The following is a 288,358-nucleotide window of genomic DNA, read 5'->3' as shown; positions in this document are numbered from 1 at the left end:
GTGAAATTTCTTGTCTGGATGTCATTACTGAACATCATCTTTGCTCACACACTGACACCGAAAATGAAGTATTCCTCAGGACAACACCTCTCCCCCTCCAAACAGAAGGACAACCCCTCTGCCCCTCCAACAGAAACACCGCTCCTCCTCTGGTCTCCAAGCAGAGCTAAGGGCTCCACCACACACCGGAGTATTTTACACGATCTTGCACACCAACAAACACACTGCCGTTGTCCCTGCACTGGCACTGTTATCAGCCTTCATTTCCACCCTAATCCAGACACACAGACTCCCGCCCGATGTACAAGGTGCAGAGTTCACAGCAGGATTCACTGTTGGTGTTGTCAATTCTATGGGTTTTGAAAAATGTATAACGATATGTGTCTCCTGGTATGGTACACAGTAGTTTTGCTGCCCTAGAACCCTTGGCAACCACTGACCTTTTTTTTATCTTATTCATAGTTTTGACTTTTCCAGAATATCATATAGTTGGAATCACACAGTGAGCGGCCATTTCAGACTGGCTCTTTTACTTAATAACATGCATTTAAAGTTCCTTCGTGTACCTTCGTGGCTTGATGACTTATTTCCTCTTACTGCTGACTAATCTTCTGTTGTGTGGATGTCTCTTTACTGGCTGAAGGACATCATGGTTGCTTCCAAATGTTGGCAATCTCGAATAAAGCTGCTATTCAACATTCATGTGCAGGTTTCCATGCGGACATATGATTTCCAACTCACTTGAATAAACGCCAAGAAGCATGTTGCTGGACCATACCGTAAGAGTGTGTTTAATCTTGTGAATACCTCTAAACTCCCTCCAGAGTGGCCGCGCCAGCCCGCCATCCTGCCAGCCGTGAAAGAGCGCAGCTGCTGCTCTTCACCGGTGTCTGGGGTCTCAGACTCTAAATGTTCTACCAGGTGAGGAGGTGCATCTCATTTTTGTTTTAATTTGCATTTCCCCGATGACACACGATGTTGAGCATCTTTCCATGTGCTTACTTCCCAAGTGTGTATCTTCATTGGTGAGGTGTCTGTTCAGATTGTCCATTTTTATGGGGTTGTTCATTAACATATTGTTGACTTCTAAGAGCATTTTATATATTATGAGTAACAGTCCTTTATCAAAAATGTTCTGCCAATATTTTCTTCCAGCTTATGGCTCGTCTTCTCACTTTTTGACAGTGTTTTTCACAGAGTAGAAGTTTTTAGTTTTATTCAAGTTCAGCTTATCAATTCTTTCTTTCCTGGCTCACACCTTTGGTATTGATCTAATCTAAAAGGCCATGTCAAACCAAAGTCACCTAGATTTCCCCCCTGTGTTCCCTTATAGTTTTATACTTTTGTGGTTTATATTTAGGCCTATAATGAATATTCAGTTAATTTTTGAAAAGAATATAAGATCTGGGTCGAGTCTCTTTTTTCGGTATGTGGATTTTCAATTGCTATCCTTCCCTTATTGAATAGTTTCTTTTCTTCATTGTATTGTTTTTGTTCCTGCGTGAGACATAAAATATACCCACAGAAAGAACATATTTGTGTGGGTGTATTTCTGGGCTCCCTGTTGTGTTTCAGTGAGCTATTTGCCTATTGTTTCACCAACAGATTATGCCTTTAATTATCCATCCTTCTAAAAGTCTCAGAAATAACCTTCACCTCTTCCCAGAAGACCCACCCAGTACTTTCTGCACTTTGGTTCATGGGCAGGACTGCGGAGAAGCCAGAGCAAATGACCTCTCCTGTTCTTCAGCTTTCAGAGGGCCTGTAATCTACTGTCATCCCTCAGACTGTGAGTATCAGGGTGACTCCATATAAGCAGAAACGCTTGTGTTGAAAATATATATTCAAGGTACGTATTTTGGGGGTATCTAGAGTGTGCATATTTTACCACCAAGAAATAGAAAAACAATTTACTGTAGGTCTCTTCTGGTCAGATTTAGCTAACGATTAAGGACTTGAACACGCTATGAGTTTCAAAATATTAGGCCTTCCTAGACTAAATGACTTAGCCTCACTATTGATTCTCCTATAAACAGCATGCACTTTAACTGTTTTTGAAAATATTAAACACTTGGAAGAGTAAGGACACAATCTTAAGATATATGGGGATACAGAGATATAAAAACAAATTCTTTTTGAAGAAAAATCATGCAATATGCATTTAAGTATAAGCATTTGATTTTTAAAAAATTATCCCCATCATCATTACCATGGAATACTAGTGTCCTAAGGCCAAAAGAATGTTGAGCCAGCTTTTCCTGCACCTGGATGGCTCAGAGGTCAAGGACTCAGGCTATGGACTCAGCCCGCCGGGGCCCCGGCCCGGCTTCCCCATGTACTGGTGATGCACAGTGGAGGGATGGTCCCCACTCCTCCAGAGAATTGCTGAGAGGAGGTGAAAATGGGTTAATAATGAGTGTAAATCACTCAAGCTTGGAACACTATGGGTCCCTGCTGTAATAACCTACCTCGGCTTGTCTACCTCCTCAACGAACGCTGGAGAGACTTCAGAACTGTCTAAGCCTCAGACCTGGCAGCCTCTCCCCTCTATGCCTGGAACCCCACTCCCATGCATCCTGTAGAAGAGACACCTTATAATAGGGGCCTCTCCCCACAACAGCCAAATATTTGGATAAGTAAGGAACTGAAAGGAACTGGTTTCAGTCCGAATCAGGAAGTGGACTGATTGATGTTCAGGGCCTTGGACACTGTCTGACCTCCAGTGAACCATTGTACACACCCTCTGAAAAAGCCTAGGATGGCTTCTGTGTGAGAGCTGCCAGCCTACGTACCCCAGGGAGTCCCGGAAGGCCTCCCCAAGTAACAGTCTACTCATACCCTGTAAGGTGACAGGTACACATCTCCATGGTTAAGAATGTCCAATGAGCATCTTCCAAAGTTTACAAACTCCGTGGAGGAAGAAAATTGATATTCATCTCCAAAACCAAGGGGAGCCCAAGGTTCTACCTCCGACCCCTGCTGTCCATGGCCACAGCCCAGAAAGGGATTCGATGCCCTGCTCCAACTGTGCCCCATGCTCTATGCCAGCATTTTCCCTTTTAGGGTGCTTGACTGGGCCCTGTGCTCCACACCCCTCAAACTCCTGCCTCTGTCCTGAGCTCTGAAGTATCTGTTCCCAGAATAGTGAGGACATCCCTCTCCCCAGATACCGGTCCATACCTGGAAACTGGAGTCTTCCCTGCACTGCCCAGCGGGGAGAGTGCCTTCGGCATCACAGGAGCAGGCAGTGTCGAGGCAGTCACCTGGCTCTGCTCTCTGCCTGCTGCTCGCATGTGCGGTGAGGAGGAATCTAAACCCTTTGCCTTCTCAGGTGCTGGAGAGTGGCTGCAGTGTCTGGGGGTGACAGCTGGACTCTGGACGCTGCTCCCTTTATCTCCCACTGGGGGTCACTTGGCAGAGAGGACAGAGCTTTCAGTCCTGCCTGAAAGAAAAGCCCTGGTGAAGGCCAGGACCCGGTCACTGGGAAAAGGCAGCCAGTCTCCAGGGCAGTCCACGATGCCCAGAGGACAATCCCTAAGTACAGCTGCGGATCTGAGTTGCCCAGAGAATACAAGAGAGTTCAAGGGCAGGGAAGGAGGATTGAGGAAGACTAACAAGGCACTGGCATTCAGATTAGGCTGGGTTTTGATTTCAAGGCAAATTTAGATCGAAATGTCAAATATATATATTTTTTACTTTTAGACTTTTTCTTCTAATGAAATACAGGGATACCCATGGAAGCCCTACGCACATGGAACAGCAGAGCCACGAGCATAGGAAGAACGCACCCAGGCATGACTGTGCTTCATACACGCTTCCCAGTGGTGGGGTGAGATCCCTTGCACAAAGCAGCCCCTCAGGAGCTGGTCTCTCTTAGATTATGGGGAACCCCAGCCTCAGATTCTCCAAATGTCCTGTGTCAAACAGTGATTACATAGAGCCAGGAAGAGTTCCTGCTACGGCACAGCACCAACACAGATCTCTTTCCAAACTATCACCATGGATTCCTGTAATGTAAAGAGAACTTAACTCAATAAAATTTACTTGGGAAAAATGCAGCAACCATTAAAAAGGACAAAGTATAAAAGAAGCAGAGGTAAAAAGTAACTGCATATTAATATCCAAGGAATCCTTTGCCTTGAAGCACTTCATTTAAAAATTATCCAATAGCCCTGACTGGTGTAGCTAAGTGAACTGAGCATGGGCTGTGAACCAAAGGGTCGCCAGTTCAATTCCCTGACTAGGGCACATGCCTAGGTTGCAGGTCAGGTCCCCAATGGGGGCCATGTGAGAGGCAACCACACATTGATGTTTCTCTCCTCTTTCTCCCTCCCTTCCTCTCTAAAAAAATTATCCAATAATTTCAACAATAGATGGCTTACAAATTATTAAAAACCTCAATTAGTAGAACTTCAGAGAAGAGTTACAAAAATGAAAGTCAAAGATTTACAAGAGAAGGAAAAATGATTTGGCAGAGCTTCAAAACTTCCAGAAGTAAAATGCAAACCATTTAAGAAAAGAGATCACATTGGCAAATATAAGAAAGGAAAACAGAGAATGCTTGAAAAACAATCTCTTACTTACGGGGATCACAGGCTTTAAAGTAGCAACAGAGAAAAGGAGTCAGTAAAAACAACTGAAGGGTTATCAAGAAACTGTGAAAGACAAACTTACAATTATAAAATCCACATTACTGGTAAAAACAAATGAAATGATATAACAAAAGTAATTTTATGATTTAATTCAATAAAAAGACCAGATCACAGACAACCACCAGAGACATGAGATGCCAACTGAAAGTCAAGGGGAGAATCTTTCTTTTAACTAAACCTGGACTAATTTTTTTTTAAATGCACACAATGAAAAGTAATATTTGAACATATTATGTAAAAGTTCCAATGGAACAAAGCTAAAATGTTATTCACTTTGTTTTAAGCATTTATGTTATATTTAACATTAAGGATTTATATTATATTGATACTAAGGATTGCAATAAATGATATGGGCACCTGCCTCCCACCAACAGCCCAGACTGAGAAGCAAGAAGCCTGAGTGTGTACCTGAAGGTGGTGGAGGGCAACACGAGGCAGAAAGTGCGGCAAGCCAGTCAGGGCCGTGACAGGCTGTGGCCTTAACCTTCGGAACAGGTGGGTCTGTGGAGGGCTGGTGGGCAGCACATGGTCCTTCGGTCTGGCCACCTTCCTGGAGGCCAGATTCCCTGGAAGACACACGCACAGAAACACCCAAATGAACCAAGCAGGAGCAATAAGTTTTACATCCCATCATTTTTTACTTATTTGTGTTTCAGCATTTTGGAACAATGAACACATCTGAGTAAAAATGTACTGAATATCTTTATAGACAAAAGAAGGTAGTTGCTGTGGCATGAGTGTGGACTACACAGGAAAGTCCAATGATCACTTATTCTAGAACATCCTCTTTGCAATAAGCAATACTTACAGTCAAGAAATGATAAGCCAGTTTGAAAACCAGATAGCACTTAAACAAAATCCAGGCAGGAGGAGATTTTTTACATTAAGTCTGATGCCTCGTATGTCACCCAGCCTTTTGACAGAACATGGGGGAAGCTCACCGAGAGCTTCTGCTGGCCCCATTCACACCTGTTTCCATCATGTGCTGCTGCTAACGGGGCGTCCACATGGTCTGATGGCGCTTCTGTGGCTCACTACATACATGCACATAAACCAGCTCTTTGCCAGGACTCGTGGCTCTTTCACGGTATCTCAGATGAGACATTAAGCATTTCACAGATATCCTCGCTGGAAGAGCAGCTCGACAAAATCACTCTTTTCATTTCGGCCCTGCAAGGACTTCAGGAAGGCCAAGTCTTAACAAACACCTTCTCTCCTGCCCTTGAGCTTCCCCACCTCCCTCCTACCCCCTGGACCTCCATTCTTAGGCTTTCTCCAAGCTCCCTTCACAGAGTCAGTGCCCCCTCACTGGGGGACACTTGGTGACACACGCACCCCTAGCAAGGGGCCTGTGACTGTGGGGCAGGCATGGCTAGTAGGCCAGGCCAGGGAGGGGGGCAGCGCTGTCCTCATCGGAGTGACAGGCCTGGGTGGGAGAGCGACAGGGTCTGCCCTTCTCTCCCCACCTGGAAAAATCTCCGGCCACGTGTCCCACCACTGAGCAGGAGCCACTTCTCTCTCACGGCCTCACCCCACGATCTCAAGTACTGACTCCCCTTTCCCAGAGCATCACAGAAACTGTCAAAATTGTGAGCGTGAGCAGACGTCATCAGTGGCGCTGGCAAACACCGGCGTGGCTCCGAGGCACAGCCCAGTGCATCCTCCATCGTTTTCAGGCACAGGGCAAAGAGCACAGGTGCCTAGTCGGGAACTTTAGCTCACAGTCCAGTGAGTTAAAAGGTCACATAAGAGGAGGAATATGTTGAATGCTGAACTAATTGGTTAAACTCGGTTTTGACTGTTAATATGAAGAATCACCAAATCTCCTTATCGAGAACACACTGGAATAGTGTAAAATTATTTACTAAGCACCCAAGAGTGTCTTCAGTGCACATAATAACGATGGAAAGCCAATGAGACCTCATAATCTGAGCCGGGCACAAAACGGAGAAAAGGGAATATAAATTGGAAATTTAGAACCGAACTCTTCTGAGCACGGGATCTCCCCGTCTTTGGCCGCCAATGCGGCTGTCAGTCCAAACCTCTCCTCCGGGTCTGCCCGCTTCCACCTCCCTGCTGATCTGCTGTCTGTTTCCATTCACCACGCCGCGTTCTGCCCAGGCCACTGTCTTTCGCGATCACTGTGTCCTTCGCCGTCCTCTCCTTCCCCAGGGTCCCTGACTCCCTGTCTCTCCAGGTCTCCCCCATCGCCCCCCTCCCCTCCGCTTTCCCGGGACTGGGGTGAGGACGCCCCCGCCCAGCGACTGGCAGGTGGGACGCGGGGCGTGTGAACTCAGCCCAAGAGCTCGGCCAGTGGGAGGGGCTTGGGGACCCGGGAACGCGGAGAGTCCCGGGACGGCGCCTGGAGCGGCAGGGGACTCAGGGGGCGTGCGCGGCGATCCAGCCCGGCGCGGGATACGGGGGTGGGGGTGGGGGTGGGGGGAGCCAGTGAAAAGCAGCAAACAGGTCGGGGCGGGGTCCGGCCGCAGGGCGATTTTACCCGAAACTGACGCGGACCTGGACCGGCCGCGCGGAGCCCGCTGACCAGGCGGGGCTCCCCCCGCTTTGGGGCTGGCGGACGCGGGCTCCGCAAGGTCCGCGGGACCCTGGCCCGCGGTGTGGTCGCGGGCCGAGGCATCGACACGCGAGTTTGAGCCAGAAATACTAAAACTCACTGCAGGCAACGGGACCCACGGTCTAAGAAATCTGCTTCCGGGTCCGCAGGAAACTGGGGGCCCGAGGGGAGGGGCCTGCCCGGCCGGGAGGCACCGACGGCGCCTGGAGGTGGGGTTCGTGGTGGGCGGGGCCTCCGCCCTCCGCCCCGCCCCCGCGCGGTTCCGGGCTTGCACTTCCGGCCGCAGAACCCGAGCCTCCGGGTTTCCTTCCGGAGTGTGGTAGGTCCCGGTTGGTTGCGTTGCTGCCACGCTGCTTCAGGTGCAGTGATTCGCTTGTTTTAAAGTAAAAACTTTGGGTGGTGGAGCCAGATGTGCCGAATGCGGAGGTGTTTCCTTGCCAACGACCGGAAAACGCTTTGAGTCGAAACCCTTTCTGTGAGCGTGCCCTGCTGGAGTGGGTGGCTGCGATTGGAGGCGCACCATCTGCCGAGACACCCGTTCACACCTTTTCTCTTTTTCCTTTTTCGTTGGGAACTAGCGTACGAACACCAAACTCACCTGTGTGAGATGTGGAATTTCACAGGGGCAACCACTGGAGTTGGTTTCCGTTTTATTCTCCCAGTTGCAGGGACCGAAGGGCCCAGGTGGGCCACGGATGTGGCGGGCTAATTGTACTTCTCGTGTGCACGACTGTGCACGTGCACGTGTGTATGTGTGTGTCCCTTTCTCCTTGTTTACATTTAATTAGTTATATTTCACATTTCTGGGGGTTTATAAATTCAAATACCCCTTTAAGGCAAATGTAGATGACATCCTACAACTTGCACAAGTCGTTATTTTCTACATATATTGTAATTTCACACTTTTCCTTATCTTCACTCCCACTTGTCTGAAAGAGTATTTTTAATTTGAACTATGAGATATATTAATCTATGTTTTGTTTTTCTGAATGTTTCATGTCCCAAATGGAAAATGAAGCTTGTAAGAAGTGTGCTCCTTTGGAGATAGGTAGATTTTTTTACTTTGAAACTTGACTTTTATTACAAGTCAATTTTTTTATATCTAGATGCATGTAAGTGGAATATCTACTTTCTCGTGAATACATAAAAGAAATGTAAAACTGGATTTTCAAATTTCAGTTGCCTCGTTTATACCCTTAATAAATTTTAATGTGAAATACGTACATGAAAATTTTTTTTTGTAAATTCTGAAGTTCAAGTTAGAGGAAATTCAGCAAGACCAAATCTCAGCGATTCATGCAGAAATTTCTTAATGATTACTAAAGAAGGATCCTGGTTTTCTCGTGTCTAATATGAATACAAGTTTCTCCAGGTTTTAAGTTAGTTTTTAAAAATATTTGGACTGAAATGGATGTAAATTCTGGAAGACGACATTCTCTTAAGCAGGGTAACCATAAAAAACAATGTGAATAATCCAGTTTGTGAGCATGCCCACCTACTTCATTCGTCATAGTGCACCTATACTTCTTACTGTAAACATTTTCCCTCCCTTCTCTCTGTACAGTTTGGAGCCTCACTGAGCCTCTGTCACTGCAATAAACTTCTTGCAAATAGGTCGCTCTGTCAGTTTACCTAGCCACCCAAGCCAATCCCTGAATGTGCCTTATAAAACTAGAATCCAATTTTGCATGGATTAAGGAGTGTGTTCCACCCCTTTGTGCTGTCAACATGCCCATGCACATACACAATGTCATTATCACTCATGAAAGCCAAACATGACATTCATTCTAAGTCAGAGAACTTAGAGTACTCTAATATTAGAGCTAGAAAGGAGCCTAGAGATGATCTAAATTGATATTGTCCAATGAGTATTCCATAATGAAGTTCAGAATAGCCACCTGGGAAATGTGTTAGAAATGCAGATGTCCAGGATCCCCTCCACCTGAGCAAACTAAATTCCCCTCAGTGGGTCTAGGTGTCTGCATTTGAAAGCCACTCTCCCAGTTGGTTTGGTGCACAATATTGATTGAGAGTCTCCTGGCTTGCGTCCAGCTGGTCTACGTGCTACCGATATTAGAGGAAGACGGCTGTCCTGCCTGTGTTCAGAGCTCTAGGTAGCAGCACATCTAGAGATTGAAAGCCTAAATCCAGACCTGCTGCTTCCATGTTCAGTAGCATCTCACTGCCCTGCATTTTTACACCTGATGGGAGGATTTGAGAGGGGATGGCCACATGATTCAATGTTCTCCTCAGTTCTATGGAGCAAAGCATGGTCTCGGCAAGTAAAAAGCTTTCCCATTGGTGAGGGAGGTAAATGTATGTTCAGCAAACCATCACACCAAATGGTAAACATTATACTGTGAGCAAAGCACCCCGGGTGTTCAGACCAGGCGTGGGTGGTGATTAATCATTAATTAGCAGGGCTAGTAAAGCCTGGGAAGTGTTCACTAACAAAATGGGTGGTTACTAACTAGGCTGGCTGGTTTCTCAATATGGTCTGTCTCATTGTAACAATATAGATAGCTCTTTGTTCACAGACTTTAATCTACTGCCAATGTGTTTGTAGCTCATGTTCCCGTTTAACAAAGATTCCTGGTCCAAACTGTGCCCACATTCTCCTAATGAACCGAGTGTCCAACAAAACAAGGATCCCCGTGTCCTTATGCAGTCCATTGTGTATCCATAGAACGCCTCTGTCTGTGAGTGCCCTTAATGAGGACAGAGGGCACTTGCCGCCCAGACAAAGACATTTCGCTGTGTGAGAGAGCCGCAGACGGAAGTCTCCTCTGCCTCCGGGACAGGAAGCCAAGCTTTCTTCTCTCATCAGCCATGAGGATTGCTGTCCACCTCTTTTCCGTTCTCTTCTTCATGAGCCAAGTCCCACCAGGTAACAAGATAAACTTCATGGAAGCCTTGGTAAAAGCAGGGTGCCTGGACCTTCCAGGGATCCTGTGCTCAGAGCTGAGGCCCCATTGCCTGTGTACTGAGGAGGGGTCTCATACCAAATCTGGAGGTCACATTGGCTGAGAGCCTGGCAGCTGTGTCTCATCTGGTCTCCTCCGTAGGCACTCTGAGATGAAATGAAGTCAGGGTTGTTTCAAGTGCCTGAAACCCTATTTGCTCCATCTCTAAAAATAAATTTAATTAGGCAGGTTTATTAGCAGCTTCTAGATCCAGATAACAAAAATAATGGTGCATTGTCCTACTAAATCTTGATCTACAAAACTCCTCTACTTACTTTCAGCAAAAGGTTTGCAGAGGCTAAGTGACCCTAAGATGCTGGCATCATCAGGGCTCCAGCAAAGCTCTAGGGGCCTCGGCAGAAGGCTTTAGTGAGGGGATCTCTTTAAAAGGTTTACTTTGAATCTAAGAAATCTCCAACTGGTTGTCCCTCCTTAATGTTTGTTCCCTGGGCTTCACTCTGCCCCGTGATGCTCCATCTCAGCTGCTGGCCTGTCCTCCTCATTTTCAACACCTAGTCCCCTAAAGTGGAACTTGAACACAGGGGCCACAGATGACCCTGCAGTAGAATGTGCCTGCCTGCATTCAACGTGCACACATGGCCCCCAGGGGTGATGCATCTGGGTGCCTGTCTCCTCCCTTTCACCCAAGGAGGTGACTAGATACCCAAAAGAGATCAGGAAATTTCCTACACCCCCTGGGTGTGTAGATCAAAGGGGAATAAGGAACTTACTGCTCTACATCAAGCAGAATTTTTATCTTTTCCTGAGAATTCAGGGCCTCAAGGGTTGGGAAGGTGTAGCAAAGTAGTCAGAGATTGTGTAGCTGTGGACAACTCTTTTCCATTTTAAGGAGTTGCTGATTGCTATGCTCTCTGTTGTCTGAAAAAGGACACTTCCCAACATTTCCAATAGAAGATATACTGGGGGGCATGCCTATGCTTGGTGAATCCAGACTTTCCAATCTAAATCTGGGTTTTGAAGAGCTACTTACTGTGAACTAGTAGATAGTACTTCAGGTTTGGGGAGGCTTGGGCGGCGCAGCTTGTGGGGCACATTTTAACTGTTTTGGGAGAACTAATCTGGAGGAAGTAGGGGGGAGGTTGAGGTTGGGGGAGACTGGAGGTGGGAGAACAGTTCCGTTTCTCAAACCCACATTAATTAAGCATCACTCCATGCATTACTAGGAAGCCACATACAAAGAAAAACAGGTGTGATGGCCTTGACTTCCAAGTCAAAGGCCAGCCACCTTGGTTGCTATATAGTCTGGGTAACAGTCAATGAACCCCACAACAGAGCACTCACATGGGATGGAGGGGAGATTTTGTAAATGAGAACCGTGAGAAACAAAACACGACCAGCAGAAAGGCAAATGCCAAAAGCACCACACGAGTCGCACCTGGAGAAAAGACCTGTCCTCCATGCTTGAGGCAACAAGCCTTAAAGGACCAGGCTGTGGGGCCAGCATTGCAGGGGGAGCCATTACTGTCAGAGTATGTGGCCCACCTCCAGGACAGTAACAGGTTAGGGCATAAATCAAATTGGAGTCAATGTTTTTAGCAGGTGTATCTGTTCTGCCCTCGAGAAGAACTCCTAAGGCATGCTACAGTTTCTGGCACAGGGTCTCCACCTCAAAGGCCAGAGCCAGGGAGACCAGACGCATGGGCAGCATGTGGGTGGCAGGAAGGCTGACATGGACCCCACCTGCACACTTGGTGTGCAGCCACAGTGTCCCTTCTCCCAGGAGACAGCCTCCTTCCCATCTCTGCAGGTCTACATTTCAGTTCCACATAGGAAAGACATAGGGAGAGGGGAGAGGGAGAGGGACACTGAGATTCCTTTAACAAGGCTCCTTCACTCCAGAGAAATCAGCGGCACAGGACTGACTGCAAGTAAAACAGGATCTGTTCATCAGCATTGGGAGATACTGAGGAGTGGGAAAGGCTGGGACAAGCCAGGGTGTGGATGGCCCTGGGACTTTGAAAGGGGTAGGGTGACCCGGGTCTGGCCTGTTGTTCCTTCGATGCACACAGCATTTCCAGATTTTTGCCCCCAATCCAAATTTTCGTGTGAAAGCAGAAGTTTTAAGTGTTCGCTTAAGGGATCACTGATAACAAAAACAACAATCCACGCAAGGTTGTTTCCGGACACTCTCCTTCTCCGTGTGACTCCGTAGTTCAGGGAGATGAAGAAGCAGTTACAACATCCCTCTTCTCTGTGCAGCTGTGGGCAGTTTCAAGGAGATCTGCGAGCGTCCCAATGGCTCCTGCCAGAACTTCTGCATCGAAACGGAAATCCATGTTGGGCGATGTCTAAATGGCCAGTCATGCTGCTTGCCGATGGGGCACCACCCACACATCGACCTCACAACACCCAGTGAGGAGGACTGAGGCATTTTAGGAGTATTTTGTTTGGATGTCTTTTCTTTTCCTCTCTCGTTCTCAATCTCTCTCTCCTGCTATCTTTTCTTTCATGGTGATCCTGACTGAGTCCTTAATAAATGATAAAGCAAACCCAGCAAAGACAAAGCCTACTTTACAAATCTGTGTGCTGTATTTTCACTCCATTGCTGTTGGGTTGCCATCTGTCTGTCTGGTGTGGATGAGGCCCTGATGGAGCTCCGTGCTGCGTGGGGACACTGCCATCATCCCCATCATCTGTGCCTGGGCCTGGCACGCTCCACCCTCCACTGGGGCGACTGCTGTCCCCCTGCAGAAATGCCCTGCCTTGTTCCACGAAGCCTGTGGGGCTCTGTCCCCAACAGGGCAGCCCATGGGACACATGCACTCAGAGCCCCCTGCACCAATCAGACATGACCAGGAGTCTGTGGCACGGGCAGGGTCACACCTGGAGACAAGACCTGACCTCCCCAGCATTTTCCAAGCAGCGATCTGGGCCTGTCCATGTGCCCCTGGCTGGGACACATGGAATTTCTCTGGTCCCCACTTTTCACTGGGCATGGCCACTCACTTTTCTTCCTTCCCAGGAGACCACAGCATCAGCTTCATAAGCTGCCCTAACCAGTTCCTGGCGACTTAGTGGCTTAAGGCAGAAAGAATGTATTAGCTGCAAGTTTGCCAGGGCCAGAGTCTGACCTGCATCTCAATGAGCCAAGGTCAAGGCTCAGTGGGCAGGGCTGCGTTCCCTTCTGGAGAGTGTCCCCTTCCTCCATGGTCATGACATTAATGAGAGGCCACTGCCATTCATCACCAGCAGCCAGGTCTCATCCCTCTTTACAGCCAGCAATGGGCTTCACTCCTCATCACATCCTAACGCTCATCCCCATCTCCCTCCTCTCTTGTAGAGCCCTGTGAGCACAGTGCGCCTGTCCGGACAAGCCAGGAGAATCTCCCTATTTTAAGGGGCCATGAGTAGCAATGTTAATTCCACCTATGACCTCAAGGGCCCTTTGCCAGAGAATATGGCCTTCTCTGGCAGAGAGGGAGTGACACTATTTTTCCTGTGACAGCCACTGCATGCTTCCCACACATCACCCTTCAGTTCAATGCAGAGATGGTTTTTAGTTGCTTTGTGTAAAGAAACTCATTGTTAGCATTTCCTGGGGCGATGAGAAGTTGTACAGGTCTCCCTTGGTCACTGGAAGAGTATAGAATCAAAGCATTTTTGTTTTGTGTCTAGGAGTTAGTCATCTTCCAGCTGAAGGTCTGTGCCCTTTGGCCAAGAGCTCCCCAGTTCCTACCACCCCCACCCCACCCACCCTGGTAACCATGGCTTTGTTCTCCTCTCTGTTACTATGAGTTCCACTGTTTTAGATTCCATATGTGAGATTCCACAGTGTTTGTTTTTTGGGGGTCTGACTTATGTCACTTTGTATAATGTCCTCCAGGTTTATCCATGTTGTCACAAATGGCAGGATTTCCTTCCTTTTTATGGCTGAGTTTACGCACACACACACACACACACACACACATCACATCACATCACATTTGCTTCATTTTTCCATCATGGGCACACAGGTTGTTTCAATATCTTGACCATTATGAATAATGCTTCAATGAATATGGATGTGCAATTATATTTTGGGGGTGCTGATTTTATTTTCTTTGTATGTACATCTAGAAGTGGAATTGCTGAATCATAGGGTAATTCTTTTTTATATCATTATTTTTTATTTTAATTGTTGTTCAAGTACAGTTTCTGCCTTTTACCCCCATCCCAGCCCACCTCCCCAGCCCAACCCACCTCCCTCCCATTTCCACCCACCCCTAGTTTTTGCCCATGTGTCCTTTATACTTGTTCCTGCAAACCCTCCCCTTTTTCCCCTGAAATTTCCTCCCCCCTCCCCTCTGGTCACTGTCAGCCTGTTCTCAATTTCAGTGTCTTTTGTTATATTTTGCTTGTTTGTTTGTTTTGTTGTTTAGGTTCCTGTTAAAGGTGAGATCATATGGTATTTGTCTTTCACTGCCTGGCTCATTTTGCTTAGCGTGATGCTTTCCAGTTCCATCCATGCTACCGCCAAGGGTGGGAGCTCCTTCTGCTGGAGAGAATTCCATTGTGTAAATGTAGATGTGGGAATTCTATTGTTAACTTTTTGAGGAGCCTCCATACTGTCTTCCACAGTGGCTGTACCGATTTACAGTCCCACCATCGCTGTACAGAGTTCCTTTCCCTTTTCAACCTTTTTTTAAAACTGTTCATTCACTTCCTTTCCCCATCTTTTAAATATTTATGTTTTGTTATTGATGAGTTCCTTACATATCCTGCAGATATTAGACGCTAAGCATTATTAGGCATAACTTTACGTACATAAATTCAACAACTTTTTCCCGGGTTCACCAAAGCCAGCAGCAACCTGAAGATGGTGGAGTCAAACCCAAGCCCTAAGCATTGTCCACATAACTAGAAGAAGAAAAGAAACTTTGCATGAGGCTTAGATGCTGTCAACCAGAGTTTTCAACTGGACATGCTTTTGTCCCCAGCACTTAATTGGCCATGTCTTAGAGACACTTCTGGCTGTGTCCAGAATGGTGGTGGTGGATAGAGGCCAAGGATGGTACTAAACATCCTACAATGTGCAGGCATGACCTTCCTTTAAGACAGAATTACCGGCCAAATGTCGACAGGGTTGAAGCTGGAAAACTCCACTCCAACTTTGGAGCAAAGCTCTACTCCAGGCTTTGACACGTGAGAAGCAGCAGAAGGGGACAAGTGCCTGGTCTCTAGAGCACCCCCCACCGGAAGCCCCTCCCACCTCTGCGTGAGAGGGAGGTGCCCTCACCCCATGTCTGCCCTGCAAATGCTGCGCCTTTAACTCGCCAACAGGCAGCATCTGAGAGTCACTCTTGGACAGCCCAGCATAACTGTTAACATTTTTATCTCACATATTGTTTCTTTCTTGTTTTTGCTTCTCCACCTTTTTCAGGCCCTAACACACTCTGGCCCAATTACCTTCACGTCCAATTGCCCAAAAGCATCCGACTTAATTCTCTCAGTTCCATATGGATTCCTAGAACTGTTTCCCTAGATTACGTCCCATCTGTCAAAGAAATCGCAGATGAGCTTGCCACATACTCACTTAAAACATTTGCATGTCAAAAATAGTTAAGACTGTAATTAAGACTAAGTAAAACCATGGAATTGCCTTTCCCCATGGTCATGGTGTCCCAATTTCCCTCTTCTATTCTCTGCTCCGGGACATGGGGACTGAGACCGTGCAAATTACATTTATTTCCCAGACTCCTTTGCTGCGGGGCTTCAGTTAGGTTATGCCAAATGATAGGTACCAGCAGGGAGCATGGGGCTGGAGGAAAAAGGAAATACCCTCCTTCCTCAGGTTTGGTCCTGTTGCCATTGTCACAGCACCGGCAGCTAGCCCGTGTCCGCCGTCTCATGGCGCTCCACACCGACATCCTCAAGGCTGCCAAAAAACCTCTTCTCAGAGCTGCAGAGACAGCACCCACAGCTGGGAAGGCGGCCTCCTCCGAGAGCCCTCCCACCCCCGGTGGCATGGAGAGCTGGATGCTGCCGCCTGCAGCTCTCTCCAGGTCTCCTGCGCATGACGTCTGAGCCCTCAACGCCTGCGGAACAAATCCCGACCTAAACCCCTTTGTTCTGCTACTCCGACGGCTATGACGTCATCCTACAATCTGTAGGACACGTGGCTGTCGTAGCCTCCCGGGCAAGTGGGCAAGGAGCAATGCGGACTGCATTTCACCACTCACAGCTGACAGACCTGCGGAGGCGCCAGACGTGTCAAGACGGACTCTGGACAATCTAACACGATAATGTGTAAGGCACAGTCCTCAAGACAGGTTCGACTCTAAACGTCAATGAGACCTATAGTTCAATTTCCATTTCTTACAGAACATGAATACACCACGCGTCAGTTCTCCCCAGACCTCGAGAATCCTGAGCGGAAATAGCACAGACAGACAGATTTGATCATAAAACAATGTAAATGAAATTTAATTACCAATGATAATTAAAATAAGCATAAAATAATTCAAAAACATTCTTAATCCCTAGAAAGGCAATGAAAAAGAAAGTATTCCTAATAGTGCATTACTGATCAGATAAGCTAATATTACTCCTGCCTAATGGGTAGGATTATTAGGTAAGAAGATGTAAAATATAAAATGTCATTCCCCTAAATGAATAAGTCTGACAATGACTGTGTTCTACAGTGTATCTGCTTAAACGAAATCTCTGCATTTCCCTCTCCTGGACTAATGACACATCACCGCACCCACTACACACACTCACAAACCCAATATTACTTTAGGGACAAACAGGGGCAGAGCAAGGAACTCATGAAGACTGAACATGAACTTAAAAGAAATGGGAATACAAAAGCAACTGTTGCCCTGGCTGGCGTAGCTCAGTGGATTGAGCGCGGGCTGCGAACCAAAGTGTCGCAGGTTTGATTCCCAGCAAGGGCACGTGCCTGGGTTGCAGGCCATAACTCCCAGCAACCGCACATTGATGTTTCTCTCTCTCTCTCTTTCTCCCTCCCTTCCCTCTCTAAAAATAAAATGAATAAAATCTAAAAAAAAATAAAGATTCTATTTTAAAAAAAGCAACTGTTTTAACAATAAGAGATCGAGATGTAAGATGCATTTTCCTTCTACACATGAATACATTTGCCTTGCTAAAAATACGCCTTAAAACATCTACCAGCATGATGCATAATGAAGAAATAAAAGAAGCTGGTTCTAAAATAAAAATTTCCTATTAGCTTCCATTATTTAAAGTTCTAGGAATTCTTGTCCCCCAAATTAGTCAAAAGGGAGTAAAAATAAATAAATAATAAAGTTAAAACAGGAAGAATTCACCAGTGTTTGATAGTATTATTTTTGACAAGGGGAAAACAGTGCTGAAAACCTTTATGAAGCTGCTGTGGGGTGGCAGCTCCGGACGCCAGTCCCCAGACTCCCACCTCCTGGCCCTCTGGACCTGGCCACCCTCTTACCTGGGGTGTAGGGCTGGCCCAGCGGCTTGCTCCTTATGAACAGGATAGGGCCACGGTGATGAGCTCTCCCTGGCCTGGGGCTGGGTTTCAGGAGACTGAGCTTTCCCTTGTTGGCCTGAAACAGCCAGCTGCCCTGAGGTGCCCTTTGCTCCGTGGTAAGGAGCTGATCATGCCCCACACCTGGGAGGTGACTGAATCCTGCCCAGAACCATGCAAGTGCATTGGGGTGCCTGACCTCCAGGAACTAGGAGTTAATAAAAGTGGTTTTAAGCCAACAAAATGCAACAAAAAAGTTGTTATGTTTGGGGGTAATTCACTGTGCAGCCATTGGTAACAATATACAGATAGAATCAAAGAAGGTAATTAATTTAAACTTAGCATTGAAAATCACACCAGCCAGAACCCGTAACATAAACTAGTTAGAAGATGCAGGAAGAAGGGGGTGATGGTGGAGGGGTTAGTTCTAGCATTCAGCAAAGCAGATTTCATCCATATAGTGCAATTTAAGTTAAGGCAGAGTACAATTAGCTACACTGGGAAAAGTGTTGTAAAATGCATAGCTATAGCCCTGGCTGGCATAGCTCAGTGGATTAAGCGTGGGCTGCAAACCAAAGTGTCTCAGGTTCAATTCCCAGTCAGGGTACATGCCTGGGTTGCAGGCCACGGCCCCCAGCAACTGCACATTGATGTTTCTCTCTCTCTCTCTTTCTCCCTCCCTTCCCTCTCTAAAAATAAATAAATAAAAATCTTTAAAATATATAAAATGCATAGCTATAATTAAATTTCAGCAGTAGAATTCTAAGAATTTAATTTTTCCCTCCTTTTATGTGTTTTCTACATTTTTTGTACTGCCAGGTTTTCATTAAAATGTAAACATTTATAAAAATAATAAAAATCTACTTTGAAAGGCCATGAAGTCTAAAGAGAGGTTTCTACATCGCAGTGGTGCTATAAGGATGAATTAACTACCAACCTTTTTGTGGAGCTCTTCCTGACATCCCCATTGTCCCTTCCCCATGGCTACCCCTTTGGCAGGAAGAACCGGGGTCCCTTTGGGGCTATTGTGTTCTTTACATACAGACATCAGTGCATGCATCCCTTTATCTTTTCATTCCCCGTTATCCCACTTGATGTAGCTGATATGACCTCACTTTACAACCCTGCGTGCCACACAATGAGCTGTAAAGGACGGGCAGTGGTCACACCAGCACACACTGATTGTAGGACACCCTGACTCTCCGGGAACAACACCACTGACTTCGCTTTCTCATCCGCTGAGTTCCCAGCACAGTGTGTACTTTTGTGCCTGGAGGTTTCCTGGGGAAGACTGAGCTATTGTCTCTTTGTCAGGCTCTACTAACCAAGAACAAACCACAGGCCCAGGGGAACGTCATAAAAAGCCAGGGGCCTGCCATGCTCAGAGACTCCAGGCTCTGACCATCTGATGCCTCTCCACTGGCCGGCCAACCATGAGGCACTGTGTACTTCTCTCCACCCTCCTCTTTCTGACTCTCTTACCCCCAGGTAAGGAGGTGGCTGACTGCTGGGGTCTGCGGTTTAGAAGGTTATCCAGCAGGCCTGACAAGCCCCTGGCACTAGTCTATTGGAATCATAAACCTAATATCAAGAGCTTCACCAGGACTCTAACAGGGTAAGATAGTTGTCCATACTTTCTGTCTACAATTCCTCACCTCTCATTTTTTCCTTAAAAACACCCCCATCAGGCATCTTTCTGGTCCTTTCCCCTGCTACTGAGCCTGCTTTGTCAACGTCGTCAAAAATCGCCACATTGCTAGGCCCAAGGGCCATTTCTTAAGGTGGTCTTCTGTGGCCCATCACCAGCATTTGCACGGGAGGTCATTCTTCCTCTTAACGCACTTTCTTCAGTTGGCTTCCAGGGTAGCACGCCCTTGATCTGCCCTGCTGGAGGCGTGTCCTCCATTGTCTTTGCACCTTTTCTCCCATCACTCTTTACATTGGGCAGAGCCAGTCTCCGTTCCAGATCCTCTTCTCTCTCTCCATCCAGTCCGTGGGGCTGGTCCCACCCTTTTAAATTGTCCTCCTGGACATCTCTTTTGAACTCCAGACTTGGAATGAATCTCCAATGGTATAATTGACATCTCTAGTGGGATGTTTAATTTCAAAGTTAATATATCCAAAAATTAACTTCTGAATTTTTTCCCTATGAACCTCCTCTGTGTCGCTTTCTCCCACCACAGGGTACCAAGGCCAGCATTCCGAGAAGCCTCGTTGGCCCTCCTGCACTGTCCACACTCAGTAAACCTCATCTGCACCCTAGAAGGTGTCTCTCAGGGCTCCAGGCCCATGACCAGTGTGACATAGCAGCTGCCCCAAACTCAGTGAAAGGCCAGAGTGTTTACAGAATTTCTGTCTTTTGTAGCTGAATAATATTCCATTGTTGCATACATATACTACTTTTTCTTCATCCATCAACAGATTCAACAACTGTCTTGATGATGGAAAAGTAGGTTGTTTTTATGTCTTCACGATTGCTGCAATGAAAATAAGAATGCAGATATCTGTTGGAGGTAGTGATTTCTTCTCTTGGGTCACAACTTAAAAATTTTTGAGGAATCTCCATATTGTTTTCCATAGTGGCCGTGTCAATTTACCTTTCACCAACAATGCATCAGTACTTGTCAGTTCTTGTATTTTTTATTATGGCCATTCTGACAGGTGCAAGATGATAGCTCATTGTGGATTTGATTTGCAGTCCCATGAATATTAGTGATGCTGAACACCTTGCCATGTACTTGTTGGCTATCTGTATGTCTTCTTTGGAAAAATGTCTATTCAAGTGTTCTGTCCACGTTTTAAACGGATGATTTTTCTGCTATTGACTTACATGGGTTCCTTACATATCTGGATATTAACCCCTTACCAGATACATGGTTTGCACGTATTTTTTTCCATTCTGTAGGTTTCTTCTTTCATTTAATTGATAATTTTATTTTCTGTGAAGAAATTTTTAATTTCATGTAGTCTTGGTTATTTTTTTTATGGCTTGTGCTTTTGGTATCATACCCAAAGATCATTGTCAAGACCAATGTTAAGGAAATTTCTTCCTATGTTTTTTTCCACAATATTTATGGCTTCAGGTCTTACACTGAAACTTTCAATCCACTGCAAGTTGATTTTTGTGAGTGGTGTAAGATAAAGGCCTGGTTCTGTTGTTTTGCAGAGGGATACCCAATTTTCCCAACACACCATTTATTGAAGAGGCTATCCTTTTCTCATTGAGTATTCTTGGCTCTCTTGTCAGATATTAGCTGACCATATGCACATAGGTTTATTTTGGGGCTCTCAATGCAGTTTCATCAATCTGTCTGTTGTTACAGCAATACCCCACTGTTTTGGTTAATATAGCTTTGGAATATAGTTTGACCTCAGGAAATGGGATGCCTTCAACTTTGTTCTACTTTCTCAAGATTTCCTTGGCTATTTTTTTTGGTGGTATCATATGAATTTTAGGACTATTTTCCAATATGCTCCATCTACACAGGTCTTTCTGGTCTTCAAATAAACTAAGTCAGGAAAATGAATGTCTCTTTCATTTTCATCATTCAGACCTCACTTCAAAAGCTACATCCTCCTCAGAAAACCTCTCCTGTCCCTTTTATCAACTCGAACATCCAGACCCTTCCTGGTCCATTATCGTATTACTTTGTTCTAAAAACTTGCCACTTTCTAAAATTATCTTATCCATGTATTTTAACATTGTCATAATCAACTAACAAGCAGAACAGTGACACAGCCACAGACAGAGAGCAGGTTGACAGGTGTTGGGGGGATGCGGGGTGGGAGGAAAAGACTGAGAAAAAAAGGACTCACGGGTGTGGGGATATGGACAACATCGTGCTGATGGCTGGGGAGGGAGAGGTAGGGTGGTAGAGGTAGAAGAGGGCATAGGGGGATGAGTGGGTGATGGAAGGAGACTTGCCTTGGGATGATGTTTACAGTTTAGAGATGATGTATTGGGGAACTGTGCACCTGAAACCAGTATAATTGTGTTCATCAGTGTCACCCCAATAAATTGAATAAAGAGCAAATAAGACAGTGGACATGACAGAGCCCCTAAACAGAGCCTTTGTCCAGCTTGTTTTCTCCACATGGGAATGCTTCGTCCAGAACTCAACCGTTCTCACACTGAGAGTGGACTCACTGGTACACTAATTATCTCCCTGACTCTCTGTGCAGCAAGAGGTGGTTTGGGTGCTTCTGAAACCTTTTGTCTAAACCTGTCGGGCATCTGCAGAAGAGACATCTGCAAAAGAACAGAGGATACAATTGGCGGCTGTCGCAGAAGGTGGAAATGCTGCAGAGCCTGGTGGATACTGATGCCAATCCCCACACCGGTTGCGTACTCAGAATACCAAGAACCTCTTCATCCCAAAGTGAAATGAAATGAGGACATGAAGGCATCCAAAGGAAAATTCTAGACACATTTAGACTATATATCTTGATTTATTCCAGCTTTATTACCAATTCTTATTATTTGTAGACCATTGGTGACCAGTTCTTAGGGGTCAACAAGAATAAATGTTATTTAAAAGTCTACCCAGATGCTACCTCTTTGTGACTCATTTTCAGATCCAAACAATGTGTTTAGAAGTGAGAATGCCCATTTATTTAATGATACATTTTTATTAAAAATTGTCACAAAAAGACCAAAAGGTTAACAAAAAAGTTACAAAGGTGAAACTATAATGATAGAAAACATAATTAATAGACACACGGAGAAAATGCCCAAGCAAAACACAGAGAAAATCCAGGAAATATCAGGAAAGAGAAGAAATGGACATAAAGAAAGGGCAGGAAATTGGAAGAGGGCAAGAGGAATAATTTTAGATAATACACAAAGGTGATGAGTGTGTGGCTGATAACCAGACAGAGACAAAGACCAGAAAGGAGAGAGAAGGAGAGGCTGGAGAAGAGCAGAAATGTATGTAAGTCCTCAGCTAACAGACGGACACTCATGTGACTCCTATGAAGAAACACTGATCACTTAGGCTCCTGATGTTTTACACACTGAGAAACATAACTCCTTCCTAAAACTGGAATGTCTTATGAAGTATTTTTAAAGGATTTTATTAATGTATCTTTAGAGATAGGGGAAGGGAGAGAGAAAGGCAGGGAGAGAAACACTGATATGTGAGAGAAACATCGATCAGTTGCCTCTTACACATGCCCCGACTGGGACAGGCCCTGCACCCCAAGCATGTGCCCTGACTGAGAGTCAAACTGGTAAGCTTTGGCTTTGCAGGACAATTTCCAATCAACTGAGCCATGCTGGCCAGGGCACGATATTTATGAACTCTTTATTTATTTTTTAATTCTCAGTGTGGACATTTTCCACAATAATTTGATGCAGCCTTGACTAGGTTTAGGGAAAAACTGACCTTTAAACAGAGGATTGAGGCCGTAGGTAAGGAACTAAGTGCATACATAGGGAGAGAGTCCTTTTGGCCTCTCCACTCTCTGGGGGCACCAGGAACTGTTCATGTATCAACACCTTCTTGAGTAAGCTTTGGGGTTTGGGTATTTCAAAAATGTTGTCTACTTTAGATAAGGTATATTCATTGCTATGAAATATTTAGGAATGCTACTGTAGTTATGTTTTATAAATTTAAAATAAAAATGCTGTAACCTCAAGGGGAAGATCTGTAATAATTGCACCATAGGACATGAGGTCAATGCATACTAGCTGCTAGAAGACATCAAATTGTGAAAGACAACAGCAATGGAATAAGCAAAGAATAATGGATCTACAGAATCATCAGAGAATTAACAAAATAGCAACAGTTATTTTTTAACACACATGGATTAAATTCTGCAATCAAAACATACAGAATGACTGAATTAATTTAAAAAATAAGACCCAATAATACGATGCTTGCAAAAGATTCACTTCAGATTTAAATCCACACATAGACATTGTAGTCAAGGAACATGAAAAGATACTTCAAGCAAATGGTGACCAAAATAAACAAGGGTAGCTAGCTAGTCCTTCTATCAGACAAAATAGACTTGAAACTAAAAGTGGTAGAAAGAGATAAAGAAATTAATGATGTAGTAATAAAGGGGTCAATCTCTCAAGAAGATATAAAAATTGTAAATATTTAAGTGCCCAACATCAGAGCACATACATACACATATAAAGCAAAACCTAGTAGCGCTAAGGGCAGTAATAAACAGCAATACAGTAGTAGCCTAGCTCTTTAATGCCTCACTCTTAACAATAGATAGATCATCCAAGACAGAACAGCAATGAGGAAACAGCAGATGTGAATAACACTACGACCAAATGAGCCTAACAGACAGATTTAGAACATTCTTTCTGACAACAGCAGGACACTCATTCTTCTCAAGCATGCATGGAACATTTTCCAGTGTAGACCATGTTTTAGGCCACAGAAAAAAAGTATTAGCAATTGTGAGAAAATTGCAATCATATCAAGTGTTTTCCTCAACCATGAGGGTATGAAACTAGAAATCAACAACAGAGGAAAAACTGGAAAACTCCTACATAAATCCAAGGGATCTAGAAGAAATTAGTTAACAAACATCAAAATGATGAAAAGTCATCAAAATAGAAGACATAAAAGTATATAAGTATTTTCTTAAAAAGTCTGATATCACATGAAAGTTTATAAATAAAAAAATGAATTTATATACATGTGTGCCATTAAGCCACTGAAGAGTAGAAAAAATAGCATTAATGACTTGGTTTGAAGTTGATTGATTCTAGGTCAAAGGCATTTCTTTAGCTTTCAATACTCTGTTTTTATATGTTGCAGTATGTTGGGAGGATAGGGAGTCTCTTCAAGTTGTAGACACAGGGTCTTTTAAAAAATTTCTGTTTTTCAATTACAGTGGACTAGCCTTACAGTCTTTGGACAATAGATGGCTGCTGAGAAACACTGTGTGTGCTCTGTATCCCTGATACTCTAACTCTCCTCATCTCACCATCCTTGTCATGTGGGGCGGTTGCTCAAAGGATGGATACAGATAAAACAATGTTAGTTTTCATGTGAACTCAGTGTGTTTACCTTTCAGATGCTATTGAGAACATTGTACATCTGTGACATTAGCCTCTGCTTTAAGGAATAATTTTAAAATAAAACTTCATTTAAAAAAATAAAGTAATTCTTCATTTTTTAAATGAAGAATTTAAAAAATTATTTAAAAATGGCCCTTGGGTCATTCTCTTAACCCTGTTGGGGAAGGGAGTGTGCTGTGCAGGAGTTCCCTTCAAGTCACAGGACTTTTGGTAAGAACTTCACCCTCACAACCCCACTTCCTGACCCCCTTCAAAAAGTGACTGGCCCAAGGCACTGACCTCTGGGGAATTTGAGAGGCCATAGAAAAAGTGAAAGGCTGGCCATCAGGTTTCCTGTAATTAGGTTAATTTGTCACCAACTGTAGAGACTCCATGGTTTGGAGATATTCCAACGGAAGCTGTTTTGTTTTCTTACTTGTTAAGCTTCACCAACCAAAAAGAACCCCAGCTCTCAGGAAATTAATAAAAGGCCCTGAGTTTCACTGTCCCTGGTCGCTTACCTCTCTTCTGGGCAATCAACCATGAGACTGCAGTCCCTGATTCCTGTGTTCCTCTTCTTTGTGGCTATAATGCCAAAAGGTAAGATGGTGAGTAATTCTGGAGCTAGGCTTCTTAGGAGACCTGTGGATATGCTCGATTCCACCATGGTCCTCTGAACTTGGACCCTAATGCACAGCCTCTAGGAATTCAGAATTCTAACATGCTCGTCTCCTTTGGGACTTAGGAGGACAACACGGCAAAGCAGCACAAAGATTTCCATCCACAGAAAATGAGACCCGAGAGCTCCGCGATTAGAAAATGCAGCCCAAGTACAGGGAGAGATAAATAAGCTTTGACACATGACTTAAGAATCAGTATACAAATCAAGGAGCTGTTACCAGGGCCCTCATCTCTCAAAGGGAGAGTGAAAATAGCAGCTAGTGGTTGGCGCTTGGTTAGTGAGTGGCAGACACAGAGTCTATCGATGAAGAATATTTGTGAAGGGTAGAAATTAGGTGCATAAGGCAGAGGTCAACAAAAAGAGGGTTGTGTCACATGCTAAAAACCCAATATGGAGTAGGGGAATTTCAAAAAGCATACACAGAGGGATAAATCTTCTTCCATCACCAAATTTTAAATAAAAGACAAAATATGAAAGAAGCATTTTAAGAATCTGAGTTATATCCTGAGGACCCATGATTCAGAAGTTTGAATATAAACATGTAAAATTGGAACACAAAGGGAATGTGGTCACCTTCAAGCTGGTTCACCCAGATTCTTGTAAGAACTGACAAAGTTTTTTTCTCCCCTGGGATGTTCAGATCCCTGGATATAATGTCTACAGCCACTGCACATAGGTATAGTCTGGATAACTCTCTCTTCCTTGGTTCATCTCTAAGATTCCCTTACCTGCAATCAAAGATGCTCATTTGTTTAATCTTTGCCTAATCCATGGATATCTAGGGATTCACCAGACTTACAATGTTCTCCTCCTGGAGGAGTTGATGTAATTGTCATTTGGTTCTCAATTCTGCCACTTATAGGGACACCAGTGTAAAGTTACATGATGTTAATGTCTTAAAATTAGATAGCACTTTAATGGCTAACACTTTAACTTTATAGACAAGAGAATTCTTGTCCACATACAGAGTATGATTTTGTTTGGGTCACAGAGGTAGCAGCCACAGTGCACCTAGGACTAAGGATCTTCCTCCTGGGCCAGCGTTTTCATTAATCCACAGGTGTGGGTGCACCCATGGAGTGGTGACCCTGACTTCTGTCAGGCCTTCACCTCAGGCTCCTTGTTGGATATTGAGGAACTTAGGGGACTTTCAAGTTTCCTCTTTTGAAAGATACAATATCTTTGGGACATCTCACTTTACTTTCCTCCAAATTTCTCTCCTTTGGGGTTTAAGGTGGGCAAGTTGAATCAGCCTAACATTCTGACATTATTCTTGGACTATTTATGCCATTCCTTAAATTTTCCTGATCTGTGGGCCTTGAAATCAGATAAGTTGAGACCAATTTTCAGATGAAAGCCCTTGCCCCAGGATAGTTAGGTCAGCGTGATGGACGAGCGAATGTTTTTGCTCCTGCTGGCACTCTACCATCTAAGCTAAATTCATCTCAACACCCAAAGTCACAGCCCATGTTATGAGTCTGGTCTTTTTTTAAGGTTAAGGAGGGTTAGATCTCTTGGAAGAAGTCAAGGTCTAGCCACAATCCACCATTATAGCAGGAAAAGGTTACAACACTGGTTCAGTCTTAGGGTGGGAAGAAAACTGAGACAAATAGGTTGTTCTAGAGCAAAGGCCAGAAATAACAAGTGGGGAGATAGGATTCTGTGAAGTGTAGGCCAAAGATTTAAGAAGCTAATATGGTCATGACAAGACTGGATACCCACACGTAGAAGAATCCATTCCAAAGCAGGGACCAGATAGTCAAAATGAAGCTCAAGCCAAGAGGCTTTAGAAGGAATAAGAGAGAAAATGTGTGGGGGGTCAAAGAGTACTTAACTGCATTCACCAGTAACAAATGTTTATTGAACCCCCATTATGTAACAGAGACTGTGCTAGACACTCAGGACACAATGGGAAACAAGAGGAGGGGACTTCCCATGATACAGAAGATAGATGTTAGTCAAAGTGTCACACCGACTAATATATGATTATAGATTTGAATGAGTCCAAGGAGGAGGAACAGAGCATCGCATGTGGCCACCGTCTGTGTGTGAGGCCAGAGTAGACTTCCAGGAGGCATGCCTTCTGAGCAGAAAAGGGAGTGACGGGTGTTCATGAACCCCTTGCAAGGAAGCAGCCAAGCGCTGGTCCTGGTACAGAAGGAGGCAGCATGCATGGCGAATGCAAGAGGCTGTCTGTGTGAGCGCCACTTTACCTAGGGATGTGTGCCAAGGCTTTTAGGAAAGGATGCCCAAGTAAAGGTTCTAGGGCACCAGTGCTAGGTGGGCGGGGGGTGGCATTTTAAGGACAAGGAGGGCCAGGCAATGAGATGTTGCTCTGTGCACGGGTATAGTCTTGACTAGACTAGATCACACTGGGGTCTTGGTTTGCGCACATAAGGAAGGAGGGGTGATGGATTCTAGGCAGCTCCTCAGCCTCACAGGTGTCCTTGGAGGGTCTTTCCCTTTGTTTCACCCCCGTCACTGGTCTCTGCCTACTCTCTTCCTGGCTCCACCATAGAGGGGATCTCAGGGTTACGATAGCCTCCTTCTTTCCAAATCTTGAGATAACCATCTTTTGAGGTCAACATGAGGAATTCAGCCTGAGGAGTCACCAGCAACTGTGGGACAATAGAGAAAGGGTGTAAACTGCAATCGTGAGGAATTGGAAAACCAAAATCCCTGCCTTTCCTATCTGTTCCTTCCTATCTGTTCATTCCCGCGGTCTAAAGGCCAACAAGCCTGCTCCAACTGCACAAGGATTCTCTAAGTCACAGCCATGTCTGGATTCGACAACGTGGACTGTCTGACCCCTGCTCTACTTTGTGCCTCTGCCTTTCACTGGGGGAGACTCCTTCTCTCTTTTCCCAAACGAAGTTCCCTCTCTAGGCACCAAGATCGGACTCCGTGGGAACAGGACCCCCAAGTATAAGACAGAATCCAGAATAAGGCAGTAAGGGGAGTGTGTCACTGGAGGTGCGGAGGGCTCGGAATTCACAGGCAGAAACTGTCCCCATCCATGATGACAGATGTGAGCCTGGGGGGCAGGGTGCACAATGAACCCTATGAATCCGGGTGGGGGCCCAGATGTTCAGTGAACTAGGCCAGTCACAGAAGACAAATACTCAGAATTCCACTTGTATGAGAAATATAAAGTAGTCAGACTCATAGAAACATGGAGTAAGATGGTGGTTGCCAGGGGCGAGGGGTGGAGAAAGGTGGGACTGTAGTTAACTGGGTGGAGAGTTTCATTTACACAAGAGGAATGAGTTCTAGAGACCTGCTAGACCACGCTGTGCCTGGAGTTAACTAGGCTGAATTAAACACTGAAAAATGTATGAGGGCAGGTCTCACGGGTGGTGTCCTTACCTCAATAAAAACAGGGAACAGTGAGCAGAAGGTTGTCTGGAGCCGAGGCGTCCCTGTGATTATGACAAGGACCCTTCCGAGGCATGCTGTGTAAGTCACGCCACCCTCTTAGCCCAGGACAGTCAGGATGAGCCCTGGAAACTAACTTCCACTAATGCACATGAACTTGGGAGGCTGAGGAAGGCCACTGAGATGGAAGGAAGTGGCTGTATTGGAGCACACATGTAGTCATGTGCTTCTGAGCAGCCAAGTGAATCAAGGAGACATACGGGTATATTTAAGAAAAATACTTCTCAGCCCTGAGAGAAATCCTCTCTGCATTTCTACACTTAAGGGGCATTAAACAATGTGGAAAATGTGTAGACCTGAGGGTGGAGAAATTAGGTAGGGTAGAAAGCGAAGGGTTCATAGCCTTTTCTATAAAAGGAGATGAGGAGGACGTTGTATCAGGGCATTTCAACAGGTGGGAAGTTCAGCAACCCTGTGTATTACCCCAGATGCCTCCCTGGTCTTGGGGACAACAACAAACTGACCTGCCCATTTCAAAAGGTGCTTCCAGAAGGGGACCCCTCTCCACAGGCTTCTGGAAGTCAGCCTGCCCTCCCCACACATGTTTGGTCCCAAGGTCTTAGCCCTCTGCCCAAAGGCATGTCTTTTATCTGAGTGTCTGACCATCTCCTGCAGGTACAAGCATCGTCTCTATCACAAGGCTATCTTTCCGTAGGTATGTTGCTTTATGTACATCACCAAAACCTGATGGCGATTTAACGGTGTTGTCAAACCTCTCTCCGTGCAGCAAGGGCTGGCATTATCCCGGGGCTCAAACAGTGTGTCCTTCTGAAAGGGGTGTGCAAGGACGGAGGCTGCACCTCCACGGACAGCACCATCGGGGTGTGCAATGATGAGAAGAAGTGCTGTCGGCGGTGGTGGGTGCTGTGGCCCTACCCAACGCCGGCTCCCAAGTCAAAGTCTCCTTAGAAGGAAGCGGACTGCAGGCCCTTTGAACTCCAGGATGCACGCGTACGTGGTGCCGGTTTCTGGGGGACCCAGGTTGTTTTTCCTCCTTTGACGGGGAGTAACTGTCCTGGTTCCACGTGCACTGACCCCCGGGGCTACCTTCGTGGTGAACACGCACAGCCTCTAAGCGCTACCAGCCTCAGCGACATAATGGAGGGAGCTCACGCCCTGAAGATACTGACACAAAACAAGCTTTCTTGAAAGAGGATAGAAGTACAATTTTTAATATGTGAAATAATAAAGGTGTGAAGTAGCAGTAGGCAATGTTTGGTTATCCAAAGTGGAGTATCAACCTTCTTTCTCACCTGATTCTGAGCATATGCTGTTTCATGACAATCTGGGAGATGTGGGTGGAGGTGGGGTAATCACGTGGTCTAGATGGCAGCAAACCTGAGCAGGAGGCACGGACCCAGCCAGTGCCACCGACATTGACATGCAGCTGGCAGCCCACTCACGTCGCTCTTATCCACGTGGGTGTCCGTGGGCCACCGTTTCCTGAGGACACAAGCCACCTGCGCAATCAGAGTATCTGTCACACTGCTGTTGACGAGCACAGGTTCTTGAGTCGGTCCTATTTCAGTTAAAATGGTCATTCTTCTGCTTACCAGTCACATGACTTTGAATCATTTATTTAACCTCCATCTGCCTGAAAATGCCCCTTCAGGAAATGAGTGCAATAAATGAGCCTTAAGGGTAGGGAGAGTCATTCCAGTTTCCCCGAGCCTTTTCGTGACCCTTCATTGCTAGTCAGCCTTGCCTGAGAAAATACAGGAGGCTCAGTCAAACATCAAGTTCAGACAAACCACGGATACTTTCAGTACAAAAGGGTATACTATTTGACACATTATTCGTTACCTCTGAAATCAAACTTAGGCAAGTGTTGTTTGCTAAAGCCGGCAGCCCTATCTCACATCCAGACGTGGGAAATTCCAGGATCTAATGCTCTGTGCTCAGCAGAAGGCTTCCTGCCAAGCACGCTGAAACCCCTCTTAATCAGCCACTCTCCCTCTGTCTGGGGCCAAACTTATCGTGCCCTGCTAGCCTTTCGCTACGATAAGACTGCCTGGTTCTGGGTGCTAGACATAGGATCACTGTCGGGAATTCCAAGTGCAGGTCAGTGGATTTTTGCAAAATGTGATGGCCCTGTGATCGCCAGGAACCTGCTGTCCATTGTCTGCCTTGGATTTTGCCTATCTTCATTTTCTTCTCCTCTGCCAAAGTGCCATGGCAACTATGCACGCACTACCTAGAGAGCAATATTCAGGCTTAGACCCTGGGTGTCCACGTGCTCCCTCTGCTCGTTTTAAGTGATCTCATTCCACAGCAGCTGTGGCTTCTGCTGTGCTGAGCTGCGGAGTTGATTGTGCAGTCATGCTGTTAAATTTGAACAGATCAGCATGCCTTCCCCCACAGCGGTTCCTCTGGCTGTTAAATCCCATTTGTCAAAATCATGACTTGTGCACACTGTACACTTTATAGCCTAATATTTTCCCCAAGGAATGTGAGTTCCTTTCAGTGGGTTCTTACATCGCACATGAGTGGGTTAAGATACAACATCTGTTTCTATAAGCCAGAAAGTGTACTGTAGTACGTGCCTACTACTTACCAATCGCCAGGCTTCTGTTCCACAGTATAGTAGCTGCTGATTGGAGTAATTTGGTCCTTATCCAGCAGGATATATGAGGAAGGTGGGATATTAACTCTAGACAAGACTCAAAAGCATAATTGTAAGTTGAAATTAAAGTTACATCTTCCATTAATATCATTGGAATCTATTCTAAGAATTGTGCTTTTTTTAATGATACAGGATTCTCCATATAGACTCTTTAGGTAGCCTTGTCATTCGTGATGAAGTTGCTCTTTGAAAATGCATATCCCCAAGCACGAGCGATGTCGATTTCTGATAATTGACTTTTTGAGCCACGCCAGCGCTGTGTGTGTGTGTGTGTGTGTGTGTGTGTGTGTTTAGAGTTTTAGGAGAGATTCCCAACAAAAGTGGACAAAATTTTTTTTACTCAGCACAAGTAAAATTTTTCACTCTGCTGTCTATGTAAGAAGTACCATTGTGCAGTATAATTATAATTCTTATCATCTTTTCCTTTGCAACAATACTAAGGTAAATAAATGGTGGCAGTTCTGAGATTATAATAAATGATGTACTTCTTGAAAAGACAGAGCCTTCTAAATGTCTTTTACAGGTGAGGAAAGCAAGACCCTCAGAAGATAATGGTATTGCCTCAGGATACATGGTGGATGCCCAGGATTTAAGGTGGACAATGAAATGCAGAATAAAATAGGAGCCATGCAGGGTGCACAGCGAGGCAGAATCGTGAAAGATGCAGTGAGGCTGAAAACCGAAGTCACATCACTGTCTTTTCTGATGTGGCTCACAAGTGACCGTATGTTCACCACAAGCCTGATAACTAAGTAAAATGTCTCTCCTTGTGTCCTTTAAACAATCAGTTCACTCAATTGCTCATGAGAAGCATGGATAGTATTGGTCCTAGGAGTGGATGTGAATTCCTGCTTGGGTTCTTCATAAAGAGAACTCCATGTACTGCACAAGCAAGAACCAGGCCAGGAACCCAGATCTACTGATTGCACCAGAGTCCACAGAGATGCTGGTTTCTGACCATTCTCGGCAAGACTGTGGATTCCCTGCTCCATGTTCTGTTTCTTCTGCCCAGCCATCCAGGATGATAGGTGTTTTTTCCTATGAACACCAAGTCCCTCTGATCATAACTCAAGACAGCATTACATCTAAAAAATTTTTAAACATCCATGTAGACGAAAGTTCCAGAAGTATGTAATATCATATAAATAGAGGTCAATCATTTTCGATGAACAAATTGCAGAATGTGGGTTTGGCTTTAGCCTAGCCGGGACAGTCCTTACTGAGATGCCGGTTTCAGTTTTTTCGTACAGATAAATGAGAAAAGCCACCGCAGTTGGGCAAATGTACTCGTTAGGTTTGATAAGCATTATCACTTACAGAGAAAGGTGAGGCTGGGGGGGCAGTGGTGTGAGCCCCCCGGGACCCGGCTTTCTTTGGCTTCCTCGGTGCCGCCTGAACAGGTGTCCTGCTACACGCCACCAACAGTCGGATTAAATGACACCACTGACCCGGGCTTCAGTGACTGTGGTAGGAAGACACTTCATCCACAAATTTAACAATGTGCTTATTTATTTTCATCATAACCAGGTGATTGTAAGTGCAAAAAGTAAGTGTTTAAGAGAAAAGGATAACTTCCAGTGCCTATTTACTAGTTGAAATAAAAAGCCAGTTTTTCACATAACTGAGGGCAGGGGCATCAAACTCAGTTTCACTGGGGGCTACATCAGCCTGGCGGTTGCCTTCCAAGGGCTGAGATAATTTTAGGACTGTAGACATGTAACTGTTAATAATCAACTCCTTAACTGTTAAGGAGTTGAAATTACGTTCAGCCCTTTGAAAGGAACCGTGAGGCTGATGTGGCCCCTGGTGAAAATGAGTCTGATACCCTGACCCTGGGTTTTACTTTGCTGTTTTGTCTAGTTTTTTGGCCCGTTGTGCCCAGTAGAACTCTGTTAACCTGCATTCCCGCACAGAGTCAAAACGAGTAGCGTTCATGATCTCTGAGGCATGATGTTGCCGAGTTGTCAAAGACAGACTAAATTTTACATTCCTAGGAACATCTCTTTCATTCATCATGTCAGAAGGTGGGTGATTTATTGCACCTACAATGAACCCCCGGTGTCTGTCGCTGAGAGACCAACGTTCCACAACTCTCAGCCACTCTCATCTCCGCTATGACCTATTCCCCTGAAGCAAATCTCAGAGGTTACATTATTGTGCTGGGGGGCAGCTCCTCAGGCATGAGCGGAGTCAGAACAGTGGGCCAGGTGCAGAGGGTCACCGGGGCAAACAGTCCCAGGTGCCCAGCAACAGGCAAAATCACAAGCCCTTGCCAACCACTCCCTTAAGCATTCACTGTTAGAAATGACCTCTAGGTCTCAGCTGGGCATCGGCTCCAGGTCCGGAAAAGCAGCTGCACCAGGCAGGGAGATGCCATGGCTGACATCAGGCCCAGCTGCTCTGACCAATGACTCCCTACCCTGGTGCTGACCAATCAGTGCAGACCACGACTCTGAAAGGACACGCCCAGAGAGATGATGGAAATTCCACTGAGATCCCCCCCCCGAGCCCTCCAGAAAAAAGCCCTCGGGATGGAGGACCGGTACCACCCTCCCTATGGAGCACAAACATGCCTTTCCCCACCGCTCCCCCGGGCACGTGTTCCTCGCCTCTCTCTCTTCCTCCGAAGCTCAAGGGCCCTTCTCTTGCCTCTGTCACTCGTTTCTTGAGCTGATGCCACCCAGCTGGCTCACTTCTTCTACAAATTTAAACAACGTGCTTATTTGTTTTCATCATAACCAAGTAACTCTTCCACATCTCGCTTCTTCTACCTCAGTGGCTTTCTAAACAGACTTTCTCTTACGGCTTGTCTTGGCCCCGAGTTCTTTCTTGGCCAGAGCCCAAGCACCAAAGCTGTCAACCCAAGGTCCGGCCTGACTCCATCATGCTAACGCCTGGTGCTGTTTTGCCACCAACAGTTGTGCTGATAAATATTTCAGTAAATATTTGTAACAGGTAAGAACTTCTGTGTCAAATGCTGCCTCCACCCTGCTATCACATCCTGACACATGTAACAGTGACTCCTTCGCACCAGCGAGCACCCTGACAGACCCCACGGTCACACCACCAGGCAATCTCATAAATACTGTTCACGGTGGCTTTGTTCCAGGGCTTTGGCACATGTTCGCTACAAGCGGCTTTGGTCCCGGGGAATGGGCTGCACATTCTGACGTGTTTCGTGAATGCATTCATTGTCATTATTTATCGAGCACCCAATATACGCCAGCAGAGTTGAAGTCCTTGAAATAAGCACACCAGTAAATCAGACCGATGTCATAGCTTCTTGGAGCTCATGCTGTGGGCGGGTGAGATGGAAAATAACTAATAAAAATAATAAAAGCCAATGTGCCCCTTAGGTGCAGGGCGATAAGTGCTTTTGAGAAAAAGGAAGTGTTACCGCTGGCGGGGAGTTCTTTGGGGGTCCAGTCTGGAAAGGTAACGAGGCAGGGGACTGGCGGTAAAGGGGTCCCTGAGCGAAGACTCACGGGAGGAAATAGAATTAACCGCCCACACGGTGGAGGCAATGCGTCTAAGTCAGGAGCCAGTTCAACATCTCCGGGATGAGACAAACCTGGCGTGTTCCACAAACAACGAGGCCAAAAAGCAGGATATTGTTTCCTCAAAATAAGTGAAAACTGGAACAAAAGGAAAGAGCCCCAGGAGACCATAAACAGACTCGTTATGACAAAACCCTCTGCTCCATGTCCACGACAAGCTGTGTTCCGGGAAACAGAATGAGAGGAAAAGCAAAACATCACATTTTATAAAAAGGTAGAACTGGGAACATTTTGAGATGGAGACGCAATGTTCAACCTGTTCATCAAATCTTTCAAAATGTTTGGAGTTATTAAAAAAGAATGGTCTCCGTTACACACACACACACACACACACACACACAATTTATATTGTGGTGTCTACTCACTCCTATGCAGCATTTCCCTGAAAATCTCATTCGCGTAGATGGCATCACCCACGTTTCACATGCAATGATTACACGTCTGTTTGCAGGAGCGCAGCCCTCACTGATAGCTCATGCAGACAACCGTGCATCACGTGCTTCCTCTTGGACATCCCGACACAATTCAAACTTCCTATGCCCCAAAGGAAGCCAAACGCATTCTCCAGAACTGCTTTTCCATCATGTTGTTGACTGAGCAACCCCGTGGTCTCCCCAGACTGCAGGACAGAAGCCGGGCCCCCCTCTGCCGCCCTTCCCCTTCTGCCTCTCCCCAAGCTGGCTGCTCACCCTGCCCTGGTGACTCCCGGTCATACTCTCCCAGGGCACTTTGGTGAGCACTTTTGCTGTCCCTGCCTTATTTTCTCTGTCACTGGGACCCTGCAGACAGCTGGCGGAGCCCTGCCTGCCTACAGATTTGACCAGCACCTCCCTCAGAACGGCCCTGTGCCCCCAGAGACAGACCCCAGAACCAGGGCCTCCACTGGATGGGAAGGGGGGATAGACTCCAAAGTGGTCACAGAGAACCATGGTGACCGCTCCCGGGGCCACTGGTGATTTAGGCACGGAGCTGTCCCGCTGCCAATGACGCCCTCGTGGAAGCCCCCACAGCTCCTAACAGTGGTTTCCTGCCACGAGGAAGGGGCACGTATAATAAGAAACATCCCGATTATGTCACTTCCTATTGAAGTGTTAAAAAGCCGACACCGTCATACACGGGGTAGAGGGAGACATTGCTTCCGTTTTGCCAAAAGGCAAACAAAACCACGAAACGGCTACCACTACTACTAATGCATATCATAAGCCCTGTAACACTTAGAACTCAACCGTCTCTAACCCTGTGTCGGGCACTCTGCGTCGTACTCAACAGTCTTCGTGTCGCTTAGTCCCTAAAACGCCCTGCGCATTAGAGATCATTCTGGGGAGACGCAAGGTTCTCAGGTGCTTTTCTCAACTTCACGTAAGCAGCACGTTAGAAGAGGTTTTGAAACTCACAATAAAGTAATTATTCTAAAACTGATAAAAATGGACAGAAAGGCGTCTGGGCGAAGACACCTACCAATTGTTGTAACGCGGGGTTTCAGGATTAGTAGCATAAACCTGACAGCATGGGCGGGGGGGGGGGGGGGGGGGGGGAAGGGCGGGGGGAGCTGGCCCGGGCTGGCTGGGGACAGAGGGCGGGCTAAAGAGACGGAGTGAAGAGGCCCGAGCGGAGCCGCGTTCAGGGACAGGCCTCTCGGGCCAGGCGGCCGCCCCCGGATGGAGGAACCCAGAGGGCCCGCTATCTGTTGCTGCCCGCACACCGCCCCCCACCACGCTCCGTGCACCCTGACCTGCGTTGCACGCAGCACTGCGCTCTAGGGCCCCCGCCTGTCACGCCTCCCCTGTGGGCCCCTGGGAGGGCACCGCCCTCTCCCCCTGGTGGCTCCGGTCCTGGAAGGCTGGCTGTGAGGAAGGAAGCAGGTGCGCCTGGGCTGGCCTGACTCTGCAAACCCTCCGCAGCAGCGCAGCCCTTGGTGGCCGAGGACCCTGGGCTTTGGCGCCTGAGGCACTGGCAGCTCACCTTGGCTTGACCTTGGGCAGGGCTGGAGCTGACCTTGGCCTGACCTTGCGCGGGCCTGGCGGGGCTGGACCAAACCCTAGGCTGCGGCCCCGCCCACACAGGTGGGAGCCACCGAGACTTCCCCAGGGCTGGTCTCCAGGTCCAGGTGAAATCCTCTGAGACTGGAGAGGGGGCTTCCTGGGCCCCGAGGCCCCATGCGGGCCAGGGCGGGTGCCGCAGACCCAGAGGCACACACAGACCCCCAGCTAACCTCCCAGATCTTGGGACCTTGGCAGGAGCTACCTGTGCAGCAGACGCCCCCGTACGGATGCTCCAGGCGCTGCACCTTCAGCACCTGGCTCTCCCAGGACCCTCTGTCCCTCACCCACTTGCCCTGACACCCGAGTGTGAACTGTAGCAAGGAAAAGGGCATTGCTTGTAAAAAAAAAAGAAAGAAAGAAAGAAAGGAAGAAAAGAAAAAAGAAAAAGAAAGAAAAAACCCCTGCATGTGGTGCAAGCCAGCCTGTAGGTGGCCATCTTTCTGTCATAGGTCTGCACATGGGCGCTGAAGGAGCTCCAGCTCCCACGTCTCTAGCCCCATTCCTGAGGGACCCCTCTCGACCTCGTCATACCCAAAGGCCCCACCTCCACACGCCATGGCTTTAGGGATTAGATTTCAGTCTAAGAACGTAGTGGGAGTGAGGGGTACAAGCATTTAGTGCATAACAGTACCAGAGAAAGAGCCCAGTAAGTCCTTAAAATGCCCACCTGCAGACGTTGTGAGGAGGAGGGAAAACGTCGGGGAGGCTGTAGTGTGGGCGATGGTGGGGTGCATCACAGTGGGTGGGGTTTGGAGTGATGAAGAAGTCGGATAAAATGAGTAAATCTGCCTCGCCCAGGGTACTGGCTTGCAAACCAAGGGGCTAGTGATGGGCTTTGGGAGAGATGAGGTCGTTTAGTCTCTGAGGGCAGGTTCAAGGTCTAATACAAAACTGAGGCTGGCCTTTCAAGACCCGTCATGGCGAGTAAATGCAAGAAAGAAGGTGATGGCGGATTCCTGACACCAGGAGGACCCCCAGATGCACCTCCCAGGCCCTGCTGGGCAGCACAGCCGGGGCTGGGGCTGAGTACATGCTCGACCTCACTCCTTTCTCCCCCCACCCCCAGACCTGCCTGCCCCCTTCCCCACACCAACTGGGCAGTTCTGGGAAGTGTGTCTCCCCTTGTTTCCACGCCTGAGCCCTATCCAATCATTTGAACTACCTTTGCACCCCACATGCAAGTACAAACTCTAGTTACCAAAAATGTAGAGCTCATTAAGAAGCTTTGTTTCTAAATAGAAGTGCCCACAACCTGGCCGACGCCTTCAAAAGAAAGAAGCCTTCATCTGTTGTACACAAGTGAGGTTGCACGTAATCTCCAGCATTTGTTAGGAGATCTGTGATATTTAGATGTGAGGGAGAGTTTTGATAAGGAAATGGTCTGTTTGCCAAGGGACACACCTGCTGGCGTGCTGGGTCCGAGGAGCGACTCTTTAGCACAGAAGCATATATTTTTGTCTTAACACTGAGTAGGACTCGTTGGTCCTGACCGATGACGCTTCTAGACAGGAAACGCCGTCGCTCTCGGGAAGGCCCCGGGAGAACAAATGCGCTCTTCGCTCCCGCTGTGAGACGCCCAAGGACTTAAAAGGGTGAGACAGAGAAGGCTGAATAAAACTCTGGCGTCTCTGGATGAACGTCGTGCAAATTCTCCAAGAAATACTTACTGGTGTCGCATTTAACTGATCCCCATCCGCCACAGAGAGAGTGTCTTGGTTTTGGTGGCAGGCGAAAACTGGAGAAGCTCTGATAATAAAAAAATTAAATTAACTTTGGGAGGATTTCATCTGCATGAATCGTTGGATAAGGTGGTTACTTTCTGTTGTGAAACTGTTTTAAACGAGAAGAGGGGGCAGAAAAATTACACAGGTTTTCGTAATTAATTTCGAAGAAAAAATGTTTATTAATTTCTCTAATTCAACATCTTTTCAGTTTTTGAAGCCAGACGAATCGACGTGTAGGGAAGATGCATTTCATGGTGATCAGCGCACGGTTTTGTGAGTTATTCACCCCGAAGCGGTGACGGGTGTTTGCCATTAGCAGTGTTGCTGACTGTCACGAGGACGCGAGGGTGACTCTGGCTGGGCCATCATTGCAGCGACCACCGGTTCGAAGGACATCACCTCGCGGGTGCGGCAGGCATCCTGACATCCAGTTCCCCCTGAGTAATCCGCCGCGCACCTGTTCCCAGTCACAGCCCATCCTCCCAGCCGAGCGGTCCCGTCCGGTGGACCATAGCCTCATCCATTCAGTAGCTGTATTCCCACGTCCCCCCCCCAGACGGTGGCGTTTTCCTGGGAAGCAGACTCGCTGCGAGCCAGCGCCACTAAGGGCCACCCTTGGACCCTGCTTCCTTCCACCTGAGCCAGTCTCAGCCGCAGCTCTCCCAAACGCCACACGGGGGCGCCCTGTCAGCCGCTGCCTGTCGGGGTGCTCGGCGACGGGCACAGCACCCATCACCCGCAGTACTCACAGCACCGCACCCCATGTTGGGGGAAATCGCACTATCAAATCCCCGTGTTGTTTTCACTCAGTCTCCTGCCCTGCTCTCCTTCCCGCCCAGAGCACCTGCGCTCGTAAAGCACCTTGTTACCTAGGAAACCCCCGCTAGCAATGCATGTGTTTTTCTGGGTTAAGGGTGTCTTCAAAAATAGCATAGGTGGGTCTTGTTATCCTTTCAAAAGATTCAGCCTGAACAATCTCTTGTTTTATTTAGTATGGACTGTGAATGTATTCAATGTAATTACTGTAATGATTGGATTCAGTCCCACCACCTTCCTCCATGTTCCCTCTTGCCTCATCTACTCTCTGTTCTTTCATTCCCTGGCCCTGCCTCCCTCTGCATCAGCAAAGTGCTTTCTCTGTTGCCCCTCCTGCTGCACCTCCCTTAGCTCCTCTAGGGTCACCGTTCTAGGATTATTTTAGTCATGAGGCATCCATGACTTGTTGGGTTTTACCTGAAACCGGAACTTTATAGCTTCCCATAGAACAGAATGCCTTACCACAATTTAACTGTATTCATCCCCCTGCCTTTTACTGTTGTTCTATATTTATTCTACATCTTCTGAAACCGCCAGCACGACTTCCCTTTAAGTGGCAACGGTCTTCTCACCTCTCCCCCCCTCACTGCTCGCTGGTTCTGCCCGCAGCTTGGCCAGCTCTCTGAGGCCGGCCTGCAGCCAGGGACTGGGGAACCCTGCCAACACACGCGTTAAATCTCGTTTTGAAGAATGTCACACCACTGGTCTTGTGCACACCGTTTCTGACCCATCTTCCTCTCTTCTCCCCTCTGCCCCTTCAGCGACACAAAGTCAGGCAGCGTGACTGTGTGAGATGTCTTGAGAGGAGTACGTTGACTCAGAGCTAATGAGCGAGCCCTCTTACGTGGTGTGGTTTGTTACAGCACAGCATTGATCAGAAGACATTTCTGTACAAGAAGAAAGATCATTGAAAGGTGCCATGTATTTTCAAAACTTCAACCCAACACTTACTGAGGCTGTTGGGAAGAATATTGCTACAAAGCAATACGTTTAAAAACACAATCTTGCTGTTTAGGTCCTTCAGAGACACATATAGACATTTTTGTCTCACTCTGGTTTAACAAATGTAATAAATACGCCTTTAAGTGGACCAGCAGCCCGTACATAGTACCGTGCACTGTGTTTGAGTTCACAGCTATGGAAAAGTGAGATTTCTGGGCTCATGGGGAGGATTCAGTCATGCCCCCAAAGCGCTTGGGGCTCACCTGGTGGAACCCCGTGCAAAGTCAGCTGCCAGAGTTACTAGGTAAGACTGCAGAGGAAGAGGGAGGAGGGGGCATAGTCCCTGGAACACCTCGCCTCCCAGATGCCCTCAGGTGGACCTGGGGGCCCACTTCAGGCCCCCAGGGAGCCTGCAAGCCCGCCTCACGGGCACCACAGGTTAAACCCGCAGTTAAACCAGGGTGCACAGCTCAGGGAGCTGGCCCCATCTTTGTACCCTTTTCTTTTTCTTCTCCCCCTCACATCTCTGGGTTTCTGACAGCGTCACTTGACAGGACTCATGAGGAAGAGCCCAAAGCTGATGACTTGGTATTTCCCTGTGACCGAACTATTGCCTGTGTGGGCTCTTGGAAAAGATGAATGTTAGTTCCACGAAGGAGGAAGTCTGTGCTCTTTGCAAACTCATTATAAACGGATGGCTTTTGGAGGGGGGTCAAGGAGAGGAGCATGACTGGAAAAAAATTTAGAAAGCTTTCAGTGTAATTGGCTGGGTTTTCACTGTTTACTGATCAATGAAAAGGATTGCATATGCCTTGGAGAGATGTACTAGCAATAAGCACTATAAAATGTAGAAAAGGGAGAGAGGGAGGAAATTAAAAAAAAGAAGTAGAGAATGAAAAGAAATCAAGTTAAAATGCATTTGACAGGATAGCTACATGCATAGTATATATTCTTAAAAATACAAAGTATAACACAGAAAATGCCAAATACACAGAAATGGGGAATTTAGGCAAGCACTTTAAAAAAGGTCAGAAGAACTTCATTCGCAAGAGGCTTATTTCAGGTTACAAAATGTCTAAAACAGAAAGTAGCAAGACCACTTAGAGATAGTCTCCTAGACGATAAATAATGCAATTAGGAAAAATGGGGGGCTTTCTTCAGCTTTATGCAGAATGTGGAGTAAAACCGGTCACAAAATGTTCGCTTCATTCAGTTTTTTACTCTAAATATCGGCAGGAGTTTAACGTAAAGCACCACCTGTTGCGGTCCCTGCAAGTCCCATAAAGGCCGGAGAAATAAGCCAGAACCGGGTGTGCTCCTGGGCTGGGAGGCCAGCCGCAGGGGAGGGGAGAGGAGGAGGCGCTGGGCGCCCCGGGGCTACGGGTTGTTGGCACCACCAGGTGGCAGCATCTGTCAATCCTCAGGAAAGGGCTCAGGCTGCCTTTTTATTTCCCTGCGACAGACTTTCTGTTCAGCCATTTTCTCCCTCCATAGAAAGAGCGAGTGTGAGATCGCATGCCATTTGAAGTGATCAGATCACGTGTAAGAAGACCAGCGATTCCCCGGACGTAACTACTTTTCCAAGGCCAAGTTTTCTGGCACGTTAAGCAGAGATACCAGTAAAAGTATCAGTGGTACCTGTATGCGTGTACTTGTGTCTGCAACATACAGTGCATGTTGCTGGTGGTCTGAGAAGGGGCTGCTTAAGACATTCTCACCTCCTCAAAGTCTCCAGAGGAACTGCCTTCATCATCGTAAGAGTATTTCTTCTGCTGCTTCATGGGGAAAAACAAAGACATCTGACAGCTTCTGCCCTGGTTTTACTCTGCTGTAAACTTAGCCCTTTCCGCGTTTTGTGTGGGTGTTTTTGGATATCTCCATCTTTGGCGGAACTAGTATTTCGTTGAGGGCTAGAAGATGGGTGCATGATAAAATCAGTGGATCTGTGAGTGAATCCGCGTGTGGACTGATCAGTCATCCTAAGGACATGATTTTAAGAGCAAGTGCTAACTCTGAAGCCGGACCGAGAGTTTTGAAGAAGGCATGCTGGAGAATACGTATCATTAAATTTCCTTAGAGACAGATATTACGAACCTTCAAATAACAACTAAGGATTTTGCCTTTCCCCTTTTCCACTTTCCCCAACACCCAGCTGTAGGAGAGAGGAGGGCGAGAGAGAGCAGGAGTTTCCGCCTCCATCCTGACTGTGAAAGACACATTCACTGAGAGCTGCCACCGCCCTCAGCCTGCGCTGGACAATGCAATATTATACAAAGTCTCCTGACGTGTAGGTGACACTTTGGGGGAAAGAAGGGCACAGAGGGGCCTGGGGAATGCTGATTGTCACCAAAGCCCTGAGGATCAGCGACACAGTGGCTTCCTGTCGTGAACTGGCTGCAGTTCACGGGGATTTACCCTTCAGTTCGTGGAGTGAGATGGTTCTTTCAATCCCAGTCGTAAAAGAAGGTCTCCCCTTCTCTCTGGGAAGCTGTAGCTGCAGACTGAGACTGTAGACCCTATTCACTCAGCAGATACTATTCAGCCCAACTCTCTGGGGCACTGAGCCAGGGTCTTGGGGGGAGGGGTACAAAGATGTGTTCAAAACAATCCCTGTTCCGAGCTGAAAATAAATAATCTAACTCAATTCCATGTTACAGTCTTCATGCTCCTGAATGCATTAGTCCTTGAAACTCACGCATAGCACAGTTCAGCAGAGGACATTAAATCATCTTGCAAAAAATTTTGACGACTCCATTTAACATACAGAGAAGTCAGACCTTACCAGCTGACCTCTGGGGACAAAGTGATTGAAGTTTTTAGAAGAGAGGGCTTGCCCTGAGCTGTACACGGAGCTGAGATTATCTAACCATTTTCACTAGGATGCTGCTGCTGGTCTGTTCTAACTTCTGGAACAGCTCAATCAAAAGTGATTTGTTAAGCAGTCTGGGCCACAGAAAAAGTGAATTCTCCAGTATGTGTACTCTCATATCCCTGTTACTGTCGTGATGCTGGAGGGCAGCTCCTGGCCCCCAGTGTGTCAGAGGGACAGGCAGGATTTACGCCTCCTTTCATTTCAAATCTACGAAATGGAAGCATAGCCCACTGTCAGCTATTTTGTCCCGTCCTCCAGTCCCCGGCTAGGACATCACTGAAGGGAGGTGCGGGAGGGCAGGTGTGGCCACGCCCACCTGGAAGCGGTTCTCCCCTCTCCCCCTTGGCTGGTGCCGCCCCGGGGCAGCGGGAACAGACCCGGGAGGGCTCCGCTCGGGCGGCGGGAGGAGCTGCGCACCGAGCTCACTCAGCAGACGCCTCGCTCCCAATCTGCCTTCACGTTGCACTTGAGATTTAGAGGAAAATGTCTCGTTTCCTTATCTGAATGCTGAATCGCATCACCTCCCACACGTCCATCCTCGTCAAGCAGTAACTCTTTGTGTACCACACACACATGCACACAACTAAAAACCAAAAAAAAAAAAACAAAACCCTCTCAGACTCCCAAGAGCTTGCACGTGAAAGCCTGAGTGAGACTTTTCAGCGTGCATTCTCTGTGCATATTTCCTAACAGGAAAATGAGAAATTGTTGGATAAGGCTCATTTGTGCTCATATTATAAGTGTGTGTACTCATCATATACTAAAATAGAGGTGAAAGGCTGGTAAAAGTAACCAAAGAAAAAAAGATTTGAAAAAATAACCAGCTGGTTACTGAGCAGGGGAAACAGCCACACTGACCAGGGGACTCGTTTGAAGGTGGCAGGGCCTGCGAAGTGCCCTTACCCGGTCCGTGTGCTTCAGCTGCTTCCAGGCAATCGGGAGAACCAGTGTCTGTAGGGAGATCTGGTAACTCGCACTGGTGGGAAAACAGCCTTGAGATGCATAGCTAATATGATTTCTTAGGGTTGGTTATCACTGATGTTTAAGCTATTTTTTAATTTATAAACAAATTATGAAATCATGAGACCACTGAGTACACACGTGTTTGTAATCCAAGATGTGTAAGTTTTCCAGTGCCTTTGTGATGTTTCTGAACGAAACACAAGATACTATTGGTCAAAAACAAAAACAAAGGTATGCTCGTTGGTATAGAAGACATGCAGAAGTAATCACCCACAATTGGTTGTCATCATTTACAAACTCTTCCAGAGAACATCATTTTGAAAGTATTGCATAATGAAGAAATTCTTTCCTTCCAAAACTGATATTCTACTTGGAATGTAAAAAATTGCCATTTTAAATGTGACTCATTTTCAAACACTGATCTTACAAAAACAACCCCAATAGAAGGCTGTTTTGCTTTTTAGCAGAAGATAATCCATTATAAACACATCGATTTCCCTTTTGGTCATGAACAAGATGGGAAAATGGTAAGTTGCTAAAATGATCATTTGGGCAGATGTCTGTGAAAATATTGGGTTAGCCAAAAAGTTGCTTTGTGTTTTTTTCCCATTAGATGGCTCTAGTAGTACTTAGTTGTCTTTAACTTCATTTGAAACGATTTTGTGAGATTGTATTGTGACAGCTGTCATATCAGTGTATATTTTCAAAAAACTTATCAAAATTGGTGAGTTTTTGTGTAGCCATTTTAGTATTGAAGACAGAAGAATAAACATAACATTTTCCGCGTACGTATTGTGCTTTATTATTTCAAGAAAGGTAAATATGCAACTGAAATGCAAAAAAAGATGTGTGCAGTGTGTGGAGAAGGTGCCGTGACTGGTGGAACGTGTCAGGAGTGGTTTGCGAAGTTCTGTGCTGGAGACTCCTCTCTGGACGATGCCCCACAGTCGGGCAGACCAGATGAAATCGACAGCGATCACACTGAGACTTTGAAGGAGAACGGTCAATGTTCTACCATACGGGAGAGAGCGGCCATAGTCCAAATGTCCAAGTCAATAATGTCATTGGTGAAAATGAAAAATGGGTCTTTTATTTTACAGAAAAAAACAAACAGACTTTGGCCAGCCCCACAGTTATGCTATGAAGCAGGTGTGTTCAGTTTAACATATTTGGTGACATTGGGCTTTTCTTTTCCCCGGAAGGCTTCAGGCCCCCTGGGGGACATGCAGCCCCGGGCTCTGCGGAAGTCACAGAAGCAAAGACGAGACTCGGATGTCCCCCACCTCTCCTGCCCCTCCCTCCACTCAACTGAATCCCAGTGACAGATAGGCGGAGACGCAGTACAGGAGAGGGAATAAATTGCTGTAGATTCTTGGGCAACTCACTTAACATCTGAGTCTTTCAAAAATGTATACATGACACATGTGAAAACGATCTCTACAGGGCTTTTCACCGCAGTGACTGCGTGGATGCAACGGCTGTTAGGACGGCACAGCCATCCCCCCACCTGCCAGTGGCCGCGCACGGGCTGTCATTGGCACAGCAGGCCCTGTTTTCCCCCAAGTTCAGTTCTACCCGCGAGGGAACAGACAGAAGGGATCACACCTCCGGGAAGACCACAGCGGCAGAAGCACAGTCTGAAGCAGAGAGACGGTGTCGAAAGCCTGCCTTTTCTTCTTTCAGTATTAAGTTTCTTTAACCTGGTTTTTAATGGAGACATATTCATCATGTGTATGTACATGCAAGGACGTCCATAGCTTTACGTGTAGTTCGTTAGCTTTGGCAAACGCGCGCGTGCAGTTCGGTGACCAGCGTTGGACTCGGAGACCTCGCCCCAGCTCGAGAAGCTCCCTCCGCAGTGGGGGCGGCAGCAGGGCGGGGTGGGGGTGGGAGTCAGCGCTAAGCCCGCCAGGCGACGAGGCCCCAGCAAGGAGGTGTGTGAGCCGGCTGGGGGCAGCGCCTCCGAGCAGCCTCCGCAGTCTCCCAGGAGACTGGAGCCCGACCAACGCTGCGGTCCAGGTGAACCTCGCCTGGCCCCTCCCTGCCCAGGGAAATGCCTCATCGATGCTGTTTCAAGCCACTAGGTTTGGGGTCAACACAGGGACACCGGGCTGCTTGTAGGGTCTGCACCCTCCTAACAGCTTTACACGACGGATATATTCCTCACGTACAAAACGCTCTGAAGTTTAGAGAACTTAAGTAAATGGCTCTAGATTTCTCTTCCCAGTACAGCAGTTGCACATTTTTTTAACAGTGGAAATTTTAACTTAAATAGCTGGCCTCTCACTTTCTGGGTGGCAACCTCGTACACCCACAGAGGCAGACTGGGTGGGTCTCGATAAAATTTGAACAAGTTATTCAGCGCCTAAAACCCAGTATTTACCCATGGTCTTTTGTCACCCCCTCAGAAAGCTGACTGCCATCACGTTCCTTGACATCTGTTGCTGTCCCCACAGACACCCAGAGTGACGTGGAAACTTCTAAGTCCCACTTCCTCAAAGTGCGGGGCTCCTTGTTTCCAGATCAACCCCTCTCCCTTTACCAACAGCATGGGGCGCGCCTAACCTGCCGCATTCCCTGAGTACCTTACGTGATTTATTCTCCCCCCAGCGTTTCTCATCTCAAAAACACCTGATATTGTTTATTGCATTAGTATCGGTCTCCCTGCATTAGGACATAAGGCAGAAAGGGGCAAGGACTGTTCCTGTTGTGTTGACTGCTAGAAAGATACCCGGCTGGAGTGGAGTCTCAATCAATAGTCAATGGAAAATGAGGCCATGGTGGAGAACTGAGCATTGGCTTCAGCGATCTCGGGGACATTTGTTACCCTGACAAGGCTAATTTCCATGGAGTGCTGAGTATGGGGGACCCATTGCCAGGGGTTGAGGACAGCCCGATACGGCGGTGATTGGAGGTGACCGTACGTCTCTCTCGAAGGGATGCATTGTGAAGGAGACAGAGAAGCAAGCTGGGCGTGTAGGGTTGAGGAGTCGAGACCAGGTGTTTGGTTCTTGTGGTTTGCTTGCTTTGGGATGGAAACACATAAACTATCAGAGAGGGAAACTCTGGTGATTCGGGAGGGACAGGAGAGAGGGCACCTTTGCTGGAGGGACACCTGCCCTGGAGTGGGTCAGCAGAGACGGATCTAGAACATACCAAGCATGTTTGCCTGGAAACATCCGTATTACAAAGGGAAACCCAGAGATTGAGAGAGATAGATTAGCAGAAGAGTGATGGCCAATCGCGGAGATCGTTTTGGGGGTTGTTTCTCCTTTCTCCCACAGTTAGGAAGCGGCTTCTAACTCTGAGCGGAGAGAAAGCGCAGGCACTTTGACAAGAGAAAGGCACACGCTGTCGTCACCCTCAGGGCACGTCCTGCGGCAGACGCTCCGGGGCAGGAGTCAGGGAGCTGCGGCCTCGGGCTAAGTGTGGGCTCCCAGGGGCCTCTGCAGCCCCAGCTGGACTGAAACACAGCTACGCCCGTGTGTGTGTGTGTGTGTGTGTGTGCACGCTTCTCTCAGCCGCTGCTTTCGCACCCGTGCAGAGTCAGAAGTTGCCACGGAGACCTGATGGCCCACAAAACTAAAATACTCACTGCGTGGTCTTTTACAGAAAAAGGTGCCGACCCCTCCCTGCTCCTGAAAAATGAAGCAGATTTACTGAGAGCTCTGAGTGCTCACCCACACTGAGGTCGGCTGGTCGGCCCAGGCATGAGCTTTTCTCCAGCCATGTTTAGTTATGAGGGTCCACCACTGGACAGGGAGATGGATTAAGCCAGGGCTGGCATTTTGCCACGAGAGTTTAAGGATGCTAGAGGCTCACAGGTGCTGGGAGTCTGCCAAGGGAGGGAGGGAGGACCAGGTGCACCACGCAGGGTGAGCCGGCTTCCGGGAGGCCCGAGGACACACGGGCATGCAGGGCGGTGGGATCTAGACCAAGGCTAAGCTGCGCGGCCCCGATGGCATGAGTGAGCGGGGAGGTAGCACGTGCAAGTTGGAAATGGAGTGAACACAACTGAGTTTAGTCACGGTGTGCAGTTCCTGGAAAAGGGGAGGGTGAGAGATCAAGTGGCCGAAGTGGAGCAGGAGGCGACACCCCGGGAGGGGAGGGGAGAGGACACATGCTGACTCACTGGCTTGTTCAGGGTGTCATACACGAACCCCTGAGGTCTCCACTCGGCTGAGCACGCACCTCTTTTCACTGGCTACCTGTAAGCCTTAAGTTTACACCCACAGAAGTCAGCAGGTAACCCTAGTCACGGAACTTTGGAAGGTGCCGGTGATTCTTAGATAGGAGGAGATGGAACCTAAGAGATCTTAAAGTTAATTGTGTGGACTTGGGTAAATACCACAACTGTATGTTTAAAACGTGATTTTTAGATCATTAGCGTTAGGTACATTGTTGTGTTGTTTCCAGTCCACTAGGTGTCCTACTCTGGCATGATGGTGCTGTTTGGAAAAGATAATTATTTTAAACCCAGGAGGTGTCATTCAGGAAAACTGTCTCATCTTGTTCAGCTTCACTCAGCAGTGAGAACACTGAGTCCTCACTCAGGAGAGCAGCTGCCCTGCTCTTGAGGACCGGATTCCCATCCTTCGCCGACACAAAGGGCTGCGAGAGACGGTGGACCTGGGGGCCGCCATGAACTCTGTACGTTCACGGGAGGGAAAAGCAAATGTGGTCCATGACCCCCGAGGCTGGGGTCTGCATTCTCCTGGGGTCCTGCAGGGTCGGGGTGCAGCAGTTGCTCAAGTCCCTTCAGCGCACGGCAAGTCGTGCTGAAGGAAGGAGTAGCTGCCCATTGCGTTTTGCTCTGTTTTAGTTTTGTTTTATAGGTTATTTCTTGGTCTGATCCTTGGTGTTTGTATTTTGGATATTCTCTTTAAAATCCCCCCCACAAATATATGTATTTCCCAGTTCCATCACTCTTTACTTTCTTCCTCCTGTACAATAACAGCAGAATAGATGGATCTCTTTCTTCCCTTTCTTACATTTTATTCCCTGTTGTTTGTTGGTTTCATTTTGTTTGGTATGTACATCTGAAGGAGGTTCCACGGGTTAGAAGACGATAGTCAAGGTAAATTTTATTTCATTTTAATAGTATTTCACTTATTAATTTTAAAATGGATTTAATAATTTAACTGATTTCATTTTCTAAGTGCTTTTCAGTTTTTAAGCAAAATGGATTTTAATGAAAAAGAGCAAAAAATGCCAAAAGTGAACCAGCAGGTAAACTTGACTTTCGGGAGGAGAAACTCCATCCCGGGCTTATGTAAGCCAACAGGACGACGGTGACCTTGAGTCCGCAGCATTTCCCACAAACTTGCCCCCAGTGACTCTGAATGACCTGCCTTCTGAAAACCTTGCAGGAAACCGTGACAGTTCAAATCAGATGTCATCGTGTCCAACACGTCCAGCCGGCAGGTTACTACTCATGGGAAATGCACCGCGGTGGGCAACAGGTTTGCAGTTGTATGGGAAACTGAGTCTGTTCTTGTGTCACTTATTAATCATGCTATTACTTATTTGTACTACAACTGTAAACCTTCTGTTGCCCACCCTTGTATTTTAAAATGAAATGTCTCTATTCTGTCTAAAGGACAAAAATAAAACAAAACAGAAAGTCAAGTGTACTTGATGTTTGAGGGAAAAAAATCAGAAGCTGCTCTTTCTAAGTTGTAACATGAAGTAACCTGATTACACCCAAGTCAGGACAGGCCAACACATTTTAGGATCTTAAGTAAGTTCTTAATCTAAGTTGGTGAACTTTCCAAATTGCCACTCATTAGTAACACATAGATCATTGAAGACTAGTACAAATCCTTGGGTCTTATTAAAATCAAGATCCTCATTGAAACTATTTTACTCTTTTTAAACTGACATCATTTCTAGTTTGGCCAGAAGAAATTACACCCAAAACAAACAAAAATGTTTAAAATATATATATATATATATATATATTTTCATATTATGGGTCTCACCTTGATATTTTGAAGTTGAACTGAGAAATCATTTTTTCCTCTGAATTTCAGTAGTCTTTTTGTTTCTGTTAGTTTATGAAGCACTAAAGGAAACACAAAACAACCAAAATTAGGCAAGAAAATGCTGTACCTTGATCATTTGCTAAGTGAAATGACCTCTGAAGTCTTTAATGCCCCGCCCCCTCCCCACCCCCCTCACATCCATCCCTATTCTGTGCGTTCACGAAGAGAATGCTCGCTGAGTTTGGAGCGTTAGGTCAGCTCCACGGAGGTAATAAGCGCGCGAGGGAACCAGGGCCACCTGTCACATTTGAAAAGCACACACACGCCCAGCAAAGAGGAATCAACAAAACGAGAAGAACACGAAACGACACCGCGGAAACTAATCATAAGTACACAAAGTACACAGGTGTGTTTATTACAGTTTGCAAGCACTTGGTTCTACATTTCAAAAACGCCACCATCGAGCTGTTGGCACATTTATGTACAAAACAGATTAATTGTAATGCCTGCTACAAAGCACTCCTTGTGAAAATACAAACTCTAATACCAGGGGGGGAAAAAGGCAAAAGCATCAACATCATTACGTAAGTTTGAAAGACAGTTTTAAAAATCATCACAAACTGTTAAGACACAGAACTGAAACACTATCATATAGAATTTAAAGAAGCCCATTAATACTTTTGCTGAATATCTGTAATACTGCATATATCAGAAAATGTTGAACCAGTAAGGTAATCTAAAAAAAAAAAAAGCAAAACCCCAAATCAATTAAATAATACTACAGATGCATTTTCATGCCACAGAGAACCCTAGTAATATCCCTACGTACTACAAGAACTTGTAAAATTATGGGTGATGTGTGACTAGCCATTGTACAAAGGTTGTTTCACTCCATAAAGTTTATTAGAAATGCACTTACCGAGAAAAGGTTTCACAATGGTCAGATCAGTGCACGGTTCTATCTAGTTCCTATACACTGATCAAAATGTCTTGTCAGGAGACAGCATTTGCAAAGACACTTTACAGCATTCTTGTAGCATTAGAAATAGTCAAGAGTCAAGGTTAAAACAAACACCAAATTTGGTACAGTAATACTGATTGCAGTTATTTTTTTTATTCTTTTGATATAGGTACTTCTTATAAAGGAATAGGAACGAACATTTGGTTAAAATGACTTACTGGAAATAAAAGCACAGACATGCCACCACACTGGGGAAGGTTACACTGTGTAGTGGCCTCTAACCATACTTTAAAAAACACTACAGGTAAACCAACGTAGATCGGGAGGCTGCAAGCAACGCTATTATAGTAATGGAAGCCTTTTCAAATCTATCATACACGTCTGAGGGATAGTTTACAGGGGTGCAATCCCGTGAACCTTTTTAAAGTAGGTAAAACGACTTCGGAGGGGTTAGTGTGCTTATTTTTCATACACCGCCTTCATGAAGGTAATCCACGTTCCACGCTAGCATGTTCAAGTTCCGATCCAGCCACTGCTAAGTCACAGAGAGCCCCTTCTCCTGCTGTCCGCACTAGTTATTTCCATCAAAACCGTCCCTAGACTGCACTTGAAAAGGTCCGCCTGGCGTCACAACCTTAGACCGGCGGCAGGCCATGCATTTAGCATCACGGTTTCTACATGCTCACAACATAAACTTGAGGAACCGGAGGGAAATACCTCTTCAGTACACCAGGAAAAAATACAGTGTTAACAAAGATAAGAAGCACTTTTTTTTTTTGACCTACTCTTACGAATTTAGAAATTGCACCTTGGATGGATGAAGACATCGACCAGGGCCCGGAGTGACGCAGCCCCGGTCTTCAGACAAGATTTCCGTGTCTCAGGAAGAGTCGGCAGAACCTCATCTCTGTCTGTGGTTCATAATGTACAGTGGTCCCTTGGAAGGTTACCTGTAGTTACACTAGTTACCGAAATCAAAACTAAAAAGTATAAAAAGCTATTTTATTCCAAAACATAAGAAAGAATGCAAAAGGTATTCTGTATAACACAAGGGAAGTGGATAAAAATCAACTAGATCTCTGCATTTGACGGAGCCAGGATCATCGCTCTTAAGAACTATGAGATGAGTTTGAGAGGTTTAAAAACAAGAAGGCTGGACAGGAGCTTGTGGAAGAGGTCTGATTACACCAGGCTAACGAATTCGGAAACGAAGTGCTCCCCAGCAAGCGGCGGGCTCGGGTGATTCCTAAGTCACCCTCCGTGTCGCTGATGAGGAGCACTTCCCTTTTAGTTTCAGAGGGTCGGGTGGTGGGGCGGCCCTGGGCTGGACACCAGCGCGCCGGAGCGGGACCGGCCGGGAGGGCTCCGCTTATGTGTAGGCGTTGAGCCGCTCTTTGGAGCGGGTGGAGTGGATGTCGTGCAGCTCTTGCTCCTCCTTGGACTTGATGTCCTCGTACTTCTGCATCCGGCAGGCGTCCTTCACGTAGGCCCAGTTGGCGGACAGGACCATCAGGTAGTGGACCTAACCAGAGACAACAACAGTTTATGTGGGAGGCTGCTGGGTGTCCTCCCTGCGCCCCCCGGCAGGAAAGGAGTGTTCCCACTGCATACATGCTTGCACGAGACACGTTCACTAGTTAAATGCAACCAAATGTCTGCGGTGACAGGAATGATATGAGTACAACCCATTCCTCGCTCGCTCCTCCAACGACAAAACACCATCTTGGCTTTCTTTTTTCACTGTTTCTTATTCTTTTCCATTCTGAAGCTTCCAAAACTGATTTTTTAATCTTTATGTGATGTTTCCTGTCCATGCTGCCCTGACCTGTCCAAACCATAAGACTATACCTTCCACGTCCATGCATCTACGTGTTCTAACCCATAGTCGGAAATAGTCTCACATGCAGCTTGAGTTGAGTCCAATTGAATTAAGGAGAGGATACACTGTCTACTGTGCCATCGAAAGAGGGGTCATAGAACCCCCAAATAAACCTGCGGATTTCATTATCCAGTGCATTTTCCATACAGTGAGTGTTGTAGTCCCCCTTAGATTCGAACCGCACAAGAGCAGGTATCGCGTCCTGTGGATTTTGCACATTTACAGGTATCCACAGCAGCGAGACTAGTGCGGGCTCAGAAAGGACGCTCGGGGTTTGTCCGGGGTAATGAAGTCACTCAAGTGACGAAGACCCGGATGCACTCGGACTGACTCCGCAGTGGGGGTCACTGGCGTGTTTTCTCACTTGCCCTCCCTCTCGGTCCGCAGGAGAGAGTGAGCAGTTTTCTGAGTGAGGAATTTCGGTGGATAAGTAGGGAGGGGAAACCAAGTCGTTAGCTTTTTACTTTCTCTAAGTTTTGATGGGAGGGCAATATTTTTACCTCTAATTTAGTAACATAGAACATTAAAATGTAGATTAGTCAAGAACACACTAAAAGGCAGGAGGTAGGTTTGTTCTAGAAAACAGGTGGACACAGAGAATACAAACTCAATTCTGAATGGTGGCTACTGTGGTGGATTAAGATCATTAACAGACGGCAGGAAAAAAATAAAACAACTTTGACGTAACAGCATGAGACAAGAGGCATACCAGCAAGAATGAGCTATTTTCAGAATGTTCTGTTTCCTCTGAAATTTTGCGTTTTGGTTAACAAAGATTATAAGCTACATGTGAACAGCACCTGTGGGTTATATTCTTGCTCTCCAAGGCCTTTTCTGAGTGAAGCGAAACAAGTGTTGCACCCGTAACCAAGTTCACGTGGTATCGTTTTGGTGCTGTGCAAATGTCAAGTGCAGTAGAGAGTGCTTAGCAACTAGTGGGCACTCAGTGCATTTGCCACGTGAGCAAATGCTGTGTTTTCAGATGTTCAAACATTTTCCTTTTAAAGCCTGGGGAAATGTGGCCCCTGAGTCATTAAATATTGTATGGATGCCTTCAGACTTGAACTTCAGCGACCCTGTAGCTCAGACACTAGTGCTTCCCAGTCGGTCCTCAGACGTCTCATCTGGCCTGAGGGGACACAAGCTGCCGGGCCCCTTACTGTCCCCCAGCAGGTAAACATGACCACGGGCACCGGGTGCAAGGCCAAGGTGATGAATGCTGTCGGCAGATAGAATGCCTAACATCGCTAACACGCAATGCAGCAGAGCCCATGTTAATGTTAGTGCACATTCTAATAACCCTGCTTTGGGGGTGAGGACAGGTGCTGTGTTGCGAGAACAGAATGCATTCGTGTACATGAAGCGTCTGACAGTGCGTTCAATGCTCCAGAGCAACGTTAGCCGGTGGCAGAGTCCTACTGGGAGCAGCATCAGTACCGGGAGCAGCAGCGGTACTTACATTACTCCCGTCTCCTAAGAACCGAACTACTGCCAGAGCTAATAAATTGCAAAAACGGATGCAAATTAGTATTTAGATATTGTACATTTCTGAAGGAATCTATGCTTTGCATATATTTAGATATCCAGAAGTAGGCTTTGTACTTAAAAAAATCTTCTAGCCTCTTGCTGTTGGAAAGAGAATTTGTTTATACCTTAATATCTAAAGCTATGCAAAGTTTAGATTCCTTCAGACATACATAGCATCTAAATTTTTATAATCTTAAGGTCTTTTGGCAATAGACACATTTCAGAGTAGGCATTGTTAAGGGCATTTAAATGCCGTGATAGATTCAGACAGGTGCTGCTCCCTGATGTGTTCCGCCTGAGGGCGGGCACGTTCACACAGAATTTTACATGCACCTCGACGCTGCAAAAGCAGACAAAGCTTTATTATACACCTCTTTGCAAGAAGCACTCTACTGAGCTCTTACACATGGGTGTACAGTGCCTGAGCGGGCACATGCCCACAGGTGACCCACCACCCAGGGATGACCACGATCGAGAAGGTGCTTCCTCTCGCCTCACAGCCAGGTGGGGCGGTGGGCACCGTGCGGGCTGGAAACGTCACTGCCCAGGCCATGTGGGTGCTTCCCCGGGGCACGCTTTAGCTCTGAGTTGTGGTCAAGGTTAGAAGGTGTGGGCTTATTGCTTTTCTGTGATCCCTCCAATCAATCAGCCAACGTGATCTTATGAAGCACCTCATGTTCTGAAATGAAATTCCTACTAGAAGTTTCTACACTAACTCTAAATTAATATAATGCAACATTAAGAACATATCTGAAAACCCACTTAGTAGGTTTTGTTAGGTATTTTAAAAAATCACTTTTAATAAAACAGCATCAGATCTTAATACAAAAGCCAGCATGAAGCCACTAAAAATAGCTGGTCTGAAATGGCTCATTAGCATGTTAGCATTATCCCGTCACTCCTATTTGTAGTCTCTGACAAGAGGTAAAATGCTCTTCTCCTTGCAACGGTGCTCCTTCACCAACACGTTAGACAATGGGCTGGCACCCTGGGAAAGGAATCAGATTAGTCCAACGCAGCTAATCATGTCTGCAGCTTGGACGGGCTGCAACGGTGGCAAGGTTACTAGGAGACATGGAGCTTTCTAAGCTGCTGATACTCTGGGGCACGAAACAAACCCGCAGGCCCTGACTGCAGAAGCGTGTTTGCTCGCTGCTGGTGGTCGGCAGCCCGGAGAGCAGGCTGCAGTCCAGGGAGAGCTGCAGAGGAGGGGAAGCATCTGGCACGTAGTAGGTCCTCCAGACGTGCTCAAAGCCAGACTCTAGGGGTTTGTTAATATTTCTTAAGAAAGTTAGATACAGGAGGCATGACATAAAACTGCTGAGCTTTATTTTAAGGAAATTAATCTTTTTTTTCATAAGTGATTCAGTGGCTTTTTATGGTCTTATTTAAAGAGGAAAAGACGGTAATGTAAGTTAAGGAACCGATGGTGTTACTTAGAAGGTCGTGCTGACGCGTTCCTATGTGCCACAGAGATTGTTTTTCTATCAGCAGTACTCTGATGTCTACACGCTAATGAATGTACTTATTTTTGTCACTGTTACCATGTTACTGAGAGTTGTAACCCTTAAACTGATTACTGAATGTTACCTCTGCTGCACTGATGATATTTCTTTAGGGTAAGCCTTGGCTTTCACTTTTTATTTACCCAGCGTTCCCCACCCACCTTTTTTTGTTTTCCCAGTTGGTAAACTAAACGACTCATCTGGACCTCTGATGTGATGGCCTCTGCAAGCAAACACCTCTGCAGTTCAAATGGAGAACCCAAGCCCAGGGGCTTCGAGGTCTTACCATGGCAATGACCGCTGCCCCCGCTCCAGCCAGCGCCACGATGAACAGGTGGAAGGTCATGTTCAGCTGCAGAGGAAACCACAGAAGGAACACATGTGTCAAGGTTGGAGAGAGCAGAGCGCTCAGGCCTGCGGCTTCTTAGGAACAAGAGCTTGTGCATCTTTAACAGAAGTGAGCCTGCCATAAGCCCCTTACTCCACAAGCATCGCTACAATATCTTTTCTCCTGCAGATCATTTAAATCTTTGCAACAGCTTCCTGTTAACGTGATTTCATTAGAAAGATGAGATCATGGTTAATAATGATGGCTTTCAGTAATAGAACAAATAAGGCTAAGGTATCGCTTTTTAAATAAAACTAACAATGATAGTTTCTAGAAAAAAGTTAAAATATTTATCATAATTTTATTGACATACACAGAGCAGCTCATTCACGTTTATTTCCTAGTCCCCCTGCACAACATCACTGCAAGAAAAATTGTTTTTGAAAGAAAAAGAGGGAAATTGAAATGTAGAATGCTCTATTCTCCAAACAGCAAACCGAAGCTAAAATTCTGACAAAATTCAAGGCTGTGAAAGCGCTCACCTCAGTGGATTCACACATCCTCAGGAAATTCTCAGAGACGGTGCAAATTTTCCTTTCCTCCCCAATGGTCACAATCCCTGTAACGTGTAGAAAAAGCATGTTCTCAGGAGGCCAGTGGGAGGAAATGGAACTCGTGCACATAAAACCCAGGCAAGTTCCGTTGTCTGTTACATCACAATAGAGAGACTCTTCCTCAGCCTCATTGCTAGGTAACAATCCCGCGCAGCCCTGTAAGCGGCAGCGCCGACCTCGCAGGCCCTCGAGCGACGTACGGCATGCTCAGTCTGAGCTCGCTCCGGCGTCCGGCACCAGGACCCGGGCTGCAGCCGGTCCCGGGTTCGGTCCAGTCACGGAAGGACGTAGGCGTGACAGTCGCTTTGGCAGCGAAGTCCCAGACCGCTGTGAAGCCTGGACCTCAGTTGATTCTGCGGGCGCACGGCTGCTGTTAGTCTATAAAAGCAGAGCGCCCGAAGGAGAAGTTTTTCTCTGATCCTATTGAAAGCGGGGCCATTAGTAAGGGGAACTACAGAGCTGTAACTGCACTCAGTGCACCCTCGGTCCCGCTGGTTTATGGGCCAGCCGCATCAGGATCGCTTGGGGCAATCGTCAAACATACGTGTTTCTGGACTCCAGCAGAGAACTGTGAAGTCAGGACCTACGGCTGCTTGCCAGGACCTCTGCCTTTATCACACGCCCTCGGGGGACCCGGTGCCACAGGCCTCATTTTAGAGAGGGGACCAGGTCCATCCTAACGTGGATCCTTTGTTTTATCCCGAAGTGGAGCTCATACACTAGAGCTGCGGCCACAGGCTTCCTCTACAGTTATGTTTCCAGTGTCCTTTCAGCTGGCTAAACAGAAGCGATATATTTCTGGCTTTGCAAGAACTGCATGTGCCTGAAATTTGAGAAAACTTCAGAGAAAATAATGCCAAATGTGTGCAGACAGAGACTATTATTTGTCCATTTTTATGAAGGGAGTTGTAAGCCAGACAAGTTGGTGGTAGACAAAATTAGCAGATATTCTGATACTGGTGTCTCTGGGCCATGCTGGAAGAAGAAGAGCTGGTTTGGGCCATGCATGAAACACACAAGCACTCACGAACACTGATGCGCAAAACAAAACAAAAGAAAGGTTGTAAGTAAATTTACGATCTTGCGTTGCGTTGCACTCATAGCCATCCTGGGCACGTGGCCCACGGGCTGCGGGCCGGACGCCCCGGGCGGGAAGTTACTCGGGGAAACTGCTGCGAGGGGCGGTCCCACCGTCAGGGGTCCACCTACCGAACTGGCGCAGGTCCAGGCAGAGGTTGGCGCCCTCCACGAGCGTGGTGTTGCGGCAGATGGTCCACAGGTTGAAGTACATGTACACGGGCAGGGCGGTGAAGGCCGTCACCCCCAGCCAGGCCAGCATGAACAGGTACGTCAGCATGATGAACTGCGGCCGAGAAAAGGGCGAGAGAGAGCATGTATGGGCTACTGGGAAAGGAGAGCTTTTTGTTTACGGCGCGCGCACGCGGTGGAAGGATTTCCGCGCTGTGGTTTTAACGCCGGTAGGGGCTGCAGCGTGGGAACCAGAGGGCGACGGGCAGGGGTCACGTGAGTACGCCTGCTGGGGACTCAGGTGCCCGCAGAGGTTCAGGTGTGCAAGGACCGTCCCCTCTGCGTCTCAATCCCGTGGCATTCGTGTATTTATCGCAAGATCCTCACCAACCCATTCTTGAAACTTCAGAAAACGTTGTGCAAAAGGAGGCGAGCCCGTGTCAAATTTGCATTACAACATCATGCATGCCATGTTGTATCGTCAGTGTTTAAGCTACTTAATCATGTTTATGTTGCATTATCAATATGGCGAGTCTCATGTCGTCTTCGTAGGTAATGATATTGGTGTGAATGTCTACTCTTTTAATGATTTTTGTAAGCTTAGAAAATCTAAGTCTTTCATGCATGTTAATTTTACTTTTGTTAGAGAAACATAGTAGAATACGGTTTTAAGTTTGAACATAGTTTTTTTTCTTTAGTAAATATAGTAAAAGGCCACTTGTGTATCCTAGATACAATCAAATAGGACGCTTAGCTTCAGGGTAGGTGATGCAGAGTTTCAGCTCCACCATCACTTAGCTGCTCAAAAAGAGACAGACAGATGCATGTACTAGTAGGTGGATGAATAGCTGATAAAAGTATACGTATTAATGTGGTTTCCAATCACTTACTAATTATTTAATCCACTTTACCTGCATACAGAATAGCTTAAGTAATTACACACTCTTCCTGTCTCCACTAACACTTGTACTAGCGGCTGTAATCAGAGTCTACCGACAGGGAACACGTGTAGTCACGTGCTGTGGGCCACACGCAGGCTGGAACCCACACACTGACACAGACGGGTGGCATTGCTTCATGCCAGGTGCATGTCACTGAGCTTGCAGGCACAGGTCCCACGATCAGAGGGGCAATTCGTCGGACAAAGTGCCCCTGTAGGTACACCCGACGTGAGACAGACAGTGGTAGCAGGGAGTCTCATGGGAGCAGCCATGTTCTTCTGTCACGTGGTGTTAATTAATCAGATTCAGATATTAGCGATCAAAGTCTGGATTATCCCTGAAAAGCAGCCGGATAAGAACGTCACTGCCAAACCATTGCTCTGCCTCTATACCTGTGTCTGGTCCCCCCAACCCTGGGTCCCTGGGGTGCGGCTTCCTTTCCATCACACACAGGCCCCCTGATGGCCAGCGAGTCACCCACCAGCTCAGCACAGAGGACATGGACAACAACAGGGCCAGCAGAGAAGTTTTAGAATGACGCTCTTATCCATATTTCGATGGTGGCCCGACATGGTATGAAGGAAGGAGCACACGTGTCGCACACTCGTTGCTCCACACCCCGGGGATCAGAGCCGGGGAAGTCAGCTTCCTGCCTTTGAGCAGCGCCCAGCAGGGCAGACTTCACACTCTCGGGGCAACGGGGCCGCTCTCCAGGTCGCTCACACGGCGGTGTGCTCTCATCACCCACAGTCCTTGTGTGCTATGATTTGCGGTGTGTACATTTTCTCCCACGGGGCTTACAATTTCCCTTCCCTCTCCCGCACAACCCAGCTGCCTTAACTCTATCTTCAGAACGAAGTTGGAAGTCGGACAGTGCTGTGGTCTGGGTGTGTACGCACACCTGTGTGCGCCGGCGAATCTGAATCGGCACCGGGGGTGCACGATATGTGCCCCCTCTGCACACTGGGGTCAGGAGTTCGAGCCCCTGGGAGTAGGGATTGTTTTGAAAGTTGCGTCTTCTGAGACATTTCCTGATGACCGTGCGACAGTTACACGACCAGGTTCAGAACACGGGGTGACCGGTGCGTGTGAATGTGAGTGTAAATATGAAGCTGGATTTTTAATCCTTTAAACATACCGCGTTACCTAATGCAGCAGTAGGAGCACAGGTGATGGTGTCTGAGACATCGCCCCGGCACACCGAAAGCTAACTTTCCACAGACAATGGCTGCTCTCTGAATCTCAGAGGCGCAGTTCTGTGACTTCTGAGGAGAAGCAGCAGAGTACTCCGGCTGTGCTTTGACGCCTCTGGTGGCCGCATTTGCAGAAGCCAGCACAACCTAGAATATGTGCAGCGAATCGAATTCACGCTCACATGCAGCTCCATTAATTCCCCTGGCACGGAGCTATAGCCAGGTTTTGCTCCATGATTACGGTAAAACCTCAAACAAGTGAAACTTATTTAATAACTCAGAATATGTACTAAAAGTAACACTTTCAAGAAACGGTAGATGCGGTGACAGTGCTGTAGCACAGCTGGTGCACCTACACGAAAGTAGTGCTGCGGCTGAAATAGAGACAACTGAGGTTGAACATAGTGGGGAATTTATACAGCGAATAGGAAAAGAGCCGGGATAAAGCTAAGGAGACCCGAGATCAACCTTATCACCTACAAATTGCTAAATGTCACTGGACTTCAGAAATCCAGAACGTAATGAACACTTTCTACTAACATCGTTTCATCTCCTCCCAAAGCTGACTTCCTGCTGGCCCGTCCTGTGGAACGCTGACAAGGTCCCTACACTGTGAGCCGGCAGGTGTACTCACACCTTCTACGTCCCAGCAGAAACAAAGCCTGGCCTAAACATACTAGCCAATAAAACGTTTTGAGTACTAAGCTGTTTAAACCAGGGGAGGGACTGGAGTGAGTATGCTTCCACCGCTCCGCGCTCTTTTTTCCTGACCTCACGCATGGACAGGTGCGTGGTGGGATGTGGGCCACAGAGAACAAGGAGTGCCCCCTCCTATTCTCCTCATCAGAAGAACAAAAATGAGCCACGTAGAAATCCAGACAACATCTGGCCTTGACACACCCTGGGCTGCCTACGGTAAACATTTCCCATTTTGCTCGACTCCACCCGAGACAGAGGAGAATATTTCTCGGGTGCTCCTTATTCTTCCTCCTTCCTGGGGGTGCAGGGAAGCAAGTCCACAGCTGCAGCGGACTGCGCAGGGTGGCCTTGCTCACCCACCCGGCCCAGGTGCCAAGGGTCCACTGAGCTGCAGAGTATCAGTAATCATGCCGCCAGTCTCAGTGCCCACCCACTCCTGATGTCACTCATCGGGATGACGTCATGCAAGTCCATTTCCATTCTCTGCCGCTTGATTCTGATCTGCAGGAGGGCAGAGTCTGATTAACTGACTTATCGCGCATCAAGCGCTGACACACTGCCGCTTACTTACTGCGTGCCTGGCCGAAATGTCACATCTGTTTAGCAAGAAAGGGGCCTGACAGCACACTGACTATCGGCCAGGTTTTGAGCTGGGTTGAGTCTGGGCTGCTCTTTCTGCTTCTGCATGTACCGCTGGGAAAGGGGGACCCCCATAACCCCACCCCCCACCCCGAGACCGAGGTGGCTCTGGGATGAGTTCCTTGCTGAGCAACATTCGGCGCACACCCTGGCACACGGGGTGTGCAGGTCAAACCTCAGCCTGCTCCTCAGGCCGGGATCACTGCCACCACCCCCAAAACAGATGGCATGCCTGAAGGATGGGACGCTACAGGGTGAGGAAATCAGGTTCCATTCCACGTTTGGAGCAAATAAGAAGAAGAAGTCCTTGTGTAGGGAAAAGGCATTCAGAGGGGGCTCCTGCTGGAGCAGAAAGGCACATTTTACAACAATAAAAACGAATTAAAAAAAGAATTAATCTAAGACCTTTAACTTAATGTCCTCCAGATCTGTAACTTCATATTACCGATCCTACGAACTTAGATATCGCAACAAATATTGTCCCCCCATCAGTCTTTCAAGAGATTATCCCAGAGACAACTATAAATATATAAATAAATACCCACAACAGTTTCTTATCACCACTGAGCTGGGCAGCACAACAGACTTTGTTATAAGCTGGTAAAAAAATGTTTGGTGGTTAAAATGTATCTCTTTTTTAACTTTTCTGTAAGGCTGAAATGAATCACATCATTCCTTATTAGAGACATCGTAATCAAGAGGAAATACGTGCTGTGCTTAAATGCATCTCTTACGTAACACTGGAAAAGTAAGAAAACGTGTTAGTCAAGGATGAAAGTGGCAAAGTTGCATTAGAGGAGAACTATTATGCATAAAAATGCAGAAGTATGTTCAACCATGTCACTCTCCACATTGAGACCTGTGTGCTTTTGTAGACAGACACACATTGCCCGCATTGGCTCTGGAGTATGACAAATTGACTTATCATTAACCATCAGGCCAATAAGGACTTAAAACCTAAATTAGTATAATAGTGTCATTCTTATCTTATATGTCACTATTAAACAGATATTAGATGATACAATTCTCCCCAAATTTAAGGTAAAATACAGACATGCCCTAAAGGAGAAGAGACACATGTATTGCCTATAAATTGCAGATGGCTTTTTCTGTTATTGGAATTTCTCAACATTGCATTGCAACCCCAAAGCCCTTTGGGAAAAAAAAATCGTAAACCAGTTGACTGTTTTGTTGCATGTGATTGAGAATTTGAAACTGGACGTTCACATGGAATAATCTTAATTTGGGAAACAACGCTAAGAGTTAGGATTGCGATCACAGGAGGGAATGGTACTGTGTTTAAAAAACACTTCCATTCCTGGCAGGTGAAGACACAACACACCTGTGCGCCCCTGAAACGAACTCACAGGTGACACCGAACACTCCCGACCAACGTACCCAGGCGCTGACGCAGCGGCCGCAGGCGGTGATCTTGAAGTCCCCGTAGAGGTCCCGGATGGCGCCGGTGGTGAAGAAGCCCTCCACCATGAGCAGGATGCCGTAGACGAAGAAGGCCGCTGCCAGGCCGTAGATGACGTACTTGAAGATGTCGATCCTGGGGAGAGAAGGCCACGTTTATTTCTGTCACCACGCTCTGCGGCTGAACCGCAGTGCCGGGTCCTCCGGAGCTCACGGTTCCTTCGGGATGAGGGCTGGGGAGCGTTTATGTTCCTAATGCAGGTTGGGTGTAGGCACGCTTTTGCTCCATAGGCCTGACGTGTGTATGTACATTTGATTCTTCCCCTTACAGTACCTGCCGACAAAGGCTTGTCCTGTCTGTGCATTGCCCTTCCCTTCCCACTGCCCCTCCCCAAGCTGTCTTGGATAAGCCGTGGGTCCCATTGCTAGGGAGCTGGCTTAAATTCATTTGATAACTAGGCTACTCAACACATGATTTCTCTAATTATGACAAAATATCAAGTATAAAGATTTCTGTATATATCACTGAGTTTTAAAAGAGGAAGAAAGCTTTGTGGTTAATGATATGTTCATTTTTGAGGAAATTGCAACCTCAAATTTTTGTTATTATAAAAAGCCAATTGTAATTGTGCTTAATGTCACACTTACCGTAAACCATCACTACCATTTTCTGCTGATGATATCAGTAATAAAAAATTATAGCTTTACAGATAAGTGGTGATTGTGAGAAGTAAGCATTTTAGGGAGAATCACTATGGGAAATGACACAGCATTGGGCATGAGCCACGGTGCAGCATAATTCCAAGGAGGAGGAGCGGGTAGGCATCCTTCCTGGTCTCACAGCTGAGTGCCCCGTATGCGAGAGACCCATGCATTGTCTGCAAATTGCAGATGGATTTTTCTGTTCTTCTAAATGTCGTAGGGGAACCCCAAAGCCCTTTTGAAAACAAAATCATAGAATTTACTACTTGCATGTCTTCTTTGACAAATGTCTACTGAAGTCCTTTGCCCATTTGTAAGTCAGGTCATTTACTGATTTGTTTATTTGCTTTTGCTATTGAGCTACAGGAGCTCCTGATGTGTTTTGGGTGTTAGTCCCTTGTTGGCTACACGGTGTGCGGGTACTTCCTCCTACACTGTAGGCTGCCTCCTCACTCTGCTGTTCTCTCTGCCGCACAGACGCCTCCAGGTTTCACGAGGTCCCACGTGTCTGTTCTTGCCTTTGCTGCCTGCACTTTGGGTGCCGTGTCTCAGAAATCCTCACCAATACCAATATCGTGACGTTTGCCCCTCTGTTTTCTTCTAAGAATTGTACAGTGTCAGGTCTTGCATGTGAATGGTGTAAGATGAGGGTCCAGTTTTACTCATTAGCAAGTGAATGTCCATTTCCCCCCAAATCATTTCTAAAGATACTTTAGATACTGTCCTTTCCCCATGGTATAGTCTTAATATCTTGTGGAACATCATTTCACTGTATTGTACAGGCAAGGGTTCACCTCTGAGCCCTTTTGTCTGTCTGTCTCTAGGTTAGCACTAGAATGCTTTGATTACTGCTGCTTTATAATGTTTCAAAATTAGAGAGTGTAAGGTCTCCAGCAATGTTCCTCTTTCTCAAGATTATTTTGGCTATTTGGGTTCCAGATGAATTTTAGGATTGCTTTTGCCATTTTCATTAAAAAAATCATTGGGCTTTTGATGAGGATTGCATTTGATCTGTATACTGCTCTGGGTAGTATGTGACAATATAATCTCTTCCAACCGCTGCTGCTTTAATTTATTTCAGCCATGTTTAACAGTTTTCAGCATACAAATCTTTCCCCTTCCTGTTTCAGTTTATTCCTCAGTATTTTATTCTTTTTTGATTTTTATTGTAAATGGGATGGCATTTATATAAATTCAGACTTCTTAAATTGGTTAAGGCTTGTGTTGTTACCTACCAAGTTCTCTGTCTTGATGTTCCACGTGCCCTTGAGAAGAATGTGTACTCCGCTGCAGTAGGATGGAATGTTCTAGCATGCTTGTGAGGCTGACTTGTAGAACAGTGTTGTCCAAGTCCTCTGCTTCCTAATTAATCTTCTGTCCGTATCTTCCATCAGAACACCCACCATTTCTACTACAGAAAGTGGCTACTGTTTCTCCCTTCAAGCCCGACAGAGTTTTTCTGCCTGATGTTGAATGCATATATAACTGTCAAATATTCCTAGTGAATTGACCCATTTTTCATGATATAACATTCTTCATTGTCTCTTTTGACAGTTTTGACTTAAAGTGTATTTTGTTTAATACCAGTATGGCCACCCTTGCTCTCCTTTGGTTATCATTTGCATGGAATCTTTTTTCATCCTTTTTCTATGTTTACCTTTAAATCTAAAGAGATTCTCCTATAGACCACAGGGATTGAATCTTGTTTTTATGACCTTTTAGTTACTTTGCATCTTTAGGTTGGGGAGTTTAATCCACTTACCTTTAAAGTTATTACGGATAACACAGGACTTGCTATTGCCACTTAGTCATTTTCTATTTGTCTTGTAGCTTTTTTTTTTGTCTTGCTGTCTTTTGGTGTCTTCCTTTCCATTTCACTGATTTTTTTTAACAGTGACATGCTTTTGCGCCTTTCTCAATTTCTTTTATGTATCTTCTATAGATATTTTCTCTGTGGTTATCATGGGGCATACATAGAACATCTTAGAGTTAATTTTGAGAAGATAACTTCAATCACATACAAACACGCTAAACGTTTACTCATCTCAGCCACACGCTTTATGTTATCGGTGTTACAAATTACATTTTTTATGTTATGTAGCCATTGCCATATTTCTGCAGCTACAGCATTTTTATACTTTTGTCTTTTAACTTCTATGCCAGAATTAAAAGTGATTTATGTGATAGTATGACAGTATTCTGTATTTGTCTATATTTACCTTTACCAGTGAGCTTTATACTTTCATGGGCTTTTGTGTTGCTATTTAAAGTGTTTTTATTCCAACTTGAAGGGTTCCCTTTAAGCATTTTTTTTGTATGGCAAGTCTAATGGTGATAAACTTCCTCAGCTCTTTTTTAAATTCTGAGAAGTTGTTTCTCCTTCGTATGTGAAGGGTATTTTTGGCAGACACAGTGCCTTTGGTTGGCAGTTTCTTTCCCTTAGTGATGTAAACCACCTCCCTCCCCTCTGGCATGCAAGATTTTCCAAAGAAATCAACCGACAGCCTCATCGAGTTTCCCTTCTAGGTAAAGAGTTGCTTGCTCTAGATTCTTTCAGAATTCTGTTTTTCCATGTTTGATAATTTGATTATATGTCTCGATGTGGATTTCTTTACATTTATCCCAATTAGAGTCCACTGAGGTTCTTGAATCTTGATGTCTAAGTCCTTGTGCAGATCTGGGAAGTCTTCTGTCATTGTTTCTGTAAGTAAGCTCTCTGCTCCTTTCTGTCTTCTTCTGGACTCCCACAGGGAACGTTTGGATCTACTGGAAGGTGCCCCGTGAGTCTCTATGGCTTTCTTTACTCTGGTTCACTCCTTCGGTTCCTCCGACTGGATGATTTCAAGTGACACGTCTATGAGTTTGCTGATTCTTCATTCGGCTTCATCACCCTGCCTTTGAACCCCTCTAGCCAATTTTTCAGGTCAGTTATTTAACCCCCAAGTTTCTGTTTGGTTCTTTCTTATGTTTTCTATCTCTTTGTTGATATTCTCATTTTGTTCAAGCATTGTTTCCTTGAGTTCATAAGGCATCTTCATGATGGTTATTTTGAATTCTGTGTCACACGATTCATGTAACTCCATTTCTTTAAGACTGTTTTCTAGAGATTAATTTTGTTCCTTTTTGGGCAGTGTTTTCCTTATTTCTTCAGGGGTCTTGTAATTTAGTTTTGTAGGTCTGTGCATTTGGAAAAACAGCAACCTCTCCCAGTCTTTAAAGAATTAGCTTTGTACGGGAGAAGACCCTCACCAATCAGTCTGGCTAGACATTCTTACGGCCACTGAAAACTTTTTTTTTGGGGGGGTGTAATTTTGAAGGGCCCGTGAGGGTAATTTCTTGAGTCGACAGACTTGCTGGTTTCTTTCTCAGAAACTCATGACCTTGCTCTTCCCGGTGACCATCTGTGGCACAGCCCGTTCTGCTTCTACACCAATGAGCTGCCCCGATCCCTCTTGTTCTGAGCAGCCACTCCACATCCAAAGTTTGCCGGATGCAGGAGAGTCAGGCTCAGGTTCGGAGATCTGAGAATAATCATTGGTGGGCTTGGGAGACTGAGGCCAGGAGCCAGGGGATGCAAACAGGGCTTCTTCCCAGAGCTTCCAGATGGAGCGCGATCCTGCCAGTATCTTGATTTCAGCCCATTTCAATGAGCTCAGTATGACCCGATTCAGACTTGTGAGGTCCAGAACTTTAAAAAAAATAATAAATTTGTGTTTTTTTAACTTACTAAATTTGTTGTAATTTGCTACAGTAGCTACAGAACGCTAATGCATTACTGTTATGAACAGCACGGTACATCTCTGGGAACAGTGTAGGTTGTTTCTTTAAGAAAAGTTCCTAGAAAATGTTGAGGTCTATTTTGCAGAAGTGGTGTTCAGGAAGTTTGTGCCACAATAAAGATGTGTTGATGATGAGTAAGAGGGACTATTCTCTCTTTGTTTTCCAATCCCAGGTATCATCGTTCAATTTTCCTGATAGATTTATAGTCAAAAATGGCATTATTTTAATTAATTTTCTTAGTTTAGTAGTATGGATGAAGATGTATTTACAAGGTATTAGTAATTTTGTATTTTTCATGGGATATGTTTTGTATCTTGCCAATTTTTCTACTGGAATACCTAGAATATATTTTTGTTGTTAATTTTGAATTTATTAGAATTAAGCACACTTGTCATGTAACTGGCAAAGATCTTGCTCAGTTTTTCATACATTTTAATATTTTCACACACTTTCATGAGTAAAATTTAATTTATACTGTGTCAAATCTATAAGTCTTTATTTCTTATATTGCTTAAATAATACTTGCCCCATAATATGTGAAATCTTAATCTATATGTTCTTCTAGCAAGTATGAATTAATTTACTCTTAAATTTTAACTTTCAATCCATCTGAAAGTTTTTTGGTAAAAAGGTGAGTAGGGTCATGATTTTATATGTGCTTATAGGTTCACCTGTACATATGTCTGTGCCGATACCATAGAATATTGATTACTGTAGCTTCTCCATTCCCTGTTTCATTAGCCTGATGGGTCCCACTTGTACTAACCATTATTCTCTAATTTGTATCTGTTTAATCTGCTGTGGATGGCACTTTTGCTAACTTATCTTTCCTATGTCAGCACTTGAAGAGAAGTAATTTGTCTTGTTCCATCTTGTGTCCCTGTACATCAGCACAGTGAGTGGCCCACAGCAGACCTAGTGATTTCTGCTAAGTGAAAGAATTCACTAAAAGAAACACCAGACAAAAATTAGCCTGAAAAGCATGTATGCATATTTGGAAACAAGAACAATATAAAAGTATAATAAATTCAAAGAATTTTAAATATACTTTTACACTGGATATTCACGATAACCAAATCAGCAAAATTAGAATTAAGATAGTTGTTCTTGAATAAAGAAGGCCAAGATTTAGTGAGTGACTTATAGACTGTAAGCATCTCAGAACTGGATCTTCATTACCAGCCACACCTGAACACCTTGACTAAGTCAGCCCACAAACTCTGTAGAAAACTCTGACCTTTAGAAAGTCCTTTGTACTGAGTCTAACAACTATTTCCCTGTAAAGTGGAACTCTTTGGCTCAAATATCTCTGAACCACAAAGAACAAAGTAAGTTTCCTTCTACATGATAACCTTACACACATTATTTGAATAAAATCCTCATATTTTCATTTGTAAATATTTTCTACAGTTGCTGTATTCCTGGGTGTTAGGAAAGAAAACAGGAATTAAAACTTTGATTTCTAACTCAGTCTGAAACCTACCCAGATATGTACCTTGGCTTAAATGTCTGCTCTAGTTAAGTGGCAAATCAGTGGGCGCATTATGTAAGCAGGATGGCTTAATTGTTGCCCAGAGACAAACAGGCGTTTGGAAGCATGACAGTGGCTGTCAACGTTGAGATAGCGCTTTAGGGAAGACATCGCTGTCATGACAACCACTGTCACCACCATTATCATCACATCATGTTCATCAAGAATTAGTGCTTATAAACACGTGAGCCATGTGACAGTTGTTTTAAAATGCCAACTCAGTCGATGCCCATGACAACCTGAGGAAGCAGGTGGCGTCAGTGAGTCCCCTTTCCTGAGGAAGGACTGAAGCAGACAGGTTCAGTAACTTGTCCAAGGGAAGGGAGGTAAGGTAGGAAGGAGAAGAGGCCACCTAAACAAACCCAGGAGTTTGGCCTCACGTACTGTTGTCTCTCTTTCTCAGCTTCTCACACTTAATGTAGTGGTCTGGTGGTGGTGGTGGTTTTCCTTAAACACTCATCTGAGCACTACTAGTCTGGCTGCAATACTGCCTAGGAAGGTACTCACTGTTTATTTTGTCAGGAGTTAGGAATTCAGTACAGTTTTCTAACCGATGTTCTAGCAATAACTGACGTTATTTTTGACTCTCCACAACTAATCAATAATCTCACATCAACATGAATTTGCCTGATCTTCAAACATCTTATAAGGAGAAGATTTCAGCCATCTGGTTTGACTGTCAACCCCCTGGGTCAGAACAGATGGTGTGTGCACACTGCTGTGACTTCCACGAGCCTACGAAACCTGGCTTTATCTTGCCGTGAATTCCTGCTTCCCTTTCCTCCTCACTCCCATCCATTAGGCTGCTGATAACAGTTTCTTATTTCATTAACTTCCAAGGAATAAACAAGAATGACAGGCAGGCTAAGATTTATACACATATTATGTTAGTTGAGAGCACAGCCAATATACCTATTTTATCGAGCTCACTGCCTGCTTTTGCTTTACACATACAGGAACTGATTTTTATGTGTGCATTAAATACCAAAGAATTCATTATCTAGTAAACTCAGTTTTTGATGCATCAACCTCAAGTCACAGTCAAAATTGTGAAAATGAAATATATCCACTCCAGAAATCAATAGTACCAGTTCCTCAATCCTGATTACAATTAGTCAAAACCCTCATACAATCTGTCCGATGTTTTCAAGGGGGGCACTACATTGTCAATAAGGTTGTCCCTTGCTCAGTCTCAGGAGAGTTACTCAAAAGGCCAAGTCACTTGGCCAAGTTAGTGGTTTGAATTGTTTGACATCTAATTTTCTAACCAGTTTCTGTATTTCCTTGTCCTATCTGTGAATCTGCTTTGCAGAGGTAAAATATTTACCTTGCTCCTTGCTCACCCAGTCAAGGGAAACCTATGAAGCACAATGGTGACACCTTGCCAGGGGGCTTGCAGATGAGAGTCCAAATCTCAAATCAGAAAACTGACCTCATCACACAGCCAAATGTGGCATAACAGTGAGCTGTTTCCAGGGCCAAGGGGCCAAACCGGCTCCCGCAGACAATAGGAGCTGTACTTCGAGTGTGGGAATATTCCCCAGTGAGCACAGTGGGTGAAATTACATGCTCATTGTCACCATCATTTGGAGGCAGCAAATGACCATGAACTTGAAAGACTAGACTGACAGATTAAGGGAAGAAAAACTTCTGGGAAACCAAGCAGGTGAGGAGAAACAGAAGGATTCTTAAATATGTATCAGTGGGTCACAAAGTCTTTGAGAGATTCACTTTCCCCACTCTGGGGAGGTCTCCACATGGCAAACAGAATTTGACAAAGTGATTTGATGGGCAACATCAGTACAGGAGCTACATTTCAGATTGCCTTCCATTGGTGAGAGCTAATGGCACACATGTCCAAAATAGAGATTGCACGAGATGGAGGTTATTTGCAAATCTATTTGTGAGAAGTCAGTTTTGGAAACTAGATAGATGACCAGTGAAACAGAAGAGACATATTTCGGTGTGTGAGGCCCACAGGCTGGGAAACACCGCCCATGCTGAGATACGAGAATGTGTTTACAAGGAGGAAGACGGAGAAGAAACAGAGAGCGAGAAGCTGAGGAGGAGGAGTGGCTCCTCTGATCCCAAGAACTGCGGGTTGGGGGGCTGGAGTCTTGGACTGTTGGTTTTATCTTCCAGTTCCCACTCCAGTCAACAGGCTTATTTCCTTTATAAGCCAACCGTGTGGGAGCACTTGGTTTGACTGAATCAAGGATAAGAACTAGGGAGAAAAGGAACGGGCTCTCTATATGTCACTAAGGTTGGCCAACGAGTCTTTTCCCCACAATCATTCTCTTTCACATTCTTTTCCAACCTGCCTTAGTAGATGTCCAAGCAAGGGTTTTGCCTGTACTACAGGTTTCACCTACCTCTGCTTTGCATTCTGTATCTCACTTCCTCTGTTTCCGATCTGTCCCTCTGATAGCCTTGGCAGGCAGCCCCGCGCAGGGTAGTTTCTGCCTGGTCCAAACCTTTATGCAAACTTTGAATGTACTCATTGGCACTAACTGTACCTAGTAGTTTATGGGATATATCTCCCCTCGGTGTTTTCACGGCCTGTTTGTTGACAGAGAATCGTAATTGATTTGATGGCTTCACAGAGCTTTGGTGTAGGAACTTTAGTTATTTGAAATATGAAATGAGGGCTCATGTGAATCCCTGTCATTATTCCTATCAAAATGGGATTCTGCCCATTCCAAACAGGAATGGTGGTGCACTTCGCTCCCAACCTAAGAGAACAGTGCAGTAAAAGTGCGAACTTTGCGTCATTTCTGACTTCTCTCTTGAGCTCCCCCGTGGACCAGCATGTCAGAGCTCTGGCAGAGTGCTGCGACCAGGCACTGTCGGGATGTCACACAGCTTGACCACTGGTTTCTGCTCCATGCGTGTCCCCAGCTCTTGACGCTTATTAGGCTTGTGTTTCTTTAAAATGTCTATTCCAAAATTAAAGTTAGCAATTTGGATGTAGCCTAAATATAGAGAATCTGTAGATTTTAAGGACATCTGTGGTAGCTTAAAATAATGCACAGTGAAAATGTATTTTGTCCAGTGTAGGCTGAAATAAAACTAAAAAGAAAATGTCAGTTTTACCACATTAAAATACACCCATGCAATCATTTTCTTAAGGTTCTCTGAAACTAACTTGCAATTATCCAAATCATTTTCAATAGTTTAATTATATTTCCAATGATAAAGATCATTTATAAACTCTCAAAGATCAACTCATGCTATACAGCCAATATAATAGAAATTGATAAACTATTTACTGTGAACTTACAGAATTCAATTTCATGGGTAATGCTAATTCTGTAGAAAAAATTATTAAAAAAGTTATATCAGTATATTCCTTTCTCTTTTTTAGGTCATGATTTGAAAAATTTGTTATTTCTTCATTTACATTTGTCAGAGACTTGGATGAGCTCTAAACTGATACTTCAGAGTTAGTGAATATGTTTTAAAATAATTCTACTTCTTAACGGAGTAGCTACTCAACTCTCTCCTCCTCTTAATCACTGTGTGTGTGTGTGTGACAGAGGGTGGTGGGGGACTGGCTCTCAGTCTCACCCACTTACTCTGTTACATATCTTTTCTTTAAAAGGTTTTAGTTATTTGCTTTTAGACAGAGGGGAAGGGAAGGAGAAAGAGAGGGAGAGAGACATCACTGTGTGGTTGCCTCTCGCATGCTCCCTACTGGGGATCTTGCCTGCAACCCAGGCATGGGCCCTGACTGGGAATCAAACCAGCGACCCTTTGGTTTGCAGGCCTGCACTTAATTCACTGAGGTACACCAGCCAGGCCTGTTATGACCAATCAATCTCAAATTTTAAGTACAATCATAAATATTTCAACTTTCCTTTCCCTAAAACATTTGCTCTCATTCTGTCCAGGGTCCGTGCCTCCCACCTGCAAGAAGGGAATTCTCACTCTATGGCTTGATAAAATGGTGCATCTCTTTTTCTCTCATCATTTTCATGGTAACCAACAACTTTAACGAATAAGATAACAAATGTAACTTAGGAGCAATACTTTGCTCAAGGTCATCTATCTGCTTGTAGCTGACAGACTATTTAAAAATTAGCAATATGTTGTATTTTCTGAAATTGGGGTTGGAGAAAAGTTATGTTCTTTCTACTTAGAAAGTTGTCCGGGTTGCCCTGGTGTTGTCCTGGACTAGGGCCCGAGACTATAATTACACCAGGTCAGTAGGAACTTCCCTGGCAAATCAGAAACAGGACTAGCTCCTTTTTGATGGAGTTATAAGTCAAAAGCAAGGTCCCCCTCCCAGCTGTATCACCACAAAGAGCTGTAACTCTAAAAGCTTCTTATTCCAGAAAAAGTATGTGCAAATTAAGAAGGTTTGAATTTATTTATAAATAAATAAATTTAAAAAATGACAAAACGAAGCAAGGTGAAGAACATTATAATCACACAGTTTCAAAAAGCATGAAATAAGTGCTGTTACAATAGAGAGTTTCTATCTGCTGGGATTAGAAAATACAGCATGGTAAATAGGGTATTTTCTTTTTGTGGGCAAGAAATCACTGCATAAATGTTTTGAATTGGGAATTTATCGGAAAATAAATTCTTCTGTAAGTCTTTCTTTATGCATTGATTTTAGAGAGAGAGTGGAAGGGGAAAGAAGGAGGGACGGACAGACGGACAGACAGAGAGGTGGACATCAGTGTGTTGTCCCGCCTACTGGTGCACTCATGGGTGGCTGCTTGTGTGCGCCCTGACCAGAGAGCAAACCCACAGCCTCGGTTCATCGGGGCGGTGCTCGAATCAACTGAGCTGCCCAGCCAGGGCCAATCCTCAGCTTTTTCTTCCTATAATAGTAGGCAATAAAGGACTGAAACTGGAACAGCAAACTCTTTTTTACTTCCAGACTATGCTTATGTTATCTTTTTTTAAAAAAATATCAATCTCCTCATAATTTCGTGATCCCAGGAGTTTACCTGTTATGAGTAAAGTGTACATTTTAAGCACAATTGGTGCTTATGAATGAATAGGGGTCCTTGTTTCTTACGACTTTCCCTTTCACAGCCTTTCACAGTGTTTACTTATGTGGCCACATCATTTCTGTGATACAGGAAAAGACAGATGATAGGATACCCCTGGTGCAGCACCAGGGAGTTTGGGTGATTTTTCTAGAAAAAACACCAGAGTCTACATTTCTATTAGGCTCTCTTCTCTGGCTATGCCCTGTTCCACTAGAAAAGTCTTTGCTCAGATTGGAAGAGCAATGGGAAGGCGAGCATTCTACTTAATGGTAACTGAATTTTGGTGAAAACATTGCATTCAAACCCATACACAAACTAAGTCCAGATTATGTTGGCCACTATCTTCTGCTGTGTGTCCTGTACTCATGGCAAAGGTCAGTGTCCTTTTGATTCATAGGCGAAACCTAAGAGAATTTTGTTTCTCCTGTATAACATGGCCTCACTTAACTCTAGACTCAACACCTCAACACCTGTATGTTGAGTGTGTGTGCACTCAGCACACATCAGTGCACCCATACACTCTCAAAACAAAAAGTCAGGCGGGGGTGGCCTACATGGTAAAGACGTCCAGCGTGTCTCCAGCAGTTCTTGCCATCTCAAAGTAGGTCTGCAGAATGTTGACCGTTCCCGAGAGCGCCTCATGGCCGCAGCCGCAGAACAGGGCCACGCCAGCGTACAGCAGGATGGTGGCGATCAGGGAGGCGTAGGGGATGCCTCCCAGGCATTTAATACAGCACTCGAAGCACCCTGCACGGATCAATGGAAAAAAGGTAGAAATTAGTATTTCTCGTTCATCTAATTTTTTTCTCAAACGTCAGCATTACAGGCAAGTATATTTGCATTTGTGGGTGACATCAGGTCATCTCTATACATGAAGGCCGAGGTTGCCCTGCAGGGTGTAAGCGTCAAGTTCCCTGAGTAGAAACCCTTCCTCCAGACAAGGGAATGGTTGCTTGTGCTGATGGCTTTGACTTCTATCCCAACCCAACCCAACAGAAGCCCTCCCTCCCCATCCAGACTTCCGGGAACGAATGATCTTCAGTTCACATCCACGCGTGAGGATCATTCCTTCTTGACTTCACTGCTCTCAAGCTTCATGGGCTGAAGTTTTAATTTCAAGAACATTTACTCGTTTGAACTCCCCGTAGCTGTATCTTTTAAACAGTTCCTCAAAATCTATTCTGCGTGAAACCAATTGAGTGAACTTGAACCAGTAATTTACAATTTAAAGTGAAGGAGAACAGACTAGACAATGTCTGAGTGTGTTGCATATGGAAAGGCAAATTATTTTAGAAGCCTTTCAGTTCAGATTTTATGTGTGTCATTTTGTAGTGACTCATCATGCAAAATCGATTTCTTGCTGTGCTGCATGGTAAAGGAGTGAGGGAGATCTTGGCCCAGTTGGACAGAGAGACCAGGGCAGGTTGGGAACCTGATTCACCACTGTGCGTGGTTTTGACAAGTTATTCTTCTGATTTCATCATTTGTAAAAAGATGACAGTAAGAATTTCCCTCGAGCGATTCCTGTGAAATTAAATGAGTTAATACATAAAATGGCGCATGACAGAGGAACCACTCAATAAATGTCTACCGTTATCAGACACAACTTTAACAGTTTTTAACATTAACTGTTGTTGCCTTGTGATATGGTTTTCAAAATCTCCTTGACCACAGTAATCACTTTTGAAGTTCAGTCACTTTAGCCTTAATTTTCAACAGATGGCTTCAGACATTTATTCTGAGCAATTGGAAAGCCATTGTTGTTAATATTCTAATTAAGCATCAGAATTTTCTAGGTGACTGCTAGCTTTCTTCTTCTAAGAGATTGACTAGAAATGCTTAAACCTGCATGTTTTGCATAGGAAATACTGATGAGATGCTATGTGCAAGCCACAGGTGAGGGGGTGGAGTTTAGGTAAGAGGGCTGATGGCCAGGAGGAGGATGACCTGTTTCGCTTCAATCCACGCCTGTGCCCCACTCCTTCCCAGACTGGCCTCCCACTGTTCTCCTTTTGGAAATCCTTTTTTACAGGGTTTTTTAAAAAATAATTTTATTTTAATTATTGTTCAAATACAATTTTCTATCTTTTACTCCCATCCCAGTCCCCCCATCCCTTCCCACCTCCCTCCCATTTCCACCCACCCCTAGTTTTTGTCCATGTGTCCTTTATATTTGTTTCTGTAAACTCTTCCCCTTTTTACCTGAAATTCCCTCCCCTCTCCCCTCTGGTCACTGTCAACCTGTTTTCTATTTCAGTGTCTTTGGTTATATTTTGCTTGTTTCTTTGTTTTGTTGATTAGGTTCCTGTTGGAAATTCTTGATTGATCTCTTTTCATAAGGCCCCTCCAAAAGTCTCCACATAATTGACCTTTTTCTTTCTTCAGAAACAAATAACCAAGGGCGTTGGGAAATGCATTGTTACTCATTGTGCTTGAGTCCCAGGAAGATCTGGGTGCGCTTTATCTGGAACAAATATGTTTCCAGCAACATACAGCCCATGCAATGATTGCAGAGTTCCTGTGTGAAGCAACTTCATATTCGGGGGGTGGGCGGGCTAGTCTGCTATTTGAATACTGACCACCGAACTGGCCTTCTCAAGAGAATTATGGCTCATCTCATCTGCCCTCGAGGAGGTAAAAGAAGGAAGTCTGAACTCCTCCCTGCTTCCATAGCTCTTGCTTGTACGGGCAAGTCAGGTCCTGAACACTCCTCCCCCGGCACACACACACACACACACACACACACACAGTGGGGAAGTGGAAAAGGTTAGAACAGCTTGACACTTCCTCTGATGGTGCCGGAGATCTCCCCAGCAGATGGAGGAGGCCAGAGTGTGCGCAGCATCTGAATGTCATTGAACACAGTTTTGGGGGAAGATTACCAGGGTGGCAGAAAAATCCTTAGACTATTCCTCATCTCTCCACATTGTGAAGTGTACCTCTCATTTAAAAATAAAGGCAGAAAGAAATAAAATTAGTACCCACCCAAGGCAGAATTATCCCTAATTTTGGCAAGTGCCCCGGACAGACTTATGGTGTCAAGTCCTAGTCCTTTGTGATTTGTCTCTCCTACTGTCCCTGCAGAATTTGACAGAGGTTTGTGGGATTCCTACTGTAGGCACGGAGGTGCCAGAACCAGAATAACACGTTCAGCAAAACCCTTCAGAATACAAGCTCAAAAACAGAGACTCCAAATGTCACATTCATAGATAGGAATCACCTTTGCTGGGCCCCGGACCTGAAGCTCAGAAAAGAGTAGCGATAAAGTCGGAAGGAGAAGGAAGGGCTGGTGAGCACACGAAGGCGGAAACCCACAGCTGACCCCCACAACGGCCCCGGTGGGCACCTGACTCGCCCCATCACTGATTCGGAGTCAGGTCTGCACATCGCATCTTCTCCACGGCAGTGTGGATGGACCGGCACGGCTGGCCTCCACGGGAGCCAGCTAACCCTAGTCACCCAGACTTCATATCCCTGGGCGGCGGGGCTGTTAGTGTCACAGTCATGACTCACAGCTTTAATTGAGTCCCAACTGTTAAATTTAGAACATCAGATAAATTGCAATACCGGGGAAGTCCAAATTGACAACCCTGAGTGAACTGGCATTACCAAATGAGTTTAAGATCTCCAAATTAAATGGAGATACTTGTCTTTTCCTCCCTATTTAAATGCTGCCATTTTAATTCCTCAGAATTATATTACCCCAATTGACAAATGCACATTCCCCGAAACCTCCATTCCCTCCTGGTCAGGCCAGATCCTCTGCCAAGCTCGCACTCAGAGAGAGAGCCCTGAGCATCTCAGCTGGCACACTTGGCCCTGGTGCTGGGCGGGGCCCTAATCGCCCTCCCCGCCCCGCTTCTGCAGGGCTGGAGCGCAGAGTGGCCTACGGAAGACTCTCGGAGCTCCCATCTGGGAAGCAGCGCATGGGCTCAGCATTCTCTGCAGCTGCCAGAATCCCACATCGTCCTCGCTGGCAGGGGAGGGAGCTTCTTCCCACCCACGGTGAGAAACAGCCTTGGCAGAGCAGCAGCGTTGCCACAGCAACCGTGTGCCTGGGCCCAGGATCCACTCCCCACCCTCATCCTTCAAGCCTGCGGATTCTGTGGCTCTCCATCCCCATGATTTTACTGCACCTCAGGCGTGAAACCAGCCTGCTAAATGAGTATTGCCCACAGCGCAGCAAGTGGAGTTCTGGGACTGGAAAAAATACCTTTCCTGAGGAACTGTAAAAACAGTAAAAAGTACTTTGTACCAGAAGCATCCTGGGTACTAGGTATAATGGGAATAGGGTCCATTGATTCTCCAGCAGAGCTGATGGTTCAAATACTGAACACAGAATTTATATGCAAATAGACACGGCCTAAGATACACAAAGAAGCTCTCCTGACATCCAGTTCCCAGCTGCATTTTCTCAGATGAATAAATCCTGGGTCAAAGGGAATTATGAGACTTTCTCGACTCTCTGAAACATTAGCATTTGCTCACTATTTTGTGGGGTTATAGGTTGACTTATCCTAACAGAAAAATTTCAAAGGAAATCAAAATTCTTGAGATAGTCTACTTTTTTTTTAAAAAAGATGAGATATATGGTTAATTCGCTTCCATGTAAACACTGTGAGGTGAACACAAGCCTTGACCTTTGCTCTCTCCACAAAGTGCACCGACACAAATAACGAGTAAAGACTCTAAACCAACGAAAAGAGCGCAGGAGACAGAGGGCTGAGAAGACAGACCGGCACCGTGGTGGATTGTGGGAAGGAGATGGACAAGAGACGGACAGTTTATTCACTGACGGTGTTTTCTAGGACCCTTTCTCAACGAGTCGATTCTTCTCTGCCGGCTACAACATCCCCCTGCTGTGACCAAGCATCCGGGGCGGGGGGCGGTTGGCTGGGCCTGTCTGCGGGCTGTCTGTGCTGCCCCGCCCGGCAGTCTGCGGGTCTCTCCCTGGGCTGCACCGCACTGCCTCGGAGTGCGGCTCGGGTGCTGACCTCCTGTGGGTCCTGCCATTCATGGCCCTTTTATGTCACCGTGTGCGCTCTGGGGACAGTTTGTCTGATTCCACAGTTTAACTCATGGAGATTCTGACTGGTAGTTTTTTTTTAATATTAATTTTGCATCTACACATTTTGCAAAATTCTTTTTTGACCTTCTGATTTATGTTTATTTTGTGAATTACTTTGAGTTAGTTATATGGGTGATCATACCATCTGTAAACATTTTGAGCTTTATCTCTTCTCATTCCTGGTACCGTCTTACCTTTCTATTGACTTTGTAAAATGCAATGCGAAGAGTAGAAGCAGCAATAAAGGCACCATTGCTTGATGCTGATATTAAAAAAAAAAAAAACACTTTTCAGCCCTGGCTGGCGTCACTCAGTGGAGTGAGCGTGGACTGTGAACCAAAGCATCGCAGGTTCGATTCCCAGTCAGGGCACATGCCTGAGTTGCAGGCCATGGCCCCCAGCAACCGCACATTGATGTTTCTCTCTCTCTCTTTCTCCCTCTCTTCCCTCTCTAAAAAATAAATAAATAAAACCTTTAATAAAAACCACTTCCCTTGTTTTACCATTAAGTGTAATGTTTGGCTAAAGAAAGTAAGATCTCTTTAACTTTGAATTCCATAACATGTTCTTTTCCAATCTGTTGAAATAATTTTATGTTTTTGTTTCTTATTTGCCATTTCAATGCATTTTTCTAATTTAAGCTAAACCTCTTGAGAAAAATCCAGCTGAGTCATACCGTATTTTTTAATACATCATGCTAACATTTTGTTCAATACTTTGGCGTTTATCAATCCATTCCACAAATAGTTATTGAGCCCTTACCAGGTGGCAGTCAAAACCACAAAACCTCTGATCTCGTTCCCGGGGTGTGAGGCAGATCATGAACTCGGTGCAGAAGCAATGCATGGGAGACTGTGAAAAGCACAAGGAAGAAAACAGAACAACACAGGGACGAGGGGTAGGGAACTCTGGACCGCCGGCTGCAGTTCCCATCTTTGTCAGGGAAGGAATCACGGAGATGCCGTCTCACGAAGGCATGAAGGAGGTAGAGGAGCCCCCAGGAGGCTGGGATCTGAGAGGCAGGCTGGGAAAAGAGAGTTCAGAGGAGGAGTGAGTGCTACTAACACCCCGGGCAGGCGTGTGCTGGAGAGTTTAGGGAAACCCGGAGGCCCGTGGTGGCAGCAGAGGGGACAGAAGTAACGGAACACAGGGTGAGGTCTCGGACATAATGGGGACAGCCATGTCAATGAATGCGGCTGACGCGTAACTTTTGTTTTCTCGTTTAGGGTCCAGTGTCTACCAGCTTGGTAAAGCACTTCCCCTCCCCCGTGCCCCGGGGCTGTCTGCAGGAGGCTTGGCTGCGCCGGAATGTTTGGTGGCACTCGCCGAACACTCCAGAACTCGCCAGGTACTTCCTGGGAGGAATTTTAACTACGGACCTAATTTGTTAATGGCTATAGAACTAATCAGATTTTCGGTTTCCCCTATGTCTGTTTGTTAAGTTCAATAGTTATGGAAGTTTATGAATTTAAGATTAAAAATTTATGATGAAATTGTAGGTGACTTTATAATATTTTAAACTTATCCACCATCCATACATACTATGTGTCCCTGATGATTTCCATTTGGAGATTTTCTTTGTACCGTCCTGATTTTGCATCTGGGTACCAAAATCACCAGGAATTTTGTCAAAAATAGGGATTCCAGGATGGCCTCCATGGCAAACATCTGCTTTATCGAGAGCCTCGCCGACTCCGCTGTCCAGATGTAGCAGCATATGGGAAGCGTGCCGTCTCACAGGCAGTTATATTAAAGGCCTACATGCTTTAAAACGAATGGATAAGCTAGATAGACATGTAACACAGGGATTAAAAAGGGTTTACTCTAAGAATTTTGAACAAGTTATTGAATGAAGTGTGCGTGTGGCTTATAACTCGGTGGCATCAGTCTGAATTTTCTGAACAATTCCAATGCAGCAGAAATGGGGCCAAGACTTCCAATATATTGACCTGTGCAGTCTTTGCAATTGTATGAGGGAGGCTTAGTTACGTACAGGCCGATTTCTCAGGTGACTATTGAGCATTGATACTGAAAGTCTGTGAATTTTCCAGAAGAATAATGGTATGTTTCTTTTAACAATATTTTTTACTATGAAAATTTTTGTAATAGTAATATTTACAATTCAGATAGTTTTTTTAAAAAAAATTATCACTAATTACAGAATATTCTGTACTGGTCAACAGGACTTGGCAAGAATGTTTTGATTAATTAAACTGATTTCCCTAAGGCTGAAGAGTTAATTGCTTCAGTAGCGGTGAGAACCGTACTCTTCTGACTGCGGCGATAAGTGAGCCCGTGGGGGGAGGGAGCCGGGGGTGGGGTCTGCAGTGTGCACAGAGCCGTCCGGGGAGGGAAGGAAAGTGGAGCACCGGACGTGCTCCGCGTCCAGACGCCTGCGAGGTTTCTGCGGCACACATCTTGCTTGCTCAGATCCTGTCTAGAGATCCAGGTAAAAAAAAAACACTCCTATTCCGCTGTAATAAATGAACCAATTCATAAGATATTGGCATGGCCCGTTTCCTTACAGCTCTCGAACTTGTTCAAAATGTTCTTGGTGCCTTCGTCGGGCTATCCACCGCTGCACAAGAGGCCATCCCCAAGATAAACGGTGTTCGCTTAAAGCAGCAATGTACTGTAGTTCCTCGCATTTTCATGGCTCTCCTGGACTCCAATGGACCATTTTCATCTGGAAGGTGGGCGGGGCGGGAGTCAACGAATGCTGGATGGAGCGGGATGCGCTGCCAGGGAGTCCAACCCGCCGCCCACAGGCTGCAAGCAGCCAAGGATGGCTGTGGATGCGGCCCCACACAAAATCGTAAATTTACTTAACATGTGATGAGATTTTTTTTGTGACTGTGTGTCGCACTGTATTTAATGTGTGGACCAAGACAACTCTTCTTCCAGGGTGGCCCACAGGTGCCCAGAGGGTGGACACCCCTGTCATGTGCACATGCGCTGCCCCAGCTGGCGTGGGTGGGTGAGGGCCGCCCAGGAGTGCCTCACTCTGGGCGGTCCCTCCCAGTGGTGACCGCAGCTGTCTCACTGCAGTGCGTGGCTGTTATCACAGCGGGACTGCGAAGGCAGAGGAAGCAAACGCTGCCAATCTTCTTCCAGGCTGAGCACAGAAGTAAATGGTGGAGCATCGTTTTTGCCACATTCTGCTGTCAAAGTGCTCACAGGTAGCCCAGATTGGGGGGGAGGGGTTGAGAAATTGACTTGACCCCTGGATGCGAGGGATGGTAAAGAGTTTGCAGTCATTTTTAGCTGTCACAAAGTCATCCAGTTTAAACTTGAACTCTCTATCCTAGCATTGCTTTGTTTTTCTCCATGCCACCTATCAGCATCTGACGGAATATTTATCTCACGTGTTGACTTTGTTTATTGACTCTCCCCATCAACATGGAAAGACTCCGAGGTCAGGCTTTTCTGGGTTTGGTTCATTTTTGGATGCCCCGTCCCTAGAAAGATATCTGACACATGATAGATGCTCAGCTCATATTGCTGAATAAATGAATTCATGGGAAAACTTATCCTAACAACCAACTAGAATAGGTCAGGAAGACTTCATTAGCCTCAAGCCTTCCTCCACGTTTACTTCACAGACCAATGTCAGAATCAGGAAAATTCCCTACTTTGGGAGCAAGACAGAGAAACCTGGGAGATGGATATTGGTTACTACACTAGTTTTTCTTTCTTTCTTTTGTCCCATATCTCTCCCCAAAAGTCAGCTTATTTTTCTTTCTGAGTAAGTGAAACAGTGTTTACATAGGTTTGATTCTAAGGAGATGATTCAAAAGCATTCCTGTAATGTCTTAATTCTGTAGAAGAAAAGACTGTGATCAGAATACCCACTATACCATCCCATCCATCGACCTCTTAGACTTGTACTGAATGTATTTGTCTCCAAAATTCTGCTTTGATAATTACACCCTGCTGAGGATTATCAGTATGGCTCCACCAGACGAAATACAGACACACAGCACTCCCACACCGAAAACAACAGGGGAAGGGCCCTGGGCTCTTCGGGTCTGTTAAATTCCAAACAGAAAAAGCAGGCGACACTGACGAAGAAAGTAAAGATCACTGGCCTCTTCAGCAAATTAATTTTTAAAAAGAGGATAATATTATTCTTAAATTTATTTGTCACAGGTTATTTACTGGTGTTCAACACAATTTTTCATGCCTTTGAAAATCATTTACGTATCGCTCCAAAATAATGTGGTGTGAAGGATACTTAAGCTTTGCTGTTTGCTTATGTCATTATGCTGGATACTCTGTGGATTTTCAAAAGTAAAATTAGTGTTTACATCCAATGTTAAGTTTACTGTTATAATTAAATGGATACAGGAGGCTTTCAGGGGGAAGATCTGAATGCCTTATGAGTACCTTACACATAATTTAACTCATTAACAAATATTATCTTGATCTATAATTTACTATATTGTTACTTTAGAGTAATAGAAATACAAATATTTTTAAAACTCATCTTGAAAATAAGTACATTATTAAAATTAAGTTGGTCAAAAAATTTTAAAAAACCTATTGGCCAGTGTTGAAAACTTATAACAATAAAAAATGTATCGATCGCAGTCCTCTGCACAACACCAGTGGCAAAGGGCAGAGACGGCCCCGGCTGCGGTCACTCTCCAAACACACGGCCAAGTGCGGGTCACTCAGACAGAACTGGGTGCATTCAACATGACACTGAGGAATTTGAAGACATTCTTTAAAATAAAAACATTCAAAAAGCTAGTGACTAAAATACCTACACAGTAATTCCTAACTATGAGTTCAGTGAAACAAAAGTTAGAAAATAAAAAGTACAAGTTCTCCGGAAAGGGCATGAATTACTTATAGAAAGCTTCTTTCTTTAATTTAGTTCACGAAATTCGCTATGACACCTGCCGATACAATATCTTTACACATATTGGTAGGTGTCTAATGCAATCTCATGTCCTGAGGTTTATGAATTTATTTTAAATTTAAGAATCTTTTTTAAAGAAGAACAGATATTAAACATTTCTATCGCATAGTTACTACAATAGACAACAGTTCAGTATGAGGCAAAATTTAAAGCCATATTCCGAAACATCAAAATGATAAGACTATTTTAAAGTACATTCCCTATAGCCAGACATTATTTCAAAATACACACGGAATACAGAACAAAGCGTCTCCTGATAATCACCCTCTTCTGTTCTATCACGAGCACCATCGGGACTTTCCAAATGGGTATAAAGCAGGTATTGGTCGCAGTGAGTCACAAATGGCCACCACTTGTTGCTGGCCCCGGGGCCCTGGCAAGTGCGCGTGGCTGGTCGGCGCAGACTGGGGAACAGGCGCATTTCCCACGTCGAAATGGCCCTTCTGCCAGCTCCGCCCCTTCGCCAGCCCAGAGACTTCCTAGAGCCCTCTGCAATTTTAAATCGACAGAACGGTGTTTTTCTTTCCTCCCCTCCCCTCTCCTTCTCCTTCTCTTGTCAGAGGAGCTACCGTCACACACTTTCTTCCCAAGGGCCAGAGACGCATTAGTTCAAAGTCTCTCATCTTTTCAAAGGTCCATTCTGTTTCAGCCACGTGTAAGCCCGTCCTTTTGTGGCTTCTAGTACCATCTGAATGAGCACCTGGACTGCAACATATAGGCTCCCTTTTTTTCATCAGAGATTTCCACTCCTGCCCAATCTGTCCCATACCCCGAGCACTTAATGTCCTTTGCTCCTTTTGATTGTATCCCACGTGACTCCTCGATGGTGGTGACTGAGAGACTGAGGTTTAGAGAGAGGCGAGAAGACGACAGAGCAGCCTGAGGACGCGGGGCCTGACAGAGCACGCCTGTCCGCTGTCTGTGTGCCGTGTGCTACAGGGCGCGTCTCTACATGAGCTCAGCCCACGTGTGACAATCTGTGCTCCACTCAGATCTCCTTATTCCACGTTACTAATCCCGGAACTTTACAAATGCTCACAAAGCTCATTGTCAGCCCCTGCCAGTCACCACCAGTGGCTGTGCGGGAGGAGCATGGATTAGGAGAATCCCTGTGGAAAACCGAGGAGCAGGCGTGTGAGGTGACGCGTTAGGCTTTGTAATCCGCAGGGCAGACCCGACCCTTGGGACGGGGCTCCTGCACTGTGGGGTGCACGTGGTTTGATCAAAAGCATCTGGGATCAAAGACTAGGATTTATGTACCTTCACGCACCCAGCAGTTCGTAGAAAGGTTGGCTCAGGAACACGGCAGGCGAGGGTGCATGCTGAGGGCTCATCTCTGCCTGCTGTTCTCTTTGTGATCTCAGTCACCTGTGTGCCTGGGAAGGGGAGGTCAAGGTCAAGGTCACCGTCACCGTGTCTGCCCTTCAGTTTCAACACGCTGTCAACTCAGTGATACTCCAGAAGAGGATACTAGAGGGGCAGCAACAGAACCCCAAAATGGAGTTACCCTTGGGAAACCTTAGGACTGTATTTCATGATGCAGAGAAAGCCAGTAATTTTTGCCTTTGGCCATGACCGGCCTTTGGTGAGGTACAATGAAAAGACCTCGTGGAAACTAATAACAAAACTGTCATATTTCTGCTGCCTTTCAATAACAGTGGCAGTCACTTAAAGTTTTCTAGTATACGAGTGTTTATATTTTTAAAAAAGCAAAATCTTATTTTACAAAAGTCCATTATGGGGCTGTGTGGGGTATACTTCGCTTTGTTATCCTTAAAGCTGCTGTGTGAACTCATTAGCTTAATGCTTTTCTCAGAGCATGGAGAAGTCCCAGGCGGGCTAATCCTTAGAGACGCAGCTTACTGAACAAATACATTATTTGGAACTAAAATAGGGAAGTGAGTGTTTTGTGTCGGCAGTGGAAACTGTGGACAGTTCACGCAGCCTCAGTGTGCATAGGTATGATCACACTGAGGTGGTGGAGAGGATTGTTTTTCTTTCCCAAACATCTGACAATGTTCCTGTTAAAGCCAAACTTGGAAGAAAGAGAAAATATTGGAGTGAAAGACACTTAAGTGGTTGTAATTAATGGAAGTGAAAAGTGTATTTCAAGGTATAATAATCTTTACGATTTTCTTTTAATCCTCCCATGTAACCCAATTCCATGGAATAATTTATAAAGTTACATTATGCGTAATGTCTAATGTGTGAAATTTTCTCTCCACTGCTACAGTAGGGGTATTTTTAAAAGCTCCTACCACGGCTGGTAGGGACCATCCTGGGAGCAGAGGTTTACAGTAACTGTAGTGATGTGTTCTCTGGGTCAGACACTACATGAGAAGCATCCTGACTGCTGTCTGGCTGTACAAGGATGATGTAGCTATGCTCACTGTCCTTCCGCTTAAGAAATCCCAAGACCTGAGGTGTTTCACAACCAGAACGGAGTGTGGCAAATCCAGGGGGAATACCCTGCCCAAGTGACCTTGACCATCTCATGGCGGAGGGCCTTGGGCCCTACCCATGTTTGAGCATAGACCGATGCTTAATGAAAGGAAACTCGTTGTCTTCTGGGATGGTCTCACTCTTATCTCGGCATGAGCAGGACTTCCACTTTAGCCGTATAGTTGATGTGTGGACTAGGAAGACATAGCTGACGGACCAGGGGTCTATCAGCTTGAAAACGTAACACATACTGAAGTGCCGCAGGCCAAGTCAAAAGGACACTTCTGGAATAGTTTGGCCAGCATGCTGCATTTTTACCTGAGAGTCCCAGGATTTGAACTGGTAGACGTACTGTATTTTAATCATTTATTGCCTCAATTAAGAGAAAATATGGAATGTTCATCCAATAGACCAGTTGCTTTTGCAACAGAAGAGTTGGAGGAAGCCGGCCTTGTCACTTGTAAAGATGTAAGTGACTAAATGTGGAGCCGGTTACCAGAAAGATAATGGATAAACTAACGGAAATCTGCGAGTGCAGATAGTGATGCCAATACATTTGGGACTCCAGTATTGAAAAAACATATTAAAAATATACCATGCATCATGTGTGCCATTTGTTAGTGAATAGTAAACACGTGTGACGATAGACTCAGGTCAGTGTGAGGGCCACAGGAGGACAGAGAGAGAGGCCGTGAGAGCAAATGTTTCCCTTTAAAGCCTGCTGCAGCTCTTCCTTGTCCCCGGAGCAGAGCCCAGACCCTCACGACGGCTCTCCAGGCCTGTCTGAGGGTCCCCGGTCTCCGCCCTGCGAGCTCTGCTCCTCCTCCTTTGCTCCACCCCCGTCACGTCACTCCGCCACGTCTCCTCCTTGCTTCGGAGCCAACGGCCAGCCCCCTGGGACTCCGGGCGTGGGCAGCAGCCACGCCTTCGGCCGCAGGTGCCCGCACTCCGGCGTCTGCTCGCTCACCCCTTCCCGTCCGTCCAGCTTCTGCCCAGGTCTTACCCTGACTGTGCAGTTCACAGACGGTGTGTACCCTGCTTTCCCCGCCTTCGTGGATGGAGACTCCAGAGCCCGTGGCCCTGCTCTGCTTCTTCTTGTTCCCACAGCACGTGGGACCTCATGTGATGCCGAATTGACCCACCTGTGTCATCCACTGCTTCTCGGTCTCCCCCAGGAGAGGGTAAACTCGCGCACAGCTGATGCTCGGTTAACGTTTGTTGCATGAATATTATCTTTTATACACCCAAGGCTATGCTTATATTTGCCAACTAAAAACCTGTAATTCAGCAAGAAAAGTAATGAAAAGAAGTGCTTAAAAGGTGCAGAATTTATATCCAATATTCTACATGCATGGGCATTTGGAATCAATACACAAATGTTTACCAATAAAATCTATGTTCACTAAACATTTCGGGGGGAAATGTAAATTAAAATTCAAAAAAATCAAAATCAAACCCAGAGCCATAGAGAAGTGATAACCTCAAATTAAACACCGCACCATGCGTAACACAACCACAAGGAGGAGAACACACCTCCATCACCAGATTCTGGTCTTCTACTCCATCTCGAGAATTCTCACAAAACTCCCAGAAAGTAACACTGTCGCATTCTTTAGAGACTTTCACAAACTTAGCAGTGGGGTCTGTACATAAAGATTTCATTTCCCAATTACTTCAGCTACCAATCTAATCAATATGGCAGGTATATCAATAAGTAGAAGTGAGTATAAGGTTTAGGCATCACTCAGCCTCACTGTAATGGAACATTTCTCCCAGTAGTTTAAAACACGAAGAAACAAATCAGAATAAAAAGCCTACTTGCACTGTACTCGTAAATTTTTTTCTCCCTTTCCTCCTGATATCTACGGACTCTTGCACGATAAATTAATTCTGTCTTTCGGAGCATCTATCGTCTCCACTGGGTTTCCCATCGGCTTCCCAATATTCTCAAATCCTTTTTATTTTCAAGATAAAATTTTAGGGAGCTCTCCCCTCTTCCCACAGGCCCCGGCAGCTGCAGTTTGGGTGAAGTCCTTGTCTGTCTCTTCCTCTTACAGGCCCAGTGGTTCCCCATTCGCCGCTCCTCGTCATCACCGTCTTGGGCTACAAACCACCCCCGGGGTTTCCCTCTCTGTCACCACACTCACATCATTTCCCATGTGCCCCACGCTCACTAACTTACAGGACTCAACCCCCTACCCCCAAACTGACCACCAGTCACCCCTCCCCCCTTTGATGCCGGTTTTACTGGGCCCCAGGGTCCAGCGGCTCTCTGGCTTCCGGGCTTTCTCCCTGCCCCCCTCGCATCTCCTCTCTGCTCACCCCCTTTTCCTCTACCGAGGCTCGCGCTCTGGCCGCCATCCCGCCAGCCTGTGTGTTAGGCACCGACGGTGCCCTTCATGGACCTTGCTGTACCCTCGTTGGCTCATCTCAGTCAGAATTCTTCGTCTGAATATGTTTGCAGGCCCTTCCTCTGCTTTATAATGCACTGATGACGTCTATCTTAGAAGAGCTTAAAATGGTCTTGATTTTTGAATAAAGACAAACCCTCTCCGCCTAGTTTTCAAAGCTCCTCCTTCTCTGGCCCCTGCTTAACCGGGTCTTTAGCTCTTGCTGCAGCTGACATTGGACTGTGAATGCCCCTCGGACACAGACCCTGTGTGTGCATGGCACTGCCCCCGTGTCAGGAACACACACACACACACACACGTGCATGCGTGCACTGCACCTTCATTTCCACCTACTTGTACACCTCTTGTGATCTCTCCACCCATGGTCTCCACTTTATCAGGCTTCCCCCGACCTTCCTCTCAAGGTCACTGCCCTCTAGAACGTGGTGCCAGGCACGGGTTTGAGTCTCTAATGGCCCTCTGCACAAGGTGACGGGCAGCAGGTTTTTGCTCGGTGTCATCTATTTAGTCCCCAGCGCAAGGCCTGGCACAATCCTGCCGTTAAGTAAGTGTTTGTTGAGTGAGCAGCTGAAGCACTCTGTCGGGAGCCAGTATTAGTTACTATAATGTGTTCCCATTCTCAGGAGTGCAGCCTGAGTCAGTCTGTGAACAAGTCAGACCCCATGACCCCTCCTTTGAAACCCTCCAGCGGGTCTTCAGGAGACCCAGAGCAATAGCCAGCGTCCTAAGGGAGGCCCAAAGCCCTCACACTTCTAACACCCGTTTCCTCCCCGACTGCTTTGGTAATGCTGGCTCAGCGCCAGGCCCACGGGACTTGCTGCTCTTCAACCACGACAGGAATGCTTTGTCCTGAGGCCTTAGCACTGGCTGTTCCTTATGCCTAGAATGTTCTTCCCTCAAGCATCTACATGGCTTGTTCCTTCCCCTCCGCATGTGCTATTTTTCCCGTAGGGCCCATCTTCTCTTCCTGCCTAAAACTCTGGCAGTCCCCACGCCTGTCCTTTTCTATGGCAATCATTGTCTTTGAGTGTGTCTCTAGCACACAATTTAAGTCCCGCATTCGTGTGCTTCTGGAATGTGAAACCCTCGAGGCCTGCTGTGTCCCTGGCTGCAGCTCCAGCACCCGGGACAGTTCCTGACACGCAGGGAAGGGGCGGGCAACAGTAGACTCACGCTTGTGAGCACCCAAAGCAGAGAGTTTATTCTTGGACTGTTATTTATTCTCGTAGTGTATTATATATTTTCCACACAGGCAACTGTAAAACTGCACGTGCCCCCACCTGTAGAGTAACACTAATGCATATTTGTTTGTCTAATAAAAAATCATCACCATCAATCTCTCTTTTCTTAGTGAAGTAAGGCTAGAAGTCTTCATCAATAAATGTCATGTAAATGATATTGTCACTGGGAGCTTGTCATTATACTACAGTTAATAAAATCAAATGCTCATCTGCCCTTCCTAATAATGAGAAGCAGAAAATAAGAACCTTGAGAAAAGGAGCTGTAGTTACCCCCGGCATGGGTCTGCACATGGACAACAGTGTGGTGATGGCTGGGGGCGGGGGTTTAAGTGGGCTAAATGGCAATGGGAAAAAGACAATAAAGATTAAAGTAAAAAAGAAAGAAAGAAATAAAAGAGGGGGGCAGTTTCTTCCATGAGTGTGTGTGTATATGCGTGTATAATATACTTTCCTTCCTTAAGTTTATCTATATAATCTGAAATAGCAAGGGATTTCGAAGGATTTATATTAGCTCCAGGAAATGACACATTTATATTACAGTGATAAGAGATCTCCCAGCCTGTATCTTAAAAGCCTATGCAGATAAAGAGAATCACTTAACCATGACAACATCACCCTTACATAATGAACTCAGACACTCGGTGCCTTGCGGTGGCAGACACTAGGAGAGCTTAGTGTGGTCCCTGTATACTATTCCTCAGATAACGGCAGGTTGTCATGAACTTGTCACTTATCTCAGAGAAGTACTGGGAAGTGCTAGGATTTACATTTATACAGGGATTGGCATCTTGAAGAGATTTCCCATTTCTTAAGCCAATTGTTTGGCGAGAATTTCTGTGTCCTCGTCTGTACTTGACAGCCCGGGGAAGCTCGGCCGTGGAGGAGTGAAGGGAGTTGCCCGAGGCAGGAGGACTGCGGGGCGGTGCTAAGGCAGAGCCGGGGCTATTAGCCGTCACGGCCGTGTCGGGGACAGGCCATGAAATAATGAGTGGGGCTGACATCCAGCGGTGACACGGGTTTTCGCAGTATAACATCCCCTCTCTGTGGGAAAGGCTGAGAAGTCAAGCCGTTTAAACAGGTCAAACTGTTTTTAACAGGAAACTCAGTTATTCTTTGTTGTTGCTGCGTTACTTTGTTGGGGACAAAGAGCCCTTTATGAGAGATCTGAAGAGCCATCAGTGTCCTCCACAAAGGGGACATTTCTCTCCAGTCATCCTGTGCGCTTTCCCTCACTCACCTGATACCCAACTCGTTTGGGTTGGCCTGGAGGGACCAGGAAAACAACAGGATACAAAGGCCCAGAGTGACGGCGAAGCTTGTACCTGCACAGTGTTTAGCCTAATTGCATGTTTAAGAATAGTGGGTATAGAGCATAGGCCCTAACTTGCTTAAAAGGAAACCAACTATGTCTAACACAGCATTTCAATTCCAGTTTGAGAATTTGTTTAATTCAAAAGACGAAAATGCCATTCTTTATAATAGTATTGATGGCATTCCTGTTTAATCCTTCATCCCAAACACTTAAAAATTCCTCTAGAGTATGTCAAGTTTGATGTTTTAGCATACTCAAAATTTTCCAAACTGAACTTTTATCATCTTCCTGAAACTGAGTTCCATTATCCCAAGCTGGGAAAAAATAAAGTGTATTTTGGTTAAATTCCTCTCCATTGTTGCCCATGGCCAATCCAAAGCCAGGTTGTCTTCTTTTCTTTTCTTTTTTTCTTTCTTCTTTCTTTCTTTTTTCTTTCTTTCCTCCCTTCCTTCCTTCCTCCTTTCCATTCCTTCCAATCTATTTTTCTTTAATTCAGCATTTCCTTGCCATTTCCAGTGCTGCTATTTTAACTCATAACCTTTCAGTTCTCATTGGGATTGACACTCAGACTCATATTCTGTTCCCTGTGCGCTCATTCCTAACACACGTCTCAGGAGTCGTCAACAAGCACACTCCCACACCTTCTACGGACTATTCCCCACGCAGAAATGTGCAGCGAGCCCCTGTTTTACCCGTGATTGTCAATCTTCGCTAGTTTTCCAGGTTCCTTAACTTATATTATTTCCAATGCAGTCCTTTCTTTAAAAAATACCCTGTAATATTTACATCAGGTAAACTCTTCCTTATTCTGTTCTTATACGTGGAATCCGAACATCATGGCAGCCAAAAATGCTTCTCTCTGTAGCTGAATTACACCTTGGAGAATGATTTATTTATAAGAACATTCTTACCACATATGCCAATAAACCAATAAGCAATTACTGAAAGTCTCCTTTATCAATGTCATGAAACAATTTTTTATCTTTTTTGAGAATGCTATCCATTATGTTTTTAAAATATGAGTGACTTAGTACCTCTTATAATAAATTGTTTTCAAAGGATGTCCTTCTGGAGTTTTCCTTTACTTCAGCATATTTGTATTTCTAAAATCTAAAATTAATAGCAATGCTGATTTTCCTGGCAAAACTATCTTCCAGGCACTTAAGTATGAAGAGTGAACATGGGGCTCAAAGAGGAGCACCGAAAACATGGAGTGGGGGGGCTAGATTCTCAGAACTTAAACATCTTAGAGGTCATTGCTCTTACCGGTCAAAGAGAAAGTCGACCGTAGTGACACTCAGATTTGGCCCCAGGGTCTGTCTAACTTGGGGAGAGGAAGGAGTTGTCATTCCTAATTACTGTCAGTGAGTGGCCCATCTTCAGTCCCCAAGGACAAACACACTGATCAAGCTGTGGATGCAGCGAAGGCTTGTATGATACCACTGTAAGACCTTTACAAATAAAAAGTATTAGCTAAAAGTAGAGTACAAGCTGGAACCCGTGTTATGAATCATCATTGGAACTGTGCACGAGCCTGAGAACGCACAAGGGCCCGGGAGACAGACAGGGTCCACAGAAAGCCGTTCACGGACAGGTCAGCCTGAAGACACAAAGGCAGCGCTCCTCCTCCCGGACACATTCCCGTGGGCTTCGCCCCGATGGCCTGAGACTAGAATTATGTCTGAGAGGAAGGACTCTGGGAAGAAGGGGCCTACAAATGTGAGTACGTAGACTTAGAGTCTGGGCATTAGAGCCTCTGTCTTCTTACTGTCTCGGACTGACCGTCTCCCCACCAGGGAATTGTCCTCTGGTGCGCCTAGTAGTAACCACCCTACCGAGCTTGATTTTTAATCTTAGGAAATAATTTAAATAATGCCATAAAGAAGATAATTTTTCTATAAAGTTAGTTTTATGTTGCTGAAATAAAATAAATCTTAAAAAGTATCCCCAAACTAAATTTACTCGGCAAAGCAGGGCCCTCAGATGATCTTAACAAGGATGCTTTCTAGCACCCTTGTATAAAGTCACTATTCAAAAGGCAGTTATGAACTAATAGCAATGAGATAAAAAACAAGCATAGACATGCAAATTATGTCTGTGTGATGACAAGATAAATTTGCATGTTGTTTTGGTTAGAAGAGAGTTCTGATACCAGTTTTATAGTAAAAAAATGGTATAGGTAGTACTTTCATAAAATGCTTTTTCCCTAAAATAAATTTATTATCAAGTACCTGGCAAAAAATAGTTGCGAATATTAATTATTAAATAAAATGACATTGTCTAGAAGTGACTTCAGGAAAAGTTTTACTACTATTGATATTTATGTGACAGTATGTTGGTTCTTTTTGCATTGTTGTATGAATATAAAATGAGAGGAAGCACAGTTTTAAGAAGAATATTTTAATACTTGGTCACATATGTGCCTGTTACAAGCTTATTTATTGCAAATGCTATCTTGATTTTAAAATTTTAAGCCTGGAAAAATAAACCATGGGAGCAAAGTTTTGGTAGATATTTAACAGCAGTCTCTGAGTACCTGGCTTCTCTATGTGCTGAGTACTCAGCTTTGTAAAAGGAAGACTTCACCCTGTTTTCAAGGTGTTTATAATTCAGCAAGACAGGATGACACGCCTTAATGACTTCCCCTGCTGGTGCCCTGGCCTGGGTCCCAGGATATCAGGTTACCCCACCAGGGGCCTTTTCACTTGGAGTTCCTCCGCCCAACACAATGCCCCAATTTCTAGCCGGCCCAGTCCCTGACAATCTTCTAGCCCTTGTTCAAAGGTGACCCTCTCAGTGAGAGTGTCTCTATCATCACCTCCCCCCCAATTAAAACCGTAAGCACGATAACCCTGGGAACCCCCTATTCCTCCTTCTGTGCTTAATGTTGTTGTTTTTAACTTTACAGGGACCTTTGTACATTGCCTACTTCTTCTTTACTTGTCTTTCTCCAATCACCAGGATGTCAGCTGAGCAAATGGGGACTTGTGTCTCTCGCTCACTGCTATGTATCCCCTAGTGGCACTTGGTAGACACAAAGGAACAGTCTAGTCCAAGAGACAACAGACAGCCAAGGAGGGTTTTTCCAAGGTGATGTTTTCCCTGAGCCTCTGAGGACTTATCCTGGAAGGAAGCCTGGGGTGATGTTTTCTAGGGAAGAAACTGGGATTGTACCCTCCTCGCCTTCCCCTGAGATACCTAAACCAACTTGGAACACCCTACATGAATGTCTTTAACCACATCAACTTGGTTTTCTCCAGTCAGCACTGATGTTGCTTCCTGAACCGTTTGAATATAGAATTCTGCTGCAAATGCCAAACCTTATTCTAACATTCTCTTACTCGTTGAACACATACGTACTGCGTAGCATTTTCCCAATCAAGTTTATCACATTGGTGAGCAGCACCAAGATCCCCGCCCCTGTGGGCCTTCCGTCCTGGAGTGCGGCAAAGAGACCATAAACACCAAACACCGAGCCAGAAAACGTTCTTTAAAGGACCACTCAGTGGGTTAACACGTGACAAGAGCAATGACACAAGTAAGCAGAACAGGATAAGGGTGGGATCCCCAGAGCCAGGCGGCGACAAAGATGGGTGGGACGTGGCCCTGAATAGGGCGGTCAGGGCAGGGCAGCAGGCTTCATTGCCAAGGTGAGAGTTGAACAGACACCGGATGGCAGTGGGAAAGTGGGCTGCGTATGCGTGTCTGGGGGAAGAAAGGCCAAGGCGGGGGGAACAGCTTCAGCAACACTGTACGCCACCTGTTCAAGGTGCAGGCCACCCGCTGCTGCTGTACCAAGAGCAGAAGGAGAGGAGGTCAGAGGTGTGATGACAGCAGACCGCAAGTGGCCCTGGGTCCGTCATGGGGACACTGGCATGGAATGGGGAGAAGGGAAGTTGTTGAAAGGAAGGTGGCTCGATTGACTGAACTTTTTATAAGGATTGCTCTGGTGGGGCTGTTGAAGTGAAGGTGGATTGCAGTGTCCAGGGTGGCAAGGAGGCCAGGTGAGGGTGCACCTGTGGGGAGATGACAGGCTTTCAGCCTGGGACGGATGGAAGGATGCAGAAAAAAAAGAAGGAAGGGGAGGGTGCCTTGACATTGCCGAGACAGGAAGCCGATGCATGGGCAGGTTTCAGAAAACAGTGGCCGCCACTCGGGACATGTCTGAACTTGTGTTATGTGTAAGCTGCCCGCGTGGAGATGGCACGCGGGCCATCCCGTGAATGTGTCTAGAGGTCTGGAGAGAGAATCCATTTGCAGAGAGGGAACAGGATACACGGTGCTGGAGATACAAAAGTGGCAAATGAAGCATTGATATTTTAAGAGAAACTACAGGCCCGTGACGTTCTGTAATCAAGTGAAAAACAGTAGAAAGTGTGTTTTATTCACCCATGATGCAAAGAAGATATAAACACACAGACAGAATCTATCTCTGGGGGAGTGGGCACTGCCCACACCCACATGCCAGGTGTCCCCCCTGGGCTGCTGGGCACCCATGGTGTCGGGAACCTGCTCTCACAACCCACTTCACCCCTGGCCACGCAGCCTGGAAATGCAGCCGGTCTGGGCACAGCGCTTCCCTGGCAGTCAGTCACCCACAACTCTTCTGAAGGTGCCAATGTGTCTTGTCACCAGCACTACCATCTTGCTTCTGTCGGTGGCACTAACATGAGAAAACCTCCCCGCCTTTTCCCAAAATCATCCCAAACAAAATAAGCGTGGGCACTGAGTGAGCAAGCAAAGGTCTCAGTGCCCCCGCATCCCGCATGGTGTCTATGAGGTGCCCGGCTCGAGGGTTGGGGGGAGAGAGTGAACAGGGCGAGACGGGGCCGAAGGCAACGGGAGAAACAGGGCTCAGGGCTGGGACACTCAGTAATCGGTGAACGTTTAAAGACTTTTTTCTATACTGTACAAATTAACTCAATGCAGAGGTATTTTTAAATGCAGTTCTCCCTTTAAAATTGAGCAATGTGTTCGTATTGTAATTTAATATGTAGAGAATTTGATTAAGTCAAAGAAATTCCATGAATTTCCATTTCAGATGGATTCTACACTCCTACCCTCCTTACACACCATCTGCTATTTGTTTTAGACATAAGAGTTCTAGGTGGACTGGATATGAGACTGAGTTTTAAAACCTTAATTTTAAGAACTGGTGGCTTATTTTTGAAGGCTAGTAGCCTTTGCTTTAATTAGAGAAAGAACATTTAAGCACAAAGCCGCCATAATTTGTGGAGGTGGCCGTGTCTTGTTCTAAGAAGCTGGGGAGCATTTGGTGTGAGCCTGAAGCAGGCTTCACAGCAAACCGCAGCTGCGGCCAGTGAGGTGCCCAGTAGAAGCTCTTCCATTTCATTTTCATTTGACGGCACAATTTCTCAAGATCCCCACTAAGTTCTTCACCTGAATTTAAAAACTAGCACATCTGTTTTTCTATTTACCCCCTTCTCCTCCCCAAATTTCACAGCATGCCATTTACTGAATGCATATTCAATGATCAATAATAATAAATTAGATGCATTTTGTCAAATACTTTTGGGAGGAGGTCTCCTTCAAAGATCTCAGGGAGAGAAATCGGTCACATTCTCCACACACACACACACATGCACACAAATATGTTTATTCCTAGAAACAAATGTTCTCTCTAAGCTTCCGTGCCACTGAGGCCTGCAGTTTAACTCTGGCAATTCCCAGTTTGAGAACGAATGATAATCAAGACTCACGTGTTAGTGGAAGATGCTAACCGCACACACTGGGGGACTTTGTTACATGTGAAGAGCCGAGATTGGTAGACGGCTGAGCGGTGTCAGAAACCTAAGGAAATCTTTTTATTAATTCATGTCATTTATGAGCCACCTTTTTATAAGTAAATAACCCTATAATATTAAACATCTAATTTTTATGGTAGTAAAAAGGACATTTTAGAAATACTCATTAGGTGCTTGAGCCCCTTGGCTTCTCCAACCTGACTTGAGACTAAGCCAACCTGACTTGAGACTTTCCCTTTGACATGTCAGTCCAGCTCTATGCATGAAGGGAACTTTTAGAAACGATCAGATTATTCATATTTTCCTTCCATAAAATGAAGGGGTTTGTTACTGATCATTTTAGCCCTTAAATCTGAGAATAATCTAAAAATCTGCCAGAAGGCAGAAAACATGAAGCAAAACCTTCAAAAACAGCTTAAAAACAGTAAATCATATTTGAGCAATAGCTTGCTAAGATACATATGTAGAAAATATTGTCTCTAAAACCCAGGGTTTTTTTTTTTTCAATTGAAGTAAATTTCTGAAGATTTAGGAGGGACGGGTTAATAATCTCTTACCACATTGTACATGGTCTAAAGCCTTGATCTGATCAAACACTAAAAACTTAGAAAACAGCTACTGAAACCTAATTCTGTTGCATCATATATTCAATTTCATGGAGAAATCCTACTAGAGTCACCAGCTGTGTAATGTACACGGGGAGATGAGTCCCAAAGCACTCTACACATTTTTGGATACATCACATCTATTTAAATTTGTAAAGAATCAGCATGCCATGCAAATTATAAATGGAATTTAAATAGCGTCCCATTTTTAGGTACAGCCACGAGAAGGAATTTCTCTGTGAAACCCAGTGGTGAAGACCAGCAAGGGTCATTGTGAACCTCCTCAGCAGAAAACAGTCTCACATTGTCTATGTTTTCTTGCGATCTTCCCCCACGAATGCTTCTGGGTAAAAAGAACAACTAAACCCATATACGTCATAGTTGTTATTCATATAATTTGAGCTCTGGCTACATTTTGGAGGTAGAGGAGTTTTACTCCAGGTACCTCTCAATGCAGATTAGAAAGATTTCCCTTTGTTTTGTCTTAATTTTACTATAGCTGTTTTTACTGTGCTTGCTATTTGAAGAGTTTGTTTCATGTCCGTGTTTCCTTCGAAAGCTGTCACATATAAACGACTCCTGAAAGGTGCTGACCTGGTACGCTTTCAGGTGCACCGAGGATGTGGTGGGGGCGTTTACTTCGGGGGCAGGACTCAGCACCACCAGCAACCGTGAATGTGAGGAGGGAGGGAAGTGCGAGCAGGCAGAGACGCTGGTTGTGAGTCCATCCTGCTTCTGGTGTTCAGGAGGAGCCTGCTTAATAACTATTCTTGAAGTATCACTCCTTGTTTCCACTACCTTAACTCCCCCAACCTGCACCCTGGACTCTACAGTGGGAGGTCCCCTGATCATCCTGTGGGCGTGGCTCTGAGGAGGCCCCTTTTTGTCACTACGTTGCAGCTCTACATAGAGCGTTCGGTTCTCATATTTGATGTTTTTCCACAGCGTCTCACACGACTGCCTTGGCTTTCCTGAAAACCTCTGCTTGCCTGTCTTCATGAACAGCATGTCTTCCCCAGCCTGTCTCGTTCTCTCAACTTCGAGTCCCCCTCTGAGCCCCTCCCTCGTCCCATTTTATAAATGCTGCTGCTTCTGCCATCTTCCCATGTTGTGTCTTTTTCTCCAGGATGTCATCTAGTCTCACAATTTTGTAAATTATCTGCTCGCACCTCTCAAATTTCTCTCTATGGCGTAAACTGTCTCCTAAGAATCAGAGCAGTCTATTTGCTTCTCTAATCTGTCCACAGGCACCTGAAACCCAACACAATGAAAAATAAATTACTTTTACAAGACCTTGTAGAATCCCATGGGGCTCAAAGCCACCCGGTTCAGAAACACAAAACCACAAGTGTGAAACCTGAGCAGTTCCCCCTCCGTCCTCCTCTGTCTCCTGGCCCTACAGTTGCCGGGCTCTGTCTGTTCTTTATCAATACCCTCTCAGCTCAGACCGTTGAGAATCTTCACCCATTAAAAACCTCCGAGGAAAGTACTACTGTTACCCTGAAACCACTGACACGGAATCTCACGCAGAGAAGTAAAGACACATCCTCAAAGTCAGCAGTAAAGTCGTGCACTGAACTGGAACTAGCCCCAGAGAAGAGCCCCCAATTTCAACCACTGCGCACTGCACACAATAGGGTCGCAATAAACACGTGCTGAGTAAATGAGGTGATTAATGTTACTATAATCGAACATTGCATTTCTGTTGAAATACAATAAGATCTTTCTACCAATATTTCAGGTAATCATCGACCCACAAAAGCTACGTACTTCTTTTCATTGTTTATGTCCATTTGGCTATAATTAAGCAGTAGGTAACATATTTCAAACTTTGGAATAAATATCTTGGGAATTCATAATTTAATCATTGATAACATACTGATAACTTTTTAAAGGAATACAACTCCTCTGAATAATGTGTCCCCCTCCCTGCAGAAAATTAAAGATAAAATTTGTGAAATCTAAAATACTTTAACATCTGTTGTCTACAAACATGATAAATGACATCGACAATTTCTTACCTGTCCAGTAAGAAGCTTTACCTCCCAAGAGAGAGCACAGGTTCCCGAGTGTAAGTGGCTGTCAATGTGCATAGAATCCCTTGGGTACCTGACACTCACCTGCTATCAGGTGAGCATCTTATTAGAGTTGCTGGGTCCTTAACTGAGTGCAGAGATGCCACTGAATGTTATAAACTACAAACGAAATGACCACCTGTTGTTTCTAATACATACTATCAGTCTCCCATAGTTTTATTTACTCCTTCATTCATCTTTCATCCACTCACTCAGAAATGTTTACCACACACCAAGTATTGAAGCCATGGGAGTAAGTTCACTGTGTTTAGTGCCAATCTGCTATTCTTTCATTGATTGTTACTCTACGTGTTATGGAGAATATTTAAACTGTGATTGAAGTCAATATAGGGCCTTAGTCAGACTATGAAGTAACACAGGACTTAAATGTTCAAATCGAAGCATACACTTCTAGGCAGATAAAATCTTATTCATGCATACTATAAAAAGTTACCAGATTTAAAAACAACAACAAAGGGTTGAGGGAAAGCAATTGCATCGGAGAAAACAAAGAGAACATTTCAGCATCCCCTCAACTGGCCAGACATAGACACGACTCCCTTTCGTTTCCTTACAACAGCCAGGGTGCATCCTCACGCAAATGCCAAGAACATCAAGGTCAGAAAACAAAATGGACTGCTCCTTTAGAATCAGGGGGTACCGTTTGAGAGACAGAAAGTGGATGGATTGGTGATGGCTGAACACTGTGCAGTGGGGGGGGGGGGATGGGTGGTGACTTCCCCTCTGGGGTATAGAACAGGCGCTGGACCTGCCGGGCAGCTCAGTTGGTTAGAGCATTGTCCTGATGCACCAAGGTTGTGGGTTCGATCCCCAGTCAGGGCGCATACAAGAAGCTACCAGTGAATGCATCCATCAGTGGAACAGCAAATCAAGGTTTCTCTCTCCCTCTTCCTCTATTACATTTTTTAAAAAGGAAAGATTCTGAAATTAGATTCTGTAGCGATGGTTTCAAATATGATTATCGCTCTGCCTATATAGATAATAAAAATATTGAGTTGTAAACTTTAAATAGTTGAGTGTTATGATATGTGAATTATCTCAATATGTCTGTTCAAAAATAGAGGCTGCCAGAATTTTTTCATTAAAAAAATCCATTGCCTTTTAATACATTTTGCCATATTTTTGAACTTTATTTCAGAGCTGTCTCTACTTCCAAAAGTGCATTTGTTTTGAAGTCGTCTTTCCGTCTGCGCGATCACTGACAGGCTCATACGGAGTCAGTGTCCTTCCTCTGATTGACATCTAGTGTTTTCTAAGATGTGCTATATTTTTAAATAATCAGATCATTTTGACCAACACGGCTAAAATTTTGAGGTTTTAAACAGAGCATAACTTTCTTAATGGCCAATGAAAATTAATTTCACTTTCCATTTAATGATGTGTCAAATGCTTAACATTTGCAATGGGGCCCCATTAAGTGTAGTTTATCTAGGGAATAAAACGCAATGATGTAGAATAACCCAAGCCCGTTCAACTATAAACTCTTTACATAACAGAGGGAAACAGAACATTCCACTGGTCTCAGTGATAAACTTGAACTAATAATGTAGATTTCTTAAGAAAATAGACCTTCTGTTACCAGAAAACAGGAAACATTTTTTGTAAATTCGTCTCTATACCCACAAAGAAAATGGCCTTTGAATTCGTTTTTCTTCTTCAGTAGAAAGGTGTCCGTTTTGCAAAGCCTGAGCTGCTGTTGATTGAATGCAATGTACCCAGTCCCTCCATGAAGCTCTGCAGGCGGAGTCATCGGAGTTCTCCTCCAGCAAGCACGGCTCCTGCGGCATCGTGGCGCGTGACATGGGAAATTCGGTTCCCGCTCATATTGCACTCGATCCCTTTATTGTTGTGGCAAAATACGTAAGCACACAACTCACCATCTCAAATACTTTAACGTACACAATTCTATGTATTTAGTACGTTCACAGTGAAGTGCCACTATCGTCACAGTCTGATTCCAGAAAGTTCTCGCTGCCCCAGAGGAAACGGTGTCCCGGTTAGGTAGTCATCCCTCACTCCCCCCTCCCCCCAGCATCTGGCAATGACTCATCGGCTTTCTGTCTCCACAGACTTGCCCACCCTGGTGTTGCATATAGGTGTCTGTCCTTTCCTCTCTGGCTCCTCTCACTGAGCACGACTTTTTCAGGTTCAGCCCTGGTGTGGCACGGCTGCATAGTGTCCCACTGCACAGTACACCACTCCATTTGTCCATCCACCACTCTTGGGCCACTTGGGTCGTCTCCACCTCTGGGGAATTATTTTAGCAGGCTATTTTGCTTGCTTGCATAGAAAATACAGATGCCACATCATATGTTTCTCAAATACAAATTAAGAAAACAAAAATAAAATATTCGGAAATGTTTGCTTTCTAAATATTTTTCCATTAAAGAGCTCATCCGTCGCATACCACAGATAAAATGCATATTCTCAATGCAGCATGAAACCCCTGGAGTTTCAATGATATGAACTACCAGGATTGATAGTCAAGAACCTACTAGACACAACAAGTAGCACATCGTGTGTACAGCTCAAACTTATTACATCTGAGTTATTTATCTCCTCTCCACACTTAGTTCTTCTGGAGCCACCTCCTTTTCTGGAACGCGCCAGCTCCATTCATCCAGTCCCTCACACCCCATGTGCATGCCGCCCTCACCCCTGTGCATCCCAAGTGCGCACTAGTGGGGACCTTCCTTCTGCTTTCTCCACTCCCACCACTGTCCACGAGACCAACTACCACCTCCCGGCATGCACTGTTCCTTCTTGTCCTGGCCATCTCAAATTTATTCTCCACCAAAATGATGGTGGGGGCTTTCTTAAGAATTTAAACAAATGGCATCACTCCCATGCCTTAAATCCTTCGGAAGCTGTCTGTTACCCCCAAATAAAATCTTGATCCTCAATACAACTGATCAGTCTCTCTTACCTGGATCCTGATCTGCTGCTCAAACTCATTGAATGGCCTCTCTCTGTCCTCACTGTGTCCCCAAAACAATGGACTTTGTCAACATCCTCTCTGCGCTGTACTGCTCTGGAACCTTCCAAAATGCTGTTTTGATTCCTCCACTGTTACCTAATAACTCTTCACCTAAGCAGCTACTTAATCATCTTTCAAACCTCTAGCTGAATATGATGTTCTCTGAACACTCTCCCAACATCCCCAGTCAAAACCAGGGTGTGCAATGCTTTTCCTTTTAAATGAACTTAACTTTGTTCTTAGCACTTAATGTTGCTTGTTATTATAAAATTATTTGACCATTTGTTTAATCTCTCATTCCTACAGTAGACTGTAAGCTCATTGCAATTTTTATAGCAACCAGCAAATATTCCTCTTTTAAGTAAAATGATAATATTTCAGATAAATGCATTAGTCTGTGGTCTCTGAAATGGTTCATTTCATCAAGATGCTTCAAAAACTGTTAGGAACTGGGGAGTGAAGAAAATAGAAAGGTTGCCAAGGTAACAGATTCTGAAGAACAGCAGGGCATATTTCGTTAGAAAAACAGTGCTCAGTAAAATAAGCCTCTATCTGGGGAAGATAAATCCAAAAGAATGTCAATCCAAAATTACAGGAGTGATTTCAAGGAAACCAATTTCAATTTATACTAATCAGTTGAGTTTTAGTCACTAGCTTCATTTTCCATTTTTCCCCAATTCAGTTGTAGTTGATGGTCTTTAACGTATCAGTTTGATAGATTTAAATTCATCTAACTTACCCATGGTTGACTCAGTCATCATCACCTACCTGTGCGTCCTCAAACCCTTTACCTCCGCGGCATCCCCACCTCAAATCATAACCCTTTCCCCCAGTTAATGAACCACACCAGTTGGCTGTCCACCAATGCCCTTCAGGGCACAACAAGAATGTGCTGTAGGAGCTAAGGACGGCTACTCTCTCTTTTCTTTCTTTTTATGATAAATGAGTATAACACAGTTTCTTAAAATAAAACCCATCAGAACTGTTGGAATATGCATCCGGCTCATTCTGGTTCTCTCGAAGACACAGCATTCTCTTAGAGGAAGTCGGAGAATTTATAGGGAAGATCAAGAGCTGCAGATGGAAACAGGTTTTGGAAAGCTAGGACTCAAAATCTGTCCCCTTTCTGGCAGAACGGAGCTACATATGTTGTGGTGAGGTGACGCTCCCGGGGGGGACAGCGAGATGCCTTCTCTGTACATGAAGACCGCTCGCAACCCGGCCAAAGAAAATGTGACCGCGCGGCGCACAGCAAACCTCTGCCAAGCTCCGGAACCTGGCTGGGCTGCTTCGCCGTTCAAACCTCAAGCGAGCTTTTGCACATTCGCTATCTGCAAATCAGAGAACAAGCATATTGTGGAAGATGCATCATCTCAGAAGAAATATCTGCACATTTCACTTTTTCCAGGAGAATTTTCACTAAGTCACCTGTATTTCTATTGTACCCTGTCAAATCAAATGTGTGGCCGTGGTAATGGCATTGAAGGAGTCTTGCCGTTTTCTTTCTGCTTGGCTCATTACATGGACTGGGTAAGCGGTTTGGCTCGGCTGGTGTACCCGCTGCAGAACCAGGCCTGGCACCCATGAGTTCTGACGTGTAATACTGATACTCTAGAACTTTCAAAGCTCTTAAGGTTTCTACCACTGGGAGAAAGCAGGAGATCCAACAGGATATCACATTTTTTCCAGGAGTTTAAAGGTTATAACATTTAGTTAATCAACAGTATTGTTATACTAAATCCTAAAACCAAAGTAAAAATACAACCAAATTATAACTGCCACAAAAAACAACATATTTCTTGTTCACCTGGAAAGTGGGAGGATTTTTATTTTAATTATCATCTGATTTTGAATGATTATTTGATTGCAGCAGGGTGGTGCTCAGGTCAACGAGTATAATTCTAAGAAACACCTTTTATCTGATTAAGCAATGTTATGAAATGATCAAAGGTGGTTTTAAAAAGACTTGTTTTGGACTGCAGGTGCTGTAGAAAACAGCACAAAGCATTCTGGGAAGGAAGTCTCGTCAGTTGCGTGTCACTGACGAACCACTGGGTCTTCCAGGCTTCCTCCTCCGTGGGCGGGACACTGTGGAGGATGCCTTAGGCACCACACGTTGCAAATAAAGGAAAAAGAAGCGGCCTGTTGGGGACATGCAAGAGGCTACTACATCTCTTGAGGGTTTAGGAGTTCTGTGAACAAATAGAAAGGAGAAAAATCTAAAAAGTTTAGTTCTACACAATGACAAAACTCAAAGAAGATGAAGGAGCTATATAGTGAGGGCAAAGCAAAAAAAAATATCTATTGCCGATAAATGTAATTTTTGACCCAATAAAAATAGTTTACACTTTTAAATTTTTTATTGTATAATATACTGTACTTTACATTCATTAGGAAAATTGAGTCTAAATATCTGAGCATAATTTACCATTCCAAAAATAAATATCAGAGGTAGAATAGCATTTATGTGTAATGCAAAAGAAAAAAATAAGGCACAACTTGAGAGCAAGATTTAGAAATGTCCATTATATTCCTAAATAATAGAATGCTAACTGAAAGGTCGCTTACTAATTGGGAGTATGTAGTATCTTATTTTCAAACAATTTTGGGTTTAAATCTTAACTTTCCAATGAAAGTGTTCAAATGAGCAGTGATGTGCATTTGGACAAACTACATGAGCTTTACGAGCCTATTCTAGAAAATGGGGGTAATTGTCCTTATGCTCTAGGGTTCAGTAAGACAATGCCCACAAAGCCCAGCTGGGTCCGCAGTGCGGGGAGAAGGACGAGACAGACCAGTGAGCCGGCTGTATAGAAAGACAAAGATGAGTCCACGGTTACAAGTGAATGGACACGTGTCCCTAGTGCCTCCTGATGGCTCATTCCACAGTCAGTGACCTGAGCGGCACAGTGAGGTCTCTGCCACGTCCAGGGAGCCCAAGGCTGCGTTTGGGTCAAGTGTTAGACCATGAGCTTGTTAGGGAGGCCAGGACATCACTCAACAGTCTGCTACCTAACAAATACATTATACATTCCCGAACCCTATTTTTAAGTTTGTCGTCACACAAAGAAGGCTTGGTCATGGACCACCACACTTACAGTAAATGCTCAACTGCCTGCTAACTGCTTTCATTTTGTTCTATTTCATACCTTTTTCTTCCAGTATAAAATTAACACCCAGAGACTACTAAACGTACATTCTAAGAGTTAAGAAAACTCTTCCATAGTCTCATTAGATTGCAGTCTCCTCACATGGCTGAATTTTATTTCTACAACATTCTGCTGGAATATTTGAGAAGAAGGACCTGACTGGAGTAGCTCAGTGGATTGAGCTCGGGCTGTGAACCAAAGTGTCGCAGGTTCGATTCCCAGTCGGGCCACATGCCTGGGTTGCAGGCCACGGCCCCCAGCAACCGCACATTGATGTCTCTCTCCCTCCCTCTCTCTCTCTCTCTCTCTCTCTCTCTCTCTCTCCCCCCGCCACTTCCCTCTCTAAAAAATAAATTAAATCTTTAAAAAAATAAAAATAAAAATAAAAAAATTTAAAAAAGAAGAAGGAGAGCATGGTGAATGTCACAGTTATTTGAGCACCTTTGCCTCTGACCTTGACTTTCAGGTATTGTGAAAGAGTCATCCAGGCCCTTCCCACACCCCTGTGGCCTCGAGCCTCGCCTGCCATGAGTCTCATGGCTGCGCTTCATCTCATCTCTCTGCAGCCAGAGTGACATCTCCAAAATGTGACCATTAACACATCACTTAGGCGACTTGAAGGTTTGCTCAGAGGTTCCCCATGCCTCCCAGTGACTCTCAGGCCTGTTAAATGGCCTCAGGTCCCTACTGACTGGGCCCTGCTTAGCTGTCCGGCCCCCCCTCTCACCCTTTCTTCTCTGCACTCTGTGCTCGCATCACACTGCATTCCTTTCAGTGCGCTCTCTGAAGGATTTTGCACGTGCTTTGTGGTAGGACAACCTTCCCCTTCCGAAGTCTGCTGGAGCCCTGTCTCGGAAGACTGAGCTCCGACATCCGGGCGGAGACTCAACCCTTTCCACCTCCTCCATGACCCCTCTCCACATTTCTGCCCTGTTGTGTCTTTACTGCCTCTCTCTCTTCCAGTTCCTCAGCCATAGTAGCCATACCCGCTAAGGGGTTATCTATCCAGATGGCCTTTAATCTCTGTACACAGCTTCTCCCAAAGGCATCACACAGAATAACCCGATTTCTCCCAAGTGACGCCACCCATGGCCAGTCCCTTACTCAACAAGACTGAGAGCTGCTTCCTGTGCTCTCCGAAGACTGAGGTGGTTGGCTATGGACATCAACAAATAATGTGAAAATATCTACCGAAAATATCTAGACTTTTATCTAGATATACATCTAGAAGTTAGCTCTCCCGAATATAAAAGGTATGCATGCATGTTTGCTTTGGGTGTGTGGGGTGTTGTCGTAAGACCTGTCTGATCTGTTCTAACCTTTCTCACCTTGACTAGGGCCACAACCTGCCAACTCCTGCTTCTGCTGCTCCTGTTTGTTCCCCACCGAGCAACCAACACCTGCAATCCTTTACCAGTCCACAGACTAAACTGGATTTTCTCCCTTTCAATGCTTCTGGTCTTTCAGTGGCTTACACGTTTTCACTTTCAGTTTCCTGAATTTTCATAAACACCGTAGCTGATGTTTACCAGACAAAACAGAGTGAAACTGTGGAAAACGCAAATAGAAAAACAAACTCAAATAAAAGGAAAATACAATGCCTGTGATTACATTGCAACTGTACAGACAATTTGCTTATTCATTGATTGAAAATGTGGCCGCTGTTACTCCCTGGCGGTGGAGCTAGGAATCATGTGTACAGCAGCAGCCAATGAGATGACAAGGCCCTGCCCTTAGATTTTTGAATAAACGGTTTCACCTTGCCATCTAATCAAGCCCACTGACTCAAAACCTCAGTGCAAACCTTACATTCCTTACTTTAAAATTTTAAGTCGATTTTGTTTGTTATTGTTGACCTGCATTGATTTCTACGGCTGTGAGGAGCCACCAGACTGGTTTCTGACTCTTGCTTCTGCCCTGCGCCCCACCAGGAGCAGCCTCTTCTGTTCTTCTGCTCGGGACACAGCTGTCGACCTTCCCAGGCCAGCCGCAGAGGGAGGGACAGGACAGCGTCCTCCAGGACGTGTCCCACGCACCTTCTCGCGTCTGTAGACACAAACCCCTTCTTGTAGGGTCAGCACACTCACTACCTGTTACTGCGGGTAGGACAGGGCTCCTTACTCATCCTCAGTAAATGCCAGCTTTCAACTGGGAAGAGAAAGATGAATGCCAAGCAAGATCTGTTTTGAAAGAGGCTCTGGTTGGAATAGAAAAGAAACATCAGGAATGGCGAACGGGCTAGGGGCTACAGAGGATCAAGAGCAATGTGAGAAAAGGGTGCATACCAGTTGCTTGCAAGAGTGTGTCACTGGCAAAGCATTCTGTCACAGCCTAGGCCACCAGTGTTTTATCTCGAAATGTCACAGGCATCTTTGCAGAGGAACAAACTTGAGCATGTCCCCATCCAAATCCCCCTGTTTGGACAGGGCAACCTGCTTTCCTCTCATTGTGCTGAGTTTGGGGCCTCAGACACTTGTAAATGGCCTGTGTCCACTTCCTCCGGGGACCGGGGAAACAAGAAAAACAAAAGTAAAGATAAAAGGAAGAGAAATCACACAGAACAGATTCTAGTCTCCCTTGGTACATTCTCTTGGAATCTATCTTCCTTTTCTCTCTTACTGTCATCTGTAGATTTCCATACTTTATCTTTCTACCTACTTGTTACATACTGAGAAAGAAGACAGAGAGACAAAGAGAAAGATATTCATTGTAGGAGAAAACATCGTTATCTAGTGCTCAGAAGGCAAACGGAAGCAGGGGAAGCCCAGCTAATGCAATTATGTCCACAGACTGAAGCATCCTGGATTTCCCCGAACCCTCATGGTCAATAGTTCATTCTCGCCTTGGCCAGAGGGGAGTGAATCAGCATATTAAAACCCCCTTATGGTTATTTAATTAACCAATACTCTTCCATTTGTATATCTCCATTCAGAAAGTCCTCCTTCAGTGGCCTGCTGGTGGAGATTCCACACACCTCTCTGGACATTCTCCATTAGCTCATATAACCAAGATTCCCCCCAGCGGCCTTGCACATGGAAAAACAGCTGATGTGTTTTCAGATCAATTCTCTATGCTCAAGGCTGACTAATCACTCCCATCGTAGGGCCATGCCAAGGAATAAGATCAGCTTATACCTTGTGGGATTCAGTGGAACAAATCTCTACTCTCATACACTCCAAGCCTTACATAGAATGAATGCCTTGCTCTGAAATAGTTACCAGGCTTAATACTGCATCTTTACAGTAAATAAGGAAATGGGAGGGGGGTCTGTTTGGCATAGACTTTGTTGCAAACTGAAAAAGAAATAAAATCTTGCCATTCAAATTTAACAAAATGTCTTTATCTGATATGAAAATATATAACTCTCAAAGTAAATATTGATTTTGTGTTTATCATGTTATCTTTTAACATGACACTAATACTAATTTGATACAAATTGCCATGTGCATACTATGGACTTGTGGGAAAAATTAATGGCATTGTACTTGGATTCCTTACAGAACAATGGAAACCACGATTATATGTTGATGAACTGAATATGGGAGGGAACTGATTGGCTATCACTGTGCATCGTTGGACTAAACCTGTAAATCTCAGAGTCCTGCAGTTTCCATAGAAACGCAGAATAGCTAGAAACACAACAGTCATCTCCAGACAAAGGGCTGCCTGAGCTCCAATTCCATCCACCAAAGTGTGGAGATCAAAGCCTTTCCATTTAAAAACAGAAAGGCAAATTTTCCATATGCAAAATACCAACAGTAAAATGGGAGACCATTTCATAAAAATCTTTAAAAATAAATAAATCCTTCACCATAAATCAAGTGGAACGGGGTACATCAAATTCCCTTAATTAGTTCTTTAATCCACATGTGAAATCAGTGAAATCCAGGTCTAACAAGTTTGTTGTTGCTCAACACAGCCTGAAGTTCAACAGCAACATCGGAAATCCCAGTAGTCTGATGTCCATGAGGGACGCGGTCAGGGTCTCCAGCCCAGACTTCTGTCCACGCCACTGCCGCAGCTGAGACGGCCGCTCGGTGACACCGAATGTGACGCCATCCGTGCTGACGAAGCCCGTGGGGAAGGGTTTGCAATGGAGTTCCGTGTGTTGCTCTTTCCCGCTGTTCCCAAAGCTCCCGAATGGCCAGCAGTCACCCACTGAGCTAATAACACAGTACCTAGCAGAACTCACCTGCCAACTACTTAACCGCATTAGTAAGTTTATTCCTACAAATTCTAGATGTTTCAAATACTATGTCATTGGATAGCCCCCCATCCACTCTACAGTACTAACCCTGAAGTCTTGGAAATATATGTGCACAAAATGGGGACGTTAACACAGGCAGAAAATAAAGCCCTTCTGATTAACTTAAAAAACCACCACCACCCCAACTGATGCTTTGTTTTGCCGTAGAATCTGACAACACAGAAATTCCAAAGAGAAACTGAGAACAACTGGACACTAAAGTTTCAGACAACAGCACCGCCATGGGTGGACACGGCGCACAGGGCCGAGTATCATAAATAATAAGGTGCTCCCTGCAACGCCGGGACAGTCGGACAGGGACGCCATGCCCATATCAACATTGGGTACTTAGACCACCATTGTCAGTAAAAAAACCATGATGTCCAATAAAGGGAGTTTTTTAAGAGGAAACAACTGACAAATCACTAAAAACAAGACATGTAACACAGAGTTATTTTCTATCTCTAAATTTATAAGACTGATATATACAAATACATTCTCAAACACTTAATAATAGGTTAAATTTGGTTTATTTACTCATGGTTTTAGTAAAGAACTCCATAAAATAGTTTTGTTTTTCAGTTTACTGAAAGATCCTCCAATTGTGGCCAAGTCAATATTTCTCATGGATGGAAAAATAAAACCAAGAAGTACAGTGAGCAGATGCATGTGGTACTAATGTTTTTACTTTCCATCTAGTGTGTGGGTGTGTAAAATCCACTGTGGGAGAGGAGGCTCACACCCACATCAGTTTTAGTGTTTGGCCGAAACCTTACAAGTATCTGTGGTCAGTTGGTCTAGAACTCTCGAAAGCCAGGTAAACGTGGTGTCACCAAAGTATCTGCAGCTGTGTTAAACAATATTAACTTCACAAAATTTCAAAAAGTTGAAGCATCTCAACTGATTCAGGAGCGCTCCAGGTATTTTCCAGCCACTGAAGGGCACAGTGGGGAAAAGACAGTGTTTCATGTTTCTAAGATTCCTACTCAGGAATAAGCATGAAACAATGAACACTTCTGTAACGGCATTTCTCCAAAGTTATGCCCAAACAGGCAACTGGGAACTGTTTTGTCCAGCATACAGTTTCAGGATTTTACTAAAATCTTTAGATTTTTCCACTTCCATTGTCTGTTAGTCATTGTTAATTCTCTCCCACCCACTGTCAAATGTTTTGTGTTTCAAAATCAGGTGGAAAAAATTGGACACAGCCGAGGAAAACCAGGACTGTTCCTCCCCAAACGCCTTGCTCACACATTCCTCTAAGGACGAGCATGAGTATGGGCTCTCTGCTGAATTTCCAACCAGTAAAAAAAGAGAAATCAAGAAAATGTCTGATGGTACAAAAAAGGATGCAAAATATTATAAAGCTAGTCATATGTGAACTACATTCCCAAACATAACCCACTATCTTCAGAAAAGCCAATTAAAAGTTTATGCAAACAAAGCAACTTTTTTTAACCACCTTGGATCAGCATGCTGTGAAACCCTGATTATAAATCTGTCAGTCAAGCCCTGGCTGGCGTAGCTCAGTGGATTGAGCTCGGGCTGCGAACCAAAGTGTCATAGGTTCGATTCCCAGTCAGGGCACATGCCTGAGTTGCAGGCTATGGCCCCCAGCAACCGCACACTGATGTTTTTCACTCTCTCTCCCTCTCCCTCTCTCTTTCTCCCTCCCTTTCCTCTCTAAAAAATAAATAAATAAAATCTTTTAAAAAATCTGTCCGTCGGCCCCCGGGATGGAAGCAGAGAGAGTTATATTTTCTTCTGTACAGACTGACAGGGGACTGGGCACCGAAGAGGAGGGCTTGAGGAAAAAGGACAACTGTCAAAGGACACCAGACAGTTGGCACTCCGCTCAAAGAAAGCAGGTTATGAAAAGCCAAGGACACAAAATACCTGATGCCTCTATTAATCTGTGGTGTGATAATTAGTATGAAAATCACAAGAAGTTGAAACGCGTCTTTTTAAACAAAAAAATAAATGAGAGAACAGGGATGATAAAAGGCTTTTTCAAAAAGAGATCTATGGCATGGACCTGAACACCACTTCCTTAGATAAGATTCTCAATTCAACATTATACTAAGCTTTATGCTAAGTGTCTGCCCTGAAAGTGTCCTGTTCTGAACTGACACAGGCCCTGTGTTCAGTCCATTTATATGTAAATTTTATGGAGAATTAGGCTCACGTGCCTTTTTCATGTCACTGGCAGTGAGAGCAAATGTGTCTTGCCTCTTGGCTCCCGAACAAAGGCCCAGCCAACCTCCGTGCGAGGGGGCCGCGAGGAGGGAGCGAGAGAAACTCGGCCTCTGAAAGGGCGAACTGTGCTGATTCGCGATGTCAAAACTTGAGCTGCTGCCCAAAAAGTCAGGTGCGCCAGGGTCTCCGAGCATCGGCGAACTGATTCGGTCCCTAACTAATGTATTCAGCCCTGATCTTGGAGGCACAACAAGGGTTTGCGGCGGCAAGAAGCTGCCCTGGCGAATCAACTGCAGGAAGAGGCGGAGCAAGAGTCCCCACCAAAATAATATTTCGTGTTCTTATGTATTTAATTTCCTAACAAGATTTTCTTTTCCCTGCTGAAGGTTACCATGCAACTTCACATTTACATGTTATGTACCCATCCCCCACCTCGATGTCTTAACCCTCTAATGTATTTTAGCACAAACAAGGGAGTAGGTCTGAGGAGCAAGTGGAGGCCCCAGGAACAAAGGGAAAACACGAACCCACGCACTGAAGTGACGAATCCCATGGTGCCCGAGGTCTGCGGGCCGCACTGGCAAGGCCTAGTCCCCCAGCTCCGGTTCTAGAGGGCAAGCCCTCCAAAGGGGAGGAGATGAAGACCATGTACCTGTTTAATAACAACCTCTATGAGTTCACAATTTAAATTTAGACTCTGCAAACCGCCGCGGAGGCGCGGGTGGGGGAAGGGCAGAGCACGGAGGAGGAGAAGTAAGTGCAAGGAAGAGAGGCGAGCTGTTGTTGTGGAAACAGGGTCCTTAGAGATGGAAAAGACTGCGTTTCAATTCCAGTTTGGGCAATTATTAGCTTAGTTTAGGGGACCAGATTCAATCACTGGCTACCGTACTAGCTGGAGATGACGAAGATCCTGGGTTTCAATTCATTTACTTGTCTTTATGAATAAAAGCACCCAGTCCTTCAGAGTCTTTGCAGATGGGTTCAGTACTGCCTAATACTGAATATATAATCAATATAACTACACATCTTAGTCCGTATCATATAGGCACCCAATAAATTGCATCAAGAATCTATTTTTTATCAATTTACCCTACACATGAAGTTATTTCTCTATGTAAAATGCAATTATGAGAAAGGGAGCATTCTCTTTTTTATTAAATTAATACAAAAATATAATGTACATTTCCTCTATGTGACTCTGTGAGTATGCTATATATGAATGAGTTACAGGGTTAGCTTCACATTTTATAATCAGTAACAAGGGCAATGTCTATTTAGAAAATATCAGAACACTGCAAACCTTACATATAATTAATTTTCTAGTGGCATATAACATTAACATACATGAATATGTTAACTATGGTATAATCTGTTAAAACAAAAGAAAACCAACAGGCTCAAGATGGAGTCACTTGAGCGAAGCCCCACGTCAGCAAACCAGGACTCGCCCCCTGACCCGACCCCGGTTGCAGCCTCTCCCAGGAACCTTATCTGTACCCGGTCGGCCTGGGGTCACCTGGTCAGCACGGTGAGGCCGTCTCCCCGGCAGCCCCCTCCCATCCCCACAGAGAGTGACCTCGCCTGGAACCATGGGATCCCTTCGAGGGACTTCCTTGGCCCGCCCGCTGCTGCCTGGAAAAGCCTGTCATTCTGCAGTTTGTCAGAGCTGCTCCCCACCTGCGGGCCGACACCTTGCCCGGTTCAGGAACCCCTCAGGAAAGGTCTTTACACTCCACTCAGTCGAGTTCTGCTGTTTAACAGATCCTAAGCCTTCTGCTCAATGTTGTTAGAATTCAGTATTATGCCACTATACTATCCATGGATGATGAAGACCCCAGGAGTTACTCCGTTTTCTTAGAGGAGAACAGATCTCATTCTGACGCAGGGGAATGATGAAGAATAACTAATGACACGTTTTAAAGTTCTTCATAGTATCCCACGGCAATTATGTTTGCCTTATGTACTTCACATATCGACTGGGACTGCCTCAGAAGGGACAGTTTGGCACTTTAAAGAATGTCTTTAGGCCCTGGCTGGCGTAGCTCAGTGGATTGAGCGCGGGCTGCGACCCAAAGTGTCGCAGGTTCGATTCCCAGTCAGGGCACATGCCTGGGTTGGGTTGCGGGCCACGGCCCCCAGCAACCGCACATTGATGTTTCTCTCCCTCTTTCTCCCTCCCTTCCCTCTCTAAAAATACATAAATAAAATCTTAAAAAAAAAAGACTCCTGTCTTCACTTCAACCCAGTCAGCCTCCTAATTCTTAATATAATCTATATATCAGTTATATTTTTTAAAATCCATGATTCACAAAATTTCACTCATACCCATACGTTCTTCTTCAATGAATACCAACATTTCAATATTGACGTCAAAAAGGTGTTTTAAATTTCTGATGAAAACAGGGAAATATACGACACGTTCAGATCTGAGGAAAACAATCAGGACTGATCTAGAGAGGCTCGAATCCATCCTTCAAGTGGCCGCATATTTGCATAGCCTCAAAGGAGCCCTCGACATACTGATGTGGGTGGCGGTTTCACTATGACATCACCGCACCCCGGAGGTGGCGCTTAAATGGAGCGTTTCAAGCACAGGATGGAATCAACGACTCACTTCTACCAAAAGCCGGTCTGGAGAGGGAAGAACAGCCACGTCACAGGGAAGGACCCCGGGGACAGCACCTGGACCCACTAACCGAGGTTGGTGTCACCGCTCTGGTGGCCTCCCTCCGAACCCACGACGCAGGCCAGTCCGGAGGGAATTTCAGACACACAGAAAGTGGGGGAAATTCTTCCAAATGTCTCACCAGTACTGGTCAAAAGCGTCAAGGTCAAGTAAAACAAACAAACAAACAAAAGGAGAAACTGTCACTCACTGGAGGAAGCTAAGGAGCTATGCCTGACGGTAACTTGGTTTCCTGGACTGGATTCTGGAGCATTAAACGACCTTTGGAAATAACATTCCACAACCCAACAAAGTCCGCAGTTAATTAGACAGCGTGGTATCAATGTCAGCATCTACGTTTTGGTGAATGTACCTTGGTTAGGTGAGCATGAGCCGGAGGGGAAGCTCAGTGAAGTTACATCAGAACTTCCTGTGCTATCTTTGCAATGCTTTGGTAAATTTAAAGTTACTTGAAAATTAAACCACTGAAGAAAAAATATTAATGCCGTGAGTAAAGAAAGAGATCCATGAGAACTCTAGCCAACTGTGCCAGAACCAAGCATGGTGTGAATACGGCCATTGCTGCTACTGCCTCTGTACACGGCACCACCGGAGGGAGGCGGGCGAGGTCGGGAGGAGGGAGGTAGCTCTGGGAGTCCCGTCCCCGAGGGTGAGACCTGGCCGCTGCATCTATCACGGGTGAAACTGCCAGGATCAAACATCTGCCACCCTCAGGCTGCTCTGTGGGGTATTGATTTCTCACTGTTTGTCAAGAAACAAAGGACTCAGAACCTTTGACCCTCCCTCCTTTCCTGCCCGAGAGACTCAGACTCAGACGGAGAAACCCGCCTCAGGAAGAAGGTCTCAGGATGCTGCCGGAGCCGGTTTGAATAATGCGCAGGCAATGAGTGGGCTCAGGCCGCTGCCTCGCGGCTACACTCCCTCCCCTGCGCCCCATTGTCTCCCAGTCACCTAGCAGGGATTTTCTCCCCACGTGTGTCTGATCTTCCTCAGCTACCTCTGAGTTGCCCACTCTCACTTCTGAAATCTAGGAACACATTACCCTCCCCCCTTCTCCTTTGTCTAAAATGTCTTATATAAGCCCTGGCTGGCGTAGCTCAATGGACTGAGCTCAGGCTTCGAACCAAAGCATCGCAGGTTCGATTCCCAGTCAGGGCACATGACTGGGTTGCAGGCCACGACCCCCAGCAACCGCACATTGATGTTTCTCTCTCTCTTTCTCCCTCCCTTCCCTCTCTGAAAGTAAATAATAAAAATCTAAAAATAATAATAATAAAATAAAATAAAATGTCTTATATACTGAATGGTTCTTCACTGTGTTTGGAATTTTCATGGATTTATCATGTCCAGGTGAGCTCCCCACGTGCATATACTAAATTTTGATTTTCTCCTGTTAACCTGTCTGTGTTCATTTGGTCATTGGCCCAACCAGAGAGATTAGAAGGTGGGAGGAAAACTATTCATAATTTTTATCCCCCTCAAAACTAAGTTGCCAACTTCTCCATGAAGCCATCTCCTCATTTCTAAAATAAGAAAGAAAACAGCAGCTACACGAGCAATCAAAGATGGCTGGTTGAGTCACCCCCTCTTCTTGTGTATGCCGCCTCTCACACGCAGAAGAGGGGCCTCCCCCCTCCCCCTCTGTCTGGGCCGGCTTCGTGACTTGCCTTCACACATACAAGGCGGCAGGAAGTTCTCAGATGTCTGGGGCTCCATCGTGAAGATCCTTGCGACAACCAATCGCCTGGCTCTCTGAGGGCACCTGTTCTCGGAAAGCTCCCTCTCAGAATCCAGCCACCGTACGGAGACGTCCCCAGTCCCACGCAGAGGCCACACTTGACCTGCATTGGCTCCATTTCGGCTAAGCTCAAGACTAACTGCCAGCATGAGCTGAGCCTCCTGGACACCACAGCCCAGTCAAGTCCCCCCCGCCTGACCGCTGGTGTCCCCGAGTCCGGCAGCCAATGCCACATGGAGCGGAAGAATGAACCATAAAACCCACTAACTGTGGGAGACAAAAATCAGTGTCGCTCCAGCCCACTGACTCTGGGGGTGGTTGGTTCTGCTTCACACTTCCTACAGCTGTTTGGGGAATGACATGAGTTACAGGCACCACGTGAATTTGAACTATTGTCATAATTATGATTCTCTCGTCTACCGGAACTCCCTTAAAAGTGTCCCCAAACTGATTGCTCACCTAATGCGCTTTCTCTTATGCAGAACTAAAAAGCATTTTTTAGCATTTGCATCCATTCTACTCATACATTGTCAACAAAATTTACAGAGACCATTAAGATGTCCCCACTCAAAGAACACACCAGAAACTAATTTACAGTGTGAAAGATGCGAGCAGATACGTCAGCATTGCATATAAATTAGCATTGCTTATTAAGACTCCTAGGGTTGACCCACTCATCATCTGGATTAATTCAACAACTGGTTGTTGAACACCTGTCACAAGCCAGTCACTGTGCAGGTGGGGGTGGTCACAGTCATGAACCAGACAGATGTGGCCCTCTCCTCGGGTGCTTGGCAGGCTCAGTCGAGCAAGGACAGAAAACCCCACTAGCAATTGTGCTGGACGGCAGTATGTGCTCTGGTACAGAAGGAATGAGACATGAGGAAGTGCAGCATCAGCCAATGGTTTTCGACCTGCGACCGAGGGGTCTCACGGCGCCCGGCGAGCTCACAGCACACCCCACGTATTCTTAATTTTCGCCAGGAACAGTGACATCTGCCAGCCGTGCTGGACTGCTATTATGAAGAGAACTATTTAACAGAGAAAAGTGCTACGTATTTCTTTTGGCCTAGAGCCAACATGTGCCATCACTTTTTCCTCCCCCTGTTCCCTTGAGTCACTCGCATCCTTCCAAAACATAGCCATTATCTTGGTCCGGCCTGTGTCACCAACCTCTGGCCTCCAATCCTCCGGCGCATCCTGCACGAACCTCCGGAATAGTTCCACCCGACTGTGCTTCCTCCCCCAGGAAATATGAGCCCAAACACAACAAAGGAGACTTACACAAACCTCCTTCTTGAGGTTCAAGAAGCCAGTCACTGTATCACCTAAATGGGGACAGACAAGACCTGTGGCCGTCTCTAAGAGTGTTTGCTGAGCTTTCCTGCCACTCCGTGATCCTCAGCATGTCCCCAAACTGGCATCCACTATCAGTCTCCCACCAGCCTGTAATTTGATGATTTGATGGTTTCTTCATTTTGTTTTCTATTGAAATAGTTCTCCCACTATTCTGAGTCTTTGCCCTTGAAATAAAAGCATATTCTAATCCTTCCCATGTCAAAGACCAACAATATATAAAAAATAACCTCCTTCTCATAGACGTGGCACACCCGGTAGTACAATACCGTGACTCAAAGCTTTAGCAATATCTTGAATGTGGCATGGGCTCCAGAGAAATAGGGCTGAAACATTTGCTCACATCTTTAACCACTCTCCCCAGCATTGGCCTTGACCGTATTATCTTACTGGCCTTCCAGGAGCGTGCAATACCGTTGGGCCACTTCTTCCTCTGTGACCTCTCTTCCTTCAGGGACACAACATGTTCTTTCTGGCAACTTAACCCTATCTTTGCTATTTTCAGCTTCTTTCTACAATGTTTTCTTTAAATCTCTATTTGGGGTCCCTTCTAATTGTGCAAACACCATTAGGTCGATAATCAATATTGTGTTGATCACTGACCAGCACAGAATTCCCATGAAGTTTCCCCCCAGATTCTGAATGTAGGCATGAAATTGCTTACTGGCCATCTCTCTTCCCAGACAAACAAACTTAATCTATGCAGGACATACTTTCCTGTGAAAAGTCTTTTCTTCTCGCCCTCACTTCTGCAAGAAGGCTATTCATACACAATAGAAAGATGTTGTCCACTAGGATGTATGCTCCAGGAAGGCTAGGGCTTTGGGTCTCTGTTTGTGTGTTTTTATTGTTATATCCCAAGCAATTTAATTAGAGCTAACGCAGAGTAGGTGGCCGTTATGTGTTTGTTAAATGTTGACTGAAAGAATGAATCAGTCAATCTAATAGAGAATGGAAAAATATCATACATGTATGTTAGGTCACAAAATAGTCGTGAGGATGTAAAGTAAGGCATTATACAGGAATGTGGTCAAGGATGCTGTGGTAACTGCGTGCTGCCAGGTAGGCACTGGACTTACCGGGGGGAGCACTTTATACATTATACAGGTGTGTGACCTCTGTGCCGCACACCTGAAACTACTACAGAATTATAGGGAGTGTCAACTGTAATGGAAATAAAAGTAGAAATAGAAGGGCATATGCCAGAAAGGTTGTAACAGTGGTTATTTTCACATGATAACTACACAGGAAGTGGCAGTTTTTTTATGCTTTTCTGTTATTTGTCAGATTCCACTGGCTATACCATGGAGTCTGAAAAAACTGAGAGACTAAATAAAATCATCACTAATGATATAAAAATGAATAAATAAACACATGCCATGAAATTTTGACTTGCAAAATAGCATTTCCGGTCCATCGATTCATCCTCCCCTCCAGTTTTGTAGCCCACACCACACTGTCCTGGGGTTTCCTGTGAGCTCCCACTTTCCCAGTTCAGCCCCTCCCCCTCCTCCTCCCCTCCTCCCCTCCTCCCCTCCTCCCACTCTTCTGGCCCCTTTGTGGATATTCATTAACGGGTGTTAATCTAGTCAAAGCAACTTGGCCAGAGGGGGAGGGGAGGTGTGCGAGCAGGGAAGGAAAAATAGAGAGGAGGCTTTAGACAGAAAGGGCGCTGACAGACACAGGGAGGAAACAAAGGAGAATGAAAACAAAGGTTGTCACTGACGTGTCACCAAGGCACAAACAAACAAACAAAGGCAAGGACCTTGCATTCCCAATCCCGCCCTGGAGAAAAACAGGCAGGTTTTTTCTCAAAGAAATATCTCTAAATTGGGAAGGTGTGTTCAGTTCATGTTCATGAACAGAAATAACAGAAATAAAGGATAGAAACATGCAGATCACCTTCTCTTTAAAAATGGAACATGTTTGAGTCCAGTACTCAAAAAGCTTTAATCAAAGCATGGTAAGGAAAATATAAGTCAGTACTGTTGTCTTCAAAACTAGAAAATTCAATTAAAAAGTCAGTTCTAAAACAAACTGAAGGTAGATTATACTATGGTTAATCATTGCATAGAAGAAAAGAAAAATTTTACGGAAGCATGTATCTAAAATGTTACAGGGTACCTTCAGAAATTGATTTTGTTTTTCAGAGTTGAGTTTTAAACATCCACCAATGATGGGTAAATATTTAACCCTGTCCATCCTCCACTTCTTGATGAAAATATCAGACATTTAAATACAATGAAAATATTAATATGGCTATCTCAAAATTAAAAATAAACAAAAAACTAACACACAAAATAATAAATTGGAGCCTGTCACTCCAGGCAAGAAGCTTTGACCAGGGAAGACAATGAGGGACAGCAGGATAAAGCTCATGGTACCAACAGTGCTGGTTGGCTTTGCACTGACACCTCTGGGAAGCAGGAAGTCCTCGAGTCTGGCTGTGTTGTAGGTGGGAGGGGGTGGGGAGGCTCCGTGGAGCTGTGCACAGCCTGCGTTTGAATGAGCCGGCGGCGGGGGTTTTGGGCCCAATTCTACCACTAATTAGCTCCTTAATCCCTTTTGGAGAAGTTAATTCCCTGTTGGAGAATGAAGATGAGCTGAAAGATCACTTCCTCTCAAAAATGTTACAATGGATGATGATTTTTAAAATTTATTTCAACGACAATAGATTTTTTTGAATGACCCTGGCCTATTTAAAAATATTTTTGATAGTGGCTATTCACATTCTGTTCATTCACTAATCCGTGCCCCCATACTTGAAATTTCACACAGGCAGGCTAAAAATTAAAATATGCTGCCTTCCTGTACCTCACCCAGTGACTGCCTGGACCCCACAACTAAATTGCAATGACCATGACTCTGTCATACCCACTTTATCTTGTCTTTAGTCTTTTACTAGCCAAAGAAAAGCAGCTAATTTAAACTACTTGCTAGATATTCTATTTCTTTTCCTCCTACCTCAAGTGTTTGTATTAATCAAAAATAAAAGCAAAACAAAACAAAAACGAGTGGCAACCAATGTGCAGTGTATTGGGAGCACAAAGCGCTGGTTTCCATTTTCTGCCTGAAAGCGTCGTCTCCTGTTGCTAGTTGGGGGCCAGCCGCAGGAACGGGGCTGGAATACAGAAGAGGAGGAGAGCTACCAGGGAGCCGCACCGTCTGCTGCTGGGGCTGTGTCCTTCCGTCATTGTCCTGGCCCCTCCAGTTGGCTGTGGAGACGCCGGCCGGCACAGGCCGTGCCTGGGTGCCAGCACGCCAGCCTAGGCCATCTGCATATGTCATCTGCCAGGCGCTTCACGGACAGCTTTAAAGGGGGAAGAGCTACATGGTGGAAATTACCATTTATAGCCATTATACTTGTTCCAAGGAGTGTTAGCATTTTCTCTAAAAAACAGGACTTAATATTTAAAGCCTATTTCAACCCCCTTTTATGAAAACCCACACAGAATTAAAAAAAACGTATTTGGTAATCATCTAAGTGAATTTTTGTGCATATCGTGTTTATCCTAATAAGACACACATTCATAGGAAACAGCGAATTCAAGGCCACGCTTAGCGATTCCTGTCCGTGGTGCTATTCTCTAGACGGTTGTCCATCCCCCGCCTAGTTAACATCTTCTGGGAAGCAGTTCCTCCATTTCTGAGCATGTTTAATCGACCGCTATGGTTGTCATGCCAACCAACACAGAGAGTTCGGAGCTTACATGGGGCATTTCAATACAGTGACCCAATTACAATCTGTCAACAAATTCAGCAGCAAGATAAAGGGACTAACGCACTAAGAAGACTTATTTCCTGACACCGAGCTAGAGGCATGTTTACAGTAGGACTTTTAGCAACTTTTAAAGTAACCAGAATGCTGCACGTCTCACACGTACGATACAGTTCATACTTCGCCTCGGTGATTGCCTTTATGAGTATTTTTTAATTCAAAAAGGCCTGACGTCGGTACAGGTTGAGCGTCTCTGTTACTGCAAAAGCAAATGCCATCGGACATTTACTTACTCACGGCATAGACAGCCCACGTTCTCCGAGCTGGAAACCGCCGGAAAGCAAAGCTATCTCAATCCTGTGCCATAAAATGATAATTTATGAAGGCGTGGGCTAGTGGTACGATCCTGCTAACTATTGCTCAAGGAGGTCTGCAGTCCAAAGGGAGAACAACAAATGCCAGGGGCTGGAGCATTTGCAACACGATTAAGTCAGCTATTAACTACAAAAAAGACACACGGTTTGTTTTGGTTGGGTGAGAACAGGCAGCAGGGAAGCCAGCACTGGGCTGGAGGAAACATTTGCACGAACCCTTTAGGTGTACAGTGTATAAAGTGTTTTGTCTTCCCTTGACCGTCTCTTTCCTGTATCTATGATAACTTGCTTTAGTTACGTAAGTGTGTGTGTGCGTGCCATGGAGAGAGTGATCACATGAGTAAAATACAAAAGGTCTTAGTTTCTTCTTTGTGTTTTCACTACAGATTCCACGTTAATACCATCGATCTATGTGGTGGCTCTATCTACCAGCTAACAGAACGCTGATGCTCAGAGGAGTTTATTTTATTTTCATTTTATTTGTTTATTCATGTTTAGAGAGAGGGGAAGGGAGGGAGAAAGAGAAGGAGAGAAATATCAATGTGTGGTTGCCTCTTACATGCCCCCCACCCCCACCAGGGTCTTGGCCGGCAACCCCGACATGTGCCCCAACTGGGAATCAAACCAGCGACCCTTTGGTTCGCAGCCCGCGCTCAATCCACTGAGCTATACCAGCCAGGGCTGAAGATACTTTTTGATGGTTATATAATCTCTGATCCTATCAAAGTTTTTATCCATTTATCATAATTAATCTTCATCTTTTAGTCTTTGCTGTTTTTTTGCCTTATTCAATTTAGGTTATTTTGATTTGATTACATCTTTAGAAATCACTTCCTTTCTGGAGTTAGAGAGGCCTTGGGAAAATTATTGGAAATCCCCTGTCTTAGTTTCCTTATCTGCAAAGAGAGAACCATGGAAGTACCTAATAGATAAATCTGTTGTCATGATTGGGTAAATTAATAAATGTAAAGCACTTGAAACAGTACTTAGCATATAGTGTTATCTTGCTGTCAGATTCACATAATTCAAGACCCTGAGAGGAACTAAAATCAAACATTTATCTTGAACGTAGCCATTCCTTGAACTTTTAGTGTTTGAATATCTTCCTTTTTAAAATACTATGCAACTATACACAGGAACTTAAATGAGAGCTCATTTATTCACTCAGTAGTTATTACCAAGTGTTACACCATTGTCCCCAGTACTTTGAATTCAAAATGAATCATCCTTGAATTTTTTTCCTGGAAGGAAAGTCTAGGAAGAAAAAAACGAGTTAAAGGAATGGATAACTCCGTGCACTGGACCCTGAAGTGCGCAGCTGATGGTGACGGTGAGTCTAGGGAAGCTTCCTTGGGGAGTCACCGGCTGGTCTGCGGTCTGAATGGCAAGTGCGATGAGCAGGTAAGAAAGAGGATTGGGAAGGAAGTGGGGACAGGCCAGTGCACATCGGAAGAGGCATGCCATGGGGACAGAGGGAGGACTTCAGTGTTGTGGGATGCCACATTGGAAACCGGGAGGGAGAGTCTGTTCTGTCCACGCGGGAGAGGGTCTGCTGTGCCCAAGTGAGAATGATGGATTTAGCCTTCCGGGGGAGAAAACAATGAAAGCCTTCAGGCGTCAGAATTCATGAATTTATTTAGCTCGAGAAAAATATCTCTAATTAAAGTGAGTAGAGGTTGGACGAAGAGAAACATAGTAAAGACCATTGCCATAGCTTGAGGCAAGAATCGATGCAAAGTCGGATGAAGAGGAGAAGCCAGACCAGGAGGCACTGCTGAGGGGGAAGCATATGGCCACCAATTAGATGCAGATGAAAATGTGGGAGGCATTAGCAATGGCCCCCTTGGCTCCCAGGTTCGGACAAGACATGCACAAACGGTGACAGAGGGGTTGGAAGTCAAGAGCAAGGGCAGATTCCCCAGTCAGGTGGCAGATTCCACTTGGATGCGGCATCAGAGGTGCCCAGGGGTCTCTGTGGGGGCCGGCCTCATGGGTGGTGCTCAGGGACCCCTGCCCACGGCCTTTCCTCCACTTGGGAAAGGGCGGATTCACTGACTTGCCTCTAGCGAGTAGAATGTGGCAGGAGTGATGAAGTGTCGTTTCCAGGGTTGCATTGTAAAAGCACCATCCATGCCTTCCACCTAGGATGCTCTTCCCTAGTCTCTCGTAGGTCCTTCGCTCAGGTGAGCCTGCCACTGGACCACCAGGCAGCCCTGGGGAGAGGCCCGCGTGCTGAGAAACGGAGGCGCACCAACCACTGGGGCTGTGCATGAGTCAGCTCCAGCGCCACGTGGACCCACTCCCGAGGGCTGGCGTTTGGGGAGACTGCGGCCCGGGCCGGCGACCTGGCTGCGGTCCTGTCCCTTTCTGACACATCACTGTGTGTCTCCAATGGGGCGGTCACCGACATTTTTGTGTTCATCTATTTATGTGCAGACGCTATCTTCGTGGTGATCAGTCTCCACTCCCACACCCAAAGCTCCCTAACCCAGTCTGCCGTGTTCAGTGACAGAAGAGCGTCCGGCACACAGTCATTCCAAAACAGTTACCTAAGTACAATCACAAAAACTTCGCATGTTTGAGATGGCTTTAAGCCTGGAGAAGAGGACTATATCATGATCGAAAATGGTAGTATGTTCTAAAGGGCCGGAAAAGATTTCAGTCACCTGAGGTTTACAAGGATGGGCATTAGATTTATAAACGTAATCTTTTTAATAACATATCAGTCCCATTGTGTAGATATTATTTTCCCCCTTTTATGGAGGATAAAATTGTGTCTCCTGACCAGAAGTTGTCTGACCTCTAACATGGCCAGTGCAAGGCAGAGTCCTGACCCAAATCCATGTTGGAATGGTTCTGGCTACTCCCACCCCCTTCCCTGGCAATTTAGGGCTTTTCATTATGAATGGGTAGAAGCTACTCAATGAGCCATTTGTCCCAGAAACAAACCTTGCAGGTGTGCTTCCTCCACGAAGACCACGCGCAGCAGGGACACCTACCTGGGGCAGGGGGTCTGGCAGAGGCAGGGAGGGCTGACCCCGAGGACAGTGCCCACGGGAAGACAGGCCCCACGTGGTCCACGCGAGCTGCTGGCCTGTCTATCTCCGAGCGAATGAACCCTAACAAGTTCCCAGAGGCACTTCCTTCCCCGGAGCACGCTGATCTCACTCGGGAAGTTACTCTGATTCAAAACAAGCACTAAAGATTTCTACAAAGTCCTGAACTGTGTCTTGTGGGCGTTACGCCCCTTTTCATTTTTCGCAGTCAACAATGACCTCGGATTCTTAAGGGTCCCCTTCTCTAGAAAAATTTGCTAATTTGATATCATACTCCATAGCAATGTGTGAAAAAAGGCCAGTCATTTTATTTCTTTTCCATAAGATATGTATGTTTTAACAGGGGAATGCAAAGAAAAAACAAAACTCACAAACAAATCCCAAAACAAATAACTCTATCACACATGGTAATAATTGGGACCTCAAGAGTCACATGTTTTACTTTCATTATATTAGTCTTATTTGTGACTAAAGGATGCCTCTCAGCCTTATTCACAATGTTGATAACCCACTATTTCACTCCGCTTAGAGCTGGTTTTCATTGGATTTGCCATGAGCTCTGACTTACACTTTCTTTACGATGTTTATACAACTAACAATGCTGTTAATGCACGCAATACTTCATGGTCGGCCAGGGGGGCATGCAGCCAGGGTTTGCACCCTCCCCCACACAGCGGGGCTCCTGTGTACACTGAACACATGAAAACTGTTTTGTTACATGCATCCGCATTTTCAGAAACTTTCCAGAAGTTTCCTGTCTCAATGAACTTCCTGGCTTCATCCCATGATTACAAAATCGATCTCCACTGAAAAATCCAGATGAAAGACAGCAGAGTTGGCCCTCTGTATCCGTAGTCCTGCATCTGCATATTCAACCAACAGCCAATCAAATACAGTTGAGAAAAAACTGTTACATTGTTGCTGACACCATGGACTTGGTCCCACCACTGCATTGGTGCTGAACATCTATAGACTTTTATTTCTTGTCATAATTCCCTAAACGATACAGCATAACAACTACTTACTCAGAATGCACATTGTGTTAGGAAGTATAAGTAACCTGGAGATGATGTAACGTGTGCAGGAGGGTGTGCATAGGATACATGCAAATACCGTGCCGCTTCATGTAAGAGACTTGAACATCCACAGATTTGGGGATCCTCAGGGGAGTCCGGGGACCAACCCACCCTGTATGCCGAGGGGCGACGTTGTACATTCACAAAAACGTTTTGAACTCATCAAGAGCTGATGCACATGGCCACAGACTTCAAAACTCCTTTTGATTTTCAAAAGCAAAGTTTCTGAGTCCTTATCCAGAAAGTTCTGTTAAATGGCTGCCTTCTCTGACTATGTTTTCTTCTCAGGCTTTGGGATTTCAAATTCACAATCTTTATTTTGGCATCTAAATGATAAGTCTGAGTTGGGGAAGTCACCACGAGTTTACCCGGTGGCAATACCCAACCAGACCCGCGGTTGTCCTTGCGTGATCCCAGGATTAACAACGATAGCACCTCCTGGGACAGCGCTTGACATGCCGGTCCTGGGCCCCGCTCCTGACTTAGGGAATCAGAAATTCAGGGCGGGGGGAGGCGCGGCAGCAATCCAGGATCTAACACACCCCCAAGTGGGTGACGCTCCAGTAGACAAAAGTTTGAGAACTGCCCTACTTGACTGTGATGCTGCTACACACCTGCAGGATTCGTAAAGAAGCATAAACCCCAAAGGCACACGACCGTACCTCCACTCCAAAGTACAGCTCATAATCAGTCTTCCCTTAGGTGGTATTCATTTCTAGCAGTTCAAGGCAAAATCATCACCTCGCCTCTCATAAAGATTGCTTGCTGTTGTATCCTCTAATAATTGTTAAGGAAGCGCAGTTGTTTAATCTCCACTTGACATGAAGATTACCTGTAAACTCAGTGTCTGAACAGTGCCCAATTCCCCTATTTTAAGGGGAATACAAATCTGTTTATGGCATTTGTGGCCGCCTCTGAAGAGCGAACAGAGGACTTGGGTGTGGGACAGAGAAAATGTGGGGAACACGGCTCGGGTTCGACAAGAAGCCACGCGGCAGGTTTTTGTTGTCCTCCTCGCAAACTCAGGGAGCACCGCCTCACCAAAAATGCACAAACGCCACAGGAGCGAGCTCTCTGCAATTACTTCTGGAAGGGGCAGAGGCGGAGCGTATGAACTCTTTTATTGGCGGCAGCAGCTAAATTTGGTTTCTGCTTCTTCTCAAATGCGTCATTTCGATTCATCCCTTCCCACCCGAGTCAACTCTTTATCAGAGCCAGGGTGGCGCCCAGGGGCAATGGAGGGATTATGTTTTCTTTGTGACCCACATTTTCTCCTGAGCAGTTTCCTCGGGATTTCCTCAGGATACAATTTTACCAAGGGAAATATAAAATGCATTTTCTATACTACTCCAAAAGAGGTATTCAATTTTTTTTTTTGTCTGGCAAATCCCCAGCTGTATTTCACATAAAAGAAACAGAAAGAAATTGGAAATCCTTGCTAGAGGCAAGTTACAAGCACAGAGTTCAAAGATTGCAGTGGCCTGGTGCATAGCAACATCTCCTTTTTTCCTCCTTCTTTTTCATTTTGGAAAATGGGAAGCAACATTATTCTCTCCCACCCGTGCCCCCCCAACAGTTCCACTCGGCGCCTTCCTGTGTCGGGGGCCTGGGCTCAGCCCACGTGGCCCCTGGAGCCTCGGCCAGCTCTTCCTAGGCGCCCACGGGCACCGGCGCGCTTCTCAAACACACACCGTTTCTGTGCTGCCAGAACGTGCATCGGTCGCTTTCCTCTTTCCTTTCGGAGGCTGAACCACCGTCACGTTTGGACAGCAGCGTCGACCCCCCCCCCCAACAACAGACACAGCTGACTGCCCTGACCCCCGCTCCCTCTCTGCTGCCAGAAAGTTCCTCGAATCTGAGAATCCACGGAAAACAGTGTTACAATCTCAAGTTATGGTAGAGCACCAAATATCAGTGCACCAAGGTAAAAGCGTGCAGGGCAGGGAGACGGCAGCAGGGTCCCAAGTGCACAGGCCAGCGCTGTCGTGAGGGAGAGGCCGAGGCACAGCAGACACTCTGAAGACTCTGTTGAGAGTGACCCTAAAAATATGACACAGTGTCACACACAAAGAGCCCCGAGTCAAAAAACTAATTTAAAACCCTATGGAAGGATATGATCCAAATGTATTTTCAGGGTCTTCACATGTTCTAGTCTGTCAAGGGAGAGGGATTTTAGATAATGAACTTTTTTTAAATTAAAAAAAAATTTGGCCCTGGCTGGCATAGCTCTGGATTGAGTGCGGGCTGCGAACCAAAGTGTTGCAGGTTTGATTCCCAGTCAGGCCACATACCTGGGTTGCAGGCCCAACCCCTAGCAACCGCACATTGATGTTTCTCTCTCTCTCTCTCTTTCTCCCTCCCTTCCCTCTCTAAAAATAAATAAATAAAGTCTTTAAAAAAACAGCATTTAAAAAAGTGTCACAGGTTCGATTCCCAGTCAGGGCACATGCCTGGGTTGTAGGCCATAGCCCCCAGCAACCGCACATTGATATTTCTCTCTCTCTCTCTTTCTCCCTCCCTTTCCTCTCTAAAAAAATAAATAAATAAAATCTTTTTAAAAATTATTTCAAATAATAAGAGCTTGAGGGCACATTTTTTTTAACTACATGAATTTCTAAGTGCTCAGGCAGTCATTAAATAATTCCAATAGCTGTGTGACTTGTTGTGGTGGATGACTGAACATTGTCACCGAGATTCAAGAGTAATCTCATTGGGATTTATACAGTGGAAACATAAATAGCTAAAATGTATATACAAAATATACCAGAAATAAAATTATACAGGTACCAAAATCTGGGTTAGAGAAACACATTGTGTGACTGAATCGATGTACACTGACCACGTGGAAGTCCATCTTCCATAATGTGAATGTTGTGTCAGTTGTACCGAACATCAGTCACCTAAATTAGAATGAGATGCTCCACCCTCTGGGCCCAGACTGGTCCGGAACAAGGCAGGGCATCCTACAGCAAGACCAGGTACCCCCCATACTCTCTCATCATCCATTCCCACTTTTTTTCTCACCCACACTTAAAAATTCATAAGTGAACAGTGTGTCTCCATGACATGAAGGGCACACCACTGTCCCCTTGGGCTGTCCTGCGGGAATGTCCGCTCTGAAACCTGGATCACCACTTCATCCTTTTTCCAAAATAAAGACCATAGACCCTTTCGATGAAGGCTGCTGTTTCCGGCACGATAAACTTCAGAATAGCCACAGAGATCATGACAGTTCAAGTTAATGTCTGGTTTCCACGAAACATTGAAATGGAATGGAATTCTTGGTCCCTGCAGAGCCACAAGCAGCCTTGTAAACTTATCTCAGACGATAAAAATACAAACCCACTCATGAAGGAATGGCATTGTGAGCCTGTGGGAGATGAGATTCCATCGGGTCATGCCACATGCCTGGGAAATGATTTTTGGAGTGATAGTTTATCCACAGGAAAACAAACAGATACTCCACTCTCTCGCTGAAAGGGCCTGCTTCTTACTGAGACAGGCAGAGGGAGCCACAGACTCTAACCCAGTGCTGTCTTTAACAGGCCCCCAAGCGCCAAACATGTCCCTCAACAACAAAAAGTAAAATATGTTACCTTTGTGTGTATATACATATATATATATAAAACAACAAAGTCTCCAAACATTTTGCCAAATTTTGTCAAAATGGAAAATAACAACAAATTAATTAGTTCACAAAGATTTTGGAGAAAGAAGGCTTGATAAGCTTACTACACTCCAGGTAAATAAAATATGCAAATCTTAAGATGTCATATCCTCTATTATCTCTCTATTTTCTACACGGGAATAATGCACACATTAGACATTTTCCTAAATGTAGTACACAGGTAGTATAAATATATTAAAGTGCCATTTTTGTAGATGATGGTGCTCTAATACTAGAAATTTGACATGGTTGAACTCAATACATCCCTAATATAGTAAAATAAGTCACAATCGTGTAGTAGACATTTAAAAATTTGATTTTAACACCCAAAGGCTGAAGCAGAATGGACACATGTCAGTGCACGGGGGGAGATACGTCGGGGACCCCATACAGATGGAACGGAGCAGACAGTGGGCCTGACCCTTTGTCACAGCACGTATTAGGTGAAACATGCATTCTGTGTTTTCATGTTTTAAAAGTTACACAGTGCTCAGCAGAACAGAGACGGGGGAATCCGGCTGCCTGAAGGGACCCCAGCACCGCTTGGAAATGACGATGTTGCTTTTGCATTGTTGTGAATTGGAGAGCAAAGTACTACTAGAGTGGCAGTCAGAGAGTCTCATGACAATACAACTGTGAGTGTGATGCAAACTTCCCTCCCAATTTATCAGAATCAAGGGGTATTTTTAATATTCGTGGGGAAACAGCAGCCACACCGGATGCACAGATGTTGTGAACAAACGCTGTTATGGAAGAACCATTCTTGGCATGTCTTAGTAGCTCCGCTCACTCTTGCGTGGCATAGAGACCAATGTCGGTAATGTGTTTGCCCCATCTATGATGGTTACATTTTTACCCGGTGTTGCAATAAATTTCAGAATTAACCAATGACCAGGTTGATAAAACGATGTTTTCTCAAGGCTTAGGTTTTGGCTTGGCCACATCGTTGGCGTATGAAACATGACATCATTTTAGATGTTCAGGAAGAACTCACTCTCGATTTCACCAAATCATGGTATCACATATTGACTCCAAGTATAAACTGATAATTAGTACACAAAAATGAGTACAGCGACCTGCAGGGAGGTGTGCGGTGACCACCTCACACCACTGACCAGGCCGGGCTGCACCCCTGATTTCAGCCCGTGCCCTGCACACAGCACAGGCCGTTGTCAAGGACTGTCTTCTGATGACAGCGTGGACACCGACAGCATGAGAGAGGGCAAAGGGACATGTGTTTCTCACTGACTCGCTGGTCTTTGAATGTGTGACCTTGGAGACTGGCTGACGAGGTATAGCTCCCGACAGGCCTTATCTTACTAAATTATCAATAATTTTAAACTGTTATTTCTCCTGCAGTTGTGTTGTCTTTGAACAGCACTTCCTGATGAACACGGTGAGGCCAGTGTCGCAAACTGAGAATCCACCATTTTTCATCATTTCTTCATCGGGACCTTGTAAATTGTCAAGAGCTGTAATTTTCTAAGCTCCAGGAACCATCCGCTGAACTTGATAGGTTAATATATTTCATTCAATTGCTAGAATTGTCATGTGAAAAGTATGAGGGTACTTTAATAATAAAAACAAAAATCTACTCATTTTCCTGAAGGTTGCTATCAAACTACTGAATGTATTTCAGGTTAAAATAAAAAAAATATTTTAAAGTCAAATCTAATGACGTAGAATGGAGTAATGGCGGCCTTTGTCCAAGCTGGGCTAGCTGCTCTGTAAGACCTGTCTTTATTTGAAAAACAGTTTTCCATCCGTCCTCTAGCCTGTGTGGGGACCTCATCTTTGTCATCTTCCTCTTCCTCCTCTTTTCTTTCCTCTCCCCCAGTCCCATCATCACCATCCTCTGCATCTCCATCATCATCAGCAGCATCATTGCCATCAGACAGAGCTGTATTCAGGGCACTTGGCAGGTTAGGTCCAAGAACAAAAGATAAAATCCTTACCTGTAGGAATTTACACTTTCAAAAGGGACAAGGGGCATAACAAATACATGAACAACTAAACAACAAGAGGTGCTATGTATTAAATGCTAAACAAGCATTTAAAAAAAATAACTGTCACGACAATTCAGAAGAGTGATTAACCTTTCAGCATTCTTTAATTTTCAGTTCTGACTCCACCTCAAGGAAAGCCTCTACCTCTAGTTGCCCACAGATTTGCACTACTAAATAATCACTGACTAAACAGTGTATCCATAAAATTAAATAACTTTTGAAATTTATTAGAAAACTATAATCAATATTGACTAATATTGACCTATTATATGACACCAGATATGCAATATAAAGTGCTTAGGATGGTGCTTGGATTTTTAAATATTAGCTATTATAAAGGGTTTGTCAAAAGCATGTTTCTCTCTCTCTCTCTTTCTCCCTCCCTTCCCTCTCTAAAATAAATAAATGAAACCTTTAAAAAAGTAGGCTTATAATTGTGAGTATAAAAAACTGTTTATTCTTTGTTATTTATTAATTATTGCATTAGTTTCCATACAAACAACTATAAGCCTGCTTTTCCCCCACCCTGTATTAACTTATTTTTCATGAAAAATAATTTATGTTAGTAAAGGCAGTTGGCTATGGTTCAGATGGGCAATCACTAAACTGAAGTGCAATACTGGTATGGTGCAGAATATTAAAAATGAAAATCAATGTCCACTAATGGAAGAAAGGTGATGTGGAGAGGTGTCTCAGAAATTGGAAAAAAAAAAAAGGGCTAAGTCTGGGAAATGGGATTTGATCAAGTACTATTTCTTATTTGAATTATTTATTAGAACTTTTCCTCATCAAATAACAATAAAAACATGCACAACTATAAAGTTTTTCTTCCAGATTTTATTTTATTAAGAAAGAATAGCTAATTCACTCATTCAAAGAACCCTTGTGGTGGAGGAAAGAAATTGCATTAAAATAACAGAGAAATCACTTGCCAAAACATTGAAATTTCTATTGTTAATTAGTGGAAAATAATAATTAGCCCCCAAATTTAATTGCTTCACTGTCACTTGAGAGCAGAGGAAAAGCAAGCACGTTCCGCAGCAGGAGGCACCGGGACAATACCGCCTGCGTTCCTGGCACGATACTCCAGGAAGGGTTACGTCACACCGCTCCCTCGCAGAGGTAGGTGCACTAAAAGATTACTATTTCTCATGTTACAGAAATCTCAGTCCAACACTATTAAGCCACTTACACTATGTGTCAAAATGTCTGTCTTTATTGGGGAATTATTCTGGTCCTACCCAGCAGCGATGTTCCGATGCTGCTGATGTATCTGAATACACCTCACTGATCAGCCACCTTCCCTTCTCCCGGTCTCGGATTTTCTCGGACTGTAGCTTAGCTCCCCAGCGAGCTCGGTAAACAGAGCGCCGTAAGCTACTGGTGTCATTTGCAGTCCAAGTTAAATTTCCCACTCACACTTTAAGAGAGGCAAACCAGCTATCTCCTGTTTTTCTCCCTTTTTATTTTCACAGACAAAGAAGGAAGTTTCTTTCAGATTAAGACTATCCGAGACCGTGGTCACCAGGGGAAGAGAGAACACATGGGAAAACATGGATTATTTTTATAATGTCAGCTAATCCACGGCTGCGCCACCTGCTACCATGGATGCCATCCAAGAGGACTCTGAAAGGTAGCCAGGCAGTCCGCCCTCGGCGTATGAAAAAGCAAACTTTCCAACGTTTTTTTGCATGGGGGCGGGGTGTGAGTGTAGAGGAAGATAGAGGCCAAAGTTGACACACTAGGCATCATTTCCAGCATCTTATGAATCCCATGCGTATCGCTGCCTTTTGGGTTAATTAAAAAATAGTTAATGTCTACGAACCACCTTGCAGTCATCACTCTGAGCACATTCTGCATTAGTATCTCAGTCTAAAGCATCGAACTTCTTTCTCACTTTGTCTCCTTACAGGTTTGCGATAACTTCCAATTCAAGGGGCTCTCATTCTAAAAGGTGTATGGCACTCGTTTTAATGTCAGTGTTTAACAAAGGAAAAGCACATGCACCCTTTATCCTAACAAGATGGTAGAACATGGGTATGAAGCATTTTGGATTTCTGCAATGAATAGCACCAAAGTTATATGAGACATAATTAGCAACAGACCCAATGAAAATATAAGGTGATGACATCCTAAATCATATCTAAACCACAGAGGTCATAATAGCCAGAGCAATGCAAAAGTTCTGGGTATTTCTATTAAATTTTAGGGGAAATACACCTTATTTTCCTCACCGACAGGTGCCTTAGAACTACACTGGATGACAACATGAAGTTAACTTTTTTAGACTTCAGCATTAAATGCTACTGTAAGCACAGCTGTGAAATCATAGGACCAATTTCTCCTAAATGCTTTATAAAATCTGGATCTCTGATTTTCCCAGCTTTGTTATCCAAATGCTGAAATGGCAGCTGATGATATTTACTGGGGTAAAATTTGTCCACTTGGAACTAGACAAACAAGACAAGCTCCCTTTTTCACAGGTCTGCAAGTAGCCAACAGCCGAGAAGCAAAATGAGGCTAATTCTTCCATTTCAGTGGTTGTTCAAAGGTTTTTGATGTTGTTGCTACTTTCTTGGTCTCTGGATTTCCACAGCATACTATTACAGCTTCTAATTCTGTTCATAAAGCAGACACTTTGACTCATGGCAGTTCTTTGATTTCTTTGCAATGCTTCTCAAAATAACATATTTTACTATCCATACTTACCTACTGGTAAGTAGTGGCTTTAGGGTCAACTAATTGTTCACGTTCGGGAATCACAGGATGTGTCAAGGGTAGTGCCCAGCTGAGACCGAAGTGCATGCTAAGTGCACATGGGGTTCAACTGCCACCTCGCACGTTAAACTTGTGGGAGAGTTCTTCACGTGAAGCCTGAAGGAATCTGGACATGAGAGGTCTTTCACTGGAGGCCTGCTGATGGCAATGAGTAAAGATTCATTCCGATTACCTCAGGTTCAGTAACACAGTCACTAAAGACATCATGGAGGGACCAGGAGACTGTCAGGGCCGTGAAGGGCCATCCTTCCCAGTTCTGGGGCAGGAGTCCCATGGACCCAGCTCACTGTTCTGGAGTCAGGATCGACATGTCATCCATACCAGGCACACGGAGGGATTGGCCGCCATTGGTCAAGCCGGGCACATCTGGCCAGAAAGGCAGGGCCGGTGATGGAGGACACAGCCATCAGCTACAGTGTTCAGATGCTCAGTGCAGAGGATGTGTGCGGTGGGGGCAGTGCCCCCAGAAAGAGGGTGGCGGGTGGGCCATGGGTGCTGGCCAGGGAAGCGCAGGTGTGGCGAAAAGTCAGACCCTGTTCTCGGTCTGATTGCAGAGCACCTGGCCTCAACTACTGGTTCCCTTGTAGTGTTGGCCAAGTTAATGCATCTGTTTGATTTTTATCTTCCTTGCTGTCAGTACCACTCACTGCCATTGTGAGGAGTCAGTGAGTGAATTTATGTAAAGCCGTAAGGCCACCGCCTGGTGCTGGAATCACTGGACGGTTTAGGTCGCCCAGTATCACCGGGTGCCAGAGAGCCAGAGCTGCCCCCCTCCCCACCCGGTGTGCTGGGGCCTCTCCTCCAGGGACCGTGTCGGGCGAAGGAAGAGCTGGACGCCAAAGTCCTCTCTTGAGGCAAAAATAACTGGAGTCAAAAATTGTTCAAAGAGACTTTCAGTCAGCCCATAAATATAGGATGTGTCTATAAATGTACAATGTACAATGTAAAATAAATACATAAAGTATGTATATAAAGTATGTAAGTGTGAAATGTGAAGAAGACATTCAAATTGTTCGGTGCTGTCAACTACAAGGTAGACAGGCACCGAGACCGAATGTCCTCCCACCTGCACACCCCTGCAGGCTGTGACCAGTTGAGGGTGGGCTGACCGGACACCCAGCTCGTGGTGCTGGTCTAGGGCTCAGTGGTGACCGGGGCGTGGTGGCCCTGATGAGCGCTGGGAGAAGCGGGGGCCCTGTGCACGCCAACTTTGCCTACCTGCTCCCTCTAGCGACCCGCCCTGGAAGTCACCCAGGGCGGGTGCTCCTGGGGGCCGTGCCGGAGGAGAAGTCAGTGTGAGAAGGTGAAAACAGAAACCCATGTGCTGCTGGCCCATCCCTCTAGCAAAGCCTGGGGAGAAAGACCGTGGCCGTCCCCTTCCGAGCGGAGCAAACATTTCCATTCGCAACAGCGAGTTTTGAGGCTTGTTTCTTGTGACGTTCACATGCGAAAACCAAGCCAATGCGGTTTCTGGCTGGGTGATGAAACAGCCGGGCCTGCTTGTGAGATTCCAACCTGCCAGCACGTCCTGCCCATTGCTATTCTTCTTTTTTATCTCTTTATAAATTTACCTCTGCTCCCAATGATGGACTCATCAGCCTACCTGTGTGCCCTCCCGTAATTCAGGGACACTTTCCTGGAGATTACCTCAACTGTCACCCACCTCCCTGGCCGCCCGAATGTGCCGTCACTCATCCACCCAGGAGCAGACACCCTGGAACTGTGTCCCTCCTCTCTCGTAGGAGTGGCCCAGCGTGGCACACGCAGGTGCATGCCTTGCATGCACACCTTTTAAATCTTGGTAGAAATCTCTCCATGCACTTGGCTCAACCCCTGTATGGTATCTGAAGCCCTTGTTGCCATGATTTGGTGACTGTGTATCTCAGTTTTCGATGACGGTGACGCTAGGTTTATTGTGGCCATACACAAGGGCCAAACTCAGAACAGCTGCGTTTCTTTCTCTTTTTCTCTTGTCCTCCACACCAGGACACTGTTGCTTTGGTTGGGCACAAGACACAGTCATTGGCTTTCACTTAGAGGACATGTTTTGCCAAAAACACATGTGTCTTAAAGCCAGACTCCCTCCACCTCGGGAGGGTGGCAGATGTGACTGGAGAAACAGGCTCATGAGCCCAGGTCCGTGTCACAGGGTCACACCATGGCCTCAGCTCGCTGGGCAGAGTGGCTGCTGACGTCACCACACTTTTAAGTGATCCTCTCCCTCAGCTGGACACCCAGAGTGACATTAGAGGGGGGCGATGTGGCTGCTATCAGTTGCCTTTCACAGGTTCAGTGGGGCAGGGAGATCTCATTATGAAGAAAAATATATTTCTCATGAAAGAGCCCTTAAAGTCCTTCAGCATCAAGTATATCATTTTTAAGTGTGCTTATGAAGCTACCAGCTTCCTCTTCATATTCTAGGTGAATTTCAAAGGTGACATGGGCAAATGCTGACACGAATTTGCATCCTTCTGATGTGCGACAGGGAAGCACAGGTTTCCATTGTGAAAAGGGAGAGGAAACATCTTTTGAACAGAGGAGAGATGCGTGACATCTGGATCATTCTTTAAGAAAATCCCGTGCAGCTTAAGAACAACAGGCGACACGCTCATGCAAGGTGCTGCTTTCCTGCCAGGCAGGTGGGTCTTCAGACCTGTCCACTCAAACTCTTGAGCAACCTCTGATGGTCCCTCCCACTTGTCAAGGGGCTCCTCCAGCTCAGACCCCAACAACTTGCACATCACCCACCCCCCACACGCAGAGAAAGCATTAATATTCAAACACAACTTTCTAACAACAAATTACACAGGAAAGGCGTCACAGGCATAGCTGGAGGAATAGAAAATGGGACGGAAGAGAATGAAGTCATCTTTTTCTCCATTGGTGAAATAAAAGCTCCATCACACGTATTTTAGCTATACATCTTTATATACTTCAGGCCATTACACAACTTCTCTGTCCATTTTTAAAGGACCATTCCCCCCTGCTGTTCCCGGTGTAAGTGTGCACATCTCCGTGGTGCAAGGACCCACTGCGACAGACCCTCCCCGGCTCGCCACTGCCCCCCCCACCCAAGGAGGGGGAAGGGTTTCCATGTTCCCCAAGAAAAACATCGCAACTAATGACATCATTGCTCTTCATTCCTGCGCCCACCAAGGCTCAGTGAGACACGGCCAACCTGTTACCACAATCCATGATTTAGCTCAAGATTCTGCTCAGGGAAGTGCATATCATTTCTCTATTTGAGATTGCCAGTTTATCTTTCCTTAAAGAAGTTCTCCAGCCAAAAAGCGTTCTCATTATGTGCTATCAAAGAATATATTACAATATTTTATCCCTAAAGTAAAACAGTCAGTAGGGATGCCTTTTAGGGATGGAAATTACCCTGAAAATCTGCCACTTCAAATCACTGAAGAACACCGAAGTTATTTGTTCACAGAAAAAGGTAGTTGAATTTTTTTTTAAATTTAACAAGTAGATCATATGAATCTGTAGATTATTTTGTTTCCACTACAGATTACCATTAACAAGTATGCTAATGACTAAAAATGAGACATGGACTTATTCATTACCTTCCTCTACTGCTTATGTAAAACCTTTACATACTTATTGTCACAGGCTCTGATTACATGTGTGTATGCATATGTGTGTGTGCAAGTGTGTGTGTTAAGAGAGACCCAGCAAGCTGGATGGCTCTGAATAATGAACAAAATAACTGTATTATGCTTCCAAGCTACCTATTTCATTGTGTGACGTAGAGCGTCTTCTAAAACAATGCACCCTATACCTTCGAAATCAGATGTGACAGCTGCCTCCTTCCAACACTGCTCTTGAGCATTGCCCTCCTGCAGCGCTGCCCGCGCCGCTGTTGCCTCCTGGGGCCAGGGCGCGTTTTCGGTGACATTACGTAAGCCCGAGAGCAGACGGGGAGAGGAGGCTGCTGACGCCGGCGTGAGGGCGACAGCCCCTCGAAGCCAGCGCCGGCCACACAAAAAATTCCAGGGTGCTCGAATCCCTTGACATGGCCAAATATTTGGCCATTTTTAACCTACAAAATGACGATTTCATGCTAATTTCAATAGACAGATCCACCTACGCAGCTTAGACATGCATCGCAGAATGCCCTCGGCCGTGCCACTCGGAAGCCGGGGACAGTCAGCTCCCGGAGGCGGGGAAAGCCTGACATCAGTGCGCACTGACCCCGGCGAACCTCTGCCTCCTCTGGGTGCAAACTGCATTCGTGCCCAAGAGAAAGGAAAACAAAAAGACTGTTTTCAAAAGGTGCCCCAACCAAAACGTAATAAATAAACTCCTGGTCTTTGTTCTGCGAGATGCCCTCTCCAAGGCATGGGTGCCGGTTACATCATCGCATTTTCAGCTCCGACGGGGCCCCAGATACTGCGCCGCGCTCTCCCACCAGGGATCCCTGGACGCAGCCGACCGGCGTGGACACAATGCAATAAATAAAGCTTAACAAAGACTGGTCTAAGGACTGGTCCGAGACAATACCGCAGCGCTCGTATCATCGTCACCAACGATTTGCAAACTGCCACCACGTTGCTGCCAGACCCCCCTGCAAGGGAAGCACACAGGCGAAGGGGGGGACAGAACATGCCCTCCCAGGGCGCAGGGTTCATCAGCCCCGCTGCCCAGTGCCCAGGGCACACAGGCGGGCTGCACAGTAGTGACTGAGCCACACACAACCCCCCCCTGGTAGCACCGTACCTTTCTGTGTCTGCCCCTCTTCCATGTTCTCCTCCATGGCTACCTTTCTTCGGCAGGCTCCGGTCCCCGGGGTTAATCAAAAGCTCGGGCAGACGCTGGCAAGCCTGGTGAGTTTCGGCCCCCGGAGGCTCCCGCAGCCGTGGTGGCCGGGGCAGGTCCTCGGAGCTGCGCGGAGGCTCCCTCGTGCCTCCCGTTTGCTTGGAGACAGGCTGTCAAGTGCAATTTCATTCAAATTACTCTTCCGTGAAGATTATCAATTTTTCTCCTCAAAGCTGCCCATTGTGTAGCACTGGAAGCAGGTATTCAAGCAAACAGCCTGAGAATTTTGGGGGGAAATCTGGTCTGAATCCCAGGAGCGGCGGCTCTATGATTCATAAGCCTGGCTTTGCATTTCAAGTGAGGAGAAGAAATCGAGGTTTGTATGGAAATCTGGGCTTTGAATTGGAAAGAGGCTGGGCTGCGAGCAGATGGAGGGGTGTCCTCCAACAGGAAGCAGACCACCACCCCAGAACCCCCCCCTCGCCACCGGAGTGGGAAAGCCCAGACGCCTGTCCCTTCCCTGTGCGGCAGGGGTGGCTGCTCACCCAGTCAGATACCTTGAAGAGTGTGTTTTCCTTCCTTCTCCTCAAAGGGTCTGGCTAATTTGATTTAGAAGTGCCAGAAAAAGCATGCACGATACCACCTTGGGGTTTAATCTGGGAAAGGTTATTATTAAGAGCGGGCCTGTAAGTGCACACCTTCCGGATTGAAAAAGATACAGAAGTATATGGTTTTCAAAAGAAGAAGTATAAACCCATAAGCCTGAAAGATATGTTTTAAGTAATTATTTTTTTTTTCTTCAGAAGCCATGAGACGCTTGAAGGGAAGGGGAAAACACCAACATTAAATAAAAGAAGCGATTGATGTCTTTGTAACGTATTGTTCCGATTGCAGACCACCAAGACTGCTGATTTTAAAAGGGAATCTCTTGAAAGGGAATTGTTTCAAGGGTCATTACTGGGGAATGAGAAGGAAGAGACTCTAGATAAGGAACAACAGGCTAAGCAATTTATAACGGGCGTCTGCAGTCTGATTTGGAATGCAGATCCCAGCCCTGCAGTCTGGCGAGAAATTAGCATCTGTACCTCAGCCTCCGAGTGACAGGGCACAACCCCAGAGGCTCAGCGCCACACAAAAGGTGCAGCCAGGAAACAAACAGTGTCCCTTTCCAGGGGGAATAAGCCCTTCCTAGACTCTGCAGGAAGAAGAATCCCGTCTCTGCCTCCATCTCGAAGCAGCGTGTATACTCCCAAACACGCAGCTGCAGCCCTTACCTTCCATCAGCACTGATTCACATCCCAGTGGTCTACAGTACATGCTTCTTGCATTACGGAATGCATTCTGCATACACTTTAGATGGTGGGTCGGTGGCATGTTACACTCTACCCTCTCAGGCATTACAAAAGCAGCTATTTAGAAGAAAGGGAATTCGTGCACAACCTACTACTTTCTCATGATCTCTCATGGAAGAATGTTTAGCCTTCTTAGCTGTATAATCATTTGCATGTATTTTCTCTCGTCAAATGAGCTGAACCCACAGGTAACTTGCATCTGAAACCTATGTCTTCTGCACGTGTTCGAATCCATGTTCCCGGGTCAGGGGGAGGTCTGCTTGCTTAGGGCAGCGGGGGAGAGAAGGAGCCACAGAGAAATCAAACAGCAAACACACAGCCTGCAGCATCCTCGGACCCTGGGCTGGGCGGACCTGGCCTCCCCCCAAACCGCAGGGGCATCCCTCCGCCTGAGTAGGTTCCATTCATTTGACACCACAGAAGCCATCGGTGAAACAAGCCATGAAAGGAAGGATAAATAATGCCACTCTAAATTCTGAGAGCGATTTACCATCCACAAACCATGTCTGCATGCATTAACCCATCTATTAGAAAACACAGAGAAAGTGTTATTTGGCCCCATTTTGTGTTGGAAAACTGAGACATGGAGAAACTCCGAGTGGGGGCTCGTCCTAGGTGAGTCCTAGGGCCACACCTGGGGTGCCCATCTGAAGCTCTGACCGCGGTGGCCACTCCTGCCTGCCGTCCGTCACCAGCGTCTTTACCAGCTTCGGCCACCAGCCTCAGGCCGCGGTGGCCTTCCCCTCACACAGGACGGGGGAGGGGGAACGAAAATGAAAGGGAAAGGGACACTTACTTCTCCTGGGGCAAGATAAATGCAAAAGTAACTGTGACCCCTTTTCTGTCTGGACACTCTGAAGCGGAGCAACAAATTCCACTAGTGATCACCTGTTGGCCTAAAATGGACTTTTCCCCACCAAAAAAAAATTGTTACCAAGAGAAGACAAGAGCAATGCATACTGATTTGTTTCAATAGACAAGAACCGCCGCAGACCCCAGTGTGACGGACTTGCACAGAGCAAGGTGCACGCGCAGCTTCCGATGGCGACCCCCGTCAGAGCGGGCGTTAGTTCCGTGACCGTGGGAAGATGCACGCAACACAGAATGTGCCGTGTTGGCCACGTCCAAGTGCACAGCCCTGTGGCGTGGAGGACGTCCACGCTGCTCTGTGGCCATCCCCTCCCTCCGTCTCCAGAACTTCCCATCCTCCCAAGGCAAACTCTGGCCCCGTGGAGCACGGATACCCATTTCCTCTCCCCATGTGAGGGCAGTTGAGTTGCTGGGGCCGACTGTCGGTTTTAGAATTGTTTTTTTGAAGTCTTGACCTGACTTCAACTAAAAATAGTTTAGATAACCTAATATCTGAAAACTAGTGAGAAAAGAAAAGTGGTTGTCATTACCGTAGACTAACCTTGTGAATTCTAAAATGTACTTTATGAACCTTAAGAAATGACCATGTTTTCTCGTAGCTCTCCTTTAAGACCCAAATTGAGATGACAAGATGCCTCATCTACTATCTTTCCATTGTATTACTTTGTATTTTCCTCCTCTGTGTTTTTAGTCATTTATTTTAAAAAGTATGATGAGTTCAATAGGTAGTTTAAAAATATGTTGATGTGCTCTGGCTGGTGTGGCTCAGTGGACTGAGTGCTGGCCTGGGAACCAAAGGGTCGCCAGTTCAATTCCCAGGCAGGGCACGTGCTAGGTCCCCGGGCAGCAGGGAGGGGTTGGGGGAGGTTGCGAAAGGCAACTACACACTGATGTTTCTCTCCCTCTCTCTCTCCCTCTTTTCCCCTCTCTCTAAAAATAAATAAATAAAATCTTTAAAAGAATAAAAGTATGATAGTAAATGTTCATCTCAATTTCCCTTTGAAACACTGTCTAAGAAACATTTATAGTCTCTCCCTGTTTCCCTGTGTTAGCGAGGAGACACATTAGTCACTACGCCTAAACCCATTGTAAGTCCTTCTCGTTTTTCCTAACTCATCTAAACTTGCGGTTGGCTCTTCCTTTAATGCTTCATCTTATCTTTATAAACATTTTATTATATACATCAAGAAAATATCTACCTATTCCTATGACATATAATTAGTCATCTTAGTGAAACAACGTTTCCAATACGGACAGGAAATCAGAGTGACAGATTACGTAGCCCCTTGATGATCACAAATACAGCATCAAATGGGAGGAAGGGAAGAGGAACGGCTGAGGTCCCTGGGGCAGACCCAGAAAAGGGGACCTGTGGAAACACGATTATATGAACCAGGTATATGGAACACAGGACGGACAGACACGAGCACTGTTCAAAAACTGCTCTTCTTTCCTCAAAGGTGTTGGACTCAGACCCAACACTATCTGAGGAACAAAATGCCTTAGTTGGTTTCTCCCCACATTTCGATAAAGAAAAAAGAACCCTTTTGACTGCTGGTTTAAGCTCTAGGTCAAGGAATTGACTTCCATAAAGTCTTCCCAAAGAAAATTAAAATCACCACACACACTTGTATCGTTTTGATGATAAAAGTAGCACGGCATTCTCTGGAGTTGTGTAATGGTTGCTGCAGCCCATTCTCAGAATGAGCATGGCCTTCCCAAGTCTTGCTGGACCTAAGTACCGCCACCCTTACTTTCTTTCATTTTATTGTACAAATCTTTACTGGGCATTGTTACATGCATAGGCCAGAGGGATGCATACCTGCCATCAGGATGCTTACAGCACAAGTCAGAAATCGCAATTCTGCGGGACATGCAGCAACTAGTAAGGATGCAAGAGCACAGGTGCTACGTGAGTCTGCTCAAGGACAGCCAACCTGCTCTTCAGTTCTGACAGCGGGGGAAGTCGTCTTGCTTTTCTAAAAGGTATAGGTTGATCTGACTTTCAAGGGCTGAGCAACTTTCTCCAGGAGGCATAGCTGGTAAATGAAGGAATTGGGATTTGAATTTTGGTCTATTTCTACACTCCCACTCCCCCTCCACACACACACACACACACACACACACACACACACAAGGATAACTCATTCAGTACTTAGCACAGCCATGAGGTGGTTCATGTTAGCCTGTCTTCATTTCTGAATGAAGTCTTAGAGCTACCTTAAAGATGATGGACACAGCTTCTGCCTTGGTTGAAGGATGATATTTTTCCCTCCACTCATTTGTCCTAAAGTTTAACTATTTAGAAATCTCAGTGAAGCCTAACTTTACATGCCACATTGCATATTAGAAGTGACAAGACTATAAAGATAAATAAATAAGAAGAGAGAGAGGCGGGGGGGATGGGGAGAGAGGAGACACATGCCAGGCAAAGCTGCAGCCGGTCAGAAGTTCTGAGGTTTGAAATGCTGCATTTAAGTCTCGCTTTGAGCGTTCACGCAGGCACAGATGACAGAGACAATCTTCTGAAAGAGCTGATTACACAACACGGCGCAGAGAGACGTGATGAGGAGAAATAAGACCCACGGCTTATTGGGTCTCAGCTTTATGATAAGCACACTGATCTTCTGTGCTTATGCATTCCGTTGCACGTCCATTCATGGGGGAAGCAAAGACACGGAAGTCTACTCTTACAGTCCCAGAGAGCACCTTAGGTGATCTGCAGATTCTTCTCATCTGACCGCAGGCAACTACTCAGGGGTTGACAGCCTCTCTCCCCGATTCACAATGCCCCCCACCAGCACGGTGGCCCATCTGAATTAAGTTGAAAGTAGATTTGATGTATTTCAGTAATAAAGCATAACCATGTCAAGGGGAAGGGGGGGGGTGTCAAGTCGAAAGATCATTTTAGACCAGAAAATATGGTGGCCATTCTGGACCAGAGAACAGGGTGGCCAGTGCAGCTCTGCCACAACACAAAGAGGGCAGAGCTTTCACAAGAGGTGAAACAGCCAAGTCGACTGTATAGGGTGGACACCAAGTGAAAAAGTGTTTTAAATTACTATGTCGTCTGTAGAGTTCCTCGTGGATTGTTTTTAGCAGTTTTCCTTTTTTGCACGTAGAGACTTCAATGACCATATTTCAGAACAATTACAAGGATGTGCCCTTGACGCAGTAAATAAAATCAGTAAATAAAACCAGCCATCTGTCTTGGGGGTTACAGCTCGACTATAAAACTAAAGGCGGAAACCATGAACAAGGTAGATTGAGGTTAGGCTGGATTCGGGTGGCCCCTGTTTTAAGTAAAACGTATTCATTTAAACACTGGAGACTAACTTACTAACTTGTACTTGCCATGACCTGAGCCCTGGAGGTCAGTCCAAGGCCAGGGTTGGGGCATGGCTGCGGTTGGCCCTGCAGGAAGTGGATGCTGTTTTTTGGAGGCAAATCCACAGATCGAACACCATTGGTTTGGGGCAAGAAGAGGGAGGGCAGGAGGGAGGAAAGGTGGCGAGAGACAGAGGAATGAACGAATGAGAAATGAGAATGAGAACGGAGCGGGGGTAGTAGGGGGGTCAGTAATATTCACAGTGAGTTGGTAAGGGTTTAGCTGCCTTTTATTGTTATTGAGCCTCAAAACTTCGATGAGGTTGCGCTAAATAAACACCGCAGTCTGACCTCAGCTGACCTGTAGAGTTAAAGGCAGCCATGCTCACCGCCTCCCATTTGTCACAGACAGACCACACGCACGCACACACGCACACACGTGCACACACACATATAAATACACAGATGCTCTTCATAACTGATTGGCACATAATAGCTATGTAGTACATAGCATATATAATAATAATGGCAATAACAATAAGAATAACAATAATAGCTAATGCTCCTATAAGCCCTATCAACGTTACAGGAACCAACCACTCTAACAACACTGCACGTGTCATCCCATCAGTCTTGACAAGAGCTGCATGAGGTGGGCGCTGTTACTGTCCCCATTTCATGCCTATGGAAACGGAGGCACGAAGGACTTCTGTGATTGCACCCAGGCCACACAGCTCAGGAGTGTGAGAGCTGGGATCTCGAGCAGCCCGCCAGTCTGCAGCCCCCCCCCTTCGCCTGCTCAGAAGAAACCATAGGTAAAGGAGGGGGCGGGGGCTCATATTCTGTCTGTGATTCATGCTTGCCGCGGGCCTGGGCTTGCTCGCTGTCCTCCCCGAATCTGTTTGTCTTCACGTGCCGTCTCTGTTATTTATGATTTATTTCGTCATTTATTTGTTGATGTATATTTCTTGACTTATTTCTGGCTGTAACCCCGTATATATCCTAGGCTAACTAGACTTAAAAAAAAAACTGAGCTGTACACCTTTGTATTTAGGTTGATGGTTTTTCTTCATTCCCTGAATTGACAAAGGAATCCCAATGGCAGAGGCCATTTGGTTCACCCATCTCACTCATTTACGTGTTCTTCAAGACACTTCCACCAGAGTTCCTTTTCATTGGAGCTAGTACAGCATCTCCTTCTGCTTGCCCTTTAATTGTCAGCTGGTAATTAAGGCTAGAGCTTTATCAAAACACACAGAGTGGTTGAGAGAAATGTCCTTTATTTAATTACTGTGACTCCCCATAGAGCTACACGCTGGATAAATTAACTTACTGGATAGAAACAAAACGATATTTGAATCTAATAGATTGCACACTTGGACCTGAAGACACCGGGAAAGAACCAGAGTGAGTAAGTTATTAGTCCAAACCGAAAACACCTCGGAACGGCCACTCTGTTTGTTGTAACGTGACCTCCTTTGGCACATTTTTAACACAGAAGCTCAGAGCGCTCAGCTTACATTCCCAGAGTCTAAATTACCTTACGACCAACGGTAGACAGCAATTTATTTTGAACAGACCAGTGCCCCAGCGAGTCTGCCACAAATGCCTCAGCATGAAATCGCAAATACTCCACGGATGGGCCCTGTGTCGGCAACACGACTTCTCCCTCTCGGTTTGTGAAGCAAGTCTGGGCACTGATCAGATGAATGGCCAGGCCCCTGCCACTCCTCTCCACCCGCGAGAAGACCCCTGGAAACTTGATTCCCATTCACCACATTTTCCTAACATTGCCCTCAAAAGGCATGAACGGAGCTTTTGATTTCTGGGTTGTAGGCCCAGGGCCCCAGCGCCCTTTTGGGTGGCTTCTCAGCCCAGAGCGCCCCTCGCTGATGCCACACGGAGGTTCATCCAGGTCCGTACCCTCTGTCTTCCCTGTCGGCCCATCTCTGCTTTTGTTTGCTTGTTTCTTAAGGTTCTGGCTTTCTAATCTCTTTCTCAAAGAAGTCGGCAACTCGTTTAGTAGCAAGCAAATAAACTAACACAAGACTTTATCCTTTGGCCAGTTGACGCTAGAAATATTCTTAGTCTTGACCTCTCACAGGTATTTGAGATTTAAACCTTAACCTGAAATAAATAAGAAGATAGTGTTTTTCCCACTTTAATAAATTGCCTGACAGTCAAAGGGAAGCTCGATATCATTTTCTCTTTATGAACACAAGGAATACAAGACAAAATGGTGTCGTAAATAATGTGACAAATTTCTAAAAATTATCCTGGCCATCTCAAGGGTTTTGAATCAGGACGACAGATTACTACATTATCATTAACACGATTAATATATTATTTCATTTAAAAATACATTATCAGCATAGTTCTCATCATGTAGCAGAAATAGCCCTAGGTCCTGACACACAGAAACTAATAAAGCGAATCATCTCCTGAGAACTTGGTTCTCTTCTGCTCTGGCAGGAGGAGCCAATGACAGCTGGAACATTAAAAAGGAAATATTCACTTTGGTATCATTTTGTTTCCTTGTAAGGTTTGAACATGTGTGACAGAAACTACATGATTTTATATCTTGATCTCTATTTCCTAATTTCCAAAAACAAATGGGTTTTTGCATGTGTTTATATATGCATATTATATTTGCCTGGTGGGTTATTCAAGGCTCTTCGGGTGCAAGAAATAGAGAGCCAAGTCCAACAGGCTGGAACCGAAGGGGAGTGCTGGGTGCACAGCTGCCGAGGGATGGGCCCTGACAGGAGGCGTCGGGGTCACAGGCATGCCTGCCCGCAGCCACCAAGGCGAGAAGGAGGGTTTCCAGCTCTCCCATTGGGTGCTGCCCACGCGGCACCATTGTCCTGTTCTAGACTCTTCCCCCTGGCGCAGTGTCAGCTGACAAGAGCGCCTCCCCTCTTGCGCACACCTCGGTGCAGCGCCAGGAGGAAGGACTTCTCCAGGCGGTGGGAGAACGGGTGGGGGAACCACTGCCCCCCAACAGGGAAAGGTTCCACTCCCAGAAGACAGGTGGGGGTGGGCAGGCAACGACAAATGTCTTCTCTAAACAGGCTTTCAACCAAAAGGCAGGAATACCCTCAGTGGGAATTTCCGGTTAAAACTACGAGAACGGAAAAAGACCCCGAGGGAGGAAATGGAAGAGAGAAGACGAACTGGGCAAGAATGCGAGCCAGCGAAAGAGGCAGAGAATTGGCAGCAAAAATGACAGAAAGCGAACAAGACGGCGTGTCAAGCAGGCTTTCCGAGCCCTCCGCAGCCCTTGCTCCCAACCGCCCACACAGAACCCCGCGGGAGCAGACGAGCACCACGGGCCACTGGGAACATGCTTTGACGTTGGTAACAAGCTCGATTTTTCAATTAGTGTTGACATACCTAGTGGAGGCGCTCTGCTAGGGACTGCAAAGTGTTTTCACAGATCACCACGAGAGAGAGACTCCAACCTCCAGAACCTACTTCGGGAGGACAGGTAACACACACGCTGCATGACGTCACACTGTCCTTAAGCACCACGAGGAGCGGCGGTCCCGAAAAGAGACTCAGAGACAGAGAGAGCAGAGCAGGCCGGCTCCTCTGGGAGAAGGCCAGGGAAGAGGCAATGTTCGCGGTGGGGCTTCGCGCTGTCTACCGATGCGTGCGGTCACGGTGCGGTCTCAGTGACACACGAACACCAAGTCAACGGTGCGTCCCACACGGCAGCGAAGAAGCCAGGATACGCCCAGACTGAGTGTCATCTCCCAGCAGGGAGGCCAGACACCCGCTGTGAGACACACGCTCCACGGCAGGCCGGGACAGCGTGGCGCTCTTTCTGCGTCCACTCGGAGTCAGGGGTGCCTCTGTGCTCTCCAGGCGTGGGGGCCGCACTTCGCCTTCTGAAGACGAGCAGAGGGAAAGCCACGTGCAGAGACATGACATCATGCCGGTTTGCCGGTTTCGTTTTGTTTTTAAGTGGCTTTGCTACATCCTCAGTCCTGCCCACAAAGCCATCTTCGATCTCTCCTCCTTCTTTCTCCCTAGCCAACAGATACCTCTTTTGGAAAAAGGCAAGGCACGAGATGCAGATAAATATTTCTAGCCGAGTCTAATTCAGCTTCCCATTGTTCCCAGCAGAGAAATGGAGATATGTTATTTTCCCATTTAACAAATCAGGAAATTAGAGGACGGAGAAGTTAAGCAGTGCTCCCTGAGAGCAGAATGAGTCATAGCAGAAACGGTGATTCATTGTGGCCATCTGAACTTTTCTCCCTAACCAACAGCCACTGGTTATTTTTGGTCCTGAGTGGGCACCTCAAGCCGGCAATACCCAACCAGCACGTACAAACAACCAGAAGTTGCCAGGAGAGAACAGGGCGAAAACATCCTTCCAGAGCCCGTCCTGGACCAGGGAGATGTGGGCCACCGTTCCTCGAGTTAGTGAAGAAATGGGGCTAGAAGCCCCCCTCATCCTCCCAGAGAAATGCTGCCGCAGTGCCGAGTGTCCTAGCTGGTGTGCTTGGGAAAGAGCCGGTTCTGCTGGGCGTGCTGGGGCCACGCGGAGAGCCAGGTGAGTGAGGCCTGACGCCCCCAGCAACGGCCAGCGGAAGTGGGCCCTCGGGGCTGCCCAGGTGGGTGTTGACACCCAACCGAGGGACATGTTTTCATTCATCAGGCCTTTGAATCTGAAAATGATGGCCTGGCTGTCACGAGGCAGAGAGAATTGGCTATAGAATGTCCTCACACCTCCCGTCTGGCTTCCAGCCCGGGGGAGGGGAGGGGAGGGGAGGTGCAGACCTCGGCAAAGGACAAAGACGCCACCATCCCTTAGAATGGTTCAGATGCTTTCTTTTAAAGTTTGTTTTATTCTTGGTTTGTTTGTTTGCTTGGGTAGGTACAAAATCCTCAAAAAGTGAGAAATGGTGCCGAATGCTCAGTTCTCAACCCGAGGTATCAGTGGAAACCAAGTGTTAACAGCAAAGATGCGTATGCTAGCATGTATCTTTCTCCCTTCGGGTAATCTATGTTTTCTAACTTTTCTACAAGTATTGCTTTGGTTATAAGAATTTTTAAATCATTAACTTTCCAAAATTGTCTCGTTCCAACGCGCTTTTTAAATGTATTGGCCCCTGGCATGCCATGCCTCCATCACGTGATTGCTCTGTAGGGCAAACTCACGGCTGTAACAAACAGGTCCCCGAATGTGCATGTGCTGAATGACGCAGACGAGACAGAAGTGCGTCCCCTGTGGGTGCTGCAGAGCCAGCTCGGCAGAACCCCCCTCCTGTACATCGTCCCCCAGGACTCAAGTTGACATTAGCTCTGTCACCTTTGACATGTGGCTTCCATGGTCGCTTTGGGAGTTGTCTCCTGCCCAAAGAGAAAAGGCCAAAGCCAGGAAGAGAAAAGAATGTAGAGGTGCAGAACGTGGCAAGCTCATACAGGTCGGGCCTGGAAGGGATGCCCCGAGCCTGCTGGCATTCCATTGGCTAGAACTGAGTCACATGTTCTACCTGCCTAGAAGGGGGACTGGGAGGTGTGGTCCTGCTGGCTAGAGGGACCCCAGCAATAGCTCCATGTTTTAAAGGGGAGCATGAGTCTTTGGCCAGTAAGCAACTGCTTCTGCTGCACCATGCTCCCATCTCAGCAGCTTCATGACACCCCCTGACCTCGGAGCCCTCGCACTTCACCCGCAGTGCTCCCTCAGCCTGGGGCATGCCTCGCTACAGCCAGCGTGCCTGCCCGGTCCTCTCCCTCAGTTCCGGTTCCTCCTGCTCCCCAGGACCCGTTCTTTCAGCTCCTTCTTTCATTCACCGAATGTCTTTTGAAGTGCCCTGCATTGCAGGTTGTCTTAGGTGATGGGGAGAGAGGAGTGAACAGAAAAGACAAAATCTCCACCCTCCTGGTGTAGAAGTCAAGAGACAAACAAGAAAAGATTAGTAATAAACCATGTCGTAGGACACACAGTAGTGAGTTCTAAGGAGATGAGAACAAGACAAGACAAAAATAGAAAAGCAGTATGACATTTCCAAGGGAAAGAGTTGAATTTCCGATAGGCTGGCCAGAGAGGCGGCGGTAAGAACAGGAGTTTAAGTGAAGACTTGGAAGATGGGCAAGAGCTCGCCATGCCAATACCAGGGAGGGTCCCGGGTGGAGAGGAGAGACAGTGCACAGGTCTGAAGGCCAGGACGTGGTGGCATGCACCTCGAGGACAGCGTGGACAACAGCTGGGTGGAGCCCGGAAGATCCCAGGGGGAGCGGGTTCTGGTGTCCGAGAGACAAGCCTCTGCGGGTCGGGGGAGAATCCTGGCTTTTATTAAGAACGAGTTTAAGCCCTGGCTGGCGTAGCTCAGTGGATTGAGGGCGGGCTGGGAACCAAAGTGCCCCAGGTTCGATTCCCAGCCAGGGTACATGCCTGGGTTGCAGGCCATAACTCCCAGCAACCGCACATTGAGGTTTCTCTCTCTCTCTCTCTCTCTCTCTCTCTCTCCCTCCCTCCCTCCGTCCCTTCCCTCTCTAAAAATAAATAAAATCTAAAAAAAAAAAACAAGAACGAGTTTAGAGCTGGTAGAGGACTGTACACTGAGGAGCGATGTGATCTTATTTGCTTCAAACAGGATCGCCGGCTGTGGTAAGAAGAATACATTCCTTCACGTAACAAGAGGGATTTTGCAGATGGAATTAAGTTCGGGATCTGGAGGCAGAGAGATTATCCTGGGATATCCCGGTGGGCCCAGTGCAATCACGAGGGCTTTATAAGAGGCAGGCAGGCAGGGGGTCAGAGGCAGAGAAGATGTAACAACGGAAGCAGAGGGGAGAGAGGAGGGTAGATGTAGACAGACGTAGAGACATAGACATGGGGACATAGACATAAAAACACAGACAGACATAGGGACACAGAGAGAGGCGTGGACGTAGAGAGATGTCACACTGCTGGCCGAGAAGGTGATGACATCTCTGTTCTGTTCCAGAACCTGGAACGGCAGAGGGGCGGGTTCTCTCCCACAGCCCCCAGAAGGAGTCACCCTGCTGGCACCTTGGTTTTACCGCAGCGAGACCCACTCCGGACTTCTGACCACTGTGAGAGAGTAGATCTGTTATCGTCAGCGGCCGGTCCCGTGGTGGTTCGTGACAGCGGCCACGGGAGACGAGCGTACCTGCTGAGAAGGGACCTCAGGGGCCGGAGCAGAAGCAGGTGGCCCTGCGGGAACCACGGAGGGGGCTGAGCGGAAGCGAGAGGGGGCGGCGGATGGAACTAACATTAACTGAGTGCCCAGGGAGTCACTGAGACGTGGTCGAGCTCTGGGGACATTCTGAAGGCGACAGGGATGGAATTCCCCGGGAGCTCGTTGGGAGGTGTGCGAGGAGGAAGAGTTGAGAAGGAACAGGAGTGGGTAGCCTGGACTGGAAGGAAGTTGCCGTGCAGTGAGATGGGGCGGGAGCAGCTGGTCGGGGACGTAAGAATCCAGGGTCCGTCCCTCTTCTCTGCCACAGGCAGGACTCGGCTACTTCCTCTAGCATTTATGACACTGTCATCTTTAGCCACGTCTGTCTCTGTGGTCAGGCAGTAAGCACTGGAGTCTCTACGATGCATTTCCAACTTGCTAGATATAAAATTATGCAAAAGCAAAAGGGTGGCTATTTAATCTGTGAGCAACACATGGGGATGGGGCAGATTTTGGAAATAAAATCTGCTCTTAAATAAAAGATCATTTGTACTTTGAGACCAGAAGCCAGATTCCTGTATTGTTTGATTCCACGAAGCACTTAGAATAGCATCTTGAAAGAAAAAAGCCACTCAATGGGTGATACTTAAACTGTGCACACACACACACTTCCAATAAGGACTTATCATGGCTGCATCATCTTTGGTGCTTGTGTTTTCCAAGATAAGGGGTTGAGAGAAAAAATAAAGCATTTTTAATCTGTTTATGAAAATTTACCATGTAATTTGAAATTATTCCATTTTTCCCCACAGAAACGAGTGTTGTATTATCATCCATGCTTCAGACAGTAAGCGTGTTCAAACTTTAAATCTGCCACGAGACGCAGGTAAACATTGATTTGTAATCTAGCCCAAAGACGGCTGTGATTCGTGAAGCCTGCTTCCCCCAGCATTTGAGGAAAAAAACCACCTGAAGTCAACTCCTGCACCCAGCTGCCTCCAGGGGGACGCACGTGGCATTCCACAGGTGTCTCGGACTCCAGCTTCCCAAAACCGGGCTGTGTCTGCTGACCGTCCTGTGCTGGAACCCCACACCCACGCTCCACCCCCCAAAAATCTGCACTTCTTACAGTGTCCTTATCTCTGGGAGTGAAAACTCATATTTCTAGTGGCTCAGGAAAAGCAAAAATGGAAATACAATCACACTTGTTCACATGAAATGCTACTGCTTCAAATAAGGAAGTTGCAACTTTATCTTCTGTCCCTAGCACTGAGTGCTAGTTCCCTGCAACAGAGTCTGCATCTGCTCTGAGGGAGCAGGACTGACTATAAACAGAAGTAATGGAACTTGGTCACGACATCCCAGTTCACATTTAGTTTGTTGCTCGCTCCTGGCCATTAGATAAACTGTACGTAAGTAAAGGACATGGTGTTTCTAAGAGAGAAGTTGTGAGTCTATACATGATACTAGGTCTGTCTTCAGAAATGAATCAAAATAAGCAGCTATTTGAGGGGCCATTTTCCACTAGTCTTTTATCATAATAGTGCTAGTATATTTTACTTAAGGTTATTCAAGATGAAGTAAAAGTTAATAGTCTGGACTTTTAAATAAATGGTATTGGTACAAAATAGCCATTTTGAGTTCAATCCGTACCTAACATCACACACTAGAATTCACTCCAAATGAATCAGAAGAAAACAACAAAAAAAAATCAAACAAGTGTGAGAAGAAAACATAGATAAACTACTTTGTAGTCTAGATAAGGTAGAGATATTTTAACTAAGACTAATATCTCAGATGCAATAAAATATTCTACAATGTTAAAATAAAAAAGAAAATATGCATGAAAAACAAGCAAAACAAAACAAATGACAAATGAAGAATATCATTTTGACTTCGACAAAAGTAAAGGTGTTTTGTTTTGAAAGACGACACTGTTACGAAAAGTAAAGGCAAGTCACAGGTGGAGAGTGATGCTTGTATTTATTGTCTGACACAAAATTGTGTCCAGAATGCACAGGAAATCTTGCAACTCAGAATTAAAAAAACAAAGATGATGATTAACAAATAAATAATAGGCAAATGATTTGAACAGAAACAGACACTTCACCAAAACGGTAGGTAACTCTGCACACTTTCACCACAGGAGCAGACCAGGCTCGACCACCAGTTTTCTGGAAACACACTTAGCAGTTTGAAGCTATTGACCATTGTGGGTTCCCATTCAGTGGGTTCATTTATTCTAACCCCAAAGAGTGTCTGCATGTCTCCACGCCAACAAAGGATACTCCCTTTTATCTGAATGAGTCAGAGAGGGCCCTGACCAATAATACTCTACCATCCAGTGCACATGGAACACCTTCTGGGATACAGCACATCTTAGGACACAAAACAAGTCTTAACATATTCAAGAAGATTGAAATCATATTAAGCATCTTCTCTGACCACAATGGTATGAAACTAGAAATCAACTACAATTTAAAAAAAACCCCTGCAAAACACAAAGAGACATGGAGGCCAAATAACATGTTACTAAACAACGAATGGGTTAACAATGAGATCAAGAAAGAAATCAAAAGTTCAAGAAACAAATGAAAATGAACACAAAAACCCCAAATCTATGGGACACAGTGAAAGCAGGTCTGAGTAGGATGTTCCCAGCGTTACAGGCTTACCTCAAGAAGCAAGAAAAATCTCAAACAATCTCACCCTAAAGCTTAAAGAACCAGAAAAAGAACAACAAACAAAGCCCAGAGTTAGTAGAAGGAAGGACATAATCAAGATCAGGAAGAAATAAACAACTTAGAGACTGACAAAAACAATACATAAGATCAATGAAACCAAGAGCTGGTTCTTTGAAAAGATAAACAAGATAGATGGACCTTTTACCAGACTCATCAAGAAAAAAAAGAAAGAGGACCCAAATAACCAAAATCAGAAGTAAAAGAGAAGTTAACAATCACAGCAATACAAAGGACTATAAGAAAATGCTATGAACAACCGTACGCCAACAAATCAGACGACCTGGTTGAACGTGGAACAGACTGGCCACTGTCAGAGGGGGTGGGGGAGAGGGGCCTGGGTGAAAGAAAGTGGAAGGATGAGCCCAAACCACATGTTTGTTCATAGTATAGGGACTCAGTCTACAGTGTGATGACGGCCAGAGGGAACGGGGGTGGGGGCAGGTGGAGGGTAGGGGGAAAAGGGGGGAAATAGGGGTGGAAAGAGACTTAGGGCGATGGACGCACGATGGAATGCGCAGATGATGTTTTTATCGAGTTGTACACCTGAAACCTGTATGGTTTTGTGAACCCATGTTACCCCAATAAGTCCAATGTAAAATTTTTTAAATTATAATTCCTGAAGGGAGGAGGCAATGTAAGTCGTGTTTTAATGAGAGCCATGCCAATGAAATTTCTACCCATGGAGAGTAATGGCTTGGTCCAGGCTGGCCCGTCCGGAAGGGACGCACAGTCCTCTCTGCAGGGCGACAGGGACAGTGCCGCTGTGAGGCCTGGTGACACGTCTCAGAGAGTGGCTGCCGCTGCAGCCCAGCACTGGAGCAGCAAAGAGGTTTTCTCACGTGTGACGGTACACCTCACCTGTGACAAAGTCTCCAGAACGTAGGAAAATGCGTCCAGTGGAAATTCAGGAATCATTTCCACCTTGAAAATACATACCGAGTGATTTAGGAACTGAGGAAGTATCTGGCCAGTTTACATGAATTTTCTCCACTATTTGTTATTTCTATAATACGTATTGAATCCTTTCACACGTGGAAGGATGCAGAATGAAGTACCAATATGAAAACATACAATCTCCAAGTTTTCTAAGTGTCGAAGAAGCAGCACATCAGGCTCTGGGGAAAGAGGAAACACCTGTCATTGGCCACGCGGGGGCAGATCCAGAGGACAAGGGGACAGGAGGCTAATCTGCTGCGTGGCAGGAGCGAGCGAGGTGGGGGGAGGGGGGTGAAAGAGGATGGTGGAAGATGACAATGGCCGAAGCACCAGGAGTGGAGCACTTATTTGGCCCAAATTACTCTTCTAAGTACATATATTGAAACATTTAATTGCCATAATAACTGTTATTAAACCCATTTTGCAGATAAACAAGCTGAGAAAGATAGTTCAAATACTTTGCCAAGGTAGTGGCAGCTAGTGAGTGGCAGAGTAAGAGTGATATACATTTTAAAAGCTTGAAATTGGAATTGAATCCTGCTTTTATATTTTATATTATCATCTTTAAAAAAACCCTACTTTTTAGAGCCAGGACCTAATAATAATCTATCTATAATGTGCTCTCCTGGCAAAACTAACCCTTCACCCCTCCTAGGTTTTTAGGAAATCGTATTGATAAGAACATTGAAAAACAGTAGAGATTGGTGTTCTAGTTAAAGAACAAGAATCCTTGTCCAAAACCAACTTAAATTAATAGGGAATCTATAAAAAGCAGAGCAGAGCAGATAAACCTACTTGAAAATCTTATTTCCATGACAACAGAAACAGAGCATTAAAGGGCCAGCGCACCTCGGCAGGGTGCCATTGCCAACCCGTTCGCTCACCTACCATGTTTTCAGGAGGAGGAGTGGTCTTGCACATACATGCTCAGTTATAACTGCATGGGAACATATGAAAACATGCTAAACGTGTTTAAAACATGTTTTTAAAAACAGATAAAAAGCTGATGTTTTTAATAGTCATATACAGATTAGCAGGCTTTCTACTGAAAGGTTCTGGAAAATGCAGAAATAAAATGCGCAATATAAACTCACATTGCATACAAAATACGAGTTGTATACTTTCCACATTTGTCACTCAGTTCATCATTTGATGAAACACCTGTTAGTCTTATTGCTTTAAGATAACATAAAGAGTGCTTGCTTGTGAATACATATGTAGCCAAAAAAATTTCTATTTAAAATTATTATTTTATAATATGAGATATGCATAGTCATTTATACTCAGTTCATCTAGATATTAGAATGTAGTCAATTTTGGCTTTGCATATATAAATTGCTTGAGAAAATTCTAGAAAATAGCTGTTTCTCTAGGGTAATAGCAATATTTTATGCAGAGATCTTTTGGGGAATGATGTTTCTAAAGTTTCCTAAATTTAAAAGATCCTCTGAAGGCACATTTGGCATTAAATTATGTAAGATAATTTAAATTCTAAGGGTACATAAAACTATAGGTACTGCATTATAGATTTTAAAGGCATTATGCGGCTGAGTTTGGTCTTCACAGCAACCCAATGCCAAGTGGGAAGGGCAGGTCCTGTTACCAACCTTGTTCTCACCAGCAAGGTCTTTGCCGCTCACCAGCATTGCACGTTACGTGGTCACAGAAAGAACAAGCGTATCTACAGGAGAAGGTGGGGGCAGCTGAGCCTGCGGTGGTCATGATTTCACAATATACGTAAACCAAACCATCATGCTGTACGCTTTAAAATTCTGCTGTGACGTACGTCAATTATATTGAAATAAAACTGGGGGGGGGGGGATAAACACCATTCTTAACACTTCTGTGCCCAGCTCGTTTCTGCTGTATGATGTTACCTTCCACACTTAGTTTAAAATATTAAGAATTGCCATCATAGTTTAATTTAATTATACTTTAATAATAACATAAAGTATCATTTTATGCAAAAAGAACCTCCTTAATTCTCAATCTTTGCTTACTTAATTATAATAAAATGTTAATTATTGAAAAATGATATACAATTTGTCTCTGATTTGCAATCTATCAAAATTATTAGCTATGTGCCTCTTCTTTACACCGCCTGCAGGTATATGATACATACTGTATATGTCTCTCAAACTTCAAGTAGGAACTTTTTCGATCTCTAACTCTATAGAATGAACAAATCAATCTCTCTATACCCAGGAATATTAGAAAAAAGTCTACATTCCAAAAGTGACATGCAGAATATCCTAGATGAAAACCATGCAACAAAACAGAGACCATAAAAGTGATTTCACCTAAAAGTGGAGAAAGAAAATGTGACTGATGAACGTCCCCCTTCTTTCCTCATCGGTACTTTTTCTGCCACAGGAAGTGCTCTGGGGACACCCACTCGGGGTCTCCCCTGGAGGGGCCCCTCCCAGAGCCCAGGACAGTGGCTGGAAAGCCCACTGGATGGAACATCTCATTTGTGACACAAATTCTGTCACTGGAATGCCAAGTGACAACTTCTCCACCCCTGCTGGTCTGTTTAAATGCACATTGTTCCATTCAGAGATTTGGCAGAGTCATGAGCCACAGAGCCCACGCTCACAAAGCTGGGACCCAGCTCAGCCTCCCTGACGGACCGCCAGTGCGTCCCACGGGACCCAGCACCCAGAAAAGCCCGCCCCTTGGTTTAATGCTCTGCTATAGCTACTGAGAAATCCCCTTTTTTTCTGATTTAAACTTTTTATGTTGAGATGACTGTAGATTCACATATAGTTATAAGAAACAATACAGAAAGTTCTTGTGCATCTTTCAAGCAGTTTCTCTCAGTGGGAACATCTTGTCAAACCCCTATAGTACAACTTCCAGGCTGGCTGAGCAAATTCGGGAGAAAAGGGAATGAGCTAATGTTAATTTTTATTTTTGATGTTTTAACAGTTTATTTCAAAGGCCATCGTAAAAACGAAGTTAAAAACAATATGAGAAAAAATTGTACAGACGGCACTTATTGCATAAGTGTTATGTTTCATCAGAAGACGGAAAAATGCTTTCTGCCACTCCAGGAACAAGCTTTTGTCCTGAAGTTTCTTACAGGTCCGAAAAGGGGGAGAAATCATGTTGATTAAAGCTGTCTCTTACAGTAGTAGGAATGTACAGTAGTAACCCAATATTTCTGTTCTTCCCAAAAAGTTTCAGTCTCGAAACTGTGCCTTTTAAAAATAATCTGATGCTAGAAATTCAAGGGGACTTGGGGATCTTTCCTCAAAAGCACAGCAGTGCTTGTGACGAGGCGGGCGTGACTGCCGACGGGGCAGGTGTGAGCTGCAGAAATGGGAGACCCTCCTTCTGTCTTGGTGGCGTTTCTGCATCCAACTTCTCGGCGTTGTCTGTGAGGCTGTCCCGAGAGGGAGGGCTTTCTGCAATGTGCCCCTGTCCCCCCAGCACTTGCTCAGGCTCCACGGTGGGCCCTGCAAGTCACAGTCCCCGAATACGAGTCCACGCCCAGGCCGTTCCGTTCATTCCTAAGAGCTCTGACCATCCCACAACATGATCATTTCACACAGAGGTCTGTGAATGATGTCGCCAGGGCTTGTTGGGGTGGTTGCGCAGATGTGCCATCTGTAAGGGGTGACCGGGTGTGCTCATGGCTGACAAAGGCTCTCACGGCTTTTTTGAACTTTGCGTGGGTTCCTCGGAGTCCTCTTCCCACCAGGCTCCATCCTTGCACCCTGCACCCGACCTGCTGAGCCCGGGGTTTAGGAAGATTCTGTTAGGCCAGTTTACCATCCCACGCTCACAGCTCTTCTTAAGTAGCTTCCTCTCCACTGGCCCCCACATTCTGCCCTTGGCTGTCGATCCCAGAGGCCTCTGCTGTCTTCAAGATTGAACCCAGTCTTTCTCCTGCATGGCCACAGTCTTGGCCACTGCTGTCACTTAAACAAGTGTCCAACCGGTTTTTCTTCAACATGACAAATATGTAATTGCATGAGCCCAAACCTCTCTTGCCTCCAACACGGAGGTCGGACAGCCCATCTTTTAAATCCCCCCACAAAGCGGAGGCATCTCAAACCCACTTTACCGTTGGTCCACATTGCGTTTATCCAAACGTCAACATTTTCCACCTTCACCGTCTAAAACCCAAAGTGCAAAATGTCTGTCTTATTTTGGCCTTGTCTTGATTTGCTCACTTTAGGTTTCAACATTTTCTACACAGAGTGTGAGTGTGCATTCCTACACATAAACCTATTTCCTGTTTGCTCTCCTGGACATGCTTTAGAACCCGACATCACCGGAATTCAAGAGTTCGGTGGCGATTGCTCACGGCGATCATCCGAGGTCCGTCAGATCACGGAGCGGTGGCTGACCAGCCGTGCACACTGTACAAGAATCACGTTATCCCAAAGTGACCGAGGATTCATTGTAGATGCAGGAAGAGGTCTTCTTAGCTCTTCCTCCTTTCCAGAGACGCTGGCTACAGAAGGGGGGCCTGAGTGTATTCTCCGCAACACTTGTGTCTGTTCTTGCGCTACAGCTTCATCCGGTCCTCTTCTCACCCTGACATCAGCGGGCATCTTTAACAGGGCCGGTGTCTTCAATGATTCTTTACACGCAATAACGTCATAAAAGTAAACAGGCAATTTTTTGGTTATAGAAGTCAATAAGAACTTTTTTAGCTAATTTAAGCAGAAAATATGGTGTATCTTTAAAATGTTCTTTTGTGTGGGTGGGTCTAGGCAAATGAGATATAAGGTCATATATGTATCAAGGGCTTCTCAGCAAAGACCGTGCATTTCCAATAAACACACACATAAGCCCCTGTTGTAGAGGAGCATGGGTTCCACATTATTCATCTCTAAAGTAAACATTTACTCACAGGGTAAGTGATGACCTTCCCAGAGTTGACCCCAGTGTTTGACCAGCAGACATGGACCTCAATCGTGAACCACAGTAAATTCTTGAGTAACGATACACGGGTTAGTAACTTGTCACGCACGCTAAATGCACACTGGATGATGCACAGAAGCATCTGCGTGTGCAGAGCCGCCGTGCTCCGGAAGTCACAGTAACCCCCCCCCCCACCCCCCCGGAGTGTGGTGAACTGCCTTTCAATTCCCTCCGAACAAAAACCTGAATGAAACGTGCAGATTCCAGCTCAGACCACTCTCTCCCTCTTCCTCACGCAGTCTGGAGACAATTCCTTTACCTGAAATTTCTAAAATAACTTGGACCTTTGTACTCCCACAACTTCCCCTTTCAGTAATCTTTATCTGGATCACTGCGGTAACATCCCGATTGATTCCTGTGCTGAAAGCTCCCCTTTCTCGTATTGTCAGGACAGTCCTCACAGCAGAGAGTTCATCACATCCTTCCTGCTGGAAACGCTTTCCGTTTCCCTCCATCATTCACATGACTGAATCCATGCATCCGGCTCCCAGCTACCCATCTGATATATGCTGCACCCTTTCTTGTGGTTAATAGTGGGGGCAAATCAAATCATTTGCTGTCCCCAAATATACCCCAGATGTGCTCCAGCTCTTCTCTTGGCACAGACGGCCCTTCCTTTCACTTTGCTTCTCCAAATGGTCGCCACCCTCCAGTTCCCAGCGCCACTCCTGCGTGAAATGGGTATTAAAGCACAGCAATGCACAGATGGTGTACGCCCCTCAAACCCATATGTTGAAGCCCCACTGTCCACGTGATGGTGGTGGGAGGCGGGGTCTTGGGGAGGTGTTCGTCATGAGGACAGAGCTTCCAGAGCGGGATTAGGGCATTTACAGAGAGACCCCAGAGGGCTAACTCACTCTGAGAAAGCAGCCTCTCAACAGGCACTGCATCTGCTGGAGACTTGACCTTGGGCTTCCAGCCTCCAGAGCCGTGAGGAATCTGTGTGGGTGGTTCAGGCTGCACAGACTGAGGTCACTTGTCCCAGCAGCCTGAAAGAACTGAGGTCCCCTTTCAACTCCTCATATCCCATAACTTTGTGTCTCTACCCTCAGTTTTGCTTTTAAGTCAAGTATTCCAATTTATCTTGTATTTAACAATGAAAGAAACAGTTATTACAATCCTTCCTGAGTTTTTGTGTCTCATGGGCCTTTTTGATAATCTGGCAAAAGCTTCGTACCTCTCGTCTAATCCTCCTGGAAGTGAATGCATGACAACCGTCCCCATATTGTGTCTGTTTTTGTAAAGCCCGTACAGGTCACGACCTGAGAGGCACTCTGGATTACTTAAATGCCAACAAAATTATTTTTTTTATTTCAAAGGAAAAGTATCACATAGCAAATAACTGGTTAGTATATTTACAACTTTAAATGCTCAGAAAATACAATTTTTCTTAGTGATTAAGGAAATGGATGTATAAGACCTCTCGATCCTGTTTGGCTGATTCTGCCATATTGCCCTGCAATTCAAAAGTCCACATAATAGGATATTACACAAAACATTGAGAAATTGAGGGCAGAATATTAAATTCAAGGAATCTCAGACATGTAACAATCATGTTATTGGGCACTTTACTACTAATACACAGGGTGGGGCAAAAGTAAGTTTACAGTTGTTCATATGGAAAGCACAGTAATTAATAAATAATAATCCAAGAACAAACTCTGCAGTTCATGTACTCATAATTGGGAACCTACTTCTGCCCATCCCGCATAAAGCTTCTATGTCCTTGTTCAATCTCATAGCTACCTGGGCCTCAATATGACTTACTGTACATATGAAGGAATGAAGGTGAATTCAGTGCATTTATTTACAGAGCTTGTTTCTGAGCTCAAAACCCAGCAATATTTCTGGAACAGTTTTGTTGCCACTATGACTGTATAAGTAAAGCCAGCAATTAATGAATTTCCCTTTTTGGCTTAAAAGCATACTAGAACATATAGAAAAAGACACAATGCAGATAGTTTCTAAACCAAAACGTAACTCAGTGTAGAAGTGGGAGGCAGTTTGGCCTGCGAGAGGAAATGAAATAGACACTCTGGCTAGTACACATTCTAATAAATAAACCCAGCCACACGTCACTGCCACACGGAGTTCCACCGCAAAGCCGCCCCCTGCATGGCCCTCCCTTCTTTCAATCTACAAACTTGCACATATGCCTGTTGGGCAAACTCCTTTCCTTCAGAAGCTCAGGACTTTCCTGACCAAGAGCAGTATTCTGCAAATGAAATATTGAAACTTGCATTCTCTCTAAAGATCATGTCTTCGTTTCTCTTTTGCCTGCACAAACCCCCTCCCCCAGCTCTTTTTCCACTGTCAGCTGGCAAGCCCCCTCATCTGGAACAGCCCTCCGAACACCAGGGCACCAGGGCTCCGTAACCACAGCAGCCCGGTGCGGAAGCGGTGCTCCCTCGGATGGTGTGCGGTAACGTATAATCTTCTACGACGGCCCGTTTGCACTTGTCTGGCTTCCCCAGTTGCAAAGGTAGCAGCCTCTATGGAAAACCCTTTCTCCACAAGAATACATTTCCATTTTTACCCCCTGAAAGCCAGCGAATTAAAACTATTCGATGCCTTTGGGAATCATCAGATGAATGAGTTCCTAATTGGAAGGACTTAGAGTTTCCTTCTTGTTTTATACTTAAGTTCCAAAACTACCCAACTGTTTCGGTGTCTAACATCGAATGCATTCCACAAAGTTCTGGACGGTAAGAGGCAAACGAGGCGATGACCCGCACCTGCTGCCATCTACCTGAGAACACGGTCACACGGGGTCGGGAGTCAGACACAGCCGGTCACATCCTGGCTTTCCTTTGCGGGGACTGCGCTATTTTCGGAAAGTCATCATCTCTTTTTAGGTCCATCTCCCTCCCACATGAAATGAACACATTAATAATTTACCTACCACGGACACATGTTCTGAGAGGCCCAGCAGATGATGGGTGGATGCCATGTGCGTGCGGCACACATTTCTTGTACACAGCAGTAAACACTGGTATTGATTAACCGATAAACAGAAAACTGTTTAGGGATAGGGCACTAACATCCCTGACATGCAGGCGCTGTCCTTCTCCCCGACACACTTCCAATGGGGTTTCTTCTGGAAGTGACCCCACCCCAGCACACAGCAGGTGGCTATGGCCTGTTTTCTCCCCGGTTCTCTCCGTTCCCCACCTCTTCGGTCCCTGGGGGCTGCGGTCCGAGGGGCAGGCACAGCAGCGCTCTGGAGGAGCCACACAAGGGCATGCAGTTCGGGCCCGCAGGCCCCTCGCCCTCTCTGGTGTAGGGCGGGGCTCACGGACAGACACGGCATCTTTGGGGTCGGAAGGGAGTCACGAGACCGACTTTCTAACGGACAGTTCGCTGCACCAACAGGTGGGAAAAGATGCAAACAGTGATGGGCCCCTCCGGCGCACACGTTTGGGAATGTCATTCACGTCCCAGGTTTTGTGCGGTTTTCAGTGTAACAGTGAATTTAAATCATGCTCTGTTTAGCGGTGAGCAGTAATTTCCTCCGTGGTCCTTTCGAGTTCGGTAACATCCGTGTCATGCAAAACACAGGTGTCGGCAGTGCCCTACCCAACAAGGCGGGACAGTGGCCCTACACGGTGGGCTCTGGGGACAGAGCGGCCTCAGGGAGCACCTGGCTGTCGGAGGAGCAGCTGCAGCAGGACTTTAGAATTAGAAGCGATTACAAGAAAGCCGGCTCCCGGGAGAGGGTGCTGAACCCCCACAGTCCTTGGAATGGAAGCTCTGGTCATCTTGTCAGACGCTAAATAAAAGGAAGAGACCAGAGCTGAAGTCGACAGTCCCAGCACTTGGCGTTGTGCCCGGGACAGAAGACCTCCTCAGTTGGTTTGGAGCGAACGCTTAAGGAACGGAACTGTGTGAGAGCTCAACGGAGGAAATATCAGGAGGAAAGATAATGGGCAGAAGGCAACTTCTGGAAGGCCTGCATTATTCACAGGTGGTAAGGAGAGATGGGCGGGTCCTGGGCAGGGGGACGTGCAGAGGTCAAGGGTGACAGAGCAGATAAGGATGGTTTCTGTCCACAGATGCAATGCTCTCCCAGGACACAGACGCATCTTCCTTATGGTTTTAATGACAATTTGCAGTTATTACAGACAACAGAGAAGTGTGAACGCCCTCAGAGTTCATAGCAATAAGGTGTTTCTACACCCCAATTGGAAAACGCACTTAGATTTGTTTATCTCTTAATTAAGGAACGGAGTGTGGAAAATAATTTCAGAGCACTAATTATACGCCATTGAAGTTTCTCTTCTACGTATTCGATAGTCTGCTGCCTTCAGATATTAAAAAGAGAGTTGTTTGATCTCAGGAAAACACGAGGAAAAACATCATGAAGCTTTCATGAAGACGGGGAAATGCTAATCCAAAAGAACTCTTCGGGTTGGGTTCTCACAGCAAGGCACCCATCAGAAGAGACAGCCTGGTTTACGACAGAGAGGCTCTGAGGTTCTGGGTCCCCACGTGGTAAGCACAGCACCCAGAGAGTCACTGCGGTGTCACACCGGCAGGCAAGCGACGCCCACCTCAGGACACGGGTCCTGCAGCCGTCTAGTGACAGAGAACTATGGACGTAATGGAGGGCTCCTGTTATTTATAATTTAAGGAAAAATATTCAAACCACTCTGGTTCAAAGGGATTAGTGCACTTTAAATCTAAGTTACCCTTTCTCTCTCCATCTTTAATAATGAATGCATATTTACAGTGATTGCTTCAACTCCAACCTCAAGTATTAAGGCAATGAGGCTTTTTTTGGCACAATATCAAAAAAGAGGATTATTTAACAAAAATATCCCGGAGCTGTGTTTCTCAGAAAGTGTTAACAAAAGGAGCTTTTCTCTTTTTTTTTCTACTTTTAAAACCTGATTTTAACTAAAAACTTGAGTTGTAGCTTATCACAATATTAAGGAAGTGTTAAATAAAAGTGCAGCATGAATCAGACAATTGGGAAATCAAACAAGTTCTTCTTGTTTGTTTGTTTTTCTTAGCTTTGCAAAACCACAGAAACAATGAGATGAAAAGGTAAGGAAATCGGGAAATCTTCATTGCTCTTTACAGAGAATTAATAGGATTAGCGGAATTATTCTACATTTTTATGTAATGGGATCTATTCCAAAGAATTTGAAACAAACAGGAGGAAAGGACAATACCCAACAAATCCGTGCAGCAACTTGAGAACTCACATGACTCTGGGATTTTATTTCTCAGCAATGCTTTTGTGTGAAGATACTATGATATCAACATCATCCATTACCAAAAATGCAATCCTGAAGCTTTCTTAGCAAGTGCAGACAATTTTCATTGTCCAAACACTCTGCACTATTGCACTATCAAAGGGTCTTTAGGCGATAGCTTTTATAACCGGTCCACGTGAATTTGGATCCCAGATACCTAACCTTGAAACTGAGGGCAAGCAGCCAGTTGACTTAAATACGCTACTAAGTTAGAAACCAAATGGGCACAGAGAAAGCACCTTTCCTGCTGGGCCAGGTGAGCTGAAACCCTCCTGAACAGAGTTCTGAAGAGGTCATTTTAACTATAAAAAAGCACGTATTTTGGAAATATGTTTGGATCAGCACAAGTTAGCAGAGGGTAAGTATCTCCTGGGTAAAGACATGAAGATAATCAGTTTCTTAGGAAAAAATAAAAGGCAAACCAACAAAGGACACAGAACAGGGAGAGAAAGAAGGATGTGAGGACGGATAGCATGTCCCATCCAGAAATCACAGGAAGCCTCTTGAACTTCGGGGTGAGAGGGCCAGAGCCAAAGTCTCACAAAACCGTCGTTGCCAGAAACCAGGTCAGCTTAGATGGGCTAGAACCCTGGGACTCGAGAGACAGAGGCAGGTGCTAGTGACTGACCAGCAGGCGGACAAGACGGAGGAGCTGGGGTTGGATTCAATCTCACACCCGAAACCGCCAAAGACTGAATCAAAGTCGCATATGAAACAATGGCTCTCGGGACAAAGCACATTGTGCAAGAAAAGACAGAGACCCCTGACCGTGGACTGTGACAAGGGGAGGGCTGTGACTTGCCAGGCATGCACCCTGAGACCCTGTCCAGGCAGCATGCAGCGGGGGGGGGGGGGGGGGGGGGGGGGGGGGGGTGGACCCAGGCAGACCCTGCCGAATGCCCTGGTCGAACAGACTGACATCAGGTACAGTGGCCTGGATGCAGACGGCCGAAGGACCAGGGAGCAGAAAAGGGAGTTGAACAGAGGGGAGTCTGGGGGCGCACCGAGGGCCGGTCTTGGGCATTCAGCGGGGCATGGACCGACAAGCACTCTCGGGGCGCAGGCCTGACTGCTCACAGGGACCCAGCCTCGGCAGTGAAAATAGTTTAGAGAAAGCACCGCTCTGGCCCCACCAGCAAACTCTGAACAGGAGCCCCCAAAGGGCCGACTCTTCCCGAGTGGCCAACTGCATCCCAGAACACAACTCTAGAATGCTAAAAAGATAAAACAAAAATAAGTTTGAGAAACACACACACAAGAGACTTTGGCTTTCAAAGACCAAGGTGCTTGTCGAAGATCAAGCTGGTAGAAACCGGTCTCGTCTTTATAAAAACCCGTGCTTCTGTGCAGAGAACACCCGGCAGGAGAAGGCACACGCACCTACAGAAACACCTTCAATCGCTTACAAACATGTCACGTGCACTCACTTCGACACGAACATGAATGTCGCCCTGAATGAGTGCCGGGCCTTATTCCAAGCATTCCACACATGCTAGTTCAGTGAATCGTCCTGTCTAAATCTATGACAGAGGTGCAATTATCTATCCCCATTTGAGCAGAACTTTAGGAATTTAGGAAATTAGAATTTTAGAAAATTTACAAAGAGACATTGAGAAGTTCGCCTGTGGTCACACAGCTAATAGTCTGAGCACCGGGATTTGAACCCACGCTATCTGGGGCCAGAGTCTGTTCTCGGAAGTGTTGATCTACATGAACAATATGTCACCAATTCTTTTTTTTTACCGACCAATCGATTGACAAACTAAATTACAATGCTAGTAGTACAATCAGCCTGGTTACTGCTATGATACCAAAGAGTACACCTACACCACACTTTCATGTACGTTATCTTTGTCCTTAAACATTTATTCGCATTTCCTTGAACCAGAGTGCACCATCCAGACTTCACCTTACAAATGCAAGACCTAGTTTTTCTTGAAGGGAGTCTTAACATTTTAATTTGTTTTGCAGTGAACGAACCCGTTCCTCCAATATCAAACAGCAGCATGTCATGAAAGAGTTCCTGTGAAGAAGAAAAAAAACGTTGGCCTAATCCTTCGGTTCAGCCTCTCGGGCTTCCGTCTAACAATGACCACTCAGCTCTCGGGTTTCCTTTTGTCTCCTTATTCACTCTGTTGGGGAGATTTTCTCCGGCACCCGCTGTGCTACATACTGAGTACAGAGGGAAAGAAAGTGAAGTATGTAAGGTTTCTAGTTATGCAACCAAAACTTTCTTAAGCTTGTACCTTACATTCTAAACCTCACCATCCTCCCTGTGAATGGTTGTGCCATCATCCCACCTAGAACCTGAAATGCCCTCTTCCCAGTATACAGGACTCCTGTCTTCAATACATGATTTCTCTTCTCCTCTGACTGCCTCCTCCGGGACCTTTTCTTCCCCCGTGAAAACTTCCTCTCTCTCTGCTGTCCTTTGTCCTTTGTCGTGATCCAGCTCAGATGGGAACTGGTGTCTACCAGCTCAGATCCCAGACGAGTACCTGGATTTTCCACCGCCCTCACCTGTACAACGCAGACTAAAAGAATGCTCACTCTAAAGAGTCCTTGGAGAGAGGGAATAAATGCACTCAAGACACAAAACAGTTGTGACAAATAAGAAATGTTTGATACATGTGAGTTATTATTCATCTTGATACGTTCATATCATGTCTTCAGAGCCTACTTAAGACGATTTATCTTCTTCTCCCTAAACTTCCTGCCTTATTTATTTTTTTAGTCTTTTTTTGTGATTTCACTTGAGCACTTTACCTTTGCCTTGAACAAAGTTTTAACCAAAATATTGGACTGTTTGTCTTAGAAGAAGAGCTCAATCTTACTAACAAAAGTCGTTGCCTTTTCCCGCATCTCTGAGTGTGCCTCAAAGCTCCATTCTTACCTTGGCCCTTATTTTTGTCTTTCTTTTCCTCATCACCTCTCTTGGCAAGTAAAAACACCGTTCTCTACACCATCCACAACTTCATTTTTCGCTGGTGTGACCTCTTCCAGCCCAGGGTTCCTGTCCTTACACTTCTCCTGTACAGGATCGCTGCATGTTCAGCGTGCCGGTACAAAATTTATAGCACCGTGTCTCTTTAACCTTGGACCAACAACTCTCTAGTAACCATTTTGTACATGAATATCTGTGATCCGCTCACAATGTTCGCTGCAGAAACAGACGAAAAGTTTTCTTCTTTTGTTTCCCTACAGATAGTCCCAAAGAGTGCACAGATTGTTTCATTACTAAAGCTCAGCGAACATGTTTTTTTGTCACTGACATATGCATTCAAAGCAAATGCCTACTGCGTCCCACTGAGATTTACAATTGTGGTTCATACAGCCTAGTCTTTCCATGCTTTTCTGTGTTTGCCGAATCCCTCACCATAAAACTATCAACGTGAAATCCTTTCATCCTGCCCCCGTCCTCTTGCCCTCGGGGATTTCACATATTCATTCACTTCCCTGCACCGGCTTCTTCTTTTTCTCCCAGAATTGTGTTAATTAGGCAAACAAACATGTTGAGTCCCTGTTTAAAGTAACTTTATCAGAGAGGCCCTCTCCTCTCCGACGGTGGTCCCAGTCTTCAGGTGAGGGACTTGCGGCCGCGGGTTCCGCACACTTGTGCAGCATCTCCATCCCGACTCTGCACTGGGACCCCCCTGTCCACGCTGCTCTCCACGCCCACCCCTGCCTCCTGCAGACCCGCTCCCTGCTCTGCTGCAGGCGCTCCCTGCAGTGGCTTCGGGAGCCCCTGTGATTGCTTTCTCTCTCTCGGAGGCATCAGCCATCTTGGTATTTCCCGGGAAGCATTAAATGACTCCTCAGAATCATGAATTGCTACACAATCGAAGTATATAAAACCGAAGCAAAGAGTGAGACTAAAATATTTCTAAAATTAATGTAATTAAACTCTACCCCCTTGGCTTTCTTTGAGCAATTGAAGAAGCATTATAAATTTCTTCTATCGGTGCATGTAATATTAATGGATATTCTTGTCTTTAAAGTTGCTCTGCTATTTAGAGTACATGGAGTAAAAGTGCTTCGATTCTATTTTAGAAATACAAGGGTTAATAAGTAAACCGTGTCAAAATTTATGTAACAAAAGCCACAAAAAGTTAATGCATTTGAAGCAATAAATTAACATGTAGACAGATGGTATAGCCTTCCCGTGAAAGTAAGATTCTAAAATTTACACTTCTGTGAAACCAAAATGTGATCATCTGAGTTCTCTCTAGCAAGTCTCATTGGGATGGATTAAATTATAGCCGTCTGGGTTTAGAAATGATGCTAATTAATCCTCATAAAGGACTGAAAAGAAAGGACATTGTTTACTGGCCAAATAGATTCCTGCTGATTTTATTTAAGGTATATGGGAGAAGAAGAAGGATAAAAAGTACAATATATATACATGTGATATATATCTTTATATATATATATATATATGATTGATTTTAGAGAGAGAGATTTGTTTTTTTTTCATTTTTTGATGCATTCATTGGTTGCTTCTTGTATGTGCCCTGACTGAGGATCGAACCCTCAACGTTGGTGTATCAGGGCAGTGCTCTAACCTACTGAGCTACCTGGCCAAGGCTTAAGCTATAGTTTTAAGTTTTGTTTTTCTGGGTCTCTGCATGTGTATGTCTGTATTTTAATGATTTTGATTGAATATATGTATGTGTGTGTGTGTGACTTTTCATCTGAGTGACAAAGGGAAAGGTGTACTTCCTCACCTTAACGAGTTAACATCACCAAGTCTTTTCTCAAAAACAGTCATTTACCTTGTAATCATTCTTAAATGTCACATCAAAATATTCCTTTATTAAATTAATTACTTCATCATTTGTCATTTATGTCTACTGAAAATCCATCTACAAGTCTGCAAAGATAATTGCCTAGTGAAGAAAAATAAATGATTAACACAAATATTTTTTGTGAATTATTGTTGAAATTACAATTAAGGACTTAATCACATTTTCTACTGGAACAGGTGGCTGTTTAGACTTTAAAATATATATATAAGCACCACCTTACTTATTTTTCAGTTATGTTATTATAATTTACACAATAATGAGAAAACATAGTCTAATAAAAATATGACTGAAATATGAAGCAATTAATTGCATTAAATCATAGATTTGAATGATCAACCCTGTTTTTTTAGATGACTAGTAACTGTCAATGAACTAATTTAACTTTTCCAAAACAAGGCATACAATTTTTGTTAAAAATTTTATGGTTTCCTATTATTTCCTATGCAGTTCTAAAGTAAATTCTTAATTTTAAAGGAGATAATAAAATGTGATATTATCTTCTAGTTTGATTTCTATGACAGACTCTCAATATAAAACCAGATCCAGCTATTTGTAATTCAAAAAGCTCAGTAAACAATTACATTCATAAAATTCTAGTATGCCCCAGGTTATATGTAATTACCTTGCATTCGTTTCTACTCCGCTCCAGTTTCCTACAGACTTATATTAAGATGTCCATTCGCATCGTATTAACTTATTTCATTAATTTAATAATGAATTACTGAGCACTTGTCATAGAGGGAAAAAGTAATGGAAGAGCCCCATAAACTCCAGAAAGTTAGTCTCTGTGTAGTGCAGTGGAGCAGCACAAAGGAAGCCGGATGCAGCACGAGATAAAGAGGAGCCCCACCCCCTCACGGAAGCGGGGTCCGAGCAGTGCACCTCCTCGCTGCCTGCGTCGTGGAACTGTGTGACCATGAGGCTGTGCCAGCAATCATGAGGCTGTGTGACCATGAGGCTGTGCCAGCAATCATGAGGCTATGCCAGCAATCATGAGACGGTGCCAGCAATCATGAGACGGTGCCATCATGAGACGGTGCAATACAGCCCCAGGAGTGGTGCCCCGTCTCCGGTGCATCCCTGATAACGAACACCCACGCTGAGCTGGTTAGAGAAACAAAACATGCCAGGGGGAACACAGGAAACAAGAGGTCAGAGCCACTTTAAAAACAGAAGGCGAGGCTATGAAGCCCAAGAAAAGGAGATTTTTGAAGAACAGACCAGTGGTCAAGAGTATTCCGAGTGCCTGGGGAGGGTGACGACAGGTAGAGAGACACCTTTGCGTTGGGACAGGTGTCTGGGGACTGAAAACAGCTTCCGAGCTACGGTGGAGGGGGAAAGGCTGGCGCCTGAAGGAGCCAGCTGGAAAGCCCTGACGGTGCTTTAAGGCAGGGTCCCCATCCCCGGGCCAGGGACCAGTGCCAGCCGCCCAGAGGGGCCTGAGCAGCAGGCAAGCGAGCAGGGCTTCCTCAGTGTTTACAGACGCTGCCCATCGCTGGTGTTACTCCCTGAGCTCTGCCTCCTTTCAGCTGAGCGGTGGCCGTAGAATCTCCTAGGATCTAGGACCCACTGTGAGCTGTGCACGCCAGGGATCTGGGCTGCTCGTGCGAGTGTAATGCCTGAATGCCCAAGGAGGAGCTGAGGCGGAGATGCCGGCGCTGGGGAGCGGCTGCAAGTACAGATCATCATTAGCAGAGAGGTGTGGCCGCACAGAAACCACGATAAATCCATCGCTTGCAGGCTCACATCAAAGCCCTATCAATGAGTGGCGAGTGAGGGTTAAGCTGCATCTGGTGGCAGGCTTTCTAGTGGCAAGCGAGTTGATGTGTTTGACTTGTAGAACTGCACTGGGTGGCAGGCTCTAAGTCCGAATCTGACACTTATTTTAGTCGGTGTGTTGTCTATCCATCCATTATTTTAGTTACCACTTCCATCCACACCTCTTTCCTGCCCTGTGCACTTGTCTCAGTCATAGTTTTGGTAAGCCCACATGCTAACCCCAGCATGGGGTGAGCTGCATAATTATTTCATTATATGTTACAATGTAATACTAGTAGAAATAAAGTGCACAATAAAAAATGTAATGTGCTCAAATCATCCCAAAACCATCCCCCCGCCCTGGTCTGGGGAAGAATTATCTTCCATGAAACCAGTCCCTGGTGCCAAAAAAGTTGGGTACCGCTGCTTTAAGGCAAGAGAAATATCAAGGCCAATTTTTTTTCAGTTGGAAATGAGAAAGTGAAAATCTTAAAAAGTCAAGAGAAAACAAAGTGCTAATGAAATTGAATGCAAGAAAGAAACCATACTTGATGACAGAAATTTCCAGAAAAGGTAAATGGAATGAAAAATAAGGAATCCTGTTTTGAATACATGGGAGATGGCAGAAGAGCAACATGCACACGGTTTCCTTCAACTGGTATTCCTCTTTAACCTCCATCCCGGAGAAGGGGGAGAGTGTGCAGGGTTACCCGGCACTCGGCATCCCCTCTCCATGGCCCTCCCTCCTCCTCAGGAGAACTCGGACCTCCTTCCGGGCCTCACCCTTGCCTGGTGTCGGTGGGCAGGCTGCAAGTGTCAGCCTGCCGGTGACTGGTGAGGGCAGTGCGCCCGGAGTCCAGGTGCCTGCCTCCAATGCAGACCCAAAAGGGCCTGGTCTGGCCTGGCACACAGCCGGGTGCAGCTGTGCCCTGAGCCGTGCCCCTGAGCCTCTGTGCGGAGCTAGAGGAAGAGGGAGGGCACACGCTCCCCGGCGGCTGTGCCCCGACAAGGCCCTGCCACATCACCAGGGCCACAGCCCCGACTTCCCATGCCCTGAGCTGCATCTTGTCCGTTTCGAGGCTGTTTCCCCAGCCTTCCAGCCGTTCCGCAGACTTTTCATATCAACACAGGAAACTCCATTTGGCCCGGGCCACCCGTAAGTCCATACGCAGTTTCTTCTCTTGCCGCAACAATTGCCCCTCCCACAACACCGCAAATTTAACTGGCAGGGGAGCTGAAGAACTGAGGGAGAAGAGAAAGCATTTGTCATTGTGATTGTGGGACAATTAACGGTCAACTAGAGGCAAAACAGGGTCACCAGCAGCACCGGAGACCCGAGTGAAATGGAAGGACATAAACTTGCAGGTTTATCATGGCCACGTGTAGTGACCCACACGACGACTGCCTTCCACACCTCACACTTTGTATAACAAGTCGTGTGAGGTGCTCCAAAGTCAGTCGTCACAGGTTACTGGTTACAAGGCAGTGCACATTGCCTCCTCGAAGACACCACTGCATTTGCCAAATAAAAACGTGGCAACGTGCAGACGTCGTGAAAGGCTCTCTAACACAGTGAGCTCTTCCAGGCTCAGAGACCTGTGGGAAGGCACATGACGGCCCAGCATCATCTCAAGGTCTCTTCAAGCCTTTTTGAGAGCGAATGGCTCAGAAGCAGGGCTCACACTTTGGTCGCCGGCTGCACTGCGCAAAGGGCCCCCTCTCAGAGCTCGGCCTCCTCCCCACAGGTGGCCCAGCCGCGGCAGCTCAGAATGAGAGGCCAGCAGAAGGGAATCCGTGAGCAAGTGCGAGGGAAGAAACGCGAGGCCAGCAGCCAGTGCTGGTTTTGTTCACAATCACCTACTGGACTAGAGAAGTGAGATACCTGTTTTGTGCTTTTTTTCCATCTGTACATTGAGATTTTTGCTTCACATTTTCATCCGGCTCAAACCTTCCAGAGTCTGTGCTGTGATTTCTCTGTGTAACTTGATTCCCATATGGTGCACAGATCTAAAAATAGCAGGAATGTGGGAAGACACCCAGGAGGCGGGTGCTGACAGTCCCATGAGCCCCGGGCGAGCAGTTTCATGACACACTCCCCCGAGATGGCCAGAGTGGGGACTTTCTGAGCAGAATGAGCTATAGGAACCGACAACATGACGTGTGCAGTGGCCAAAGTCACACTGAAAACTCAACGGATCAGATTGGAAGGAATAGGGATGTTTTAAAAGCTAACATGACACGTTGCATTTTACTAACATACGGCAGGTCCTCGATTTCTGGAGAGAAAATAAGCCGCCCTGTTTCCTGTTTGTACGTCTGTCTGGGGAGGGGGGTGGGGAAGAGACACGTCCCTCCCTGAAAGCTGTCTTCCGAACACCATGGTAACCACCTCCTTGCGGTAAAGCCTGCCCTGTCGGATGTGCAATTTCAGACCTTTGCAAATGCCACCTGGGATCACACCCAGGAGAATGGAGAGGGGGCGGTCCACCAGGAGAGCGGGACCCTGCTCAGTGTTAGTCTAAATGAGCCGCCAGGAATGCGGGCGAGGAATGGGACTCAGCCAGTGCAACTGTGACATGGCTGGGGACAATCAGCTCTCTGTTTTTTTCTTTTTTTTCTTTCTCTCTATTCTCAGCATTGAGTTGGTCTGGGGTTTTTCCTCAGCCAGTTCCCTGCATGGGGGCTGAAGCCATAGTCACAAAGGCAGGGCCCAGGAATGATCCAGTTCCACTGAGGAGCTAGGAAGGTCACAGCAGCTGGCAGCACTGTCCCCACCAGTTCTGCACAGGCCGAGGGAGCTCAAGGTTGCTCGAGGTCGATTCCAGAGCCCCTAGGTACACTGTTAGACGGGGGACACCGAGGGTCCCCTGCCATCAGGGAAGGAAAGGCAGGGATGTCTTAGGGCAAACCCAGCAGGAAGTGGCATTTGTCCGGAGGTAAGTGCAGCCGGCAGGCCCACTGGTGGGCACCTGTGGGGCCCAGGCCACTGTGCACACCTCCAGGAGGTGCTGCCTCTGCTCCCACTACAGCGACAGAGGGGACAGCCAACCAGAGACACTGAAATGGGGCGATTAAAACAAGTGACTCTGGATGCAGCCGGACAGCCATCTAGCGACCAAGTTCTATCCTCTTCTGACACGAGGGGCATACTCTGGTAACAAGGGTCCGTAAACCGTTGGCCGTTAAGGAATGCGGGGGGGAGGTGCCAACACTCCCGCAGTTGAAAATCAGTGCATAACCTTTCAGTCCCCCAAAACTTAACCACTAGTATCCCCTGCTGACTAGAAGCCTCATCAATGATGTATTCTGTGTGTTATGTGTTATATACTGTAGCATTACAGTAAAGCTAGAGAAGGAAATATGAAGGAAATCACAGGGAAAATGCATTTACAGTCTGTAATGAGAACATCTGCCTGTAGCAGACCTGCTCAGCTCACACCCCTGTCGTTGGAGGTCCACCTTGTCCTCTTGTACGGAGGACACGTCCACACACGGACGCCAAAACAGTGGCCAAACGGCCTTATTTCCCCTGCTTCGTGTTGTGTATCAGAAACGGATGTGAACTTGATAAATATTTTTGCTTAAAAAAGATAGAAAATGGTCAAAATATTAATGACAATGATGATAATCAATAATATTGAAACAGCCTTTTCAAACCACTCACTATATCAAGCAATAATCAACATCTAATTTGTAGCCAAAAGCATTGAAAAAATAGGGGAAAAGTTGACTGAAAAAACTTACTTATATCTATCTTTTTTATAATAGCTGATTACGCACTTATTTATCCATAGTTTATGATTATCATTTTAATCTGTTAAAATTAGAAAACCATGCCTTGTTTTATCCATGTCTGGTTAATCTAAGGTGAGAATACATGTTCCTATTTTGCATGACTTGGTGTGCTTCTTTAATACCTATCATTATTTTTTAGGGACATCATTTGTCTTTAATAGTTTCCATGAGGTCTGCTAGGTACTTATCAAAATATTTCAAGGTAGCTGAAACAGCTAGTAATTTAATCCACGAGTGAGCACTGAAATTATTTTATGCCATTGAATGGTTAAAAAAACTGTCTGCAACAACTAAGATTTCAATAGTAATATCTCAAATTTATATAACGTCTTATTTCATATTAAATACAAAAATGAAATCTCATCTTTTTCCATATGACTTACCCTCAGAGTTTTGACATTTAAAATTATTCTTCAACAAAGCCAAGAAGATTGCTCCAGGCACCCTGCCTACCATTTGTATAATCTTTGAGAGTTTTAATTTTCTTTATTTCATCCTCTCTTTAAAATGAGTCGTTTTCCTTTACTTAGATTTTCCTCCTTCCCACATTTAAATAAGGTTAATGGACACACTGCGTGCCAGGTGCTGTGTCAGACGTTCTGTAGGAAACGTGTGAGGAAACACGAGGACCGGGCCGAAAAGAACTACGGTCCTGGCGGAGAGGCAGGTGTGTCGGCCAGGGTGTGATGATAAAGGGTAGTAATGACAGAGGTGTGCGGAAAACAAGGCACAGAGGAACATCAATCTTCCGCTGGGAAAGGCTGAGGGACTTAACACACACAGGAAAAAACAAGAGCAGAGCCTTGGGAAAACTGGCAGGAATTCCCCAGTGAGTTAAGGTGAAATTGGGCTTCTAAGCGGCAGGACAATTTAGGTAAATGGAAAGCCTGTGAAAGCACATGACGTGACCATGGACAAGAGAAAGAACTTTCCACGTTATTTCAAACATACTAAGACTTTCCTGACAGCTGCACTGGGGACCAAAAATCATTGTCCCTCGATTCCTGCAATAATGTTTGCTGTTTTATGTTTTCTCTACAACAATATATTTGGCTTTAAAGCAAAAAAAAAGCAACTAAAAAAATCTATCATCAAAATTCTGTTTCAAAAGTGCATCTACCCAAGGAAAGAAAATTCACTAACTTTTGCGTCAACTCCTTCTTAACACCAAATTCACAGACATATTTCATGAATTGAAAAGCTACCCTAAACTTATCAATGGCAAAAGGGTATTGTTCAAAGTTTTCTTGTTGCTTTTACAGCCACTTTACATAATGCTGTTAATTACAGTTAAAATGTTTTACACATTGATTCATATTAGAAAACAGAAAAAGCATTTTGATTTGTACTATGAAAAGTTTCAAGTTCAAAATTAACTTTCATTGCTATCTAGCAAAATCAAAAATAAGGTCTTCCCTTCCTTTGAGCTTCAAATTCATCTTATTCCTATGCAGTGTGATATCGATGACAAAATTTAAATCCCCTTGCCATTTCTGTCCCTGGTACTGAATTCTCCGCACTCATTATTTACGTTACAAGAAATCCTGAATGGAGTTAATAGAATTGCAAATCTCTGTAGAACCTTCCCGTGACTCAACCAACGAGCTTTGGCACAATTTATTGTCTTCCACTTCTTTCTGCATTTCCACACGAGTGATGATTCATGTCATTTGCACTTATACTCTGCACAGTTTTAACACCTGCATTCCTGACTCTTTCAATGAGCCTGCTGTAGGCAAATGAGCAGGAATACTCTTAAAATGTATCGTACAGTGGAGCCAAGCAAAGAGGGCAAAGGTCAGTCTCTGGTGTGCAAATCCCGGTAAGTCTGATCCATCTAACGTACTTGAAGTAACATGTATGGTTAGAGAACGTTTTCTGTATCGAGATGAAGTGCTTCTTTGACACATGTACGGGATTCAGAACTATCTGATTCAAAGGCCTTTGTAAACTTGACGTCTTTGAGACAGATGGCGAAACGGAAGAAACAGGCAGAACTCAGTGCCGGTGAGAATGCTGAGCAGCAGGACCTCGCACGCCCTGCGGGAGGCAGTTGTACTGAGGAAACTTGGACGGAACGCGAACACACCTGGAAAAACACACCTGTGAGCAGGCCTGCTGCAGCCGACGAGGAGCTGGCCTGGGACGTCCCGAGTGTCACAACCACAGAGTTTACGCTGGTCTGGTGAATGTCTGTCACCACCACGGATTATGGCAGAAACAAGACCACCAGGAATTCACGTTGAACAAAGGCAGACCAGCACTTGTGACCCAATGTCCCCCTCCCGGCAAACAGGAGTGACTGTTGCTTCGCCAGCTTCATCCTCTTCCTCCCTCCCTTCAGGGAGGACTTCGGGAGATGCTCAGTAACAGAATCCACCTGATTCCCAAGAGCAGCCAATTCAGAGCGAAGCCCCGCTGCCCTCAGTCCTACCCCACATCACCTAACACACGAGTTCAAGTCCATCTTAAATCCCTCCCGCCCCCTCTGGGCTTCTCCCGCCTCCCTCCCACATGCACTCTCCATCCTGGCAGTGCACCGGCACAGTCAAGCACGGGAGTGTGCCCCGAGGTCTTTGGGGGGCAGTGACTGATGCCAGTAGTCAATGCAGAAACACACAGAGGGAAAACCACTCTAGGTTCAGGGCGGCGGTAACCCCTGGCAGAAGGAAGGGACAGGGCAGGTGCTGAGAACGTGAAACGTACCTTACATATCACTTCCCTCGTCCCTCCTTTTAAGCACCATTAGGGGTTGAACCAAATTTAGACTGGGAGTAGCAGAGTCAGAGACGAGCCTGAAGCTTCGGCTCATAATTTCAAATCTCGTTTAGATAATTACAGTGCTAAAAAAAGGAGAGAGTGGAAAGGCAGGGGGCCGTGAGTCACCGTTGTATTCCAGGCCGCGAGGCTGCAGCATCGTCAGGGGCAGCGCGGGACACTCAGGGCCGGACCTGGCCCTGTGCTTTTGCCCCCGGTCACACTGTGCGTCTGTCCTGTGCGGGCTGTCACTGCTGCTGCTGCTGCTGCTGCACGACATCAGGCAGCAGCTGGGAGACAGGGTGCTGGTTTAAAGCTCCCAGGCCCGGAACTTGCCACCTTTGGCAACCGAAGAGGACTGACTACAGCTTCTACGCAAGAAGAGCAGAAGGAGCACAATGGCACCTTGTCAATGTGAGAGGGTCACAGGCATCCAGGGTCCGCAAGGGTAGTGTCCTCAGACAGGAAGTCAAGCTACTCTATTGCCTCGTTCCCATTTACCTCATTCACTTAGAAAAGCTCAGGTCCAGAACAGAATGTGCTGCACCCCGTTTCTCACCCCTTCCCTGTCAGTTCTCAGGTCTCGGCCATTATTGACGCCCCCTCCTCTCTGCTGAATGGCCTCCCCTCTTCTCGCGTATCCCAAACACTCCCTGGCCTTCAGGGTGTGGCTCCCATGCCATTTCACAGGACATTCTTGAACCACCAGCTGTCCTGGAAGTAATGGGTCGCCCCTGAGAAATCTTGTGGCGCTTCATTTTTACCTCTCATTGATTTGTTCATTCTTACATTTATTCACTCAATAAGCATATTGACGCATGAGAAAGAGAGAGTAAAGAGCTAAGAATTTCCGCAGCGGCATGGCCCTGGTCCGCACAGCTGTGCCCGCTCCCCTGGCCTCCTGCCCGTGGCCTCGCCCTCCCAGCACCGCCTGCACTGCCCGGCCAGCTGCAGGGTGTGCGCACCGTCTCTGACCGACGGTTCCCGCTATTCAGTGACCGCCACGTGAGCCCTTTTGCTAAACTTCATTAGAAGGTCGTCTTCTGTCTGAGCCTTCCCTATCTGGCATTGTTAATGCAGGTTTCACGGGTGTTTCTGGTTGATTCCATCCACAGTTTCCAGGCCGAGGCTCAGGTGAGGCCTGGGCCCCTCACCTGCCAGCCGCCCTGTGGGTGTCAGGGGTCCCAGGCCTGAGGCCGGGCCAGCCCCCCACCCCTGCCAGAGCTCTGCCCCTTTGCAGAGAAGGGGCTGGGAAGACTGCCTACGCTTGTCCCAGCCCTTGGTGGACAGAGGGCGAGACTGGGGTGGGGCACTGATCGTAGACCCAGGACTCGAAGGGTCTGATTCTCAGATTCTCTGCTTCTCCGCCAACTGCCTGGGCCGTGAACCTGTGCGCTGTTGTCCCGGCTCTTCAGCTCCAGCGGGATTTTACCACAGACAATTCCGAACTTCATCGCCCACCCGGGGGGGGAGCTTGAGATGTGGATAAAATCAGCATTTTGTGAGATGCCTTAGAAAACAAGTCCAAACATTTTACAGCTGTGTTTTTTATGGTTACGAAGAGGTCTCTAAGACTTAGAATTGCTTCCTTAAGAACTCCTTAGAAAAGAGAATGAACCGTGTGAACCCTAATATCCCAATGTAAACACCCCTTCCCTCTCTCCGGACCCAGCTCTGGGCCTCCTTCCTGGCCCCCCCAGGCAGGCGTCTGCCCCACCTCTCGGTGTGTCTGTCCCCTGACCTCCAGCACCTTCACGGTCCCCTCGTCCCTTTCCTTCACCGCTCCTTCTCAAACACCTCCCCCTGCGGCGCGGCATTCCTCCCGAATGTCTTATATATACTATGGGAGGACCTGACCCTCCTAAGACAAGACAGCAGTTCACTGGAGAATTTCGGGTCACCCCAGGAATTCAGAGTCTGGGATAACATGCTCTCTGTCAGCAACTCACTCGTCTCCTTGCGAGGCCTGGAAATGCTGCAACTTGGTAAGAAAAAGCAGTATGAACGTATTGATGAACAAAATGATGCCAACTATAATGATCAAAATTGGACCCCAGATAACTCCAAACTTCACATTACAGGGTGGTTTGGAGGTCTCACCTCTCAAAACTGATTAGTCCAAAGTCCTAAAAATAGAGAAGGAGTTCATTAACCTCTGATTTTGAATGCCATTTACCCCCCACCTGCTAAGAGCACTCTGGTCTTAGTGAGGGTGGAACTTCACCTTGTTTGTTGATGATTTAAAACTGAGGTGATGCAGCTGGAAAACAGACGCTAAAATGGCAGAATATCCTCACCTCCCCATCACAAGACCTGCTTGAGTCCCTTGGAGATACCTGCACTCAGAAAGAAGGAAAAGCGATGGACCAGATTAAACGCTCTCAGATGGAGTGTTTAGATAAATCCAAGAATGAGAAACCACGTACATCTAATCTAGCAAAGATACCTCTGCATTTGGCACAGAAAAGGACCTCAGAAGTCGGGGTTCAGGACAAGCCCCAGTCCATGTGGTTTCTCGGGTCACAACGCTCTGGAGTTTCCGCGGCAGCCCGAGGACCCTGGAGTCACAAGCCCCTGGGGGTTGGCCATGGGAAGGCCCTCTCTCTGGCCAAATCCGACTCAGGCATTTCTGAGTCTTTCCCCACTAGCCTTCTGGGGAGTTTGTGTCACCTTCGTGCTGCTCCATTTCAGCAAGGGCCCTGCTGGGTCAGTGTGGCCAGAAGCCCCTCACCCCAGAGGCGTCTACCCACCGACCCTACCCTGCCCTTAGCTGTCAACTCCCCACCCCCTCGCCCCCGTCCCAGGCTGCTCTCTGAGCTGAGCCCCAGCTCTGCCCGCCTGCCTGCGGGTCCCCACCGCAGCGGTCTCCACACTTATTGCTGTGCCCCCCTTGCAGAAAGTCTGTCTTGCTTTGCTTTAGCAAGTGTCATGCATACATTTTTCCTGTGACATCTGGTATATTACTTTCTCTCTCACACCTCCGCAGTGCACCAGAAAACGAGCCTCTGAAACCCCGCACCCAGCTGGCGGGTTCCAGCTCGCTCTGGGGTTTAGGGATCCTTTCAGCGCCTCCAGGCTTTCGCAACCCACAGAATCTGCCCCTCCCCAGCGCCCGCCCTTGCTCCACCCCGGGCTCGGACCTGGGGTCCCTGTGTAAGTGTTGACCTCACTCAGTGCGCCACTGGCTACAGGGGTCTCCACTTCTGCCCCCTCCCCCCGTTAACCCTCTTCTTGGGTGGGGCACAGGGGAGGGCAGAATGAAGTCTGAGGAGAAATGCAAAAATTAATATTTAAGAAATATTGCCACGACATTTACGATTTCAGACCACAGTCTGCATTTGTCAATAAAGAGAGGATGAAGTCACACAAGATTTCTAGCTCTTTCGCTTGCTCGTTCTTGGGTCACCAGAAGTCCTCTCTCGTGGAAGGGCCTCTCTCATTGCAATCGCGTATCAGGGATGATGCTTACATTCACTGCAAACATGTCGTCCAAGGCCATTAACTCGAGCCCTAAAAGCACTTGTTTGCTTTATGACCAGGGTCCAAACATGGGAAACAGGAACCACTGAGGACGTCGGTGGGGGATCAATACAGGGGACAGGTTGTACAGGTGACGGAACTGCTGAGAAGCCAGAGGACAGGGATTAGTGTGAGCAGGAGGCTGGAGGGTCCCTAACCTGGAGGGAGAGTGTGGGGGAGGGGGGGGCCCTGGAGAAGCCTCCAAGTCCCTAAGAACTTTGATGGCACAAGCTGCAGCTGCTGTGCAGATGCCATGGAGGCGGAGAGAGAGAGCAATGGACACCGTGGCTCCTCCTCACCTCCTCTGGTCAGTCCCCCTCCGGGCCTTCCAGGGGTGGAGGCTGGCGGAGGTCAGTACCTCCTGCCCACTGAGCGTGGGAGGGGGAGGGCTGGTCCTTGGAGCAAACAGGGCAGAGGCCAGCATACCTGGGGATTCTCACGCGACGCAGGGCAGGGCCGCCCTCACACACTGAACAAACCATTTCACTGCCTCTAGGTTTGTTTCATGAGTTTGCTTCCTGTCCAAACTGGAAAACTATAACAGGGTGGCACACTCTCCATCCATCTCCTTGCCTGTAGACCCTCCAGCCTCAAGGAGTCTAAAGGAACAGGCCCTCACATCATACAAGCACTCTCCTGTTGGACAAATGTTGACTTCTGAGCTTACATAAAACGGTGAGAAAGCAGCACCCCTGTGTCCTTTCACGATTAAGAAGGGGAGGATTTTAGTGGAGTCTCCCTGAATAGGCGCACTCAGATTCCCTCTAAGTTGGACCGACGCAGCTGGTGTGGACTCCATTTCCCAGCGCCTTCACTTACAAGAAGCATTTGGGGAGTAGAAAGAAGCATTTCAACAGGAACTTCTTTTGGTGATGAAAATTGCAGAAGGGTTTCAGGAACAGCCAACAATTAAGACCCATTAAGTCCACTGTCTTATGATGCTCGACGCCGTCAAATCCAGAGTGAGTCAATGGCCACAGCTGGGCGCCAGAGGCATCGGAATGCACGCCACGGTGTCTCCTCCGCTCCGCGGTGAGCCGCCGGGAAGTGGTGGGCGAAGGGCGGCAACACTGAATTTTGATGGGGGACCAGCAGTCAGCTTGGAGAAGAACCTGATATCTCCCAGTCGTTCAACACGAGATCCCTGACAGCTACAGGAGGGAGGGAGGGAGGGAGGGAGGGAGCACATTCTTGAATATTTAGCAGTGAGCACTTCAGATATTTATAATTTGCTTCTGTTTTTTGATTTAGTCAAGATAATGCAACCCGCAGGGGTTTATTTTTCATTCTATGAGACGAGTCTGTAAAAACTAATCTTAGAAATAAACACGTCTTCGAACTCCAGCGCCCTTGTGCTCTCTCATCATCACTTTTAAGGACGGTAACCATGGTGCCGCTCCGAGACAGGGTGCTGCTCCTCGCACGGCCTCTGAGCTTGCCGGTCTGCACATCTCCCCCACATGGGAGCAGAGAACTCGGGCCCCCCTGAAACCCAGTCACCCTTCCTTTACTTCCTGTCCTTGGGATTCTAACAGGCTCAGGGAGAAGCTGATGGCTCAGGGGGGACCGTCAGACAGATCTGTCCCTTCTCGGAGCCATAGGCACAGATGCTGCAATGGACCTGGATAGAAATCTACTTTAATGAGAACCAAATTAAATTGAGCATCTCAGCTACAGATGCTAGACACACTTTTCAGCCGCTGCAGATCAGAGTGAAGGGCACTCGTGGCATCACCGGAAGCAAATGCTGCCGACCAGACTCCGCCAGCCTGTACAGTTCCCTGTAGCATCGCGGCGGAGCCACCACCTGCAACAAGGACAAGTGACCTGTGACCATCGCAGTGAGACAGCTGGTTTAATGGCTCCTTAAGCCTCACGGGCACGGCCTGCTTCTCAGCGGCTGCTTCCAGAGGGTCCTGACTCCCCTGCTCCTCTGGCCCGTCTCCTGGAGCGGCCTCTGACCTCTGCTCTTCCTCCCCTACACGCCACCTGCTGTGGTCTGCACGTGTGTGTCCCTGCAAAACCCGTATGTTGAAATCCTACCCCCCATCGATGCTATCAGAAGGTGGGCCCCTCGGTGGGTGCTGGGTCACAAGGGCAGAGGCTCGTGGCTTGGGTTCGTGCCTTCTAGAGAGACCTCGGAGGGCTGGCCCGCCCCGTCCACCCCGGCAGACACGGTGAGAGGTCAGCTGTCCTGGAACATGACTCTGGCAGGGAACTTCTAAAAGTCATGTGTGCCATAAAAGTTACTTATGATTGCTAAGTGGGCCTCACTCCACTTCCTTAAATCCACAGTGTCACCTTAGTAATACAGTGACAGCCACAGACCGCAAAAAATAAAAAAAGGAAGGAAGGAAAGGAAAGGGAAGGGAAGGGAAGGGAAGGAAAAAGGGGAGGGGAGGGGAGGGAAAAGGGGAGGGGAGGGGAGGGGAGGAAAAAAAAGATTGTTGGGTCACATTAAGATTAAATAGGAATGGACATTTCACCCAAACATCTCTAACTCCAAAATGACGTGTCTTTTAACTTTTTTTATTTTTACCACAAACAAAACTCACAAGCACCAGCGAAGTTTGCCTAAGAGTTTCCATCGGCTTCTACCTGACAGCACGTGTCAGGGAACACAGGAGAATTAGGCCCAAGCTTTCATCTTTGATACAAAGCTACAGGGGAGTCCCTGACCGCTAACTGCTGACCCCACACACGCCCTCCTTTTCCCTCCAGTTAAGAGGACTCCCGTTGGGAGCTGGGCCCACCACTCGGGGCCGCAGGGCGTGGTCACTGGCCAGGGCACTTGCCGTGAGCTGCTGGGCACCGCTGGGCAGGGGCCCAGGTCCCTGTGAACCCACACTGCTCCCTAAGACCTGTCCCGCCAGGGATGGGGCTCTGATCCAGGAGTTTCCCCTCGTGTTCGCGTTAAGGGGCATTATCTATGTAGAGGGCGCACTCCGTCTGGTCTGCAAGCAAAGAGTCTTCCTTTCGAACATTCCCCTTGTTGCCCCCTCACCTCCGGCCCTCTTCGGTGCTGACTTAGAGTCTCCTTAAGAGCAAAATGGGCTTTAAGGGCGACAGAGCTGAGCCTAACCTCGCAGTGTGGGTGGATGAGCAGGGGGATGAGGTGGCGGGTGTGTTCGTTAATGCCACGGGGGAAATCCTTGCGCGGCGTGTGCCAGCGTCATCTCCCCACGAGGGACCCCGTCAATAGTGCCGTTTTATTTGTCAATGAGACCTCAGTAAAGCTCAAAAAAGCAACATTTAAAAGAAATGGGGAAATAGAAATGAAAAAATTGAAAGGCTACAAGTAGATGTATGACCTCTATTAATTATAAACACTTGGAAAAAAGCGTTCCATCACATGACACAGAATATATAGATAACTTGGCACTGTCCCCTGCCCGCAGCAAGCACTCCACAAATGTTCGTTATGAATATCACTGATGTCATCTACGCATTCGGGGTGGTTTCTAATTCAGTGACCTCCTGGGTTGACACTGTTTTCAGGGACCGAGATGCATTGCTGTCTGTCGGCATCAGACTCTGGAGACCCCCGAAGGTCCCCAGGGTGCCGTTCCTCTGCACGGAGTTGCAACCTCGAGCTGGGTGCTTAGTCAGGCACCTCTTCTTGCACAACTGCGATATTCACAGTCTCTTGAAGAGAAACCCATTTCTAACATGAAAATTTGAATTATCATTTAACCAAAATATTTATATTTTAAGGTGATATTTGGCTTTCCCTGGATCAACTGATACAGAAAGGGCGATCTTGATTATTACTCACTCATGGCTTTTTGTAACAAAGTATTCGGAGTCAAAATTTTTTATTGATCAAATTCAGCTGTGGTTTATCAGCAAAGAATCATATCCAACCTTTTATCATCCAGTCTGAAAAAGTCCTGTCCTACCTGTCGTCATTCAGTCCCAAGTTCCCTTGAGTTTACATTTCAACGTCTGGCTTTGCATCTTGAAAACTCAGGGTGCACTTCTCTTCCACCCCCCTGAGTGCTCCCAAGGGCAGTCCAGTACTGGAGGAGGGGAGTTACACCCGCACAGTCCTCAGCCCAAAGAAGCCATGTGCAGCCACACCCGCAGCAGCAGCAGGAGGGACTGCCTGCCGCGGTCCCGGGATGAGACAGGTCATCGGCTGACGAAGGTCACTGCGGAGAGGCACGGCAGGCAAGTTTCACAAAAGGCTCCAAAAGGCTTCAGGTCCAAAGGCCAAGACTCCAGGTATGAAAAGTCCAGAAAAAGGGTCTCCTTCATCAAAGATTTCTGCTTTTTCGAGCTCTGAAGCACGTGATCTGACTAAAACAGGAGCAGGATGAGTCAACCTAGTGAGGACCTCTCAGGCTTTAAGGGTTTGCCTTTCTGTGCCCACCTTCCCGTAGGGGGCTCCTCACGGCGATTTACACCCAGTTAAAACACAGTAAGCTGCACTGCTTCGCACTGTTATCTCTGTCCTACTACTGGAACAAAATTGCTTTTACAGTTTATCACAAAATGTCTGCAATATTTCAAAAGTTCCCCTTTCCCTCCTCTGGTTCTTTTGTCTGACTGAATAATCAAGTCAACAGGAGAGCGATTGACAAGAGAAAATCAAACTGAGTTTTGGGTGCACAGGAACCACCCCCCTCAACACACACACACACACACACACACACACGAGAGAACCAGAGACATTCTGAGCTAGGGATGAGGTGATACACCTGGGCAGCTTCCAACAGTGATTGCAGGGAGAGCATGTGATCTTTAAATAATAGTTCACCCTGCTGTGCAGGTAGGTCAACAAGGTTTTCTCAAATAATCTCTTGTTATGGGCAAGGTTCCTCACTGAAATTCATCTAGCTAGTTAAAGGGGTGGGGTGGTGTGGGGGACAGAAGTTACTCTTGAATCCACAGCGTCTCAATTGCTTTAGCTCAAAATAATCCACATACCATGGACTATACACCACACACCACATTTTGGCGTAGCTGGCTCTGAGCCCCATAATACTGTACCCAAAATCATCACTATCCATAAATATCCTGAGGAAAGGTGGTAACGGCCAGGCAAGGATTTGGGCGATGTGGGGCAGAGATCAATCAACAATGGCCCACAATTCTGAGTGTCTCTCTGCTAGCGGAGCCTCACTGGTTAGTTTACGTGAAATGGTTCTGCAATATTATAGGTGACACAAAAATTGTCAAAGATAAAGAGATTCCTCTGCAAAAGTGATGGGATGCAGAGCTATACATTATTAAAAAAAAAAACCTCCAGATTAAACACAAACTGTGTGTGATCTAGGGTATGCAGGCACAGACTTCATTCACACTCTGCTGGCTTTGTTTCGATAAGCGTTACTAAACTAAAACCATGCTTTTAAAAAGAACACTTATAATATGCCATGGCTAATTTCTTTCTTTAAAAAAAAAAGAAAAAAGTGCCCAAGTAGATAATAAACTCATTTGGCTAATTAGGCAACGTAATAGGGACTTCAGTCTGAGTTCTGTGGGTTCTTGGATGCTCTCGAAACCTGGGAACTGCCTGAGGGTGAAATCAAAACTTTGTTTATACGTGGAGAGAAAAATTTTAGTGTTTTATTCAGATTCTCGGAGGAAGCCCATGGCTATCCCACCAAAAAATTAAGGGCTGATGTTCCCAATGAAAATAGAATACAAAGAAGATGAAATATCCTGCAACCTGTTAAAGAACATCAAGTAACTACAGCATCAACCTCCTAAGAAAAGTAGCATGCGGCCCTGATTTGGTGTGTGCAGTGAGTTTAACACCTTTTGGTCAGCCAATCTGGTGTTCATGGAAGAGTGGAGTGGGAAGGATTTCACATCACAGAAAGTTGTGACCGTGATCTGCCATTTCGTTTTGCTACACGAGGTGACCTGCCTTTTGCTTTGGTTTTGGGGGTGAGATTGTGCATTTACTCACAGGAGTATTGCCGTGTTTCCAAAAACAGCCAGCGATAACGACAATGCAACAGGCTAGTGCATTTTTGTGTGTGTTCATCCACAAATTCTCTAAATTTGAGTATCTTGGATCTATATCCCTAAATTTTGAATATTTTTTCAAAATATTCAGTAAATGAAAAGCCAAAATCATTGGCTTTGAAGCTTTTGGTCAATTGCAATGTCTTAGAATAAACCGGTACAGAAAAAAACAGACAAGAGCAAGGGAAGAAAAAAAAACTATGCTTTGTTTTATAAACTGAGTCCCGCAGAGTGAATCAACTCTTCCTTTCAGAATCCCGTCGGCTTGGGAAGGCTGGCATTTTGCAAAGAAGTTTACGATGTGCCTTTTAATGATGCTAACCCGCTCATTAACATAGTGCTGCCTTGGGAGAAGAAAGTTGGGACGGAATGAAATGCCCCAGTTCTGAGAGTGTTTGTCTGAAAAATACGTCTGTTGGAGAAGGCGTGCTCTGGACACGTGAACCCTAAACCGGGGAACTCATCCAGTTGCTTTCCCTTTGGCTTGCTAGTCTGCACGTGGTGCCTGGCATGGTGACCACGTGGGCCGTTCTCTCCCACCTCCGCAGGACGCTCCACACATGGTAAAGATGAAAACGAAGAAAGTCACCCGGGAGACCATGGCTCACGTGAGGGGTGTATCTGGGAGTCATTTCAGAAAAAGACGTTTCCTGACCGGCCGAGCGGGGGCGCTCTGGGCCCAGCTGGCCAGTGGCGGGCGGAGCCGAGAACTGAAAACACCGGGGAAGGCTGCCCGGAGAAAGGCGGGGCTTGTTTTCTCCTGCTCGAGTGTCATATGCAGAAGAGTTGGAGTATAAATAAGAGTATTTAATCTGGTTACTTTTAATGTACTAATTTTTATAGGGCATTTTTACTGAAGAGCTCCAATTTATAATAAGATCTCTATTTAATAGCAGACCCTCAAAATTAAAGTAATGAAGTTCGAAGGGAGCACTCTAGTGACTGCTGGTCGGTTATACCCTTGGTTAACGTGCATGGATGGACAGGCTTCTGAAAACACACTCCTTTGCCCGTTTCCACAAAGGCCACTTCCCAGGAGCACACACCGCCAGGTGTCCCACCCGGGAGGGAGCTGTGGATGAGCACCAAGGCCCGCCCCCCTGTCCCGCCCCGCCCCGCCCCTGTGCCGCCCCGCCATGCCCAGGGTGAAGGCTCGTGTGGAATGAATCAACACACGTGGACTCTGAGCACTTTCAAAGCTGTGGCTAAGTCAAGGGATAAACCCAATTCTGAGAGCTGCCGCCCTCCCAGAGACGCCAGTGGAAGCGAAGGACGCTCGCCCGCGGACGGGACCACGGCAGAGGCTCCCTTCCGCGCTGGTGCCACAGATGTTTTCCATGTTCAGACACTCTCAAAAAAAAAACAAAAAAAACCCCACGTGTTTATATAGCTGAAGTCGCCTATCTCGATCAAAATCATTTAAAAGCTAAGCCTCACAATAAAGCCACATGAGTTCGTGCTTCCAGAGCCCCGGAGAACCTCTGAGGTTGAGGGACCATTCCAAGAGGCTTGTCGTTATTTGCAGAAAGGCGAGTCGTGGGGAAGAGTGTGGGTTAGACAGAGATGGATTCCGTCGTTAGAATGCAAATAAAAGAACACGATGCTGCGTGTACAAAGTTGCTCACTGGCATACCACCACGTGGCAACCAGATGCGGCGGGTACTCAACTTGCCCTCAGGGTCCAAGGAGGGAGCCGTGCTTGGAGTCGGACGCATCCCCTGCGGACCTGATGCTAGCTGCAGGCAGGGAGCCGGTAGTGTTGGAATCGCTTGGTGTTGAGGGGGAAATGCACACACCTGGGGTGCAGAAGACTTTGAGAAGCACACACCGTAAATGCTTCCCCTTTCTGCTATCATGAGGCATTAATTCTTTTTTTAAAATATTTTATTTATTTATTTTTTAGAGAGAGAAGGGAGGGAGAAAGAGAGAGAGAGAGAAACATCAATGTGCAGTTGCTGGAGACCATGGCCTGTAACCCAGGCATGTACCCTCATGCGGAATCAAACCTGCCACACTTTGGTTCACAGCCCGAGCTCAATCCACTGAGCTACACCAGTCAGGGCTATGAGGCATTAATTCTTTTAAAAAATGAGTACAGAGCCTTGGGGATGTACAAACTGCCAAGTCAATGCAAGATGTAAACACAAACAAAACAGTTGTACTAGCATCTCATGCTTCCAGTGTGGCACAGAAGAGAAGCACCTCAGCCACTCAACGGTAAAACGGAATGTGACAGATGCACGGAGAGGTGGCCGAGGGCTGAGTGCCAGCACAGAGCGAGGCCTGTGCCGGAGCCACCCAGTCACAGCAGGAGGGGGGCCGGCTGGCTTAGCGCGCAGTGGGCAGCAGTTCCATGGCCATGGTCTTTGCAAAGGAAGGCTTTGAGATGAGGCCACAGCATCAGCCACTAAAAGCATAATGTAGGCCTGAACTGAGAAACAAAGTCTTTGTGAACTTGTCTTCTGTTATCTTTGCAAAAAGTTTCCCCATGCACTCATCTTTTTATGGAGCATTTTGGATATTACCCAGCTTACTTTATGTATTTCACGAGCTAAATTTAGACAATAATACTCAACTCTGAATTAAACTGTAAAAGAACCCTTATTTTTTTTTTTGCTTGGTGAGAGCTTTTTTGAGTCTCAAAGGCTGAACTTTGCTTTAATCTCTTTGAATTCTTAAGAATAAAAGCTATTCAAATAATGTGAAAACTTCACCCAAGAATCCTGGCCCTTTTCCTGCAGATAAAATAGGCATTCCGTTCCTCCCACACACCAAACAGAGAAGGCAACATGACTGTTCCCCAAACATAGATCTTTTCCTTCTCAGCTAATATTACATAACTTGGGTACAATACAGTGCTGGAAAACTGATAGTCTAATCAATAACTATTGATACGTGGTACAATGTATGAGATTTAGACAGCACATTGCACAGAATTATAAAAATTAGTTACCCATTCCTGGGGCATATTTAGCTCTTCCTGGCTACACAGTCCACTCCACGAGGCAGGGCATCACCTGTCACTTTGAGAAGGAGCAGTGACAGTGGCAATCCCAGGGGCCCGGTGTGAAATCACACTGCAGTCGCTGAGACCCGGGTGACCACTCACTGGGGACCTAGACGGAGGCGGGCCTGGTTCTCAGCACCTGTTTCTCCCATCCCCGTACGGCCGCCCCATGAGGAACCGCTGTGATTGTGCCCATTTCACAGGAGAGGGGGTCGAGGCGGAGAGACCATTCGATAAATGCCGATTAACGTGACTACGGTTGGAAGCCCCAGGTGAGGTCGGGGTGAGGGTGCAGATTGCTGTGACCCTTCCCCTGCTCGCGGAGGGCAGCTAGGGACGCCAGATACAAGGCAAGAGGCCTCGCTGAATTTTAATTTTAGATGAGTAACAAATGAGTCTCTGTTATAATTAGGTTCCATGCAGTATCAAAGAGACACTGATACTAAATAATGATTGGTTGTTTATCTGAAATCCAAATTTCATTTTTATTAGCTAAGTCTGGCAACCCTCACCTTAGGCCCCCTCCCTAAACCCCTTCCACCTCCCCACCTGGTTCTCTGCCTGAGGTCTTAGGACGCAGTCAGCGGACACGGTGCAGACCTGCCCGTGTGCGTGTGTGAGCACACACCTGCACAGCGACTCTGAGGACTCCGTCTGAGAGAGTGTGAACGGGGCGACAACCGCTCCCAGGCCTCGCTGAGCACTCGCCACGGGTCGCCCCGTCTCACTGCTGACCCTGTCTCCGTGACTGAACCCCCCAAGAGCTCTGTGAGGGTTCCAAAACAACTCAGGAAAAGTGAAATGATGAACACAGAATGATAAAACACACAACAAATAAAAGGCAAGGGCCTAAACCCACTTATACTGTTACTTGCAATACCACTCATGGTCTAAACGACACATAAATGAGTTGTCAGGTATAATAAATTGAATGGTATATAAAAGCAATGCTCAATCATATGCTCTTAATAAGATACACATTTTTAAATACAAAGAAACGGGATTCAAAGTAAAATAGTGGGAAAGATATACCATGCAAATAAATGCTAATCACAAGAAAACCAACTCCATTGAAATGGACAAAGAACAGAACACACCAAAAACTAACACACATAAAAATGATCACTACGCTCACAAAAAGAGCCCCAACGTGGCCACCCTTCAGAGAATGCCCATTAAAAGCACAATGGGACACCACTAGGGTCGCTCCTAACAGGTGACAATCAGAGGTGGCGCTGTGCAGTAACAAGGGGCCTCCTGCACTGCTGGTGGGAATGTCACACAGTGTGACTTAGTGACAGTTTCTCACAAAGTCCAGCGTCCACTGGCCCTGTGACCCAGCAATTGCATTCCCAGTCGTTCGTGAAGAAAAATTAAAACGTACAGCCACAAGAAGGCCGACACATAGTCCTTTTCATAGTAAGCCCAGACTGCAAACCACCCAGACGTCTACCAGCAGGCGAGTGGGTAACGGACTGCAAGGCCACGTGACGGGACCCCAGGCCGCAGGGGGAAGACACGGACCATGGACACGTTCCACAGCACTCGTGAACCTCAGCGGCGTGCCGAGTGCAAGAAGCCAGACCCCAAAAGCTCCAGTCCTTTACCCCTAATTCCAAAGCAGGTGACACCAGTGGAGGGCAGCACCGGAAGATCAGCGGCTGCCTGGCCCGGTGGGGGTAGGGGGACGGGGGGCAGGTGATGCTGGCAAAGGGGGGCAAGGCGGCCTTTCTCAAGACCGGGGGTGGTGACACAGGTGTCCCATCTGCCAAAAGCCATTGACCTCTACCCTCAAAAAGGGTGCCTTTCACGACAGGCCAATGTTTCCTCCATACAGTTGATTTTTTAAGTTTTGGTTTTACGGCATTTACTCTCTCTTGTGAAGCAAACTTTCACCAGCGAACACCTGCGGGAAAGGGCTCGGTCCGTGAATCCAGGGAACCGTAGGTCCAGGGCATTTTGGCGTTGGATCCAAGAAGTGAATGTGGTGCAGCGTAAGAGCTGAGCTGTCGACGCGAGGTGCCGGTTGGAAGCTGCAGTGCTGGGCTGCTCTGCAGCACCCCCAGATCTGACGATGTGGGAGCAGTCGCACAGGCCACGTTGGTCTCCACGAGTAGTGCTGGAGAGACACCGTTCAAACCCTCAGCTGCACCTGTGTCGTTCAAGGGCCCAGACTAGTGCTTTGTCCTGGGTTCTAGAGCTTACAGGGTGGGGGCGGGGGGGGGGTTGTTTGCAATGAACTAGATCAGTAAAAGTCAACGGAGGAAAGGAAGTCGCATTTCTGTGACTGCTTTCAGAGACTCACATCACAGCAAGACCATGAAGCTGTCACGTTTAATTTATGTTCCTGCCATCCCCAACTCTGAAGCGATCATGCGCACCCCCAGGCACATCCACAAACTGTATGACAAACTGGTCCACGCTGACCACGTGGGCCGTAAAGTGCGGCCCCGTTCTTATTAGATTTGTCACCTAAAGCAGCTAATGCTCTGTGCGTGCCCATAAGAGTAATGACGATAAAATTAAATTATTGTTCAGATCCCCTTCTCCTGCTCAGAGGTCACCGCCAAGCATAAAATTCCAAAGCAGATATCAAGAGCTGCTTGTGATTTAAGAAGGAATGATAATCTCTGAGTCCCATTCAGTCCCACGTGTATTTCTGGTTCCTTGACTGATGATGGTATGATTACTAAAGTATCTTCTGTGCTCCCCTATTTATCTAGCAAATCACTAAACCCCCATAAAATTGTATTTTTATTTTTTTTTATTTTAGAGATGGAGGAGAAGAGAGAGAGACCAAGAAACATCGATTTGTTGTTCCACTCATTTATACATTCATTGGTTGATTCTTGTATGTGCCCCGACCGGGGATCGAACCCACAACCTTGACGTATAGGAATCACACTCCAACAAACTGGGCTGCCCAGCCAGGGCTTAATGTAAGTTTCATAAAACACAATGAGCAAACCCAAAGCTGACCTTGGACAGAGAGTGTGCCAGACTTCCTAAACCACAGCTGAAAAAGTACAGCAGTGTTACTGACTTAATAAGAGTAAATTCAGAAGCACGTTGATGCATTATAGGAACATGTTCAAGTTTTCAAGTCAGTAGAGCATAAAGTACTATGTAGTACATTGAATAGCAAATATCCGCTAGACGTTTGGTAAAAAACAAATCTAGGCTCTGGCTGGCGTAGCTCAGAGGATTGAGCATGGGGCTGCGAACCAAAGTGTTGCAGGTTCGATTCCCAGCCAAGGTACATGCCTGGGTTGGAGGCCATGACCCCCAACAACTGCACATTGTGTTTCTCTCTCTCTCTTTCTTCCTCCCTTCCCTCTCTAAAAATAAATAAATAAATATAATCTTTAAAAAAAATCTACCTCAAGTGAGTGGATAACAGAGTTGAGATGTTTTTATATCCCAGGCCTACCCTCTATCATTTTATTATGAAAAATTAAATAATTTTTGCAAATTTAGGCAGTTTTCTGAATTGGCACGTTAGAATTGTGTGGAGAAGAGCGAGTACTGAAGAATGTCAGCCCTGTTGATGACGGCCACTGGCCAGTAGCATCTGCACGGAAGCCTGAGTCCTGCCTGTGCCCCCCACCCCCAGCCCGGGGACGGGCCAGAGTCCAGGATGAGCGGCGAGGTCCCCGTGCTGTTCCCGTGAGCGCATCGAAGGGCACTCGGCGGCGGCTGCGCCGGAGGACTGGCAACACCGAAAGGGCAAGCCCGCGGTGTGACCTTCAGCCTGCAATTCCATCCTAGAGTGTGAGACCGTAAGTGATTTCCTAACCTGTCGTCGTCCTGAGGGAAAAAAACCCTTACCAAAATCGTGAGCTTTTTGTCTCTTTGACATCAGCAAAGCTGTATTTACATTTGTTTTTGCCAGACAAATTAAAAACGACAAATAAAAAGTCCATAAAGGTCTCCCCCAATTAAAGAGAGGCCACTTTTTACTGATTTAAATGGCAATTAAATAGTTCACCAATTTTAAAGCATTTCCGTTAATAACATAGTATACTCAATACATGTGTCATTAACTATAATATAGGTCTACCAGACAGGGAAGGTCAGAATAAAGTTTAATTGGGAGTTAAAATTTATTCCGTAATAAACTACAAGGGGGTGTGCACACACCCTGACCCAGAGCTAGAGTAAGATGGGTTTAATCAGACACAGAAGAATCTAGCCTCACATTTTTATTGCACATGCATCTGCTCCTGTCTTCACAGGCAGGGGAACAGTCACAGCGTGGCAGGCGCCCGTGTCCCCAAGAGCCCAGACGGAGCCCCTCCCCACGACCTGCACAGTTCTGGGGAAGCACCCACAGGCCGCCGAGCCCCCACACGGGGGAGGCAGGGACACCTCGGCACACGATGGCCAAACGAGGGCCATCAGCGATGGGGCACTGGCCCGTGCATTATTTTACAACAGAAACGGATGACTTCCATTTCTTCGTGTGACTGTGACCAGTTCCCTTGGTGACACAGAGAACGCCTGGTGGACCAGCACCCGGGACACAGGCGAAGAGTCACGAAAGCACTGACAGCTGTTGCGAATGCACAGGTCAGCCAGTGGAGCGATCCACGCTTCCCCCAGGTGTGGGGCATCGTCACAACCGTGTGCAGTAGCAAGTGCTTAGAGCCATCGAACAGAAAGAACTTGCCTGTAGGTTTGGGAAAAGATATACAGTAATTCCAAGAGGAAAAAAGAATGCTTTCAGTTAATCAAAAATTTACTAAGGCAGAAATGAAGGGTAATGCACTGAAATTAAAAAATAATAACAATAGCATTTTCACTTAACAAAAAATATACATAAATGTAATTATACTCTAAAATCTCCATTGTTGATAATAATTCACTGATATTTTAAAACAGCTACTAAGCTGGCAAAATAATAATAAAAGTGAATAGAAAGGCCTATACCAATTTTTCTTTTGTATCTGCTCTACCTACACGGATACAATGGAGCTACTGGGACAGGAGCTGAGAAGCCAGATTGGATTCTGGCTGATGCTCCACCTCATGGGTGACACTGGGGGACATCCCCTAGTGTCCCTGGTTTGCAAGAGTCTGGCGCACATGAAGAAACAATGGGTTGTACCAAGTGATTGCCAAGACCCTTTAAAAAGTCAATAAAGGGAATTGGGGTGTAAATTGTTCATTTTTTTTAGAAAATAGAAATGCTCAAATAATGGTTTCTGGCTCGACTGCTTAGTCACAGCAATTTAATAATTTTGGCTCCTCAACGATGAACATCCTGTTAGTAGCACTTTCTAATAGGAAAAGAATGTCAAATGCTTATAGTTGCTACTAATTAATACATTATGGATTAATACCAATAACATCACTTGCACTAAAACGTCGTCGCTTATAAATCCTTTTGTGTTGCTTATTTTGACATCCATCCACTTGAGAGACTTCCTTTCATTTTAATAACAAAGAGCATAAAATAACATTTAGAATTATGTGCCACTGCCTTTTCTCTGAATATGAGGTAATGCAGTGCCAAAAAAACAAGCAAGCGGCAAGCTGTTTGTGGCCTCGGATATGCAGGGAATTCATTTCTGCGCTGGCAGGGACTGCAATTAGCAATGGCTCTGTGCGCCATGATTAAACCGGTAACCATGGCAACGGAAGCAGGGCCGCAGAAGCCAAAGGGAGAGAGCCTGCCGGAGCCAGTGATGCGCTGTTCTTCATCTGTTTATTTTTAAGGTCCTTGGGGAAAAAAAACCCAGATCTATAAAACGCATATTAATTTTATTCCGATTCCTATCACTCGCTGGCAATAGATTAAAACATGTTATTCTTTCAACACACACACACACACACACACACACATGCGCAGCGCCGGTCAGAACAGACTCGGATCGGCGCCCCGGGAGACACACACCATCGGCTGTTACCGGGAGAGCGCCCGGAGTCTCTGCGCATCTCCCCCCGCCCCCCGTTTCCATGGGGCTGCATGGAAACACGGCAATGACGGAGCAGAAATTTTAGGAAAGAAATTCAGTCTGGGGAGTCTTTGCCTGTTTGCCACAGATTTGTAGCAAAACCACTTGTTTCTTAGCTGCACAGGCAACAAGTTCAGATTAGGAGGCAACCCCCAGGGACGGGTAGGGACAGGGTTATGGGGGGTGGGGGGAGGGTCAGGGCGAGCTGGCAGCAGCGCACCCATCCAAGGGCCACACGTTGCGGGCCCCCCTGCAGCCTGCGTGGGCCTCGCGCAGATGCCTGGACCCGCGCCCCCGAGGCGCAGGCTTCGGTGTAGGGGCTCTGGCCTGGAGACCGTGAAAGAATGTGAGGAATATTTAAAGCAGTTTCAAAAGGGAACATCCATCAAAACCGCTGAAAGGTACACAAAATAAGCCATCTGAGAAGAGGCTTGGTTTTTCTCTGTAATCATCTCCGGAGGCTGGAGAAACCTCGGAGGGAGCCCAGCATGGGAGCCGGGACAGCCACCCTCCCCTCCCCCTCCCAGGAGGCAGAGGGAGGTGGAGCAACATCCATTTCAGAAAAACAACCTCAACTTGTGCGATCACTTCTGTGCAGACATGACAACTTGACTGTCTCACTAAATAAGCTGTAGAATCAAATCGATTTTAATCAAAAAAGACACAAAAATGGCCTGTTCTTGTTTAGCACAAGAACTCAGTAAACATTTTCCCCCAGATGTTTTACATTTCATGATCCTATCATAGAGTTTCTGGGTTAAGAACTGCAACGCTTCTACAAACCTTCTTCCCACGTGAAATACATCGGGAAGTTAAATTATTTCCAAGATGGAAACACAAGTCTTGACTGAGACAGGGCCGCAGAGACTGTCTGATGTTTCAGTAAAACTCCAAAGAACGGACAGCAATTAGTTGATGCGAACACATCTTCCCATTCACGTACTCGAGGTGCCAACCAATGGGACGCAGCTGCCACCTGTGGAGAGCTGTCCCGGGTTCTGCGGGGACACAACCGTGAACCGGGACACAACCGTGAACCGGGGAGCTCCGTCTCTTGCCTCTCGCAGCCTCCGTTCCTGGGAGGGACGCAGACGGAGAATAGGAGAATCGGAGAATCGGTTAGGTAAAGAGGTCGCACAGTGTTTTAGATCGTGACGGCAGCTCTGGGGTCACTGAGTGGGTGCCTGAACCCAGAGGAGTGGTCTGAAGGCCCTTGGGGGGCTGTCAGGGAAGGCCTATTCATGGCCGGTGAGGCTGGAGCCCACACTCAGGACCCAGCGAAGTGACAAACCTGTCACCAGCAGAGGGAATGGCAGGTCCCTATGGGCAGTGTCTGGGGCACCTGCAGCTGGGGCCCAGCGGAGCTCTGTGGGCAGAGGAGGCAGGAGGCCGCACGGGAGGCAGGGGAGAGACGGCGGGGACCTGGCCGGCCACGCTAGGGGCCGGGTGTCCTACATGCAGCAGTGCTCCCGACAGATTAACAGGCTTCCCCCCCCCCCCCTTTAGGATGATTTCCTGAAAGGCACCTGTAAGAGAGACCACATGTGCTCGCTCAGCCACTTCTGTTCAGCTTCCTGTGGGGGATTCCACACGGGCCATTCCCGCTGTGACTCTGAAGGCCAAGAACGCGGGTGAAACCCCAGCACCCCCGGTGCTTGGAAGTCCTCGAGCACGTGACACAGCGGAGGGTGCTCCCTTCTCTTTGGGGGCTCCCGCACCTGGGAGCACCCCCCCCCAACCATCTACACTTGAACTAGTAGGATACCACAAAGGAGGCCAAGAATTTCCTTTCTCATTTCCAGAAACTGAGTGGCAGATAACTTTTTAAAATCTAACTGGTTAGTCTTAAAAACAACTAACATCTCCATGATTCAAAGTGTATTTTCTAACAATTCTTTTTAGTTCGTTTTCTTTTCTTTTCCACTTGGGGATGGACCCTTAGAAACCCTTAGTGTGATTCCCAGAGTAACCGCTAGAGGGAGAACTTCTACAGAAGGAAGTCACCACATGTTTTCACTTGTTTCCTAAATCTGAAGAATTAAGAAAGGGTGATGTCTCCAAGAGGGAATTATTATAAAAGCGTCTCGGATATCCTATGTGCATTTTAAGTTAGGCCTGATGGTAACGAGCATTTGTGCTATAAAATATACTCTGCAAATGCTTTTACCTTAATTACTTCGTGTTTCTCCAAATGAATGCCCAGTGGAGCAGGCATTATGACTACTCAGCTAAAACTTAAAAACACAAACAATGTAACAAAAGACACTGAAGGTTTTAATTATATAATCAATGTTAGAACTGTAAGCACATTATATTTATTATCTGCCCCAACATTTTTTTAAGATTTTATTTATTTTTAGAAAGGGAACGGAGGGAGAAAGAAGGAGAGAGAGAAACATCAATGTGAGGTTGCTGGGGGCTGTGCCCTGCAACCCAGGCATGTGCCCTGACTGGGAGTCGAACTTGCGATGCTTTGGTTTGCGGCCTGAGCTCAATCCACTGAGCTATGCCAACCAGGGCTCCCCCAACATTTTTTAAAGGAAAATCGAGAACCTGAGTCTGTTTTCTCATCAGATTCTAGATTTGATACGTGGAGAACAAAGCAGACACTTTGATACTTACTGGACATACGGATGAATTAACATAGGACTAAAAATGAGTGAATGAATGAAGTTCCACTCTTATAGTACCTAGCAACAGGATCCCTGTTGACTTCCCTATTTAGTTTAGAGGACACCTGAGGCTATTACTCGCAGCTTAATAAGACCTTTGGAGAAGGGCAGGACTTTGTAATCCTCTCTCCATTTCCCTGGAGTCCTCATGCTGTGGACTCACTCTGTCCCCCTCAAAGTCACGTATTGGAATGGGGTGGTACTGAGAGGCAGGGCCTTTTGGGTCTGATTATTAGGTCATCGGGGTGGAGCCCTCGTGAATGGGATGAGTGCCCTTTTAAGAAGAGAGACTAGGGAGATGCCTTTTCTCTTTGCCATGCGAGGTTTAACAAGACAACCATCTGTGAACACTGGAGAAGGCCCCTCGCCATGGAGCTGATGGTGTGGGCGCCCCGACTTCAGACTCCCGGCCCCCACGGCTGGGAGGAACACATCTCTGGGCTTTCAGCCGCCCAGCCCGTGTCGTTGTGTTGTGGCTGCTGAGGTGACTAATCCGCCTCATCTGGCCCTACCCCCTCTACAGTGTACTCTAGAGCATTTAAACTAGGAAGCTCTGATTACTCCGCGACATCTCACATATAGCATTATTATAACTCAAATACAGGAACACACCACATGGATCATGACAACCACAGAGGAGATCAGAAACAATTACCTGGAACTGAGAATCGTAGCCGTGACCCCACCTCTTGTGTGGCAGGAGTGCTGAAGCATTTGCACCTAGCCATGCCCCAGGCCTGTGCCGCTTCCGGAACGTAAACAGACGGATGCTGCCACTCCTCCTACTAACCATCGTCACCGCCACTCAGCTGTCACTGAGTACAGGGCGATCGCTGAAATCGAGTGAACTTTCTTGAGAACAGTGATCGTTTCCTGGGGAAGACCAGACGCCTTCCCTATTCCGCCCAGACGGCCGCGTCTGCTGACGTGGCCAGATGGGGACAGGCCACTCTTCCCCCCCAGCCAAGCTCCTTCCCATGCAACTCGGGAGTCGAGAAACAGCCCCAAAAATGCACAGCTAATCCCAAAGTTTCATGGAGCCCCAACATATCACAAACCTTTTTAGAAGAAACAATCAGAAGTGCTGAACGTGCGAACCAATGGCTGGCATGCGCGCAAGTGACTGCGATGCTCTTTTTATGCTTCCTTATCATTTCTAACTTGTTTACAATGGAAAATAAATGACTTTTTTGGTAAAAAGGACATTTTTTAAAAGTTAATGTAAATTTCATATCTCATCTTACAATTATTTTATCTATATTTGGCATACATTTGGTGTAAAAAAATAAAGTTATTTTTTTAAAAAAACTAAGACACTAAATAATCAAGGGGCACGAGGTGAGGGAGCCCTACCTGGCACTGCCTGTTTCTTTGCATCAAGAGCTAACTTAGCAAAGACTCCCTGGAACCAGCCAAGAAACGAGGGTGTCTCCCCTGGCAGACCCTGCCAGTCCTTCGCCGGTTTGATTTCCCAAGCACGGAGAAGATAGGGCTGCTCTGACAGGCGTTACAGAATCTGTTCATTCCGCACATTTAGTACATTCCTTGAAGAGGCGGTGTTACAGACAGCGAGTTTGAAAACTACCTGATTATCTGCTTTCAGTGTTTTGGATGGCAATCCGGGAAATCAAATAGGAAGAACACATGTAGTTTTGTGAGTTCAGACATCACATTTTTAAAATTGCACTAGTGAAATGAGATAAAGTTATCAGTGATCAGAGCAAGTACGAAGTACCACTGCACAACAAGTGATTTTGTTAAAAAAAACCTCCAAAAAATTTTAAAAGACCTCAGAGTTCACCATTTAGAAAAGCTATTCATTTTATATTGAATATGGGGGAGGGTAGATTTCAATATACTTTGGTAAAGTTAAAATATCTGCTTATTTTAAGAGATCTACTGTCTGTCCAAATACCAACACCTCATTAGAAACAATATCATATCATTAGAAACAATAAATAAAACTATATTGACTGTGGAAGATGGTTTGACTTTTGTTTGACTTTGACACACATTGACTTTGGCAATACATATATCTCGTATAGAAATGTACACTTGAAACCTATATGATCCCACATCTAATGCCACTCCAATACACTTAATAGAATATTTTAAAAAAATAAATGGATTTACACTGAAAAAAATTCAATTATCTGTAGATTTCAGAGAGGCCAAATGGGGTTTTATAAATTTATGTTTATGCCTACTCAACTTTCAGTTCATATCACTTTAATGGTTTCATAAATTTTATATAATTACAGGCACCATTGATTCCTATGGAAAATGATTTTAAGTACACAACAATATCTCCTATATAACTAGGAAGTAACTTTAATATATGAAAATAAGACTATAGTACTTAAGGATTATTCCTGAATTTTCACAAAATGCAGATATTCCAGGTTGATACACAAGTTTCAAGGAAAGGAACTGCAAGATAACTTCTAGTCATTGAAACATATTTGCCGGTGGTGGGGGTAGCCTCTGAGGAGCTTGTGGGTAGAACTTTGCACTCGGGAAACCCAGGGCAGCCCACTGCAGCCCACAGCTGGGCGGTGCCTGCCTAGCTCTTCGCTGCCCAAGTGACTGCGTGTGGGGAGGGGGGGAACCAAGGGAAGAGAGTCCTCCCTTTCCTTTTAAAAACACTATTTTAATAAAAGTGCTTTTGGATAGCCTACAATAGTTTACACGACTTGATTTCTTCCTGTCATCCTCAGTGATTGGCAGCAAGAATCCTATTAGAACAGCAAAAGTCACCAACCACAATTGAAAACTATGTTCACTTGCAAAGCATCAAAAATAATTAGCCATTTCAGAAAGCTGAGCTCTCAGGGTGGAGGTATCTACCAGGGGCTTGAATGATACTGAAGTAAAAAGCAAGGTACATTTTGTAGGGCACTACTTCTCTCCTGTGAATGTTCAGGAAGGCTTTTTGATGGTTGGAGGCTGCCATCTCGGTGCAGACCACCCGCCACAGGAAGCCCCTGGAAAGGGAGCTTCCAGCCCTGGCTGGCGTAGCTCAGTGGATTGAACTCGGGCTGGGAACCAAAGTGCCACAGGTTCGATTCCCAGCCAGGGTACATGCCTGGGTTGTAGGCCATAACCCCCAGCAACCGCACATTGACGTTTCTCTCCCTCTCTCTCTATCTCTCTCTCTCTCTCTCTCTCTCTCTCCATCTCCCTCCCTTCCCTCTCTAAAAATAAATAAATAAAATCTTAAAAAAAAAAGAAAGGGGGCTCCCCCCTCCACCACTTGGACATGACCGCCCCTCATCGTAAAATGCTGGTCCACAGCAGATCGCCTTCATCTCTCATCCTGCGGACAGAACTCCCCATGGGGCAAAATGCCACCTTTGCACGGTCATTATCCATCCAACCCACCCTTGTGACAGCCATTTCTCGTGAACAGGATAGCTGCCTGGACTCCCTGGGGGAGGAGGGAGGAGGAGGAGGAAGCACAAGCCACGACCCCTTGGCTCTGGGGACAGAGGCAGAACAGCCCAAGTGCAAACAGGTCCCATCATCAGCCAGGTCCTGAGCGGACAGACATTTGGGGGCCGCGCCCTCCTCCTAGCCTCGACGGAGCAAATGACGCCTGGGAGCCTCAGGGACCTCGACAAAAATGAGAACACCATCCGCGCCTGAAGGTCACTGCAACAGTAAGAGATCAGACACTGAAAGCACCTCTGACATACACGGTCGATAAGTAGGAGCTGATGACAACTATAAATGAGTTGTAACGGTTTTTTGAAAAAAAAAAAAAAAGCCTGATTCCAGCCCAGAATTACGTAGCTTTGTCCATCACGGCTTCTTCACATCTATGCTGTTGTGATGACTAGTTTTGTCATCTCGGAGGATGCTCTTGGATGGTGTTAACATTTGAACCAGTGGCCTTCGGGTCACCAAACCGCCCTCCGACACGTGGATGGGCCCAGCCAATCAGAGGAAGGTCTGGACAGCACCAACCTCGCCTCCCGGAGCGGGACGGAGGTCTCCGGCCTCACCGGCAGCCCCGCCCCTTCCGCGGCTGCAGCCCGTCTGCACTGCACAGGCGGCCCCGCCGGCCTCCCGGGTCTCCTGAGCCAGTCCCTTCGCTCACTTACACGTGTGCGTGCACACACACACCCCTACTGTGTGTGTCTCTCCAGAGAGCCCTGGCTAATACTGTTACGTTCAAGGGCCCTGGTGAGCGAGACAAATCCCTTGGAGCCGAATGACAGAAATGTGCCTTTCAAGAGCCAGAAATCCGTTCATCTTTCTTAGAACTCTCTTTGAGGTTTGAACTATCACAGAGTTAGGGTATGGTGGTAAAACTTTCTGAAGACGAGCATTCTCCATGGACACTCGGGGAGTCTATTTCCACTTGAGCTGCAATGCTAGGGGCCGGAGCAGGGCAGGTGAGCTCTGGACTCCACGTGGATTCCCACGGCTCCAGGCTGAGGCAGCGGTCACAGACGGGAGCCTCAGCAGGACCCGCGTGAAGGCGCTGTTCAATTCGTCTACCAGTTAGCTGCCCACCAGGACAAGAAGCCCAGGCCACAGCGGCTCTGTTTTGTTAGAGGAAGGGTGTTTGGAAGAAAACTTAAACATTCTTCAATTGAAGCAACATCAAATTAGCATATTTATTTATTTTTTAATTTTATTTTAATTGTTGTTGCAGTACAATTTTCTATCTTTCACTCCCATCCCAACCCACCCACCCAGCCCTCCCCTCCTCCCTCCCTAGGGGCATTTCCACCTGCCCCTAGTTTTTGTCCATGTGTCCTTTATACTCGTTCCTGTAAACCCTTCCCCTTTTCCTCTGAAATTCCCCTGAAATTCCCTCCCCTCTCCCCTCTGAACACGGTCAGCCTGTTCTTTATTCAGTGTCTCTGGTTATATTTTGCTTGTTTCTTTGTTTTGTTGTTTAGGTTCCTGTTAAAGGTGAGATCATATGGTATTTGTCTTTCACTGCCTGGCAAATTAGCATATTTAAAAAGCATTATTCATAGCCCTGGCTGGTGTGGCTCCGCGGGTTGAACATCGGGCTGCAAACCGAAAAGGTTGCCAGTTTGATTCCCAGTCAGGGCTGGGTTGTGGGCCAGGGTTGTGAGCCAGGTCCCCAGTAGGGGGCATGTGAGAGGCAACTTATGTTTCTCTTCCTCTCTTTCTCCCTCCCTTCCTCTATCTCTAAAAATGAATAAAATCTCTTTAAAAAAAAGATTTTATTTATCTATTTTTAGAGAGGGAAGGGAGGGAGAAAGAGAGAGAGAGAGAAACATCCATGTGCGGTTGCTGGGGACCGTGGCCTGCAACCCAGGCATGTGCCCTGACTGGGAATCTAACCTGTGACACTTTGGTTCACAGCCTGCGCTCAATCCACTGAGCTATGCCAGCCAGGGCTCTTTTTTTTTAAGCGTCATTCATTTACCTACTCTACGGAGGCGGTTGAGAGCCTCCCCGGTGCAAAGCCTTGCCCCAGTGCCTTCCTTCCCAAAGCCCTGCAGTAATGTGGGTGACAGCCATCCTGCCCACTCGCAGGTCCAGGTTTGCGAGGCACAACACCCGGTTCAGCCTGAGAGTCAAAGGACAGGCAGCCTGAGCCTGGATCAAAGACCGTAGCATGCATGCTGCATACCTCCAGCCTTGAACTTGATCAAGTAAGGAAGGATATCAGGAGGCAGGGACATTTTATTCTATAGCAAACTGGTGCCAAAATGGTACAGTTTTTGCAGCTGACAAACCTATAAATATCTGAGCTGGGACCTCTGCTTTACTGTGACAATTTTCCACAGAGAAGTATTCTAAGAGGATAATAATTCACGCGCTAGATCTGAAAATGGCTCACAAAATAGCATTTCGGGAACCTAGGTTACATCTGTTTTGAGATACATAGTGCGAAGGGTTGGAAAGAAAGAACATTCTAGCCACAATAAATGCAGCCAAATGCCTGCAAAGTGGTAGATGACAGGGATGTCCCTGATGTTTCCCCCAATTTCTATTTCCCTTCGTCATTATAGGCTTATTGTTTTCTTTACGATGATACCTGCGCAACTGGGCGGCCTACTGGCTACGCGGCAGACTGAGGGTCTGTATTAATAGCATCACCATGGTGACTGTTCGCAGGCAGTGAACACTGTTAACCCAGTCGGTTGAAAACTGTCTCCTCTCACAGCCATAATGAGCACTGGCAGTGAGCAAAGCTGGTGGCTTGTCCCGTTCAACACTTCGCCCCTTCTCCGACCTGGCGTGCCCCGTGACCGCTGCCAGGCAGACGGTCCACTCTGCAGCTGCACGGCCTCATGGGAGCCTCGCCACAGGCGCTCTTTAAATTCAAATGACTTAGGAGGAACGGAAATTAAATTGCTCAGCTGCACTCCCCACATGGCAACTGCTCCGCAGCCACTCGTGTCTAAGGCTCTGGGCTCGGCCGCCCGGCTCGATCCGTGAGCAGGGGGCGAGCTGGTGGCAGGCAGGCCTGGTGGGGACAAAGGAGCCTCCGGCAAGACATCTTCAGAACCAGGACGAGAACTGCCCGTGTGAACCAAGCCTGCGCCGAAGGGAATGGAGAGAGGAGGAGGCTGGGAAGCTGCAGCACCTGGTGTTGCAAGACCCATCAGGGTAAAACCGTGGGGATCCCCATGTCAGGAGGGGCCGGCTCTGCACACTGTCAGTCGGAAGAGCAGAGTGGCAGGCTGCTTAAGAGGAGTGCAGACTCCTTCAGCCTGGAGAGCAGAGTCTCAAGGGTGACAGCGGGTCCTGATGTGGAAGGAGGCTGTGCGGAGCGCTGGAGGGACAGACGAGAAGACAAACAGGGTAGGAGGTTGTGGATGGCAGGACAACGTGGGAACACAGTCAACAGCGAAAACTCAGTTTGGACCGGAGAATTCAATTACATGGGGGAAAGGGTGGCTATAGCTTAAAAAAAAGCAGTAAAAAGACAAATATATCCTGCAGCACTGGAAACAGAGCTCGACGTACAGACAGGTTACCACGACCCACATAATGATCCTAACGTGTCATCTAGACAAATTTGTCACTGTGTCCTTGAGCAAAGCAACTTCTCTGATTTTCAGCTTCCCGCTCTATGAAGTATTATCATCAAATATGTGTGAAAGCAACTGTAAACTGTCAATCGCTCTACAGGTGAATTTCTAAGCTTTATTTCAGGCAACAGAAGTCACACAGGCTGAGACATGGAGGTGATGGTGAGTACGACGTGCTTGGGACAGTGTGTAGAGATCCGTGTGGGAGAGGAGCAGCGTGTGTAAGGACCACAGAGGCTACAGGGGATGCTGGGAACTGGAATGCCAAGGAAAGGTATGGGTGAAGAGGAACTTTACCTTTTCTTCTCTTTTCTGATGCCCACCACGGATGGCGGGGTGAATATCAAAGTCACTGTTATTTGTTATGCCTTTAATTGGCCATAAAAAGAATAAATGCAAAACTATGATGAAAGTACGTTCCCTAGCAACGTCCGAATGCACACGACTGCATTTCAGAAGTGCGTGTGCAGAGGCTGCGTGGCATACAGCATGGACCACTTCTCCGAGCCGGTCCGACAAGCCCAGCTGTGTGGGCCAGGCTGACCCTGGGACCCTGGGACCACAGCCTGCAGGCTTAGAAACGCAAACACTGAAGACTGTCACCACGTGACCCAAGTGCATGGGGCAGCCAGCTGTCGGCAGAGCGCACTTCAGTAGGGAGGAGTGAGCGCACCCTGGAAGTTCACGGCCTTTCGCAGGGGCCTGCGATGTCAGTGCAGACCTGCCCCCACCGCCAGGGCGAAGCAGAGCGCAGGGCAGCGGGTCTGCAGTTGCTTCTGCAGTCTGTGTGCGGAAGCAGCTCTGCATGTTGCAACACAGAACACCGTCGCCCAAGGGAAGAGGAGTCTTTAGAGTTTCTACAGCACAGTCTCAGGAAGAACAGTGTTTTGAACAAGACTTGGAAGAGAACTTGAATAAGAGCACCGAATTCCTTAAGTTAAGGAGTTAAGCCTTGGGGCAACCTGAAGGGCAGGGGGCGGCTCACCACACAGGCGAGCTGGTAACTGATCCACAGTGAATCCTGTGTGTCAGGGTGCTGTCCCCCACCAGCCCCAGCAAAACTGGGATCAACACCGAACAGTTTTCCCACGAAAAATTCCGGAGAATAAAATTAAAAAAAATCAAGTCTTTACATGGCGTTAAATGAATTTTCCAGATTCGTGAAATTCAAAGCCGCGGATTACATCTACTTATTAATTCTCTGCAAAACCAGAGCCATTCACCTGCCCTCTGCCGACCTGCGCTCAGAAGAATGAAGTTTAAAAATAGCCTAATTCTTGTTGAGCCTGCCACAGCCACGCTGATACAACCTGTGGTCTTGTCATGGGGCTCACTGAGAACGCTCCAGCTTTGTGTAGCAAGTTCCCTGGGCCAAATAAAATACTTGAATGGCATCATTCACCTTCCCAGCACTTTTCAAATGGTGGCCACTTAGAGGAACAAAAGCCGGCAGGTGTTGGGTGCAGTCCCAGGTGAGCTGGCTCTGCTGGGTGGCGTCGGGTTTCAGGCGGGTCAAGGGCAATTGTACTGGAGAGGTTTTCTCAAAGCCACTGCCACTGAGAACTGGGGAGCAGCTTTGAGACCCTGCTTCCAAATGCATCGCTAAGTGAGAGGGCAACATGCAAAAATGACGGAAACTGTATCCCAAACAAAGATGTTGGTCTCCCCGGGCCCCGCTCCCACCCCCAGCCCCGACCAGAAAGACAAGGTTCCGCAGATTTCTGGAGGTCTCTGGAGAGTGCCTGCCTCTGGCCCAGCTGAGCATTTATTAGCAGTCCATTAAGCCTGAATGAAGATTGTATCTTAAAACGACCTGCGGTGTTGTCTGCCTTGCTTGGCGTGAGCTGCCTGGCCAGAGCGCTCGGGTTCCCAGGAGGCACGGCTCTCACTAAAGGGGCCCTTTAGGTCTCACCCTGCAAAGTCCCCCCCACCGCTTTGCTGGCTACTTCCCCACTGCAGTCTGCACTCTGGACAGAAGCGACTTTGACCCAAACCCCTCCCCACTGCAAACAAACGAGCAGGATTTGTCTTCCGGTCCAGGCTGGATGCCACAGGCCTGCAAAGGAGCTGAGTGAATGGAGAGTGTCCCTGGAGGAAGACTGCGTCCAAATCTGCCAGGAATCCCAGTGTGCAGAGGCGCTTCGACTCAGCCTCCCGTCGCCAGAGCTGCCAGGCCGCCGTGTGGGATGAGAATGGCAGGTAGAAGGACACGCAGCCATCCTGTAAAATCAGTTCGAGAAACGTTGACTGAAAACAGAGACACTTGGTGGTGTGCTGAAAGGGATCGCAAACACGCATATAAAATGAACCACTGTCACAAAGCCTGGGTAGATGGGGCCGGAAGTGATGGGGAGGCCACGTTCATGTTCACGAACGGCGACGTCTCCACCTTCGTACCAACACAGTCCAGCGCTCCCACACGGTGGGAATCACACTATGCAGCCGGGGCCACACCTCCCCAGTCAAGGCACTGACTGTGACCTCTGTGTGCCTGCTGTTCAGTAACTTCTCATGCACCTAGAACAACCCTCAACACACACAGTCCCCCGCGCACAATCCAGTGGCTGCTGCCACTACACAGCTCTACTTAAAAATGACCTAACAGTCCAGAGGAACGTGTGTCAAAAAGTTAGGGACACTGGGGGTGCACTAGCTCCTCACCGCTGGTCCGCGAGTGTGCAACGAATCTGCCGACGAGCCTTCGCTGCCCTGTGTGACGGCAGAGTCGGTTACGGAGACTCACGGCACACACCCCTGCTTCTGCATCTCCTCCCCTGCACACACACACACACACACACACACACACGCAAGATCAGAGGAATGAAGGCAACTGCTTCAGAGGTGACGCAGACACAGCCACTCACCCACGCAGGAGCGTTCCGAAGGCTGTGGCGCGGAAGAGGACCGAAGATGCAGACCCTGAGGGTCTGCGTCCCCGTGCCCTTTAACTACAACAACACCAACGAGGGAACCACCGCCAGACGCTGTTCTCAGCCACACGCACGTCTGCTTTGTTTAGTCCCCGTCGGGACACCCTGAGACAGAAACTCGCATCTGCACCCCAATCGACAGAGGAGAAGGTCGAGGTGCCGGGAGGTGGGGGGACCTGCCCGCGGCCACGGTCACCGAGCAGCGTCTCTGCCGGGCACCATGGAATCACAGTCTCCTTCGGGGCTCAGACATGTCCCGCCTTATTTTCCTGAATCAGCTCCTGTTGAGTCACACGGGTAAGTCACACACCTGTTCTCACAAAACTTTTTTTTTTAACTAACGCAGTTGCCAAACTCGAGGTAAGGTTTTCAGTAATTTGAATATAAAAATATAAGTGTTTTAAAATGGCAATGGAATTCTAGGCTTAGCATTTAGCTGTTTTGTGATGTCGGATATTGTGTTGGAATCTTCCAGGGTCTCGGGGTCGTTACTGAGAACCTGCTGGACCATAATCCCTCCACCTAGAAATAAGAACAGCAGGATCCACACGTGTCTCAGGATGCAGACTGAAAGTCAGTCACATTTAAAAAGTCCATAACGAGCCCTGGCTGGCGTAGCTCAGTGGATTGAGCGCGGGCTGTGAACCAAAGCATCGCAGGTTCGATTCCCAGTCAGGGTACATGCCTGGGTTGCAGGCCATGGCCCCCAGCAACTGAACATTGATGTTTCTCTCTCTCTTTCTCCCTCCTTTCCCTCTCTAAAAATAAATAAATAAAATCGTTAAAAATAAGTCCTTAAAGCAAGCTGTGCTGTGCTGCACAGAGCACCTTGTTAACCCGAGACAAGGCCCTGCGCCTCTTGGGGGCTGGTGTGTGCCATGCGAGACAAAGCTAAGGGACTCTAAGGCTTCCTCCCAATGCCGCAGTCCCGCACTGCCATTCCTAATCCCAACACCCTTCCACAAGGCAATGCGCAACCTGCGTGTGACATTTGACTACACAGTCATCTGAATTCTGGGAAAATGATAGTTAATTGCAAGACACAGCCCCCTTCCCACAATTAGGGATGAAAGCACACAGTGTCATTTGGCATGTACGCACCATTTAATGCACAGGAACGCAGACCCGATACGCAAACAGGCAAGCGAGGTGAGCGTGACGAGCTCGGTGGTTGCCGGGGCCCCGGGTGGATGGAGGAAGGGGCAAGCAGGTGGAGCCCAGGGGATGTTTGTCCTGGGAAACTGTTCTGTGTGATGTCGTAAAGGTACTGCCACACCTTGGACAAGACCCATAGGATGTACAACCCAAAGACTGAACTCTGGTGGAAACTATCGGCTTTAGTTAATAACAATAATATGCCAATAGTGACGTATCGATGGCAACAAACGTACTGCACTAATACAACATGTTAATAGCACCAGGCACTGGGTGTTGAGATGAGGGGTTAGGTAGGGACTCTGTGTACACTCTGCTCAAACTTTCTGTAAATCCAAAACTGCTCTAAAAAAGTCTGTTAATTTTTGACATAAGAACCACAGAACAGCACACACTGATTTTGCTGCAGAAGAGTCATCATTACACATGAAATGAAAAATAAAGCTATTGGATTATTTTTATGTGCAAGGCCAATTCAGCAATAACTTTCAGGAATTATTGTTGTTCTCTAAAACACCACGCCACTAAAATGTTCCACTGGGTCCTTCCTTTCTCCTCTTTTTGTCTTCAACTTCAAAGCAAACGTTTCCTACCAAAGACATTTGGCGAATTCTCTGGAAAACAAATTAATTCACCCATGCACTTTGCCACCTTCCAATCAACAAGTTTGTTTTCGCCGGAAATCTGCTTTTTTGGCTTTTACAGAAACACACGGGGCTTGAGCTTCACAGCGGGGAAGGAAGCGGAGGTGGAAGGTCACATCCTCGCTGCCGTGAGCACAGGGCCTTGTGGCCGGCCGGCTGGTGCTCCGAGGTGCTCAGAGACTAAGTATGAAGACCCTCAGGGGAACGGCCTGTATAAAGAAACCAGGGGAAATGCAGAAAAAGTGCTAGTGCGCAGGGACAACGGGCTCTGTAACACAGTTCTTGGTGTGTACCTGTGTGTGTGTGTGTGTGTGTGTGTGATTGCACACGAATCCACTGGCAAATGCTTACTAACTGGGGAGCTATCAGGGGTGCGACCCTAAGGGGCCGGGCACGGTGCTTTCCCCCTTTGAAAGGCAAAGCAAATCCTTTCGAAGCTTATTCCTCATTCAGATGAGACGTGCAGGGTCTCATCTGAATGAGTCCTGCGCAGGGCCCCTTGGGTCCTGTGCAGGGCTGTGGCGCTTAACACCACTACAAGGGGAACAGAGGAAAAGGAGCAAGGAATCCAAGAAAGCCTCATCTTCAAAGACCCAAGAATCTGCCTTGGGCTGAAATAAGAGGCCACATCACAAGGCAGGAAGAGGGACTGCAAGAAAAACAAGGCTTTATGCCCTTGGTCAGCCCTTCAGTTCAACTGTGTAAGCTGTCGGAAGGCCGAGTCTCCTGACTGTTAGGTCCACTGTGCTCACCAAGTCTCGTGGCATGCACACAGCCGTCCTCGTCCAGTGAGGCGCTCGGGCTGCAGGAAGGGTAAAGAGGTGGGGCCTCACCTGCAGTCACATCCTGCCGGGAGGTGGGGCCCGGCAGGGAACGGTCCTGGGGAACGCAGGGGAAGTTGCAAACACAACACGGCCAGGCTGGGAAAGGCAAGGGCGCAGAGCTCCTCCTGCAAAAGGGCCCCCAGGCACAGTCATCTTCGGGTGCTCCCAGCAGCCCCGCTGTGAGGCACAGGACCCCTTTCGAGGGTCCATGGTCCTCACACCTTAGCTACGCAGATGCAACGTGCAGCCTGCATGGCCCGCCCCGGCGGCGGAGCCCCTGTGAGACCTGGCTTTGGAGGCAGCACAGGTATAAGCTTAGCCTTGACCAGCTACAGCCACCAGGGTCATTTTATGGAGCCTGCGGTCAGTACCCGTCAAAACCGAGGCAAGCCCGTTCTCTGAGCCACATTTGTGTCCAAAGCTGGAATCAAATAACGAAATACAACAGGGGCTTGATATGCCTAATTAGTGTGCAAACATATTGTTAAGAAATTCATCTCTTCCAGGTAGAACCAAGGACCCTTTCCTACAGAGTGACAGCCATAGCTCCTTTCCCCAAACCCATCTGCTCTCTGCCTCTGGGCTTCTCTCCAGCTCTGCCCCGGTCCCCTTTTCAGGGGGAAGTCAGGGCAGGGTTGGGCCAACGGGAGCACCGGACAGGAAACAGAAGAAGGTGAGCAAGGTGAGGGCGCGGGGAGGAGAGCAGCCTTGAAGTCTCAGATTAATTCATGGTATAGTACAGTTTTGGGGTGCTGGCTGGATAGCTCAGTGGGTTGGAGCGGCGTCCCAATACACCAAGGTTATAGGTTTGATCCCTGGTCAGAGCACATACAAGAAGCAACCAAAAATGCATAAATAATTGGGAAAAGCCCTGGCTGGCATAGCTCAGTGGATTGAGCTCGGGCTGTGAACCAAAGTGTCGCAGGTTCGATTCCCAGTCAGGGCACATGCCTGGGTTGCAGGCCACGGCCCCCAGCAACCACACATTGATATTTCTCTCTCTCTCTCTCCCTCCTTCTCCCTCCCTTCCCTCTCTAAAATAAATAAAATCTTTAAAAAAATTGGGACAACAAATCAATGCGCGCGCGCTCGCTCTCTCTCTCAAAATCAATAAAAAGAAAGAAAGGAAAGGAAAGTTTGTGAAATAAAGTATTTGGTGTGTTTTCCCCCAAATGGAAGCAGACTAGTGAGGATGCTGAAAGCAGCAGCAGGGAAGGGCTACCGCTGACGTAATTTCTAGCCTTCAGGTTTCGGAAGGAGGCGAGCAGAGAGGAGAGTGACGTCCTGTGAGAGCTGCAGCCTCGGGGACTTGGGCAGTGGGGACGGCGGTCTGCCCTGGCCCGCAGCCGAGCCCGGCGCTCTCCAGGCACCAGCACCCGCCCTCAGAAGAGAGCCCCGCGCACGCAGCGTGAGCCACCGGGATTCTCCCGGGTGCGGCTCTCCGTTGGGCCCCGCCCTTCCCGTTAGGACTCTCCGCCCACTCCCTGGTTCCTCCTCCGCTCATTCGAAGGGCTCCGGCCGAGCGCTCACCTTTATAAAAGCCAAAGGCCTTTCGACTCGGACGGGATGCAGCCTCAGCCGTGCTGGGGCTTGTGTTTTCAACGGCCTTGCGCAGGAAATACACCTGGCAATCACGCAACACTCCAGTGTATCTTAATAAAAACCAAAGCATGTATAGACAGCCTGCTCAAAGGTGATTTTGTTTGCGTGAAAGTGCAAAGTCTCTGATGACTGTCAAATTCATGCCGGGGTTATGCCTAACCAGACCCCCTGACAGTAACAAGAACTAAAATCCTGAATGCGAAATTTTAAAATTGACCTTAAATACATTTTCATTTGCAAACTGTAGTGCCTTATCGATGACCTTTTAACTTTTTCTTTGAAATCTTTGTTTGGAAAACCGTTATTTTACATATTTTTGAAGATGAGCCAGTAATACAAACTGCGTGGGCAGGTAACAGCAAATGGGACACGTGTCTCCCCAGAACCTTCTGTAACTTAAGACGGCAGAGTCGGCGTACATTTATATCGTCTGCGCAGCAGGGCAGTTACGCCCCCGACACGGCCCTGCGCCTGCCGAACTGGCCGCTGGGGACGTGGACGTGCAAACACTTGGGTAGAGCAGGTGCTGCTGCCACTCTGTGCCGCAACCTGGGGAAGACAGGTATGAACGTTCCTCCACAGCCCCCCTTTATTTGTCAGAGGTGCCGACGTCAGACCGACAACCTTGCCACCTGTGATTTTATTTCCTTCACAACGTAGTTTGTCCGCGGAGAAGAAAGTGGAGCAGATCACCCCCCCCCCCAACAGCCTGCCCTTGGAGCTGTGGGCTGAAACAATCCTGAGCTGCTCCGAGTCACTCTGCTGGACACCGGACACTGGACACAGCCCTGGCAGACAGGCCTGAGTGAGGACGGATGCTGAGCTTCTCCAGCAGAACCCCGACTCCCACACCCCTGGCAACACCCCTGTCCTCGAGAGAGGTTGGCCCCACATTTCAGGGCCTTGCCTGAGGGTTCACACACCAGAAACAGGAGAATAGGGATTAAAGAGCGGGGCAAGGAGGCTTCTGAGGGGTTCCCTGGGGACCTCAGCCAGGGCTGTGACTGACCTTGCGTGCCTCTGACCCGCCACACCCCCACCTCGGGCATGGCACCCTGCTTCTCTGGGCCTTGGGTGCCACACTGTAAAATGAATGGTTTGCACTAGAATCTCCAAAGGCAGTGTACAGCTCTAATAACATGCACAGCCTGTAAAATTCAGAGACAATGCTCCTTATAAAACAGGAGAAAATAAAAATACAGGACAGTTCTATCTCTTTGTTTCCGGGCTCTTTTTGCACTTGCTGATACTGCCACTTGGCCTAGTCTTACTTTCTGTGGTCTGACACACTGTCTCCCATTCTTCAAACCCTCGGCCAAAGCTTCCTTCCTTGACAGAGACAATTAGTCACTCCTTCTCGATGCGCTGATGGCAGATATGTCTGTCAACAGTTATCACCAGCAGTTGGGTCCACAGTCATTAGACATTATCAGCTCTGGGCCCACAGGGCAATCACCAGGGCTGGGCACGGTGGCAGTGGGCACTCACTGTCAGCGGAAGGAGTGGACACCGCCTAACTGCCCCCTCCGACCACGACCACACGAACAAGGCTGCATCAGTGGAAACACAGTGTGTGCTGAACGGTTAATACCCATCTCGAAAAGGCCGTAAAACGTGGAACCAGATGGTTACACAGAAGACTTCACTTTGTAGATACAACAGTTTCCAAAGTCAGGTCTGGGATGAGGTACTATTATGACCACTGACCCTGTAGGTACTAAATGTCTTCTCCAGGCCTTCCAACCCAAAGCAACGACGCACCTCAACGAAGTTTACCCAATGAGGAGAAGCGTACTCTCACAAACACAGCACGTGATCCAAGAAATGATGGAGCTTTCCACTTAATCCCAAAACGAGCCTCACAGAACCTACAAACGTGACTTCGCTGCCCGTGCTGGTTTTCAGCAAGGCCGGTCCAACCGAAGCTGTGACTCCTCTGATGGGGTCAAATTCAAAATTCTGCAGAAAGTTTAAAAGACGGTCATGGGCACAGTGAGATTATTAAAAGGGGCAACTGAAGAATTAACACTCCTTCCAACTCCATCGTACATGCTAATGAGATCTTCGAACTGGATGAATAAACGAAATTTCCAGCTAACCCCAAACCATACTGTGAGCATTCACTGCAATTAAAGGAATTACTAAGCATTCTCCCGAACAGAGGCTGTGAAGGAACAGGAGGACGATCCAATTCAGCCCCTCCGCCCCGCCCCGCCCCGCCCCGCCCCGCCCCAGGTGGAGGGGCGGTGAGCAGGGGGATGGCTGCGAGGCTCGGAAGACGGCCTTTCGCTCAGGCCACTCAGCCTCACCTTGCCGGGCACTACGGAAACAGCCTGCTCTGTGGACCTGCACTCCGTGTGGTCCTTTTCAGACCCACCCACACGGTGCTTCTTGGGGACATTTGAGACCAATAATGAGAGCAGGTCAGCACTCTGTTTAAAATCTCCCGGTGGCGCCCTTGCGGCTTCTAGGGTAGAACCGAAACTCTTCCGCGCAGGCCCAAGGCCCTGCACCAGGTTCCCTCCAGACGTCTCTGCCAGCACTCGCCTGTGTCTACGCCCCGCCGCTTCTGAACCACATGAGCTCCCAGAGGGCCACCACCCTCCCTGTCCATGCCCCGCCTTCGTCACACTGGAACACACCAATGCCCGAGGCTCCCTGCTCCTGGAAGCCACGTAGGGTTGGAGGGCAGGCTCCGCGGGGCGGCCGCTGGGCTGCACCGCTGGCGCTGGGAGAGTCTGCCCCACCTGGAGCTGAAGCCCCAGCCCGCCCCCTTTCAGAGCCCAGCTGAAACCCCGCTCTCCGAGATCTCTCACTAGTGAGAAAGACCGCACTCGGAGTTCCATCTGCCAGAGCATCTGTCCGCAGGCACACTTGAATGAGTAATAAGGGGTATTTATTGACTGCATCCTGTCAAGCACCGATGCTGAGTTGTAGTGGTCCCCGTGCTTTGCTCCTGCGGCAGTTGATGAATATCTGATACCACTAACCAAGTTCGTCTTCATCATCCAGATCCCCCGGGGTGCCTGGCGGAGGGCCTGGCAACACGGCAGGTGCACAGGGGGCACTCGATCGGTCTCACTTAGTGAGAAAAGGAACCATCAATGGCCAGGACCACAAAAATCCAACCTCCTCTTCATGCATGCCTACTAGAAGAACCCAGACATCCCCCGTGGAGAGAAATACACTGACTCTTCCCCAGATCTGAAAACAGCAATAAATCAACCCATTTCGAAGAGCAGCCCCCCAGAAAAAGCCCTGTGATCCAACACTTAGGTTCATGCAGCACAATCTCCACACAGAAAGTTGGGGACCATCACTCGCTCTCTCCTTCCCATCCGGGCGGCCTGTGATATACTGGCATTCACACCAAAACACCAGTGGGGACTTGGGGTCCTCCTCAAGGGACGGTCTTTGGTAATCAGAGGGTGGGAAACTGTGGCCCTGACCATCTCCACAGCCTCTCTGAATCCCTAAACATGCCCGTGCCACCCTGTCCCTCCCGGAGCGTGTGACGTGCCCTCCGGTACCGGTCCCGGGCCTCTGCCCTCGCCGCTGTCTCTGCTTCCGAAGACTTGATCCACACCTCAGGACCATGTCAAAACAAACACTTAAATGCTATTTTTTTCAAGACAGGAAACAGGAGTTCAAGGGATTTTTGTTGCGCTATCCTTTTCTGTTAACTTTTTCGATCCTTCTGTGCTTGCTTTAACCAAAATCTGCTTCGGGCGCCCGGTGGAGAGACTGGGGCCGAGGTGGCCCGAGTCCCCTCACCTGCTCCCCTCCCTGCAGGGCGCACATTCAGACGAGAGTTTCGGGCTTCCTGGGACTTCAAGGGCGAACCTGGCACTGGATGTGGCCAATGGCATAGGGAAGTGAGTACACGTGCCAGTCCGGGGCAGAACAGAAAAGTCTCCAGTTGAGCCTCCTGGTTCTCTCTCCCATCATGTACACGTGGGAAATTCTGCGGCCTGGGGGTGGAGCTGGAGGTCGGTCCCCCCCCACCCCATGAGCCTGGGCCCCCCTCCCTGCACTCACCCTGTCCTGTCACTTATGGGGGAGATACATCTTCCTGTGGGAGCCACTGAGAGGCAGCAATTGTTTTTGCAGCAATTATCTGTCCTGAAAAAGTGAGTCATTCTCAGAAAAAGGCCTGGGCACCCCACTCGGGGGCTCTCAGTCCTGGCTGCGTGCGGGATGCACACCCCGGACCCTTCAGAAAGGCCAGCGTGGGGGCTGTGTGCTGCAGCCGCGGAAGCTGCGTTCCTCTGGGTGGCCAAACAGCATGGCTTGTCAAAGCTCTCTAAGGGGCTCTGGCCCATGCTAGAGGCAGAAACCGATGCGGGCCGTGGAGCTGAGTTTACATGCCATCACTGCAAAGGTGGGGCCTCTATTTCATCGTGGTTCCTGTCAAATCTAACACTGTCAGTGGAAGGCAGAAATGCACATTGGAAATCTGGAACCCTTATAGCAAGAAAAAAAAAGAAAGAAAAGAAAAGAAATTCCGATAAATATTTTGCAATGGCTACCAATGAATTTGACCTTCAATCTCAGGCAAAGGTTAGCCTTCCCTAAGTTAAATAAAATAAATAATCATTTGGTCAGAATCCAGCGTTTGAAAAAAACGTAGTTTCCACCAAGGAACCGCCGGCACTACCTGGCAAACACGAGCGTGAGTTTCGTGAGGCGCAAGTTCACAAGCGTGACAGCTGCCCCTGTGCAGTTTCAGTTCCGGGAACTGAATGCGAGAACTGATGGCTCCCGGTCCAGCAGCCGCCAGTCCCTGCTGCTGCATGGTTGACCGCAGTGCGGCCTGACAGGTTATTGAAACACAATCTTTCCAGATGCTGTGGGAGGAGCAAAAACTACCACGTCAACTGAGTCAATTATTCCGTGCTTAAGTTCGGCAGTCTAATTTCTAAACCACAACCGAGGCAAGTATCAACCCTTTTAACCTTCATTTGTGGGACCCCTGAATTTGTGGTGGGCCTTCCAGATCGGGAACCACACCGGAAGTCCCCACGGAGGGATGGGGGGCAGGGGGGGTGCAGAAAAGGGGTCTTACCCCGTAAACGCTCCTGAACGCACCAGGAAGGATAAACGACTCACCTGCGACAACGAAAGCACAGCATGCGGCTGTGTTCTGTTCGCGCTATACCGATTCCCCACCAAATAACCATAGTGCGCTACGGCTCTGGCAGAAACAGTAAGGCTAACCGAGCGGCCTGCTTCGTGCTCTGTAAATTGTACAAGAGGCTCCCCTGCAGTTCACAGTACTGACTGCCATCCGATTCACCCTTTTGTCCTAACTGTAATCAGCGGCATTATTATTTCACCCAAACACAAAATTCGGAACAGCTAATTTGGAGCATCTACAAACCCTGAGTGCTGTGCAAGGTATCATGAATCCATGCAACAAACCTTTAAACTGAAATTTAAAAACCCCGACCGCTTGGAGGCCTCGGCCAGGTTACTCTGGCGGCCTAGGTGGGCGGGGCTCTAACGGGGCGGGGTGTGCACCTCTGACCCCTGACGATTTATTTAGCTCGCTTCCTGAGACAGGCCTTGTTTTGGCCCTGCACCTGCTGGAGCTCAGTGTCTGCTGACTGCACGATCTAGTGAGCGTGCAATTTCTCTTCCTAAACAAAGTCAAGTCCTCAGTGCTAGCGAGCACGGGACAGATTTGATGGAACGCTGACCTGTTATGTATGTCGCCGAACTGCCCTGGGTCAAATCAAAACGGGCGTTTGGACGGGATGTTGAAAATGAGATTTTTCAAATTTGAAATGACGTGTATAAAATATTTATGTTGGCCACTGCCACCGTGACGGGACCTCTGAAAAGCCTGCTGTGCGTGTCACTCCTCACAGGTGAGGGGGACCCTACCGCTCTGCCACCCCGCGCACCGGCTCTGCAGGCGCTGGGTGTGACTCTCGTCTGTGAGTGTCTCCGGACTTGGAGAACACTATGCAAAGCGGAGTAAGCCAGTCAGAGCAAGACAAATGCCACATGATGTCACTCATGTGTGGGATCTAACGAGCAAACTCCACTAACGAACGAAACGGAGACAGACTCGTCGTTGGAGAGTAGATGACAGCTCTGGAGAGGGTGCTGAAGGGATGGAGCAAAAACAAAAAGAAGGAGAGAAAGAACTCATGGACATGGACAACAGTGCGGTAATTACGGGGGCAGAGGGTGGGCGCTGGAAGAGGGTATAGGAGGGGAGAAAGGATAATGGAAAATACGATAAAAATGAACAAAAAACAAAGTAAATAAATGCATTGCCTTTTTAATACAAAGTGAAATGGAACATTATGCAATGCTTAATGGCTGGATGAATGGAAGAAGGGTTTTCATTAGAGGTGGCCTCAGAAATGCTGACTTCCCCTCTACTGTGTCCGGCCCTTGAAGACCTCACACGTCGTGCGACATTGGAGGACAGGGAAGAGAAAAGGAAAAGAGGGCCAGGCTACCTAAGGCAGATGGGGTTACCAAGAGGGTTTGGAGCAGGAACAGGGGAAAAATGTTATCTAGAGGAAATTCCCTTTAGTCTATTATAAACTGGGCAAAATCATTTTTATCACATATTTAAAAAAATAAAAATAATAGAACTAGAAAGAAATGGCCTGCCACTCAAAATTGACCAAACGTAATATTCAATCACATCTGCTTCCAATTTCATTTGTTTTATTGGCATAGAATGTGTTATACTGTAAAATTCACTGTGTGTAGGTCTGTGAGTTCCGGAAAATCTATACAGCTTCGACCTGCTGAAATCCCCTTACCGATGTTTATGTCAGTGTTCATGAGATCTGTTCATCTCCAGTTATCTCCTTGGCAGCTCTGTCTGGCTTTCGTATCGGGGTCATGCTAGCTTCATAAAACGAGTTGGGAAGTGTTCCTTCCTATTCTTTTCTGTGGAGGGTTTCACAACAGAATTGCTGTGATACATTCCTTATACAGCAGGTCAGGTTCACCAGTACAGCCATTCGTGCCTGACGTTTTCATGGTTGCAAACTCTACAACCACTAATGCAATTTATTTCGTATATGGCATCACTCAGGTTAGCTATTCTTTCCTCAGTCTCTCTCTCTCTCACACACACACACACACACACACACACACACCTGCACTTGAAATTTTCCCACTGCCAGACTGAAATATTACTTGACATGGTTGAAACATCAATGTTTCCTTTTTCCATGAAACTCTTGTTCTTTGATTTTGCTCATTTCCTATTGTCATTGTTCATTTTCTTAAGGACTTATATGTTATTTATGTGTTTTTAGAGTTTATAGTTTTACAATCTGGCCTGTATTTCTCCATGTTTTTGTTTTCTCATAACGCCACTTCAGATTTTCATATGGTCAGATTTGTCAGGCTTTTCTTGCATTATTATTACTTTGTTTCTATGTTTTAAAAATCTTTCCCGTGGTTATAAAGATACTCTCCAATATTTTTCTTTATAATTTTAAGATTATTTTTCACAATTATATCCTCATTAGGTCCCTCTTATTAGATCCTTCTAGAATTTGGTTTCATGTGTGGAGCGTGAGGTATTAAAACAATTCATTTTAATTCAACTGAAAAGTCTCCATTTTCTATACGCAAATTTGTTGTCCTAACACCACTTACTGAATAATCTTACATTGGTTAGGAAACTCCCTCTTCTATTTTATGTCCAGGACACCTGTTTTTGGTCATTTTATTGGGTTCTATTCATTTCTGGTGTATTTAGGGCTCAAATCAGCGTAACTATTGTAGCTTAAGAAACATACCTAAGATATCTGAAAGGCTTAATCCACCACCACTATACCCCCCTTTTTTCAGAATTATGTCAACAGTTTCTAGAACACCCATCACTTTTCTATATAGTTTGAGAACTGGTCTGTCAATTCCATGAAAACCTTGTTGGAACTACCTGTGGGGTCACGTGGATGAGAACCGGACTATTTCTGATGAGGTTTGACATTCACTCAGCAGATGTAGCTCATTGTGCATTCATAGTCATGCTCTGCCCCTAAAATCTCATATGCCTCAGCACGTGTAGACTCAGGCAATTGTCCACTGGGATCCCGACTACACTTGTGTCTGCATGGCTGACACGTGGGACTGCTCTTGGTTGTCTCTGTTGACTTTACGCCAAGTGTCCTTGCAGGTCTCATAGTATTTCTCATCATTCGCAGGATCCCTCTAGTGCAATACATAAACAACTGTCTCATCTTAATCAATGACACAAATTCGTCTCTTCCTTTCCACATGCGATTCTTTTTCTTTCCTAACTGCACTGGTCAGGCCACCCGAGACAGGGCTGAATACTACTAACCCTGAGAGTAAGCGGCTTTGTCCTGTTGTTGCTAGTTAACATTTGCCCGATGAATGGGTTATGCGGACAGACTTGGCAAGTTCCGGTTTTCAAGACCAGCCCTCAACACCTGTGGAGGGCTGTTTCACTCTCAATCTTGTCTTATCCCTAATAATATTTTCTGTCTATAAAAGCCACAGCTAGCCCATTTATTCCTAGAAAAATGCATGGCTATCTCGTGCATCAATTTTGGGGAAAAAGCACTACTTTGAAGTTTTATACTCACAAATCTAGAGTTTTCTGGATGATACACTTAAGAAGAAATTAATAAAAACTTAGTTAAGACAAAATTTCACGATTAATTTTTGTGTGTGCACATGTGTGTGTTATGTGTGTGGAGTACTATCTTTTGCTTCCACCCTTCATGTTAAACCAATGTACATGCATCCCCTTATTTATGCATGCCCACGAAAACAGGTGATACATAGTGTTAGTATCTTGCCAACAAATAACCAATAAAGTAAAGTAACACGGAGTTTACATTACTTTTTTCAAAGCAGTGGATCTAGGAATTGAAAACTGTTTTTTTTAATCAAAAAATACAATGAAAGTGCCATGAGTTGGCCAGGGAAGGCTGATTTGCACAGGTTGCCTAGAAATTAATATACTGGAGGACATAAAATTCTGGTCAAGCTGATATATAAAGTAGTTATATAACCATTTTCCACCATTAACCTGTCTGGGAGAGCTTTATAATTCTATACCTCCAAAACACTCTCTATGCAGAGAGAAAATACAATTATCTGTGACTTGAAATAAAAAGAGAAAAGAATCCTTTTCCATCTGCATTTTATTTAGCACTAGAATTTAATACAACATAGAGATTACCTCCCCGAATCTTCTTTTCTCTAGAAAAATAAAGCAACTGTAGCTCTCGAGACAATACCGTTGACAGCAAAATCTCCTGGATCTTTGCTGAAAACCAGACTTAAGTATTTGTCGTGTTGTGTTCAGAGCAACCTCATTGCACCTCTCCTTGCTGTCGCTGGATGTGTTTAGCTTTGTAACCTAAGAGATGGCACCCAACAATCTGCCAAATAATCATTTTTAAATTAAAAGATTAAGTCCACTGAAAGCCTAATTATAAAAACTTGAAGGGGGAAAAAAAGGACTGCAAGTAATGTCTAGCTTAGTTCAGAAATGAACATTAGAGGAGAATGCTTAATTAACTCCACGAAGCTGTTCTTCAGTGGAATCCTGTATTCATTTCCCCTCGGAGAGCAAACTTTTGTGGCTATATATTCAAAGAGTGAAGAAAGCTCATTGAGATGCCTAAGAGACAGTGGGCAGGGCGTGTCGCTATGGCTCCGGCGGCCAGCCTGCCAGCACCCACTGTGGCCACCGCGAGGGAAAGAAAGGGCCCCTGCTGTCCTGAGCCTTTCTTCTGAAGATGTTGTGATCAACGCCGGAATGTGGCCTAGAAGCTGTCATGGTCCTAAGGATGCAGGAGGAAAGCTTTGGCAAGTGTGAGTAAGAACAGGGAACCCACAGGCACCAAAGCAGCCGGATCCCTTAGACTTCAGGGACAGTGAAGAGCAGCAACGCCGGCCAGGGCCCCAGCAGCCCTAGGTGCCAGCCAGCGGACTGCAGGCCCCACACTCCCCTTGGTCGTCAGCCAATGATCAAAGACGCTGTGCTTTTTCGCACTAAACGGCCAATAAATAAACAATGAGCTACAGCCTCGGGACAGAAGAAGAAGGCCAGGGACAAAGAAAACAGCGGGGCCCGGCCTGAGGGGAGCAAACAGCTACTCAGCTTGAATTGTGAACATGTCCAGTCTGTTTGTGCTCGTTCTGGACGACTCCTTCCTCTCTTTGTTCAGAGTACCCGCTCTGACCGGCTGGTGTGCTAAAAGATAAAGAGATAGTTTTCGTCCTCATTATCTCTCCTAGTTCCTTCCTCTCAGCTACATCTGCCTTGAAGTTCCCTATCGCTCCCCTATCGGAAGCGCTGCCGCTGCAGGGTCATGCCATAGGACTGTTTCTCAGTCCTGACACCCAGCCTTCCCCACCTCTGCTGCAACAATGCACACCCCTTGGGACCAGAGGCCAAGGGAGTCAAGAACATTTGCAAAGAGTGGTTGTAACTACCGGCTGTGACCGAGTAGACGAGAAGCAGTGGTAGGCTGGAGTAGAAGGAAAGAAAGTGGGACAGGCTCTAAGGGCTCTGTGAAGACGATGAGAAGACGTAGAGTTGGGGACACAGCAGAAGACCCGAAGGCTGAGATGCTGTGACCAGCAGAACCCAACTTCGCTCACCACCAGGGCACCGTTCGAGTTTGGTTCTACTGCCTGGAACCCCTCAGTGCACACGTAATACAATGGGTTCAGGCCTTCTGGGGTCCTGCCTCCTTGTTGGTGGTGTGAGCATGACTGGTTTCAATGCACGTATTCGGAGGAAAAGGGGAAGGGGATGAAGAAGTACAAACAGTTACATATTCAGAAAGTCCCACTGAATGACAAAGTCCAGGGGTGAGTTAGTTACAGAAGCCAAGGGCCAGGGAGAGCAGCGGAGGTGGGCATAACCGAGGGCGAGAGGGTCGCCATGTGGGCTGAAAAGGTTTGCAAGGTCTCGGGGAACAGACTCAGAGAGCAGGAGCCGATGAAGCATTCTGGAAATAACAGGCAATGAGCAGGAAGTGAATCCATCGCAGAGGTCAATCAGAAAGCTGGTTTGACAAGCAGGCTGAACATCTGAGGCACCCTTCTGTTGGGGGGGACCCAGGTCCCGTCCGGAGGTCGCAGGAGTGGGAAACTAGGGCATGGAGGGGAGGCACTTCAGACAGGGCCCCGAGCACGCACCCCCACCTCCACGGCAGTGTCCCAGCTCTCCTGGGGCCACACCCACACTGCCTCCACCCCATTGCCCCACGAAGCCACACATGATCCGGCATCTCTTCCAAGTTCCTCACCCAGAAAACCTCCCTGATGACCACGGCCTCCGTGGATCCCTTCCCTTCTGGACCCACAGTTTTGGCAATTGTTTTATTTATACTAGATCTCCATGATCAAATCTTGTAAAATCTCAAACAGCTTTCTGGCCATGTGTTTTGTATCCAACGAACACCTTTTTGCAGCAAAAAATAGAAGAAGCGTAGGCATAGGACTGACCCTTAAGAAATACTTGTTCAGTTACATTGATATTACAATTGATTTTTATTAGGTTTTCATTTTCTTAAATGTTTTCAGCTTTAGTGAGGTGTGACTGACGAATAAAATCGTATATATTTAAAGTAGGCGGCATGATCATGTGATACGTGTGTATATTTTGAAATGACACAATTAGCACCCCCATCGCCTTACGTAGTTACCTCTTTTCTCTTTATGGTGAGAATGCCTACGACGTGCAGTCCTGGAGAATATGGAGCTTACCACACAGAGTGCTCATTCACCCTGAGTGGGGTGGAGCCCTGGCCACAGCCATTCTGCCACAAGGACAATTTTAATGTGACGCAATACATCACATGCGTTTCCCCTGGCATTTCTGAAAATGTTTACCTCCTGTGAGATCAGAGGACACTTTACCTCTCAGCTTGTGTAAGCCAGGATGCATTTATCATGTTATGTAAACGGAAGTCCATTAAGGTGATTGCTGTGAAATGAATGAAACTAATTAATAACACTCATTTTTCTAGTAGTCTCGACTTCGTCTCTACTAAGATACCAATTACTTACAAATTGTGCACTCACATTAATAGCCGCGCTGGCTTTTTCCTCTCTAGAGACTTGTCCCTGTGAATTTACTTTCTCATACGTATGGCGACTAACAAACACAATTGCCTTCTTTTCTGTAAATCTTCCTTTAGAAGGGAAAGAAGGTGGAAACAATGGATGACCTTGAGACGCCTTCCACACATCTAGTACACCTGTGTCGTGAATTTTTGTCCTTTGCGTGCTACTTAGTGGAACACTCGAAACAGGAATGCAGAAAACTCCCTCAGTGTTCAGTGTTCACTCTTCGTGCCTAGCTGACTTTGTGTGCACTCACCAGGCACTTCAAATGGTGTGTGGCACGTATTAAGTACTACAGAGGTATTTCTGGCACGTGCAAAAACACTTTGCATTTCACCAGTTCATACCCCAGGCTTTGGAGAACATGCAGCTGGTCAAATCCTGGGAGTTTTTCAGGCAGGAAGTATTTAAGCTGAGCTAATGGAGGCTCAAATAGAGGCTTGCATTTCCATGGAGAACTAGAAAGGGCATGCCAAGGAGTAAAAACGGCCTGATCAAACAGTTGCAGGGCAGAGAAGGGGAGTAGATAAAATTAATGTGTGGGCTTTTTTTCTTTGCTGTGTTGTGTTGTTGGTTCAGGTATGAAAAGCATGAAAGGGTAGTGGGAAATAAGGTCGGAGAAGACAAAGGCAGGAGCGGAGCTGGGCTGGAATGGGTGTGCTGCCCAGCCGTGAGATGCTTTGGCAGGAGGCTCGAAAAGGAAGGACCGTTGGAGTCCAGGCAGGGGGTGGGGAGGGTGAAGAACCGAGAGGTGGCGCTGCCACAGTCAGGCATGGTAAACCAGGCGGACATCATGTGATGTCGTCAGGACAAGAAGAGGTGGGAGAGGGCACAGAGTGCAGGGAGACAGGACCACCCAGTCCTGGGAAGGGTGAACTTGGCTTTGAACACACTGAGGTTGCAGGACCAGAGGGACGCTGGGCACAGACAGCAGAGTGCGGCAACACAGATTTGGGTGTTATGTGCAGCAAATGAGACCCCACCCCATGAGGCTGCACGCCACTAGCACTTTTCAGGGAGCAAGTGTCAGGAACCTGGGTAATAGCCCACCCACTCGAGTAACAGGTGAGTGAAAGAGACCTACGGTCCGTGGATGGTGAGACGCCCCAGCGCTCCTGGGACTAGCTCTCCGGACGCCCTTCAGAGCTCGGAACAGGATCAGACATCAAGGCCATGTGGTGGCAGCGATGCCAGGGAAGGGTGGTCGCCCTCAGGGGCGCCCGGCTAGCTTGCCAAGGCCAGCAGCCTGGGCTGCACATCAACCCGCAGGTCCCCTCTGAGGCCCAGACCCTCTGAACGCGGATCTCAGTCCTGGGGCCCTGGAGTTAGCACGTAACATATTTTCTAAGTCATTCTAATTAGACTAATAAGCTTAAGAGTTTCTAGAACAAGAAGCTTTATAGAAATGGCAAGAGATGTTTCTTCTGCTATTACATATATTTTTGTATGTCTTACGCATTGTAGAGTAGGCAGCGCCTATTTTGACAGGTTACCTTGACAAACTAAGGAAACACTGGTTTTAACTACAGGTCATATCACCTTCTGGACGCCTCAGGCATTATTCTGGTTATACTGGTTACATCGGCCAGTCCTCAGTTCTCGTGCAGGTGTGGTTTTTTTCCCCTATATCATAAGGACCGGGCGTAGAGTATAGGGATTCCGTGGTCCCGACTTCCTCATCTCTTGTCAAACAGTTGAAAATAGAATGACCTCAAATCAATGAGGCCGACACAGTCATCATCAAATTCTTTTTAAGGCCTCTACGTTTCTAGGTTGACACTATTCTGTCCTTGAGTTTAAGCCCAGACCATTTATTCAATTTTCTTTGTTTTTCACTTGTCTAGGAGAAAGACCTATATTTTTGCAGACATAAATGGCAACCCTGACCCTTTCCAGTTAAAAATAGTAGAAGGAGATTGACATTTAAAGTTTTGTTAAACTGAATCTTACATAGTTAATCTAGAAACATATCTTTCAAAAAAAAGTATAGTTAGTTAACCCTAAACTTATTTTTAGTTGACACTATACCAATTCAAATGATGTATCTCATACAATGAACACAGGCTTGGAAAATAAAGCCAGCTTCTAAACAGTTAGCCACAAAAGCACTTAGTGTATTGTGATAAAGGAGTAGTAAAGAAAGGATTTATACTACCTGACCTACATTACACTTTATGGTACAAACTCAATTCCAAGTAAATAACCAGTAATTTAAAATAGCCTTAGAAACTTCAGATCTAAATTAAAATAAGAAAGATTAGCTGATCGTGTTTGACATTATTTTCAGTAGAGTTCTCCCAGCATCCTATGAACACATTTCCACCCAGACATGAATTTCGGCACTCGAATGTTTTGCTGTGAAGTTTTAATGCGACTGTCTAGATTTCTTCATATTTCTAATTAAAGGTTCAGTCTTTTATCACATGTGTTTCAGAAAACGTATGTCAACTTTTCAGTTATAAGCCTGATGATGTCTATTTTGTGCTTGTATGCTTGCAAGACATTTCTTTTAGGAATAAGTTCAATTGGTTGGCTTCCTCGGATCCTTCTCCTTGAACATGCATGCTACACCCCGTACATCAAGAGGAGGGGTCGCCTGCTTCTGCCCTGGAATCTGACTGTTCTCAATAATTTTTGTGACCATTAAACATTGTGACAGAAGTAATATGCTGGGGCTTAAGATGTTCTAGATCAGAAGAATCTTCGCAACATCTCCGTGGACTTCTCGCACACTTGTTCTAGGAACATTCCCTCTTGGAACCCAGCCAGCACTTTGTGGACGTGCAAGGCACTTAGAGGTGGCTCCCGCTGGGCGCCCAGCCGATAGCCCGCATCCGCTGCCAGCTAGATGTGGGAGCTGTCCGGGATGACCAGCCTGATCTAGCCTTCAAGTGGCTGGATCTCCAGCAGACACTCAACCACAAAGGCACAACACGCCTCAAACAAGAACCACTCAGCAGCCGGCTGCGTGAACCATGAGACACGATAAAAACAGGTGTTTTCATTCACTAGTTTTGGGGATAGTCGTTATACAGCAAAGACAACCAGGACATTAGTTTATCTTTTTCTGCTCAGGTCCAGACTATCAGACTCTCATGGTTATTTTCTCCTGAAAATAACATGCTAGAGACCAAAAGACCCTTAAAATGTTTCCCTAGCAGTCTAACATCATTACAATGCTCCTGATTTGGTTAATGGAAATAACTCAGCCTTATCTCTTTTCCATGTTTTTTCCTCTGATTGTTACTGAAACAAGACCTGAGCTCCATACGTTTATGGAATCCTGCCCCCCGCCTGCCCCTGCCGTCACACAGAAGAGGAAGCAGGCCCCTGGGACCCGCAGGACCCGCCCAAAGACAGACGGGATTGCCATCTGCTCTCACGTCCAGCCTGCGCTCTGTGTCCCTCGTGCGGACCTGCTCCAGGGGTCACGTTTGTCCTGGGGAAAGTATGAGTTCAAGACAACAAACAGCACGTCTCATTGTCCCTTGCCTAAATTAGCAAACCACTTTAAAGATCCTTAACCAAATCAATTTTTGCTAAAATTGAATGACAGCAAACTATTTTTGCCAGATTTCCTTCTCTTGTCAGACTTGGTGGACTCTCAGAATGTGGCAGAGCTCGCATTTCACTGCCCCGATTGGAGGCAGCGTGACCTACCTGGTGCCCCTCTTCCTGCAAACAGTGCTTATGCCCCCCCACTCCCTGACCCCCAGCCAGCACCCCCTACTCACACCCTCAGGCGGATGATCTATTGCGTGGATGTACAGCTCTCAGTAAAGGCTGGTGACCCTCAAATCCTATTTTTCCTTCTGTTCTCATGCTCTGATTAAATTCTCGTTATGCACTTCCAAGCCATCAAACATCGCTGTTTGGATGTCTCGCCATCACCGCTTAATTAACATTTCAAAAATAAAACAAATTTTCATTCCAAAGCCTCCAGAAACAATCTGGTTTTTCTTTTAAATATTCTATCAAGTGTCTCACTATTTCCCCAATATTCAAGGTTTCAAATCTCCAAAGAATGTCTCTTATTCTTTCTCCTCTTTATTGCTCAATTGCCTCATTTCATAGTTGTTTAAATAAGAAATATCTTCCATCCACCTTTTCCTCTCCAGTTTCATGATTCCCGCCGTTCCACTGTGACTGGGCTCGCCATTCAGTGCATTATCCGGGACTTCTGTGTCTACCAGGTCTATCCTCTCCAGTTCTTCCTTTGCCTTAAAAACACTGCTCAAGCCCTGGCTGGCGTAGCTCAGTGGATTGAGCGCAGGCTGTGAACCAAAGTGTCGCAGGTTCGATTCCCAGTCAGGGCACATGCCTGGGTTGCAGGCCATGACCCCCAGCAATCGCACATTGAAAAAAAAAAACAAAAAAACACTGCTCAATGTACCTTCCTGAAACACTAATCTCATTACAATTCTGCACTGCTCGAAAGCCTTCCATGCCTCCCTACTTCCTGCCGTGTACATTCTAACTGGCTGCGTTTGAAGGCTCTTCAGAATCAAGTCCCAGCCTGTCAGCTCCGCTCCATGGCTCCTGCTCTCCAAATGCACTGCCCTCCTGTTTCAAGGAGGGACCCGTTATTCTGTCTAGAACACCTGTTCCCTCCCCAAATCCTTCACTTCCCTCCAAACTAGGTTCAATAACACTCCCTCCTTGAAACTTTCCCTAGTAACATCTGTGGAACTAAATAATGTGCAACATCATTTTTAAAACAAAACAAAGAGCAGTACATGATGAAGTTAGAAGAGAAAAATATCCCTGACCATCGCACACAACGGCCTGAGATTCCACAATTAGAGAGCTTGCAGGCGAAACTAAACTTTGCAGCTAAAATGTAACTCTCAGCAAAGAAATAGCCATGCATTTCTGAGTATGAAATATTTCATCATATCTTTTCCAGAGAGCAAAATTTTGGGCCACAGGGGAACCTCTGTTGCACACTTAGGATAAGCTGAGGAAAGAAAAGAAAAGGGGGAAGTAGGAGATGCCAAAAGCTCAATTTGCCTACTTTGCAAACAACTTTTTTCCTTTGGAGAATTGGCCTTGTGCATTATAGATATGATAACTATCAATTATTCAGAATATTTGATGAATCAGTTACTCTGTCTCCCACCATGCTAGAGTGTAGACTCCCTTTTCTGAGCACCACCTTCCTGCCTGTAAATGAGGCATGTCGGGGGTCCCGGCACCAGAAGGAGGTGGGGTCAGCTTGCTGGCCCTGCAGGGCCCTCCCCCACGCTGTCTTCCCCCTTAGGGTAGCACTTCGGCCTCCGGTGCTGAACCTCGCCCCCTACTCCCGGTAAATAAGAGGAGTTCTAAGTAATGAAGTTCCGGGCTTTTCCTAAGTGAGTTAAAGAGGAGGGAAAGATGCCCCTAGTTGACCATATGGTTTCTCTCTAGTTTCCAGACATATTTGTCCCCCTCCTTCCTGTCACTGGCCGCCCCTGCTCACTGGCTCTGCCTACGTCTGGACTGTGCGTCCCGGGTCACCGTCTCGGGTCACCGTCCCGGATCCCAGCATCAGGCTCTCCCTCTGCTTCGCCGCGTCCCTGTCCTTTTCTCTGCTTCCCTGGCCCCTGGCTTCTCACTCGTTTCCTTGACTCACTCTCACCTCCTCGCCAGCTGCCACCAACTTGAGTTTCGAGTGACCTCAATTACCATAGAAAATATGTCATCCCTCCCTGGCAGAAGCAGGAGGAAAGCACATCCAGGTGTCTGTCAGATCGCAGGGAGGAAAGAGAACTCGAGGTCTAGAAACCAAGCCCGAGATTTATCACGGACGCTCAGGTGGTCACTCCACCTGCTCTCGGCGGTAACACCTTCCTAGGACTTGGGACCGTGCAGAAGTCACCCAAGGGCACTGACGTGAAATCCAGGACCAGCTGTTGTTACTGCAGTTTGGAAATGCAAGCTGGAGACACAATTAACTTCAAAATTGTGAGTACCCTACCTTTTGGCAGAGAATCCACTCAGGCTTAAGTAAGGTGAGTTACGAGGTAAAAAAATGTCATTCTTTCTGGACATTTTATGTGGGATCCAAATATCATCCGAACACATTTAACACAGTGCATGAACAGATTACACGACATCAGTCATTTTGGCTTTTCCTTTAGGAGAGCTTCTCACCTGCACCCTGTGACTGCCTCCAGAGTTTACATACCCAAACAAGGGGAGGGAGGGAGGCAGGGGGGGGCGGAGGAAGGGAGAGCAAGCCTGAAATGCGTTCTGCCACACTTGGGAGAGTGTCTGATCATTTCTTTGTAACGTGAAAACACTCCTTTGGTTTCAGAACAGTTTTAAAGACAGCCCATTCTGGAGACTCTTTGCAACACTGTTTTATTCAAAGACCCTAAAAATGGGTCTTTCTCAGACTCCCTGGCAGGCCCGAAGGGACTGTGGCTGTTGTTGTGGCCACAATTAACATTCTTAGGGACACATGTCCGTAGCTCCTCTCCCTCCCTTCCAAGCTGGCCGGTGTCCACAGGCTCTACCGACCGGCAGTCCAAGCACACCCTGACCCCTGAGCCTGTGGGAACTCGGGAGTTGCAACCTGAACACGTCGGTCCCCAGAGGCCTCTTTTCCGTTGCCAGACACCCCTCGCCACAAAGGACGAGGGAGAGGCCGGGGGAGGGGCGCGGAGCGCACTGGGACGGGAAGGAATGAGGGAGCTGGCCGCGAGTCAACAGCCACCCCGCACTGCCTGCGGATCGCCGATCAGCAACCGGAGCAGCGGGTCGGTCCCGCACTCGGGAGCCCCGCACCGGCCGGACCGGGTCTGCGAGGATGCGAGACTTGTCTGGCCCGCAGCCCTCGAAGCGCTAGATCCCCGACCTCCAGGGACCCACCTCCTCCGCGGAGGTCCCGCGCAGATTGACTCTTTCACACCCGGCGGCCCCCACCTCCAGCCACCACATTCCCCGGCCGCTCCGAGCTGCTGCCACTCAAGCCCCAAGCAGTGGACTCTGCCCTGAAACTCCAGTGCAGCCGACTTGCACGGAGCTGCTGGGACCTAGGCCAGCTCCGGCTCCGCTGCAGGAAGAATCCACTGGGCCCTGGAGCGCAGCTTGAAACCTTGGTGCAAGTGTGGCCCTTGGGACAGGCACCGGAGCCCGCCCCTGTCTCGCCTGCCCGACACCCTCTCCCACGCAGAACCGGAGGAGCAAAAGTTGTCCAAGTTCGCAACCCGGGAGCCCCACCGCAGCCCGCACCCCGCCCGATCCCCTGCATCGCGGGGTGGAGGGGCCGCGGTGTCCAGACCGCTCTCACGGTCCCTCCCGCGCAGCCCGGAGCGCCGGGACGCACCCCCCTCGGCCCTCGCCTCCCAGAGCCGCCGCCTGGCTCCCCGGACAAGTCCGGACCCAAAAGGGAGAGGCGGGAGGGATGCCCGCGCTCTTGGAGCCACATCCGTGGACTCTCCTGCATAGGACCCCTCGGAGGCGAGTCCGGGGCGTCCCGAGCCGCCTGCACACTCACCCATGGCCGGGGAGGTCCGACGGTCCTTCCTACCCGAGCGAAAAGGGCCGGCGCGGCGCAGCCAAGTTCTCCAAGCGGCTCTCCGGCTGCTGGCACTGCCGCCAGGGACAGCCTCGCCCCTCCCAGCAGAGCGCTCCGGGGTTTCTGCCCCCCTCCCTCTCCCACCTGCCTCCTCTGGCCGCCGGCTACTGGGCCCCCCTTCTCCGCGGCTCTCCTTCCCCCACCTTGCCCCTTTCGCTTTCGGGCTGGCCACGTGCAAAGGCCTCCGCCCTCAGCACTGAAGCTACGCTTTGCACACACACAGTCTCCGTGCCCCGGGAACGGCCGGGCAGCCGGATAATCACCCTTCACGCGGAGACCGGGTTAAGGCCACTCCAGCACGCGCCGGTCTGGCGCGCCGATTTTCTGTTCCCCCAAATCTCCTCTTACGAACACCGTTTCTTCCCCAACAGCAGTGTCAATAAAGACAAGAGGAAAGGAAAATTTCTCCCTTTAATTTATACTGCGCCTCTCTTCCTTCGTCCATGTCAAATATACTTTTCTGTAACCTGGCAAATCCTAAAAGGCGCACGCACACACGTGCGCACACGGCCGCGGGCCACGACAGGCAGAAGTGGCTTGGGAAACAGATGACGGTCCCAAGAGTCGATCACTGGCCGGCGCTGCCGAAAGAGCCTTGGGCTTGTCCGTGGGAGCGAGGGGTCGTGGTCCCTGGCCAACTGCAGAGACGCGGGGCCTCAGTTTCCTAATTTGTCAAGCGGAGGATCGGGGAAAAAGGGATCTCCAAGGTCCCTTCGAGCTAAAAATAATTATATAATCCGGCGGGTTACTGGCCTAGTTCTTTCAGGATTCGCACCGGAGAGATTTATTTCAGTCCGACAGTCCCCAAAGTGCCACGCTTCTTCCTCCCGCACAGCACACCCTCAGAAGTGCGCAGATCCGTGCCGCGAGCCAGTGGGAGGATTCCACAGAGCGGACGCGGTTACGCACCTCGAAGGACACGGCCAAGCCACGGAGAAGTCACGGTAGGGCAATAATTAGGACGGCGCCGGGTGGGAACGCGCGCATAAATGCCGGGCGCATCATTCAAATGTCACGGAAACGTTTACGCGGCCGTTTCTCTCCTAATGGAAGAGCAGCCCGCCTCCCTCGCAGGGCGGCGGTGGATGCATTTCAGTTAAGTGGGAAGAGGACGTTATTCTCGTGGGAGGGGAGAGGAAGCCGTCGGTAGAGTGAAAAGTGTTGAGCGCACAGTTCGGAAACGCATCGCTGTTCTGCAAATTGACCAGCATAAACTGTCAGGGCAGCCACACGGCCGGTTCCAGAGGACAAGCCAGGAAGGTTTGGGAACTAACTGAGAAGCACGACCTTTGGATCACCAGACACAACTCGCCACTTGCTTCCCTTTAGACATCTTTCAAGATGTCTAAAAATTATATGATTCTGAAATATGAAATAATGGTAATAATGTAAAGTAAGTGCAATTTACTGTCAGGCATTGTTCTAACGGCTTTATATCAACCCACATACTTCTCACAACTGTGTAAGGAAAACGCTGTTAGTCCCACTTTACAAACGTGGAAACGGAGCCACGAAGAAACACCTCACCCGCCCACACCGTACAGGTGATGGATAATCAGGCAGGTGAGAGATGCCCCAGCGGTAGGGCCCGTGACCTTGCTGGTTTGCCACACCATTTCCTGGGACCTGTGGGTTGCCACGGACTTCAGGGAGATGGTGCTATTTTTCAACAGTGGCTATAATTCATAAATTATACTTTAGACACTCCCAGTGACTTATAAGAATGATTTTGGAAAACACTGAACATAACTGATTACATGCGTCCATCTAATAATCAAAACCATGATGCTGTCTCTTTTGGATGGTTACAGGTGAGTATATTACAATTTTGATGTTTAAGCATCTGTCTTACAGTGACCACAGAACTGGGCATCGGTATCTTGGATCTTAGGTACAGAGAGGCCATTATCTCACGATTGAATAAATTACATCATTTCATATGGGGACTTGATAAACATGGCAATTAATTCATGGCGCCAATTAATTCATTTTGTTCATATTGACAATTCTCTAGTATTTCTGCTTCTCATTCCTGTCACCTAACTGTCCATCAAATCTTAAGATTCTGCCTTCACACCATCCCCCCCACACATCCCTTACCGGCAGCCACACTGCCTGGACCACCTCTGCACAAGGTCCATTGGGATACAACTAGCAATTCTTTTTTTGTTTTTTTTAGAATATGGAGGTTCTTATCAACCATTGGACCCAAAATCCAGACTTTAGCTGAAGTCTGAGATGAGTGGGAAAGTTTCATTACATGTTCCATTGCAAACTGAAAGGGTTTGATCTAGCCACAGAGTGACCGAAGGTCGCTGGCTGAGCACTCCATGGCGTGGTCAGATGTCAGTCCAGCGTTGCCGACGGTGTGGGTCCTTTAGGGAGAACGCAGAATGAGAAGAGAATACTGGCGGTGGGGCATCGGGCCGCAGAAGCACTGATAACTGTGGGCAAGAGATGCCCACGAAAAGGAGTGCACGAGAATATTCTAGGCTAAGGAAGAAGCCAGAGGAAGCCGCATAAGGACGATTTCAAGAAGGGAGGCATGGCCAGCCGTAGCCGTCCTGGACGGAGCAGGTGTGAGGAGGACTGCAAAGCTTCCGTCAGAGGGGGCAGCGCTGAGATCACTGATGACCCGTGAGCGTGGCTTTGAGACCTCGGGGCTCCCCGGTAGAATCTGAACCTGGCCTGCACACACCGAGGGCGGGGGGAGACCTCAGAAAGCGGCCGCCCACTCCAGACTGCGACGTGGCGGGTTTAATAGACCCAGAAACGTACCTCTGAGGCTTGTCTTGGGCGCCACAAGAGGAGTAGGTCTCCACACGGGGTTCAGTCACATGCACTGCCCAGGTGGTCACGACACGTTGCTCACGCCTCAGGCATATGACTTCTCAAAGCTTTGCCTCCGCCTTAAGCACACCCTGCCCTTTGCTCTGTGCATCCAGGTGAACACACCTTTGCAGGGCCTCCTTTCAGACCCTCAGAAGTGAAACCGCCCTCGGAGAGCACGTGACCATGTTATCTGTCCTGCATCCAATGCCCACCTTCCGGTAATCCTCCTTCCTTAATTCCAAATGGACTGAGCTGAGCTGCAGATGCACGATACACAAGAGGGGAGATGGTTCTGATTAATGCATCCACCCCAGGCAGACCTGTAGGCCCTGAGCCCCCCTCCCCAGCCTTTCTGTTAGTTCTCCACAACCTCCTCTAGACACGCTAGGCTCTCCACGGCACGCCCCCACCTCTTCTGTTCTCGAACCGCAAGGCCCAGCCCCACTGCACCTGAAAGGGGTTCTGGGCCGGAAGACAGACCTAGTGACGTCCTGACACCTGATGGTTCTGGCCAGTGACAACTTGCTTCCTCCCCAACAGTCCCATCTTTCCAAACGCTGACTCCTACTCAACAGTAACAGCCGACTCTCTCTCCTGGGGGTGAATGTCACTGTCCTCTGCTGCCGTTCCCCTGTGACAGAGTGACAAGATATGGGGCACCTTGTGTGATGGGTGCTCGGTTCCATAGTGCACACTGTAAGTGAGCACATGCCTGCCTAATGCAAGTAAGCCCGACCAACACCATTTTTCAATGCCCCATAAAAATGCGTAAGAAATCACAGAGACCCTTTAGGTAATAGAAGTAAAAGTGCGAAAGGCAGACTTTAGAACGATTTGTGCGAGAAGAACCGTACAGTTTGCATATCAAATAAGCTCACGTAACAATGTGCCATCCTGTACACCCCGAAGGATATGGGGGAAAGTTAAGAAACTTTACTTTCAATCCATTGTGAAATGCGGTCCAATTACTGAAAGCAAATGAAATGTGATTTTTTTTTCCACCAGTAAATCAGTTTTACATGCTGCTTACTTTACTTTAGATGGTGTAAAGATAAAGATGATTTGATAATCCCAGAAAAAAAAATGTTGGACGACTTTCATAGGTTCAAAACACACTTGTGGGAGAAGAAGGGAGTTGGGGACATCAGCAACACAGTAATCAAGATGCAGTTCAGATGAGCTCTACATTTAAAGGAGGAGAGCCAGGCATCCCTGAGCCGCCCTGAAACGGATGTCCCCACGGCGAACCAGACAGCGAGGAGGCCACCTCGCGAGCGGCTGCGGCGCCAGCTTCAAAGGCCGGTGTAAGCCACACCCCTCAGCCACACCTCTACGCTTCCTGTAATGCAGGTAAGCGCTTTCACGTTTCTGTATTCTTTCGCTTCTTTGGAGACGCCTGGTATCATGTTTCAGCTGCGACATCTGAGTCATGACGCTGTCTTCCGTGCTGATAGACCCACCTGTGGTTTGAGGTTCTCGCGAGTCCATCGCGTGGATTTAGTCCAGGCACCGGGGGGAAGGAGGCACATTCACATGAGCACGCTCAGGTCTTGGGAGGAAAGAACAGTCAGGTCGGCCATAGAGAACGATCCTGTGCTGAACTGTAGTGCCTGCTGCGTGCAGAGCCCTTTGCGTAAACAGACCACCCGCCGTCCGCCCAGCAGCCCCGCCTCTAGTATTTCAGGACCAGTAATTCCTAACCACATGGTTCCTTCCTCCACGCGGGGGCCAACTCCGACGCGCGATCGAAGAGCGGATAGAGGCTCAGACTCCCACTCGGACGCCGACGCCACGTTACTCCCACGGCTGCGTGTGAGACAGGAGCTCCTGGCCTTCCCCCACCTGGAGCCCTGCGGCCGTGATCCAAGCGCAGCGGCTGGAGCTCGAGAGCCGGAGACAGCAGTTGCGCTGAGACCACCGAGCGGTCCAGGAGCCTCTGCTCCTGCAGGCGAGAAGAGGCGCCTCTGGACCACAGGAGGCAGTGACCGCGCTCGGAAGCGACAACGTGGTTTCGGAGCTGAAGTCGGTTGTTGGAAACCATCCAATTTACAACACACGACAATTTCTTGAGGGTGTCCCGGCCCCACCCCCTCACCATTTTATCCTCTATTCTGCCGCCAAATTTATCACCCTGAAAACGCAAACCTGGTTATACAATATCTGGGATTAAAACCCTCCACCCAAACACTGGAGTTAAACTCAAAGCTTTAAACGGCACGTAAGGGAGCTCTGGCTATGGCTGCCCCCCCCCCCCCCCATGGGCTCCCGGGCCTCACCTGGCAGGGCTGTCACCCGCATCAGCCCTCACGCTCAGCCTGCACTTTATCACCCGGGTTCCTGCGCTTCCCCTCTTCTCAGCCTCCGAATGTTCTGCTCCCCCAGCTTACAGCAACCCTTGCCCCCTGCAGGCCTCTCGCCCTACTTGTTCCTCGGTAAACACCTACCATTTTTATTTTCCCACTCGGACTCAGCAGCTACCCCTGACCTGAGACTTGGACAGGCATGTCACCTGTGTGCCCTTCACACCTGTGTGCACCATGTCACAGAGCTCATGAGGCTGCATGGCAGGTCCACCTGTGACTGCAAGTCTACTCCACGACAGGCTCGGGGAAGGCAGGATGCCCCAGGCACCCAGCACAGCGCTTGGTGCATAGTAGGTGTGCAATATTTGAACTGAAATTTCACACACACACACACACTCTCTCTCTCCTGTTGTCAACTGGACACAGTCACCCTGGGGACGCCAGCCAGCATGCCAGAGAGAAAAGGGCCACTCATCATGGGAAAGAGCCAGTCGTCGCTGTTTTATCCACCACACCTGGGGGTGACGTGAAAAGGTAACCGATCTACCGACATGACCCCTTTACCACAGCAGGGACATTCACTGGGACAAGGAAGCACAGAGCGTGTCGCCGGCTTGAAGGCGAAGGGGAAGCTGGAAGGAGCTGGGGTCATCTGCTGACCCCCATACCCAGAAGCACTCTGACCTGGGGCCCCCCGCAGAGCGCCCCTGCTGGTGGGACAGGCATGGACCGGGCTGGGCAACAAGGGGCAGGAGCAATTTAGATTCTGACAAAAGAATAGATTGGAGAGCTGGGGGGGGAAAGCAACCATTCAAGAAGAAACCCTGGACTGCGGTGCGATAAACCCTGTAAACGGATCTGACTGTCTGCAGCGACCGCAGCGCACCGCTGAAATCATAGGCTGGTCCGTCCCACGGTGCAGAAAACGGTCAAAGACAGCCGCGCAGCCACACAGGCCCCTCACCAGCCCCACTTCCCGTTGCTTCATTGACCCTTCAATTAGGTAGAAATTGCTTCGAGCCACAGTAAGGAATCATCTCATCAGAATCGGAGACGTCTCATTTGTCTGTTGGCTGCAGTCATGTTAGAAATCGCACTGGCTGAAGAGTTTGTTAAATAATTCATATACTGTATATGCCATGTTTATTTCATGGCCAATAGTATACCCTAAGGCTATTTACACTTTACAAAACATTGTTTTTAAAATGGAACATTTTAAATCCTTGTACTTACACACATTAAAGGGTTTTTTGGCCAGTTTCGTGAAGCCCTGGATGGTTAGAAAAAGCCTCTGTGCTCTGCTTCATGAATAGACCTCGCCTGGTAACAGCGCGGACGGCAGACCCCGCCCCCAGGGACCCGACTGCTCCTGGCTGAGCTGTGAGGAGGAGCAGCCTGCGACTGGGGAGGCCCGGAGAGCGGGTGGGGCGGGGCAGGGGCGCGGGTGGGGAGGGGTCGTGGGCGGGGTCACTGCAAGGCTCCTACACGAAGTTGCGAAGGGAGTCAGAGGTCGGAGAACGTGGTTTCTGCCCTCACAGGATTCGCTACCTTTGTCTTTGTTGCTACACATGTTATTACTTCATTGCAGTGTCACCTGTCTCATGTTGGAGGACAATAAATGCCACCATCCTCCCCATAAACTCACTTCCCCAGCATCCACCAAGGCGAAGCGAGGAGAAACAACAAAAGTAAATCGGTGAAATATGAAAGATCGCAAACCGAGGAACAAGTACATTAAGGTACTAATTTAAACCATTGCCCCACTGAGCAGATAGATATAAAGGACACGTTTATGGAAGCAAGTGACACGTCCAGTCCCAAAGTGTAGGTTCAAAGTGTCAACTGAGCACGCACACGGTTACCATGTGATGATGGTGCTGATGCTGGAGGGAGGTCGCACCTGCTTCCCAGCAAAACACCAATAAATGCCACTTCTGTGCTAGAATCTCCCCAATTTCATTTTCCATTCCATCACAAAATAATTTTTAATTGTCTTTGTACTATCACCAGTTTAAATCATTGTTAAAAGACGAAGTCTTTTTACGTCACTGTTAGCTGGGTCACTAATGTGTAGCAGTCATGGCATCTTGCTGCCCAGAGATAAGGGGCACGCACGCCCTGAGAGGTCACGTTTGAGGATTCACAAGCATTAGACCTGCCCCTCACAGCCCTGCCATCCACTCAGAGAGAGAGAGAGAACCCCTTAGAGTGGACGTGGGGTCTGGTCTCTTCAGGAGGGTAAGTTTCTCAAATGCCATCACAAAGACTACTCAACAACGTGTAATGTAAAGAACCTTTGTGCCTGGTGTGGTTACTAAAGTGGTGTTTTCTTTAAGAATCATAGTAGAGAATCTGTAGAAAACCCTTCACCGTATCATGTAATATTAACTCCATGGTGCCATGTAGTTAGAACAAGGAAGGGATTAAAATGAATGTCATCCGTGACCACAGCCTCCCCTCAGCCCTGCTCGCGGCCGCTGCTGCTGCTGCGGGCGAGTCCTCAGAGACACCGGCCTGCCTGCTCCCTCCTGAGCGCGATGGTTACGGTCATGCGCGGCCTCAAGGACAGGCCGTTAACTATAAAAGAGTCGCGCTCCTAAAATAGTCATTACTTTCAAAATTGTTAAAATAATGTGGCCAATGTATACAATTACTTCTTATAAGAAGGAAATGAACTATAAAATCAGGAGCTTTTTACCAAATGACCTAGGCATTTTTTATAGATCTCTTAGCTAAATGTAGCCGTGGAAAAAAAATAAGAACATAAAAATCCATTAAGAAAACAATTAAACTATGAAAAGATATAAACGATTGTAGAATATATTTTATTTCTGATGAAAGCAGGACTACTGTGAAATTAAACGATCACCATTTTGCCACCATGCTAGTAATAATGAATTCCAAAAGAATCATCAGCAGACACTTAAACTAGTGGAGAGAAGGAAGTCGGACAAGTGACAGGAAGTTTGTATTCCTTCCTCCTGAATTATCGTGCACAGCGTGCTTACTCATTACAATGGGAAAACGTTACTTCACTCCTGGGAACGGGCAGGCGTCACTCTTACCAGGAAGAGGACACACGCATGCACGTGCCCCAGGGCACCAGCCTGCGTCTGCGATATTCCTGCCCCAAACACACACCCTGCATCTCCTCGTGCGGCAGCGTCCCGTGAAGGGCGGTTTAAGGACCTGCTCCGAAACTACTGGCTACATTCTCCAATTACCAAAGTTATCAACCCAGAAAAACTGAGGGGTGTTCTAGACCAAAAAAAAAAAAAAAAACCCAAAAGGTGTAACAGTCGGGAGCCAGGTGTAATCCAGGATTTTGTTTTGCTGTAAAGGATATTATTGGGACGATTGCAAACATTTGAGTACTGGCTGCAGATTAGAGCATCATATCAGTGTTAGCTTTTCATTTTGATAAGTTGCACTTTGGTTGGTAAGAGAATGTCCTTGTGGTTTGGAGATGCACACTGAAGCACTGAAGAGTATGGGGGCGTCGTATCTGCCACATATTTTCACAAAGTGAAGAGAATATATAAATGAATACATGTAGCAAATTATACTGTGTGTGTTTGTATTATACATATGAGAAAGAAGGAGGAACAAAGCAACACAAAGGTGGAAAATGTTAGTATTGGGGAAATCTGGGGAAGGGTATATGGAAATTCTTTTTTTAAGTATTCTTGCACCTTTTCTACATGTCTGAAGTCATCTCAAAGTAAAAAGCTGGAAAACAGTGAAAGCCCTACTTTCTGTCATTTTTTTCCAGCACTACCAGTTACGACGATGTTCTCAGTATCTTCAGTGGAAAGTCCACAATTTTGCAGCTAAGTCCTCTTTAGTCAAGGAATACTAACAAGAAAAACGGTTCCCATTCTCTGCCGGGTCCCGAAACCGGGCGGCATGGATTTCTCCCAGTTCTGTTGGCGTGTCCTTGGGATAAACTCCAGTGGGTTCGAAATGCGCAGCGGCTGCTTATCTAGAGAAGAGTGAGCACGTTACCGATCCAAACGAGTTAAACGTATTTCAAAGGGAAAACTACATATGACGAATAACACTTGAGGCTATTGAAAAGAACCATTACAGATTTAAAGTCGATAGATAAGTGAGAGAAGAATCTGCCCTGAACTCGTGGTGCAATTTGGTTTCAAAGGGAAAATAACCAGCAGGAACAACAAAATCCCTGTTTTCTGAGCAAAGTTTCACTCAAGGACCAGGCAACGGCACAAGAAAGGAAGCTCTTCATCCAGTGCTCCTGTGCATCCACGCACACAAACCACCCACCTCGGGACAATGAATGCATGAGAAACACGGTGACCGGTGCACGTCTGCGTGCGTGTGGTTGCAGGGGAGCGTGCCGGGTCCACGGGGTGCCAGCAGGAGACAAGGGGCTGGGTGGTGGTGCGTTAGACGAACCACGTATCACGGAGATGCATGCTCGAAGCTTATATAACCTTATTAACCAAAGTCGCCCCAATACACTCAATAAAATAAAAAGTGACTACTGCCTTGTTTACACATTTCTTTCTTTTTTTTTTTTTGGAAATGGAGCTGATCTATTTAAGCTAATGTTCCAGGCAACTGACACTTGGTCCATCAAAATAAGTCTTAACAATTTTTTCTTAAAGCGTCTCCAAGAGGCACTGCCTGATTTAGTGCTAGGTTTGGCGCTTGCTGCGATTATTTCTTGTTCTCTGCAGTGATGTGGAAGTTTTGGGGGTTTTTTTCTTACCTTATGATGTCCGATTTACTGATTCTTCTAGCCTGCCCCAATTCTGAGTGCTTCAAATGATATAGAATTTGACGAATTAAACAATTGTTAGACTTGCTGATAATGTAGAATTAGTATGCTCTGAATGTTGGTCTGTACTCTTTTGTTTTGAAATAAAATGATGCCAGCTTTAGGGCTTATAGTAATAACTTTAGATAACAGAGTATTTGTAAAGTTATTTTCTTGCTCTTGGTTAAAGTTTAGCTCCAGATAAATTTTATGTTACTGTGATTAGCAGCGAATAAAGAAATGACAAAATGTTGGTGGGATGAAAAGCAGCTTTCTTTACGAGGTATGGTGCAAATCAGTGATGAGGACGATAGAAGAGATTTCTACAAGGGGATCTTTCCATTCAAATGGCAATAAGATTCCTATGAATTATGTGGTAGAAAAGCATCTAGTTAATTTTATTATGGTGTTTTGATTTGCAATAAAGAAAATAAGAATAAAGAGAGAAAATATACATGGATTCCCTCCTACCTCTACAGAAGTTCAGTAAGAAGTAGTAAAATTATAAAGTCCCTGTATTTCCAAGCATATCTGCTTCTGCAGTTAACAAATGAAAGGAGCTTCTAAGGGTCTTGCAAGGTCCCAGAACTGTGGACTGCCCACACTTTGCCATGCTCGTCGTCCTGGATCGTCTGGCCAGCTGTATATACAGCTGTATATACAGCTGCCCCACTCTGGGACCACGTGACATGGCCCCGCAGCGTGATGAAGTCCTTCTGTGGCTTAATCTCGGAGAGCTGCCTCCATAGACGTAAGGTCAAAGGAGAACCTGGGTGAAGCATATTTCATTCCTGATAGAAAAGGAAATAAAAAAACCTTGAAAGAAAAATCCAAAGACTTCTTTCTGCCCTCCAGGGATGGCAGTTGAAGCCACACCCACCAGAGGGCAATGTAACCACAGAAATGGACCATCCTCGGCCAAAGCACACTGGTCTCATTTAGTGAAATTGTGACTTGAATCGCTTTCCTGCTTCTCAAAGGGTTAGTTGCAATGCTAACCCTTTGTAAGGCTGGGCAAACACTGCATTGTTTCCGTTACAGCTGGACCGTGCTGGCAGGTTCTCTGCTAATGGCAGGGTGGCGAGCCATCCTAGTTTGCCTGGGACCCAGGGACCCCAGCTGGTCACCCTACTGAAGTGACTCTGAACATTTGCATTTAACAAGGACTTTTTTTTTTTTTAGAAGCCTGGGCCACGCAGAGCCCTGATTCAGAAACTGTAGGAAGCTGAATGTTTAATAAGCTTCTTGGTAGTTTGACTATACGTAGACCTCGATTCCAGAAACACTGAAATGAAGATTCTGTATTTAACCTCTCTGAAAAGGTGGCAGGGTCGGGGGTGGGGTGCAGGGTATGTGACAGCAGCTTAAGAATGTAAATACAAGCCCTGGCTGGCTCAGTGGATTGAGCACGGGCTGGGAACCAAAGTGTCTCAGGTTCGATTCCCAGCCAGTGTACATTCCTGGGTTGCAGGCCATGACCCCCAGCAACCGCACATAAATGTTTCTCTCTCTCTCTCTCTCTCTCCCCCTCTCCCTTCCCTCCCTAAAAATAAATAAATAAAATCTTAAAAAAAAAGAATGTAAATACAGAGATTGTGCAGAACAATATATTACAATGCATTTATTTTATCTGCCCCCCAAAATAGTTTGACTTGGCAATAAATAAATATCTTCTATTAAGCTGATTTATATGTACAAAGATATGTATTTCATCCACTGGCTAGAAATAAAAAGCAGTCATTTAGACTTTATACTATTATCTAAAGTACAACCATAACGGCGATTATTTATTGATGGCTCGCTATACGCTAGCAGGGTGTGAGCTGCATTTATATCCTTTCTAATTTAACCCTGAAAGCAACGCTGTGAGGCAGAGACTGTTTGTCACACTTTTCAGATTAGGGTGCTGTTGCTTAAAGGTGCTAGGTCTCTTGTACCAAACAGCTAGGTAATGGCAACCTGGAATTAGGTGTCTAACTAAAAACAAACAAACAAACAAACAAAAAAAACCACTGCCACCAACAAAAATTTTTCTTTTCTCTGAACATTATTAACCTTTTAACACTTTTCAGTGTGTCTTGCCTTAGGCATTGGTGGGAAAATTAAAGAGGCCACATTTTTACTCAAAAAAAGCGACTCTCTGAATGTTTCCCTCAGGCAGGGTCAATGCCACGGACGGGTTCTGCACCTTGAAGCGAAGGCCTACACCCGGCCTTTCCTACTTGTCTGTTTGCTCCCGGTGACGTGAGCCCGAGTGCTGTCACCTGGGAGACCTCAGCCCTGAGGTGTGAGTGGGCCCGTGACCGAGCTCACAGGGGAGGCGGCGCTGGGTCTGGGACCCGGACAGTTAGGGCCAAGCCAGATCTGGGTCATCACACGGATCCTTTAGAGGTGATGCAGATTCACCCAGCCATGCACTAGAGAGATGTCAAAGGCATTAAACAATGTTGCTGTTCTCATTGGAGTTTTGTTTTGACAAATACAGTTATTTTTCAGGTGTAGACACTGACCTGGGACTTCTCTGCTCAGCTCCCAAAGAAATGACCCCCAGAAAAGAGCCGGAAGGGCCCAGAAAAGAGCAGCTCCCGTCCCGACCTGCACCTCCCCGGGCGCCTCTCTCCTGACCTCTGCATGGGCTCCTCCAGCAGGCTCTGGGTCCCAGGCTGTAGGGCTGGTTCCCGGTGGTCCACGCGCTGAGATTCTGGCCCAGGGGACAGTCTGGAGCTCGAGGCCTCGCCGGAGGGCCGAGTGTATGCCCACGGGCTGCGGCACCACACTCGGCCAGCCGGGGACCTGCTCCGTCTCCTGGCCACCACTTTGCGCCACAGCTGGCGCGCCCGCTGCTTTAGCCGGACACCCCGTTGCCAACCACTGCCGAGGCAGCAGCGGAGAGTCCAAGCCCTCGCTGGCAAACGGGGCACGCGGCTCACCCCCTGGAACCCCAGCTGAGTGTCCGCCTCCCCACCCCTGCCCCTTCCCTCCTGCCCTGCACTGCCCCCTCAGAGGAACTCGGCCTCCTGAGAATGGTGTGCTGTGTCAGTGAGCTGGGATTTTCAAGAGGCCGTGTTTAATTTTGCATCTGTAAAGTGAACGCTTAAAGTATATTGAAGACAAATTTACCATGTGTCTTAGGATTCCTTGCATTGCTAAGTATACAAATCTGATTTTTTTTGTGGATTCTATTAGCTTCAGCACAAAAGTAATTTACTGCCTTACAGGGCTTAAGTCTGTCAGTGGGTCCAGCTTTAGGGATGGCTTGATCCAGGCGCTCCCATAATGTCATCAAGTCCTGGGTTTCTTGCTTCTGGGTAAATCCTCTTCCTTTTGTTCTTCACCCAGGGATTCTTTTTTCTTTTAAGTGAGCCTAGATGGCCCTTCTCGACCCCTGATTAACGTCATTCTAATTTAGCAATTTGGTTTTATTTTTTTAAAAAAGCTCTATCTCATCGTCTCCAAATATCCGTCTTAAGTCTTCTTGTCCGGATGTGCTGGCCCTGCTGCCCCGACCTCTGTTGGCAGGAAGTGAGGTGGTTTCATCACCAGGGAACGGGTGCAGCCTGGGCGGGGCGGGGCGGTCAGGGCTCCCTGGCTGGACGGGGAAGCTCTGGCCCAGGCACAAGCTCATGGGGACGATCGCATACCCCAGAGCAGGAAGTCCTTTCCCCGAGTCCCCTTCCATGTCTGGTCGCCCCTGACGACGGCCAGAGTTTCTGTCTGGAGACGATGCGGAGGCAGCGGCAGTCACGCCCAAGCATCCCGTGCAGACACAGAGGCCCAGTGGGAAGGAGCGGGCGAGGGGGGCGGGAAGGAGGGGAGACGACGGTGCTTTGCAAAGCGCGAGATGCCATCGAGCACTGACTCCGCTGCGGCCGTGAGAGACGCGGCCTTCACAGCCGGTCGGTCGGGCACTTGGGGAACAGCCTTCTCTTCTCCCTGGGGCGGGAGGCCGGGGTTTGCGTACTCCACACGGGCGGGGGCCAGCCAAGCACTGGACGTGAGTGCAGGCAGTGGGGCGAGGAGGACAGGGGAGCGGTGGCCTCAGGGGACAGCCTGCCTCCTCTGAGGGTCAGCGACTCCTCGGCGCCACCTGGGGGCTGTCCTCTGCGGGAAGGGCTTCGGGCTTGTGTAGAAAAGCTGGAATAAGCCCTGGCTGGCGTAGCTCAGTGGATTGAGCGCGGGCTGTGAACCAAAGTGTCGCAGGTTCGATTCCCAGTCAGGGCACATGCCTGGGTTGCAGGCCATGACCCCCAGCAACTACACATTGATGTTCCTCTCTCTCTCTCTCCCTTCCCTTCCCTCTCTAAAAATAAATAAAGTCTTAAAAAAAAGAAAAGAAAAGCTGGAACAATGAGGTTTTACAGTGATACCTCCTGAGTTTTAAACGCTGGCTCACGTTCACCCAAGGGTGTGACCCTTTAGGCCGAACACAGCAAGCAGGTTGGCTCTGACCAGTTTGCGACCTCTGCTAACGTTCTGCCACCTCTGCTCATGGGTCTTTGTCTTCCGAGGGGTGCCAGGACCCCCCAACATTCATGTTGCCAGCCTGCCAACTTCCCAGAGGCCCTTTGACCACGGAGGGCACAGGGCAGGAGTGCTTGCTTCCGCAGATGTCACCAGAGGGAGACAAACGTCAGAGGTCCACACTGACCTCTGACCCTGCCTCCTGAGCCCCTCCCCTGGGCCCTGACACTCCACCCACCCACGGCTGACTCAGGGAGCATGTGAGCAAGGACAGGGTGCATTCAGACATGAAAATAGCCTCTGAAGATACGGGTGAATTCCCTGAACTGTGGGTGCAGAGCCTAATGGCAGAATCTAGAAGAAGGAGGTCATTTTATAAGGTAGCCGGTACTGAGAAAGGAGCATCAAGGTCGGGAACGTCAGAGCACCCAGCAAGCAAAACCCTCACCCCGTGAAAGCTGTGACTTCAGCTCCCGGGTGCTTTTCCTCCAGGTGGTGAGAAGAGGCACAACTAGCTCGGAGTCTGAAGTCGCCTCCTCCTGCACGAGAGGCAGCTCCCGGTCACGCCAGCCCCTCCTCGGGGGGTGTGGGAGGCGCTGCCGTGGGGGCTGAAGGGAAGGAGGGGTCAAAGGAACCGTGGGCGCTCCACCTGCACCCTCCTCCGGCTGCTGCCTTCAGAGGAGGGCAGCGTGTGTCCCCTCAGAACCACACCCGTGTCCCCAGGCACTGACGACAGTGCAGGGGCAGGTGATGGGAGGACACCTGCCGGACAGGCAGCGGACCAGGGACGCGGGTACTACTGCTGCTTTGTAAATTGTAGACACGAAGAAACCAAGGTGGCCCCGGAGAGAGAGGAAGGCCAGCACTGGGGTTCCACTGGTCTGGCTCCGAATAGCGAGGCATGCTCACAGGTGTCAGACTCGCGACATTAAGTGACTGTTGGCTGTGGGAGGGGACCCTCATGGGCGAGCAGACAGAATCGAATGAAGGGGCTGGGAAGCCAGCCTGTCACCCTGTTGGGACTTGCGTTTCCTGCAGAACCAATCCAGACGTCAACCGCAGCGTTTACTAAGGATGCAACAGTGCCATCTAGTGGCAACTAAGAAGTGTCACTTAAAAATCACCGGAAAAATTGAACTTGTCCTGGTAACATCATCTACGCACTTTTTCAGACACGTCGGAAACCTCAAACTCCACACCTTAACCACGCAAAGTATCACCAGAAATGATTCACACTGAGGGAGTGATACTTTTCAGATTACATTGAGTTACAATGCACTGCACCTGCCCCCCCCCACCAACATGTTCTCAGCCATGAGCCACTGCAAATTGGACAATAAAGATTTTAAAGTAGGAAGTAAATAGACTAAAATCCTATTTTAATGCCTTGGTAGCTACTAGATAATTCTAGCGTGCAATCGTGCCAATATGCTATGTGAAGCTATGCCTTGAATAGGGTTCCAGCCCCCTCACACACTGCGACGGGTTTTTGCTCCTCAGCGAACCTACAGGCGATGTTTGGTGGGAGACAATCAGTTAGGTTCACCATTCACACACATGTCACCTTGACTGGTGTACTGTGAGCCCAGAGCCAGCTCCCCACAGGTCTCCTTGAGCAGACTGGAAACAAGTGAACCCCAAAGGGTCTTGCCTCGACTTAAAAATAAGACATTTACCTGGCTGGCGTAGCTCAGTGGATTGAGTGCGGGCTGCAAACCAAAATGTCACAGGTTCGATTCCCAGTCAGGGCACATGCCTGGGTTGTAGGCCACAGCCCCCAGCAACCGCACATTGATATTTCTCTCTCTCTCTCTTTCTTCCTCCCTTCCCTTTCTAAAAATAAATAAAATCTTAAAAAAATAAGACATTTAATGAAAAGTTTAGAAAAGCTACATCTAATTACCTCCTTAAGTGTTAAATTGTCAAACATAAAGTTAAATGTCCTTGACATTCACTTAATAAAGCAACGTATACATGCGGGACATGCTAGACACTCACTGATGGACTTGCTTATTCACTTCCTCACTCTGGCTGTGCCCTCCTTCCGATTAAGGAAAACATTCTTCAATGTTACCTTCTCCAGAAGAGATACTGGATCACTCAGTTTCTTACTTCTCTCCCATCCCTTAAAACAAACAAACGAACAAACAAAACCATGACATGACGGTGAGGTCTGGATGGCATTGGGACAATGTGGTGTGGAAAAAGTAAAAAAAAAAAACAAAATATAGGGCACAGTGTTTATTAATTTAACCTGCTGCACTCTTTGAATAAATTCTAGGCCCTAAGCCAACCACTTTGTCAGATGGCCAACCAGAAAACCACACTGTAACGTTGTAACTTGCACTGTTTTCATGTTTTATAAAATACATTCTCAGAGCTTTTTTTTTTTTTTTTGGCGAGATGGCTTTGTTGGGAAACAGGAGTAACAGAGGAAATCCTCTGGGGCTTCATTTTAAAACTGCTCTCAGAAACACAAAGGAAAGCTGGTTACGCAGCGAACACGATTTTAGGGATCTACTCAGGAATCTAGGTTTCTCCTTACTATTGTTTGATATCTTCAGCATTTTCAAAGCAAGTGAAAAAAATTATCGAGTGCCCTTCCACCTGGCGTCACTAAAATGCTGGAATTGTGGGTTAAAGGCAAGTGGGGGCAGTCGCCCCTGGAGCCAGAGAGCTTTGCCTCCGGGAACCACGGTCTCCGGAGACCGTGTCAGCGCACCGCGCCTCGTGGGGCTCCCACTCGTGGCAACAGCGGCCTGCGTTGTCTTCACGGCAAACGGTCTGGGGCGTCCTTTCCAGAAACCGAAGTCTGAACTCTGTTTTATTTTGCCTGGCCTTAGTCTGTTGCATTGTGTCAGCCTATTGCATACACTTCTTCAGTGCTGTTTGTGTGGCTTCGATAAATGGTATTGAAATACATGAACAGTTGTGTGTATATATATATATATATATATATATATATATATATATATATAAAATACACCCCCCAAAGCTTACCAATCAAATACCCATATTGGGGAGTTTTAGATAGGTGGCATTATAATATCTCAGATGAAAATTGTCTGCATCTTACAGCACAATATACTTCTATTTGGGATCCAATAAGCTGGTAATCTATTATTAAAGAGGAACGTGGTGAAATCAAGGGCACAGCTCAGCTGGCTGTCCAAGTAAACAAGAATAATTGTGCCTATGTTTCCATTAACTCCCAATATTCAATGCAAATCTATGTTCAAAGAGTACCTTCCTTTTCCTTGTTTTTTTTTGAAGAAATGCATTCATATAATTTTCCTTCAGCCTGACGGGCCAACTGTATACAGTTGGGGTGTGTTGATATTATCTGGGCATAGCTAGCTGTTTGCCAAGGTCCAGCAGGAACTGTGGACACAAAACGTGCATGCAGTGAAGCGGGGCTCTGAGGAGACCCGGTGGTGGTGGGTCCCGGACGCAGCAGTGGTGGCTGTCTGTCCTGCCTGTCCCCACAGCTGGGGGTGGGGAGTGGCACCATCTCACAGCTGTGCTGGAGAGACCAACAGAAAGAGACACAAACAGGTGAACGCACGAGACAGGCAGTGTTAGAGCCACCGCAGTCAGTGACGTGCTCTGGTGCCACCCTGCAGACACACCCAAGCACCTCCTGGTGGCATGCCGATAAACTCCAGAGACCGCCAGCTCTCTGGAGGAAACAAAGGGTGCAAATATGTATTTTGCTGATATTTTGCTGATGTAAATTTTGCTGCATGCAATTTACATACAATATTACAATATGCATTATTTTTTAGTTTACATTCAAGGTAGCTAATTGATTGTTAAATTATTTCATTAATTTTGGCCAAATGCTCATATCTGTAGCCAACCCATGGTTGCAACTGACAAAGGAATAGAGTTCTGACTTTACTGTTGATGGATCATTTCATGTACGTTAATGGGTAAGCCAAGAGGGAAACAATGAAGGCTTGTTCATCATTAACCTGAGCAAGGTTTTTGTAGCAGTGGGAATAGGTTTTGAATGTTAGAAGAATAGCTCCTCAATTTTTGTGCTATGCACAGTGTAATAGCTCTAGACACACCCACTTCACTGTTGGATTGCATTATTAATGTTTTCTCCATCACTTTCTTAAGTTTATACCAAGGATTGGCTTATATCCTCCATGTTACTGTATTCCTCTTAAATAATAATGTATCTTCAGCTTTGATATTTTATTTAATATGTTTTTGACCTGGAAGTCAAATCTAGCTTGCCTCTTGTTTTTGTAAACAGAAGTCTGGGGGGACACAGCCACCCACTCATTTCTGCACTGACTGCTTTCCAGCAACAGCAGCAGGACTGAGCAGCCGAGATGGAGACTGCGTGGCTTTTAAAACCGAAAATACGCCCTGACTCTTCGCAGACACAGTCCCCTGGCTCCGGAAGCGAACCAGCCCTTCCGACAGAACTCCGGCATCGATGTGAATGTTCCGCATCTGCCCTGTTTGATGCAGGGTCTCTCCACCACATGTGACTATGGCAGTGTAGCCGCGTTTGGCTAGTTGCTACTTTACTGGACAATGCGTCTAGACTGTTAACAAAACCGTGGATCTTGCCCCAGTTTGTAGCATCTTCTGATTTCCAGGCTGTCAATACACCCAGCTCCAGACACTTGCAAGCCACCAACGTGATTTCGCTTACTGACAAGTTGGGGAGAAATATGCAATCTTACACAGTATTTCCACCAGACAGGCATAGGCATACATGGACATGATAACCTCAAGACCACAGAAAAAAATGAAAATGCTAAGAAACAATTAGGAAGTGATGCATTTTGAGCATTTGCTATTTTGTTTTTCATTAGATTTCTCTTATTTTTCATTAGATTTCTCTTATTATAAGATTCTGTCATCTCGTAATAGCTGTTTAGCGATGGGTTGCAAGATTCCTGAAAAATCTGTCATCTCTAATGCCCCAGGACCATCCGGCTTCAGCAGCCTGCTGCTCGATCGCACTCCACTGTCGCTGTACGTGAAGGAAACGGAACTGAGAACAGATACTGAGGGACGAGGGGGAGAGGAAGAGAACACAGGAGGGGCGCACTGGCCCGCAGCTCGGTCTGCAGGAGTGGATGCCCGCCAGGGGCCGGGGTCCCCCCCCCCCGCCCCCACGTCTGCAGAGAGAAATGTGCTGCGGAGATGTGGAACCGGACAGGCGTCCGTCACCTGTGGGCAGAGGGCCCTTGAGGTCACTTGAGAAGGTGAACCCTCTGAATTCTTACCTTAATGTTATGGGAATGTATAAAAAATATTTTCCCCCAAATAAGTCCACATTTTGGGGCTTATTTGGGGCAACGATGGGGCTCCACATTGTTGGGTAACCACAATTTGGGGATTGGAATATTAGCGTGGTTAGTTAGCCTAGCTCGAATTTTTGATCAGCACGTTTGAGGGTGAAATATAACGAGTTGCAGCTGAAGCCATGGGCTGCTGGATTCCAGGTGAGAGTTGGCACCCGCTGGAACAGGGACCCTCAGGGTGCCCTGTGAGTCAGTGTGGGGCCAGACTCACCACCACTACCCGGGAACTACTCGAGGAAGAGAATTCATCAACCGAAGTAGAGTGCTCGGTGGTTCCTACAGCATGCAGTATGGAGGGGCAAAGGTGGAAATCTGGAAATGAAGGTGGTGAAGGCAGGAGTGGCGGACTGAGTACCTCTCATGTACACTCTCCTAAAGTTTTGGAAGAAAAACACAGAATACATATTCAAATGAATACTGATGAAGAATGTTTGAAAACTGAAGATTGGGAGAGAGATTTGCAAAAGGTATATCTAACAGACTAACTTGCTGAGTGTTTAAAGAACTGTAAATCGACAAGGAAAAGGGAAACAAAAATAAAGGAAATGAAGTCAATTTAAAAACACAAATTCAGGAAATACATATTTAAATGGTAAGAAGAGGCCATTTTAATCTTTGATTGGAAAACTATGAAAACATGACACTGGTGAGGTATGGCCAATGTTTCCATACTGCTGGCGGGGGCATGGCGTGTGTTGTGCTTGAAGATGCACGCGCACACATGATCGAGACCCAGCCGTGCCACTGTGGGGTCTGAGACACTCACTCACAGGCGAGTGCAGAACCAAGAAGGCTCACTGCACTTCACACCAGGAAAAAGTTCACACAAACACAATACTCACCAGTAGGTAAACAGATAAATGTGGTAATAATTGTTTGTACAGTGAGATTTACATCAATCAAAGTAAATATACCAAACATACCAATATATATAAAATGTTTAAAATAATGACAGAAAATAAAGCAAATTTAGAATACAGGTTTGTCTATTAGATCAGTTATATCTGAGTGAACTGAGAGGTTGTGACAGAGGGAAAACATTTTTTTCTCTGTATTTTTTAAAGACATATATATGGCAGAATGTTAAAATGTATTAACACAACTGTTTATTGTAGCATTCTTTGTATTTTCCTGTGCAAATGTTTTACAATGTAAAGTGTTTGAAAGAATTCAATTAATGCCATTCTAGCTATAAAAAGTTCAAGTTTTATGCAGTTACTGGGTTAGTTTTTAAGCCCCTTTGTACCTGATGAAGTCCAAAGAGTAACACTAGAAAAGTAATATATTTCATAATAACCAAATGTTAACATTAGTTTTTCAATGTTATATATATATATATATATATATATATATACTTTATTAGCCAGTATTGTGCAAATAGATTGTATTTTAAAAAATTAGTTAACGTTTTAAAAGTATTTTTGCATAGAGTGAGTTTTTAAGTATTCCATTCGCTATTTACTGCACATCAGGGTTGTTTTGTTTTTGTTGGTATTTTTTTGGCATGCTTGCTCTCTTTCCACTTTTACATGAAAAATAATGTGTGAAAGCTTTCCATTCAGGTGAAAAGTTAGCCTTTTCAGCTAACTTTTCCTACAATTTAAGTTCAAGAAATTCTTCCTGGTTGTTTTTTTTTTTTTAATTTAGAATCTCCACTGAAAAGGCACGCACCACATTTAACAGCATTGAGCACCTCTGCAAAGGCCCTGCTCCCAAAGCACACGCCTGGCCTTGGAGATGAACCGACTAGAGTCGTTTCATGCTGCTGATCTCTCTGCTTTTGAACTTAATCATGAAGAACTCTGTGTGCTCTGCGTTGGGGTCTGGTCATTGCCCTGAAACTCTTAGCCCGAGTGACGGCAATTTTTTTTCATTGTAGATGAGAGCACCACATTAAATCCTCACTGAATACAAGAATGAAAATCAGCGATCTTGTCCTCGGAAATTGGGTTCTATTGTTTCTCTGAGCTCTAAATCTAACCATAACTGTGATCGTTTAAACCTCCCCTTCAAAACTGATGAGCCACCCCACAGTAAAGGGCGAAGAGCACTGGACGGGGAGTCCGGGATCGTGGTATCAGTTCTGCTGCTGATGTAACTGCACGACTTGACACATTCATAGCTTTCCGGGCCCCGGGGCCTTCATCTGTACACTGTGAATGTGTACGCAGGTATTTCTAATGCTCCGTGTGGTAGTGTGATTCTTACCCAGAACCAATTACGAACCGATTAGACAAAAAGGACTTTTCAATGCAACCGATGGACCAACCTAGACATTTATTTGGTCTTTGACACTTTTCCTCTTCCTGTATTTTATGTTATATTTTATTCTTTATATTTATGCTTTATATTTAGCACTGTACCTAACAAACGTCAGTCATTAAAGGAACTTATAGTCTGTTTTCCCCGAAATGTTTCTTGGGATCTTCCCTCTTCCTCGTCCGTATTTTCGCTGCCCGATTTCAGGCCTTCAGCGCTTTCCCAGAAACGGCTGCACTGTCCATGTAACGGATCACGGTTCTTACTTCTTTGAGCCTCAGGCACCTCCGGCACGCCCATGCTCTCTCTCCCCTCACGAGGAAGCCCTGAGGTTGGAGGTTGGGGTGCAACCTGAAGGTGAAGTGCCACACGCTCCTCGGTCTGGTTGTCTTCTCTGACCACAGCGATTCCTGCCTCTCCCCTCGCCTCTGCAGACAGCCAGTGAGCCAGAACTAGTTACGTCAGCCATGCCCCCCCCCCCCACCCCTGCCACTTTGTGCTTCTAGCCCTGCTGCTCCCTCGGCGTACGATGCCCGGTCCCCTCTTCCGGGAGGCCAAGTCTGCTCACTGAATAAGATCCTGCTCAAACATCACTGCTATTGAAAGCTTCTCTGAATACACTAGAAGAAAAAACTCTCCCTTCTTCATATGGTGTCATCTCATAGAACTCTTATACAGCCCCAACTGTAGAACTTAACACATGGAATTATATGCAGTTTTTGCCTTTTATACTTCCTCTAGTATATTATGGGCTAGTTTATTCCTTTTTCCATCCACCCATCCACCCACCCACCCATCCATCCATCCATCCATCCAGTATTTACTGATGGTCTGCTATGGATCGAGCACTTTGTTAGATGGAGGGAGCAGTTTTGGGAGCTGATGCTAGCTTTTTAACAAGTTTGTTGTCTACGGGGAAAGACAATTTTTAAGGAAATATTAATTTGCAAAATAAAATAAGTCCCATAGTTGGAAACAGCCTGCAGAGAAAGCTTTAGAAGAAATCTGTATGGCTTAGGAGGGCAGGGATTGTGTCCAGGAATTTCCCTGGTTGGGGCAGACCACTCACTCACTATTTGGAGTCTGATATGTAATTAAAGCTCATCAAATATAGTTGAATACAATGTACGCCAAGTGTATGAAGGCTTATCTTCTCCTGTGTGTTTGAGAAAGGCCATAGGCAGTGAAGGTGTTTCAGAGACACGAAGGGGAAAATACAAGACAGCACTAAGCATTTCCATTCGATCCGACTCCGCAAGAAAAATGCCAGTGTGCACACTTTGAAGGCGTGTATTGAGTGCGCGCAGCCCCATAATGGAGACAAACAGCGGCATCCCAAGGCGTCTGCCGGCGGCTACCTGAGGCCAGCGCGATCACGATGCAGCGCAGGGGGCGGTTCCAGGCCGGGGCGGCCTGGCCCCCGAAGGAGGCTCGCCTGTGCCCCCCAGGCCCCTCGAGGAGGAGGCTGTGACTCGTGACTCAGCGCCTACCTGACTCACGCACATCACCCAGAAAGTGCAGGCTCGCTAAGAGGACGGGGCGGCGTCAGTTGGTGGCTCACGCTTTCCCCCACTTCCAGCCTCGCTGCAAACTCCGCTGAAGGTTCGCGCAGAGCCTGGGAACCGAGTCTTCGGAGAGGACTACCCGTTGCCAGGTAACCACCTCTCGCGCTGTATCCAGGGGTCACGAGATGCTTCTGCCTCTGCACCTGGCTCCCCAATCCGAGGCCGGGATGGCCTTCACGTGGACCTCGGGGTGGGACCAGAGGCTCCGGGTGCCGCGGTTGGCGGGTGGAGCCCGCCTCCCTGCCCCTCCGGACCCGCGGCCAGCCTCCTCGCCCCGGGAGCCCACCGCGCGCCGGAGGAGAGGGCGGGGCGGGTCTGCGCTCGGGCACAACTGGCGCAGCCGCTGCTCGCTCTTCAGCATCTTCCGCCGTTCGCCGCAGCATCGCGTCCTCCAACAGGTAAGGAGGAGGCGGCGGGCTGGGGCGCAGCGATCTCGGGGCTGCGTGGCGTCGTGCCGGCGTGCCGCCCCGGCCGCCCCCGGCCGCCCGGCGAGGAGCGCAGACCCGGGCTCCGCGCGTCCTCCTGGGCTTTGCACACGACGATGCCCCGGGTCCATCCCCGAGTTCCAGACACACACCTGCTTGTTAGCCGGCGCATTTCCAAAATCAGCTGCCCCTTGGAGACAGTGGCTTCCTTCGACGTTTTGAGGTTACTGATGGTGTGTGAGCGTGGAGTCCAGGTTGCCATTCTTTCACGGTGCCCGCCGGGCTATTCTGTATTGATGACCTGCCCTTTGAGATTCCGTTGTAGCGAGAGAGCTGCCAGGAACGGGAAACGTTCTGGGAAAAGGATGGTGTTGAATGTGAGGGGCAAAATACAGTCTTTCTTGCCCCACCCCCAAACCCAGACTTTAATGCGTACAAAATATTAAAAGCAAAAATGGAAGCTGACTTTTTTTACAGTATTAAAAGCTATTGATTCGAATGAAATTTAGGGATTACTTTGATCATGTTTCAAAACGAAGTCACACTCGTTTTTGTAACTTTTGTATATTCGTGTATTTATTTATGGGGGCCTTCAACGAAGAGTTTGAAGAGAAATGCTACATTTCTGAATCTCTCACTGTCTGAGGACTTCTGAAATACCATTCACAGGAACTCATTTCTGTGCCAACTTCTGTAATCGAAGTTACAAGTCCTCCTTGAACATTTTAAGGAACTTCAAGGGAGAGGAAGGTTTCCCTTACGTCTTGTTTCTCTACAGGAGTCAGTTCTTAGGGGAGTTCCTACGGCTCTCTGCAGGCATCCCTGTCTAATTTCGTGCTCACAGATCCCCGGGGAAGAGTCTCGTCAACAGGGAAAATAATGTCCCTGTGACCGTCCCAGGCCTCAGCGTGGCCTTGGAGGTGGGCTGGAGGGGCGCTAGCGTTGGGCGCGTTGGGCGGGGCGCAGGCTCCTGTGCGGGGCACTGGGCGCTTACAGCCCCGTGGTTGAAGCTCTCTCATGTTGAGATTCAGCCTCACTGGCCTCACAGGTAGGTACCTCCTACCTGCCCGAGCCCAGTGCTCTGACCACCTTTCCTGTTTCGTGATCTAAAATTAAATATGGTAATTGTGACTTCAGTAAGATTTTTGGAAACATGCTTGCATGGATTGCTTGGGGATGGATGTTACAATGCCACTTGTCGCATGACGAGTTCCTGGGGAGTTTCCCAAATTGGAATCCACCTCTGGCCTGTTGCAAAGGGCTCGTGTAGAAGGAAACATCGTTAATTCCTAAGTGTGCTCCACAAACTTGTTCTATGTAAAACAGGTGGTTGAATGTTATTATGTATATGGATCTGAGTCTCCCCTGTGCTGATATTAATAGAAATACTTAAAGAACTGTGGGTGCCTTTAAAAAAATGTACTTAAAAGTTTTAAAATTCTACATTCTTTATGTTTTTAACAATTAAATATGGTATACTAAAAATTTTTGTGACCCATTAGTCACATAATACCTCCATAGATTAGAAAGCTGCAAATTAATTTAGCTTAGAAAAAAATATTTTTGAATCCCTCCTCTCCCAATAGAGGGACTACTTTGGGTGGGTCATTTTTGTGGTTTTCTGTGCTCTGTTTTGTAGCCCTTGGCCTGGGCAAGACAAGCCAGGGCCAGTTCTTGCATTACTTAGAGAAGATAGGAGTAGTTTCATTTTTAATTTTGTTTTGATAGACACTGGAAGTCCAACATGAATGATTAGGTTGTTACTGTCAATAGCCTATGTACAGATTCTCCCGACTACTTAATTTTATTTGCCTAAACTCCGTAATGAAGGCTAAAATGAAACTCAGACAGTTTTGAAGGATTCACGTTGTCTTCCTGTATTCTGGTGTTTATTGGACTCCGATGAATGCAAGAAAGGTAACAGCTTGTCAGATGACTGAATAACCAGCTGACCTGGCCGTTCATGGTGACGATATGCGAGTGTATGGAAGTAGCACTCCCACTTCCTGCAGTAGCCAAATGGTCTCCCTTTGTGTATCCATTTAGCAGACGGAAATACTAAAGTGAAGTTGTGTAGCTGCCAGTGTGTCCTCGGGACAGATTGGAGAGTATTTTAACCCACAGAAATCGTATTACGAGATTGGGAGGGATTTCTTATTTACTCCGACTCCTCCTTTCCTTTCATATCAGAAACACATCTTAAACCAAGAGCTGGTGGGCACTGTTCCATGTCCAAGGCCACGCTGACGTCTGGGACAGTCACAGCGACAGTATTCTCTCCCTGTTGATGATACCCTCCCTTCCTTGGGGATCTGTGGGCGACAGATTAGACAGGGAAGCCGGCGGAGAGCTGCAGAAATTCCCCTAAGATTTTCCTCTGCAGAGAAACAAAGCCTGAAGGGACATGTTTTTCCTACTTGAAGTTACTTTACATGTCCAAGGACGACTTGTAACTTTGGTTTTAAAATTGAGTAGAGAAGTACTCTAAAATGACTAGCTTTGTCCTAAGCCTTTCTACACTGAAAGGGAAAAATTCCATCATGATTGACTGGAAAGATTTCAGAAGTCCTCCTGGTAAAACACGGGCTGTCTCCTTAGAAGATGGTGTTTGAGTTGTATTCCCTGGATTTCAAGGACCAGACTAATGTAGCTGAAGAGAAATGCAAACATTTGTAATAGGCAGGACTTTCTTTAAAAAGACCCTAAAATTGGAGTCACAGATTTGCTTCTTACATAGATGTTACCTTATCAGCTACTGGAGTGGTGCTTTTTTAAAAGGTAGAGAAAAAAGTCTTAACTTTTTATTACTTTACATGTAATTACAAGGTATAATCTAGTAGCCTAATTACCTCCTGAAATTCTGGAATTTTAGCTTCTAATTTAGGAAATACGTATAATGGAAACAGGCAATAATATGAATCTTATACAATAAGATCATATAGGAGATACTTTATCAGTGTTATTTGCTGTTATTGGGATAATAGATACTTGTCATATTTAAGACAATTATCAAAAGATGTAAGAAATAATTTTCCATGCTTCACTGAGGATGTCACAAGATTCACGACTTGGCTGATAGACTTAAAAGGTTAGGCATGGCGAGCTCACCATGGAGGTCATTCTATAATTTTTTCTTAGGTTGAAGTTTGTTGTTTTCTTTCAGATTGCTGGCACTTTTGAGTTCTGAGCATGTACCAGTATCCATGTAGGCTCACTGTCAGCCATGCATAATAAATTCAATTTCATATTAAACACAGAAAAACTTCCTTTCAGATTGGAAAGTAGAAAATAATTCTCCTTACAGAAAGCACTCCTGTTGATATACTATAGAAAAACATTCATTTTCCAATATAAAACAGCTCCCCAGGAAGTGTTAAAAACTAAAAAGTTGGTCAGTAGGAAATACGTAATATTTGACTAAGTTTGGTTCTTTAAGATAAAACATAATGAGTGAGCAGTCATGAAAAGAGGCATGCCACGTTTTCTTTCTAAGGTAAACGTGGTAACAGGGTTGAAGGGGTCTCTTCAGAATTCAAGCCGGACGGACCCTTGGAGACAACATAATCTAACACCACTACTCTGTAGACGCGGCCACTAAGCACAGAAAGACTGTTGCTCAGAACCAGTGTGAAAGCTGGTCCAGCGCTCCAGCCGCGGACACTCGGCATCGAGCGGCCACCGCCGAGAGAGGGGTCCACGTGTCTCGCCAACACCGTGTGCTGTTTCGCTGTATTTCCTCAAGCGACCAGCTCCAAAGTCTGAGTAATTAAGATTTAGATGGCTTTTGTGATAGTATGTAATGAACAATGTGCATGTGTCTGGTTTTTATCCTATAGAAAGTTTGCCTGAAATATTAGTTAAAAAAGGGTTTTCCTACAACTTGTTCATTTTTTTTGATTTGCTGATTAATACGATTAAGTTTTGGTGCAAAGTCTCTTGTGATTTGGGGGGTCTCATTACCTTAGAAATTCCTTGTCTTAATGCACCCCAGTGGGTACGGAAGTGGGCATAGCCGTCCCATCTACAACTGGCTGCTAGGAGCACAGGGAATAAGAAGCTTCCAGAAGATACATGTGAAGCCAAGATTGTGGTTCCCATTAGGTAACATTCTGGAGACGGATGAGTTTGTTTTGCCACTTGGGTACCAGCTGCCACGTGAGCCGTGTCACTCTAGGTGTGCCCTACACAAACAACATCAGCATCTCCTGGGAGTTTGTCAGAGTCACGGATGTTCAGGCCACACTCACACCAAATCGGAATCCCAGCGGGAGGGCTCCAGACTCCGTGGTTTTGTGTGCCTCTGGTGACACTTAGGATGGCAGGGTTCGAGAATTAGTGATACAAGCTTCAGCACGCCATGGGGAACTTTCTGTGGGAGTGCCAGGAACGGCTATACGGATGAACCCATTCCTGGAACTGTAATAGTAGGTCCATTTCAGAAGCACCCGTATTTCAGTAGGAGCTCTCATTATTGATTGTATCAGGTCATGGTTAGGGGCAGTTTTCTGTTGGCTGAGGACATGCTTTCTGATGGATGGGCTTCAGAGGGGAGCAGCGACCCGTCCAGTCTACACCTTGGCCCTGCTTGGCTGACACAGCCTTTTGCTTACTGAACTTGAGGGTTCACTTCAGACCATCTATCAGTGTGTGGATGCACACATTAAAAAGAAACGTTTGGATATAGTGCGTTTATGTGGGCTGTTTCTTTTCCTTTTAAAGCCGTTGAGCTTTATATTCCTTTGATTTCCTTCGCTGGTTTTTCTCAACTGACTCGCCGATGTAATTTTTAACACCCTTTGCCCAGAACATGAAAATGCCAGTCTTGGTGACTGCCAGATGGACATACAGACTTCCACAGACAGAGAAGTATAAAGGCCCAGACTCCTTAAAAATCCCATATATAAAGTCCAGCTGACAAAGCAGATCAGCTGGGAGGAGGCAGGGATGCGCAGGGGTGCAGGTTCATGGGAGGGGAGCTGCTCATGCCTTCTGCAAAGAGGAATGATTTTTTAAGATTTTATTTATTTATTTTTAGAGAGGGAAGGGAGGGAGAGAGAGAGTGAGAGAGAGACATCAATGTGCGGTTGCTGGGGGTCATGGCCTGCAACCCAGGCATGTATCCTGACTGGGAATCGAACCTGCGACACTTTGGTTCGCAGCCCGCACTCAATCCACTGAGCTACGCCAGCCAGGGCAAAGAGGAATGATCTTATCGACAAAAATAAGCCTACACATCTTTGCCATACTCAATTATAAAAGTAGTGACAATCTTTTCATATCTATATATAATTACAAATATTTAAGCATTTACCTCATTATGTCTCTTAGTGGAATATTTGACTTCTACCTCCTTAGTTTATGAGTGGACATATGTGATTTCACCCCTCTCTGTGTTGGGGGGTTTCTTGCTGACTTTCAGAACAGTCACACTGAAGGTCTATGACCCCGTTGTTCAAGAAAAGTGCACTAGTTCTTCCATCAAATAAAAAATAATTTCTGCATGACAACTCCAGGATTCTGTGATCCTCCAAGCACCTAGAGAAATCTAATTCCATAATTCAAATCCACAGAATTTTGGTCATTATGGTCATTAAAATGTAGGGAGGTACCATCTGAAAACCAGTGTGTAGATGAATAATGGACTGCGTTAGCTTCACCACATTTTTAAATTGATATCTTGGTCTCATATCTACCACCTGCATTTTGCTGATCAAATTGGAGTTCATACCGGTGTATGTGGTGGTTTTGTGAGTCCACATTTGAACTACCGTAGTGACCTTATTCTTTTCTATTCGCACCCTAATCCAGGATTTTAACGTAAGCTTAAGACTGCTTGTTGTGACCTATTTTATAATCCAGGCTCTTAAGAGCGTCGTGGTTTGACAAATGTTGGGGATGCTCAGATAAAGCACATGCCAAGTGCATGAAAGGTACAACTTAAGAATGGTAGAAGTTGAAGCGATGGATCTCGGTCAGTAGGAGATACCAGAGGCTGAGCTGCAAGGTTTTCTGCTCATTCACCTTCACCGTTACTGGATTAAGTAAGTAGCTCTCAAGCTTTTCTGTACATATTAAGCATCTGATTACTGATATTAGAAAGCAGGTTTCCAGACCCCAAGATTCTGACCCACTGGCTTTGGGGTGTGATCCGGGAATCTGTACTTTTAGCCAGTTTCTAAGTTAATTCTCATGCAAGAGACCCGAGAGCCATCCTTTGAGATGCACTGACTTAACGTTTCCATCATCCTTGACAACTATGGTTCTGTGTATCTCAGTGACAACAGTACGGTATAGATCTTTTTAAAACCATATTTATGCACAGACACATTTTAAAATACAGGAACATGACTGCTTACACGCCTTCTCCTGTGATCACAGAAACATTTTCAAATCACTGAATTATAATTGCTCTATATGTTAAGTAAGGTGTTTTATGAATATGCTTATATAGTTCTATCTAGTTTATAAAATTTAAACCTTGTTTATGGCACCCTTTAACTTAATTTTTTAATGTGTGATACATTTTAAATTATAATAATAATTTAAGTCAACGTCCCCCCACCCAGATATCAAGAAACAAATCGTGTCTATTGATTGCCTTTGTAAAATGAGAGATTTAGCAGGCATTTCTTCTTTTCTTCTTTTTCTTAATCTCAGCACTTGGGAAAGAACCTGAGTACTTATAATTGACTTTTATATTTTTGGTCTTCCATTTCAATAATTACTTTTGACACTTGCATTTTTATGGCCATATAACTTAGATAGGCAGATTTCTTTGTTTAATATATTTTTTAAATTCATAAACTTTTATATTAAAGTTGCTTGTTTTGATTAATTTTTCAAAAGCCTGAACTGTTGTTACGCAAGTAAGTTTTAAAGGAAGCTAACGTGGGCCCATTGCCTTCTGCACCCTGTGTTTATGACGGTGTCTCCCTGTTCGTCGTCCCTTCACACGCGGACGCTGTGTTGGCTGCTTGCAGACCAGCGAGATCACAGCGGTTCAGTTTAACGTGGTTAGTGTGCAGCCGGCGGAGCGCTGGAGTTCAGGGCAGTGGGGAGTCACATGACAATCTGAATTTTCCCTATTCGTACGTAGCATGTAAAACACTCTTTTAGGTGCTCTAGAGTTGTAAAAACGTAATGAAACCCATGAATTTGCCTTACTATATCTAGGTATAGGTCTTTTTAAAAAATTCACTTTGCTTGAAACAAGGGTACTACTACCAGGGTTTTAATCAGGGTCTGCCTGGTCACATGTGTGGTTAATATTTTTGCCCACTCTGTGGCTTGCCTTTCATGCTTCATGACGTCTTAATGAACATCAGTCTGTAGTTCTAACGTAGTCCAAAATGGGGGGATTTTGGGGGTCCTGTTTAGTAAATATTTTCCTACTCTGAAAACAAAGCATTCTTACTAGTTTTCTTTTAAAGCTTTAATATGTTACCTTAGATCTTTAGAGTTCCAGTTTCTCTGGTGTTGGTGCTTTTTTGTGGTATGTAAGATTAGGGTTAAGGTAGTTGTATATTTTTTCCACAAGGGTACTCAGTTGACTGGCAAGCAATAATGGAAAGGTCTCTTTTTTCCCCAGTTGCAGCATCCTCGCCATCAAAAGCCGGCGTAGGGCATACGGAGGATCTACACTAGAATCATGTTCTGTACCACCAGTCAGTGTTTGAACCTTTGCACCTCTCCGCACTGCCCGATTATTCCAGTGTTACAGTCAGGGTTGTTAGCGAGCAGTATAGACCTTCAGCTTCACCCTCTTTCTTCAAGAGGGCCCCCACTGTTCTCGGCCGTTTACCTTGCCCTGTGCATCGTAGAATAGCCTGTCAGGTGACACCCAGCACACCACACGTGCTGGGATTTGGGGGGCGGTAGCATCGAGTCCGTAGACTTCGGAACTCAGAGGACCCACCAGGGATGCGGCTCCGGCCGGCGTCCACTGTGGCTCGTCACGGCCGTCATTCATTCTGCGACGGCGTGTTGTGGGCCCCGCAGTGCGTAACCCCGATCGGGCCCCTCTCAGCCCCTTCAGCTTGTTCTGGAAGGCTTCAGGCTTCGCTCTTTTCGTGTTAAGAGACGATTTATTCTCTGTGTCCGTCTTTCCCACCTGCTTGTTCCTGACACTGTCTCTGAAGACACTTGTGGATTAAAAGTACGAGTCCTAGATCTTAAAGAAAAACATAGGTTAATGTATTCTAGAATATGGTGGCTGGGGGTGGTAAGAGGGGCCGGAAACTCAAAGGGGAACGTCCAAAGATGAATGGAAGTGTCCAAATGAAGTTAAAAAAAATCCAGTTATACAATATTGACATGTGGCCAAGTTTATTTGGAGTTTTTCCCTTTCGTTTTGTTGTATTGGAAAGCACCGCTGTGGATTCCTAATGTATAATTCCTTTTTATTAGATGATATGCCAGACAGCAGAAGTGTGCAATTGAATGTTTTGTAGCAGCAAAATTTGCTGGTTAGCATAATCAGCACGAAAGAAACGTCGTCAGCTTCCTAGAAAGCCCCTCCTAGCCTCTGCCTGTGACTGCCTCCTCCTTCCCAAAGACAACTCCCTCACGACCCCCACCAGTGTGGATGGACTTCGCTTGTTTCTAAACGTCTATACGTGGAATCATGGGATGTGGATCGTTTCATGTTTGACTTCCCATCATCGGCACATTTTAGGCTTCCTCCACATTGTGTGAAACTCATTTTAGCTATTGCCTCGTACCCTGGATGTGTGATGGTGCCACCGTTTTCACCTCCAGCTTGGGGGAGTGTGTCCTCGGGCCGATGGGAGTGTCCGCCCCCCTCCGTCTCCCTGTGTGGCAGCCCAGGTCCCCCGTGGATCTGTGTGGGGGTCAGTGGGGAGAGCCGGCACCTCCTCAGACCGTGGCAGGTCTGTGCTATGTTTCAGTCCAGGACTGGAGCCCCAGATGCCTCCCTGCGCCCACCCGCCCCGCTTTTGCTTCTTCTCTTCTGCCTGTGGTTCTGGGGGTCAGGAAGGGGAGTCTCCTGTTCCTTCGAAGAGGAAGATGGGGGTCTCTCTTACCGCTTCCCTTGCTCCCGGGCGTTCGGCTGCTGGTTTCCCCTCCCCTGGCAGGGTTTCCCCTCCCCTGGCAGGGGGCAGGGACGTTGCTTCAAATGGGAGGAGGGCTCAGAGACACCTACAGAGCTTCTCACCTGTCAGCTTCCCACGTGTCTGAGCCACCAAGGCAGACCCTCTCTGACGCCCCCCGTCTTCCTCCTGCGCCCCCAGCTGAGGCCTGCGGAGGGGATCTTCCACGGGAGTGCCCCCTCAGCTGGCCTCTGGTGGTTCCAAATGGACGCTCTAGTTCACGCGGGCCTCTAGGCATCAGGGGCAGTTGTGGCTGATTGTTTTCTTCCTCTGTCTTATGGAGTCTCCGCTTCCTCCCATTCCCTCCTCTGTGTCTGCATAGAGGGGCTTTTTTACTCTTCAGAATTCCCTTGACTGCGTGCAGCCTGACAATTGAATGTCATCTCCTTTAAGAGAGAGAATTTACTTGTGCTTTTGAAAAGCATTAGTAAAGGAAAAGGGACTCAGGGATGTGGACAACAGGGTGACGATTGTTGGTGTGGGGGGATAAGGGGGCAGAAGGGCACTAAATGGTAATGGAAAAAATACAAGAAAGATTAATTTTTTTAAAAAAAAAGAAAGAAAAGCATGAGCACAGGGAAGGTCACCTGAATGCAATCATTGGATGCACTGATTTGAGGCTGACCCTCGGTCTGTGTAAGGGGTGGTCTATTTCTGCTTCATCCTTGGCCTTGAGACATAGACCCAGGTGGAACATGCCGAAAGGCCACCATTATTGGGTCATCATTTCCCTTGGCAGCGTCTGAACCCCATAGCTCCTCCAGCCCCGTGAGACTTCCAGATGCTGCCCACAGCTTCTCAGGACGTCGGCCTCTGGTTTCACTAGGGCCAATCCTGTGGGGGAGACATCGCATCCCCCGCCCCCACCATTGTCAAAGAAAAAGAGTTTGGCTACATTCTTTGGGCTTCTCTTGGGACGCCCCTTCTTAGAATTCGTCTAAGGTTCCACCTATTTCCGTCCACCTTTCCTAGCTGTCCTCGGTGGGGAACTAGAGTATATAAACTGTGCTTGTCTGCCACTGCTGGAAGCCAGGGTCTTATACATAACAATCTTCTAAAAATAAAGGATCGTTCTGACTATGCGAAGCACCCTTATTAAACTGTGTTATGTGCTCTGTGACTGAGACTCTCTTCTGACACTTCGATGCAGGATTTTAATCTTAATAGGGTGGATGAATCCCCCAGACTGTAGTGATACAATGCTTTTGACAGCTGGCTTCCACTAATCTTGGTGTCTTCAGGGGAGTGTCTATTCATAGTGAGAACAGGCAGACAGGTGAGCCCAGGTGTGTGTCAACCTCTGCAGCCCCTCCAACAGGAGGACCACTCCCACCCCCTGAGTCTCTCTTTCCCAGCCCTGCCCTCTCCTCTAACCCGTCCAGCCCTGGTCCTAGGCAGGTCAGGTGCAGGCACCTGGAAGAGAATGCTTGGGGTGGTGCCATGTATCTTGTAGATTCTGCATCCTGCCCTGTGCGGTTGACCAAGCAATGGCCTGTGCTTACTTGGCCCATTCATTCCAGCTTGCTGGGAAGTTTGTGTAAGTGTCATTGCTGTGTCCCATGGCAATGGGGGTGGGGCCCACTGAGAGGGTAACAGCAGGAAGCACAATAGGTAAGAAGACATCCCGGAAGGGGATGAACCTGGGAGGGGAAAGGGTAGGCTGCAGATGCCAGAATTTCAGAGGACTGAGCCAATATCAAGATCAGGCAAAGCGGGCAGAAGAAGCCCAAGTGCAGAATCAGAGAAGACACGACTGAGACCAGACCAGACAAGATGTGGACAGCAGGCAGGGCGTCTTTTCCCTGTGTTTGGGGTTGTGCACCGGCACGAGCACATGAAAACACCCAGTTTAGGCGGAGAGAGCAGCAATGAACGTTGCGGGATCTGGTACAAACAGGTTCCCATGAAATTACAACCGGAGAGCTTTCAGTACGTTCCGTTCTAGGCCGGGGACTGTGTTTTGATTTTATTAATAGTTCCCGTGTTTATGGCCGGGCGCTGGTGACCGGCAGATACCACCAGCTTCTCGGAACGAGAGCAGGGGCCTCCTTCATTTGCTTAAAATTGCCGCATTGTAACCCTCCTAAGGAAGAATGGAAAGCGTTTCCCGGAAGGGTGAAGGAAAACAACACGGAAACGTTTTGCACCTGTGTGAATGGGTCCTGTGAGATGTGCTGATACAGTTTCCTTTTGTGAAAAGACTCATCTTACGTATTTTTCAGTGATTAATTGTTAAGAAACTTGAAAATAATACAAGATAACTCAGGTTCTTTCTATAAATGAATATCTCTTGCTGTATTTATTTAATTTAAAAAATATCCTGTCCTCTGTAACTCTTCTGCTATAGAACCTAGATTGCTGCAACACTATAAACCCTGTAAATCTTGCTTCATTCCTACAGTCGCTATGCCCCGATGTCCTAATGCAGGGGAAGTAAGGTTACCGGTTCTGTTAACCAGCCTCCATGGAGTGTGTCTGTCTTCCTGACTCAGGACTTCTGGTGCTCAGTGTTATGACTGGCCGTGCATTAGTTAGCTGTCATCGCAAAAACAACTGTTACAAACCACTCCAAATCTCAGCAAAATATAACAATAAGCAGGCATTGTGCTCACAGGTGTGATGCTAGGGTTTTCCTGACGGGTTTGGCTTAGCCGCGGGGTTCTGCTCCTCGCTGGAGGTCTAGGTCATGTCCAGGCCGCTCTGAGGCTGTGTCTGGCGTCCCTCCCCCACCAGACAGGCGGCCGTGGTGCATTCCTCTCACGCTGGTGGCAGAGACGCGAGGGTGGGGACAGAAGCCAGCCGAGTGCTGGGGCTTGCACACTCTGACTCCTGCCCACGTGCCACGAGGCAAAACAAGTCGTGTGGCGAGTCCAGGGGCAACAGGCTGCCCCGATGAGATCACGACACGCATTCAGATGCAAAGACGGAGAAAAGGTCAGGGCCAGCCATCAGACCACGTCTGGTGATTCTTGCCTGCAGCAAGTTTTCTGGCATCGTGAAACAGCTTACTTTATTATCTCCATTTCTTTATCATGATGGCATTTAGCCTTTGATGATGGTCATTTCCATCTGTCACTGACCTTAACAGGGGAAGATGTGGAACAGGTGCCACCGTGACTCTGTCCTTCCTGTCTCGGGTACTGCTGCATGATGGGGACATGCTCCCTCCTGGGGGCAGCTCAGGGTGCACGCTCTGCACCGCAGTCAGGTCTAACCAGTGGAGCAGGTGCGGGAATTAGACACCATCGGCCGCTCTCACGCTAAGTGAACCAGATCCTGTTCACTCTGAGTTCATCAAAGTACCTGCAGTGCAATAAGGAATGGGCCTTTCTATGCAAGATAGAGATGGCATCATGTGAACTATCTTGCTTTTCTTAACTCTGGCAGATATGGTAATGTGCTCATGGAAAATTATCAGGAGGTAAGACATAAGACTTAATGCGTGCCTTGGTTACACTAGTATACCAAGTGCATACTTGATGTCTGGGGTGATTATAAAATAATTTTACCAATTCAAGTTCACATTTTTGTTTACTCTTTTAATGAAACAGTTTATTAAATGATTTGGCAGCCATTTCCCCCCAAGAAAGCGAACAGAGGCCCCACCTCCCTGGTTGGAGAGCACGTCACCTGTCGCTTGGATCTTCCTCCTTTCCAGGGCTCCATGCTGTGCGCCTTCAGTTCCTGTGAGCTGCCCAGGTGACAGGCCCTTCTCACACCCAGGTGTTCGTCCACTCAGTCGGCACACACTTTGCATCTCCTATGCAAATCTGGTCCTTTGCCCTGGGGAGCTCACCACTTACGTCCACACAAATACTCACTATCCAGAGCAAACAAACACAAGTATAAAGGCAAGCCAATGAGGGATTGGAGGCATTCGAGAAGGGCCTCAAGGAAGAGGGATATTTAAGCTGGGTCTTGAAAGAGCTTGTGAGTCACAGAAAAAGGGGGAAGGGAAGGGCAGTTCAGGGAAAAGCATTTGGAAACTTCAAGGTGTAAAGTCGCAACCGTCTAGAGCATGCTGAGGAACTGTCGTGCCAGTAGGGAGACTAGTAAAGAAACTCTTTCATTAGTTTACACAGGACACAAGGGGTTTCACTAAAGTAGTGGCGTTGGGGGTGGAGAGAAGGGCCTCTTGAAGACACGTGTGGAAAAGTAGTTTGATAAGACCTGGTGCTGAGGGGGAGGGGGAGCGGGAGGGGAAGGGGAGGAGAGACTCGAAGAAGACTTGGTGCTTGTACCTGGAGCTCCCGCCTGGGGTGTGATGCTGGTGTGCAGGAGTGGGGGCTGCAGGGGAGGTGCAGAATGTTTGGGAGGGGAGGGAGGGGGGAGCTGCCTGAAAGGGCCTCACCCACAGTCACACTGAGATTCCCTGGTGAGCGGCTGAGGGCCCAGAGGTGGGTCGGTGGTAGGGAATGGGAGGTGGGAGCTTGGTGTGGGTGACGTCGGCCAGGCGTATCAGAAGCCAGACTGGAACCCCGGAGGTGGTGGCACGGCAGTGAGTGTGGGGCAGCTGCTCGGTGTAGGGCCAGGTGGGGTAAGAAGGCTCGGTGCAGGACACACACAGAGTTGTAGGGCAACACAAGATAAGCAGCAGATAAGAGAGACAGCAATGGGTGGGGGGCAAACACAGAGGGAGGGGCAAAGCAGGACAGTCACATAGTCAGGGACAGAGGGCTCCAGGGGAGCTCCGAGGGCAGGACAGAAGGCGTGCTCCAGATTCAGTGAAGTCACCAAGATGGAGACAAGTGAAGCAAGAGGCTCCTCCATCCGGGAACTGTCCCTGGCAGGCTGTGAGCAGATGTTGCTGAAAACACTCCCAGAGAAAAGGAGGCAGTCTGAGGAACAGTGCCGCGTTCCATCTGAGACACATTTTTTTAGAACAACCATAAGGCTCTTCTCAGTGAGCCCTGGTGACACTTGTATGTCATACAAGTGTACCTGTGTCAGAACAAAGGCTGTCTTGCTTTGGGGGCATGAAAAATGAAATGTTCAAAGTACTCAAATTGTTTGTTCGTTTTTTTTGCTTTCCACACCACTCTGTCCTTCTTCCTTTCCTTCCATCACTTTTTTTCTTCACTGAGGTGTAAGGTTGTGATGAATTTGAAAAGATCTCTCAGAACCTGTTACACGTTGGGTGATGCCCCTGAACTTCAGAGAGGATATTCTGAAGCTCAGACAGTCTACTGGTATACCAGGAAATCTCTTGTTTTGCATGGCTAGAACATTCTCCTAGAAGTGAGTAAAACTAAAGTGAAATCAAATTATGTGATTCTGATTCTCTGCTGAGTGTATGAGCACTCCATTCAGTCACGTAGTGTCCATACATGTCTGGAGACACGAAGGTTAGTAACTGGCTGAGCCGGAAGCAAATAGGAGTGTGGGCTTCACCAGCGTTTCCCCTGGACGCTTTCTTCCAGTCGTCCATCCGGTTCCTAAGGTTGTAGGTGAACCCGATTTTCTGCTTCTTGTGTTGGTTTTGTTTTCCTGGATTCCTTATTGCTAATGCGGTGACTTCTAGAAACTTGCCTGCTTCTGGCAAAACTTAACTCTAAGATGTTTTTTGGAATAAAAACTGAAAACCAAATATACCGTTTGATATAGCATTCTCTGGTATCATACAGTAACATCATGATTGTTTTATTTATTGTTTCTTAGTTGAACATAGGCCTCCGTTTTCTGGTTGAGCATGGTTTTTACAGGTACGGTTATTTGTAAATGACGAAACTGTTTCAGCTGAAATGTGTGTGCAAGTCCAGCTGCTTGTCCTGAGCAACCTTTCTCAGGGCAGGTGGGTAAAGCTGCCTGGCTGAAACACGTTGTTGTTACTTCAGGTGCCGAGAAGTAGAAACACCGTATGGCTTGGATGACTTACATGTCACATTGGTTTGAGCAAGATGATTGGTATGAAGGACTACAAAGAGTAAGCTACATTTATGTTGTAATTACAATTTTGTGTGTGTTTTTTTTTCTATTTTACTTTTCATGCGGTTTTATTACTCTGTCATTTATACTGGGGACATTTTTGCATTGCAAGATTCTGAGTGTAAATAAGATACTTATTTGATAGATTTAAGAGCAGAGGTAAGAAGGTAGTACATACAAATAATTGTAACTATACATTAAAGAAAAGGCATCTTTTTCTGTCCTAGTTTTAGATGAATTTGTAGTGTTTCCAGATTGTTTTAGGCTTTAAATACAGGGTGGGCAAAAGTAGGTTTACACAAAACAGAGTTTATTCTTGTATTAATATTTCTTAATTATTGTATTATTTTCCACATGAACAACTGTAAACCTGTGTTTGCCCCAGCCTTTATAAGCTGAACTTCCTCCTAATGAGATTAATATATAAAATAGCAATAATTTCAATGAGGTCATTTGACATAAAGAAAAACATTTAATGAAATAGATGTGTATAATAATACATTTAAAACTTTCCTAAAGAAGAATGCCATGTTAGAGTTGATAAATTGCTAGGCAATTAATTATGTTTCAAAAGGATTTGCACTGTTACTATGGCAACTTCTGCATGGTATTTTGAAAAGCTCTTCTGACCTATCATTGCCACGGTACAAAAGTACTATTTGAAAATGCACCTTATCAGAATGTATTTAGTTTAGAATAACATATGATTTCTCTTTGACTATTTTTACCTTTTTAATGGACAGTTTTCTAAATTATTTAAATGAAGGTTAAATGATGGATTTTTTCATTAATGAGTGGGCCAAAAGAGCCAGGGACTCTGCGAAGTTTCACCCACTTTTCCCGGTGTCGTTGCGGGGGCGGGGTGTGCTACTAAAGATACACAGTGCTGGGTTTGTCTTTTTCCTTGCCTCTTCAGGTTTCCGTTCTAATCACGTTCACCAAAGATACGTTCTCAGTATTCTAGTTCTCTTTAACTATTTCCTTTCTTAGAGCTACTTTTTAAAAAAGATTTTATTTATTTACTTTTAGAGAAAGGGGAAGGGAGGGAGGGAGGGAGGGGAAGAAACATGGATGTGCGAGAGAGACATCCGTCCGTGTGTCCCTGGCGCGCCCCCGCCCGGGCCCGGCCCGCAACCCAGGCGTGTGGCTGTTCAGCTGTAAACTCTCAGCTGTGTAAGGCCTCTTGCCTCTGCTTCAGATTCTTTTTCCCCTCAGCTGGGAATCACGCTGGTCAACAGCTCTGAAGCCCATTAATTTCTAACTCTGGAGAAAACCCCTGTCATACTGTGAATCCTAAATCACTCTGCAGGGACAGGGGGGGGAATTGGTGGGTAGCTCTCTGTCCTGAATTCCATTCTTACCCATGAATGATGACATGTGTCAGCTTCTGGGTTGACCAGCAGCACCCCAGCCCCACTGGACACACAGGCACCCGCACTGCAGCGTCAGCCTCCCGTGTGTCACGTGCGTGCGCATCGTAAATGGACTAATTTCTGATGTCGAAACAGGGAGCTTTGTTTCCGGTGCAGCCCGTGTACTCCTCGGTGCGAGGGGCAGGGGTGACAGTGTAATTTGGGGGAGGAGGGGTGACTGATTCTAGAAAACTGCTTTTTTTTTTTTACTAAAGTTATGTGTTTCTTTATACTGACTTTGGGGAAGCTCATAGAAATTATGAGATTCACAATCCTTCACTCCACCATAACTCCAGTCTGCCCCTCATTAATACCGTTGGCCTCGATAAATTAATTCCTGGTTGTGAGGCATTTTATCCCAAGCTATTCTAGACATAATTTGACCCTCAAATCACCATACTGTCTTCGTGAGTTTGAGCTCCTCTGGCTCAAGTTTTGATCAGTTCTTATACAGGCTTAGATGGGAAAGACAGATTCTATTCTAGACAATGAAATTTGGCACATGAATATTGACTTTAATTTTCTCTAAAAATCCAGCTTATTATTTTTCAGATCATGTGTATGTGCATATGTACCTATATATCAGATTTCAGCATTGTGAACTTTTCAGTAGATTACTTGTTAAATGTTTGCAGAGAGAGGCAGAGATAAGATGGATTTTTGAGTTGAACATTGTAGTTTGGACATGTTGTGTTTGAAAAGTCACATGTGGTCGTGAGTTTGATCTTTCGAGCACTCAGTTGGCCTTGATACATTGATATAATGAGTGTTTGTGGAATATATATTTCTACAGACACAGAGACACATTCTGTCAACTGGATTTTAGCTTAGTTTTATAATTTCATTTTCGACAGTGTTATAACACGTTTTAAATTTTATTATGATCATTTCATATAATGTTCTTGCATTTTCACAAGTGAGCACTCATACTATACACATCGAATGAAAATACACTCATCACTTTTTAAAATATTTTATACACTTACTGTGCAAAGCATCCTCACTCTAATTATGAGAGTGTGTGTGTGTGAGTGATGGAAACTAAAAATTGTATGTAGGCTAGAAAAACAAAAACAGTCTTGCAAGGGCAGCAGTGGCAGGCTGCTGACGCTCGGTGGCGTGTGGGGTGACAGAGGCCAGGCCTTCTCCCTGAGCCCCGTGTCCGCCTGTGTTGCTCTGTGGCCTACACTGTCCGGTGCTTCCTCTCCAAGGCACATGTGTTGTTTCTGGGCCAGAAAGGGCTGTATTCTGGAGCGACAAGTGTTTGGAATGGACGCAGAATTTCTTAAGTTGTTCACAGGGAAAATAAGGAAACATATTATAAAGATAAAAAAAGGATGTATAACATTTATGTGAACTCTAGAATTGCCCAAGTTAAAAAGCTACTTAACTATATATATGTGACATTTTATAAGATTAATATTTAAATTGCAAAGATTTTGAAGTGGACCACATCTGGACATCTTCCACTTTCAGTAATGCAGAAGCATCGACTGTGTAACAATTCAGGCTGACCACACAGATAACAAAAGCTCCTGGACATTTCTCTTTATTTCCTCAGCAACTCTAGGTACCACTTAATAAAGGCTACATAGTATTATGTACATACATTTATCTTATGATACTCTTTAAGTTTCAAATACTACCAGTCTAAATAATTCAGATTTATAAATGCAGTAGTATACATATATTTAATAACAGATGATTTTTAAATATTTCTTCAAAATGTTAGATTTTTTAAAAATAAAATGCCATGTTGTTTCACCCTATTTATTATTTTAATGGCTGGTGTGGACAAATCATTCAGCTCTGAATTTAAGTTGTGGGATGTAATATTTATGGAAGCTGGACTTCTGGCCAAGATGGAGGCTTAGGTAGGCACACTGTGCTTTCTCACACAACCAAAAGAAGGACAAAAACACATGTAAAAACAAAAGACAACCAGAACTAATAGAATACCAACCTGTATGGAAGTCCAACAACCAAGGAGCTAAGGAAGAAACATTCATCCAGACTGGTGGGAGGGGCGGAGATGGGCAGCCGAATGGAGAGGACTCAGTGAAAGGCAGCAGCTGGAGGACCGTGGAGGTCCCACATTCACATGCAGGTAAACCAGGAGGAACAACTGGGGAGCAAGACAGACCATGCAACCCAGGGTTCCAGTGCAGGGAAGTAAAACCTCAAAACCTCTGACTAAAACCACCTGTGGGGAAATCAGCAGCGGGAGAAACTCCCAGCCTCACAGGAGAGTCCATGGGAGAGACCTGCAGGGTCCTAGAACATATACAAACCCACCCACCTGGAAATCAGCACCAGAAGGACCCAATTTGCATATGGGTAGTGAGAGAAGTGACTGAAAGCCAGCAGAAAGCTGAGCAAGTGGCACTGCTCCCTCTTAGACCCATCCCTCACAGACAGCATCACAGCACAGCCATACGGGTTGCCCCACCCTGGCAGATACCTAAGGGTCTGCCCCATACTATGTAAGAGGTGAGCTAAAACAAAAAAAAAATATGGCCCAAATGAAGGAACAGATCAAAGCTACAGAAAAAATACAACTAAGTGATGAAGAGATAGCCAACCTATCAGATGCAGAGTTCAAAACACTGGTCATCAGGATACTCACAGAATTGGCTGAATATGGTTGCAAACTAGAGGAAATAGTGAAGGCTATGAAAAGTGAAATAAAGGAAAATGTACAGGGAACCAACAGTGATGGGAAGGAAACTGGGACTCAAATCAATGGTTTGAACCAGAAGGAAGAAACAAGAATTCAAAAAAATGAGGAGAGTCTTAGGAACCTCCAGGACATCTTTAAATGTTGCAGCATCCAAATCATAGCAGTCCAGAAGGAGAAAAGAAAGAGCAAGAAATCGAAAACTTCTCTGAACAAATAATGAAGGAGAACTTCCCCAATCTGGCAAAGCATATAGACTTTCAGGAAGTCCAGGAAGCTCAGAGAGTCCCAAAGAAGTTGGACCCAAGGAGGAACACAACAAGGCACATAATAATTACATTAGCCAAGATTAAAGATAAGGGAAGAATTTTAAAGGCAGCAAGAGGAAAGGAGAGAGTTACCTACAAAGGAATTCCCATTAGACTAGCAGCTGATTTCTCAAAAAAAAACAAAACAAAACAAAACAAAAAATCCTTGCTGGCAAGAAGGGGCTGGAAAGCAGTATGCAAAGTCATGAAAGGCAAGGACATCCATCCCAGATTGCTCTATCCAGCAAAGCTATCATTTAGAATGGAAGGGCAGATAAAGTGCTTCCCAGGTGAGGTCAAGTTAAAGGAGTTCATCATCACCCAGCCCTAATTTTATGAAATGTTAAAGGGGCTTGTCTAAGAAAAGGAAGATCAAAAATATGAACAGTAAAATGAACTCACATTTATTAACAACTGAACCTAAACAAACAAACAAACAAACAAACACAAACTAAGCTAACAACTAGAAAAGGAACAGAATCACAGAAATGGAGATCACATGGAGGGTTATCAGCAGTGGAATGAGAGAGGGAGAGAGGGGAAAAGGTACAGAGAATAAGTAGCATAAATGGTAGGTACAAAATAGACAGGGGGAGGTTAAGAACAGTATAGGAAATGTAGAATCCAAAGAACTTATATGTAAGATCCATGGACATGAAGTAAAGGGGGGGGATACGGGTGGGAGGGGGTGTGCAGGGAAGAGGGGAATAAAAGGGGGGAAATGAGACAAAGGTAATAGTAAAATCAATACAATATATTTTTAAAAAAGACTTATGAGAGCTGGTCAAGAACAAGGGCAGAGCAAATGATATGATAAAATTGAAATGTTTATGTTATCTGAATATGAAAAATAAAAAGTAGGAAATCAAAATACACTGATAGTTAAAGTAAAAATGTTGACATGGATTTCAAAATAATGTATTGGTTTTTAATAAATAAAAATCAGTAGCAGGACGTCCGGGTTCCAGTCTGGTGTGTGTGGAGCGTAGGAGTCTTCCCTCTGGCCTGAAACAACGAAAAGCTTAGTGAACGGGTCTTAGATCTGTGACAGACACGATGAGGTCACGGGGCAGACTGCTGCCCCAAAGCAAAGAGGCAGGTGCAGAGAATTGGGGCGTGCTGGAGTGGAAACCCACCTACAGGGGCCATGGTGGGCGCTGGGGCAGCAGGCAGTGGGTGGAGAGGTGAAGATTCCGGGGAGACTGCCCTGCTTCTGTGAGTCTGACCTCCAGGACCCCGAGGGTCCTCACTTGAATATCAGAGAAAATCCCTTAATGCTTCTGGCCGGGGGGAGGAAAAGGAACCAATCTGAAACATCCTGGAGCATTTGCTTCTCCTTAACAAGGCTGCCCTGGGGAGACCTTAACCTGGTGGGGTTAGAGCAGAGCCTGATGTCCCCGGGCGAAGGAACATACCCAGCTCCAGCCCCTTCGGGCCACTGTCTCACCTACGGGAGGAACCTTCTAGAATCATTGGTGTGGTTCACCTTCCACAGGCACAGGCTCACCGAAGGTCAGAGACCTAATCAGAGGACGAAGACCGTGTGCCCTCCTCCCGTACCTCACCACCACCCAGTACATGTTCCCCTTGCAACACAAAGTTGCACGGCATGCTAAAAGACACACGGCACAGTTTGCCAAAGAGATGAGCAAGCTTCAGAACTGCAGTGACATATGGCAGGGATGTTGGAATTATAAATTAAGAACTATGATTAACAGACAACATGCAAGAACAGATGGGTAATATAAGCCAAGAGATGGAAATTCTAAGAAAGAATAAAAGAAAAAAAAATGAACGACCAGAAACACTGTAACAGAAATGAAGAATGCTGTTTGTGAGGTGGTTCCTAGACTGGGCCTGGCTGAGGAAAGACTCTCTGAGCCTGAGAAAGTGACGATAGAAACTTCCAAAACAAAGCAACGGAAAAAAGAAGGAAAAACAAAATAACAGAACATCCAAGAACTGTGTCGCATCTACAAAAAGTATAGCATATGCATAACAAAAATAACAGAAGAAAGACAAAAAACAGAAGCAATCATTGAAACAACAATTATTAGAATTTCCCCCAAACAATATCAGACAGCAAACAACAGATCCAAAAAGCTTAGGGAACACCAAACAGGGTAAATACCAAAGAAACTCCACCTGGGCAAATCGTATTTAAACTGCAGAAAATAAAAGGCGAGGAGGAATCTTGAAAGAAGCCAAAGGAAATAAACACTCCACCTGCAGAAGAGAAAGGACAAGAATTACATTCGACTTCTCAGAAACCATGTAAACAAGAAGAGAGTGGAATGAAACATTTGGAGTGCTGAGCGAAATGAAACAACCACCAGGGACTATTTGTACCCTGCTAAATTATCCTTAGAAAGTGAAGGGGAAACGCAGGCTTTCTCACACAAACAGAAAATTTAACCATTTGTTGCCAGTAGACCTGTCTTTCAAGCAATGTGGTAAGTTCTCCAGAATGAAGGAAAATGATACAACAGGTCAGAAACCCAGATCTACATAAACAAAGGAGGAGTATCAGAAAATTAATAAGTAATGGTAAAATTAGAATTTTTATTCTTAATCTTAATTGATGTAATAAAAACAGGCTTTTTTCAAAATGAAACTAACAGTATATTGATTTTGTATGCTCATGTGTACACACACACGCATGTATACGTGCTCTGTATGCTTCTGTATAACAGACGTGAATGGCAGCAATGATGCAGGGGTGGGACGGAGGAATTGGGGATGCTTTGTCATTATACGTTACTGACAATACTTGAGCAGGGGCATCGTGTCATTTGAAAATAGACTTGGATTCGTTGCAGATGTGTATAGCAAATTCTAGGACAACCACTAAAACATTTTTTACATGGGGTGTAGTTGACATGCTAAGGAGAAAATGAAACCTATGACGTGCTCCATTGAAACCCCAAAGGAAGGAAAAGGGAGGGAGGCGGGAACAGGAAGGAAGGCCAGGGCAGCAAACGGAAGCAGCGAAAACACGGCAGGTGTGGCATCTGACTGTGGCAGTAGTGACCTCAAGGCCAACGGTCTAAACACAGCTGATAAAGGCAGAAATTGTCGGAGTGAGTCGAAAAACAAGACTCAGCTCTATGTTGTTTACAAGAAACGCATGACATACAGAGACATGTAGGGAAAAGTGAAGGGATTAAACTAAAATAAGACCAAGCAGAACAAAAACCCCTCAGATCACAGCATGGTGATGATCAGAGGGAGAAAGGGGTCGGAGGGAGGGTAGAAGAGGATGCGGGGGGATAAATGGTGGTGGAGGAGACTTGGGGTGGCAAACACACCGTACAGTGTACAGATGCTGTGTTATAGAATTGTGTATCTAAAACCTACATAATTTTGTTACCCAAAGTCACTCCAATACATTCAACAAAAAATAAAAAATGTCTGCCCCCCCCCCCAAAAAAGAGGAAAGAGACACAGAAAGACGCACCAGAAAGACACACCAGGCAAACACTGATCAAAGAACAGGGCTGTGCTTCTGCTCGTCTCACACAGAGCGGACCTCAGCGCGAGGGGAGCTCTCCGCGAGAACCCCGTCTCCCCGGCTTGCAGCCCCCTGCTTCCCCAGTCCAAGCTGCCTGCCCGTCTGTCCGTAGACACTTCAGACTAAACCCCTACTCTTGGGCAGCGTGAGCAAGTCCACATGGAGACCAATGACAGTAACAGGGTACTTTTTCGGGGCATAAAGAGGAGGAGTGAAGATGACAGATGTAAAACGACGAAGAGGAGGTTCACCGCGTGACGTCAACGACTGATGTTCCTCCGCACTTGTGTCCCAAGACAGGCATGTCGCGGGTGCGGCAGGTGGGGCTGCTGGCCGCCGGCTGTCAGCCGTGGAACAAGGACGTGTGCGCGGCCGGCGAGGGCAGGTTCGCCTACTGCGCCACCCTGGCCGTCTACATTTACCAGGTAACCTCGCTGCCTCGGGGGCGTGCGTGTCTAGTTAGTAATTATTTTTAAAGATTTTATTTATTTATTTTTAGAGAGGGAAGGGAGGGAGAAAGAGAGAGAAACATCAATGTGTGGTTGCTGGGGGTTATGGCCTGCAACCCAGGAATGTAGCCTGACTGGGAATCGAACTTGCGAAACTTCGGTTCGCAGCCGGCGCTCAATCCACTGAGCTAGCCAGCCAGGGCTTAATTAGTAATTATTTTTAAATCCCTGTCACATGGAAAGCTTAATGATGTAATTTTATTGATACATATTTTATAGTTTGCTGCTGTTTTTGTTACTATATTAGTTTTACAAGTCAAGCTTTTAGAAAATGCTTGTGTCATAGTATTCCCTAATACTTTATGTGCTGTTCATCAAAAAGGTTTTCTTCAAGAAGTAACAGATCCCATTTATGAATGATGAGCAAGTAGTATTTGATTCTTCTGAACTGTATTCCCATATACATAAATGGAATGCATTTGTTCGTTTATTTCGCACATTGTGCAGTAACTACATTTGATAGGAGAAAGTCGTCTCACTTGAGGAATGTGGGTGGTCCATTAGAGATCACTATATTAAAATAGGGCAGATGTAGTAGATGCTGAGGAATTCTCGAGATAAAGGCGGTTGTAACTACTTTGTTCCCCTGTCCTTGCTCTGTCCCATCTCTTCCGTGCTCCCAGTCTACGGAGTCCATGGCCTTCTGAAAGTCCCCACCTGGAGGTACCATTCATGTTTTAAACCCAAGTCTAGTCTCCCCCTTGTGCCTGGGGCAGTGATTCTGTGTCACCAGGGAACTGACCATCTAAACCACAGATCTGAGGGTCGCCTTCGATTCCTCTCTGCTTGCATCCTGTACCCAGGGAACCAAGAGGGATGCTAGTATTTTTCATCTTTTCTTATCTCCCTTATACCCTTCTCCCCTCAACTATTGTAATGTCTCCTAATGCTCCCTTTGCCTGTACTTTGACTCCCTCTAAAGTGTACCTGAGCCTGATCAAACATGTGCGTGCAAATCTAAAATCCTAAAGCCTCATTTGCCCCTGCTGCCCTAGTGTTAACACTCCAATTTCACAGAATGATATCCTTTTGCAGCCTCCCTGTCTCTGGCTCCCTCTCACCTTGAGCTCTGGACTCACCGAGATAACCGCATCTCCCCGAGCATCTCAGGCTCCTCGGTAGCTTGCCTCTGCTTGTGTTGGTTTTCCTGTTTGCCCACACTGCCCGTCAGGAGAGAGTTTGCAAGTCTCAGCTCAAGCCTCGGAGCCCCTTCCCACTGAATTGGGGCGTTTCATCTCCATTCCGTTCCATTTTTTCAGAAAGTTTTATTTTCCAGTTGATCGAATGTACCTGAAAGTAGACCTAAGGCTTGAAATGTGTTCACATGTTGTTACTAGGTGTGCTAATCTTCACGTAGGTAGCTTCTAAAAAGCTGATTAATGGGAAATGTGGGATCTAAGAAGAAGCACTGAAATGATTTATTTATGTTTCTTTTTTAGTTGGACCATCGTTACAATGAATTTAAACTTCACTCCATCATGTCTGAACATAAAAAAACCATCACGGCCATCTCGTGGTGCCCACATCACCCCGACCTGTTCGCCAGCGCCAGCGCCGATAACTTAGTGATTGTTTGGAATGTTGCAGAGCAAAAAGTCATTGCTAAACTCAACAATACAAAAGGTACATTTGTAACTGGGGTAAACTTGTAAATGTTTTTATTTCAATAAACAAAATGTTTTATCTGAATGAGCTCAGGTATTCAAGTAGTCAGACTTCCTAGTGGTAACCTGTGTAAGAAATACAGTTCCCATCATAGCTCACTGTGTGTGTGTGTGTGCGTGTGTGCAAAACTCAAACAAAATGTCCCAACATAATTATACTTAGTACACTGAAATACAGTAAATACCAAATGATTTTGTTAGTGTTTAAATATAACACATAAAGTTTAAGAATACAGGGTGCAGCAAAAGTGGGCTTACAGTTAGTTGTTCAGATTGAAAAACAATACAATAATTAATGAATAATAATGCAAAAATAAGCTGTTTCTAGTACTACAACTGTAAATCTACTTCTGCCCCACCCTTTAAATATTAAAATAATAATTAGAGAATATTTTCTTTTTTAAAATTTTTATTTATTGACTTGAGAGACAGAGACAGACAAGGCATTGCTTTGTTGTTCAAATTATTTATGAATTCATTGGTTGTTCCTTGTATGTGCCCTGACTGGGGTTCAAACTGATAACCTTTACATAAGATTTGCTTAATGAAACTATTGTCCTTGCCTATTTTTCACTCTACTCCAATCTGAGACACACAAGGTCAGTATTCTCTGCATCTTTATGGACTGGTTTCTCCCCTTCATCTTTAATTAGGTCAAGTTGAAAAGCCCCAGTTCACACAGTGTGTCTCAGTGGAGTGAATAATTATCTCTACATTCTTGCTGCCTAGAATGATGCCCCGTAACAATGATGAAGGCCAGTGATCATTATTCTGCATTAAACAGCACCATAATTCAATCCCCTTTTGAGTACCAGGTATAGCTCAACTCTTGGTTATAGTTTTGAAAGCTACTGCTGGGTACCTTTTCCATATTCAGCTTCTTCCCTCAAAACTACTGATGATAGCTTTGAGGTAGAGAATTAAGAAGTGACAATCTCACTATTTTGTTCAAAATTTTTATAGTGTTCTTTTCAGTATGTAGCAACAATGTTGACAATCCATAGGCAATGGTATTGAAATCTTGCTTCCAAAATAACAACAATACATTTTGGAACCTTTGGCTGTGTTCAGTGTATTTAGTTTATTGCTCTTTTCTTGTCTTTTCAAATTTAGGTCACTAGGAATTTTGAAAATACTGGGAAAATATACCAATTTTGTTACGTAAGTTTTATCTTAAAAATATTTCCCAAACAAGGTTAATTTTAACAAGAAAAATGTGAACCTTATTCCCAGTTTCATACATCCTACTTATTTTTACTTGCAACAACCAGTGAACTCAATGTTAGCAATTGGCTGCAATTGGTGAGCAAAATATTTTTAGAAGTCAACTATGTATTCAGTGAGCTTCCATTAATGTAAGTAACAGTTTTCCTTAAGGTTTTCAACACATCAATAAGAAAAAGCCCAATTACTTTTGGTCCAAGCTTTGTGATGTATAGAAGCAATTGGTAAGCCTCAGTCAAGATTTTTCATGTTTCTCTGGTCATGTGTGTTTCTCCACCAACCACAAATCCTACAAGATTTTCCAGTGTTCATTATATTAATAAACAGTGCATTTTCCCAAGCCTTTAAATCTAGCTTTCTGTGAAATGAACCTTAAATAACACGATAAATACTCCTTAACATTCTTTCCATGTTTTATGTGACATAAAGTAAGAATGTTGTGCGATGTCATCATTCTGCTAAAGCTGTCCCACAAAATCTGCGTTGGACCGTAAGTGCATAACAACATATGGTCTATGTGTTATGCTGGAGTGCAGATTAGGCAGCATACTATTGTATCATCACCTGGTTTATCCACTGCTCCGTCATCAGATGCCACAGGCATCACATCCATTTGTGGTGGAAGAGTTCTTCATCCACCCATGTGTGTGCCACACGGAGCTTCCTGTGCCACTGACTATACGAATAAATAAGACTCTTCATTAACATGTGTAGGGTGACTAAATAATTTGGGTAATGATTTTAACCAGGTTTACATATCTTTTCTTTCTCTGAAATTTTCAGACTTATCAATAAGTCCCTCATGCTATTTCTAAATATCTCCTTAATTTGAAGATTGAAAACTTTGATATTTTATTTGCAAAAAGATAATTGTGAACATTTCTAGTCACTCTCATTTTAAATAATCCCCTTGAAATATCTTAAACTTTGTTTTTTTGTTTTTTTCTTTCTGGAATTCAGTAAGCAAAGTACGAGTTTGCATATCAATCAATGTTGTATCAATATCAGAACTTCCACATCCAGCAGTTGAACATGAAACTGTTGTTTTTTACTTCATCACTATTTTTCCTAATCACCAAAAAATCAATTTGAAGGAAATGAGTATTAGTTTGCTTAAATGTAAAAATATTAAAATTGTCACCAACTTGAAAAATGTCCCAATATCCTTACGGGAAAAAAAAAAACTGAGTAATAGTGGATAGTTATATGTCCTACTTATCTCAGAATCTTGCTCAGAGAATTAGGTGAGTTCATATTTACAGAGCCCTTAGAAGTGCTTACAGATACACCAACTCGACAGTCCTATGTTCTGCTGTAGCAACGTGGTCCCTGCTTCCCCTCGCTGCCTTTCTTGAAGTACGCAAACCACCAGCATCCTGGTGGTTTCTTACAGTGTACTATGGTGGTATGATGCATACAGAGTATCTGATCCCTTATTGGGCCAATTCTCCTTCTGTCGATGTGTCCTAAAACTACATCAGCTCTCTTATTGACCTTATTTACACATTCATTCATTCATTCAATAAAACGTAGGGAGTTCCCATTACATGTCAGGCCCTGACCTGGGCATTCAGTTCCCAGTGTCTGCTTCCCGGCCCATTATAGACACAAGGCGATGTTACAGTCAATAAACAGTTTTGTCTCTGTGTCTTCGTTTATAGCGTTCTCTGTCCCTGGGAAGTAGTGCTCATCTCGCGTGTTTAAACTCCACTGCTCCTTCAGGGCATAGCTCAGGCCCCATCTCCCTCCCCAGCCAGTGGCCCAGGGGTGCACCAACCCTTCCCCACCTGGGATCTTCTGGAGAACCTCGTTCGAACCAGCTTCCTGGGTGCTGATTGCACGTGACCCAGTGTGCACCTCCCGTCCATCCGGTGATCTGACGCAGCTGGCAGTGGGTCTGTGCCGGAAGAGCCACCGTCTCCGCCCTGGGGCGTCGGCTTACCCGAACACTGACTTTCTTCAGGGTCTAGCTGATTAAAGTAGCGGTGGGGAGATTTACACTTAGCTTTCGTATTTTGTCTCATGGTTTAAAAGGGACTTTTACATAAAATAGTGTATTTTCTTTTCTTAATTTTAGTCGTGTCTGTTTTATGGATGAGGAAACAGGTTTAGCGAGGTAAAGGGACTTGCTCAGTTCATCTGAGGGAAAGCTAAGATTAGAATCTAAACTCCCAATAAGACATCGATTATAGCATTAATTTCATTTTTATTAAATCCTTATAGTAGCATCTTACTTTGTATACATTTCATCCTTATCTCCCCATTTTCTTTATGCAAGACCTTTTAAAGCAGGACTCGTACCCCTTGCTAACTTCTATACCTAGAATGCTCAGAGCAGGTTGTATACACAAAACCCCAGCAAGAATCAATTGCTTTAGTGAGCATATAGTTTTGGCGGGGGGGGGGGGGAACCTCTGTAAATCCCTTTGAATACATGAAGCCCTATATGGTCACATTAGTGCTGTTCCCTTCATCATGGAAATACCCTACATATGTCCCCAGTGGTCCTACAGATCACTTTTAAAATCCAGTTTCCAAGGTAGACACACTATGCCTCCTCACACAACCAAAAGAAGGACAACAACAACTTTAAAAACAACAAACAACCAGAACTGACAGAAAATCAGATGGTGTGGAAGTCAGACAACCAAGGAGTTAAAGAAGAAATACTCACCCAGACTGGTGGGAGGGGCAGGGATGGGCAGCCAGACAGAGAGGACTCATGGCAAGGTGGTGGCTGGTGGAGCAGGCAGTCCCACATTCGTGTTCGGATAAACCAGGAGGGACAATTGGGGGGAGGGGGCAAGATAGACCATGCAACCCAGGGTTCTAGTACAGGGAAGTAAAGCCTCAAACCTCTGACTGAAAACACCTGTGGGGTTTGAGGTGGCGGGAGAAACTCCCAGCCTCACAGGAGAGTTCGTTGGAGAGACCCACAATGTCCTAGAACACACATAAACCCACCCACGCAGGAATCAGCACCAGAAGGACCCCACTTGCTTGTGGGAAGTGGGGGAAGTGACCGAAAGATGGTGGAAAGCTGAGCAAGTGGCACTGTTCCCTCTCAACCCCTCCCCCATATACAGCATCACAGCACAGCCACACGGGTTGCCCCACCCTGGCGGATACCTAAGGCTCCACCCCTTACTATGTAATAGATGTGCTGAGACAAAAAAATATGGCCCAAATGAAAGAAAAGATCAAAGCTACAGGAAAAACACAACTAAGTGATGAAGAGATAGCCAACCTGTCAGATGCAGAGTTCAAAACACTGGTCATCAGGATACTCACAGAATTGGTTGAATATGGTTGCAAACTAGAGGAAACAGTGAAGGCTATGAAAAGTGAAATAAAAGAAAATGTACAGGGAGCCAACAGTGATGGGAAGGAAACTGGGACTCAATCAATGGTTTGGACCAGAAGGAAGAAACAAGAATTCAAAAAAATGAGGAGAGGCTTAGGAAC

General features: G+C 46.5%; 5 protein-coding genes and 2 long non-coding RNA genes across 11 annotated transcripts in view; 4 read left to right on the top strand and 3 right to left on the bottom strand.

The window, feature by feature from the left end:
* The first annotated feature begins 8,789 nt into the window (after positions 1-8,789).
* DEFB108B (defensin beta 108B) lies at positions 8,790-12,709 on the top strand. Its single transcript, XM_028526907.2, has 2 exons — positions 8,790-10,114; positions 12,411-12,709. Exons 1-2 carry the CDS (start codon positions 9,940-9,942, stop codon positions 12,575-12,577), a joined length of 342 nt encoding a protein of 113 aa, XP_028382708.2. The 5' UTR covers positions 8,790-9,939; the 3' UTR covers positions 12,578-12,709.
* Positions 12,710-19,057: 6,348 nt separating this feature from the next.
* On the top strand, positions 19,058-22,130 carry DEFB109B (defensin beta 109B). Its single transcript, XM_028526363.2, has 2 exons — positions 19,058-19,140; positions 21,835-22,130. The coding sequence occupies exons 1-2, from the start codon at positions 19,086-19,088 to the stop codon at positions 22,038-22,040; spliced, it is 261 nt and encodes an 86-aa protein (XP_028382164.1). The 5' UTR covers positions 19,058-19,085; the 3' UTR covers positions 22,041-22,130.
* Positions 22,131-25,218: 3,088 nt separating this feature from the next.
* LOC114508857 (beta-defensin 130B-like) lies at positions 25,219-29,702 on the top strand. Its single transcript, XM_028526908.1, has 2 exons — positions 25,219-25,276; positions 29,521-29,702. The coding sequence occupies exons 1-2, from the start codon at positions 25,219-25,221 to the stop codon at positions 29,700-29,702; spliced, it is 240 nt and encodes a 79-aa protein (XP_028382709.1).
* A 7,355-nt stretch (positions 29,703-37,057) lies between these two features.
* Positions 37,058-45,491, bottom strand: LOC118497304. The gene is made up of 3 exons (XR_004899828.1): positions 45,122-45,491; positions 40,586-40,601; positions 37,058-37,068 (listed from the first exon to the last, which is right to left on the bottom strand). It is a non-coding gene; the product is annotated as an uncharacterized LOC118497304 (long non-coding RNA).
* Positions 45,492-50,699: 5,208 nt separating this feature from the next.
* GPM6A (glycoprotein M6A) lies at positions 50,700-234,903 on the bottom strand. 2 transcript variants are annotated; one of them, XM_028526874.2, is made up of 7 exons: positions 234,518-234,903; positions 74,840-75,032; positions 63,249-63,405; positions 58,340-58,493; positions 57,059-57,135; positions 56,475-56,540; positions 50,700-52,799 (listed from the first exon to the last, which is right to left on the bottom strand). In XM_028526874.2, exons 1-7 carry the CDS (start codon positions 234,519-234,521, stop codon positions 52,647-52,649), a joined length of 804 nt encoding a protein of 267 aa, XP_028382675.1. In that variant the 5' UTR covers positions 234,522-234,903; the 3' UTR covers positions 50,700-52,646. The 2 variants fall into 2 exon arrangements, with proteins under 2 accessions (XP_028382675.1, XP_028382670.1); XM_028526869.2 differs by lacking the exon at positions 234,518-234,903 and adding an exon at positions 139,898-140,557.
* On the bottom strand, positions 206,982-208,516 carry LOC118497464. Its single transcript, XR_004899987.1, has 2 exons — positions 207,409-208,516; positions 206,982-207,160 (listed from the first exon to the last, which is right to left on the bottom strand). It is a non-coding gene; the product is annotated as an uncharacterized LOC118497464 (long non-coding RNA).
* A 23,391-nt stretch (positions 234,904-258,294) lies between the features above and the next one.
* Positions 258,295-288,358, top strand: part of WDR17 (WD repeat domain 17) — a 78,719-nt gene continuing 48,655 nt past the window's right edge. The window contains exons 1-4 of one of the 4 annotated variants that reach the window (XM_036011792.1): positions 258,512-258,529; positions 273,498-273,590; positions 281,797-281,921; positions 283,445-283,628. In XM_036011792.1, coding sequence (XP_035867685.1) covers positions 273,521-273,590; positions 281,797-281,921; positions 283,445-283,628 — 379 coding nt within the window. In that variant the 5' untranslated portion in view covers positions 258,512-258,529; positions 273,498-273,520. Of the gene's footprint in view, positions 258,530-264,398; positions 264,598-273,497; positions 273,591-281,792; positions 281,922-283,444; positions 283,629-288,358 lie in introns of those variants that run through there. The other 3 variants (XM_036011791.1, XM_036011790.1, XM_028526884.2) reach the window with 3 other exon arrangements.

The sequence above is a fragment of the Phyllostomus discolor genome, chromosome 11, assembly GCF_004126475.2.
Source record: "Phyllostomus discolor isolate MPI-MPIP mPhyDis1 chromosome 11, mPhyDis1.pri.v3, whole genome shotgun sequence".
Taxonomy (NCBI): Eukaryota; Metazoa; Chordata; class Mammalia; order Chiroptera; family Phyllostomidae; genus Phyllostomus; species Phyllostomus discolor.
This window is presented reverse-complemented; position numbering and strand designations above follow the sequence as displayed.

Excerpts from the sequence above, each read along its gene's own strand:
- LOC114508857 (XM_028526908.1), top strand. The coding sequence starts at position 25,219 with ATGAGACTGCAGTCCCTGATTCCTGTGTTCCTCTTCTTTGTGGCTATA. Across the intron at positions 25,277-29,520 it reads TGTGGCTATAATGCCAAAAG|CAAGGGCTGGCATTATCCCG; the intron begins GTAAGATGGTGA and ends CTCTCCGTGCAG.
- DEFB108B (XM_028526907.2), top strand. The coding sequence starts at position 9,940 with ATGAGGACAGAGGGCACTTGCCGCCCAGACAAAGACATTTCGCTGTGT. Across the intron at positions 10,115-12,410 it reads CATGAGCCAAGTCCCACCAG|CTGTGGGCAGTTTCAAGGAG; the intron begins GTAACAAGATAA and ends TTCTCTGTGCAG.
- DEFB109B (XM_028526363.2), top strand. The coding sequence starts at position 19,086 with ATGAGGCACTGTGTACTTCTCTCCACCCTCCTCTTTCTGACTCTCTTA. Across the intron at positions 19,141-21,834 it reads TCTGACTCTCTTACCCCCAG|CAAGAGGTGGTTTGGGTGCT; the intron begins GTAAGGAGGTGG and ends CTCTCTGTGCAG.
- GPM6A (XM_028526869.2), bottom strand. The coding sequence starts at position 139,934 with ATGGAGGAGAACATGGAAGAGGGGCAGACACAGAAAG. Across the intron at positions 63,406-74,839 it reads ACGCTGGACGTCTTTACCAT|GATCGACATCTTCAAGTACG; the intron begins GTAGGCCACCCC and ends TTCTCTCCCCAG. Across the intron at positions 56,541-57,058 it reads GGATGTGTGAATCCACTGAG|CTGAACATGACCTTCCACCT; the intron begins GTGAGCGCTTTC and ends TTTCCTCTGCAG.